At 38.7% G+C, this 237,634-nt stretch overlaps 6 protein-coding genes across 14 annotated transcripts; 2 read left to right on the top strand and 4 right to left on the bottom strand.

Annotated features, from left to right (window-relative positions):
* Positions 1-39,179: 39,179 nt before the first annotated feature.
* Positions 39,180-51,746, top strand: LOC136763419 (prolyl endopeptidase). The gene is made up of 15 exons (XM_066717425.1): positions 39,180-39,327; positions 40,230-40,304; positions 40,506-40,639; positions 40,761-40,891; positions 41,100-41,309; positions 42,197-42,318; positions 44,076-44,181; positions 44,521-44,712; positions 46,196-46,393; positions 46,534-46,637; positions 47,859-47,995; positions 48,550-48,644; positions 49,174-49,305; positions 49,692-49,848; positions 50,395-51,746. Exons 1-15 carry the CDS (start codon positions 39,286-39,288, stop codon positions 50,687-50,689), a joined length of 2,130 nt encoding a protein of 709 aa, XP_066573522.1. The 5' UTR covers positions 39,180-39,285; the 3' UTR covers positions 50,690-51,746.
* Positions 51,747-55,621: 3,875 nt separating this feature from the next.
* pum1 (pumilio RNA-binding family member 1) lies at positions 55,622-83,135 on the bottom strand. 7 transcript variants are annotated; one of them, XM_066717428.1, is made up of 23 exons: positions 83,028-83,135; positions 76,211-76,581; positions 75,310-75,378; positions 73,821-73,926; positions 72,928-73,115; positions 72,065-72,234; positions 71,002-71,272; positions 70,472-70,565; positions 66,528-66,629; positions 65,525-65,676; positions 65,133-65,162; positions 64,512-64,650; positions 63,965-64,099; positions 63,069-63,359; positions 60,727-60,963; positions 60,128-60,395; positions 59,779-59,908; positions 59,276-59,410; positions 58,852-58,989; positions 58,438-58,563; positions 58,148-58,269; positions 57,698-57,890; positions 55,622-57,447 (listed from the first exon to the last, which is right to left on the bottom strand). In XM_066717428.1, the coding sequence occupies exons 2-23, from the start codon at positions 76,568-76,570 to the stop codon at positions 57,316-57,318; spliced, it is 3,588 nt and encodes a 1,195-aa protein (XP_066573525.1). In that variant the 5' UTR covers positions 76,571-76,581; positions 83,028-83,135; the 3' UTR covers positions 55,622-57,315. The 7 variants fall into 7 exon arrangements, with proteins under 7 accessions (XP_066573525.1, XP_066573524.1, XP_066573527.1 ...); XM_066717427.1 differs by having other exon boundaries at positions 66,528-66,632; XM_066717430.1 differs by having other exon boundaries at positions 60,128-60,356; positions 66,528-66,644.
* Positions 83,136-85,599: 2,464 nt separating this feature from the next.
* Positions 85,600-182,206, bottom strand: nkain1 (sodium/potassium transporting ATPase interacting 1). Of its 3 annotated transcripts, XM_066717434.1 has the most exons (8): positions 182,016-182,206; positions 181,297-181,776; positions 103,545-103,682; positions 100,965-101,045; positions 95,904-96,101; positions 95,476-95,536; positions 94,269-94,350; positions 85,600-90,291 (listed from the first exon to the last, which is right to left on the bottom strand). In XM_066717434.1, exons 2-8 carry the CDS (start codon positions 181,348-181,350, stop codon positions 90,282-90,284), a joined length of 624 nt encoding a protein of 207 aa, XP_066573531.1. In that variant the 5' UTR covers positions 181,351-181,776; positions 182,016-182,206; the 3' UTR covers positions 85,600-90,281. The 3 variants fall into 3 exon arrangements, with proteins under 3 accessions (XP_066573531.1, XP_066573530.1, XP_066573532.1); XM_066717433.1 differs by lacking the exon at positions 182,016-182,206 and having other exon boundaries at positions 181,297-182,008; XM_066717435.1 differs by lacking the exon at positions 182,016-182,206 and having other exon boundaries at positions 94,231-94,350; positions 181,297-182,008.
* A 10,615-nt stretch (positions 182,207-192,821) lies between these two features.
* Positions 192,822-199,551, bottom strand: snrnp40 (small nuclear ribonucleoprotein 40 (U5)). Its single transcript, XM_066717436.1, has 10 exons — positions 199,302-199,551; positions 198,703-198,832; positions 198,255-198,348; positions 197,823-197,988; positions 197,324-197,446; positions 196,679-196,799; positions 195,424-195,506; positions 195,047-195,108; positions 194,316-194,419; positions 192,822-194,116 (listed from the first exon to the last, which is right to left on the bottom strand). The coding sequence occupies exons 1-10, from the start codon at positions 199,419-199,421 to the stop codon at positions 194,067-194,069; spliced, it is 1,053 nt and encodes a 350-aa protein (XP_066573533.1). The 5' UTR covers positions 199,422-199,551; the 3' UTR covers positions 192,822-194,066.
* Positions 199,552-199,698: 147 nt separating this feature from the next.
* zcchc17 (zinc finger, CCHC domain containing 17) lies at positions 199,699-210,195 on the top strand. The gene is made up of 8 exons (XM_066717437.1): positions 199,699-199,813; positions 200,666-200,785; positions 201,160-201,217; positions 201,506-201,606; positions 202,324-202,415; positions 202,701-202,801; positions 203,201-203,349; positions 209,405-210,195. The coding sequence occupies exons 2-8, from the start codon at positions 200,714-200,716 to the stop codon at positions 209,648-209,650; spliced, it is 819 nt and encodes a 272-aa protein (XP_066573534.1). The 5' UTR covers positions 199,699-199,813; positions 200,666-200,713; the 3' UTR covers positions 209,651-210,195.
* A 2,864-nt stretch (positions 210,196-213,059) lies between these two features.
* Positions 213,060-219,921, bottom strand: fabp3 (fatty acid binding protein 3, muscle and heart). Its single transcript, XM_066717439.1, has 4 exons — positions 219,739-219,921; positions 214,819-214,991; positions 214,222-214,323; positions 213,060-213,332 (listed from the first exon to the last, which is right to left on the bottom strand). Exons 1-4 carry the CDS (start codon positions 219,809-219,811, stop codon positions 213,279-213,281), a joined length of 402 nt encoding a protein of 133 aa, XP_066573536.1. The 5' UTR covers positions 219,812-219,921; the 3' UTR covers positions 213,060-213,278.
* Positions 219,922-237,634: the final 17,713 nt, after the last annotated feature.

Genomic DNA, 237,634 nt, shown 5'->3' on the forward strand with positions numbered 1-237,634 from the left:
AGCTGTAGACAGTGACGTTCAAAGGAGAGAAATTGAGAAATAAAAAGAAAGAAAAATAATTTGGCTAGATATTTGATTTTTTATTTGTAGTTTTCCCATGCTTTCATCTTGATACTCCCATGTAACTGCCACTGGGGACTGAAAATACTTCCCTCGGATCATCTATACCAGGGGTTACCAACTTTATTGAGCGAAGGTGCATTTACCTAATATACTCTTCCCTCGGAGGTCCAGGAACACAAATCAGCGACACAGCCAGCCATATTTATCAGTCCATAACAGGAAACCTTTATTTTGTTGTCACAATTTTCATTTTACTTTGTCTAGTGTTGGGTGTATAGGCTGTGGTAGCAATGCGATGAGACTGTGATGTTCACTGGTTATCCGAATGCAGTGTCTGTTTTTGATCATGTTCATTTTTGAAAAACCTGCCTCAAAGCAATCTGTTGATCCAGACATGGAACATATTGCCAAAACCAGTTTTCTAGTGATTCTCAGGATCGATGCTATTTATCCAAAACTTGTCAGGGCAATCACTGTGTTCACAAAGCTTCTCCTGGCAAGCAACACCAGCACACAGATCACACAACTCCATCTGAAGGCGTCCTCTATCAAGCCAAGGAAATGTATTACAGGCAGTCAAATTTCATGGTACTCTTGGTTGGATGTGAACATCGGTAATGCATGTAATATTGGAAGATGCATATGAGGCAGTGGCGGCCTGTCAGATTAGGCAATTGAGGCAAGGCTTTACTAAGAATTAATGGTTTAATTAGAGCTCCAAAATGCACAAATGAACTGCATATTCTTGGTATAAGTCCCCTATAAGTGCTGTAGTGACAATACTGAAAAGTTATTTCAGACTCATCGAAACTGGAAGTGCAAACCAGAGATTATTATTGATTACAATATTACTTGATTATTTTGTGAGGCCAAGAATATATTATTATTATTTTGCAGTTAAATAACGTTAATCTGTAGTCATTAAGAAGAAATGGCTTCGGGGTCCACATTTGAACCATGGTCTGCCAGTTGGGAACCCCTGATCTATACCAATAATCAGGCTAAGGGACAGATCCGCCCCCTATTCATATTGGAAAAATTCCCCAAAGAAATAAGGCAGACCATTAAGGAAGGTTTCCCATTATCATTTTTTGCAACAACTCAGCTCCACTAGCAGGGTGACAAACACGCACCACCAAAAGACCAGTCCCCTGGCGTGGGGCATTTGCACACACCACTTTGTTCAGAGAGGGTTTACATCACCATAACAAGCCATACTGTGAGCCCCACTAAACTTACACTGTACTCTGTGTTGAAATGTGAATATGTCAGTTGACATTATGGTAAGGTCATCTGTTTAAGAATTAATACTTACAGAAATAAACATCATAAAACCCCCAAGTTAGTGGTCCTCGAGATTTGGATACAGATAGTATACAGTACCATTCATTTTAAGTATTGAATATATTGGTTTGTTTGTTTTTGGCACATTATGTCTGCATAATAACACAAACATTCATGCATTATGCATTCAGCAGACCTTTAGACTTGAAATGACAGTATTATTGAAATATTGAACAACAACAGGAACATTTGTTTGAGATGCGTGTCATCTACCATCAAGCCGCGGTGTGGTCTTAAAACTCAATGTATTATTTCGGATCTGTGCATGACTGCTTTTAGATTTTTGTCTTTTATGCAAATCCTTTGTTCTTCAAAATAGTTTCTTTTCTAATTGTTCTTATGAAACTTTACTGCATTCAAAAAAGGTGTAACTTCTGCTCACAACAATACAAGAGTTCTTTAAATAACTGGTATGGGAAAGTTTCGTAGCATGTAAGTGTTGAGCCAATTTGAGGACTGAATCATGTACTGCAGAAAATGTTGTATGCCACAATAACATCTACCCAAAGTGACTCTGTGGTCACCATGACAGTAAGTCAGGATAGGATTTTAAAGTTTCCCTAACAATAAAAAAAAAAAAAAATATATATATATATATATATATATATATATATATATATATATATCATGTATATGAAGTATTACACATTTTAATTAGCAAATTAACCATACAGGGAACACTGACCACATGTTCAGGCCAAATTAATAGCTTGAAGTTACTGATGAGATCAAGATTTATTTGGTTTTAAAGTGATTTTAAAAATTATAAATACATAAATACAAATGTATACTTAACAGTATAAATATGTTATAAGGTTTACTTCTTTATTATTATTGCTTATTATTATTATTATTAATCAGCAATCAGTGTAATGCTTCATTTAAACATGGATATCTTTAGGTTTCAATTCCAAATGTGATACTCCTCTCCTGTCTCAAAGGGTCCCAGAGACAATGGTGACAACATTTTTATGGCAGCAGTCCAGCGCCTCACACTAATTTCAACCTCAACATCATATTTCTTTCTACCGAGTTTCTCAGAATGCGCTCGGTTTCCAGATAATAACTAGGATCGATAAGGGCTCTCATTGTGAAGTGAAGCAATGTCTACCCCTTGCTTTCCTGCAGCCCCCAATCCTCTGCCATCACTGAAACTGTGCTTTACACAACAATTTGTGCCTGCCAACAAAAATTGGTCACTTGTGGTGAGAAGAAAGGGAAAAAACAAAAAAACATAGATATTCTACTCCTTATCACCCTGATCTGGTCATCTAGCCAAGCGTACTTCCTTCCTCTCTGACTTAGTCAGGTTTGGATATCTGCATTGCATTTATTTAGCAGCTGTATGTATCTGTTTTACTAAAAGTGCCTACCTTAAATAAAAGGGCACAGAAGAAGACCGAAAGTGCCCATTTGTTATTCAAAAGGGCCATCAGTCTTATCGCAAACCATAAATGCACCCCCCCCCCGCCCTTTGCATTCGTTGTTGTCCCGCCGCTTTGGAAGTTTTTATCACAAACTGAGATCTCTAGGGTCTAATCTGCTCCAATCTAGCGCTTCAAACACACAGCCACACACACACGTACAGAATGGAAGAGTGAAGGATAGGTCTACATATATTTAAGATCTGCAGATTGTCCAGAAGAGATGGACTGATTTTAGCCACACAGCCTCGAATACATGTTTTTCTTAACATGACCTTGAATATGTAGAAGACGGAGGGGCTGCCCCCAGCATGAGGCTGTGGGGCCTGAAACGGCAGCAGTCTAACTGAGCAATTAGCTGGCTGACCTCCCAAGCTCCCCCCCCAACACATAGTCTGAACAATCCTTTCACAGCTTGACGGATTAGACAGATTAACCGTCTGAAACCAAAACCAGATTCCCCCCCTTGCCCCCATCTTGTATAGACAGAGGGGTATCAGTCTGACATCTCCTCCCAAAATTCCCAAATAGTCACTAGTGCAGCGCAGACAATTCCTAGAACAGGCACCACATCAATACAGTACAATATGAATATGTACAATACGCCAACAATACAGTAGAATACAGTAAGGTATAAACAGCGACCTCAGCACCTACACACTGCACATATTCAATCCAAAATATCAAAAGATAATTTCTCTTGATATTACCATTTCGTTATTCCTTGCGGTGTGGGATACTTGATCTTATTATTATTCATTTTGTTAATGCAAGGTGAGACTTATTTGATCTTCAAGTCTACCGAATGATAGAAACAACAACAGGTGAATTTCCAAGAACTGGAACACGTCCCCACTCATGACTGGGGAAGAATTTGTTCGCTCCAGTTCCCTACCAGCTAGGGAGTTAGGGGTCAGCTCAGACACAATGTCAGTTTGGCCTGATCTGCTGTGGTCTCTTACAGTAGGTTGGCGGTACATTTGAGAAGAATTCAGATGTATAAGCAGACTGGAAATCACCAAAAAGTCTCCAGTTAGAGGTAGACGAGTTTCTCAGTGTCAGTGTCCTGTGCACGTCGCTTGCAAAGGTGGATTAACTAATCTGAAGGAGTCGGGTGAGAAACTCTGCAGTTGTTCCCTCGGAAATGGAGGAACTAGTGCTAAACCAACATGGCACCAAAAATCTATGAAGACATTTATTCTGGTTGAGCCCTTTTTTACTCCCTTACCCATCTCAACCAGGGCTCCAACTATAAAAAGAAGAAAGGGGGAACTCCACCAAATCGGATGAGAAATGAAAGCACTTTACATTACCAGCGCTGTTATGCAGATGGCCTGCATTGTTGCAGTGTTTAAATTTGAGTTTCAGTTTGTTTCCAGCTAGTAAACTATTAGTGAGTGGGCATTTTGAAATGCTTCTCTTCAATTAAATACAATATTACGAAAAAACTATTCACAACATAATCTTTACCAATAGTACCTGCAAATCATGGCTGAAAAGGAACAGAAATGTAGCTCCTTTCAAAAAAGGAAATGAGACCAGCTTCTTCTTCTGTTTGTTTATCTTAATATACAGAATAAGATTGCAGACGCTGATTAATTTTCATCTTTGTAACGAAGTCATGCTAATGTAAATCCCTTTATACATCACAGCAATTTATACCAAGTAAAACTAGCAAGACATTTAATATAAATACAGATAAAAGTCTTTAGCAACAGACTCAAGCAGGAAACACCAACTGGCTGGGATTTGGCCAACATAATGACTACCAAAACAATTGTTTTACTGTACTAAACAAGTTTAACAAGTTTAATTACAATCAGTAATGTAGCCTGATAGATAAAACATTGTTTATATTCCCTTGCAACCTAATGTTTTCATGTAACAAGTGGAACACTATTTCCTTCAGTAATTTATCTATTTGAGGCCTAATTCAGTTGCTAGCTACTTATTTCCCTCATTAACATGCAAATCAATTTATAACTTTTTTGAAATGTGTTTTTCTGGATTTGTTTGTTGTTATTCTGTCTCTCACTGTTAAAATACACCTACCATTAAAATGATAGACTGATCATTTCTTTGTCAGTGGGCAAACGTACAAAATCAACAGGGGATCAAATACTTTTTTCCCTCACTGTATATTGCATATAATATGTTTAATATTACTTGTATACTATAAATTGTATATTAAAGAAATAACATACACATGGACATACATACATAAATATTGTATATTTAAAAATGGTAATTTATTTCCTCAATTTAAATGTGTGATGTTATTCCATTACATGTCTGAGAAATTTATGTGAAAGCAGTGAACTCTCAATTGTTTAAACATACTTCCATGTGTTTTCAATAATTCAAATAAAACTTCCAACTTGCTTGAAAGATGTCATCACACATGTGATGTCAATTTACTTTAAAATGATCATATTTATGACAGATACAAATTACTGCAGATCAGGGGCATCGCTAGACTTCAGGTCACCCGGGGCTGACAGTGATCTCTCCGGTACGAGTGGGGGGGATGTGCTGCCGGTGTTTTCAGATTATGTTTTTGCACGTGAGCATAATATAATCGCGCAGAAATGCAGGATCAAGAGACCCAGTCTAACGACGCCGATGCTACAGATACATAGATATACTTATAAGATCTTGTACGATGTAAGATCATCTGTATGTGGTGTATATAAATAAATAAGTGACTTTAAACTAGCCAGCCTCTCATCAAAAGCTAGATGATTCCAATCTTTAAAGAATGGTAGCTGACATTTTGGAGGTTCTCTGCTTGACTGAATTGGCAAGAGTTCTATGCAAATTTTACATCCACATCCATTCAGTAAAAACCACAAAGTGCACATGATCTGCTTTTTACTATTTTACTTTAATTCTGCTTCCACTGCGAATAGCAATGTGACTCATTGTCATGACATACAGATAGTATATTTTTAGTTTTTTGTTTTTTTTCCTTCTCAGAATTAAAGCTTTGAACCACATCTGTATTTTTTAAATATGCTTAGCTAGTCAGTGATGTTGAAAGTACATTCCACGCCAAAACTGACATTTAAAATTTCACTGATAATATGATAACAAAAATAGTATAAACCATCCATTTAAAATTTTGATTAATGTATATTTAAATTCAAGTTTTGCAGCAGCAAAACTAATTTAACAATGCAGTTTTCAGTAATGAATCCAGTTAATATTTTCTCAAACAATGGTGCGTGGAGATTTGAATCAAGTCTTCAAAATCATGAAGGGCATCGACCACATCAAACCAGAGGAGGTTTTCCAGATCAGCAGGGACACACACACCCGGGGACACAAATGGAAATTGGGCTTCAAGGCATTCAAGACAGAAAACAGGAGACATTTCTTAACACAGAGAGGCGTCACAATCTGAACAAACTCCCCAGCAATGTGCTTGAAGCTGAAAATTTGGGAACATTTAAAAATAGACTGGATAGGATCCTTGGATCACTTAGTTATTAATGGACACCAAACGAGCACGATGGGGCGAATGGCCTCCTCTCATTTGTAACCTTTCTTATGTTCTTAAGCAAACGTCCATGTTTGTATTTGTAAAATGCTTTATAGTTCATAAAACCTATATATACTTCACTCCCATATATAATATAAATATGCATCCTACCAGTGCTCACTTATGGCTGTGAAAACATGGTAACTAAATGCAAAAAATTACAAAGAAACATGGAAATATGTATGTTTGGAATATAAAAAATAATAATAATAAATTAATTAATAGATCCAAGAACAAACATAAATATACTCAGCAAAAAAATAAACATCCTCTCACTTTCAACTACTTTTATTTTCAGCAAACTTAACATGTAAATATCTAATATAATATAATGTAATATAACTAAGAGATAAACTGAACAAGTTTCACAGACATGTGACTAACAGAAATTGAATAATGTGTCCCTGAACAAAGGGGGGTCAAAATCAAAAGTCAAAATCAAAAGTGGCCACCAGCTGCATTAAGTACTGTAGTGCATCTCCTCCTCATGGACAGCACCAGATTTGCCAGTTCTTGCTGTGAGATGTTACCCCACTCTTCCACCAAGGCACTTGCAAGTTCCCGGACATTTCTGGGGGGAATGGCCCTAGCCCTCACCCTCCGATCCAACGGGTCCCAGACGTGCTCAATGGGATTGATATCCGGGCTCTTTGCTGGCCGTGGCAGACACTAACACTCCTGTCTTGCAGGAAATCATGTCTAGCGAAAGTGGGTTTGTGCCCGTAGGCGACGCTGTTACCAGTGATGTCTGGTAAGGACCTGCCTTACAACAGGCCTACAAGCCCTCAGTCCAGCCTCTCTCAGCCTATTGCGGACAGTCTGAGCACTGATGGAGGGATTGTGCGTACCTGGTGTAACTCAGGCAGTTGTTGTTGTCATCCTGTAACTGTCCCGCAGGTGTGATATTCGAATGTACTGATCCTGTGCAGGTGTTGTTACACATGGTCTGCCACTGTGAGGATGATCAGCTGTCCTTCCTGTCTCCCTGTAGTGCTGTCTTAGGCGTCTCACAGTACGGATATTGCAATTTATTGCCCTGGCCACATCTGCTGTCCTCATGCCTTCTTGCAGCATGCCTAAGGCACGTTCACACAGACGAGCAGGGACCCTGGGCATCTTTCTTTTGGTGTTTTTCAGAGTCAGTAGAAAGGTTTCTGTAGTGTCCTAAGTTTTTATAACTGTGAACTTACTTGCCTACTGTCTGTAAGCTGTTAGTGTCTTAACGACCGTTCCACAGGTGCATGTTCATTCATTGTTTATGGTTCATTGAACAAGCATGGAAAACATTGTTTAAACCCTTTACAATAAAAATCTGTAAAGTTATTTGGATTTTTACAAAATTATCTGAAAAAGGGACGTTTCTTTTATTGCTGAGTATATGTGATGCTCCAGGTCCCTTTTGATAGAGTGAAAATGTTAAAATGGCAATGGGCCGGAAACATTGCAAAAAGGAACAGATTAACGATGGACAAAGGAAGCTATTGAAGGGATCCAAAGAAAACATACCAATACAACCACATAAAAGATGGGAAGTCTAAATAAACTTTGCAGGCATAAAATGGAAATGGAAATCTATCGATATAAGAAAAGGGGAAAAACCTTGGGGAGGCCTTCATCCAGCACGGGTCAATATAGGCTGATGATGATATATCTTCATCATAATCATCATCATCATCATCCTTTAACAAATTCACTCTCATGTGCAGTGTTTTGTTGAAATAAGTTACTTTTAACTTGATTCCTTTTCTTCCCAGTACAAATTTGTATTAGTTGAACTTTTAGATACTTTGTGAAACATTTAGCAATTTTTTTCCATAACCTCTACAGCTTCTTTCAGGATTTCCACTGTGATTCTATCATCTCCAAGAGTTTTTCAATTTTTCATCATCTTTATGGCATTGCCTACTCCTTCTGGAATCACATCTGGTATTTCACTTGTGTTCATTAGACCTCATCATCTTCTTTACTGCTGTCATCACTACTATATAGATTTTTGTAGAATTCATCTACTCTTTTGATAATTGGATTTGTGCCATCATGTTTCAGGGCAAAGATTTGAATTTTTCCTGTTTGGAGACATTTTGCATTTCCCATGGTTTCTATAATTAGGTTACTGCTCAACTTTCTTACATCTTCAGTAATACATTTGCCTACCGTTTTGCCAGACTCAATGTCAACTTTCTTTCTATATATATCATTATACACATTGAAGAACTGTGTGCATTTCCTGTGTGTGTCTGTGTAATATTGCTATGTGTTACTGTGCTATAGTGCAACCCAGAAGAAATGGGTTTGCTAAGAACCAGGTTAAACCATCAGTTTTGGGCTAATATATCATATGAGCCCCCTTAATACGAGACATTATGCAGACCTGACGATTGCTCATGCTTGACCATATATGGGTACTTCTCCGGAGATGACAGGCAGAAAAAAGCAGACTTACATAGGACAGCCTGTGAATCTTGTTATCTCTTGTCCCGCAGCATAAAATGTTTTCTTCCTCTTAGTTTGGTAGATTTCTCACTGGGACTGTGTTATCATGAATGATCCTTGTAGCTGCTTGTAATAGATTACTTTTATTGACCCCACATCTCTTTCTAAAGATTATTTTACTCTTCACACACATACCCTATATACTTGTTTTTAAGAAAACAAGTGGCAGTAATATATGGTCTGTCTACTCCACTAATCCAGTTAATTTCTACCATGAAACTGCCCAGCCAAATGTTTAGTTTGGCATTACTCAGCTCAGCACTCAGCAATGGGAGCGGGGTGGGGGGGGGTCCAAAAAGTTACCTTGCAAAAAACTGACATATTTTGGGGATTCATTTTGATAAGAGATAGTTTAATGCTAACCATCTGAATTAAGGGCCTGGGGTTGAAAATCCAAACTGCGAGTGACACTCTCTCTGTTACCCAGAGGAAGGTGAACATCAAGTCTTCTGACATGAATTTTAGCTACTGTACTATGAGCAGTGTCATTTGGTTTGATTTACATTAATGGAAAAGCTGGGTTACTTCAAATGAACATTTATGAACACTTGCTGAAGTATCACACTATAAGTCTCTAATTGCTTGTTCATATCACTCTTATGCCTTTGGAGGAGTAAATACTCCTATTTATTTTGACAGGCACAATTACTGACTCAGGCTATAGTATGAGCTCCAACTCTTTTACTCAACAAAAGTGGTTTGAAAAACTGTTTAAAAGATATAGTAAATCTGTTCTCGTTCATTTCAAACAGAGAAAGTTTAATTCATTAGGAATATTTTATTTTTAAACTGTGCATGATTGCTAATGAATTAATAAAAAAGAATAGAGGAACCCTGAATTTGTACAATCAAAAACAAGTAATATAATTGTGAAAAACAGCTGTCACTGTCTGTGACATTCACAACAACAAGAAAATATTAAATAAAAAAATCAGACGTATGTAGTGTCTATTGTCCAAAACTCAGCTGACCAATTTATAGAAATTGAGTAATAGTCAAGTCTTTCCAATTTGTCACATTTTTTTCCTCTTCTCAGAAGGAATCTTTAAAAAAATAAGAAAGTGACAAGTGTCCATGAGAACTCCATAATTAGCTTGTTCTTATTTTGTCTGAAAACATGACATTCCAGGGACTTTTACATGTGTCAGCAGTCTTCCTTGCGTTGGAGTTATTATTTCCAGTCTGCGCTATTTATCATGCGCTGTTACGCAATGTAGCTCTCACACTTCAACCATGTAACAACAGTCGCAATCACTGGAATCACAAAAAGTGAGGGTTGTGTTGTCATTTTGTGGGGAAATAAAGAAATCTTCTGTGGGATAATGCATATGTTGTAGCGTTTCCTTGTTTACTAAATTGTCATGTGAGGTGTCTGATGGATGAAACAATTAAACACTGTTGATGTTACAAATCAATAACAAACCACTGTCTGCAGGGTTTAGCTTTTACAACAGTACGTACTTTCCTAAATAGGTGCCTATTCACACATGATTCTCCCTCCTCACTCTTTACCGTGTGACTGATGAGTCTGTATAGCCATGCACAATCAATCAGTCCCTCATCGCTTGCCTTTCAGAGGAAGAAACAACAGCTCATTTTATACTGTGGTAGAATTTCATGTGAGTGATGATCACCCAAGATTATTTAGTGTGTGTAATGCAAATCAGTGTAGAATCACACCTATCTCACGTGAAAAGGTTTATTGGGCAAAGGCGGACAGTACACAGGCCATATTTGTGTACCAACACATCTTTTCACTGGGCAGAAGTAAAAGCATATACACCGATCAGCCATAACATTATGACCACCTGCCTAATATTGTGTAGGTCCCCCTTTTGCCGCCAAAACAGCCCTGACCCGTCGAGGCATGGACTCCACTAGACCTCTGAAGGTGTGCTGTGGTATCTGGCACCAAGACGTTAGCAGCAGATCCTTTAAGTCCTGTAAGTTGCGAGGTGGGGCCTCCATGGATTGGACTTGTTTGTCCAGCACATCCCGCAGATGCTCGATTGGATTGAGATCTGGGGAATTTGGAGGCCAAGTCAACACCTTGATCTCCTGATTCATCAGACCAGGCCACCTTCTTCCATTGCTCCTTGGTCCAGTTCTGATGCTCATGTGCCCTTCATAGGCACTTTCGGCAGTGGACAGGGGTCAGCATGGGCACCCTGACTGGTCTGCAGCTACGCAGCCCCATACGCAACAAACTGCGATGCACTGTGTGTTCTGACACCTTTCTATCAGAACCAGCATTCACTTTTTCAGCAAATTGAGCTACAGTAGCTCGTCTGTTGGATCGGACCACATGGGCCAGCCTTCACTCCCCACGTGCATCAATGAGCCTTGGCCGCCCATGACCCTGTCGCCGGTTCACCGCTTTTCCTTCCTTGGACCACTTTTGATAGGTACTGACCACTGCAGACCGGGAACACCCCACAAGAGCTGCAGTTTTAGAGATGCTCTGACCCAGTCGTCTAGCCATCACAATTTGGCCCTTGTTAAAGTCGCTCAGATCCTTACGCTGCCCATTTTTCCTGCTTCTAACACATCAACTTTGAGGACAAAATGTTCACTTGCTGCCTAATATATCCCACCCACTGACAGGTGCAATGATAACGAGATTATCAGTGTTATTCACTTCACCTGTCAGAGGTCATAATGTTATGGCTGATCGGTGTACACTTATACTCTATTATTTTAGATTTGTTTTTGTTGTTTTGATTTGTGGGGTGCAAGTTTTTTTTATTATTATTATGCAACAAAAACCTATATTGACAATTGACTAAAATGTCTGATTAAAAGCACAAAGTTTGACTTTTCTAAAATGTGCTTAATTTAAAAATTCATAAGAAACATAAAAACAATTTACTGTCAGTTACAGTGCATCTGGAAAGTATTCACAGCACTTCACTTTTTCCACATTTTGTTATGTTACAACCTTATTCCAAAATGGATTAAATTTTCCTCAAAATTCTACAAACAATACCACATAATGACAACGTTAAATACATTTGTTTGAAATCTTTGCAAATGTATCAAAAATAAAAAAAACAAAAATGTACATAAGTATTCACAGCAACTTTGGCACCAATTACAGCCTCAAGTCTTTTTGAGCATGATTTTACAAGCTTGGCACACCTATTTTGGGCAGTTTCTCCCATTCTTCTTTGCAGGACCTCTCAAGCTCCATCAGGTTGGATGGGGAGCGTCAGTGCACAGCCATTTTCAGATCTCTCCAGAGATGTTCAATCGGGTTCAAGTCTGGGCTCTGGCTGGGCCACTCAAGGACATTCACAGAGTTGTCCTGTAGCCACTCCTTTGTTATCTTGCTGTGTGCTTAGGGTCGTTGTCCTGTTGGAAGATGAACCTTCGCCCCAGTCTGAGGTCCAGAGCGCTCTGGAGCAGGTTTTCTTCAAGGATGTCTCTGTACATTGCTGCATTCATCTTTCCCTCGATCCTGACTAGTCTCCCAGTTCCTGCCGCTGAAAAACATCCCCACAGCATGATGCTGCCACCATTATGCTTCACTGTAGGGATGGTATTGTCCAGGTGATGAGCGGTGCCTGTTTTCCTCCAGACATGAGTTCAATCTTTGTTTCATCAGACCAGAGGATTTTGTTCAGGTGCCTTTTGGCAAATTCCAGGCGGGCTGTCATGTGCGTTTTACTGAGGAGTGGCTTCCATCTGGCCACTCTACCATACAGGCCTGATCGGTGGAGTGCTGCAGAGATGGTTGTTCTTCTGGAAGGTTCTCCTCTTTCCACAGAGACACGCTGGAGCTCTGTCAGAGTGACCATCGGGTTCTTGGTCACCTCCCTGACTAAGGCCCTTCTCCCCCGAACGCTCAGTTTGGCCGGGCGGCCAGCTCTAGGAAGAGTCCTGGTGGTTCCAAACTTCTTCCATTTACGGATGATGGAGGCCACTGTGCTCATTGGGACCTTCAATGCTACAGACATTTTTCTGTACCCTTCCCCAGATCTGTGCCTTGATACAATCCTGTCTCGGAGGTCTACAGACAATTCCTTGGACTTCATGGCTTGGTTTGTGCTCTGATATGCACTGTTAACTGTGGGACCTTATATAGACAGGTGTGTGCCTTTCCAAATCATGTCCAATCAACTGAATTTACCACAGGTGGACTCCAATCAAGTTTTAGAAACATCTCAAGGATGATCAGTGGAAACAGGATGGACCTGAGCTCAATTTTGAGTGTCATGGCAAAGGCTGTGAATACTTATGTACATGTGCTTTTTTTGTTTTTTAATTTTAAATAAATTTGCAAAGATTTCAAACAAATTTCTTTCACGTTGTCATTATGGGGTTTTGTTTGTAGAATTTTGAGGAAAATAATCAATTTAATCAATTTTGGAATAAGGCTGTAACATAACAAAATGTGGAAAAAGTGAAGCGCTGTGAATACTTTCCGGATGCACTGTAAACCCACTCACTGGAATGGTAGAATAACTTTTGAGATCCCTCTCTCATTAACCTTACTATTCTTATAGCTTTGTAATGCCAGTAACTTAAAGTGGTCTGCATAGCTAACTGCATCAAAAATATTTTAGCAGTTGGAAACAAATTCTGACTTTTATTAACATAACCCACCATCTTGTGACTAATTGTTACACTCAAGATATAGGAGTAAGCTTGCACCTAGACACACCGGGCTAAGATCTGAAACTGCAGAAATGGTTTTCCGCTGAAGTGTTGACAGCCCGGAGTACAAGCAAGTGATTATAGAGTGCGCTTCCTTCACAGCCACTTGCTTTAAAATGTGGCGTGCTAGATTCTCACCCAGAACATTTTTTTGTAATCTTCAGATACACTTATATTGAAAGTGTGTGGTTTTCAAACAGTTTCTATTCTTCAGTGTCATATCTTTATGCTAAAGGTGTTCATCCTTTGAAGGACTTTGCCCTGTTGACCTGAAAGCCACATATGAAGAGATGTAGGTGGAGTAAGTGGTTGTTGGTTAATTTTCAGAACCCCCATAACAGGGCAAAAAAAGCCCCCTCCACAACACTGCATAGATCTCATTCTTTTTGTTTCACTTACTTTGCAAATGCTGAAGCATAAAGCAGTGGTGCTCTTTAATTGTAGCCCTGGCAGTTTGCATCTTCACTTTCATGGCAGGTGCTAACCGAAAGTTCTGTATCATCTCTCAAAACATAGTTCTCCTAATCCATTCTAACGCCAGGCTCTTTTGAAGGAGCTTGTTTTCACATTTTTGTGGCCTTCACAGTGTTAGATCTAATCTAGTTAGTAACCTAAAATATGCCAGGCTTAGTGGTCCTGCAGTAAATTGGGGTCCATTTCTCTAATTGATTTAACAGGACCTTCCAGGAATGCTTTCTTGCTCACATACCTATTAAGATACACATAGCATCACTACATTACTGTACATGCGTATATATCCTATATGGAGGTTACGTAAATAACTTATCCTAACATACACATACACTCACCTAAAGGATTATTAGGAACACCATACTAATACTGTGTTTGACCCCCTTTCGCCTTCAGAACTGCCTTAATTCTACGTGGCATTGATTCAACAAGGTGCTGAAAGCATTCTTTAGAAATGTTGGCCCATATTGATAGGATAGCATCTTGCAGTTGATGGAGATTTGTGGGATGCACATCCAGGGCACGAAGCTCCCGTTCCACCACATCCCAAAGATGCTCTATTGGGTTGAGATCTGGTGACTGTGGGGGCCAGTTTAGTACAGTGAACTCATTGTCATGTTCAAGAAACCAATTTGAAATGATTCGACCTTTGTGACATGGTGCATTATCCTGCTGGAAGTAGCCATCAGAGGATGGGTACATGGTGGTCATAAAGGGATGGACATGGTCAGAAACAATGCTCAGGTAGGCCGTGGCATTTAAACAATGCCCAATTGGCACTAAGGGGCCTAAAGTGTGCCAAGAAAACATCCCCCACACCATTACACCACCACCACCAGCCTGCACAGTGGTAACAAGGCATGATGGATCCATGTTCTCATTCTGTTTACGCCAAATTCTGACTCCACCATCTGAATGTCTCAACAGAAATCGAGACTCATCAGACCAGGCAACATTTTTCCAGTCTTCAACTGTCCAATTTTGGTGAGCTTGTGCAAATTGTAGCCTCTTTTTCCTATTTGTAGTGGAGATGAGTGGTACCCGGTGGGGTCTTCTGCTGTTGTAGCCCATCCGCCTCAAGGTCAAAGTTGCTCTTCTATCAGCTTGAATCAGTTGGCCCATTCTCCTCTGACTTCTAGCATCAACAAGGCATTTTCGCCCACAGGACTACCGCATACTGGATGTTTTTCCCTTTTCACACCATTCTTTGTAAACCCTAGAAATGGTTGTGCGTGAAAATCCCAGTAACTGAGCAGATTTTGAAATACTCAGACCGTCTGGCACCAACAACCATGCCACACTCAAATTTGCTTAAATCACCTTTCTTTCCCATTCAGACATTCAGTTTGGAGTTCAGGAGATTGTCTTGACCAGGACCACACCCCTAAATGCATTGAAGCAACTGCCATGTGATTGGTTGGTTAGATAATTGCATTAATGAGAAAGTGAACAGGTGTTCCTAATAATCCTTTAGGTGAGTGTATATTGAATCCCAAAATAAGGCCACTCCTTTTACAGCCTGATCGACTAATTTTTCTATGAAACCCAAGTGGAAAGGGAGGAATCTGATAGTGTCTGGAAAGCGTTGTACCACCGAGGTAAACAGTATAGGACTATGCTTGCTGATCTATCAGCATTCGACAACAACCAAATACCTCACACGGTGATACTGCTGTTTATTCCTGTGTGTGGCAGCTTGTCAGTGTCACTGTGCTGTTGTCGGTCTGTTTTTTTTTTCCGCCCTTGTTTGTTTTAGACCTTATGAGAGTAATGCCTGGAGTGTCCTTGGGGGGAAATTCATTTAGTGCCCAGTTTTCATCGGCAGTGAGGGCAGGAAGTGTGGAGAGGCAAAGCCGCTGACAGACTCTTGGCTGCCTGACACCTGATAAACACAGATGAGAGACCAGCTGGCGGTGGAGAGAGGAAATCTTATGCTTGCTGTATCTGCATTAACAGCACATGCAATCCAGACTAACATTGTGTTATAACACTTCTATGACAGTTGCATCAGTAGGGACAGTAACATCCTGTAGTTTAATTCAAACTAGAACTAGTCTGTGGGAAGCAATGTACAGTGATCAGCCATAACATTATGACCACTGACAGGTGAAGTGAATAACACTGATAATCTCGTTATCATGGCACCTGTCAGTGGGTAGGATATATTAGGCAGCAAGTGAACATTTTGTCCTCAAAGTTGATGTGTTAGAAGCAGGAAAAATGGGCAAGCGTAAGGATCTGAGCGACTCTGACAAGGGCCAAATTGTGATGGCTAGACGACTGGGTCAGAGCATCTCCAAAACTGCAGCTCTTGTGGGGTGTTCCCGGTCTGCAGTGGTCAGTACCTATCAAAAGTGGTCCAAGGAAGGAAAAGCGGTGAACCGGCGACAGGTTCATGGGCGGCCAAGGCTCATTGATGCACGTGGGGAGCGAAGGCTGGCCCGTGTGGTCCGATCCAACAGATGAGCTACTGTAGCTCAAATTGCTGAAAAAGTTTATGCTGGTTCTGATAGAAAGGTGTCAGAACACACAGTGCATCGCAGTTTGTTGCGTATGGGGCTGCGTAGCCGCAGACCAGTCAGGGTGCCCATGCTGACCCTTGTCCACTGCCGAAAGCGCCTACAATGGGCACGTGAGCATCAGAACTGGACCACGGAGCAATGGAAGAAGGTGGCCTGGTCTGATGAATCACAAATTCAAGGTGTTGACTTGGCCTTCAAATTCCCCAGATCTCAATCCAATCGAGCATCTGTGGGATGTGCTGGACAAACAAGTCCGAACCATGGAGGCCCCACCTCGCAATATACAGGACTTAAAGGATCTGCTGCTAACGTCTTGGAGCCATATACCACAGCACACCTTCAGAGGTCTAGTGAAGTTCATGCCTCGACGGGTCAGGGCTGTTTTGGTGGCAAAAGGGGGACCTACACAATATTAGGCAGGTGGTCATAATGTTATGGCTGATCGGTTTATGTTAACATAGGTTATCTGACAATGCTGAATTACATAAATAATACAAATTTAATAAAAATAAATTGTATGCCTTAATTTGTCAAGCATCCTACTGTGGGTGTTCTTGGTGAGTCACTTAGTTAACTAGTTATTTGTCAATCAAACATTGTGCCCGAAATCAATTGCCAATAGGCCCCAGGTAAGAAAACCACATGCATGAGGACAAAAACACTGTAATCAGAGTTAGGGAGTCACTTAGAAAATTCATTCCTTATTCAGATCAATGGCCAATTCAAACTGTGACCAACCCACATAAAGCAAAGTCACTATTCATTATTAGGCCTTTACTTTGTCTACGTTTGAGCATAGGGCCATAATCCTACTGAAAAACAAACCCTTCATGTTGTCATTGTGCAAGATACTGTAAAAGTATATACATTCCGACATCAGTAAAACCCAAATCATCACGTTTACACCTCAATCGTGTATACTGTAGGCAATATGCAATGTTCTGACAATGTATAACTTGAATGAAATTTCACATACTATTTCCTCTAAGAAAAAAAAAAAATGAGATGTCCCCATTTTATGGGTCCTCTTGTCCAATACTCTTTTGATCCATATTTATGGTTTAGTGCCCATTCGAAGTGGTTTGTTCCTGCTCCCCATCCCACTCAAGGCTTTGCTTTGCACTCTGCAACTGTCCATCATCTAGTCTTGTCTCTTCCACTGTTTACTAGGAGGTGTCGTGCTCAGTGACATTTACGAGTGAATTAAAATGACTAGAATAACTCGCATAACAGGAATGCTTGCAGGAAACAACAAATAAACCTTAAATCCAAACAATAATTAAGTGTTCAGCACATCTAAGATCGTAGCTGAGCTTTGTCTTTTAATGTTTGTAGGATGGCTGTGTCTATAATTACGAAGTAGTTGATGTGTTGTTGCTTATTCTTGTTCAGTTGAGTGATGTAATTGGGGCTTGAAATGCTGCCACACACACACGCACGTATGTGACACTGGCATTGCTGCTTACAGTCAGAGAGGAGGGATTTGTCTCAGTTTGCCCATGGTAGGTAAGAACAGCCACCCTGGATTCAGCGTTACAACTTCCTCTATTGAATCCACTTGGTGAAAATGAGGGAATTAACAGAATACTCCTCTGTCTTAAATGTGTCTCATTATTCAGAGGGTTGTTTACTGTAAGTGAATCAAAAGGGTTTATTGCCCATTCAAGCTGTGGGGAATAGAAAAAATATATATAATTAAAAACTCCACTTTCAGGACTAGAGTGTTGAAGAAAGAAGAAGGGGAAAAAAGTAAAAGTACAAAAGAGACAGGAGTGACAGGTTTTTAAAAGTAATAGAAATCATTGGCAGGCTGCCAAAGAAAATTATAGAAATGAGTAACCTTGAAAGCTGCCCGAAACCACAGAATAACAAAATATTGTTGTCACAAGAGCTTAATAATGGTAGTCTTCTCTTGGACTGCTGGTATATAATCTTGCCAGGATCACTTAACAGAGGAAATGGTGTCTTAAGAATTGGTTTATTCTACTCATCTTGACAGCACAATTGCTTCACTGAAAAATTGATTGGTACTTTGAACGCTTCCAGCATTTCCTGTAGTACAAGGTGTTCACCCATTACCTGCATTTTAAGGGACAGAAGGAAAACATCACCATAGAATGAGGCTCCTGTCAGTGTGATTCATAAAATTCTCCGACACTGTGTACGTAATATTGTATATATTTTATATTCTTGTCCCTATCCAGTTTCAGGAATACAGGCCAGGGGAGAGCCTGAGATACACAAGCAACCAGCCTGCATCAGGAGTTTATTCCACACATGCCTTCAAAAACTACAGGAATTTATTGTTGCCACATAAATCAGCAACTAAATTTCATTAGAAAATGTGTTATACTTGCCCTAGAATTTCATAATATTCTCAAAATATTAGAATGTTTCTAATTCTTCCAGAGTGTTGTTAAATATATAACATTATTAAAAGATTACTATTAGAAGTTATAATTTTATAGTGGAAAAACAAATCCCAAACAGCACATATTTCATTTATAGCGATGAAGAGCAAGTTTCTGAATTCGTATACATGTACTTTCAGTTAAGATTTAGCCAATGAGACTTATAAGTATTACTTCAAAATATAATGCATACTATAATGTTTACATATGGCCATTATAAACAAAGATGTATTTATCAATTATATATTTTCAGAGTGTGTTCAACACAGATCCAGACTAAAAAAAGGGCAAGATTTGAGTTGATTGATTGATTTGGGGTGTAAACATTTGACTTTCCATTCAATTCTAAGCCTATAGATTCTGAAGCAATTAGATAATTCTGCTTGTAGGTGACTTGCAGAATAAAGTCCATTCATCCCACCCGTTCTGTCTTTCCCTGCCTTTCCTGAACATTGAATACCCACTTACACTGTGTACATCCCCAGCACTCTTAGACAAGTTAATGTGATTCCTATAGTATTCTTAGAATACCACTAATAAATAATACAGGAACATCCATTTTAACAGTTTATTCCAAATGCTTCAACTTTGAGTCCTACATAGCCGAGAGATTGCTTGCTGGGTTTGCTTAATGCTCAATTTCTTGTTAAAACAGTAATTTGCTATTTGTGTGAAGTTTAATTTGCTTTGAGATTTTCTGCCACTTCATAGGCAGTAGAGCAATTGGAATAAATAGTGTGCCCCCTAAAGTTAGGGAGACTGCATTACACCACACCAGATAAACAAAATTATATATATTTTTTTAAATATAGATCAAGTAAAAAATAAATAAAAATACAGGTGCTGCATTGTCTTGCCCTACTGTGCATGCTCAAATTATTCTTGAAAAAAGAATATCATCAATAACAATATAAAATACTGCTTTATAGCATTGTTGCTTAATTTATCAAAATCATCCTTTCCCGAAATAAAATTGGCAAACACCAACTTACTTTGGACCATTTGTCGACATGGCAAGCCTGTTTACACATGATCTTTGGGCAAGAGTACATTTGATTTCTGTCACAGACTTACCACAAACCCTGTGTTTTTACCCAGGACTACAGGAAAAAAGTATTTTGTCATTTTTAAAGACCCAACAGGCACTGAAATGTGCAAATAGGTCAAATTGTTTACCAATGTTCAGTTATCTGCAGAAATGTTTGGATGACAATCACATTGCCACATTTCCTTACCTTTTTATGTTTTTTCAATAAGATTTTTACAAAAAATAGACATACAGATTTTGGTGTAAGACAGCTTTGATACACAAGGTCCTGAAGCATCCCAACAAAGAAAACTCCCAAGTCACCTACATGTGGTCATGATCATTGTGTTGCATTGTTCTTGATGGCTGTGAATGTGAATCAATATAGAATCAATACAGAAAATAATTGTTACAATAAATGCCAGCCTAACGCTTTTCCATGGAATTTATATTCTTGTACAAATTATCATTATATTTCTTAGCAGGGCAACTTACAATTGTTACAGTTTATTACATATTTTTTTACATAGAATTAGTCATTTATAAAAAAAATTTAATGGAGCTATCTAGCTTCAGTTCCTTGCTCAAGGGCTGAACAGCAGTGTCCCCCACCTGGGCCTGAACCCATGACCTGCTCCACACTGCTGCCTGGAATAAGCCAAATACCAGGAATAAGCCACTTAGACACCCACATTTCCACATAACATCATCACATTAATTAGCTAACACTTTGCAAAGCAATATACCATGTATGGACATGCATGGGTGAGAAAAGCAATCCTGGTCTACCGCCCATTCCTGGCATATAACCGCTACCCTGGAGTCTAGGAAAAGGGAACTTAAGACTCATTGGTAATTGCTAACAAAACAATGTCGTGGCAGCATTGCAACAAATGAGTCAATGCTTCATCGAGACAAAGTGATAAGATGTAGGTGACACAAAACAGTAGAAACTATGGAAATATGACACTCGTACAGTCATATGATGTGCCAGAGTCATGGCATGGATTCTGTAGTGAAGCTGCTGCCCTGCTATTTACGAATCAAACAACCACTTCATTGGTAATTAATGTTTTGATTTTTAATGCTTTGCCATGTTTTTTTTTTTTTTTTTTTATGTCCTTAGAAAAGATTCTTTGTATTCAGTCTGGTTACAACAGGCACACGTGCTGATTTCCTACATCATACTCTACCAGGTTAGTTTTGGGCAACTGGAATAGTTTTTCTTCATGCAAGCACAGTGAAACAGAGTAAGAAGTAAAATAAATAATTACAAATTACAAAGATTTAACTCAAGACAGCATCACAGGGGGATTTACTTATACCAAATTATTAAGACTATAACATCACATTAACACTTTATGAAGAATACAGAATTCCCATAGGACTTCCATATAGGTTACCCAGACTTTGGAAATCAGGTTAAAACAGTAACAATGCAGTAAGTTGTATGGATACAGAGTTATACTGGAGTAATAATGTAATAATCCAATTAGGATATCTTCCTTGTTTTAGGCATTTTGTTTGTAAATGTGTCTTGAAGTTTGTGGTTTCTCCTCAGTAGGTAAAATTTGGTGTGTTATTCTGGAAACAGTTGGAAATGGGCTTTGTCTTCACTTGCACTGTAATCAATTATGTTGAATACCAAATCAAATTATTTAGATTTCATAAATTTGGAAATACAAATTCTAGGTTGATTTGACACCCATCACTGCATTATTACAATTAAAATATTAAGTTAAATGTGTTTTTTGTCTTTTAAAAGTGTTTTGTTTACTGGACCCAAAATTGAGTCCTTTCAAAAAAAAAAAAAGTGAGGGTGATATCATAATGAATGCTTTGCAAAATGTAAATCTTAAAGTATAGTGCTTTTGAATATGTTGTTTGTTTGAATGAGCCAAAGAGCATGATAGGATGTTAATTGCTTAATTGCATCATACAGTACACCTGTTTGGAGTCATCTGCATTCATTAAGTTCCTCCACTCATTTATTCAGGTACTTCCTTTAACCCTGCTGTGATACCATTGGGTCTCTGTGACCCCACCCCAATGGTACTGTCAATGTAACTTTTTCCATGGTACCAGAGCAGGGTTAAATTTGTCACCCTTCTGTATATATATATATGCACAGATTCTGTCTGAAAAATGTGTTGACAAAAAATGTGCGATTGCAGATGAAAAACAAAAAAGGCTTCTAAGCCTTGTTTGATGATTCAGAAAAAAAATATTGTAGCGATCTGGGACTGTTATAGGGAGGGACTGCAGTGTGTTTTGTACCTGTCAGTTCTGTATGTTGGATGTGGGGCATTTAGTTTGGGGATGTTTGTGATTATGGGGAATTATTGTTGTGGTTTCCAGGGTCGAGGGATAACCCTGAGCGGGGGGGCGTCAGTCACGGAGTGCAAGGACATATTTAGAGATGCCCCCATTCACACCAGGGTAGAGGTATAGTCTAGAGAGACCATGTTCTGTGTGCTCTATAAAAGCTGTTCAGAAATAAAGTTGTTGCACACGAATCGTGTCTCCTAAAATTTGTTTTTGTCAGTGGTAAAATCTGTAGCAAAAAGGCTGAAATACTATATTGGTGTCAGAATGGGATAGAATCCACTCCACTATCTACCAATAAAAAGGAATGGATTTGCTATTCTCAACAAGAAGAGATGGGGGTGCTGTCACGTGGAGATTTCAAGGATGAGTTGGGGGGAAAAGGCTCGAATTCTGCAGGTTGTACCAAAAGCCTGGGTCTGAGTTTAGGGTTCAGATGGCCATTCCTACTATGAGTAGCAAACAGGCACAAAGAATCATCCACAGACAGATTTAGCAGGGCGCCACTGATTAAGCCCTGCCAGAAGCAGATACTGAACCAGTGGGAGAGCCCCAGTAGCTGTGGGATGGTAGTGATGAACGCCTGCTACAGGCAGATACCGAACTGGTGAGACAGGCCCAGAAACAGCAGGGTGGCAGTGATGAATCTCCACCAAAGATCACTAAAAGACAGAGAGCAATAGCAACTCAGAGCAGCAGCATGGCAACAGTGAGGAGGCCTTGCGATAGGGAGTCTACTTAGAGTCGGTGTGTGGGACCAAGCGACAACTCCTGGATGATGTGAGAGAGATTCAGCTGGAGAAGCATGGCCCACAACAGGCAGGTGACGATAGTGAGGCTATGCCGGAAGAGGCCTGCACTGTGCCAACTGGGCATGAGGAAAAGAGCGACAGCAACCCTAGACTGAGGGGAATGGCAGGAAAGCCTGTATCGCCTTCTAATACAGACAACGGTCAGCACAGAAGGGAAAAAGGACCTCAGGACGACAACACAGACCCCCTTTATAAAATCAACTATTTAAAAATGGCCACTCCCTTCCCCATTGTCCGTAAGTCCAGCAGGGTGGGGTGCTCCCACCATGGACCATTGCCCATTATGTAAATACCAGCAGCAGCCCCCCCGTGCAGCACCATTCCACACCCTGACAGCACTACTTATATATATATATATATATATAATTTTAAATAGGAATAATTACTATTGTGTTCCAGATAATCTTGTAAAGTCACAAGGACAAGGACTTGAAGATGTAGGAAGCAGCCTTTGTCTGAGCTTTGCCCACAAAGGATGCCATATGAAACTACTAGAATACATATATAATGATTAAAAGGATGTGAGGGGATGTAACAAAGCTAGGGATGTGGCAAAGAAGAATCAAATTCTTGTGACGTTGAGCAGAACAACAACAAAGTGGGAACAACAATTTAAAGAAAAAACTTTACCGCTCCACTGACCTAATAACGGGTAATGACTCATAATGTTGTACGGATCCCATATCTCTTATAGTTTTTTCCTCTCTGTATCTAACACAAATCAGATGCACATTTAAAAAGGCAAAATACATATTTATGGGGGAAATACTGCTGCAAATTTAACATGGCATCCATTTGTAGCAAAATCATTCTTTCATTTGACATACAAAAATATGGCAGTGTGAACCAAAGTGCAGCAGACATGCATATATGTGCATGAGCGAAATCTGAGGCGTTTCTTAATCAGAAAACAAGAATACGCTTCTGAGAAAATAAAGGCTCTTCTGTTAGTCCTTCATCTTTGCTTGTGAATTCCTGAAAACACTTGGACATTTGTTCATTTTGTTAAACTGCAGTTTAAATCTACCCTATATTCCACACATCCACCAATTTCTATAATTAACAACTGAAATTAAATGTTTTTAATCAATCAAAATTAAAATCATATTTCCCCAAATTTAAGTAAGAGGGAATTTAGCAATATTTACTTTAATTTGCTGAACACACACAGGGATATAGAGGAACTGAATTGACAGTTGTAAATGTGTTGATGGTTTTTTATATCTCTGCCATAAGGACACTGACTGAGTTGACCAAATGACTCCATACTCACATTGAGACAGCATACTTGACTCTAAAAAAAAATACATTAACATTTAAATTATCATCATGGCCCAGATCAATACTGGTGCACATCAAGCAGATGGTTGTCTGTTCACTATTCTTGACTCCAATCAGACCTTTTATGTACGGTTTATTATGATCTAGTGATATTGAATTTCTTTTTGCATATTAATAATTGCAAAAATACATAAATAATAACAATTCATTTTATGCATTGGCAATTTTAAAATCCTGTCCTGGCGTAATAGATTGCCCGTCAGCCACAGAGACATATAGTTAATGACGGTATGTATTTTTTGTGTTTTTTCAAAGTGGATTTAAACAAGGAAGACAAACATTCACCTCTTCCCAGAAAACAATACATTGACGTAATTTTAATCAGACAGTTATTAGTTCACAAACCATATTACAGAATATAAACAGAGGTATCGGAAAATACAGCCAAATCACCTGTCACAATTTACCAGCTGTTCTTGTTTCACCCAGACTAGCTTCCAGCCACAAACCCAAACAAGTGTAGGGTTTCAAAGGCTTTCTGAAGCTTTGAAAAATGATTTTCTAAAACAATAACATTTCTGTGAGCACAACACACTGTACTGAAACCATACCAGTGAGGTGGTAAGTGGGCGTCAGGGGAAATGACTGACAATCTATAGCTGTAAAACAACTTAAACCCACTTAGAAGAACTGTGTTCTTTTATAAGAAGAGTCTGTATCCTGTCCCCTTTTAAGCTTACATGGTGTATGTATTGATATACCTCTCACCTCACTGTGTGATAACGAGCTGTACTAAAGCAAACATATTTTCATAATAATAATAATAATAATAATATGAAAATGTTATTATTAATAATAATAAAAAAGAGGCACAGACATGACTCTTGAAGTTTCTGAATTGACAATTCTCCTTATTTATTTAATAAGGTACATAGTTACTTGTTTGTATGTGTCGCTATTTTGCAGTTTATATACATTTTTTCTTCTCCTCAAAATGAACTATTTAGTGTGATGTTCCTGAGATGTATATGTGACTACAAAGACAGTAAGAAAAAAAAAAAACTGGTCACAGAATAATGTCGGCATTTTGCCGATTAAAAAGCACAAAAGAACTGAGCATGACCTGTCATGTAAGAATACATTTTATGTAATTAGTCACCCAGAAAACCAGTAAGGAGCTCAAATTAAAATGATTATATATTTAGATTGTCCCAAGCATGTTATTACACTGTCATTAAACTCAATTCATAACGATTCAGAAGTATTTTTTAGGTGACTGATCTGAACACAATAGCACTCTAGGACAGAGTATTTGATTAATTATAGCTCTGTCATATATGATGATTTATGTGGTACTAACAAAGAATCTATTATTTTTTATGATCCTGGTGCATCAAATAAAGTGAAGCGTTTCAGCATTAAACTATCTGTACAATTTACAAATGAAAACTACAGGGATCCCCTTCTAGTATTCTGCTTTATATTAATATATAATATATAAGGCTTTATATTTATTATTATTATTATTATTATTATTATTATTATTACTGTTATTTCTTATACTGCCACTAATTATACTCCAGTACACAACCACATGGTGACAGCTAAATCTTGACAAGAAGATGAATTCACAATCAATAAACACTGAAAATTAAGAATACTCCCAAATAAGAATTTTAGAATTGTCCCATGGAACATATTGCAACTCACAGTTACAAGTATATACATTATATTTTATATTAAATTATATAATTATTTTCAAAAAGCAGGGCTTTTTTTAAGTGAGTGTTTTACACTCAAATCTTTTATAGACTAGCAATTTTTCTGACATGTTTACTGGTTGTATTTATTGACTTTTACATATTACATATTTACGCAATAGGTTTGGTTGTGGAAAATCTTGGTTTTAAACTAATTGCAGGAAATGAGAGACGATGGAGATATCTGAGCTTCCTGGTAGCCTTATAGTTAGTATGTGTGTATTCATGTATTCATGTGTATGTACAAGAAAGAATATTGGCAAAACAAAGGCTTTCAACTCTGGTAGATTACCTTAGACAATATAAGCACCTTGCAGGCTCCTGAAAGGAAAGTTAGAACTTGATTTAAGCAAATATATTTTTACTCTATTTTTCTAACCTAGGCATACAACATGATGGCAATAATGCCATTTAAAGCAAAGATAAGAGAAAAAGCTGCATGAATGCGCTTAAAATCTCAAAGAATTCCCCTTCTTGACTTTCATAGCCCTCTTGTTTCAGTAACTCTTGTTAAACATGGGGGAGAACGGAGACATTTCATAGCGACACCCTGGTGTACCGTGTGGGCTCGATGTAGTGGGCGAGGAAACATGAAACACCACTCAGACTAACTTGTGTTGAAATAGATTAGAATCGAAGTCTCTCCCACACCTTTCTGTCTTGGGTTTCCAGTAATAGGGACATGGTTTGAATGCTCTACATCCTGCATATTTCCCTTGAAAAAGTACACATTGCTTATCCATCCTTGGTATTTGTTTAGGATTTGTTCTGTCCAATTATATTAGATGCTAAATGCAATTCCAAGATTCTGGCTTGATTTTCAGTATCATGCATATATTTAGTAACATAACATGGTATGTTGTTCAATATAATGTGTATATTTGAAAAAACACATTTCCCCATTATTTTAAAGGTATCAATGGTGGTATCAAAGTGCAAAGTAACAACTAATATGAGAAACAATAAAATGACTACCAAAAAAAAGAATAAAGCAATACAAAATAAAACAATACATTCAGATTAAAACAAGCACTTCACTCTTTCTGAACAACCACAACCATCAATAATTAATTCTAAAGCTCTTTGAAATAGCAGTTTCAATATGCTTTCTGGACTGAATGAGGCTTTAAAACAATGTGGAAAACACATGTGCCTGCTATTTTAAAATAAGGAACATCACAGTGTTTCCAAATAACACTAATACATTATATTGAAAAAAAAAAAAAATAGCACTTCCTTTTAAATAAAAAGCAATATTTTTAGTAGAAAAAGTATGGGTAAAAATAAAATCCACTGTCTGCACTGAAAGCAGAGTCAACTGTAGTTGACTAGGGAAATTATATAATATTTCGTGAACATCATTTCAATTTGTATATGATTCTCTTCAGCTTAGATCCTTCTGGGATAAGCACTTTGTTGCTCCAGCATTAGGTGTTGTACAAAGGTCAGTAACTGTATTTGTCAGTGGTTACTGATGGATTAGTGTGATTTACTTTCTTGATGGTGTTAAGATCCAGTGACAGAAACTGTGTTTTGACAACTATAACGGAGGTTTATTTAAAGAGTTGGTTCCCTATTTCTCACAGTGAGACAAGACATGTTGCACACTGACCAACACGTGTGCCTTTTATGCGTGATAGCATCACTTTTGCATGTACAACAGACTCACAAGAACATGATTCTTGACTTAATGGGGAGAGCTAAAAGCAAAGCTGAAAAATGTTCTACAGTCACATGGTAACCACTTGTCTGATCGTGCTCAAACAGGTTAATTGAAGAGCGTATAATTAATAATTAGCGGTAAAGATACATGTTTCTTCACCGTTCAATCAACTTCCCTAATCATCCGGGTGTCTGGAGACATGTCATGTGAGTGACTTAGAAATGATTCACTATGTAATTTCCAATCCATAAAGGATTTAATTTTACCATTTTTTTAAATGGAGATTAATTTGACAAACTATTATACAGCTCAATTTGCCCAAACATTGGTTTCTTTGAAGATCCCCATCTTTTATGTTTCTACAGGACATATAATAATAGTGAAAAAGTTGTCTAGACAGTTGTTACCATAAAATGTGTTGAATTCTATCCTGTTAGCGTGAGACATCAGCATGATGGAAAAATTACGCATTCATTAATTGTGCTGCCCGTGTTAATAGTGCCCTATAGATATAAAGATTTTGAAGAACTCAAAAATTGGAAAGAACACATGGCGGCAACAGCCTATGCCGTCAATGACCGCACAAGTTTTTTATTTAATTTTTTTTACCTTGTTTAAAATAGTTACGGGAGGATGATTCACGAGTTCTTAAAATGTACGTCCAATCGGCTGTTTGTTCCCGAGTTTCTGTACTCATAAGAGAGACAAATAAACAACTTGAAGGGGAACGGGCAGCACATGAGGCAGATGAAGGTGTGAAGGGGGGAGATTAAAGTTTAGTTCAACGTAATGGACAGCATAACGAAGAGGCGAATTACTGAAAAGCAAACCCTGTCCTTTCCCGTAGATCTCGTAGGGTGGAAAGGGACCGAGAGCGTGAGGCTAAGCGCGGGGGTGTAGCTAACAGCGGAAAGGCAGTTGCAGTCATAGCCATAGTGAAGGTACAGTGGCTAACCCACAGAAATCGAGATGTGCAACTGAAACCACACCCCCGTTTGACTTCGCCCTCCTACTCCCACTCCCACATCTCCACAGCTAAAGTAAAATCAAGAGCTGAAAAAGCTCGCTCACTTTACCAAAAGCCATGAATCACACATATGCATCTGTATTTTCTTTTAAGTGTTACTATTTTCTGTAGTAACCTTATCATTCAAACTGCTGCAAATGCAAAAAGACTTCCTGTTTCCAAGATATGGATGGTCTATATATTTTGTAGAAATCAATCAAATCCTGTTGCAACAAAAGCAGAATCACAAGGTATTATACTGCAGCATTTTCACTGGATCAAATTAACTGGCCATATTTCTAGTAGTCTTAAGTCTGAAAACTAAAGTACATTTTAGTTTGTTTTACTCACATCTAAAACTATTTGACTTGCAGAGGAACAAAATGGCAAAATCAGTGTAGAATTACCAATTATTTTTAAATTATCCTAAACCATATCCTATGTGCATTCTGAGGGTTTCTCAAAAGGCATCTAGAATGGAGACAAATATTTGTATCGCGCAACATTACACTGCAGAGTAAATATAAACCTGTGATTGGCCAGAAAGCGCAAAAAAAACAAAAAAAAAAAACGTATCTACTAGCGTCTGTCGTCTCTCATAGTAGCTGTTAAAAAGGAAAGTGTTTCGCAATGAGGTGAATCCCCAAAGCCCGCACCAGTCTACTGTGAAAGACACAGTGAGTCAAAAATGGACTGAAAGTGAGTGACTGCTTCATTCGCCGAGCTGCAAAACACCTCGTACAACAGAGCCCCCAAACCGAGATGAGGGCCGAGCGCGGGGGCCCAGTGTCACCCACTGACCTGGCAATATGTACAGGAAGATGCCCTGATGCTCAATTTCCTGAAGTTTGTGCTTTTTGTTTCTGTCGTTGGTTTTAATCAATTTCTATGTTCTAGAGTTATTAAAATGGATTGATTGATGAACACGTATGCAAGCTACACAGTAATAAAATGTATGGAAGCTTTAACTGTTAGAGTTCCACATCATCCCTTTCTTCTCTGAAACCCCAAGAGAATAACCCTGTCTGCTGAGGGTATGTGTGCATTTCTGTGTTGGAGGGATTGTCTAGTACTCTCAAATCCTGAACAGCTGGGGTCAATAAAGCCCTCTCTGCATTTAGTGGGCTTCTATCATGCAGAAATGTCTCAGCTTGCTTCAGTTTTCTCTTTTTACATAACAATATTTTGAGACCAAACACTGTGAAGTTGTGGAACATGGATCAGTCATTAACATTTTGAAATAATCCACAGCACCATCTTTATTTTGTTGTAACTGTCTTTAGTAGCTCCTTGCGTAGTAAAGCACAGTTTAACTGGTACTAGCTAAAATGTTGTTCTGTGTTCATAACAGGTACTCTCCAGGCCATCGCTCAACACAGTTGGGTTATTGATTATATTAGTGTTTGGCAATGGTTGATTACTATTGATAATGGTATTTTATATAGATAAAAAAATGATCATGGGTAAGATATGTATCTATAGATAGATACTTTTTAGAGACTCTTGGGGCCAAACAATATTCTCAGCAAATTTAAAGACTGACTTAATGCAATTACTTTTAACTTTTGCTCCACTTTAAATGTATTTACAAATCAAAACAATAATGAGTCTGTACTGAAAGAACAAAAATTGAAATAAATTTAAATAGCACCCTGTCTTCAAACGCACAATCTTTTCTCACAAATTGTCTCTTTGCTATTTCCAACTGTTATCTGTGAACTTTGACAACATGGGCCATCTCCATAGAGTGTATCTGTATAATATGACACAAGCCCTGTGCAGTAAACACACCCTGTTTATGCAAAAAACATGAGCAAGTTCACTGTTTAACTTGATAAAATGAATGAAGAAACTAACATTATGTAACAGTGCTAATTAGAGCCTTAAAGCCAGATACTGGAGACTGATAATAATGTTGAAAACTGGCAGCCCTACTGATATTTTATCACAGATAATTGGTTTTGTTTTTTAATAAAACATGATTAAAAATGTGTTTTGTAATCTGAAATGGAAAGGGAGAAGCATAGAGGAAAGTAATGGGAAAGCAAGTAAAATAACCAGCTTTATTTGGCTCGTTTACTAAAATAGGGCTGTAGTTTTAGGTGATTTCCACCCTGTCTGGGATTATTTTTTTGAGCAATGTTTCATTTGGCTTCCTTTAGTGTTATCAAGTATTGTAGGTGAACTAGCATAGAGTCTGATAGGAACCACAAGCCTCAAATTTATTTCTACTGGTTTCAGAATTTCATGGTCCTGATAAGTGCGTTTCTGTTCATTATTGTTTTTAGAATGTGTGACTAAGTGACTAAAATGTATTACAACTACATTTATCAAAATAATAATAATAAAAAAATAAACCGTGGGCTTCAATTTGTGAACCGAGACACAACTTTGAAAGTTACAAGCCAGACTTTGCTCCAGAAAGTGTTATTCTGTAAAATGCACGCAGCAGCAGAAGCAGGGGATGGTATTACTTACTAATCATGAGTGTTGTGTGTTTATTTTTCCCTAGACAATCTATTATGAGAGATGGCTCCCTTTCTGTTAATAGATCTGAGGAACAGCACAACCAGAACAGATGTTTTAGGAACAGACGAGTGAGTAATCAAGGAAAATGTGAATAGAGAGTGGGAGAACTAGACGGGCATGTGATTATTTTGAGTGTTCATGGGAAAGACTAGAGTAAATGCTTAACTTATTTAAATACACTTCAGGCAACCTGAATCTTTACAGTTTTCTCCAGGCTGAATAAGTGTTCAACAAACAAATAAATATTTGTTAATTCTCATTTAACTAAACAAATCATCAATTGAAAGTAGAATGTAAAAATCTGGTTCTGGGCAACACTATCAGTGGCTGTTGGTCATTTACTCTTTCTGAATCGGGGAAGTACTATGATTTTTAAGAGCAATATGCTTTGAATCAGTTTCCTTCAACTGAATTAAATATAAACTCAATAGAAAATTAGTTTTGTCTCAATGTTTAGTTAAATGGACAATTTCAGGATGGGGGTTGGGCACTAATCTGGCCCACATCACACATAAATACAGGTCTCGAGCACTACTTTCCCATCCCTATATCCTCCCCAAGCACCACTTTTTACATTTCCATTTGTTTTAAATTACAGGTCGGAATGTCAAAAAAACAAAAAAAACACAAAAACTACCTAGTGTGTTAGGTGTAGCCACAAAATTACTTTATTTTTTAAAAAGGACATGTTTAAAACTGTGCTAGACCGAGTTCTTTCCTTCTGAGAGGAGGAGAAAGATATACTCGTGTACTCAAGAGCGGGAAGCACCTGAAGGCAAACCTCCTTTTGCACTGTTAATTATAGCTTTCCAAAGAGCATTTTATCAAAGGAAAAACAAAGAAAAAAAGGCATTGCATCAATCAGCAGTTATCTCTTCATCATAGGGGTAGATTCATAAGAGGATTCCTATTGAATTCTATGGAATTTCCTTTAGCTGTGTTTGTTTGCTCCGACTTGGGTGTGGATGAATTCTGATGCAGTGTTGTGCATTGTGACGTATCTCAGGTTGGTGTCATACAGGCTTATAATCTATCCCTACATTTTGTGAAGGAGGAAAAGAAAGGCCATTTTTAGTTCATTTTCCAGACTTTGTTGACACCTCTGCAGTCTCTATCTCTCAGGAGTATCAGCAGGACAGGATTAATCCCTCCTGTCCATGACCTAACATGAGATAAGGGCATAAGGAAAAAGGCAAGAGTGCTTATATTACCTCACAGCGGGAGCATATTTATTTATGTTTAATTAAAATACGCGATTCAATCACCTCAGCACACAAAAATCTTTTCAAAGGAAATACAATGCTTTTCAACCTTGGTAGGTTTTCATGAAATACAGTTCAGTCGACCTTGAACTCAGTTCAACCAACGGGGACGATCACTTTGCCTCCAGTGCTCCACAGCTACCGAGAAACTGTGTGGCAGCCAAATAAGGTTACAAACATTTGTAAATTTGTAAAAATCTGTAAAAACACACGAGAAAACCCAGCAGGGCCAAAAAAAAATTCCATACGTTGTTCAGAGAAAAGTGTGTCAGCTTCTTGTCAGCGGTTAGGGATGACTTATATAAGAACCAGTAAGAGTACAAAAGGGGTACACATGCATTAGGGAATAGGTGATTCTGAAGAAGTATTTATCTTAGAGTGAAATTAATCAATCTGAATGATCCATTATTGAGGTAAAAATTCCCACAGAACCGGGTGCCTGGCAGGAACAGTAAAGTCTGCCCAGGGAACTGTACTGCTGCAACGTCCCCTTTAATCATAACCTTCACATTCACCCAATGACCCAGCATGTACAAATACAAGTCGAATTAAAGAAATATTATACAAAATCTACCCCTATCCCCAATTTACTGTGGTTAATCTGAACAATAATTTTCCACAATTCCACTTTAGAGACCAATTTTTAATTATGCTGCTATTTGATACACTTGACTATGATAATGTTATGAATTATAATGCATATAAGGGCCAAGTGAATTTCACTGCAGGTGTTTGTGAACCCACATGTGTATTTTTCTGAATTTGGGACTGAACCCCCAAAGACTCAAAATTCTTACGAACCTCTGACGCAAACACTGAAAAGCTAACTTTCTTTTTCACAATCTGAAATATTCAGTGATTTTGCAATGCATGTTATGTCTCCCATACATACATTATATATATATATATATATATATACACACTCACCTAAAGGATTATTAGGAACACCTGTTCACTTTCTCATTAATGCAATTATCTAACCAACCAATCACATGGCAGTTGCTTCAATGCATTTAGGGGTGTGGTCCTGGTCAAGACAATCTCCTGAACTCCAAACTGAATGTCTGAATGGGAAAGAAAGGTGATTTAAGCAATTTTGAGCGTGGCATGGTTGTTGGTGCCAGACGGGCCGGTCTGAGTATTTCACAATCTGCTCAGTTACTGGGATTTTCACGCACAACCATTTCTAGGGTTTACAAAGAATGGTGTGAAAAGGGAAAAACATCCAGTATGCGGCAGTCCTGTGGGCGAAAATGCCTTGTTGATGCTAGCGGTCAGAGGAGAATGGGCCGACTGATTCAAGCTGATAGAAGAGCAACTTTGACTGAAATAACCACTCGTTACAACCGAGGTATGCAGCAAAGCATTTGTGAAGCCACAACACGTACAACCTTGAGGCGGATGGGCTACAACAGCAGAAGACCCCACCGGGTACCACTCATCTCCACTACAAATAGGAAAAAGAGGCTACAATTTGCACAAGCTCACCAAAATTGGACAGTTGAAGACTGGAAAAATGTTGCATGGTCTGATGAGTCTCGATTTCTGTTGAGACATTCAGATGGTAGAGTCAGAATTTGGCGTAAACAGAATGAGAACATGGATCCATCATGCCTTGTTACCACTGTGCAGGCTGGTGGTGGTGGTGTAATGGTGTGGGGGATGTTTTCTTGGCACACTTTAGGCCCCTTAGTGCCAATTGGGCATCGTTTAAATGCCACGGCCTACCTGAGCATTGTTTCTGACCATGTCCATCCCTTTATGACCACCATGTACCCATCCTCTGATGGCTACTTCCAGCAGGATAATGCACCATGTCACAAAGGTCGAATCATTTCAAATTGGTTTCTTGAACATGACAATGAGTTCACTGTACTAAACTGGCCCCCACAGTCACCAGATCTCAACCCAATAGAGCATCTTTGGGATGTGGTGGAACGGGAGCTTCGTGCCCTGGATGTGCATCCCACAAATCTCCATCAACTGCAAGATGCTATCCTATCAATATGGGCCAACATTTCTAAAGAATGCTTTCAGCACCGTGTTGAATCAATGCCACGTAGAATTAAGGCAGTTCTGAAGGCGAAAGGGGGTCAAACACTGTATTAGTATGGTGTTCCTAATAATCCTTTAGGTGAGTGTATATATATATATATATATACACACACACACACAATTTAAAAGTAGATCGAAGAAAATCTCAAAGTGGTGTAATTATCCAAGTAACAAGGCTGCTTTTTGAGGAAAAAAAAAAATCTATAAACCCTGAGTTTATAATTCGAGAAGTGCAGGTTAATAACATTTGTAGTTTTCATAGTAACATCCCCTGGAGTGGGGAATGACAAATTACAGAGCACATATTCATGTAAGGCAGGGCTGCAATTCCTGTAAAGAGCTGCTAATAACAGAACGAAAACATGTGTAATCAGTACGGAAATTACATGTTGCAAACAATTTTAGGCCAAGATCTTTATCTATTTAAGGCTTTCTTTTAGAGATATAACCACCCCTCGTGTAAGCCCATTTGGTCACATCGATCATTTGTGTTTGTAGACTGATATCATGGGATTATACCGGAAAAATTAGTAAAAACCTGCCTAACTTTCACTTTCAAACCTCCAACGGCGATTCCTGGAATAGCTTCCATCCTGTACTATTCCCATATCCTTATGGTACTGGATTTTAACCAAATCCACTGTTAATTAGCCACTATACATCTGCATGAGAATTGTTCAATGACAAGCCTTATTCTACTGGTGCATGTCTTGTATATATAGTGTATTGGCCGGTTTTCCTGACATAGTGTTTGTTTTATTTATTTGTACTTTACCACACCAATCAATGCTCATCTTGTTGCCATTTGTTTGTATCTGCATTTAAAGCCAAACTGTAACCTGTTTTTTAATTTCATACTTCTTTTAAATTGGTGATTGTTTGCATAATCAAAGTGTATTATTAAGTATTAGTAAGATACTAATGGGGGGGAATACCAACATAGAAGGCAAACAAGTGTGAGTTATAAAGTTTCCCGCTTTTAGTTTCCTCACCTGCTAATAATGTTACCTGCAGGGTCATTCACACTTTCCAAACTGTTCTGACTCAGGAGTCACGCGTGTCTCGACCGTGACATACGAAGGAAGAGTCAGGACGACAATCCGTTCATAATGTAACACGCCCCCAAGTGATCATAACACATACCAAAGGAAAAAATAATATGAAACAAATAATAAGTCTTAGGAACATTTATATACATGAACAATATATCATGATTTTATTTAGTTTTAGATTTTTAATCAGTTTCAGCTCAGTACATTCTGACATAGTGAGACTATCTAAAAATACATTCAAATTAAATCTATATTTTCTGCATTTATGTCAAATATGGTGTAATATATAAAGATGTAAAACACAAAAACAAAGGCTGTATTAATCTTCTGGGGTTCAACCAGATTGATTACTCCTCCAGCCTAACACAAAACCATCCTTTCTGGAGTGTGTGTTGTTGTTTTCTTGTCGTCTTTCAGATCAACAACACCAAGAGAGAACAAAGAAATACCATCCAGCTCGCACTACCTAGACCAGGCTTTCATCCTGCTTCTCTCTCCCCTAACAGGACTGAGGGAGAGGCCTCTATGCACTGCAGTCCCAAGAAGTGTAGACACCTCCAGGTGAAACAGCTCACCCGTCCAGTCAGCTGAATACCTGAGCTGCCACACCCAAACCAAGCCCTCTTCAGAAGACAAGATCCCCCCCGATAGCATATATAATTATATATATATATATATATATATATATATATATATATATATATGTCCTATGTGTTTGTTAGTGCGTTATTCATCTATGCCCCCTTCCCCTTAGCGCGTAACTATGACTGCATATCCTGTCTGCATTCATTGGCTATGACAATCTAGCAATGTATTTTGTATTATCTGTATATTTTCCTATGTGCTTGTGTAATTTTTAACTTGTTTTGATCTGTACTGTATTATTGCACTTTTGTAATGCTCCTTTATTTTGTAAGTCACCCTGGATAAGGGCGTCTGCTAAGAAATATATATATATTTTAATTATCTACACTACCCATCAAAAGTTTTAGAACACTCCCATTTTTCCAGTTTTTATTGAGTTTTTAAGTACAGTTTCCTACACCATCAAAAGGCACTTGGAAACTGGAGGAAACTCTGACAGGAAGAGGTCTGGCAGACCCAAAGTCACAACAGCATCAGAAGACAAGTTTCTGAGAGTCAACAGCTTGCGTGATAGGTGGCTCACGGGACAACAACTTCAAGCACAGCTTAATGCTGGTCGAAGTAAGCAAGTCTCAGTTTCAACTGTGAAGAGAAGACTTCAAGCTGCAGGTTTGACAGGTTGAGTGACAGTAAGAAAGCCATTGCTAAGATAGCAAAATAAGAAAAAAAAGAGGCTTGCCTGGGCCATGAAGCACCACCATGGACTGCTGAAGACTGGAAGAAGGTCTTATGGACTGATTCATTCAAATTTGAAAGTTTCGGTTCATCAGGCAGGGTTGTTGTACTCTGTCAAGTAGCGAAAGGATGGTTCCTCAGTGACACCAACTGTCAAACATGGAGGAGGAAGAGTGATGGTCTGGGGCTCTTTTGCCTGATCCAGAGTTGGGGACTTGCACAAAGTGAGAGTGGCACCCTGAACCAAAACGGCTACCACAGCATTTTGCAGCGCCATGCAATACCCTCTGGTAAACGCCTAGTTGGTCAGGTTCATCCTACAGCAAGATAATGACCCAAAACATGGGATGAACTGGACAGAAGGGTGAAAGAAAAATCAACACAAACAATATTTGATTTCCATTGTAGAAAGAATATATTGAGACATTAAACTGCATAAATTTCAATAAAAACTGGAAAAATTGAGGTGATCTAAAACTTTTGACCGGTAGTGTAAGTAATGCAGTACACTTGTACTTGTATGTAGATCTCTGCCAAATGTTTAGGTCTTGGTCTGGGTATCTACACCTCTGGTCTTGGTCTGGGTCTCGGGCATGGTCTTGGTAGCAATATCAGTACAAGAATCCATCTGCTCACCTATATAATTTAACCTAATTTTACACTCATGTGGGAAAACCCCCAAAACAAACCATTTGCACTAAAAAATGCACATCAACATCACATTACATCCACAACAACTTTAAGAATTTGGTCTTTAGTTCTGGTTTTCATTAAAAACATTTAGAGTTCAATACAGCCACAGTTTTTGGCTTCTGCTCCAATATCGTTACGTTTTAAGAAATCTGCCTTGCCAAGGCACCGACAACTAAAAACTTTTTTTTCATTGTTCATATTTTTTAATTTGTTTAAAAGTAAAGTGATCATGATTATCATTGCAGCTCAATTTTTTTTTCTTCAAAATATTATGTAGATCATAATGCTGATATAAAAGTATATTGGTCTTGACCCATTCAGACCCATTAAAAGCTAAAATGCACAGTGTGATTGTGTCTCAGATGTATATAAAATCTAATCAATACTGAAAGCCAGCAGCACAAAACAAATACAATTTGAACATGAGCTTCGAGACCTAGCAATTGCCATAAATCATCTATTCGAAGCATAACAAATAATATGAGATGATATGCAGTTCAATATCCTGTCTGCAGGTGTCAGCATAATCATGGTAAAATCACTTGCGCATTCTCATTTCATACAGTGGTAACAAACTATTTTACTAAGCACATATTATTTGCATTGATTATTTGCATGTATGAGCAGCGTATGTTAATACATAGTAAGATTAGAAGAAAATGTACCTTTCATTCAAAGACATGCATTTTAAATATATATATATTTTTTTATGATGAATGGTTCATAACATGTTGTAAACTAAAATACACATATTAAAAAATGCACCTTCATAAATAAAATCTCCTAGCACTGATAAGAAAATTATTTTTTTGTAGAAATGTGTAGTATAAGGAATAAATGTCTAAAAATGTAATGTGCAGTGTATAGTGCATGGAATGTATAAGGATATAAAACCATTTACCTACATTTATGACATTTAAACTAAATCTACTAACAGAGATAAATACATGTTTATTTGTGCTACAGTACAAACTAATTAAATGGCTTTTGTGTGTGTGTGTGTGTGTGTGGGAGGGGGGGTGTAACTAACTGGTCTATAATGCCATATTTTTGTGTATCAGTTACAGGAAAAGCTATATAAAACTCCCCATGATTATATGTTCTTTGTATATTGAATAAATGGTCATACTATCACATTTAATATGCACTTCAGATCACAGGATAAACCTCAAGAGTCTGAACAATCCATAATTAATTAAAAGGCTCAAGGATACAGTCAGAAAGTTAAACATGGGACATTTCATATGATCAATTCAAGTCATAAATGAAAACCACCAGTATAAAATATCTACTTATAACACAAAGCCACTGAATCATCCTGTGGTATGTAAAAATGTATCTTTTAAAAAAGCCTGTTTTTAAATTGAAAAAAAAAAAAATGCTCTCAAAAAAATCCCTCTGCTGCTTTGGGCTGCTCTTGCCATCGCTCGACTGAGTGCAGTAACTTCCTGTCTGTTCAACAGTTGTTTTTTTCCTCATGCTTTTTAATTTCACTTTCACTTTGCCACAGTTGCTGCCTCATCGCACCCTGAGAGTGAAAAACAGTCCCTCTTGAGTTTTCATTTACAAAGGGAAATGGAGTTCAAGTATCCAGTAGCCCGACGAGACGAGAGCAAGGTAAGTTTAGCGTGCTTTCCTTGGTTCTGAAGGGGGGCTTGGTGTTAAAGCGACACAGACGTATTGTGCTCAGAGTGTAACAGAGAAACCAGGCCTAGCTCCCTCCGGCAGAAGCAACTGAAATCAAACATTAACCTTGTGCTCCTAACCACAATCACAGATTCACAGCACTTCCGTGAAAGTCCCCCCCGTGAACCAGCAAGACTACAGTAAATTACCAGTCAGGGTTACCGAATGTGATCTCATTGAAGAACCTTTCCTTTCCTCTTCGTCTTACTTTCCTCCCAGTCCTAGATTCTTAGAATCCTTTATGATCTCTTGTTTGGATGATCTTTGTATTACCTGATCATTGTGAATCAACGTAAAAAAAATAAAAATAAAAAAAACACAAAAAGTGACAAAAAGTGATGGGTGTGGTGGGGTAAAGGTTCTTCCTGTAAGTGATTCATTTATTTATTTTTTTTGCTTTTGGTGAAGATTAATCATCGTTGCCAGTACAAATGAATGTAGTTAACTGTCCCTTCTTACACTGTAAAACTGTGCCTGTGTTTCAATACACTACTTTTTCCAACACATGCTTTAAAGACAATGGAAATGGAATGTGTGCTGGTTTCAGTTATGGAGATGTTTATTACTTCAGATTATTTTCTTTAAAATAAGTCTAGTCCTAACTAACCAAGAAGTGAGCTGATGGATAGCTTAAGGTCATAAAAAGTTCCCCTTGTTTATTTTTCTAAAAAATTTGTTTACAAGAAAATGATGCAGCAAAGTGAACAAGAACTTGTTGGGTTTAATATTTTTAAGAGGGAAACGCAGGGAGCATAGACATGATGCAAAGTTGTTTAAAAGCATGATTTACGGGAATTGCCAAGTGCCTATGTGACCATTTGTTATTGTTAAAGGTCGATGACTACCATGGGACCAAGATACCGGACCCCTATGCTTGGCTGGAAGACCCTAATTCTGAAGAAACCAAGGTGGGCAACACTATTGTAAAGAGAAATAATTCAAAATGATTTTTTCTTTAGATCTGAAGAAGGCAGAGGCAGTAGGCATTAAGGAGTAACAGGAATTGGGTTGGGGTGGGGAGCTTATTTAGCAGTATTAATTAATCAGTAATTGGGGAGGAAGATCAGAAATTAGGAGATGCGATTGCACATTTTTTTTGTGAGTCACAGGCTTTCGTAGAGGAGCAGAACAAGCTCAGCATGCCCTTCCTGGAGAAATGTGCCGTGAAGCAGAGGTTCCAGGAGAGACTCACAGAACTCTTTGACTATCCCAAGTACAGCTGCCCTTACAAGAGGGGGAATAGGTAGGGCCGTATTCATTGTGTTCACTTTACATGTCTGATTGATAGTGTATTGTGCTAATATTAATTTATTGTGGGGAACACAGTGTACGAATGCCACCTGGCTCTTCTGATGTTCCTGCAGGTTCTTCTATTACCACAACAAGGGGCTGCAGAACCAGGACGTGCTGTATGTTCAAGACTCTCTGGATGGGGAGCCGCGGGTGCTTTTTGACCCAAACAAGCTCTCGGAGGACGGCACCGTTGCTCTCAAGAGTAAGGGCTTTTCTGTATAAGCTGCTTCTTGCCAGATATGCTAAGAAACCACCTCTCAATAACTCTACTGCCAAACTTCTCAGCATTATTAACATGAAATAGATAGATTGATACTTAAATCAGTTAAAATACTTTAAGCTGTAAGAGCCGAGAGCAAATGCATAACATGGCATATACATCGCTCGCTCTCTCCCTCCCTGCCTCCCAGTGGCCCGGCTGTCGGAGGAGTGTGAGTACTTTGCCTATGGTTTGAGCTCCAGTGGCTCAGACTGGGTCACAGTGAAGTTCATGACGGTGACTGACCAGAAGGAGCTGCCTGACGTTCTGGAGAGGGTGAAGTTCAGCTGCCTGGCCTGGACTCACGACGGCAAAGGGGTCTTCTACAACTGTTACCCCAAACAGGAGGGCAAAGCTGATGGTAGGTCTACACAGCGGGACCAAGCCTTCCACAGGCATCAGATCACCTCAGACATAAGGAAACACTCCTTTATTAGTATTAATATACAGGTGGCTAGTAAACTTTCAAGGGTGACAAAGGGCTCTGGTCAGGTGTGACCCAGGTTTATCTTCCTCAAAGCCTCTTTTATCCACACATCAGCAAGCTAAAATCAATGTTCAGGTTACAATTCTGGTTATGTTTCAATTACTCCAAGACTTCAAGTGCACAGCTCCTATTACACACACTACTAAACCTTGCTGTCTAGTGTTACAAGCATGTCTGAGGATAGCACATAAACTTGGAAACTGGACAACCAAAACCTGTTTGCTTATATTGCAGCTTCTTCTGGGGAGGAGGAGCAGGAGGGGAGATCTTATTTTGACCTTTAAAATGTTTCTATGTTTGTGTCCATGCCTCACCATATGACACAGCTGTTTCATATGAACTAGTTTTCAATTTGCCCCTTTGTTATCACTGGGATTCTCTCTCTCGCACAAAGATAATGGCTCCCATGAAACATAAAAGTAGCGCTTGAATCTTGTAATGTTATAGTGAGGCAAATTTTCTAGCTCCTGCAAGTGACATGAGAAACTGCAGCCTGAAGGACTTTCACAGGGAACTGCACCTTTAACACAGCTGAACTTAGAAAAACTGCTTTGTGCGTTGAAACTTAGACATTTTCCATTCTTTTTCAGGATTTGAACATGAAAAGTTACACACACAAAGTCCTTGAACACTGCAGCAACACAGTGGTGTACAATGCTATTCTCCAGAAACCATGTTGAAACTTCATTTTTAAAAATTACAATACCATTACTAATATTTATCATAATGCATACTGAACTTTTGCTTCTGAATTCAAACAGGGACAGAGACGACTTGCAATCTCAATCAGAAGCTGTACTACCATGTGATTGGAACCAGCCAATCAAAGGACATCCTGGTGGCAGAATTTCCTGATCACCCCAAGTGGCACAGTGGCGTCACGGTACCAAGTTAATTTTCTATTAATTAATGTAGTTCGTTTGTAAGTTACTTACACAAATAAATACTACTTTATCCTTTTTCCAATAAACATATGTTATAAAAACCTACACAGAGGAACTCACTAGTCCGATATACACTCACCTAAAGGATTATTAGGAACACCTGTTCAATTTCTCATTAATGCAATTATCTAATCAACCAATCACATGGCAGATGCTTCAATGCATTTAGGGGTGTGGTCCTGGTCAAGACAATCTCCTGAACTCCAAACTGAATGTCTGAATGGGAAAGAAAGGTGATTTAAGCAATTTTGAGCGTGGCATGGTTGTTGGTGCCAGACGGGCCGGTCTGAGTATTTCACAATCTGCTCAGTTACTGGGATTTTCACGCACAACCATTTCTAGGGTTTACAAAGAATGGTGTGAAAAGGAAAAAACATCCAGTATGCGGCAGTCCTGTGGGCGAAAATGCCTTGTTGATGCTAGAGGTCAGAGGAGAATGGGCCGACTGATTCAAGCTGATAGAAGAGCAACTTTGACTGAAATAACCACTCGTTACAACCGAGGTATGCAGCAAAGCATTTGTGAAGCCACAACACGTACAACCTTGAGGCGGATGGGCTACAACAGCAGAAGACCCCACCGGGTACCACTCATCTCCACTACAAATAGGAAAAAGAGGCTACAATTTGCACAAGCTCACCAAAATTGGACAGTTGAAGACTGGAAAAATGTTGCCTGGTCTGATGAGTCTCGATTTCTGTTGAGACATTCAGATGGTAGAGTCAGAATTTGGCGTAAACAGAATGAGAACATGGATCCATCATGCCTTGTTACCACTGTGCAGGCTGGTGGTGGTGGTGTAATGGTGTGGGGGATGTTTTCTTGGCACACTTTAGGCCCCTTAGTGCCAATTGGGCATCGTTTAAATGCCACGGCCTACCTGAGCATTGTTTCTGACCATGTCCATCCCTTTATGACCTCTGATGGCTACTTCCAGCAGGATAATGCACCATGTCACAAAGGTCGAATCATTTCAAATTGGTTTCTTGAACATGACAATGAGTTCACTGTACTAAACTGGCCCCCACAGTCACCAGATCTCAACCCAATAGAGCATCTTTGGGATGTGGTGGAACGGGAGCTTCATGCCCTGGATGTGCATCCCACAAATCTCCATCAAATGCAAGATGCTATCCTATCAATATGGGCCAACATTTCTAAAGAATGCTTTCAGCACCTTGTTGAATCAATGCCACGTAGAATTAAGGCAGTTCTGAAGGCGAAAGGGGGTCAAACACTGTATTAGTATGGTGTTCCTAATAATCCTTTAGGTGAGTGTATACTGCTGTATCCTCCAGTTTTTCAAACGGATGTATTTCACAGTATTTCTTGTGGTGTCCAGTCCTATAAATACAGTTCTTAAGAACATCTATACCTTGTTTTGTCACGCTGCAACAGTAGGTTGATGTACACCAATTAGGTTTGGACCTAATTCATGTATTTTTTCAGATAAGGTTATAATAGGTTAAGGGTTGAATAAGTTGAGTATTAAACACAGCAGCTTTTCCTGTAACTAGCTTATCGACTTCAAAGTCTTTGGCTACATGTCTTCAGAGAAAAATCTTGCAACTGACCACAGATTGGCATTACAGATCACAGTGTTCTCACAGCTCTATACTGGATTAACCAACATTTCACCGAAGCACCACTCATGTGAAGCAGCTGTGTGCTTCATACTTGCTGTGTGTGCCTGCAGGTGTCAGACGATGGGAAGTACGCTGTGCTCTCCATCACAGAAGGCTGTGAGCCAGTCAACCAGCTGTGGTACTGCGACCTGCAAAAGCTGCCCAATGGAATCACTGGCAAGTACTTCTTCAGACAACGGCCTTGAATTTGGAACTTCGACCTATTTCAGTTTAAGTTTTTTGTAATCTAGACTCAGCCCAGTATGTAGTCTGCCTCTCGGTTTTATTATTTCCACAGAAGCACAAAAATAAACACATTCCATACACTATGTGCTCCTCTAATCCCTCAGGGGTATCCAAAGCCCTCTGACCTCTTATTCTTGCTTTGGATGGTGTGAAGAGTAGAGCACATTAGTAACTATACAAGTCGTTTGTTCTTCACATTGATTTTACTGTATTTGCCAGTGTCTCTGTGGAACCATTCCTCCATACCTCCCGTCTCTCTTCCCTGCCTAGGAATCCTCCCCTGGGTCAAGCTGGTGGAGAACTTCGAAGCGCAGTACTCCTACGTGACGAATGAGAACACTGTCTTCACTTTCCGCACAAACCTGAAGGCACCTCGCTACAAACTCATTAACATCAACCTGGAGCAGCCAGAGCCGTCAAAGTGGAGTACGCTGATCCCAGAGCACGAGAAGGACGTCCTGGGTAAGAGGGTGGCACGTGCTAGAAGAGTGCATATACTGAAATACCAAAATGGATCGTAACGATATTCTTTAAATACAGCCTATCACTTTTGGATGGGTATTCATGCTTGGAAATAAAATTAATGTTGTTTCTTTCCTCTGTCAGCTGAGGTCAGGGGTATTTGGTAATGTCCACCTCTGGAATTGAGGACAGTAAACTATGTACTCCAGTTTATCTTCGATGTAGTGATGAGGAATGGTGCATCTCTTGAGGTCCCTGTAATCCACACCCACCCAATTCCATACCTCTTACACATAACCACTATTGTAGAGGCGTAGCTAGCCCCCTCTTTCCTGAGGCTTACTAGTTCCAAGGAAGAAGCAGCCGTTTGAACAGCAGCAGCAGCAGCCGTTACTAGCACTTTCAAGAGCTACACACTCATCTCTCTGGCAGTAGCAGGATTCCCATTCTTAAAAAAACTGACATCAGCAGCTGAAGCTATCAGGGTTTCAACTATAGGTTGCTTCTAGGTAAAATTACAACAAATACCCTTTCAAATACTCTTTAGTAATAATCAGTAGGAAACATGTCCTTACATTTCATATATAAACACTCATATAAACACATAGAATTTAATTAACTTCCTTGGGGCCTAAATCTTACAAGAAAACTGATGCAATTGACCACAGCTTTTGTCCTACTTACACTTTTTCTTTGCCGATGCAGCTGCACAAGTAGCATCCATGAGTTTCTAGTGTGAGGACCTTGACTAAGTGTTTAGGCCAACTCCGGTGCTGTGCATAAAAACGTGATGTACATTACTCTACAGAGATCAATACTTTATGGACCCAAATCAGAAAAGCTTTATCAAAACAAAATTAAGCGTTTTCACTCTAAGGAAGTAATAAACTGTGGTTAATGTATATCTAAGTGTGTATTTTGGTATTTAGACATGTTATTATTGCCAGGGGGAAAATCTCAGATTCAGATTCCTAATGAAAACGTTTTAACTGATGAAAATTAGGGTGGCTCCGAGTTCGAATCTGAACATCCTCAATCGTGATTGGTGCAACCGCCTGTCATTTTTTAACAAATTACCTTCCTGATTGACACATCAATGTAGAGTTCACTGTAATCTAAGGTGCAAAATGATCCAATGGATGGCCATGACTATAAAGCATGAATTTAAAGGATTGTCACGTCATCCCTTTTATAAACTCACAGATACCAGTTGATGGAGGCAATGTGCTAAACTGAATTTATTTGTGCTTGGATTAATCAATAGGTTATGTTTTCAGTGAGTGTTTAACTGATACAGGTGAATGCTTTGGTCATGATTAGAAAAATGTATTGGATTTAAAATGTGTTATTAACTAATGTATTGATCCATATAACCTTGTGGATATATAGAGAATATATATGATGCATCCTTTTTTCAATTAACACATGAACAAGTTTTTCTCACCTTAAGAGATACCCGTCTTTCCTTTTCTTGTGGTGGCAGGCTTTGTGGCCTGCGTCAACTTCAGTTTCCTGCTGGTAAACTACGTCCATGATGTGAAGGATGTGCTCCACCTGTACGAGCTGAAGAGCGGGTGCTTCCTGAAGAACCTGCCCCTGGACGTGGGCACAGTGGTGGGGCTGAGCTGCAAGAAGAAGCACACAGACTTCTTCTACAAGTTCACCTCTTTCACCAGCCCAGGTACGGCCCTGGTACATGGGGGGCTTTGTTATAATTCGGATGAAACTGACTTTGAGAGTTTTTTGTTTGTCTTTCTAATATCTGCCTTATTCAGCTTCTGCTCCTGCATCTCTCATGGTCCTGTCCTGCTTTTCCTTCAGGCATCATCTACCACTGTGACCTGAAGTCTGAAGCACAGGAGCCCACTGTGTTCAGACAGGTGGAGGTGAAAGGCATCCAGCCCTCAGACTACCAGACTGTGCAGGTACTATATAGAAGAACATTTAAAACACCCTGTGCAACCTTTATGAGCAAACTAGAGATTCACATTGAAAAAAGAGTGCTTCTGTGTAAAACTACTTATGCATTTGTGATGTAAAATTAAGATATGCACTGCTTTTTCATACAGGACTAGTTGTTAAGTAAAATGCAGTTTTAAAGCAGCACATCAGTGCTCAAGCTGAAACTAAAACCCTTATCCTGCCTGAATCCTTGCCTGAGAGCAGATGCTGCTGGTCTGTTTTCTCAGAGCAGACTGCTGTTATGGGCACAGACCCATGAGAGAGGTACTGACACACTACGCATATTCATTGTGTTTGAATGAAGGATACCACGGGGTGGAAACGTTTTTTAAATAAAACGTATTTTTAGTGTGAAACCTCAGCTTGTCTTGATGCACAGACTCATTTGATTCTTGTAGACACGTATGCATTGATAAATGAGTCATGTTTATTTCTTATTTAATTTTCTCATGCGTGACTTTTTCTCACGTGTCCAAAACGTCCGTGGCACAGTGCGTGCCTGATGGCATATCAATGGTCTTGGCACACGGGCTGAGTAACAGTGCAATCGGTCATACAAAGAAAACCACGCAGCACTTACCTCTGTGTGTCAGAATACAAGTCTCCATCGTGTAACGCAGGTTTCCACAGTTCTGCGCAGATTTGCAGAATCCCACCGATCCCATTGGTGGAGCAGCGCAGATCTGCAGACATCTGCGCTACACGAACGCGCCCACTGTCATCCCCCGAAGTTACGAGACCGGCGACGTAAATCAAGACAGATGTTGAAGCAGAAATGTACCTATTCGAAAGCATCGTGAAAATTCACAAGTAAACAGTTAAATTAACCGTAAAAACTGTTATTACAGAGCAGAGGGATAATTTGCATACAAGCGCAGACTGCAGCATGAAGCTCTGGGGCTCCTCCCATTCGCCTGCTCAGTGCAATGTTGCCTACGTAAGTGCGTGACGACGCAAGACGAGATGACGTAATGCGTGGGATGACTAATTCTTAAGGAGTCGATATCCTGCGAATCTAATGTGTTGTTCTGATGCAGTTATTATTACCAGTATTGCACAGGGATCACTATAATAAAAACAAATTGAAATTATTTAGCCATGACTTCCAATCTAAACAAAAACAAGTTATTTCACATTCAGTAAAATAATGATAATCAATATTATGATTAAAACTTATGTTGTAGGTCTTCTATCCGAGTAAAGATGGCACAAAGATCCCCATGTTCCTGGTGCATGCCAAAGGGATCAAGCGTGATGGATCTCATCCTGTTTTTCTCTATGGTTATGGTGGATTTGACAACTCCATCCAACCCCACTACAAGTCAGTACAACTTGGCTCCATCACACACGAAGACACTTTGAACTGTGTGTTTAAAGAATAAGAAAGTGGGCAGGGAAGGTGGTAACAACTGAATCACACAGGTGTTCTCCATTTGTGCCACAATAACTCCTCACACTTAATCTAAAATTACAGTCTTGATTATCCACCTCAACAAACTACATTATGGCCCTTCCTAGTGAGGGTGCCATTTGAATTTTCCTATGGCTCTATAATCCATTCATCTTTTTTGATATAGTGCCTTTCTCAATATGTTGCTGCAAATTACTTTAAATGACTGAAAACATTATATTAACAGTAGTAAAATGAAATATTACTTTGCATTAACACAAGAAGGACATTCAAAAACCATGAAAAATAATAAAACCATAATCAAAGCCTAGGACATTCAAAGAACCTACTGGAGTTCAGAGACCTTGCAGCCGAAGGCTCTGCCAACTGTATGAACTGGAAGAGCGCTGATCCGCTGATAGCGTGTATTAAGGCTGAATTTCTGACTGCATCGCTATCACTCTGATACCTGTACTATTTTGCAGTGTCGCTTACCTGCTGTTTGTGAGGCACCTTGGAGGTATCCTTGCGGTTGCCAACATCCGTGGAGGGGGAGAGTACGGACAGACCTGGCACAAAGGTACCCACAGAGCCGGTGACCAAGAGCTTGACAGGCCTGGTGACGCCCCATGTTTAGATTATATCTGAATACATTTGTTCCCACATTGAATTTTGATAATTCAGTGATTGGTACAGAAGACTTGTAGATAACATTATATGGAAATTTGCTGGTGAGACTTTGATTTGACAATCAAAAACAAGTATCACATTTTGTTATTGTTTCTTTTCTCATCTGATTGGGTTTCAGGAACATTTCTGTTTTAGGATCGTATTATTTTTAATTGTTGGCAGAAATCCTGACTGCTGGAGTCAATTCATTTTCTGTGTGTTTTATGCTCATTACTTTTTCAGATGTTCCTTTAACCTTTTGTACCCTACCTGAGACTTATTAAAGAAAAAAAAGCTCTTCAGTCTTTATCTCTTTGCAGAATCTCTGCTTGGCTTCAGATTTCTGAACTATGTGAATTATGAAATACAGTGAAACTGGGTGCAAGCCAGTATCTCTGCTGTTCTCTGAATGCCTGAGTGCTGTTGTTTCCCTCATTCAGCTGGGTGCCTCGGGAACAAGCAGAATTGCTTTGATGATTTCCAGAGTGCGGTGGAGTATCTGATCAAAGAAGGCTACACCACAGCCAGCAAACTGGCCATCAACGGGGCTTCCAATGGGGGGCTGCTCGTTGGTAAGAGAGGACAGCTACTGTACCAGAACTGTAGAAATACAATAAACTGCCTCTATATTTCGTATAATTTTTATATGAGTCTGCACTGGAGAGTTAGACATTTTATAGTATTTTGGAGTCTTATGTTGTGTAACACTGCATGGATTATTATTTTTATTTTTTTCCATTTGACTTTTATCGTATTATCAATTGCATTATCTCTCTGTCAAAGATTTACAAAAATGCAGTGTAGGTGTGGAGAAGAGAGAGATCTTTACTTTTTCATGAAAGGCAATTTAGGGTTTAATAGGACAGTAAACTTCCCTTGTGTATATGCTGCTGGGTTAAGTTCTGTGTGTGTGTGTGTGTGTGTGTGTGTGTGTGTGTGTGTTCTCTACCTGTGTCAGCGGCCTGTGTCAACCAGCGGCCAGACCTGTTCGGCTGTGCTGTGGCGGAGGTGGGAGTGATGGACATGCTGAAGTTCCACAAATTCACCATCGGCCACGCCTGGACCACGGACTACGGCTGCTCGGACAAGGAGGAAGAGTTCCAGTGGCTCATCAAGTGAGTTGGGCCCAGCTTTTTCTTTTTATTGGTCTTTTCCAATGGCTCTTCCAGTGTTTCAGAACCATTTTACAGTCATATTTGTATTGATTTCTTCTTGTTTCTTCAGACAAACAAAACCACATGTAATAAAACACTGCAAAACATGGATACAACAGATCTGGAAATATTGACATCTTGATCAGAATACTATCAATTGCTGTAAGAACCACCGTGGCCTAGCTTGGCTGTAGAGCCCCTGAGGCATGGTGAATATTTCAAAACAAGTTGTAGATAAGACATTCAAATATAAAGCAGATTAAAAGGAAGGCCGAATTCAGGGCAGACCTGTGTTTATTCCCTTAATCCTTGCCCAATCTGTTCACATTTAGGAGATGGAGAAGAACAATGAATACAAATCGGGGGGGGGTGGGGGGTGTGGCTAGACAGATTACCCATGCTTCTAATGAAGATTCTGGGATATGCAATTCCCTCTTCTGTCAGAGCATTGCTGTTTAAATGTTGGTGCTCCCTGATGTCTGATGGGCTTCTGTGTGTTCCCTTCAGGTACTCCCCCCTGCACAACCTGCCCTCTGCTCCCGCCCAGCACCTCAAGTACCCGGCCATGCTGCTGCTGACGGCGGACCACGACGACCGTGTTGTTCCCCTGCACTCCCTCAAGTACATCGCGACCCTGCAGCACGGCGTGGGGGCCAGCCCTCAGCAGCGCCAGCCTCTCTTAATCCGCATCGACACCAAGAGCGGCCACGGGGCAGGCAAACCCACCGCTAAGGCCATCCTCGAGGACACGCACATCTTCTCTTTCATCGCAGAGACCCTGAAACTGAACTGGATTGACTGAGGCAGAGGGAGAGATGGAGGGAGGGAGAGAGAGAGAGGGGGCTGGTTGATTTCAGAGTCACAGGACAGACAGACTGGCAGGGATGGTAATATTTAGAATCCTATCGCAGAGCAATTAAGGCCATTTTGTGTTTTTCCCGACACTAGTTGGTAAATATTATCTTATTTTAGTTGGTGTGTATTAATTTACTAATGTTAGGGTTGTTGACCGAGAGGCACAGTTCTTAGTCTGGTACTAAAAATTATATTTGCTTGCTCACTCAGTATGGTTTGACAATGCCAAACTGCTTATAACATATTAAATTCATCATATCCCATATGGAACAAACATATATTTATAATATATGATAGATGACCAATGTTTAAAGTGAATACATTTAAAATATATTTTAGTCTGTAATTCATATATCCATTTTACATTAAATGAACCTAAAGAAACAAATACATATTTTAAATATAGCCCATATATTTTAAATATACTTTCAATGGTCCAGTTATATTCTCTAAAAAGTTTAAGGATTATAAATCTACAGTATATTAAAAATATGTTTGTTCCACAAGGGATTGTCAAGCAACAGGATTCTTTGGACATCTCTGATGCAGGAGGAATAAAATCCAGCAGTCTTTCTAGCTCTCCCTCGATCATCAGCACCTTAAGAATTGGGAAATGTGGGGAAATTGGTATAATTAAACCTATAATGAGTTTAATTAGGGAGCTTGTGTACAGTTGGGGAATTTATGAGTATTGAAAATCTAAACACACAGCAGACAGTTTGTGACCGGCCTCACAGCCATTCTGAACCCCACAAGCAGAGGATACAATCTTTCAAGCACACAAGCACACACACACACAGAAAACCCCTCCGGGAGAGAGGACTCTTTGAGAGTCACGCAGGCAGGACTGAACCCCACACACACACACACACACACACAACCAGTTTATCAGTCAGATAAACAGTAGACACATTTTCAACCAGCAGATGTCCATGTATTGAATTGTCTGGTGTTTTAGATCATGATTTACACCTACTGTAATAAATGAATGCAATCATTGATGAGATGGGTTTCCTTGAGGAGTTTTTTTTTTAAAACAGCAACTTGTTCCTATGCAGTGTGATAGTAATTGCAGTTGAAGTAAAGTAAATTAATTGTTTATTCACTGAAATGAGCATGGAGAGTTTGGGAGCTTTGAGGCACTTCACAAGAGCAATAAGGAAAATATCAAAGTAACACGTTGACAAGTAAAACCAAATGGTTCAAAATCTATAATAGATAGTGGCATACAGAACAATATTTTAATTTTTGTCACAATGATAATTGTCATCATCAAGTGATGCAGCCCATTGGCAGGTTGAGCTTCCCATTCATTTTTCTCATTTTCCACTGGCCACCTTCAGTTTGTTGTATCTATGGAAACCAAACAAACAGCTGTTTTGGGGGCTTCAAACAAAATCCCACACCTATGCAAATCAGATGGGAGGAATTAGAAACCAGGAAGTCCCAAAACACAACATATTATCAAAGGTGCAGTAGCTTAATAAGCCCTGATTCATATCACAGCATGAACATGAGGGGGGAACAATATCTTTGGTATCTCTTGGTTATGGGAAACCGTCAGAGTTGAAAAGAAAAGCTAATTACTCCATCAAACATTAGTCAGACTGCACTGGAAAGGAAAAGGTTGTGTAAGCATTGATGGAGAAGTATCTTCAAGAGGGAATGGGTTTATACTGCTGTTACCTTTCTCACTTCTGCTGCAATTACAAAGCAATAACTCAGACAGAGAGTGGTATTTTTAGCCCTTCTCTTGAAAGAAGCCAAGGGCCAGAGAAAGCTGAGTCCTACCCAGCACGTCAGAATCTCTAGGGTAACCCCTAAACATCAATTCAAACACAATACAATTATGGCCAAAGAAAGGAGTATAAATCAGTTGTATTTATTCAGTAACAATGTACAACTCAGTTGGGAGAAGATACATATACATACATACACCGACATTGTGTACTGTTCCCTTTATTCCACAGAAAGATTAGACGTAAATTTAACTAAATAAAATCACAGAAGAGGAAAATATGGTAATTGGGCAAGAAACAAACAAAATAAAGAATGGAAGCCTCAGATTAGAGAGATTTATTAGATGTGTCGGTGCCATCACAGTGTGTGGATGTTCTCCAGGCGCCGGCGTCTCAGCGTCCTCACAAACCTGCCAAGAGAGAGAAAGACAAAGAGCCAGTCCGGGTGCACATGGGAAGCTTCATTCCAGAGTGTCTAGGTCCTGGCCCCTAACATATCTGTAAATTTCTCCGCGACCCTCTCCACCAGGTATGGAACCCCTGGAGGGTGAGGTCTTGGGCCGGCCATTCCTCTGTCCTCCCTACCTCTACCGCTGGCTAAAGCCGTCGCGACATCTCCGAGGTGGCTAGAGGAGGCCCACTTCTGTTGTGCTGGCAGTTTATCCCCTTGTCGGACCCCTGTGCAGTGCCGATGTTTCTGGCCTTGGCTTTCTGTTCTATTCGAGCCAGCAGCTGATCTAGTTCACCCTCCAGCTGCAATGGTTCCAGGACTTTCTTCCTCACGACTATCCCATCGCAGCTGGAGGGGGGGGCGGCTCTCACCTGCGAAAGGGTCTCGTTTATGCTGTCCTTCAACCTGGCTCCTGAGGCTCTACTCTCCACTCTCACAGGGGCTGGCATGGCGGGTCTATTTTTCTTTTCAGGGGGGCGGTCCACCACAATGGGGCCTGATGTTCTGGACTCTGCAACCCCTGCTTTCACTGGAGGAGGGAGTGGGGGAGGGCTGGGGGGTGCTTGGCTCTTTTGGGCTTCCTCCAGAGATGAGACAATGCCTAGTTTTGTTGTAAGTTTTTCCTCTCTGTCCACCACTTCTCTCTTCTTACTCACTACCTTCACCCAACCCCCTCTTCCAAACATTCTCCCTTTTTCTTTGGGGGTTCTTTTGGGGTAGGGGGAGGTTCTGAAGCCAAGGCATATATCTGGTCTTCTTCTCCTTCTCCCTCCTCGTCTTGTGCCGGGTCTCCCTCCTGTTGCAGCTCAGGGTCCGGAGCTGAGTTGCTCGACTTTGAGAAGGGAGACCCAACTCTATTTGCGTACGACCGGGGGCAGTTCTTAAAGTGCCCTCCCTTACACTTGTGGCAGACCACTGCTGTGCACTGGGCAACAACATGGTCTCTGCGCTGACACCGCCTACAGAGTTTTGACATCCTGTCATAGTAGATCAGCCCCCTGGCTTCCCCTATCTGTATTGTACTGGAGAGGTGGCAGACCTTCTCCGGGTTTTCCATACTTTGCCTCAACCAGACCAACCTTTTTCTTTGTGTGGCAGCTTGAGCAGACAGTTTAGGTCTTTAGGAGCAAAGCCCATACCATATCTGTATTGGCAAAGAACCAAGTCATTCCGGAGGTTAACGGACCTCAGCCCAATTCTACTTCCAAGGGGAACATAACAGGTGACCATAAAAAAAATGCGATTTATACAAAAACAATAGGTCTTTACCCAGGTAGACTTTCTACAAACTGGTCCGAGGCCCCCCATCTGCCAGTAATTATTCTAAGAAATAATACATTAAATAATGCAAATAAACACTATGAATAAATATCTAGAGCTGCAATGCACCTTTCTTTTAAAAGGACGTTCATTCTTCTTGTTCATATTTACATAGAAAAGGCAAGAACTACTCTGTGTGTAAAAGCAAAGCCATAATCGCTCTATTAGCGCAACTCTTAACCCCGCCCTGGACTCTGAGCCCAGGGCACAAACCCTGGTGTCTCTAGTGGGTTGAACTGTGTGCTTACAAATGCAATGATTGGACACATAAGGGATGCAATCTAATTAATGCAATAAGTAGTTGTGAAATAAAAGGGACGGAAATTCCATTTATATGGGAACTTCATGATTTCACAATGGTGTGTCTGAATCTTTTGTTGTGAACTGTAACTTCACTGGCGAAGTTTCGGAAAGGTATTAAACATTACCACCTACTGGCTAATGGTTATAATTACATTTAGGATACCAGTCTCTGCATGGGGAAAGATGCTTTAGGTCCCCTCCAAGGGATTTTTCTTACAGGCAACAGATTGTACATTAATTACGGAAAGTTACTCCCATACTGTACTCTCAGAATGGAGTGGTTTTCAGTCCTTTCTTTGCACAACTGTATATCTCATGACCAATGCAGACATCACCAGATGTTTCCTTTTAATAAATGTACTTATCTGCAACTATCAAATCACTACCAAACAAAATTTGGAATTCTGTAAGTCCTAATGTAATTGAACCTGGTTGACCTCAGAATTAATGTGGCAACAGTACCACCTACTGTACAGTCCCATCATTAGGAAGAAAAATAGTTAATTCCTGTGCAGCCACAGTGCCATGATCCTCCACTGAGCGTGCATTGAGAAGCATATCAATAAAAACTCATCAACTGGCTGAAGCCCTGCACAAGATTTTTCAACTTATTTTGATCAACAGCATCTCTCTTCCAGGTCATGCCTACAAACCTTCACATCTCATTTCTTCTCCCAGGCCCACTTATGTGTTAATCCGCCTCCAGTTTTTTCCAAGCATGCTCGTGTGTGTTGTTTGGAGTTTGTGTAAGTGTGGAGATGAATGACTAGGCCAGAGCGCCATAGCTGGGGTCTGGGGATTTTGCTTTTCCAAGCAGTTGCATGGTATTCCTGACCGTGTACTTTAATTTAATTCACAGTAGTGCATGTCTTCTCAGACCCAGAATAATCTAATAAGCAGCAAATACTCTTAGAAGGTGTCTAAGTCAATGTACATGGCAAGACATTTCTAAACCATTCAAGTATGCAAATGACCAGAATTTGAACACCCTACTACTGAAGGTTTGATTTTCCTACAGAATGATGCTTATCGTTTCAATGAACACACACTGACTCCCACAAAAATGTGAAATTTTAGGTTTTTTTTTTTTGTTTCAAAATAAAGATCACACATTGTTTAGAGACAATCTACAACAAGAGTTACAAAAAATAGTTGCCCAGGCATAAGCATACACAGGATTTTGTTAACTATACACATATGGTTACAAGTGTGCTTGCAAAAAGTTCATTGGAAATATACACAAGGCTTTCATAAATGTACACCGCGTAGTGTTACAATTCTGTATTTCAACAAGAAAAAAAAATGGACTATGTTACAATCACTTACAAGTAGACAAAAAAAAAAAAAAGCAAAATACAGGTATTTTTTGTACAAAAAGGGGAAAGGGTGAAACCCACAGAATATGATGTAAGATGAGCAAATCCTAAAGGGTTTGGTAGGAAATCCACCTTTTTCTTTAAATGTGACAAAAAAGGAAAACCATTACATTGTTTTAAAAGATCATAAAAAAAAAGTCACTACTTTAACAGAAGAATGTTTTTCACATCTGGAAATCACCTTTTTAGTTTAAAGTAAGTAGTGACAATGTTAAAATCATGAAGCATTTTGTTTTCTTTTTACAAGTACTATGCTGTATATAAAGGGCCTTTCAAAACAAAATATTTGATAGATATTACAATTTACAATATACAACAACTATATGCCACAACCAAAAAAAAAAAAAGAAAAAAAAAGTGTGAATATACACTGAAATGCACAGGTTTCTAATTTTTTTTTTTGTATTTTTCTTTATACCAAAAAGGGTTGTATAGTTGATTCCAAGTTTTCCACATTTACATTACAGAAGGTTTACAAATGTACAATTATACAATCAAAAGTGTGTTCACTACTAGGGTACATTATAGTTACAGATTGAACATCAAAACCAGAAAAAACTACAAATTTTTTATATATATATGCAAAAGTCTACACCAAGTATACACTATATATTTATATAAGCAAGACCAAAAACTTAATTTCTTTTAACTTTTCTCCCATGCTAAATAATCAAAAGTCTGCTTTGTGTTAGCAAAAAAAGAGAAAAAGAGAGAGAGAGAGAGAGGGAGAGAGAGAGAGCCGGGATATTCAGACCATGCCCTCGCTCTACAATTTAAAGTGAGTAAATTTAAATGAAAATTAAACTGACTTTCCAAAGTTCCAAAAAAAAGTTAACAAAGTGCCTGTGCCATAGCAGTAGCAGTCAGCAAAAGATGAGAAATTCTTCTAAAGTAAATCAAGCTTTAATAAAAAAAAACATAATTCCTTATCCATTAACAATGGCAACTCATGAGTTTTGCCCTAAAGTTGGCTGCCAAAGCTAATGAAACATAACCCAGCTGCCCCGCAGGCTCCACAATGATTATAAATACAACAGTGAAGAAAAACACACTGCTCCAACATGTACATTTTCTTTTCTTTAAACCTATGTACAAGAATTCTATACACCAGTGATAAAGATTAAAAAAAAAAAAAATCAGGGCAGTTGGCTTTTAAATTAAAAAAAAAAACTACTAGTTAGCAGTATGGTTCAAAAACAAACCAAAAAAGGCATCTTGTAAAATAAATAAGCAACCTCTTGGGGGGAAAAAGAAAGCGGAGAAGGTGGGTGAGTTGGGCACATTGAGGGGATGTCGATGCCCACCGTTTCCAGCAGAAGGTTGCTCAGGGGCTGGCTGAGCCCAGCTCTCTGGTTGGAGGTCTAAGAGGAAGGGTAACAAGCGTTTACATGATACCGTTGGGCGGTCCGCAGATGGGGCTGAGGTCCACGCCGTTCTTCATGTAGTACTTCTCTAGCTTGGCCAGGATGTGCTTGCCATAGGTGTATTTACGCAAGGTGGCGATGTGGGGTCGGATCTGAAAGGGAAAGGCAGAAGGGGATTCATTGTCGGTCTTAATGTTTGCATAAATGTTGTGAGGAGCCACTCACGCGTCTCTCAGGGCACCGAGATACCACAGACTAGGCAAGCCCGAGTTCCAGGGCTGAGAGTCCACCCTGATCAGGCAGCCACGCAGCCAGGGGAATCGGGCTTCTGCACGTGGTTGAATGCATGCGCTTGAGTGAACTCTCCGGGATGCGCGTCTACACTATACGTCTCGCCCTCACCTTGTGCATGACAATCTTGCGCTGGGTTGGCTCCGCGACGTCGATCATTTTCTGCACCACATAGTTGGCGTACTGGTCCTTCATCATGGTGTATAAGGCACTGTGCGGGCCGTCATTCATACTGCACACCTCATCGATCAGCATGGCACGCTCTGCCCGCGAGGCGTGAGTCACACACTTCTCCACCACGTTGCTGCGCGGGGGGAATAGAAGAATTTAGACAAACAGAGTGTCTGATAATGGCTTGTAGTATGAAGGCTGGCACACACACCAGGAAATGTGTTACAAAAATGCTCTGGAAACTTTGCACTTGCTTCTCACATCAAAATTAATGACTCGAAAGACTCTCAATTCAAAGTAAATAAAATCTGTCAATCTAGTCCAGGTATAAACAGCCTGTGGCCTACCTGTCCCATAATTGACATGAAACAACAGCACACGATATAATACCTGGCAAACTTGTGCTGGCTCAGTCCCAGAACATTGCCCCGGATCTCAGCCACGATCTTGCTCTTGTCCTCGGCACGGCCGTGCTCCAGAACGTGCTGGATCACGTAGTTTCCATACTGGTCCTGGAAGAATGAAGAGGTGTTTTGCGTGTGTCAGACACTGCAACGGCTTCTGTGCAGCGCTGGAAATGGGATAGATGCACGGACAATGGAGAGAGAGGCCCCCACAGCTGGGATGTAAAGGCCAGGACAGGGCCGTGAGGATGAGGGACAGGCGGCGTGCGGTGGTACCTGCACAAGCTGCTCCGTGTGCTGGTGCAGCTCCTCCAGGATGGGCAGGGTCTGCTCAGGCAGGCAGTGCTCCAGGATGCGCTGGATCACACGGCAGCCATACGGATGAGTGGAAAGGGCGAACACCTGGCAGCATGCGGAGAGAGAGTGGCACAGTCAGGCAATAGCCACGGTTTTGCAAAAACAACACTGTTAAGATAATTTAAGATTCCTCAAACTAGAACGGCCTGTAAACTACATTTGTTTGAGACCAACTGGGGAAAAGAGGAGTATTTGAAACAGTGATAATGCATCGTCAGGCAGGGCCCGTCTGATATAAAAGGAGTTCAGGATTCTTCTCCTAGGCTGATATCGATCCTTTCAGTTCTTAATGGTGCATGCACAGCTATAGAAGTGCCAATTAATAGTACTTGCCTGGCCCTTAAAAGCATCGATGATGAACTGCAAGGAGTGGGGCTGTACACACTCGATACATTTCTGGACTACATGGTTCCCATTTTGGTCTTTCACACACTTCAAGACGTGGCCATCCAGCTCTCGTACCATCTCGCTCTGGAACAAACAAACACAGATGATGAATGAGAGGACTGTGTCTCTAATCCGTGGTAATGCTCTTGAAAAGCACCACAGAACAGGTATTGATCAGTTTTCAAGAGGGGCGTCCAATGTGTACAAATTTGAAATTATATAAGGTCACAGTGAGGCACTTAAGATTTACTCTACGACGCTCTACTTCACACAGTCACATGATTCACAGAAGAGTCAAACAGTCAAATTACAAGATCCTACCATCAGAGATTAGAAACAGTTCTAGAACAGAAATGCAGCTGATACTCACAATAACCTGCTGATCTGAGGGAATGAACTCCAGGGCTTTCTGAATCACTCGGCAGCCGTACATCTGCAGTGCCAGAGACAGGACATGTCCTCGAATGCGCTCGGCCAGGGCCAGCTTCTGATCCAGGCTCCCAAACTGAGGAGGAGAAACCCCTTTGGTCACAACTGACGGGGGGCTCAGTAACCACCCCTCCTCATTCCTAATCTTGTTTAATCTAGATCTAGGTAAGTTTCTCCATACAATGGAAGTCAATTTCTCACATTCAAATAAACAAATTAAAATTAAAACTAGTTTAAAAATCTATGCAGTAAAGACACTGAATTTATTTTATTGGCGATTGTTAAAGAAAAAAAAAGAAAAAAACTTCTAAACTTCAAAATCAGCTTTCCTAATGTTGTAGTCATGAGTTTTCATGGTGGCTGTAAATGAAACGGGGAAAACTCACACATATATGTCTGGTGTAAAAGTAAGAAACTTTCCCAAGGTGTCAGAACAAAACTCACTTCAAAAAATTTCTGGATGACGTAATTCCCGAATACGTCCACCATGAGCTGGTAGGCAGCCTGAAGGATCTCACTGAAGACCAGCTGCCTCTCTGCTGGGGTGGCTCGCTCCAGCTTCAGCTGAATGAATCTGGTGGAAAGAAGAAAAACCCACTGACACCAGCTCCAAGACAGACCCAGCTCTGGGACAATGTTGCTCTTGCCCAGATGAGGACTCTTGAATCTTAAAACAACAATCCTAGAGTTCAACTGATCTGACCATGTTAATGAACCTTAGGTGCTGCAAATATCCCCCCCACCCAATAGGCCTCACAAAAAGAACATCCCCAAAGCCGAGCAGACGGCCCACCTTGATCCGTGCTGGTCCTGAGAGAACTCCATGATGTGCCCGGCGATCTCGCGCAGCTGCAGGTTGGGGTAGCGGTTGTTGCGGAAGTCCTCGAGCAGCCGGCTGCGTCCGGAGGGCATGACGTCGGACATGCCGTAGCGCAGCCGCGAGGAGGGGAACAGCTGGCTGCTGGGGCTGAACAGGCTGGAGCCGCTGCTGGCGCTGCGGTACTTGGCCTCCGCACCAGGGGCTGCAGAGATGTAGCGCCCACTGCCATTAGTCAGGCCACCTGGCAGGAACAGCAGCCCGTTCAGCGCAAAAACATCGAGACCCCCGTTTAAACTCAGCCGTATGATTAACTTTACAAGACACACGGACCTCTGTGCACAGCAGGAGAGATGGCAATTCTCTTCACAAAGCATTATAAAGAAAGGAAAATAGTGTCCCGAGAACCAGTATTCAATTCGCCCCAAACCCCCATTCAATTGTAAGCAACCGACTGTTCCACAATATCACAAATGCACAGTATTGTTGTTGTTCTATGGCGATTCAGACTTAAGTACCTCAGCATAGACCACGTCTATCTCGGCACAAAGGCACACTCGTTCGGCATAACTCACCCAAGTTGAGGCTGGATGAGGAGCCGTGTGTGGACAGCGAGGGGGGCGGGGTGAGTGAGTGGCTGGGTCCCTGGTTAGGCAGAGGCATTCCCACCGGCCCCGGGGAGGAGGAGAAGCTAAGGCCATTGTAAAAGCCGTGTCCAATGGGAGTCAAGCTGCTGGGGGTTCTCTTGTACAGGTCCGAGCTGCCAGTCAGAGAGTCCCGGCGCGAGCCACTGCCGGTGTTCGAGTTCGCCACTGAAAAACAGAAGCAGAGCTGGATTTAGAAGCAGGCCATTATTTTTGTAAGGGCTCGACTTTCAGAATATGATGGTGCATTTTAGGAAAAAGCATTGATCGTAAAAATACTTAATGACTAGGAATTGAAAGTAAATGTGACAAATTGAGAAATCATTACCAAACACACAGTGAACAAATTCTCAGACGGGAAATCCTTCAATTCACTGTAGACAAGCATGGACCAGTCATCATTTTTGCCCATAAGTATGTGAAGTCACAATTCTTAAGTAGCCTGGAATCATGATTTTAAAACTGCTCTCACTATTTGTCCTTTAAGATGAAACCTAAAAAGACAAAAACCCTGTATGTTTACTACACAGTATTGCAAGGTGTTTCCCAGAGCTCTCTCTCTCTCGTCATATTGCCAAAAAATGCAAATAAGTGCTGCTTTTGTCTTCAACTTAAATATTACACTCTGTCTTTCCACCTTTAATAAGTTCGTAATGCTGTTGACACAGCAGAGATACCTGACAGAGAAATGCTTTGAAGACTATGTCAATTTCATTGCATAGCTTATCTACACCTGGCAGACACTACAATGCTCCCGTTAAGACTCTTTACACATGCTGGCTTAGGGTAGACCACTCAGATGAGCTGAAACAGGAAGCGTTTCACACAAAATAAAAACGCTCAGGCTTTTAAGTTTAAATGATAATGAATGTATTCTTACCCTTTTGAAAATTCCCATTTTCTATGCGGTAACCACTCCAAAAAGATGAGACCAGTTACCTGTTCTTTGTACAGTTCAAACACTATAGCCTAGAGCCTATAATAAACTGGGGATTAACATTACTTTCTAGTGACTGGATCGGACTGATAAAGTAATAGCGAATCTGTACATGAGAATAAACATACGAATTTCATTCATCAAACAGAAGTAAAATAAAATGGCCTCCTGGAACACACAACATATTAATTGTTGTATTTAAGGCTGTATTGACAACATGGTCCCATTGCGAATGGCCACTTTTCACTTTGGTAAATGGTAGTTCCATGCAGATTTCACGACTGACAGTGGTGGAGGCCCATTTCCTTTCCACCCTTTGATCCGCCACCAAAACCGGCTTTGCATCTGTTGCTGACTGGCATGGCGAGTGATATTGCCACTGTGATGGGAGACATTAGGCAAGCCTGCATCACAGCCCTTTCGGTGGCGAGTTCTCACAGGGCCGACTGTGCCCACAGGAGAGGGGCTCATATGCATATCTATTTAGTGTGACATGTTGGAATGACACTGCTCGCAACACCATCTCCTGCAAAGTTGGCAAAAACGCCCAAATACCAGTATCGGATAGGGCTGTGCGATATGACGATATATATCATGTGACGATAGAAAAAACATTTATCGTTTAATATTATGCTCTATCCTTTTTTTCGTTGTGTCGCAAATCCCACTCTTTACGGCAATATTTTTCGTCATTTGGACAAGGTTTTGCGTTCTTCCTGGTTCTTCCATACGTGCTGGATGCAGGCAAGAAATGTGCATCAGAAACACAAACACACATGGAAGAGAGAGAACTTGACACAGAATAACCAAAATAACCCAAAAATATATTTTAATTCACAAGCGCACACGTTCCACCCCGCTCTCGTTGCCAGTAAAAGCTGGGGGGGATGGGGGGGTTATTTTCTTCCTTAAATGATTAAGAAACTCATCAAAATTCCAGGGGGGATTATACTGTTACTGTTCGGCAGGGGCTGAAGCGTAGTCGGCGCCATGACAGCCTGCATGTGGTATTTGCTACTTTTGCATATTTAATGATTAACGAAATACTTGTAGTTTGAATGTCTTTGGTCTTATATTATAGCTTGATTGGATAAAAACAAGAAATAGAGATATAAATTGTGCATCGCCCAAACTTCTAAAAATAGAGATTATTTTTAAGTCAATTCGCTCAGCCCTAGTACCAGATGGGACTGACTGTATCTGGACAGATCTGGTTAAGTCCAAAGTCCGGAGTGCTGCTCAATAGCAAACAATGGAGCTGCGGTCCTGTCTTTACACAGAAGCAGTGAAATATTCTCCACTGCCACATGTTTAAATGCTATGCCCACCAACGTACCTGCAGTGCCAAAGCCCCCCAGTGTCGAGCCAAGGGTCGCCCCCAGGGAGCTGCTCCCTCCGAAGCCCAGTGAATTGCTGCCCGGCTGGCCGGAGCCCTGGGAGAAGAGGGAGCTGCTCTGGGAGCTAGTGTTGAGCGAGTTGTTCCCATAGAAGGAGCTGGACGCCAGGTTGTTCCCGGGCTGTTGCTGCGGCTGGGGCTGCTGGTTTCCCAGGGCACGGAAAGGACCGCTGGCCCCGCCCGCTAGCCCGCCATTCGCTCCGTTGGCAGAGGCTGCTGCTGCCGCTACAGCTGAGGAGGGGGGCGGGGAGAGCAGAGTTCAGTCACAAAGGGAATCAAGGCCTGTTCTTCTCATGAAGGCATTTGGAGAGCAGCAATCCCACCTTTCTACAGAAGTCATCTTGCATTTCAGCTGCACCCAGTGCCTTCAACCATTACCCTTAACTAACCCTTACAGTTAACTCCTGATAGCATGTCAGGGCAGATTACCAGCGGGACAGTGTTTTGTATGGCTTTTTTAGCTGCAGCAGTAATCAGTTGAATGATCGGTTGAAACAGTTAGGATTCATGTCTCATTAGTATGGCTGTATTAATCACCACAGCAAAAATATTAAGATCTTGAAATAAAGGTGAACATGCAAATGCAAAAAAAACACAGCAATTGTGAAGGTAGTATAAAGCTTTAAATACAACTGTGATGTTGAGGCGTCTATAAAATGACAGCCCATAGGTAATTCCCATGTTCTCCACACAAAAGCATAAGCATTAAACCTGCACTGATGCATTTCAGCACGGGAGATCAGGTATTGTTAAGCACATTCAAGGCTTTTGTGTGAAGTGACTATCCTTAGGACTGCACTCTACGGCACAAGGGAACTTAAAAGACCTTTCCTCACCTGCTTGTGCAGCTGTGGGGCTGATGATCACAGGAGCAGGGGCCACAAGCCGCACTGGCCCACTCCTGGCACCCGCATTCACTACCAGGGCTCCTGTTTGGTCATAATAAGCAGCTGGAGCCAGAACCGGATAGCCTGAAATCAAGATACAGTACTCACGTCTGACAAATTGTTTTTTACACTGACACCTAATAGTTCCGATAAATCTGTTGCCAAAAGTATAAAGGAAGTGAACGTAAAAACTGTTAAAATATGTCATTTACAGACTGTTCAGTCAGGATTTCTGCCTCTAAATTAATCAGATCATGAGCTGGGTGGGAGACATTGAGGGGAAAATCTCAGTAGGGTCTACATACATCGGCTTTCTAAATCACCGGTTTATCTGTGGAATGTCTCCACCTCAACAAAACGGAGTTTATAGAATTATTTCCTTTGGTATTGGTGGCCAACAGTTTTAAATGCATTGGCCCCGTTTAGATTTTTGTGTCAATATTTTCATAGAGCTCCTTTTGGCACAACTTGACTGGGCAACTTGGGCTTTTCTCACCTGGCACTCCAGCCGCCAGCCCCTGTCCGAAGGCTAAGGCAGAGTTGACAGCTGCTGCAGCCACTAGCTGGTCTGTTTGCTGCCCTTGCTGGCTCTGGTTAGGGGTCAAAGGGCGCTGGCTGCCACCTGCACGAAGAACCTGAGAAAACAAAAACAGTATTACTTAGGGTCAAAGTTCAAAGCTTGCCAACAGTGAATTATTTCCAATTTAAAAAAAATGTAGCTGCCCAGAACTCTCCCATGCAGACAGCCTTCCATTATAAAACATTTTAGAAAGCTATTACTCTTCGGGTGACTAGAAAGTATAGGGGCATGCTTTTAGCTTATTATTAGAATATGTTCCCGCATGCTCCCGATTACTTAGGTATTGTTGGCACTTATCATTTCACTGCAACTTCTCCGATGCATACCCCACCCCTGAACACATAAAAGGGACTTAACTGTATTACGTCTGCACTTGTTAGCTCATTTGTTCTAGGATGTGTGCTTATTGTATTTTGCACGGATTGCAATTACTGCACTTTGTAATGCATTGAAAATGTTTCTTGTGAAAACTAAGAAGCCCTGTGTAAGGGCATCTGCTAATAAACAAATACATGAATAAATAAATAAAATACCTACGTGTACTGGACCTATCAGTGTTCTGCCTGGCTATAAAACAAAAAACAATTCAGAAGGACCGAAAATCCAGATTTACAGAAAACCCAACAAAAACACAGATCATCATACTCTTATGCATTATTTCTGTAAGCTTGGCCTCAGAGGCATAGATTTGGCAGAGATCAAAACTGTGAGTGGCAATTAATGTAGAGTGAGCACTGAAGTGACAGCAGACTTTCTGCAAAAGACACAGGACACCTCGGAGGCAGAAGTTTTGCCTTTTTGTTCAGCGATTACAGCAGAGAATTTCGCACGTTATACATTAATATTCTGAATTGTTAATGTGCTCTCTGTTTAAAGGTGTAACACAGAAAACGAGTGTGTGTTGGGGCATGCTGGATTTTTGACAGTACCTGCTGCTGGCCTTGCTGGTTCTGGTTTGCTGCTTGCTGATTGGCCGAGTTGCTTGCTGCAGCAGCCGCTGCAGCCTGCTGTTGGAAGAGGTTGGCTGGATACACTCCCCAGGGGGTAACTCCATAGTATTGATGGGGAACCACTGCAGGGCCTGCTCAACAACAAAGAATCATGCGTGATTATTATTTATTTTTCCATAAGTAAAACAATATATTAGGTTTCCATGGTTCAGTTAGAAAGAAAAAAGTGGTGCGCAGTACACACCATTAGTTTTAGAATGTGGTGTGACAGAAGCCTCCATTAATCCCAATGAAATATGAGAAACTTGAGAGGCAAGTTCAAACAAAGTACAAACAGGATTTATATGTCCTGGTACGTGATGAGGACCGAATGGACAGGATTAGGTTATATATTTTAGAAAACAAACTCTAGTGAAATAATTAAATCCTGTATTGCATGTTCTTTTGAGAAGGTAAATATATTTTCAACGGAGTGATTTAATATTACCTTTTTTGTTGCATAACAAATAAGATTGTCCATGTATCCCCACAATGTTGATGCAAATAAGTGGGTGTGGTTTAATTTTTAACAAAAGCTGAATGAAAGCTTAAATACTTTCAATGTTATTCCCTGCAATAATCTTAATCTGAACAGTCATACACTAATGAAACTGCAAGAAACACAGTCAAGATGCAAATGTCTTATCTGTAAAGGTCGATGCTATGTTGGACTGGTGTAGGTAAATCAAAATGGCAATAAACATGTAGGTGCTCTACTGGGTGTGTCAAATGAAGAAAAAACAGAAAGGGCTCAATCAACAGTAAGCTTCGGAAACGCACAGCCTGCGGTTAAAAAAAACAACTAAACCAGTTACGTTTCAGTGATGATTTAAATGGGAGAAGGAAGCAAGTCCAGCCAACCTTCCCTGCAGGTTTTGTAGGTTATAAAGGCAAGCAGACAGGCCAGCAATACAGAAACAATACACAGGACGGATCCTCTCACCCAGAGTGGCTGCAGCGGCAAGTCCGGCTGCATAGGGGTCTGTTCCCGGAGGAGCCGCGCTGATGATGTATGGATTTGGGACAAAGGCAGCGGGAGCAAGACCTGCTGAAAACACACCTGTCAGTAAAAACAGAATTCAATAGGACGGCAGTCCCACACCCCTCCGCATTCTCACAGCTTCACTGGTGCAGGAGAAAGCCAAGATCCTCCCACTGAGGGTCTTCTAGGCAAAAAAAACTATTGCAAAATCATGCACAGCTGTGACGCCTCAAATTTAAGAGTAGGACGTTTACAGAAACAATTTGCGTACAAGAAAGTACTATTCATTTAATTCTGGAAACAAGTCAATCCTGGCAATGTGCATAAATTCCACCCTCAAAATGCACTCATTTCACAACCATTATCCAAAAATTCTCTTAGATATTTCATATAAAACCCAGAATAAACAGGGGTTAAAATCTGACATTTTTCACATTCAAATTGCTAATGTGTTTCTTCCTGGCTTATTACATTGAAAACAATGTTTTTACTCTGCTTTAAAAAAAAAAAAAAAAAAAAAAAAAAAAAAAAAAAAATGTAAAGTGAACTGACATATGCATACCAAAGAAATTGATTCCATCTCACTAAAGGAGGTTCCACACAAGCACGCAGTTCACAGAAGTTTAAACATTTAATATATTTGAAAGTTTCTGACCTGTTTGCTGACAGCAGATTCAATGCATGGGGCTGAACGTAAACTGAATATTTTGTTTCTAAAACACTATTAATCCAGTTCAAAACTGTGTGGTACGTGATATTTAAGGGAAAAGGTGTGGTTAACTTTGATACCATCTTATAATAAAAATAATGCAGAACTGGAAAAAGATAGTATAACTATTTTTACAGCCCTGAACATTCAGAGGTCAATATTAAAACCCCCCAAACAAGTCTGCAGCAATTCAGCAGAGCTATGCATTGTAAAGTCCCGTCACCTGCGGTTGGGGTGGTCCACGGACCCGGTCGATGATGTCCAGTCTCTTGAAAATACCTCCCAGAGACTACTTCAAAATGGCTTGTGTCGAAAGCCATCCCTTTCAAATTAGTAGAATATATTTATCTGCGCAAATAAAGTAGGGCTGCAACTTTCTAATATATAGGTTTTCAAATATTCTATAGAATTTAAACTCATTGGAATAAAAAGTACATTTAAAAAAAATTATTCATTTTACCGATTTGATGCCAATAAATCAGTGTACAGTATTACATAAAGTGCAAAGCAATACATAATTCAATAATTTATCATTTAAAAAAAAATGTATTTTGGTGTTGCAATGCATAAAAAACAAAATCTAAGGTGCAGACTTCACTACTACATCACAGCGTGAACACCTCATATAAGCATTAGATCTTAAATTGTGCTTTTTATTCACAATAAAAGGTAGCCAAGGATGATACAGTGATTTATTACAGTGACTGACAAAACAATCCTATAGTTGCTACTGTACGGCTACAGATAGTTTGTGATAGTTAAGCTGCGTACATACTATAGCAAGACCACACAAAAAAGCTACTCCAGTAATAGTAAGTTAAGTAAGGCAAGAAAAATCTATTTAGATCAGCATGGTGAGAATATAAATTTCACGGTCATAAAATTAGTCTGTTGCACTAATCAGCAGACAGAAGCACAATGTAACAACCATGGTTTGAAGAAAAAACAACAATAAAAAAACATTCATGCTGGAAGACGCAAATGGTAAGCACATGGGGTTGTTTGCTTTTGAAATGAGCCATCATACATGTTGTACTTCTGTGTCATGATCAGATTTGCAGAGTGCAGCACACTTTGTTAATTGTTTTTGTGGAAAAAAAAAAAAAAAATCCTAAAATTTTGTTCAGCACCCACCATCATAAAAGTCTTGATTCATCAACGACCAATTCTAATAGATTTTTCCCCCCTTCCCTTCAACAGTTAGAATAATCACTGTAGTCCTTAAATAAACTAAAATTAACTTTGTATGGTGTACATCTAGCAATTGAAAGATTTATGGGACTGCTAAAGTTCATAAAGACCTGATCTGTTTTGAGTGCAATTTGTGCTGAACAGGAAACAGCTTTATTAACCTCAAAATATGGACACAAAGAACAAGAGAAGTAGCTTGTTGCTAACTTGAATGGTAGTAGCTTGTTATAAGAAACTCAAGCAATCAACATTGTAGCCTCTTAGGATCCACGTTTCATGTTCAGTGTCATGTCTGCGATGTTTATTAGGTATGTTTGCAGAAAAATTGCTTGTAATTGACTCTTTAAGAGATACCTATAATTTAAGTGGCAACTCAAAATAAACATTCAGTTGGCACAGAGATCAAAAACCCATAAGACAAGGACTTTCGAGTGTCCTCCACAGAATCAGTGTATAAGAATGTTGGTATTTGCCAGAAAAAATGCATTAATGATACAAGATCTTTATGAAAATAATGTCAATGTGAGGGACAATGGCTCTAGCCATTCTAGGCACTGTAGAGAGATGAAGTAAGCTCAAGCATGTGGAGAGGGGTCTTCAGACACATATCTGTTAATAGAAAGGTCTGAAGATATAACCAACTAACAGTGTCTGTACACCAGTCTGTGTTCAGACCACAGAGAGGGCCAATATGTGTATTGAAGGGCATGTGACCTTGGAGTGGCTTCAATTAACAAATCCAAGTAATGTAGACGAATGAAGGAAGTGAACATTAAGTTGGAAACCGATTCCCCAAATAAGTGTGACTACAGCTAAAATGGACAACAAATCAAGATCCAAAATTCAACCGTTTGTTTCATTTTTGTTTTAAAACAGGTCAGGATAAGGGGGTCTGAATGGAGCTGCCAATTTGGAAAGGTACACCTAGATAAGAGCTCTCCAGCCCTAGTATAATAATCTTCATATCTAAGGATGAGATGACTGCAAAATGTAATTCAATTGTAGAAGGGATGTTCTTCAAATCAAATACATCTTGTGCAAATTCCAAATGGCTGGTAGAGGGCTACTGACTGGCTGTTGTCCATGTTCAATACAGTTGTTAACAAAAGATGCTTTCAAACTTGCCTAAATATCCTGGAACTAGCAGGAGGGCATTCTCCAGTATATTCTTCTAATATAAACAACCACAAGTGTTTTGGAATGCATATCCTATGAAACAAGTTATAAAATCAAGCATTTTGTTTTCAAGCATTGTGATCACAAATTTTCACTTCAGATAGGTTAACTATTTTAATGTATGTAAATGTACATAAAATGTCAGAGCAAACGGTGGTCGCCGTTTCTTTTTAAAAATCACAAACCGCTATAAGGTCCTTGGAGTTTCACATTTCACATATAACGAACAGTGATTGACTATTCGTCAGTAAATACCCTTTACTTTCATCTATTAAGAGAGATGCTGGTTGTAAATCGACTCTCCTGGAAAAGATCAAATTCTAATTTTATTAAAGCAGTGGAATGCAAGCACACCCATGGCAAGAGCAGCATCACTAAGGAATAAGGAAAAGACCAGGCCTGCACAAGACCAATGATCCCTGGAGTTCAACAGATGGAGTACAAAAACTGAAGAACAACCTATGAACGTGGATCAATTAGAAATATTTTTTCAAGGAGAGCTGATAGCAAACTGTTATTAAGTTTTACAAGTTAAAGCACACCTGAAACTAAACGGACCTCGTTTCCTTAGGTCTGCAATGCTAATTCACTGACTTGCATTGGTCCTTATTTCCAAAATTTCCAAGTGCCGGATATATGCATTTAATTACAGAACTTTTAGTCAAAGAAAAAAAGTATTTATAGTATAAATAAACCCCACAAAACTTACCAGTGTTCTATGTGAAATAACCCTTCTTTAAAAAAAAAAAAAGTATATGGCACCTGTGTCAAGCTGTTCATTCACAAACACATGAAAAGAAGGCTTTAGGAATTTCCTGGAAGCGCTTACCTATGTGGGGCTGCTGCGCAGCGGCTAAAGCATACTGCTGCTGCTGGGCGGCCGTCAGCTGCTGGACAGCCAGGGCGTTGGGCCTCTGAAACAGCTGTGTGGAAACAGGGCCAAGAACCACAGTCACCGCTTGACCTCTTGCTGCTGCTCCAGGGGTTCAATTTAGCTTCACACTCAACAGGTTAAGGGTTGATTTTTATTTTTTATTTTTTTACACCAGACCCATCTTAATCAAGACAAGCTGTGATGAATTGAACTTTATTTATGCTATGGTCTTGAAACAGATACTGCATCTGGAGTCATCTGGGGAGGAATCATCGGAAAGCTACAGTGATCTGTGCATTGACCAGGAGAAGGGTGGAGATGAGGTGTGTGGGTATATAGTAGCTACAGACTCCATTGTTAATGGGCAATGGACAATAAGGCCTGCCTTGCCTATTCTCCCCATCCATTTATATACTATAATAAGATTTGCAAAGGACAATTTTTGAAGTGGAGCAAAGCGAACGCAGGGAAATGACCAGTCCTACCTGCTGCTGGGAGTTGTAGTCAAAGAGTCCCACAGTGGCCGCAGTGGAGTCCATGGGCACCTGGTTGCCGGAGTAGTCAAACTGCAGAGGCTCCATGCCCACCGACTCCATGTGGTCCAGCGGCACGTTCTGAGACTCCACACTCGGGAAGTCCTCCACCGGCTTCGCCCCGTTGCTGTTCGAGAGCTGGGCCAGAGCTTCAGAGCCGTTCTGGCTCGGGCCCAGGAGGTCCACCTCGGCCCCAGGGGGGGGGCAGTTCCCGGGTGTGCGGCTATAGATTGCACACATACAGGAGCACACGAAGGATTAGTAACTACAGGGGTGCACTCAAACAGGCAAGGTCAACACTTCTGGTGTGGCTTAATATTGATCTGCTAAAAACAAGAGACTGTGTTGCTTCTGATTGACTTATTCTCTTCATAATCCAGAAAAAAAAGGACACGCTGATCTAGCCTTGAAAAGGCTTTAACTGCAGTACACAGCAACAGGCAGTCTAATTCAGTTTCCTTAATGCCATCACTGGGTTCAAAGGCAGTCAGATTTAAGTGGTTTTATGTGGAAATGTCAATTTTCATTTGCTTTGATCACAAATTATACATGTATGGGAGAAAATTACTCGTCAAGGTATAAATATAAATACAGAGTGTAGGGTAACGTAACCATTTGACTGGAAGGTAGTTGGGGACAGTACAACTGCAGTTTTGTTTGTTTTTGAATAAGTTACATTCACATTCAAAAACATGATCAAAACATTCAGAAACAGATCTAATGATTTCTTGTTGTAACAGTTTAGCCGCTTCAAAAGATATTTTCACTGCCACATTTTTTATTGGCCATTTGCCAATTAAAAACCATTTGGCCATTAAAAACACCTAATCAAAACATACACCTTAACATATCTAATGCTGCCATGTTAAAATACAGAAAAACTAAATCAATTTGACTTTTTCAGAATCATAACATTTTAAGCGTGCTCATGCTTTTTTTTTCTGATGATCTTATTAATATTAATAATATAATTACAACAATGTTACCACCATATGTACAGGTTGTGAACAGGTACCTAAAATCCTTGACGTCCACATCAATCCCATTCTGCACTGGCAGGCCGTTGGGCTTGTCCATCACATCACCTTCCACTTCCTTTAAGTCACCTAGCTTGTCAGTGTCAAAAGTAGCCTTGGGCTTTTTCTCTCTCTTTTCATTGTCATCCACTTCTGGGTCTCCAGGGCCCTGGGAAAGAGGACAACGGGGGGGGGGGTACAAATGGAGTTATTTTGTTACAAATTATCCAGTCAGGAATAAAGCTTAGCATGTTGAACAGAAACATTTAAATTATCTAGATGCACCTCTCCATACAGATGAATGCATGTAACAGAACACAAAATTCAAACATCAACATAAAAAGCATACATACAGATTGTCAATTCTCACTCTATAGATACTTAAAGATGACATTTTGAGTACAACTCTTTTCAGGGTTGTTTATTTTGTTCCCCTAAGGATGAACAATGTCTTATTTGTCCACACATAAACCTTTCATCAAAACCCTCAGCGAGAACATGGAGGGTAACAAGTCAAAGCAAGTCTTAACTGTTTGCAAACATTAAGCAGAATATTTTTTATATTAATACATTTAATATAAATAAGCAAATGCACACTGTGGAATAAAAAAGCCTTTTGAATTTCAGAGGCACTGTAAAATTCTCTTTAAAATGTCCAGAATCAAAAGATATGAAATCATGATGTTAAATAAAATAAAAAGTAGAGCTCTACTGCAGGAGTCAAATGCAACAAAACAAACAAAAATGCCAGCCCCAACGGGTTAAAATGTTGGTAAAAATATATTTATATATTTTAAGTTCGATCAGTCGTGTCCCACTTGTTCAAATGCTTTCAAGAAGCACTTCCTGTCCCTGTACTTACAAAAGCTGCCTTCCTGAGGCAGGAGTCCAGCTTCTCTCCTGGAGACGAGCTCAGGACGTACTCCACCATGCTGACCCCAAGACCCCCGCTCTCCGACCGCGGCGACAGCACTGAGCCCACCTCGCTGCTGCCGTGGAAACCCTGGCCAGGCCGCCGCTGCACCATGATTGGCTGGGAGACTGAATGATCTGGAGGAAATATATATTATTTTTTTAATGGAGAGAGAAAAACAAGCACAACTATCTTATTTTTAGATTTGGGACACAGTTACTAATGTGTTATCTGGCATTTGGCTGCAGAGATGAGGATTTAAGATATTGAAGATCTGACAACAGGGGTTGGGGAAGCATAGTTCTCTATAAACAATGTCAATGAATGGGCATCATACAAATAAAATGATATAATTTCCTAAGTGAGAGATTCAATGTTTGATCAAGACCTGACAACACAAACAACTGTAAAGACCTTTGAATGTGTGTAACGATCACTGAATACAGAAATAATTGGGAGAAATAAAAATATAAACACGACCAGAATGAATCTCTTGCTGGGACTGTTATGTAACAAGAGGTCTATTCTTAAGAATCAGCAGGTAACACTTTTACAACCGATTAAAGGAGTCAATTCTATCCTCCATTATCTCATTCTCCTCTGTTAGTAGAGATTCGGATTAAAGTTATCAGTTACCATCATCCTTTATTTACAAGAAAATTATCCTCCAAAGATACAGATCTTTCCCGCCACACAAGAGATTATTTTATCCTGCTGGACAGACATTTTTTGTGATGGGATTTTTTAATAGTTTGACAACCAACATTTAACAATATTATAAAATTAGGTCATACTGCAGCATTAAACATTTTTTGTCTATTTATAACAAATATTTCATTTACCTGAGGCCCCCCATGCACTGTCCCTCCACTGGTCAAGAAATATCCCTTTTGGTCCATCTTTACTTGAATCATCCGACTCCCAGAACTTCTTCCCAGGCAGGAGCTGCTGCAATGAACACAAAGATAGACACCATTAGCTTAATTTGACTCAGTAGTTATAAATTGTGCAGATACAGGAGCATTTAAAATGTGTATGATGGGATACTATTCTGAACCGTGTAGACACTGTTAACAGGTTTAATGAAAAACACCCCTTGCACAATAATTGTTCATATATTAAGTATTTTTCCAGTGGACAAGTGAACAGGTTTAGTTTTCCTATTCGTATTGGCAGAATGTTTGTGCATCCAGAGGAAACCAGATTTAAGCACAGAATGAATAAGTTTAAAAGAAACAATGTTTTTTTGTAGTACTTTGTCAAACACTACATCAGTAATACAAACCATTTCAGATTAGTTTAAACATTCGTCTTGGGTTTTATCTCGCATGGACATTTCTTAAATGCATGAAAAAAAAAAAAAAAACTAATGATATTTAAGCAGTTGCACATCGCAAATTTGTATGATATTATGAAAAATATATAGTTTCCTGCAATTAATGCAGTTTCAAATAATGCATAGCTTCACTGCTATATACAAAGTTTTCATTCTTTAATCACAGTACCTTTAAAGAACATATTTCATATTGACTTAAAAGTAAACAATGCACTACTTTAAACAATGAATTAAACATATAGATCTATTTCAACCAACTAAAGTAATTTATAATTGAAGAGTGAATTTTTATTTTGAGAAAAGCTGTAATTGATTACAAAACAAAAACTCCACTGTGTATTTTTGCACTGAAACAGGGAAGAAAATAAGGTTGGCCGAGCTACTAACAAGTCATTTAAAACTAAACCCTTTCTAGCCAAGCACTGCAATGCTCACCTGAGGCCCATGCTTTACAGGCCCCCGAAGTGCAGTGAAAGCTATTTGCAGCAGAACACTTAAATAATTGAACAAAGACCCACACGTGTGCATGCAAACCGTGAATCAGGCTGCACTGCAGCTAATCCAACCGAGACCAAGAAAACGTGTCAGATTCTTAGTCATTTTCATTAACATTTTTCATCTTCTAAATCAGAGAAGGAATTGGAAGATTCAAATCTGATTACTAGGAGTTTTATTCATAAGGTTTAGGCTAATACATGTCACATTTAAAAAATAAAAGATTAAATAAACTTTGCAGGCGTGACATGGAAAAGGGAAGCTGTCGATCCAAGCAAGTGGAAATATCTTGGGGAGGCCTTCATCCAGCAGTGGATTGATATGGGCTGATGGTGATGTTTAAAATATAAACTATTCAGCAACTTCCTTCCTCACACTGTGAAGGGTTGGGTGCGGAGAACACAGGAGACTGATAAACGATACTTGTGGGTCGTCACCAGGCAGGCTTTAAAGTGAATGATCAAAGTATAATAAACAGGAATCTGGGATTATGTATTTACCTCTCCCATAGCTCTTCCCTCCAATGCCAGGGCCTGGAAATCATGGTTCAGTTCATCCATTGACCGCACCTAAGGACAGAAGACATACAGATCGGTTACAAAGCCATGTCTACAATATTTAAGCTGTTTCTACGTTTCCAAAAAAGGTAATGCAGAATCTTTAGAAATCTTAAGGATTTCAAAACAAATAATATTCACAAGACATACAAGAAACCGTTACAAGAAAAGGATAAAGGTTTCGCCTAGTAACATCACAATAAGGTATAATTGAAATGCATTTAAATACAAATACCTGGACAGCAGTACTGACTAAATATAACTTGATCAAGGAGATTACAAAGCAGCACTTGTCAAGGTTAAGACTGGGGAAAAAATGGGGCTGAGATGAGTTTGTGACCTAGACTATTAAATAATTCCTGGTCTGCAGTACAGGCTGAATTCCAATGCACTACCTGAGGAAGTGGCAACAAACAAAATAGCTTTGCATTGAGATATTTACATTTTTTATATTTGCAGATAAGATGTCAGGGGATCACTAATCTTTGAGAGAAAAAGAAACATTACGAACAAGAGGTTATTTGCCCTGTCTTGCTTGTTTGGCTGATAGTGGATGATCATTTCCAGAATTCCTGCCAGCCATTTCTTGAAAGACCCCAGGGACTTGGCTTGGTAATTTATTTCACAGCCCACTAAGTGTTTGTGTACAGAAACACCATTTCCATTTTGAATCCTAAAAGTTTGAGCGTACTTTTAACGAAGTTTAAACTCATTTCCAGCCCCAAGGTGGCTTTTACAAGTTTTTCAAGTTTGAATCACATTGACGGGCCTACAGTAAACCGTAAGGTAACCAAACCCAAGGTCCCTGTCCTTCCGGCGCTCGCTGCCCCAGACTGTCACCCACCTGATTGTCGGAGTGAATATTATCGCCAGTGGGCCAGCGGTGTTTGCCGTTGTTGTACCCCCCTCCGCCGGGCTGCTCCCCATGCTGCCTCTGGAAGAAGTAGTCCACCATAGCGTCATCCTGGGAGCGCCCCGTCCCCCCTGCCGATCCAGGCACCTGCCCCGAGTGTGCTCCTGCAGGGAGGGGCTGGCTGGGAGGAGCAGGCTGGGGGGTTTGCCCTGCTGGGGGAGCTCCCGATCCCGTAGTCAACACCACAGGCATGCTGGGCTGGCTTGTCTCGAGTGGGTGCTGTTTAAGGTGGGGGCTGAAGGAGTCCTGCCAGAGCACTGCTTTTCTCTTCAACACACACGCAACGCTCATTCCACCAGCACCTGCAAGATGAGGGAAGGCTGACAATAAATTACCATAACCAGGAAGCCATGAGCAAACAACGCTGCAGCGAGGCAGGGATGGTGAAAGCAGGGATGGCTGTGTATTTTGTATGCGATTAGCTATCTGAAGGCAGGACAGTTGTTCAGTGGAATCAAGAGACCTAATTTAATCTAACGTTTCTCCGATAAAGTCGTACAAGACTCATAGTGCTGTGAAAATGCTCCCTGGATCTGGAGGGTTCTGTCCTGAGAGACAAATAGAAGAACTGTGAGGAATGTGACATACATGGAAAAGCTGCCATGCAAACTACAAGAGGAGGGGGGAATGGCTACTTCATAGTTTCCGGTCATGGACACTTGAGAGCCCAGCAATGCAACCACCTTTGATTTAAACATTCAGTTATATTCAGAAATGTTTTCAGACCATTTATTGTCAATGTTTGCAGATGGACCCGCTATAGGGAAGGTAGATTTAATTGCTGACATTGCAAATAATTCTGTGATAGGAACGCTTACATACATCCTTGTTGGGAATGTATATAGATTTAATCATTTGGCAGAAGATAGAAGTTTCCACAGCATATTTCAACAGTGCTGCAAAGATCAGGACACATTCATTTTTGCTTGCAGCTGTTTGGGGTTTGAGGCACTGTAACAGGCAGAGATCAAATTAAAGAGGGATGTCAAAATAATCAGTTTTAATATATTTTACAGTCCATTTCATTTTCAGGTTGTTGTTTTATATAGTATATAGGTAAGAAACTTAAAATAAGGCTCAAACAAGCCAAGATTACCTACACATGTTTTACTTAAAAAACAGGATAACCATTTTGACAATGGTCTCAGTTTTTAATTATTTAATTTATACGAGTAATGTAGAGAAAAAGTTTTTGTAATCCAACATTATGATCCTTTGGCTTATAAATATATTTGTTTAATTTAGAATCAAAGCATTTTAACATGCATAGCTATTGTATGGAAGAAACACTAGTTTTACACATCCAATGACACACTAGCCAAGTGGAAATACAGAATAAAGCTGCGGTTGCATTCTTTACATACACACATCAAAATATTTATGACTCAGTCTACTGTGCACTTGAACAACCCCATACTAAACCTCATGTTCAAATTTGGTCACCATGTTACAAAACAATGTACAACCAGGATTTTGAGATCTCAAATTAATGTTTGAATCTCTCTAATCCTGAAAGGACAAGATTGTGAAGCAGGTTAGTTTAATATTTTTGGTTTAATCATGGGGAGAAAAGAATCGTAACTGGGTCCATTCCATTTCAAAGAACAAAACAGCCAGGGGCAAAACCTTTCATACTCAATGAAAACAGTTTACCAAAAATCACCCTGACTCTGATGTTTCTGTTTTGTGAGATCTCGTTTCAGCATTGTTTGGTCAACAGAACAAAACACGAGGTAAAGGCATTCATCACTGAAGAAGCCTTGCCACACGACACTGGGAAATGGGGATGGATAGGATGTATTCAGTCACTGTTAAGGTCAATGCAGGGTTCTAGATTTCAATATTCAGTAGTGGCTAGGATTTATTTTTTCAGGATACGCAGATGAAGGTTATGCTGTCAAATGCAATTTCGTAGAATGTATGCAAGCCTTCACAAAGGTCTGCTTGGGCCATAAAGGGCACTAAACGCCTGCAAAGATTCATCTCTGTTTCTCAGACTCGGCTTAAAGTCCCTTCCGTCTCCATAAGTGCATCAGAGACCGTACGTTTCCACAGGGATGCTACTGATGGATCCAAGCTGAACAAGAATACGTTTCATAAAGAAGAAATTCTGCTTGTCATCTATGCAGATTTTATTGAATAGGTATCTCTGAAACATGGAGATTTGCATCCAATTAATTTACTCTGGTGGGAAAGCACAGCTGTAGCACTTGCAAGAGAAGGATGAAGATTCCATTGATCATGTGACAATGGCTGGGGATACCAAAAAATAAAATAAAAAACCCACCTGGAACAGAAATGCATCACTGCTTTGGTCATATCCTCTCATTCAATATAGAATTCAAATGCAGTGTGTGGATATGACCTGCAAGCACTGTGCAAAATAAGTTATCACAGTGCAATGTGGCATCTATTGAAAAACTTTAAATTTCACGTTTTTATAAAGAATTGAGAAATGTCCATTGCTCTAAGACCTAAACAGGGACTTCCACAGATGAGATGCCCTGTAAGCAGTGGTTCTGCTCTGGCCCCCACCACCTACATATTCTGCAAGTTTAATACCTCCATTGCTAGCACAGCATATTGGGAAGTTATTATTATTTAAATGAGTTCAGATTAACAGGCTTGCACTGTCCCCCACGAGAATTGTTTTAATCGATCATGAAAAAATAACCGCTTTTACGACAGGAGACTGATGAGTACTACTGATTTTGTATGAGGTTAAAGGTACAATACAACGGTAACAAGATGTGTATAAGAGGTGGTACAATACTAAAATAACTTTGCAATGTTGTGTATGTATTTATTGCCCATTAATAGTAGATAGTGGAGAATCACATTTTGCAAGCTACTATCCCAATACAAGCAAAAATACTGAGAAAAGAAAAAATAACTAGTATGTAACTAAAATAATGTCAGGTTAAACCATTCTTATGACTTTAACAGAAGCAATTTTTCCCAAACATTGTCAAACTACTTAATTTATATTGACTAGGAACAAGAACCAAGACCAATTTAAAAACAAACCAGAACATTTCACCATACTCTGCACACACATGGCCAAGGGTATTGATCCTTCCCAGTAGGGCTGTGCGATATGACAATATACATCATATGACGATAGAAAAACGTCTATCGTTTCATATTATGCTATATCGTTTATATCGTGGTGTTGCAAATGGCAGTATTTTTCATCATTAGGACGCTTTGCGTTCTTCCCGGTTCTACCACACATGCCGGGTGCAGCAAGAAATGAGCATCAGAAACACAGACAGACATGGAGGAGAGTGAACTGACACACAATAACCAGCACAACCAAGAGACACTTTAATGCGCAAGCGCACACGTTGCGCCCCGCTCTCCTCGCCGGGCTAAACTCGATCTGCAAGCACCCCCCACCCCTGCCAATTTAGACTGATATCATTTGTATAAAATGAATAAACGTTTGTTTGCATTTTAATGAATTGGAAAGCAATGCAAACACATGCAGAAAGTATAATTTTATTTTTATTAAGATGGTGAAGTGGTTCAACAGTTGTATTTTTATTATTATAACTATTTTGTATTAACAACGTGCTGTGCTTGTAAGTAGAATCGAGACGCGACAGTCAGAAAGAAATGTCTCTGTCCAGCAGATGTTAATGCGCCACTATAAACACGGCTGTGCTAAATCTTCTTGAATCTGTACCATTACAGCGCATGTGTTGCGTGATTACTATTACTTGTGTTATTGTTGTTATGTGACAATAAATCATAATGTATATATGTGCTCTGAGGAAGATAAGTCGAAACGCGTAAGCATTATAATGTTCACTTTTTCTCTAACAAATAATTTGAGACATCGGTGAATATGGACTGTTTTTAGACGGGAGGTGCTGTACCATCCTTCCTTGACCGGATAATTGTTCTATATAAAATCCCTGGGATAAGGCACCCCACATTTAAGATTTATTATAACTATTGTAATTATTTATTAAAACTATTTTTAAACTTATGTGCGTGTGTATATATATATATATATATATATATATATATATATATATATATATATAATCCCATAACAACATAACACACGTAATAGTAATCACACAACACTTGCACTGTAATGTGTTGCATTCTGCATATATTTACCATGACAGCCTGCATGTAGTATTTGTTAGTTTTGCTTATTGGAGGATTAAAGAAATACTTGTAGTTTGAATGTCTTTGGTCTTATTTAGTGGCTTGATTGGATAAAAACAAGAAAGAGATATATATTGTGTATCGCCCAAACTTCTAAAAATATTGAGATATTATTTTTAAGTCATATCGCCCAGCCCTACTTCCCAGGCATAATGTGTAGAACAAAATCCTCTGTAGTCTGCTTTCAAATAAGAAATTAAACTTAATGGCAATTCACAGAACACGGACTCATTCTGAGTCACAATGAAAGTGAAAGTTCATTAGACTTCATTAAAGTTACAGAAGTAACTTAAGCATTCATTATTTTGAAATAGTCAACCAAACCCTTAAACTCTGCACTGCCTTAAATGTTTAATGTAAATGTTATTTAGCAGCATACACAAATATACACAATATATACTCTTCCACCTGAAGACACTATTGGCTTCCTCATAGGTGAGAAAAGGATTTGAATTATGCAGACATTACAAACTGCACTATAAAGGGCACATTCTGTAAAACAATGGGTACCAATGCAATAATTTTTTTGACTAATCAGCACACAACTTCAATAATCATATTTAAATCCTTCAGAAATCAACAAGCATTTGATTGCGCTACAAACAAATGCTAAAGATGTAGGGCAAAATAAAGCTTTAAGCCAGAAACACAACATGGCAACAAGTTAATGTTATGGGTGTGTTTTACTGTGGACATCATTCCTAGAAATTATACCATTAACCAATGGAGGAGAGATCAAAACTTTCCAAGCCACATGAAGTACACGTAAATACTTTTTACAGGACATAATATTCCAGATTTTCAAAATCGCTGGTTAAAAAAAAAAAAAAACAAGTAACTGAATGAGACTTAAGACAGCTCCTATCACACAGATGCAGATTAGAATGGTGTAAAACAAGCCTGATTACACAGATTCAAGGTTCAAGGGTTAAACTGTCATTCACAATGCACATGTAAAACCAGTGGGGAAACACTGTAAGTGACTTTTGGGAACCATTTTACAACAATGGGATCTTGCACTTCTAGGGGATCTTGTGTTTAGCATTCCTTTATTATTTGCATCGCTCTCCAATTTCTCAAGGGAAACATTACACCACAAAGCTCTCTTGAAATGCCATCAGCAATTAAACAGGACTGAGCAACAAGGCAGTGTGGAATAATTAAAAAGCAACAGAACAGCTTTTGGAAAATAAAGATTTAATTGGTGACAATTTGCTTTAACTACAATCTAATTTTTCAGTGGCAGCATCTCATTTCAGCTTTCACAGAGGCAGCCTAGTAACAGAGACAGCGTCCGAATACGTCAGAAAGTGACATATTGAAGAAGGAAGGAAATGAGAATACCAAGAATGTGTTTAGGTCAAAGGTCACACCTTTTAAAAAGTGAGTTGATCTTGAACTTCAAAGACAAACTGGACAATAAACGATTAGGAATAAGCAACTTCTCTCCTTCCTGGATATCTGGGCTTGATATACAGGACCACTTCTGTAGTCTATACAAATAGTCTACCAACATAAGTGTAGTGACACCTGCAAACAAGAGTCAAGCGATTGACAGGAAGCAGAGGGAGACGTTTCTGTACTGCTCTGAAGTTAACCATACAGGAAGTTAAAGTGGAAAATGCGAGGTTTAATCACCATGATGCAATGAACACACACAGACAGTTGTGTAGTAACTGGACACATAAAGCAAGCCCATTATGAAACCCAAGCACGGATCCACTACAACCCCCGCCTGGGCTCTACAGAAACCCCTCTCTCCCTCCGGGCTGCACACAATGATCATTCATTACTGTTGGCATCCAGCAAGTGAACGGGAACACCCGGAAATCAAAACAGACGCCTGCTGCTGCAGAAACCCACGTTTTACCAGCGGGCTGAGCAGAAAGGCAACGCAAAACCGGACACACAACTAGTTTAGCTTTTGCTTTAAAATAACTCAAGCACTGCAATTGCAACTACTGTAGTTTTATGCAAACTCTCTTTATCGCAGCGCTTCACTGTGGATATAAACTGGGCAAGTTCAGGCTCCAAACCGAGACGATATGACACTGTTTACAAACACACTAAAGACTAGTTTGCACGATTTAAAGTTTCACAACCGGTTTCTTCCGGCTTGTTATGCGAACCACCGATTATACGGATCTGGTTCGTGTTTATGCAGCTAGTCTGTGCCCGTCCCCGGCAACAATACATGGCCTTGTCTTCCTTTCTCCAGCCAGGAACAGACCCACAATTACAACGGAAAACAGGCTAAAAAACCCCAAACTGAGCCCGCTGGTCACCAGACCCCACCGGCTGGAGACACATACATGTAGTACGGAGTGTTTTTACATGCCCAGGAGCCGTCAGCTCGACAGGTCTTTCAGGGCTGATAACAATAGAGGCCCAAACACTCTGGGCAGGAACAGAAAGATACATGAAGAGGAGGAGAAGAGAGGGGGGGCAACACAGGTTGAAACCCTCCCAAATAGACTCACAATCCTCAAACCCCTCAAATACCTCGCAGGGTTTACGAAGCGCGGATTAACGGGTGCCCCCGGTCCAGTTCAGACTGTGTACTTACAGGCGGAGCGGGTGGATGGAAATGGATTTCAGCCCCAAAACTCTCCGACTCCAAGCTTTCACTCCAACAACATGGCGGCTCAGTGGGGGCTGGCGAGCGCGCAGCATCATGGGATGGGAGAAGCCGTCTGAGAGGAGAGTTCAGCCGGAGAGAGGAGCGCTGGGGTTGTGTGAGCGCCTGGAGCAGGGAAAGCTTCCTCAAATCCTTTGTTAAATAAACAGATCGCTGTCTGTAAAGGCAGTTGTGAAAAAAAAAACCATTATATTCTCGTCAACAGTACCCTTTTCATTTTACATGTATGTACAAAGTTATTGAACAACAATAACAATATTGTTTCAATTGTTGTCATACAATACCAACCCCTTTAGTTTTTATTTACTTCTTGTATGTTTAGGATTTGGGATAAATTACTTTTCATTGATCATTTAAAAAAAAAAAAAAAACATCCTGGTACTATAATACTATAATACTATAAAGCACATCTAGCTACATCAGCATGCATGTTGAGGCTATGCAAAATTTGATATTGAAAAAATATATCAAATTCTCATTAGAATAGAACTGAGGTAAGCCTGTCTGAATATGTCCTTTACAATCCCAATGCCTTCTGGCTAGAAGTAGCTGGCCAACCTTATACTCTCACAAATGCATGGAAAATATGTGCGTGCCATCTCAAGTGCATGCACATGGCACTGGAAAAAATATTTTATATATTTCCAGAGAAATGGGACAGAATCAGCAGTTGCAACATTACTAATCTCCCCCAAATCCACCCATTTTATGTGGAAAATACCTGGAGGCTGATTTTGTTGGTATCATAGGTTGTGTTAATTATAATACTATAATATTTAATTACATTAGCGATAGTATTCAAACTACTGTTAGCACTAGTACTATTAATACTAGTAGATCTACTAACTACTACTTGATGTTATCATAAAAGGATTTTCATGCACACATCTCAATCTGCTTAACAAGATATCTGTAATGTCAGAAAATGTAGTTGCTTATATAATGTATGGTTTTCTGTATTTTGATAAAACTTGAATCCTTCGTCAAAATGTTTTCAGCAGCACTTAAGGCCACACCACCCTATAATGTTTTTTGTTTGCTGAGTTTCTGGGACAATTAATGAGTTTCAATGAATGTGTTGTGCTTGACTTACAGGACCCGAACAGAAGACAACACATACAAAATAAAAAAGGAACTGATTAAGGCCACACACAACCCTCTGCGGTTTTATTACTTTGTTAAGTATCTGTGTTCTATATTCAACTGTTAACTGTGTTTAGGAAAGTCATTTCCTACTAATTAAAGCATCCATGTGTTTAGCAGACTGTTCACTGTTTCACATGCACACGAAACATCAGCGGGTGTTAGACAACCTGGTTAAACTGACGCATGAACGTGCGGCATCAAAGCTTAACCCACTGATATTATCATAATTATTTATTTCAGCAAATGAAAAGGCTTGTAATGTATTACAGGCTCATACAAGCAGACCCCCCCTGCATTGTGTCATTGTCAACCTCTCTTCCACTCAAAGATGCTTCAGAAGCAAGGAACAATGAAAGACAAAAGGAGCTGTTTTGTGCTTTAGATGTCTGGTTTGCATATTCTAATCCAGCTATTTAGATTATTTCTGGTAAAGAGAGCTGTGCTGTTACATAGGTGCCTTTGCAAGCACTGGTGTGATGAACTCCCCAAAACTAAGCTTCCATCTTCTGACTTCAGGTCTTAACACAGAAATGCAGGCAGAACAACAGATGCATTGCTAGAAGTACTCTGCATTGCAGGAGGTCAGTCTACATTCTGCCACAGCCCATATTTAGAAATAGCAGTATTATAAAATATAGGACTGTGACCACTAAATTAATTTTAATTGGGAAAGCTAATAGATATACATAGATAAATCAATAACAATATCATGAGCATAATCATGTTATTATTATTATTATTATTATTATTATTATTATTATTATAAATCGGTACACCTGACAAAAGATCCCATTCCTATGATTGGCATATGTGCTGCAATTCCCGTTTCTTTGTTCTGTTCCAAAACACCCACCTCACCTCATGGTGAAGCATGACTTCCCCTAATGGTGGCACTAGGAACTGAGTCCCAACCTCCTTCCACTGGATTATATCATACGTGAATGCTGTTTATTAAAGCAAAACAGCAGTATCTATCTTGCTCATGTGTTATTACAATCAACACCAAACAAACAAAATTCAGTAAAAAAATAAAATTGGTCCAACTAATTAACAAAATGGAAAGTTTCTGAATTGTGTTTTTGATCATGTGGTTGGTTGTATAGTTCTGATGGTCGTCTCATTATGATATTAATGGAACATTGCAGCAAGATCTGGAATGTTAGCTTTTCTATTTTGAGATGCAATTTTGTGACCAGAGAGAGAAACTTTTAGTCACCACTTGATTTCCATGTATTCAATGTTGATGCAATAAAAGAAGGCTATGGACTGACTGTATTTCTGTCATGGTTTGGATCGTTGCTGCAGGAAAGGATGGTTAAACCGAAATATGCAAAAGAACTGGAGTCAATGACACTGGCTATAAAGTGTTGCTTTATTTCTCAAAAGGGTACGATGCCCCAAGCCCAAAGAATCCCAACCAACCCACTGACACCAGCCACTCCAGTATCTTAAGAACATGTCACCTGTCCGGTAAGGTCTTTTCACGCCAAATTCATTACATACAAATAATCAAAATGTTACAAATATGGACATGCAAGGCAAAAATAGTTTTCCTAGGATGTTACCGTATGGATAACTTCTGACTCATTTGTTAGGACGATTCCAAAACTTCTCTCGGAGTACATTTGGCTGTTTTACAGGGTCAGTTTATCCCCCCCACAAACACACAAAACCAACCAAAAAACCAAACAATCCAGAGCGCTCTCCATCACTTTGGAGTCGTCATTCTCATGGCGAACAAGAGTCTTCAGCACCAAAACTGTAAAAGCAAAGAGTCTCCTTATTGCTGAAGTAGCCACTCATTTATTCAGTTGATTCAGTTGAATATGATTTCTTAAACATGGGATCTGTCAACGAACAGCTTGTTTAAAAAATTGGATCAACAAGAGTTTGGGGAATTGGAGACCACTGCACTGGCCACTACTCATAGGTTTCCCAAAATCACGTTTGATCTGTTAAAGCATATTCAATTCCATGAAGCACTTAACTAGAATACATTCCAGAAGACCCAAATGTTCTAATGCAACACAAGTGGTATGAAAAGATCTTAAGGTGGCACATGAAGGTAACATGAACTACTGTGTAGTAGAGGTAGCGCTCTGGGACTGTTCCTGCAGAGTTTTTTTTTCTTTTCGTTTTTTCTACAAAACACAATTATTAAATTCAGTGTCTGAAATCAGCATAGACTGACTAGAAGAACAGCACCCCGATTACTCAGAAGTGCATCTAAAGTAAGATTAAATGAAAGAACAGCAACAATGTCCTGTTCGATACGTTTTGAATGATGTCTTTGATGCATTCTGTCAGCTTGGGAAGGAGGTAGTGATTGTAGTGGTAGTGATAGTGTATCTGACTTCTGTTTATTTAAATATATATGTATAATTTAATTACATAATTTTTACTTAGCCTGGGCTTGTGTTGCTTAATTGGTACACAAACATATTCCCACTATTTCACTTAAATAATGTTTGGTCATATTTTTGACTCCTTTGCAGAGGGTGTGCTGTCGTTCGTTTGTCATTTCCTTGTTACTTTTTGTCCGACTTTCTCTTTTTTAATTAATTTATATATTTTTGGAAAGAGGATTCTCCAGAACAATCTAAATGACTTTGCTTTAAGTGAAAGTTTTGGGAAACTTTTCAGCTCCCATACAAACTCTGCTCTACTTTTCCCAGACAGAATGTACACTGTGAAATAACAGACAAAAGATCCCATATTCCCTTTTACTCAATCGAATGGTAAATGGACAGTATCACAGTGAGAGATTTCTCCTATTAGCACATTTGCTTCTTGTCATACCAGGATGATTTCAGACAGAGAGAGCACAGCCACACAGGTAACAGATTCAAACAGGTGTGGCTATAATCAAGCAAGACAGGACTTGCTTACCCTAATATTCACATGCACAAAACCCCAATTTCATTGTCCTAATAAACACTATCACAGATCCATGGTTACATCTAGTGCTAGATTTTTAGTTTTTTTTTGTTTGTTTTTCATTTGTTTTTAAAATGTACATAAAAAACACATTGGACATTTCCATTACACACGCTCTGTGCTTGAGAAGGCCACAAACTTTAGCAGTCTTGCACTGCAAGGGCTTTAAAGTTTCTGGCCAGGTTTTGAGGGAACTGTCCTGGGAAATAGGAACTGCTGTTTCTGTGCCCATTTTTTTAAATACTAGTTGGAAGAGAAAGTTGATTGCAAGACAATGTTGCTGTGGTCAAAGAAATACAGATCAATTGTACAAGAGGAACTGAATATAAGTTTTTCAATGTATGTACAGACATTGTAATTCGGCCATAATGGGGTTAGGAGATCAGTTTAATAACACCCCCCTCTTTCTAAGAACCCATAACATTGATTTTAATATTGATCAGATTTTATTGTCTCCATTACTGAGGATCATCCTTGAAAGTATACAGTACCGTATGACTCCCATTGGCAGCCGTCTCACCAATCAAACAAATGCCTGAGAACAATAACACCCTGCAAATAATGAGGGTTGTGTGCAAAAGGATGATAATGCAGTCAATGTCCAGGTTTATCTCTCTGCTCAGCTGCGTGACAATGCTCGCTGAGGGCGTGCTAAGCATGTTATGTTCTGTCACTATGTCTGCCATTCAGGCATGTGTGTTATTCAGGTAGAAACAATGCAGAACTTGGTGAAAAATGGCTTCCCAAAGGTAAATTCAAATTGTTATAAGGGCCTGTATTTTAAAACATTCTTCAAATACATGATAATACTAGGACATGGTATAGGGATGGTCTCATAGGGCCAACCTGTTGTAACAATTGTATGGTGGCAACATTATCTTATTTCACACAACAATCAGGCACCTAGTATCAATGCTGAGTAGTATATTACAAAATAGAAATGCAATTCCTTAGCATTCATCTTCCCAAAACAAATAACTAGTCCAAAACAGTGTCACCAAAAGTGCTATGTTTGGAATGAGTATGGTTTAAATGTTGTACATTCAAACTGCTTCAAAAAGAATGTCACATTATTTTATAGTATAGTTACTTGCAAAGGTTGAATGTTTAAAAACAAATGTGTACAATTAAAGCGGTACCTTTCTATATTGTCAATGAAAAACTAGAACGGACAGTATAAACAGGGGCAGTAGGGTGGAGAAGAGTGTTTGTGTGTGTGTGTGGGGGGGGTGTTCAATGTCTGTTTAATGACACATGATATCCCTGAAATAAGCCCTGCTGTAGTATCACATATACTTACTGAAATGAGGCTCCAGTAAGCAGTTGTATACCGATGCAAGCACTGTATTTCTACTACATGCAATTCATTTACAATACACAAAATAACAAATGCCATTAGCCAGATACTATTTGGATTTTTCTTGAGGATCCCCCCCCCCCCCATTCTATTCTTCAGGCACTCCAAAAAGTACTTTTAAGGTTTTCCAATTCAAATTCTCCTGACAGACACCTGGAGGGGAGCCAAATGTCTGTCTTTCCCAGGACAGTTCTGAAAACTCACATTGGCGTACTTTCATTTTTACACATTCCATTTCAAAGTCTTTGAAAGGCAACAATCTTCTACAAAAAAACAAGAAAACCTACTGCTAGAGAAAATCATCAGAGTATGGGAGGCCTAGGGAATTCCACACTCTCCTATCCTGTGTTTAGGGTTTATCTTTTACACCTATCCAAGGCAACTTTGAAGACATTTAGGCCATTTATGACACAGACCCAAAATACCGGCCATCCGTGTGATGTACATGTAACTGGTTTGGCACTTATCATGCATTCACCTTCCAGCATGTATTGCTTTACCCTGCTGAGGATTTGAAGCAACTCCAAAAGCAACTGTCTGTAAAAACAACTGTTGAAACTTTAAAGAACTAAAATGAAAAACAATAGAAACTGCTTTCCTGGGAATGAAAAATGGTCAGCAGCCAAAGTTAGTATTATAATTGTAATATATTATGATGTTTTTTAATCATTTCATTCATAGACAATCTGGACCTCGAATCTTCTAGTGGTTTAGGTTCCTCACAAGTTCTTCAACACCAGTAATGACCCCAGAAGAAGCATTTATTGTCACCTTCACTCCCCTACCATGTGATATCTCCTCATCATTTGAGAACCATACCAGAGGGGTTAGGTTAGACACAGAAGTCCTGACTTTTCAAGGGTCTTAACTTGAATGGTAATAGACAGGTGAAAATGTGGTTGTGAGGCACACACAAATCCCCAAGGCTCAACTCACAACTGCACAGTGAGAGCTTGGTTAAAGTCATATTCAAAAGCTTAATTTTCTGAGTTGTAAAGGGGGGACTGAAATTGATTTCTTATACAGGGCATGTTGGGGAATCCAGATAAATTGCACATTATTTATAATGTCTTTAAACATAACTTTTTTTTTAAAGATACATTCCCTGGTCTGTCTGCACTTTTGCTCAAGTTCTGTTTAATTACTAGTTACAGAACCACTGTCAAGTGCCACACAGATGTGTATTGAACAACTCCAACTTATCTTTGCTTAAAAAAAGGATGCCCATCCCCAACCAACCCACCCCCACTATTAGATCTGTAATTATTGAAAAAGTTGACCACATGGAATACCCCCCCAACACACAACACACACACACAAACAAACTTCCGGTCACACTTAGGAAAAAATAAAAAATAAACAAAAATGCATTATTCCTCAGCTTGGTCCCCAACTCTGTAAAGAGAACAGTTCTGTTTGTAGGCTGAGGTGAAGCAGTAGTCTTTTATTTGGATGTGGTGCAGTTCACCCAGGTCTCCAGTAGATAGCACTCTTGCACTCCCAGGTTAAACTCCCCTCCAAGTGTTTTGTTTTTGTTTAGTTTTTTCGCTCAAGGATGAGTCACAAGTTAAAACCAAATAAAATAAAATAGAAATCATAGAAATCAAATACAAGTTGCTTCAATGATGTACGTCCCCCAGAACTCCATTCCCCTGGGCTGGACGTTGTAGAAAGGCCCCAGTCTATTCAGACTCAGGCTCAGTGTATTCCCAAAGGAGTAGAGTTCTCTCTGTCCAGCAGACTTATCCCGACCTGTGGGTTCAAACATACAGAGTTCAGTCTCAGCAATGGACACACAGTGGCTGGATCTACAGCAAGACAGCCACTGTAGAGTGCATTTCTCTTCAATTTTGTGTGTGTGTTACCTATGTTTATTCTCCCTGTTTAAGAATACCCATCTCTTGATTATTATTTACAGATTGCAACACAGATATGAGCAAAACGGAAGGAAGACTAATCCAGTACAGGTTTCATAGACCTGACTTTAAATGAAAAGACAGAGAGTGTAGTTCGCTCCCGCACATGACATTTCTTAGTTGATTAAGAAATTTGATCATACGGCTAAGTGACTCATGCTTTGCTCACTGTTAACTGTATGAGCAAGAGTGCAATGACTGGAAGTGTTTCATGGCTACTTCTTACAATTAGAGAGACTTGGTATATTGTGGTTACAGAGCAGTGTTTGCTTCTTGGGAGTGACCATTTATTTCTCTCTTTAGTCTCATCTCTAAATGTTCCAGTGAATGTTAATGTATGAACACGTCCTTTGCTTTGTTTGGCGTATTATTAACATCCTTGTGCCGGCATTTTGCATGCATTTCCCCATTTACAGACAATTATTATTATATTTTTGACAAAGCAAATTATCATTCAAAAAGCAAGGACATATTGTGTGGGGGAGGACGGACAGAGTTTTTACTTAATACTCAGCCCTCCAGATATTCATCAATGACGAGGATTGCAAGCATGTGATATATTCCCAAGCCAACGCCATTACACCGAACCCCAATCAGCCAGGTGGCAGCTGTTTCATGGGACTTTTGACCTGGTGATAATCTGCTTTTGAAACAACCATCTCAAGGACAGAAGTTAACAACCTCAGTCCTGAATTGCTTCAGCATCTTCTAGTATTCTTTCGTTCTGGTCTCTGAAGTACAAAACTGAATGAAGTCTGAGCTCAACTTTTGGGAGGTTGAGAAAATGGATTCTGGAAGATTTTTGGAAGTATTTTCACAACAAAACAATTAATCTATCATTTTGTCCTCTCATGCCACAATAGGTGTTAACGCATCTACTGGTTAAATTGGTCAATGTGTACATGATTTGTATCAACTGATGGAAGACGCTATAAAAAAGAAGGATTGGGATCTCTAGGAAGGGGACTGAAGACAGTTGCTCTTTTGTTTTTGTACTGGTCACCTAATGTGCAATTGTATGAGTTACTCTACAGGCCCTTGTCAGCTTTCCTGACTCTCAGCATCAACAGACCCCAGGGGCAGCTGTCACCGAGCTGCTGGGCTGTTCAGCTGCAGTGCAAGAGTGAGGTAGAGCAGGTTGGTGGGTTTGAAGAGCTCAGTGTGGGCTTAATTCTTTCAGAAAACACCCCCCCCCAAACCAAAATATCCATCTATTTGCACTGGTTTGCATTGTCTGTGGGCTCCTCGCTTATCATCTGCCTTTTCAAACCCACGGGGTGTTCATTTATTAGGTCAGGGAACCACATTAAATCTTGCAGATATCTGAAGACTCTGTGTCCTTGGGGAGGAGTTTCAAAGCTTTGTAAATGTTGCTTTCCCAATATCAAGCACAGGCTCCCGCCGGACTGCCCTCAGCCATTGGCTTCTTCTTAGAACACAAATTTCTCAGCTCCATGCCGGTCCAATTAGGGAATCTGTCCCCCTAAATCCTCTTTGAAGAGCATATCTAGTCTACCGTTGAGATGCTTGCCATCTGTCGAAATGTAAATGTGCGTGTTTGATTTGGGATGAGAAAAACCCCAAAGTAGGAATGTAAATATCACTGAAATAAATTCTGGTTTCTGTGGTAGATTAACCACTTCACTGATTAATTATATTGAAAAATGTCAACATTCGCCATACCAGATTAATCACTGCAAAATGGATGGAAACAAGACTTGCATAACTTCAAATACTATAATGAAGAAAATAATATCTGGAGCTTGAAAAACCATTAAAAAAAATCTAAATTCTAAATTACGCAAGACCAACCACAACAACAATAATATGATAACAATGTGATAAAATGTATATTATACCACACAAGCTTTAAAAAGTAATTGAAATAAAAATATATAAATACAAATCTAAGCAAATGTATTGTTGCCCGAGGACAGAGTCTGTCTGGTTTTCATGCCCCAGTACTGTGCAGCTGTTGGCTTCCCAGCAGACACTGGGCTGTGTCGGTGTACCCAGGGGCACAGATAAGGAGGGTTTAGGGGATCAGGGAACAGTCGCCCTAGAGGCACGGAGAGAACAAAACACCCAGACTTGTATTTCTCGTAGAAATCTTAATTTGATTATATGCAATGTAAAATAAACATCTGGCACTTTAACACAAAAAATATAACTGCTTCATATCTGTGCTCTCCGACCTTGAATTGTTACTTGACACATTTATTCAAGCAGTGACTGAAGCTAAGGTTTAATCACCAATCACCTGTACGGTGAACAAAAGGACCTAACTGACTGGAAGCTTCCACTAGTAACCTGGTACTACAATACCAGAAAGATAACCCAGAAAACACTGACCTCTCAGAGAAGCTTTTACAATCATTGTGTAATCAAACATCATATTTATTTACATCTTTACCAAATTTAGTGTTGTCAGATCTTGAATGATTCTTGTATTTGCCACTTGTATAACTCCCAGTTTTGGACTTGCCATGAGTCATATCAGCAATGATTTAATTTACTGGACAAGACTGAATGTTTTATCTGACAGGTGACAAGATTTTCCATCAACACTAATAAATGAACAGACCAGTTTAGTATTTCTGTCCAAAAAAGGTATTCTTTATATACAACACAAAGAGAACAATGACACATGTGGTGAGCGAAAACAGAATAAAAGTTTTGCAAATAAATTAGCAAGTAAAGGATCTGTATTTTTTTCTAAAATGCTCTGTGAGGACCAGACAGTATTTGGTATTTGGTAAAGTCGGACAGGATTACAGTCCTGAAGACTGGCTGTTCGATAGATAAATAAAAGTACAAACCAAAAGCTGATTTCAATGTAGATTATCTATACAGTACAGTACTTCTGTTTCTGTCATACTGTCAATCAATATGTAGGGTGAGTTAATGGTAACTGCAGCAGAGATTCCTTCTGCTCTCACATTTGTACTATTTGTTACCAGCAATAAATAGGGTCTGTCAGTCCAGATTAAGACTAACTGATTGCTACGCACACAGCACTGCAAATAGGAAGCAATCTTTTCTACGGCAATCCTTTCTGTGCATGCATTGGACATTGACGAAGGTCTCTTGCAGATTGAAAAAATGATCAATGGTAATAAAACAGTTTCTACTGGAGCATAATACAGGAACCATATGCTTTGCTTCGAATAATGTCATACATTTCTTTCAGTCATGACAACTCATGCGATAACGTGAAATGTATGAATAATGTGTTACAATTATTTCACAGTCTTGTGGCCGTGGCCTCGCCCCTTAAAGGGACGTCTGTCCACTGGTAATTTGGCAGAATTGACCAGTGGCAAGCTGTGGGCAGGGGGCAGCGCTGTGCTACAACCCCCCTGAAGGGAGAGCTGGGATGCAGGTGGAGGCTGGGGAGGGGGATTCAAACACACGGCAGGGGACCCTCTTAGGGGCCAGTTTAAATATGCTAGCCTTGCCATCCATTGAGTGTTCTCTGTCTATGGTGACCAATGGCTGATTCTTTCTGTGTGTGATTGTGTGTGTGTTTCTTTTGGATTATTCAGACTCCAAAGGCTTTACATAAATGTACTAGAAAACTAGAAAAAAGATGAGCAAAATGAACTGAAGGATCTGCTTTGTTCACATTTTCTTACAGCAGGACCACGAGCTTGTTAATGTATTCATCATTAAATGTAAATCCCCAGAATGCTACAGACCAAACAATCAGTCATGAAGTTAATACTTATAAGGAAATACAGTGCTGTTTTTTTAATACTCCCCGGTGGACCATTACGTTTTGTGGTTGTAACTTGAAGGCTGGGGAGGACCTACGTGTAGAGAGGCTGCAGCTGCAGGTGAGAGGTCTTCTGAGGGGGCTGGTATCCGTAGGAGTCAAAGCCACCAATGAAATCGACTGGAAGGGAGAGAAGAGACAGATGTGTCAGACGTTGTCCGGCTGATTAGTGTCCTGAATTAGAATCATCAGTTCAGCAGAGGTGAGGATTCGACCAGAGGACAGACACCTCCTACAGAAACTCTGTAAGAGGACATCATGTTGTCTAAGAGGGTGTATAATGGCTCACAAGTGGCTTAAAATAGTCGGTAGGACTTTCTTTGGATGAGTGTGTAGTCTTCTTTCTGTCATTTTATTTTATGTATGTATTTTACAACAATGTCTGTTTTCAGTGTTGATTTTGCTTGGATTTCCAATCTTCATTTAGATGGCCATTGTTTATAAAATGAATTGAGGTGTGGAGAGCATATTTTGGCATTGCTTCTCCAATGAGTTTCACGGTGTTGTTTTAAGACCACTGCTTCCCAGCCCATCCCTGTGATCTGCTGCCTCTTTGAAAGCTAATTTTGGTGGAATAATAAAGACAAATCAAATAAGCCCTGAAAGCAAACACTCTTGCAGGACACAGAAAGGAAATGCAATAAGGACTGTATAAATTAACAGGGACGTAAAAGGTTTATATTATATGTAAATGACTCTCTGTGTTAAACATGCATACTCGTTAATATTAGATTACAATTATATTCTGTTATTGCTTCCAGTGAAGTGTCCTTTGTTGTTCACTGCACTGAGTAAAGGCATTAATGTTATATATCAGGAACTATGGGATAAATGTGTGTTTTTATCATCAGTTAAAAGAGATTTTAGTTACATAATGGGGATATGTCTAGCCATTATAATTTTTTAAGGAATGTTAATTAATTCTTACCCTTGATCCCTGTTCAATGGTGAATCTTACCTTATGCTAATTTGTCTACAGAAGAAGAAGCTGAAATATCATCTACTTTTATTTATTGCTGTCCCTTCAGCATCCCTCCAAACTCCCATCAAACTAAATGAATACAAGCAACTCTGTAAACATGTTGTCTGTATCTCTAGTCATTCTTGGGGCCTTGGAATGACAAACCACCGTAGTTAAGTATGAAAAATAGGAAGAAATAACTTTTTTTAGCTCTAAATCTTAGGCCTCACTGCCACCCACTCCTAAGTGGCACCAAGTCCCATATCTGGAGCCAGGTAACTTACAGCTGTCCTCGTCATCCAGGAACACTTTGCTGACGTAACAGGCGTACACAAAACCGAAGAGCTGAGAAGAGGGAGGGAGAGAGAGAGAGAGAGAGAGAGAGAGAGAGAGAGAGAGAGAGAGAGAGAGAGGGTATGAAAATAACACAACAACAAGAAGTAATAAATGCAGACAGGCTGTACTAGTATAGCACAAAAATAAATATATACATGAAGTAGAAAAACATAAACAAGTGTGGTTTGAAAAATCTCCAGGGGCAGAAAAGTGAAACAACAACAACAAAACCAACGATCAATGGATTTTATCAATAATGAAGACACAGGGTTCATGTGAATCTAAAACACGTGCCGTCGTCTTCACTGAGCACGGGAGAAATACAGACGGCTGCAGAGCAGAAGGGTGTGGGCTTGGGGATGAGCTCAGGACCTACCGCCAGGAAGACCTGCAAAGCGCTGCTGACCACCTCGATGTACTGATAGTCCAGCAGGCAGCCGGACACCGTGATGACGTGGTGGTCGTCTGGAGCCAGGTTGGAGTTGAGCACTGGGGTTACCAGGCATCCGGGCCCGTTCTCCATCCACCAGGACCGGTGCAGCGAGGTGTTGAACGTCATCAGGAAGTCCCGGTCCTGAGAAGACATGGCAAACACAATGGGCCCAAGCTGAAGGAATACACTGGTATTAAATTACCAAAGCTAGGTAAAATTGAAGGACACTGCTAACCTTTTCAAAAAGTCTCATTCATCTTGAATTGTTAATAATAGTATTCACTTTTATCTACAAAGTTAAGTAAATATCAACTTCCCAGGACATTATCAGCACCGCCAGATGTTGCTTCTCAAACTATATGCCACTTAAATATTCTAGCACTCAAAAGCAGCTTCAATGCATGAACAGTCCAGCTGTGACAACGTGATTCTGAGTTCGGGAAAACCATGACATGGACATGTAATCTGTGTTGGCTAATAATACTTGACTTCATATCTCTTATGTATCATCGGTTATTCAGAGTGAAATGGTATTTCAGGGGGTGAGACAGTAGTGCTCCATGTGTAGGGTTCTCTGAAGCTGGTTGTTCTCATCCACTGCCTGAGGAAAAAGGGGAATTTTTCTCTTTGCTTTTCTCGATACTTGGTGTTCTAGCACATCTCTTTGGATTGATTGGCAATAAAACTCACTGCACTGTGTTTCACCCCTATGTCATCTATTAAAACCGAGATAAAGTGGAGTGACCAGCTTATAGTAAAAGATTATTATTTTCATAATTCATAAAATTAACAGCCCCAGATAATCTCAGTGATTGCAGCAGAAAACATTATGATCCAAGATGAACAAAGGAAGGGCAGAGAGAATGATTTTCAAAAAATCAAATAACTAACACATGTGTATGTAACTCTAGCTGTTCTACCGATAGAAAACATCACTTTTTCTTACTTTGTAGGAAACAAGATTAAAATAGTGTACACAAGGATGTTTTTTTAGAAATGTTTTGACAGATGCCATTTCTCAGATTTGAATATATTTGCAATATGATTTAAAAAAAAAAAATGCATTTTAGCTTTTATATATCTATTTTTGTTTTTTGTATTTGAATCTCTCATCTTTTTGCTATTTGTCATTTAAGGGAGCTGCTTTAACTTCTTAAAGCCTGATGTGATCAAATCTCAACCTGGGACTAGTTAGTTAAAACAGCACACTTGTTTAAACTACTAAAATGGTTTAAATGTGATCACATAGACTAGGTGAATGTAAGGTGCATAAAAAATGTTTTTAGTCTCCAAAGCCCACTTCCTCACCTCCATGCTAGCTTACAATTTAGGTCTATATTTCCTAAGTGTGGGAAAAGGATGAACCAATGATTCGAGAGATTTACTCTGCTTAATGTTTACTCATAGTATCCTCAATGACAATGTCTACACATTCTATTTTCTAAACAAAGAACATTCATTTTGGTTGTATAAAAAACTAATACTTATTATATAGCATATATAGCTACACTAAGCCTAACATAAGGAGTTGTGCTTTTCTCAGTAGACTTTAATTCCAAACCCACAGTAAGAAGGGACTGTGATTTCAGATGAGATGTTCAGTTGAGCTCCCGACTACTTAGATTAACTCACTATAAGGTATTATTTGAGAAGGTTGGGTTGGTGTTCCCATTTCTCCAGCCAAATGTAATTTAGAAATGAGGCACTTCTGACGTGTAAAGCGCTTTCTCATTCAAATTCAAATTTGAGACAGCATAGTGTTTTGGAAAATGACAAGAGAAGGAGAACATAAGCATGGTACTTCCAAATAAAAATGCTAATCACAATGACTGTGTACCAGAATGAGCTTTATTTCATCTGCTGTTTCCCCCTGTTTAATTTCTTCCTTTTGTTTAGCAGCAGTGTTTGTTTTCACAGCGATTAAAACCCGGTGTTTGGGTTTCGATTGTTTCTCTGCCATTCCAAGTGCAATGCGTTTCACCACATTGTCGCATTGTCTTTAGTGACACTAAAGTGTTTCTCCGGTGAACAAAATAAAAGGAAAATCCAATTTCCATAGATCAGTTCCATAAACAAAATCAAAATAAATCGACTAGACCATGATATTTATGGAACACTAACATGATACGTTTTGTTTGGGTAATCACGCTTCTCATGACAGCGTCGTACTTAAATTGAGCTGTCGACCAGTTTAAGTCCCTCAGATGAACTGTAACAATTAAATTCAAGCACCAGGGGCTTTGATCAGTCACATTTGCACATATAGAAGAGTGTGGATTCCTGCCATCTTGACATTTGCTCAGCTGTCTGTGCTCTGTGAAAGTTTTGGTGCCACACCAAAGATTTGCACTTTCAAATAGCAACCAAAGTGGACAAATATACTCAAAATCACCCGTCACCATATATGACTTCATTTACTTTAGAAGTGCTGCAACAATACATTTTTCTGTTTCCCTTTGCATGTCAGGTTTCTCCCTGTTGTTACCCAGACTGTTAACGAGAGGAGTAGGTGGGTAGCAATTCATTTCCAGGCTAACCACGGTCTCCAGACTGAAGGCTGAACAACCTTAAACGAGTAAAGACAGGCATCTTCCTGCTCAGCCCTCTTGTGATCAGTGGTCTAGGAGGCCTATTTCAGTTCCCTAATCTGCCTGCATAGCTGTGATAAAAGAGCCAGCTGCTAGACAGTAAGCCAGCCATCCCTCTAAAGAGCAGAGAAAGGCTGGGCTCCCCGCCAACCAAAATAAATAAATAAATAAAATAAGACGACTCCTTAGTGATAGTGAGACTGCATTACTTTGGATTTATAAACTGAAGATTGCTGCTGGAAATGAAATTTTGGAGCATACCGAGAAAGTGTTTTGCTCTGCTGCTAAAATACCCTTTGTTTTGTAATGCACTGTAGCTAAACCAAACTGAAACATCCCCAGGACTTGGTATTGTGTTGTTTTTTTGTTCTTAGTTTTGTTTTATGAAATTGAGACAGCCAGTGCAAATTCTTTGGGATTTTATTACAAACCTGCACAATCTTATTCATTGTATTTATGCTTATTTAAAAGAGAAAAAGGAAAAAGGGAAAAAAGGAAAGTCTGTTTTCTTTAACAAGTAACCTCTCCTAATCTAATTTGGGACCATTTAAATGGTAAGAAGAATGTGATGATTGTAAACATATGTTTGCGTGTTAGCTGCTGCAATGCCCCGTTAAAATATTTCAAACGAATCTTGTGTATCCCCAATTATGATGGGTTATAACAAATTAAACAATAAATTGATATGTTTTTGGCCTTTATGTCTTCAAAATTAAATATACTCAGTTTAGTTTCGGTCTGTCCTTTTTCTTTCCAGTAAAAAGAAATATCAAACACTCAATCATTATAAGAAAAACAAAGTACATTACTTAAACACTGGTAGCAACACAAGGGAATATATAATGCCACATTTGTTGGTAACTAGTCATTTGCTCCTGACAGGTCTAGAAAAACATAAAAAGACAACAAACAAGCAAACAAAAAAAGCATCTGAAAACAAATCTGAAAACAAATCAAAACCTTGACCTACCCGCAAAATATAAATGACAAACTTGTAACCTGTTGCGCTTTTATTTATGAGTAGTAGAAAGTGTCTCCTGCTAATAAACTCAAATGGATAGGATACAGGTTTGGACTTTGCGATTCTCAGGGAGGTCAAACTTTTGATTTGATCTAGCCCTATGTCTCCAAATACACAACTTTGAGAATAACACCTGAAATGCAGCAAAACAGTACAAAACAAGATTCTTACAGAACACTGCCAACTGCACACCTAAAGATTTATGAAGGAAAGACAGGAGAACTATTTCACAATTAAAATGTTCAATAAATACGTCAGTTACAGGTCAATGGATCTGCAACAGGCTCTTAGGGAACAGCCTCTCACAGTGTCTGTTGTCAGAAAGACAAAGTACCTGCATATAAAATTGTGGAGAAATTGCCAGTGCAGCCACTGAGTTGGCACAGGGTCCCGTCTTCCATCAGAAACATGAATTAAGATATTTTAATATTTGTTTAATATGCAGTCTCCACATGGACTGAGAGCAGGACAGTGCACCCATATGAAGACCGACCCAGGTTGTATGGTTGGTGATGTTATTTAGTTATTAATGGACACCAAACGAGCATGATGGGTCGAATGGCCTCCTACCGTTTGTAAACTTTCTTATGTTCTTATGTTCTAAGAGTAGTGGGGACAGGCTGCAATGCGTCTCTCTGAGCATACTTTCATCAGTGAAGCTGTGAACATTTCTCAATGAAAAGAAACTTATCTCAAACTCCAGACACCTTTAGGCCAACATGCAGGCCTTTCCACTTACAGGAAAAGAAAAATAAATAAAGAAAGAAAAATAAAATAAATTATTACTAGTAAGCTGTCAGTTAAACATCTGAGATGTCCAATGGTCAGACCCAGTTTTAAAACAACAGTGACAGACGTGAATGGATTTTCTGTGAAGAATAGGCTGCAGCTGCCAGACCTGTCTCTTCTAGCGTTACAGGGCTCCGCGTCACAGTAAAAGATGGGCCAGAATACCAGCTGAATTCACAGGCAGAATTATGAGAAGAAGAGTAACGGTCCATGGCTGCCAATGAGTGATGCGGAGAAATTCTAATGTGCTCAGCTGATTAATAGCGTAATTAAGGTCTTTCATTAACCTCACAGCCCGTCCACCCATTTTTCACAACTCCTGCTCTGCCACAGCTCCGAGTGTCGAGGTTATGGATCCCAATGGGCCAGAGGTATTGGCATACAGCAATCTGTCAAATCCTTTACCTGCGACGCCTTGTGTTCAATCACAGAAGACCACAATGCTAAATTCCTTTAAAGGTGCAGTAAAATGTGCACCAGCATGAAACCAGCGCTACCTGAACATATCAGTGCCTTTTGATTACTTTCTTAAAGCTTTGTCTGTCATTTAGGTGAAAAAATTAAAAGGGAGGAATGTGACAAAACATACAGGCACTTCAGACGTACCTGAGAGAGATGGCCGACCTCCAGGTAGAAACAGATGATAAAAGAGTTCCACCCAACCCATAGGACCAGCCACAAAGCGTACTAGAAGACAAAGAAATCACAAATGTTGTGGGGGGGTTCATAGCAAAGGAAGACCATGGAAATTATACTTTAACAACTTCTAGGCAGAAAGTACATGTTCCCACTCGTACCGACTTATCAGATATCAAATTAAAAAACTAGTATATTGTATGCAACTAGCATTAAAATATTTGTAATAGATTTTGAAAAAACAATAAATAAAGGACTGGGACAGACAATAAGATTCAACTTGAAAAGGTGAAGTATGCATGCATATAAATAACTAGATAATTCAGAAGAAAAATTAACATAACAACAAAAAAGGAAACACCATGTCTTGCTCCAGGCTGGGTATCCTTGAGCAAGCAATTCTAATAACACCTACAAGAGAACATTCATTTTGAAACTTTATTTTTTTTCTCTCCATAGCATCGGCCGCTATAGTTGAAGAAACAATTCACTGAAAGTGCCTGTAGCCGTGACCCCATGCTGCTAAGAAGGCTGTATTTTATTATTTTATTAATAATCCTTTCATTATAGGTTGACCACACCCACTTTTCTCTAGGCTTGGAAGGATGGCTGAGGGATAAAATACAAACACAGCAATTGGGTTTAATGAGGTAAAATATTAATGGAAGCAGTTACTGTGTGTAACACAAAAGGTCCTTTTTCTTCCACACATTTCTTTTCCTACAATTACTGAAGGAACAGCAAAGCAGAGGATATATGTGAAGAGACAGTAGACAGGGCCCGTTTTAGAGGCATGTAGAGCTGAACTGAACCGATTAACAATGTGTGATTTCTTGCAGATTTACTTTTGTAATATTGACTGGAAGCTATTCTGAGTATCAGCTACCATAATAAAATGGTCAATGATTAGAAGGGGGTGTCTTCAAAGTTAAAGTTTAGAATTATTGAGTTAAATATGAGTCTGCAAACAACAACAACTATTATAATGTTATCCATTTAATATGTTCAATAAGAAGAAACTGTATCATACATTCCATCATGGTGTTAGAAGTATCATTTTTAACTTTCCAGTTCAATGGCATTAAGGAGCAACTGATTCAAGGTCTATTTCAATGATGCATGCTGACATGAAAGAGTTTCTGGTTTTGAAATGTGTATGCGAAACATTATACACTGACTTCTACAGAATAAAAGAGAAGTTGTTGTTTTTCTTAACTGAAATTGGATATTGTTTTCCTGCAGGCAACCATAAGGGAAAATCTGTCCCAATATCTGTGGCTGGTGGCTATTACAAGTTTTATTTATTTTATTTATTTATTATAGCATTATACCATATTACAACGAATAACCGAAGGAAATAATAAGTGGTTAAAAAAGAGTTCCATCAAAGGACGCATTACACTGCCTGATAATTGCAATGCTTATCTAACTCTAAAATGTGTTTAGTCAGCAGGATTCTCCGTTTACCGATTGCTGGTAATGCGCTAACTGTGAAATACAGTGACATGGTGCTGGCATACTTATAGTTCTTTTCATTTTGATCAGATATGGTGCAAAATAATACAGAAAAGGCATTTTCTTAGGTGTTTATAATTTTAAAGCAGAAAAAACAAATGCATATGGTAAACAAAATCTTCCAACATGACCTTAAAATGCTCCTGGGTTTGAGTTTGAGGCATTTCCCCAGTGTTTCCCCAGCAATTCTCACGGTTTATTTTATATATATATTAGCAACTTAATTTGCTTTAAAGCACTTTGGCCAACCTACACAGCTAATATTGATAAACCTAAATGCTGATAACGGTGAAAGATTAAACACAAGCTCTAGGGCTGACTTGCTATATTTAAAATAATGAATTTATGGGTAGGCCAAGATTGCGAGAGACCTGGCACAGTGCTAGTATATAATTTACAAAGTCAAGACATGGTAAACCAAGGCAATCCTGGAGAAGTACCGCTCTGTGGGACTAGGTCTTTTGGGTGACCTTTGTGCCGCAAAAGATCCCATCTCTGAAAGAGGAAGGGTGAGCTTCAGGCCCATTCAGGCATTTTCCACAGTTTACATAAATGTATGCCTTTGCTATCTCTGGCTCAGTAATTCCTGCCTTCACCCCCTTATCAGCTGAATAGCTGCCAGTGCACAATATCTGCCAGCTCCGGCAGTGCAGGAAGTGAATTCCCTCCCACCTGTAAAGCTCTTTAGCCTGCATTTAGATACAAAGTGCTACATAAATGCAAGGTATTGCTGTTGTTGTTATTTTTATGACTATTGGCGGTAAAAAGCTTGAAAGAAACAACACAGAAATAGGGTTCTGTTGGCAGGGGAAATCACTGTGGCTTATTGTGGATTTTTAAGAGTTTCTCCGGATCACGTTCCTTCTGACATTTTGCGAGCCACAGACCCAAATGACTGTACATATACAGGAGTAGGAAGACAACTGGAAGATAATGGAAGTCAGATAGGAATGATGCCATTTCTTTATGAGGGATAAATTAAATACCTGTGTTTTTGTTATGGCTTATTTGTGTTTCATGACCTTAAATACGCACCATAATGAGATAACGGGATCTGTACTGCATGGTGCCAAAAATCCCTAGAATGACTGCCATGATGTGAAGGAAGTTGGCTAAGATTGGCGCCCACTGGTACCCCAGGAAATCGAATATCTGTCTCTCCAGGGCTGCTACCTGAAAGAAGAGAGAGGTGAAAGAGAGAGTTCTGCAGTTAGAGGATAGGTAAATCCTGGGTGAATGGACACAGTAATAAATGTAGAATTGCATGGATAATTAACAGAAAGTTAGGTATCGGAATGATGCATGAGGTTGTAGGCAAGGAATATATCAAGTTAGTGAATGTGCCACTTGGTTTTTACTAACTGCTTTGTCTCTGCCTTCAAAGCTCAGTTTATTGTCTGGGTTCACAGGGATGCTACTGCACAGCAGGGGGTACGTTTATAGCAGCAGACAAAAGCATTCGAAGAGATCAACTGATAGATACCCGAAAGATATAGTTATTACACCTTATGGAAAGCAGAATATTAAAATATAAATTTTCATCTCCTGTGCAGGCACCAGGTTTGTTTGTTCAGACAGGAAGGCAAACTGTTGGTAAAATGGGGGCGGGTGGCATATCTCTTGCTAGCTATTAAATCATCAATGAGTAACTTATCTTTCACTCATTCATAAAATGATATACAGACACTCATTGGTGAAAATCCTCTGAAATATATATTATTTTCATACACTGTTCTGGCCACAAGGTATGTGTGTATGTATACAATGGCATCGAGTCTGCAAACAGTAAATCAGCTGAGTTAAAATGCGGGTGGGATTCTATACACTGGAACAAAACTGATTACATAGCAATACGCAATGGTGGTGTTTTTTGCTATTTTTTACACATAATTTATATAACATTATACTGGTGATTTTTCTATTACAAATCCAGCATGGGCTCTTGCACTGGACCTGCATTACCCTGCATATTCTGTCTATGCAGGAGGGTGAATACTTTTGTCACTGACCTATTTAAAAAAACACATCTCTTCTCGTTCAATTTTTGCTCCGCTCTAAAGCAGCCTGCATAGCTCATGCCTTTATTTAATATACCTGCCAGAGGTTGCCGACGTAATGCGATTACCTTGTCAGATTTCCTCACCATCTCCTTAACTATTCTTCAGTTTATACAAGTGGGACGTGTCAGCGGTGCTTGTGGATCCGGCATGGGCTGGAGTGAAAGCTAATCCCAGCGCAGCTCTGCTGATTTGTACTGCCTCGCCACCGCAGATAGCAACAGCCCCAGGCCTTGGTCCCACAAGCAACAGCTACTGCTCAGAGCCCTAATGCTTCTGTGTATTATTGCAGCAATATTAGGCTGTAATTGAAGTGCATCTTAATAGCTCTCAGACCATTTGCTTCTTGTTGGCACTGCCGTGAAACAGCGTGCAGAGGCCTGCTTGATGGCTGGCTTTTTCTAAACCAAATCTATTTAACTCTGCCCCCACGAAATACATTTATGTTTTAATTTTGAAAGATGACAACAGACTTTCAGATAAGCTCTTTGCTAGCTTTTATTGTGTCTCGAATCTTGTGGCTACAGTTACATTGTTGCAGGGAATTCATTTATCATTGTATGTGGATTGTAAGTAGGGTAATGTTCCCCCACTTAGGGATTATTTAAAAATGTACATTCCATTGATACAATGAAAGGCAAAGTATGAATAATTTGATATAAAACATATTTGTCTCGCACAGCATGGTTTTGGTGTAGAATTTTAAAACTGCAGGGTACACATGGGATCACGTATGATTTCTGTCAATCAAATAAGAGTATTGCAGAGCTAATTAGGGTACTGGACAGAATCCAAACCAGGCTTGCACTGCAGATATAAACAACACAACAAATTAACTATACATCCGTTTAATTTGAGTTTTACCAGCCGACCAAAGGAAAATTAGATGTTTGTGTTGAAACAGTTTGAAGTAAATCTGCATGAGGGAACTCTTAAACAGTATAGATCTTATTCACAGAATTAAATGAACTGCAATTCCATCCCACAATTCTTTTGTCCCTCGTGAAAGAACAGTTTGGGCTCTTGACAGAGAGCTTACAAAGCAAAATGATGTTCTTATTACAACTTCTAAAAAATAGCCAGACATGCAGTGGTTTGTGGTATAAAGACATTTTTAAAATCATTTACAGTGAATGTTCTGTTATCCTGCCAAAGTGGAGTTTTCGCTCCTCAGTGATTGATAGGCATCTAGGTAGTTTCACCTTTTTCACACACATGCCTCATTGAGTGTGAATAAATGACACATTCATATCTAATGTGTGCTGGCTGTCATACAGTTTTGTCTAGTATTTCCTTGCATAAAGTAGTAAATAGGACACCTCTTAAAGTACAATTAAAGTCTTCCATTTCCCCCTCATTTTTAAAGAAGGATATCTGTGATTCCTATATCACATTACTGTGCATGTGACAGTTATTCGTGTGTATCATCCACATTTTCTTTCCATTGTAATACATTGTGTAATTTGACCATACTCAATAAAACAATTCTAATGTTGCCTAAAGGATCAATTATAATACCTTAAAATCATGTTATAGCAGAATAAACTTAACACTTCACTTTCAAAGGAAGAACCAGATTTCTTACAAAAGTGTTGATACATTTCAGAACAATTATATGAAAAAAACAAACAGAAGAAGAAGGGACAGTGCTGTATAAAAGTTTAAAGTAAGCAGTCTATATATAATAGATTATTTAATAGGCTCCAGTGGGGGAAGACATTTTTCCAAAAATGATATACTGTAATTTCAAACATCTGAGCTTTCACACTTTTAAGGAAGGAAAGGATTTTATATAGCATTTAACTTTAGTAATGCAGGTGTTGTTTAGTTTTCGCTTCACAATAGTGCACCATTGTCAGTCTTTTGTTGTTATAATCTCGCTATAATATTCTGAAGTTCTGAAACTGTCTGTTTTGATAAAATCATGGCATTAACTTCAATGTCTGAAACTTGACCAACTTAACAACAGCAACACTCACAGGTCATGTTATTTAATAGTTTAAGATGGATATTAACAGGAAAAATAATAGATAATCATTGCATAATTTTCTTGTCTTCCCACATAGTGCTGTAAAGAGTTTCACACATGAGAATGGTCAACAGAGTACCGAGCCTCATATGCTATGGAACACAATAGACGTTTGCTATAATAACTATTTACAGCTTATATTTTCTGAGCTAAAACAGTCACAACAATCTGGATTGATTGCTTCCTTAGTTGCCATTTTTCTGGTAAGTAACAAGGGATGTGAAAATAAAATAGAAGACAAGCATTAGAGACACCAGAGAACAGTGACTTAAAGGTCAATTTATAACCATCTTATGTAACAGCTAAAAGGCGGGCTGCTGGTTTTCATTAGGGCAGAAAGAGTGTGGAAGACGACCCTGGGTCAATGCAGCCGGCAACAGCAGTAAATGAGGGAGAATACATCAAGGCTGTGAGGGATATGGTGTTGGAAGATCACCGGGTTACTGTTACAAACAAAACTGAGACCCTGTGAATTGATGTGGAATTAAGTGGAAGTAATATTTCAGGATCATTTGTGAGGTGTGCACTCCGGGTCTCCGAAATGCTGCCATGCAACATGAACCATCTGATATTAAGTATTTTGTCAATACAGGTACTGAAATGCAAAACTATCAAATAATATATGTACCAATAGCATACCAAAAAGAAAGGTTGCATTTATTTCTAAATGCTCAGAAGTTAAAATGTATTCATACACTGGGTGATTTTGTGATTCGTCTTTTGGCTCAATTTGATTTTAATATGTTTGGAGGCTACTGCACACACACACACGCATCTATACATTCATAATGTTTTAGTTTTTAATTAATTGTGTATAAATCATGAAAATAGATCTTCAATGGCTATGCTTAAAAAAAAAACGATTCAGTCCTTATGTTAAGATGAACTAAGAAAGGTATTGAAAACCTCTTGAAAAGATCTGTTTCGTTCAATTAAAATTTAGATTCTTCTGCAGCATTCACACCATACTTTCAAACTAAATGAATCACATTCAATTGTGAAAAAAAACCTAAACAAAACAGCCCTAACAAATAAAATGTGAATAGACCTTTAATAACCATTTAAAACCAGCAGAAATATCTTGATTTCCCATTACAGCCCTGAATGCAGACCAGAATCCATACATTAAAGTAGAAACATCCAACTTTCTAAGAAATTCAACAAACAGAACCGCCTACCCTTTCCCTGTGTATGGCCAAATGTCACGAGTTTCCAGTTGTCGACAGAAACATTTTGCTATAAAGTGAAAAGACCACTTTATCTAGTCTTGGGAAACAACTAAATCCAATATAATATATAGCTGGAACATTTCTGTCCTACGTGCTTAACTGCAGAAAGGCATGTTTTCTGTGAATGTGGATGGGCACATCAGCAACAGGACTAGGAATGTATTTGTAGCCCATTATAAGAGAAAATACACATTTAAAATGAAATAAATAACAACTGGCCCTTTAAGGCTAGACTCTAAATGTTAGAAAAATAAGACAAAAATAAGACACACAACCTAATTACACAGCACTACAGCACAGTCAGGCTGATAAAAGTTTTCACTGAACTTATCCCAGTCCTAAGGCAGCCTTTGCTTTCTAAGCAGTGAGGGATCTTTTCCTGGATGGCTAATTGACTGATTGACCATGCATCGAGATTAAGGCATGCAGTCACATTCACATGCAGGTCAGTCAGTCAATTACCCAGGCCCCGGCAGACACAACTTCAGTAATTAAGGTCACGGGGTGGGGCATCAGTCGCCTCTGTCACAGAGCTGCTGCAAGTCTACACGAGGAACTACATCTCACTGCAAAGCAAGTTTGTATTGACAATGCTGGCCCTGTTTGAAGCACTTTAAATAATAATTACACAATAGAACTCAATTACATTTCATTCCGAGTCCTCAGACGGATGCTGCTTTACATTCTATTCATCATTATATACAAATAACAGACAAATATAACTTTATTAACAGCATTACCACTCAAGGCAGCTTATTTTCATTCAATTTCACACATATTTGATAGGAGCCTTATTGAAAAATGAACAATTCTTTTTTGTTCCTATTATGCAGTGCATTTACTGTCCACTGAGGCCTGTTTTGCAATAAGCAGCAGTGATTTATTTAAAGCTCCACAGCTTCATCTAAGCATTAGAATATTTGTGAAGAGAAGAACATTTCTGAGAGGACAATTCCAAAAACACAATAGGATATGACTGGATTGATGTCTTGGGGTTTTAATTCAACCAAAGTCTCCCTTACATCACTGAACAAATTATTGATGTAATTAGTCACAATTTCCTTGACCTTAAGCATTGACATTTACTAAACCTGAAAGAACTGAGCTCTGTGTAGGAGACCACCACTGCACTGTACTGTAATGAGTACAGGATAAGGAGGGCAATGTCAAATAACAGCCCTTCTAGTCCATTCCAGGGCTGGATTTTGGCACCAGCAGATTCTTGATTGTAGGATTCAGACATCATGAGCTCAGTTATAAATAGCTAGTATTGGACTGTCCCTGATGGCCAGTCAGAAAGAATGTGTTGAAACTGATGTACTGGCCTTCCTATTCACCAGACCTTAAACCCTTCAAAATATTATAGAATAAGCTTGAAAACTGGGATGCGAAACCAAAAAGAGACTATTATGAATATGCTCTCAGAGTTTATTAGGACTGATCAAGGCAGCAAAGAACCAGTTATGAGACACAACGTTGTGAGAATCCACTACACTGGGGTATTGAGATGAGACAAGTTCTTTTGACAATGTTTAAAACATTTAAACACAAATCAATAGGTTATGCTGATCCCTCTTTTTGTAAGTGTAGTTGAGTTTCTCTTAACACTTTTCTTTCATGTGAATCAGTTTATCAAAATACATCTATTTATACATCTATTTACATATCTTTACATAGCCACCCCCCACCAAAAGTAGGCCATTTTTATAAATGCAGTAATAGTCTGCTGGATATCATGTTCATTTAAAAAGTGCTGCCTCGAAGGGGGAATTTTCTATCGAGTCGTGTAACTGGGCCAGAGTTATTAATGTTGTAGCCTATTCTTTTAAAATTCCTTTGTGTCCACAAATAATGACAAAATACAAATTCCTAACAGCTTCTCTCCTGTGTTATCCTCTAAATTTGTTTTATAAAAAAACACCCTACCACAATTTACTATACAAATAGCCTGTAGGATCACTTGGGCACATTCTTTTTTTCCAGCAGTTCAAAGCTCAACAATCAAGCTGAAATGTTTTATAATTTTATTAGACGTTTTTTTTTTTAGAAAATGGGGCTCTCAGGTGGGATGAATGGCCTGCGTGACTTGATACTGTGTGATACTAATGAGTCTGACATCTTTAACAAGCAACTCATCTATTATGGGTCTGCTATTTACTCACGAGCACAACTTAAATATGAACAGTGAGTCCTCCCTCCTACTTTTTTAGCTCTGATTATAATTCCCTGATTCATAGGAAACGTGTGACTTCAGCACTTCACAGTGCAGCTTGAGACTCTTAGTCGCAAATAAGAGTTGATATCCTAGGTAGCTTGTTCAGCTCTTTTCCATACCCCAGACTGAAAGGAAGCTCTGGAAATGGTGCCAGTGTAACACCTGAACACTGCCATGCACCTCTGGCACCAAGGCAATATAGCCCGTAATCTCTCTATCAATGGCTAAGACTCCCCCAGGCAGCACTGGGATGCCAGAGGAATCTGTGGGCTCCCGTCAGATTTACAATTTCAAGGCTTGTTTTTTTCACGACAAACAATTTTCTTGCCAGTGTTAAACACACTGCCTACAAAGTTCCCCTGAATCGATGGAACTCATAAAATCATGGCCACAATAGACTTCACACAGTTTACTATTTATTTGCATCCTTGGATGAGATTTGCCATGCATTCTGATCCATTTCTGATTGCTACCCTCCAGGGGGTTAAACAGCAGAAATTTAGTTCTGACAGACAGTGTTTCAGAATTGCAGCAGAAATCTTCTGCTTGATCTCTGGGGTGACTAAATGCGAACCTCCCATTGTTATTCAATAGTTGACATCTGCTTTCCCTTTTCATTATTTGCCAATTTTTACATGTTTGCAGTCAAATTCAAGTGTTCAGATCATAACCCGTGAAAAATAAAGTGATTAGCAAGGCTTCTGAAAATGTCAACTATAATCTCTTGATTTTTATGGAAAGTGTTGAGATGTTTGGGACACTAATCCTGAAGACACCCACTGATGCAGCTGAATCATTAAGTGTGCAATTGGACCTTTCTTGATTGAGACTCTTCTAATTCAATGCCATCCATTTGTGATTTATGTTTCTGAATGTAATTATTTTAATCTATTGTCCTTAACTATTACTAATTACTAATAGTAATTACTAATGTGTCTACATAGAGTCCTAAGCAATCCACTTTGTTGGGATTGAGCCGTTGGCTCCAACACTTAATTTGACAGGTTCGCTAATTATCCAGGAGTCTACGTAAGTCCCGGAGTTACTGATTTTTCAAAAGTACAGCAGTCCTAATACTGATCCCAGCAAGACTCCACTAATGAACTCAGCCCAAGCTTACAAGTGTTTTCTGTGCACTCGGTTCTTAATCATAATCCATGTATTTCTAGGGCATTCCCACTGCTTGGACTTTAAGAATTAAGTATCACAGCAGTGCTTTCTCTAAATCTTTTTGGAAATCTTCAAAGGTAGGTTAACACAAACTGCCCAGACAAGGCTATTCCTCTCATTTGTAATCACTGTTATGTTCTTAACTAGACCAGAATGTTTTGTAATTGTAAGTTCATAAAGATGTAATTCACTATGCTGTTAATCAACTTTGCCTGCAGGTAGTTGAATCTAAAGTCCTGATATTATTAAATACTTTCTGTCATCTTCAAGTCCACTCGGGACAAACAGAAACAACTTAACAGAGAGATTTAGACTAATATACATATATATGTATATGTGTACATGTATATACATGCAAAGAACTCAGGATACATTAAAAAAAAAACTTTAGAAAGATTATTTCAAAGGAGAATTTACATAAACTGCTGAAGGTGAATTTACTCATTTGCATATTTTCTTTTTTAAAAGATTATTTTCAGATGTTTTTATTTTCACTGTTAACACAAGAAGGCATTTTTTTTTTACTATCTTGTGTACTGCTTCTCACAGCTCAATGATTTTGTGAAAAAAAAAAATTGTACTAGCACCAAAACTATTTGCTCATCGATTGTTGGTTTAGTTTGTAAACGCAAAAACAAAACAAAACAAAACAAACACAAAAAGATGTTTTATATAGCCTCTTGCTTCATCAACTGCTAAATCATTCAAGGAGCAGCTTTTTAAAATCCTTCTTTCATTTAGTACTTGTTCAACTTATTATTATTATGATTTATTTCTTAGCAGACACCCTTATCCAGGACAGTAGGTTCCTACATGGTCTTTCTAGAATAAGCCTGCAAAGATATCAAGTGACAGAGTACTCACTTAATTTATTGTACGTTTAGCCAAGCATCTATTTATCAAACTCAACCAGCATTTTGTGAGTTTCCATGTGTTTAATCGAGGTGTGACAAGAGGGAAAATTAAGTGTGCAAAAAGGACTTTTTCATTTTTTTTTAACAGATTGCTTTTCCCAGCCATCTTGTTTGGTTAGTGAAAAACCCAAACACATTCGCAATGCACTTAACACAATCGTTTACAATCAAATGTTAAGAACGTATGATTTTTAGAATTTAGCTTAACAGCAGTGGGGTCATTTGATATTTGCAAATCTATTTCATATACAGATGTTGCCCTGACTTGCTGATTGATTGATTGATTGATTGATTGATTGATTGCTTCATTAATTAGCCCTAACCAAGGGCAACTTACAGTTTTCACAAGAAACATTTTCAAAACATGACAAAGTGCAGTAAAGACAGATAGTAAAATATTCAAAGCTTACATCCGAGTACAAATTATGCCTATCCTAGATGCCTCATACAGGTAATGAACTCATATACAAGTCATTAATACCTGTTTCAAGCCTTGAATTTCTACATGATTGTAACTGTCATAACAGAGCCAGACAAGAATCAGGATCTCATTGATCTAGGAAATTAGATAATGCTTTTATTTGAACACTTTTAACATTTAAAAGTGATGGAAATCAAGATTAGAGACAAGCTAAAGGTATATGTTCACAACCATGGTGTTATAGAAAACAGTTAGCTTAGGTTCTGCAGAAGGAGAACTTTCTCAACAAACCTTCTGATACACATAGGGCTTATGATATTGTATATTTTGATGTTCAGAAAGCCTTTGACAATCTACCTCATGAAGAAGTAATCCTCAAACTCAGAAGGTGCCAAAAAGCAGCCTGCTCCGAAGAGATGGATACAGAAGTGGTTTCTGTACTACTGCTACTATTTTGTAGTGCCAAACAGGCTGATATTTAAAGGAACAAAGGGAAGTCCTATGCTGTACATTTGCTGAAGACACAAAAGCCTGATTGAGAAGCCAACACCCACCTGTGAATGTGATTCATAATAGGACACATAGGTGGAAAATACAATTTTAAAGGAATATGCAAAAAGCAGGTAAAATCATGTAAGTGATACAATTCTTCACATGCAATCGGAAAGCACATGGTGAACTTGGGGTGGACATATCGCTGTGACTCCACAGAAACAACTCAAAGGGGCAAGCGGAATGCGTAGAGTTTATTCCTTCACATGGTTTTAGGAGCAGAGGCTGATTAACACTATTTTAGGGTTCACATCCCTCAAGAGCCCAAAGCCCTGCTGGAGAGCAAGTGCAACTCTTAGATGAAGAATTCAGACATGTGTTGGGGGCAAGATGCAAACAACCTGCTCCATGGCTTGGTCAGAGTAACCACAGCTGCAACCAGGCGAAGTTTTTAAGTGCCAATCATACATCAGGTGGCCACATTGGCCGTGTCAAGTCTGAATTGTCCACGTGCTCAGGGGGGAGATCAAGGCCTGGCTGTTGAGATGTTGGGTCTAAGACAATCTGTTTATTTGGAAGGTTGTTTAGGTTGAAACCCTACATTGCATTTATAATAAAATACAATGCACAATTCTACTCTCCCCACGTCATAAAACCTTAGATTACTGATCTTCAGTTCTGCTGCTGGGTAGCCACAGTGTCTGTCTTAGAAATAATTCATAAAGACTACTTCAGTTGCTTTATTTTCAGACTAAGTTAATCATTGTTGAGCTGAATCTTTTTAAGAATAAAGTCTGCATTGATTTTTAAAAATGGTAATTGAACAATGTTAAATATATATATATATATAGGAATATCAAAATGAAGTAAGGTACGTGTTGGCTTTATACATTTTATAATGTGTTTTTAAAGAGGTTGCTTGGCTTTTCTGTAATGAGGGATGGCAATACAGTGCACTGCTGGATGAGCCATTGCATCTTGTTACAATAAACACTGATGCAATATGTTAAAGGAAGAGATAAAAATACAATTTCATACTGAAAAAGTTTGCTTTCATAAGGAAAAGGATTCACTTTTAAATGTATAATATTTGTATGTTTTCTGCTTGCATTCTACTGTATCATGTTATTTTTTTTCATACATTTTGTATAGCATTATCTATAGTTACATTGCCTTGCAAAGCAATTAAATAATTATTCCTCTGAATGCTTTGCTATTTATTATTTAGATTCATGTTATGAAAGCAATTAAAACTCAACCAACCCATTCAAAGAAACCATTGCTACTAATATGATGATGCTCCCAGCACACATCAGTTTAAATGTGACACGTATTTGCTTTTGTATTTAATCTACAAATATGCAATGCCATTGCATTTGACGTAATGAACACAAATCCTTGCGTCTGACAGAATGTAAGGGTTCAATTGTGATAACCAGATATATAAGTACTTTATTCATTCATTTAGGTGAAGCCAATACGCAAAGCAACTCACATTCAACACAACTAAATTACACATCATTTAGCAGAATACAGAATATGCCATACACAGTGAATTAACAGTAATAGACACAGTAAATGAATCCAATTTGATTTTTTTGATCTGGTTCGAGGTACCTCCTACTCTGAAGCAGATTGTGATTGCTGAATTACTGGAGGAACCCAGTGAAGACCCAGACACCTTCAGCAATTAAGGCCACAAATCAATCTGCCTTTTCTGGCTTGGTTTGTGGAACATGCAGGGGTCTCTACGCTGCAATATCATTTGCTCGATAATGATTTCTCAGACACTTGTCCAAATCTCTGTTCTCCTCCTTAACACATCACAGAGTTCTTCAATCTCACCTAAAAATGAATAAAATGAACTAAAAACTAGGAGTTATTGTTCATATGTATTTGTGTATAGATGGTAATGCGTTTAGTTTTCATGTTTTGCCGTGTTGTTTTGTGCAACGGTGCCCTGCACTGCTAGTCATGAAAGGGCCTTCCTAAATTAAAGGGCTTGTTGATTTACCTAGCAAATGTTAAAAAGGAGCATGATTAAAGGAGACTGGATTGATACGGAGTGCTTTGAACTGAGAGAGGCTATCATGTTTGGAATAAATGTTCCTTCTGCAATTCACGGTGATGTATTTCAGCACATTTTTAGGATACACGGCTGCTTCCCGAAAATAAAATAACTAAACAGGCAGACTTCACCCTGTTCATCAAGCCCGACCAACCACTTCAATTAGCCAATATTTGCATTCAATCCATGTATGCACCCCTGAAGCCACATCCATGCACATTACCTCCCCCCCAAAAAAACAATAGACAAACATAATGTGGTCAAAGTTGCATTGAGTTGCAGTGCCCTGTCTAATTACATCCTCAGATCTACAGTGAGGGAAAAAAGTATTTGATCCCCTGCTGATTTTGTACGTTTGCCCACTGACAAAGAAATGATCAGTCTATAATTTTAATGGTAGGTGCATTTTAACAGTGAGAGACAGAATAACAACAAAAAAATCCAGAAAAACGCATTTCAAAAAAGTTATAAATTGATTTGCATGTTAATGAGGGAAATAAGTATTTGATCCCCTATCAATCAGCAAGATTTCTGGCTCCCTTTTATACAGGTAACGAGCTGAGATTAGGAGCTCTCTCTTAAAGGGACTGCTCCTAATCTCAGCTCGTTACCTGTATAAAAGACACCTGTCCACAGAAGCAATCAATCAATCAGATTCCAAACTCTCCACCATGGCCAAGACCAAAGAGCTGTCCAAGGATGTCAAGGACAAGACTGTAGACCTACACAAGGCTGGAATGGGCTACAAGACCATCGCCAAGCAGCTTGGTGAGAAGGTGACAACAGTTGGTGCGATTATTCGCAAATGGAAGAAACACAAAATAACTGTCAGTCTCCCTCGGTCTGGGGCTCTATGCAAGATCTCACCTCGTGGAGTTTCAATGATCATGAGAACGGTGAGGAATCAGCCCAGAACTAAGCGGGAGGATCTTGTTAATGATCTCAAGGCAGCTGGGACCATAGTCACCAAGAAAACAATTGGTAACACACTACGCCGTGAAGGACTGAAATCCTGCAGCGCCCGCAAGGTCCCCCTGCTCAAGAAAGCACATGTACAGGCCCATCTGAAGTTTGCCAATGAACATCTGAATGATTCAGAGGAGAACTGGGTGAAAGTGTTATTGTCAGATGAGACCAAAATCGAGCTCTTTGGCATCAACTCAACTCGCTGTGTTTGGAGGAGGAGGAATGACCCCAAGAACACCATCCCCACCGTCAAACATGGAGGTGGAAACATTATGCTTTGGGGGTGTTTTTCTGCTAAGGGGACAGGACAACTGCACTGCATCAAAGGGATGATGGACGGGGCCATGTACCATCAAATCTTGGGTGAAAACCTCCTTCCCTCAGCCAGGGCATTGAAAATGGGTTGTGGATGAGTATTCCAGCATGACAATGACCCAAAACACACAGCCAAGGCAACAAAGGAGTGGCTCAAGAAGAAGCACATTAAGGTCCTGGAGTGGCCTAGCCAGTCTCCAGACCTTAATCCCATAGAAAATCTGTGGAGGGAGCTGAAGGTTCGAGTTTCCAAACGTCGAAACCTCGAAAGCTTAATGACTTGGAGAGGATCTGCAAAGAGGAGTGGGACAAAATCCCTCCTGAGATGTGTGCAAACCTGGTGGCCAACTAAAAGAAACGTCTGACCTCTGTGATTGCCAATAAGGGTTTTGCCACCAAGTACTAAGTCGAAGGGGTCAAATACTTATTTCCCTCATTAACATGCAAATCAATTTATAACTTTTTTGAAATGCGTTTTTCTGGATTTTGTTGTTGTTATTCTGTCTCTCACTGTTAATATACACCTACCATTAAAATTATAGACTGATCATTTCTTTGTCAGTGGGCAAACGTACAAAATCAGCAGGGGAGCAAATACTTTTTTCCCTCACTGTATGCACATAGCAGGTTGGTCAGTCCAATAGTTCATTTAAGATTTGTCTCTGACATTGGCATAATGGTACACTTTTTTAATTGTTTAATTGCAATATGCAGTTGCATCTGTTAGTGAGTCTATCCCCATGTATCCCCTCATACAATGCTTTGGCTATAGGTATCTATTCACTGTACTTAATGGGAACTTCAAATCCTTTCTATCTGAGCTTTTCATCACCCAATGACTGAAGAGGAATGGAGGAAGGTTTTCTGCAGCAGCCTGGGAAAAGAAAAAAATCTGCCTGCTTCAATTAAGGAAGCCAATTTGCGCCAACGATATTGCTCATCCTTTTGCCAACCCACGGCCATCTTAAAGAACCATCTGCCTGCCAGTGGCTGTAATCCTATCTACTGCCTTCTGAATGTCGAGAGAAGGGTCAGCTGCATCTTGTAAACATTGTCCCAATTCTCACCGTTTGAAATCACAGCTCTGTTTATGATTTAAATAACGCAAAACAAAAAACAAAACAACTACATAACTTCTAAAGAACAAAACTGGTCAAAGATTGAACATCCTCACCATTTCAAATTAGCTTGGAACAAACTTCCTCAGGACCTACCGGGACTACAGTTTATTTTGTCAGAAGGTATACAAAAGCTTTGTTGAATCCTTTTGACTGAGCCGTTTACAAATTGAGCCTGCATAGGTAATTTGTGCACATTCAAGTTTTGCCAAGGAAATAGCTTAACCAAAAATACAATTAAATCCATCATAGCTGTTGCAAGAATCAAATCTTAAACTGTTGTGCAGAATCGGTAGATAAAGTGTCTGAAGCAATTCCAGGCAAGGCAGGTAAGGCAATAGTTTAAAAATCTCATCCTGTCTCTCGTGTCTACTGCTTTTCTAATTTGCTTTGTTGAACTCCTTTATTTGTGAATCAGCTACGTTTCTGTCAAAGAACACTATTGTATATTATGTCTTAAAGTTTATCTCTGTAATGTGCTGCTGAAACACGTGAGCCCCCTTGCATAAAGGTGTCTGTAAAATAATAATAATAACAACAACAACAAGCCATCCATTTTCATTAACCACTTCATCCAGTACACAGCTGACACAAGGCATAAAGAGGATACAACCGAGATGGGATAACAGTCCATCGCAGGGAATAATAATCTCAGTATTTTATTATATCCTCGGTAATTGCAAACCCAAATATGTCACCCTACCTGTATTCAAAAATGATACAAGGGCCTGTACAAGGACCAAGAATTAGTGAACATTCCGTTTCGGAGCATCTAGGACTGAAATGAAGAACACAGAGAATCTCAGGGTTCTGGAACAAACTCCTCAAGCACATCGTAGAAACTGACTTCTTGGGACACTCTTAGAAAGGTTTTTGATGAGATTCTTGGACCATTAAGCTGCTGACAAGATGTGCCAAACGGCCCCCTGTCATTTGTAACCGGGTTTTTTTTGGTTCTTACTCGACAGACCCAGTAATCGAGTTCTGTGTCACCAGCTGGGCAATTGTGTCCCCGAAAAAGCCCAAGCACTGAAAGAGCTGTCATCTAGTAGTCCGGATGTGCTTGAGTTGAGTCACAACAGGACGATTAGAGTGTGCTTGCCTCAGGCACGCTTTCTCAAACACCTTAAGCCTGATTGCAGCACCGAGAGTGTGGATGCGGAGAGGCAGAGGGAGCGGGAGGGGGAGGGTAGTTCTTTTTTTCTTATAGTAATCAAGGTCCGGGATGCGCTTTTGGTATATTAGAATTTATTGTCGAAGGTCATTGCACTTGGCTAGCAAATGCAGAAGCTGTGTGCTTCATGCATAATGGTGCCTAGTAATTGGGCAATTAGGGGGAAACATTTTCACTTTCCACTCAGAAACAGGCGTCTCAAACCATTCTAATTTTTGTGTAACAAGCCACCAGCAAAGGCCCCCTTCATTAGCTGAAGTAATGGATGCTTATTCTCCCTTGATCTCAGGCAAAATTAAAAAACCCATAAAAGTATGCAAGCTGAAAAGTTAGTCACGAAGAAACTTGGTGTAAAAAGCACAGCAGGATTAAACTGATCATTAAAGCAGATAAAAAGCAATTTTGCCAGGAGGCTGGAGTGGATGTGAATGGGCAAAATTATTGTAAACTGTAAACTATTGTAAACCTTTACCTCTTGGGGGGGGGGGGGGGGTAGCAGCAAAGTGATCATTAAAGGATGATTCATCACTTCATTTATACTTTAAAGGTGCAGAAAGTGGGAGCATGATGCATTTTGAAAGCAGTTTATTAAGTGAAATGAATGAGGCATTAGAAATTAATTTGCAACCAGTTTATTATGTTGCCTCATTTGAAAATTACATTGTTCTAAGTAGTTCCAAGGCTGGGATTAATTCAAAACTTTGACCCACCTGCTAATAGAAAACTACAGAACTGTACTCAGTTTTGGTTTCATTTTTAGTTACATGCCACTTTATGTAACCGCTATGATGTACAGGTTTGTAGTTTGCTATTAGTGGGTGGGTCAAAGTTTTGATTTAATTTGGCCCCAGTTCCCTTTATTTCTTGTAAAACCTTGATTTCAAATAGATGTCCTTTATTTGATATGTGTAAGGGGACAATATGTATGTATCAAATATGTTGTGAACTACCCCATGAATTTAAAATTGCTTAGAATATTTTAGTAAACAGTTCATTTAAAAAAAGGAATGCCAGTTATATTAATTTCAATTTAAAGTTTCCAAACAAATGTAAAACTTCTAATGGACTGCTGAATGAAATACCTAATTCTCCCACATCTGTCATGGGAAGTGATAAAGAATAATATTCCAGTTCATCATCTAAATGGACCACATCCATGGATTATCTCAAATAAAATGCAACAGGCATGCGAATCAGGTGGCAGCAATAGGATGGTTTGTAATGAGGGAGAGTAGGTGACTGTGACAGCTTGTGAAGGGGCTGATAAGCCAGCGATATTCGAGGCATTCACCTGTTTTCTGCAACACTCCTTGAGAAAGTAGCAAACTACTGTGCTGCAAAATTAGGTTTTTCAAATGGAGATAGGTGGTCAGCTGGTGGTGCAGGCAAGACTCTGAGGGGAGTCGCTGCATTGGGAAGCTGAACACGTCCTAGTATGTCAGACTCACATACTTATGAGAAATACTCCCATCATGTTTACCCTGCTGCCAAAACTGCAAATTAATCAATACAAAATGGTTGGCCATTTTTATAATTGACTAAAGCTTGGCTCAATGGAGTGGCAGACCAGAGTTTATTGCCCCCTGCCTTAGTTAATTTCAACTACACTCTTTAAAGTTTCAATGGACTCGATGTTTTGATGTTTATATTTCAATGGAGAATACTTACATTTCTAAAAAGTAAATCATAGAATAAAATGGTTTCAAATGAAGGGTTTGAATACCTTCCACTACAGCTGTATGATGGTTATGAATTACATTTGAAAGACATATATATGGTGATTATAGTATATATTCAGAAGATATATAGTCAATTTTGACAGACAGCTTTATAGAGACAGGTTATCTCTCTGGAATGGGATTATTTGTAGTCAAGGACCTTTAATTCCAGGAGCCAATCTTCCATTTCATTTTCACCCAAAAAAGCGATCAGGAGTCACCAAGACTCGATGGCGAACCACAGTACCTAATTCCTGAAAGACTAAAACCGTTGTGAATGAGGGGTATTATGGGAATGAGCAGCATCACTCTAAGGGTATTGAGATAAATCAAACTGATGTCTGACAAGCCCCTAAAGTCACTCGAGTCACGATACAGGCTTTGGCAATACGCAGCACTGAACGCAGTGTTTTAATGTCAGTCGTGGCTGTTGCTTAAACCACACCCGCACACAGAGAAAAGCTCAAACACATGAGCAGAAATGGTTAAGGACGACGAATCCCCTTCTGTGCACTAAGTGAGCCGAGCCCTTGAAGTGTGCTTTGATCTGCTAAGATTGCCACTTCAGTCGGCGCTTTGTGGGGGGAGCGCAGACGGTCTTAATGACACCCGCCGGTCCCATTACTGCCTCAGAGCCTCACATCTCTGCCCTGGCTAGAAACCCAACAACACATATGGGAATTAAAAATTTGAGACTCCTGCAGAATAGTCCTCAATTCTAAAGATAGATATAGATATAGATATAAATACACACACACACACACACACACAGACACACACCTAGAGTCACAGGTCAAAGTACTGTGAATTGAAATATATATATATATATATATCTATTACACATATATACATTAATTAATTTAGTTGAATTAATATGGTTTATTCAACGCTATTTATTAATAATCAAAGACATGTTTGCAAAGTATATTGAACAATGATTCATCCTACCGAATACTAGCACAAATGCAAGGTACTTTATTACAGTTCAGGCCGTCGATATTTATGTGTGCAACTCTGTAGGCATCCTATCAGTTTAATAAATGGGAATCTTTACTGGTTTACTAGTAAGTGTTTGAGCCTGGGTATCTAAGGAAAACTTGACCAGTAGTAGTGTGTTCTGGTATGTTTAATCTTTCATGGATATATACTGTCAACAAAAATGGGGCTGCATTTTGTTTTCTTCCTTCAAAATTGAACTGTTTAATTATCCATGGAAATAAAATTCCTTAGATAGGTTATTTGGCTTTTCATTAAAACACAGGCCGACATCAAAAACAATACTTGTTTATTCATTCATAGGATGGAGAGATTGCTTTGTTAACCATCTCCATCACAAAATAGAGATAATCGCAAATTCATTTAGTTAATTAGAATCCCAAGATGGAAGAATTCTAAGGATTAGTTATTGGTATAACAAAGTGATTCAAGTATAAGTACACAATCCAGTCCATTATACTTGAACAGGATATGATTATATTATTAGTGGAATTCGCAATTGTTCAATCAAATCCCGTACTAACATGGGATGGATGTAAACAGCTAACACACATGTGCATCCCTCCAAAATGTGCATTGTAAAGCCACATACTTCTGTTCAGACTGGGAGTCCCACAGCACAAACAGCCGAGCTATAGTAACAGTAGAAGGACTAATGTTGCTGTCTCTGATAACTCTGTCAGCTCACAGGCACTTGGTTAGGAACCAAAGTCTCTGATGTGCAACAAGACATGGAAACCCTGGCCAGCTTCAGGCCACCCAGCCCTGGCAGCACTCAGCCACTGAAGCATTGTCCAGCAGGGAATCCTGGGAGAATCTTAAATGTTTCCTTTTATGTCCTTGTGTTTTGCTTTGAACCAAAGCTAGACCAGATCCGAAGGTTTCATGACATCAGTGTTCCTAATACACTATCACACTGTCACCCAGAAAAAAGGGCCAAACATACAAGTTGAGCCGCAATTAAACAAATGCCTATATCTTTTTCAGACAATTCAGACAGCAACCTTGTTTTTTCACTATAGAAGATCAATTATAATGCACAGTGCCTTACAGAAAAGGAAAAATAGTATGTATATGTATAACATTAGTCCTCCAAACTTCCATATACCCACATCCACACAAAGTGAATTTTTGACAACCAGATGTTGAATTACATCTCAGTGGAAGCAGTCAAAATATACTGGAGAAGTTGGTATGATGACTAAGAGGCAACCCTTTTTAGCCTATGAAGCCACTGTCACCTGCTCTTTTTGAGTCTCGGATATAAAGATTTGCCTGTTTTTATCAAAGTTCATGTGTCTAATATTTCATAAAAAATTGGATAAATACAGAACATATCTCGCACTTCAGCTCATTTAAGGACAAACTAGTTGTTCATCTAATTTTCTCTTTGGGTTGAATAAGCAAATGATGTTCTTTAATTTTTCTTTATTGATGAGGGACTAGGAAAAATGAAACTATTGCAGTCCATTTTCGTGGATTATGATTAATATCAATATGCCTGTGATTACCAGGCAGCAGATGTATAAATGAATAAATGAAGCTTCTCGATGACAAACACACAACACTCCAACACATTTCATTCACTTGTTACGTGATCAAAATAAATACTACACTTTTTTTGTCTTTTTGTCGTACATAGCCAGACATTTTTGAAACAAATTACATTATATGTTTAAAAATCATGCAAAGGAGTCTGCTGGGAATATTAAACAAGTCTTGACAAATTCTGAATTGTGACTGGCGCGTATATTGCATAGCATCAGCTTGAGTTGTTAAACTACAATTGATGTCTTCCTCGGTAATTGGATGTATATAACTTTAATCTAGTGTTATGAACATGGAATCGTCCGGAAAACGTAATAAATGAACTTTATTCCACAGCTTGTTTCTTAAAGCCATAACATGAATCAGAATGTGAGTACAAAGTCATTAATCTGACTGCATTTACTCTAACTACAGTCACATCTCTCTTCCTGTGGCAAACTGGTATTCTCAGGGCCATTTGTAAAAAAAACATTAAATCTACGCTAAGAGGCTAAAATACGACAAATCAGGCAACTCAAAGACACTGTTGGAAAATCATTGCTGTTAAAACCCTAAAATGTCTAAACTGAGCACTGTAACTTCAGTCAGTATGCATCATAGAGGATATAATTTCATCAGACGTAACTCTGTGTTGTAAAACATAGTGCTGAAACCATATTTCTTCATTTCTACGCTGATGATACCCAGATCTTCCTGTCTTTTCCCTCTTCTGACCCTCTCATCCCCTCACGCATCTCCTCCTGCTTGTCTGCCATTTCCGCCTGGATGCACTCAAGCTCAACCTCTCCAAATCAGATCTCCTCCTTTTCCCTCACTCTTCCTCACCTTCTGCTGACCTCCCCATCTCAATCCCCTTGGAATCCACCACACTCTCTCCTTCTTCTTCCGCTAAAAATCTCGGAGTCACCCTGGATCCTGCGCTCTCCTACTCCCAGCACATCACCACGCTGACGCGCACCTGCAGATTCTTCCTGAGCAACATACGCCGGATCCGTCCCTTCCTCAACGACTACTCAACTCAGCTACTCATCCAGTCACTGGTCCTCTCCCGCCTGGACTACTGCAACTCCCTCCTGGCCGGCCTGCCTGCATCCACTACCCACCCAATCCAGCTCATCCAGAACTCTGCGGCTCGTCTGGTGTCTCTCTGCCCAGATCTGCACACGCTACTCCACCGCTCCGCTCCCTCCACTGGCTCCCGATAGCAGCACGCATTCAGTTCAAGACTTTGACCCTCACCTACCGCTGTCTTGACCACACTGCACCAAGATACCTTCAGACACTCGTCTCTCCATACATCCCCTCCAGACCACTGCGCTCCTCCAGTGCCAGAAGGCTAACTCTGCCTCCTCTCCACTCTCCTTCCTCCAGAGCCGCTCCTTCTCATCCCTGGCCCCTAAGTGGTGGAACGACCTGCCCACCGAAGTCAAAACCGCAGAGTCCTTGACCTCCTTCCGGCGCTTACTCAAGACGCATCTCTTCCGACAGCACTTGTAATATTAGTCCTCTATCCCTGCTAGATAGCACTTCAGCTTATTATGCTCCTCGCGCTCTTGATTGTTTTCCTCCTTGCTCCCTTTCCCGTAGCCCTCATCTGTAACCCTACATCTTGACAGCACTTAGCTTTCACCGTCCAGGATGTAGGAAGTCTCTTACTGTACTTGTGTAAATTGTAAATTGTAATTTGTAAAATGTATTATTTTGAATTGCTATGTTTTAGCTAAGTTAAATTTGTAATGATTGATGCCTTGTACTTCTCTGTATTTTTGCACTTTGTTTGCACTTATGTTGTAAGTTGCCCTGAATAAGGGTGTCTGCCAAGAAATAAAAATAATAATAATATTTGCTCATCAATCTGCTCCTTTGCTAAGAACACCCAATCAACCCAATATTGACTTGTTAAAGGAAAATAAACTGACAGTGTGCAAGCCTACGAACACTCTTACAATTCAATGAGACTGATTTATGAAATGTTTGTGCCAGAGGTAAGGCTGTGCCAGATTAGTCCATCAACTGCTGCTTTTCGAGACATGCCTGTCCTAAGTTATTAGAAACAGCTGGTAGAGGTATTTAGACATATCCTCACTCTAATATTGATAGGGGTACATTGCCTATGGGATTTCATTATGCAAAGAAAAACATCATAGACAATAAACAGCAAACCGTATTTCGGAAATTTCCCGTAGGAAAGAAACGGAAATGAAAATTGCAATGAAAATAATGCTGCTGTGTACACAAACACCGTCAATTAACCTCCGTTTAGATGGACCAATCAAGTGGATCAACTCATACGTTTTGTCTCATATCTTCACCAGAACATTGGATGAACATTTGCATTGGATGTCATCAATAAAATTTTAATGACACAAAACAAACACCACTGATCAAGAAAACACAGATCAAAGGGAGAAATTATTCTGAAAAAGAGAAACATTTCATGTCATATCAATTAAAAAGAAAGAAAATGAAAATCATTATGCACAAGGCTCTTATAATTGAAGTATTTCTGTAATTAAATTGAAATTAATTATATATTTTTAAGGGCAACGGGTGAATAGAATTTGTATGGAATGAACGCTTATTACAAGCACAAATGAAAAATATCCAAACTGAAAATGTTTAACCAGTGAGACCCTCAAACGTCCCTTTCATTCCTGTATAGTAACACACTGTTCGCTCCCAATACTTCACTAATTAACAGAAGAACTCAATTTTCAATGGCAACAACCACTTTAATATTTTAATATCAGCTTCCATCTCAGGCCAGTAGCACCATAATATACCTAGTCTCCCAATTCACATTATTATTATTTTTTATTTTATTTTATTTGTTAGCATTAGCCTACTATGCATTTTTGTAAAGCACTAAATAAAAATGTGATGACAATACATAGCTAGTGCTGATGTAGACACATCTGCACAATAGCGTAGCGTTTGAGTAAATACAATTTACTCATCTAAAGGAAAGAAATGGTGCATGAATTGTAATGATCCAGCTACAGTGAGGAGAGTCTTATGAGGATATAAGTATTGATCTGCTTCTTTACATCCCATTATTTTTGTAACCTTCTTTAATCTCCCGTAGTTAATGTATTGATGCCGAAGCTATGACAATTCCCGGAGAGCGGCCGTTTGTGGATTATGATAAGCGGTCTTAAACGAAACCAATTAGTTGAGAATATTTGGGTAAATGAAGACAGGAAAGGGGATCTTATGTTTGCATCCTCCAGATATAACAAGGCCGCAATGTCAACCTGAATCCCAGTGCTGGTGTCTCTGAAATGGGATGTAACTAAAAGGCAGATGTTTGAAGATAAATCCAATATTTAATATACACTTTCGTTTGTGCTGACTTTCATGTGTATTACAATCAATCATCGCAGTCATCCAATCATCCAATCATCCTCCTAGAATGGCCCCTGGAGTGTAGCATAGCAGGAATGGCAGCAGTTTCTGTAGCCCAAGATAACCTCTACAGCGTGGAGGTAGCAGGGTGTAATGGAGGTTTTGCCAAATTTAGCTTTGGCCAGATCCACTGGTGTAAGTGAACTGGCCTGTGTCCATGGCCATGTTTGGATTGTGCACATCCTATATGAGAATGTAATAACAAAGCAATACCATGTTTGTATCTGCACAAATCCTCTGTCCACCAGCATGATTTTCAAAAACATACTTCTTCCAACTATTTCAAGTTGAGGAGAAGAGGTTTTGCCCATGTGGATCAAGTGTTTGCTACTTTGCATTTACTCGTACACAAATGTGACAATTGAAATTTTTGCTTATCCTAATTAATAGGTTGATTTGATTTTAGCGTCTTTTTATTAAGAAAATACGGTTACAGCAGTGGATACGATTCTGTGGATCAACTTATCAAGATGTCCCCATCACAATAAGTAGTAACTCAGTACAAAGCTGCTGATGACTATAAGATCGTATTGTATGACAGTAGAATTGCCTTTTCAATGCTTATGTTTGTTGCAGTCAACCCAACGTAAAGAAAGTGCTATCAAATTTAATTCCTAAATATTCTTTTCCATTTCTTGCGTCCTACTTTCATTCCAAGTTGAAAGTAAAAGTTAGGGCTGAAAATCCTTTCAAGATTTAAAATAACAATTAAATCCCCTAAATGTCTCATTTGTTTCAAGCTAAAGAGAGTTATTTGAACTTTTTCGTGTATGAAATAACTGCCAGCCTAGGAATTATTTCTTTGAACTCTTTCCAGAGCAACTGATATCTTTTGAGTAGTGCCCAAAACCAAATAATTAATTTTAAATTGCAGTTGTGTAACTGGATGAATCCTGCATTACCTATCTTTAATTTCATTTAAATTCAATAATATATATATATATATATATATATATATATATATATATATATATATATACACTCACCTAAAGGATTATTAGGAACACCATACTAATACTGTGTTTGACCCCCTTTCGCCTTCAGAACTGCCTTAATTCTACGTGGCATTGATTCAACAAGGTGCTGAAAGCATTCTTTAGAAATGTTGGCCCATATTGATAGGATAGCATCTTGCAGTTGATGGAGATTTGTGGGATGCACATCCAGGGCACGAAGCTCCCGTTCCACCACATCCCAAAGATGCTCTATTGGGTTGAGATCTGGTGACTGTGGGGGCCAGTTTAGTACAGTGAACTCATTGTCATGTTCAAGAAACCAATTTGAAATGATTCCACCTTTGTGACATGGTGCATTATCCTGCTGGAAGTAGCCATCAGAGGATGGGTACATGGTGGTCATAAAGGGATGGACATGGTCAGAAACAATGCTCAGGTAGGCCGTGGCATTTAAACGATGCCCAATTGGCACTAAGGGGCCTAAAGTGTGCCAAGAAAACATCCCCCACACCATTACACCACCACCACCAGCCTGCACAGTGGTAACAAGGCATGATGGATCCATGTTCTCATTCTGTTTACACCAAATTCTGACTCTACCATCTGAATGTCTCAACAGAAATCGAGACTCATCAGACCAGGCAACAGTTTTCCAGTCTTCAACTGTCCAATTTTGGTGAGCTTGTGCAAATTGTAGCCTCTTTTTCCTATTTGTAGTGGAGATGAGTGGTACCCGGTGGGGTCTTCTGCTGTTGTAGCCCATCCGCCTCAAGGTTGTACGTGTTGTGGCTTCACAAATGCTTTGCTGCATACCTCGGTTGTAACGAGTGGTTATTTCAGTCAAAGTTGCTCTTCTATCAGCTTGAATCAGTCGGCCCATTCTCCTCTGACCTCTAGCATCAACAAGGCATTTTCGCCCACAGGACTGCTGCATACTCGATGTTTTTCCCTTTTCACACCATTCTTTGTAAACCCTAGAAATGGTTGTGCGTGAAAATCCCAGTAACTGAGCAGATTGTGAAATACTCAGACCGGCCCGTCTGGCACCAACAACCATGCCACGCTCAAAATTGCTTAAATCACCTTCCTTTCCCATTCAGGCATTCAGTTTGGAGTTCAGGAGATTGTCTTGACCAGGACCACACCCCTAAATGCATTGAAGCAACTGCCATGTGATTGGTTGGTTAGATAATTGCATTAATGAGAAATTGAACAGGTGTTCCTAATAATCCTTTAGGTGAGTGTATATCTCCAAGCATTTGTGATAGAGAAACAGACTGAAATTGGTACTGGGATCAGGTTACAGTGTGGAATTTAATTAATATAAAGGGAAAGCTGTGGAGACACCAATGGAGACAAAATAAAACCTTTATTGGCATTCTTTATGATTCATAATATTATCTAGAACAAACTGAGAAAGTAAACACCTAAATCCTGTATATAAAATGTATTAAAATTAAATGAACCTGCTAAACCAAGACTTTTATCTAGTTTTACTCAGAATTTACATGTACGACTAAAAACAGTTAGGTTTCTTTTGTGTTAGATTGTGTGATTGTTTAAATTTTGAAATCCATTTCTTCAGCTACATGAAACATTAATAATTTTATTTCTGTAACATTTGTTAATTTATTTTTACTTTTACATGTTTCTGACAATTTGTGTAACAATCTTGAGTGATCTTACACATTACTTAATATGAATTATGAAATACAACAAAGTTTCTGCTTGTATAATATTTAGCAATGAAAACTCTTCTTAAATTAATGTATAGAGTCTGAAAGAGGTGTATATTATGGAATATCATATTCTATGATCTGTATTTCGTATTGCTGCCGTGTCCCTAAATATTAACTTAGTATCTTTTGGATGTTGTGTGTTGTACATTCTGGAAAAAAACTGGTTGGTCTTCTCAACATCGATTGAAGTGAAACATAGATTTGTTGCCTGGGATTTTAATAAAAGGGTGCTCTACATCATACAAAGGAAATATCGATACTAACCACGTCATTTAACTCTTCTCTGCTGTCTGAGGCTTAGTACGTCATCACAAGTAGGAGAAACACGGGGAGGGGGTGAATCATAAGTGATTCATAAACCTGCTTTTGGTGCTTTGAAGACATTGTAAGTTTCTGACAGAAGATGGGTGGAAATACGAAACAAACTACTTAAGAGCCCTGTGCCGCACTTCTCCGAAGACCAGACGTAGGGAGACCTCAAGAAAGACAGACAAATTCTTTATTTATGTGCATTAATATCTAGTATCAGTTTGATCAATACAGGTTTCCTGATGAGTATGAAGATCCTGTGCATTGTTGTTACTTGTTTCTGACTGGTTCTTAAACTGTTATATCTGATCAACTAAGGAAGCCTGAACATAGAAATGTGAACTTACCTGTGTGTATTGATTCCCAAAGAAATTGAGGTAGCCAAACATGAAACAAAAAGAAAGAGATAGAAGAATTAGCAATTGATGATATCTGAAATACATATGTGGTGTATATTTATACATATATTTGTGAAACTGTTAAATATTAGTCAAACTAAACTAGATAATAGTTTAAACATGATATCTTTAAATCAAATCAAAACACATGTCTTAATATATACAAGTGCAACTAAGTGAAAGTTTTTCCTTGGTTGAAACCAATAGTTTTTACTTATTTTATATTAAGTACTTTGTAGGATGGTGATTTTAATTCAGGGGCAGTACTTTCTGTCAAGCACTTCTTAGTACCCTTTGAACCACAACACTGCTGCCATTTTCAGCAGTATGTTATGCAATCTCATCAAAAAAATAGGTGCCAGAAGCAAAATCGTTTCCTCTTGAAATATTCAAGACCGAAGTGACTTCCTTGCTTGTTGCTATTGCTGTTCACTTTGTTGGAGCACTTTGTTTGGAAAGACATCAAAAAGCTTTCATAGAAGGAATAAATAATAATAATAATCATAATAATCATAATAATCTCATTCTTGTACCATCAAGCAGTGGGAATAATACTCCTGTGGCATAGGAGAGTACAGGAGTGAGGTCTGTGGGCTTTAAACCAGCAGAGACTATGTGATGCTTAAGAGATGCTTTCAGAGCGGAGCATTTAAACCATATAAAAAACACTGCAACACGATAACACAACATGCTGTAGTCGGATAACCTCTAACATAATTGTTTCCTAGAAGCAGAGGGAGTACACTATTTTCACAATGAGATACATTAAAATATGCAATCACTTTATATGGCAAAACATATTGACGAATATGACACTGTGACATGCTGCAATCCTTGCGCAGATTGTTTGATGCCAGGTATTCAAGTAATAAAGCAGCGGAGAACATTCCTGTCATTTCTAGTGTACAGGACATTGCATTGATGTTACTTATGACTGATTCTAACATTTCTGCCCATTTTATCTCGTTAAAAAACTATTTCAGAACCATTCTGGTTTTATTCACAATCATAACAATATTTCTAAACGTTTCCATGTATTCTGCTGTCATTGAACACACTGTTTTTACTGCTTATCTTTGCCTTTTCACCTAACAAGGACAGTAATCAGTTTTCTATATTCATGTACATTATTTATACATACTTAACCTCATTTACATATAGAAATGGAATTCCCAATTTGAAAAACTGTGCATGCTCAAAATGGAGATTCTGTCAGGTTCGAATAAGTCAAACTGAATTGCAGCTTGTTAGACTGTGCTGAGAATAACTCACTTCTAAATCGTAGAAATAAAGTATATTTTATGAGACAAAAAATTAAACTCAATTGAACTGAGGGAAGGGAGGGTGGAGGGGACATGACAAAAAAAGAGATACTACAAGCAGCAGCTCCTCTCCCTCTGCCTCTTTCGCATGCATCTGTGTTTTGGAGAGAGGGGAACACCAGTCGTGAAAGAGAAAGTTGGTTTCCAGACTTTCAAGGGAATTTAACTGTCGGAACCAATTTGAAGAGGGCAGCCATATCACAAGCAAAAGGCTGTTCGTACACATCTTTAGGATATAGAGGCACCCAGGGCAGAAATGGAAAGATATGAAAAACCAGCGAGGCGTGAAAATCGATGGCTTGGTGCTGCGCCAGAAAGCACAGCCAGTGGTAACTTTAGGAAATCGACGGAGACTTTTTACTCAAATAATTATTCAAGCTGCACGATGGTGGTGAATTAAACATTGAAAAGGCCTCAAACCACAATAGCAAGCTGACCCAAATGCACCACTCCGATCTGGTTTTTAATTTTCACCGCTTGGAGCCGAGACCAAAATTAAATACCAAGGGAAACTAATGTTGGGGTCAACAGCAGATAGCGCTACCGCAGAGTCCTAGCTCAAATGAAAAGAGCATAGTACACATCTGTACTGAACTAATATCACTAAATGTCAAGGTACCAGACACTATCGCATGGGATGCTGTGTGTGCATTAAAAAAGCATCAATATTTAAACACTGATATTTTCCAAGATTTAACTCAAATCTTGTATTTTTAAAAATGTTGGAAATTACATGAGAAAATAATAAAATATAGAGTAATAAAATATTAAATACACAAATCCTTCCAGAATTACACAACTGTGTAGAACAGAAAATGCTCAGGTTTCTCACTGTGAATATTTATTTTAGATCATAATCTGGTGGAAGGGGTTGATGTGCCTTACAAAATCTTATGTTAAATAGGTTTAAAAAGGTTGGGAAACACTGCTATAAGATAGGTGCTTACATTTTTTTTTCAAACAGAATATTATACTATTATACACTTATTTCTCCTAGTTCCTGGTTCATGCCCCTCTGGTCTTAAACTGGGACTTGAGGTGAAAACTGACATCCTGTCACCGATGCCTACATAGCTCTTTATTAAATAACCCTTCATTCAAAATTGGAATTATCTTGGAAAACGAACAAGATGTGGAAAAAGTATTTCACAGAGGTTTTACAAAGGAAAAAATGGTTAACAACCAGTCCAGTCAAACCCTAAGAGAGATCAGGATAAATGAGGAGGAGGTACTAAAGGGACTAGCAGAATTAAAAACAAACAAATCACCTGGGCCAGATGGGATATTTCCAACAGTACTTAAAGAAATGAGGGAAATGATTTATAGGCTGCTAACTCAAATATTCCAAATGACACTTAGAACAGGGGATGTGCCAACTGACTAGAAGATGGAGGAATGTCATACCAATCCACAAGAAAGGGGACAAAACTGAGCCAGGAAATTACAGACCAATCAGTCTCACCTGCATCACCTGTATAATGCTGGAGAAAATGATTAGACAGAAAATAGAGGAGCATCTTAATGAAAACCATATTATTGGAGATAGTCGACATGGGTTTAGACGAGGCAGATCATGTCTTACTAATTTATTAGATTTTTTTTTTAACATTCACCTGCAGCTGTAGATCATGTGAAAGCATATGATATGATATACTTAGATATTCAGAAAGCTTTTTATAAGGTTCCACAACAAAGACTGATCCTCAAATTGGAAGCTGTAGGCATTCAGGGTAATGTAAGTAGATGGATTATGAACTGGTTGATGTATAGGAAACAGAGGGTGTCGATTAGAGGAGTTGCTTCTAACTGGAGTGAGGTTGTTAGTGGAGTTCCACAGGGATCAGTACTAGGGCCTTTGCTTTTTCGAATCTATATTAATGATCTGGACTCTGGGATAGTTAGCAAACTTGTCAAATTTGCAGATGATACTAAAATAGGTGGCTCAGCAGCACAGGTAATTCAAAGGGACTTGGATATTATTCAGATGTGGGCCGACACCTGTCAGATGAAATTCAATGTGGACAAGTGCAAGGTATTACATGCAGGTAATAGAAATATCCATAATTACACTATGGGAGGAATAGAAATAAATTAAGTAACACATTAGAAAGACATAGGAGTCTACGTGGACTCCTCACTTTCTCCATCCAAACAATGTGGGGAAGCAATAAAAAAGCAAACAAAATGCTAGGGTATATTATCAAAAGTGTAGAATTGAGAACAAGGGCAGTAATGTTCAGACTGTACAATGCACTAGTTAGAGCTCATCTGGATACTGTGGACAGTTCTGGGCTCCACACTTCAAGAAAGATATCGCTGCTCTAGAGGCAGTTCAGAGGAGAGCAACCAGACTTATTCCAGGTCTGAAGGGAATGTCCTACTGAGAGACTGAGGAACCTGAACCTTTTCACGCTGGAACAGAGGAGACTATGTGGGGACTTGATCCAAGTCTTCAAAGTCATGAAAAGCATCGACCACATCAAACCAGAGGAGCTTTTCCAGATCAGCAGGGACACACGCATCCGGGGACACAAATGGAAATTGGGCTTCAAGGCATTCAAGACACTTCTTCACACAGAGAGGCGTCACAATCTGGAACAAACTCCCCAGCGATGTGGTATAAGCTACATTTGGGAACAGACTGGATAGGATCCTTGGATCACTTAGTTATTAATGGACACCAAACGAGCACGATGGGTTGAATGGCCTCCTGTCATTTGTCCACTTTCTTATGTTCTTATGTTTATACACTATATTAATTAGGAGTTACAGCAATATCTGTAACTATAAAAATTATACTTCTCCTGCTTTAGTATGGCAATGCATATAGCTGGCTTCAAGGGACATGGCATTGCATGAGCAAGGAACAGAGAAAGAAAAGCCCTTAAAATGACATCAAAATGAATACACTGGAGCAAAAAGGCCAACAAAATGAATATCCTGAATAATTAGCCTGACAAAGTACATACACCAGAGACCTGAATTTTCAGATTTTCCTGAAAATATAAATAATTATGAATACGGTGGCGGGGGCTACTCAGCTATTAGCTTTTCACCTCAAATACCATCAAGCGCCCTCACTAGCCAACTGTAAAAGCTTCAAGCTGACAGGGAGAGTAGCTTGTTTTTCTCTTAACCACATCCGATCTCTGATGCTTTTGCAATTTATTCAGAGAAGCTTTGTAAAAACACAGAGACACCTCAAAATGACCTGTGAAAATGATGTAATTTTGCTGCAAATCTTTCTCATCAAAATGGCCAACTGTTAGATCCACAGATGTGCACTGTGGGCATCGTATAAAAAAGTTTAGCGGTGCATCAACATGCGTACCTTCCTGTTCGGTCCTAATTACCTCCTAGCACACATTTATACAGCTTGCCTTCTTCTTTTTCACTCTCCTGTCCAGCTTGCAACATGAAAACAAGGTTAAGATCAGAGACTTGGTAAAACCAGACCTGCCATTTCAGATTCTTTCACTCTTGTTCCTGATTTAAATAATCCAGGTTTACCTTTGCTGTACGTTAATGGCCTGTTAAAATCCTCATGTCCTTCCTGAGCTAATGGCATGGCACTGAAAACTGGGATGCTGTTTGCCATTGAAAACAACCCTCACCCTTCACATCACTACCGTCCTGTTTTATAGGAGGCACTTTACTGGAGAACATAATGTATTACTGTAAGCGTTTACATGAACACATAAATCTATATATGTACAAATCTTAATTCTCTTTGAACATGCTGTCCCAATTTTAAAAGGGCATCTGTACCAATGTGCATGGACATAGTTGTGTGTAACATTTCTTTAACAAGTCTGGGAAATGCGTGCATTTGAAAGACCTATTAGAAACTGTGTTCTGCCAGACAGGTGTGTTATATTGGAGGTATTTAAGTGTGACATTCCCATGGACTGAAATGTGGTGCTGCTCTTTATACTCCAGAATACTGATTAATGTGGCTAATCTCTCCCACATTTATTAGCAGGAGCAACAATCTCTGTTTCATAAGATACCGTGTAATAGTGCAGAGATTGATTTGAGACACTTTGACTCAAAGACTAAACATAAATTACTTCAAAACAAAAATTGGAATTGAGGCACAGGGCTCGTCAGCTCCCTCAACGAATGACATGTTATGGGATGATATTGAGGGAGAGTGAAATAAGAGAGTGAAGTGTAGATGCAGGGGAACTGTGTAAACATTTTCCTTTAAATTTTTAAAATGATAACCAAAAACAAAAGACTTACCAGTAATTTAAAAAAAAATGTAACGACCAGAAAACTTGGAGCCCAAAAGAGTCCTGCTGTTGAAACATTTTTGAAGCTGCTGGCATTCAGAAAGTGTTATTAGAGCACTTATAAAATAGGCAACATGTGAAAAAGGTGCCATAATACTCTTTAGGCTAAACAGGCACTGAAGAGAACAGCTCTGTTTAATTTTTGTTTATAATCAGGAACCCTGCGCTCTGTGCTAATTATGAATTTGTGTTTGCATGGCGCCTGTACGACCACGGAATTAGCTCTATAAATCCTGCGCCCCATTTGGATGCTGGCCAGTGACTAACTGCCGCGTCCTGCTGCCCCACCAACTGGGGCTGTAAATAAGCAGGAGCTGAGTTATGTGCAAACAAGCCTGAGTGTAAATCTCCCTCAGGAAATATTATCATGGCTCGCCAGTGGTGCCAGGGATGGCATTGAGAACTGCAGGGAGTCAGGCTTCAGTTCTCCTGGAAGACCGAACACAGCGCAGCCATGGACTGCCCCCCCCCAACGATTCATTATTCCAGATAGTTTTGAGTCAGCAGGTTTTTAATAACGAAGACGTGCAGGGCTAAAGAAGGCCTAGTCATTCCTTTTTCTAAGAATTACCACACCCCCTTGGATTTAATTATTCAGGGTGCCCCAATTTGTGTTTTTTTGTTTGTTTGTTTTGTAAACTGGAAATAGTATATATTTTTAGTGATGAACAACAACAACAAACAATTTACTAAGAATATACCCCTTAGTCTGTTTACATTCTGAAAGAGAGGCTCAATTAGTATGTTTTTCCTCTCCTCACTACTTCCTCACTCAGTAAGAGCAATGGCACTGCTGGGTCAGCTAGAGGAATACATAAAATGGACACTGAAATATCCAGTCAAACCACAGGCAGGCAAGCTAACCTATCCCCTGAAGACTATTGGTATTTGGTAAAGAACAGTAACAAAGGAAAAATAATAATAATTAAAAAACAGACATTATAGTATGGCTTCTGTGTTCTGACTTAATTTTGTACTTTATTACTAAAGGGCTGTAGTGTTCTTACAACAGTCTGGTAACAGCTAACAACAGCATAGTTTGTGTTCATACTGACATCTTAATACCACAGGGCGCAATCTCTGTGGAGAAGACCACCGGTGCCAATAACACACTGCACTGTTAGCGTTTATTTTCTAGAAGAGAATAAGGAACAATTACGAACAGAAATGTAAAAACGAGAAATTTAAGACGCCTCTGTTAACCCAGTGTCTGGATTAAATCTGGAGAAATTGTCTCTTTAACTTAAAGTCATGCAGGTTACGCCATCAGCACTGTCTCTTTGTGCGCCAGATTGGGCTCCTCCCTATGTTTAAAGATTTATACTGATGCCCATGTAGGCCAGGACACACAAGTGCTTGATGTGGTTTTGATAGATGTGGAAAGGGTTAACATCTGGGACGCAGGACAGCTGATGCAAAGTGGGATAGCAAAAAGGCAAGCTAATTTAGTGCTTTCATTTATTCATAAACCTCAGGACTTTTCTAGACTCTGCATTATTTCAATTAATTAGCTATCACAAGCATAACACTTTGCTTTTTTTTGTGGGTGGAGGGGGGTGGGGGCAACGACCCACACAAGGAAAAGGCATTTCTGATTGGAAGAGCACTGCTGTTGTGTCTCTACCCCACCCACACGCCATTCCTTTCACTGTTAATGAGCCATCTTCATTCAGCGATATTTCACACAAGCAATTAATTTATCCCCAGGGAAGTCTGCTTCTATCTTTTGGTTCCTGAAAACGAAAACACACAGACACACAGACACACACACATGCACACACACACACAGGAAGCTTTGTTTGAAAACAGATTTGGGGAGAAAAAAACATTGTGATGATTAATTTCAGCCGCTCATGGGAAACAAATGGGAGGAACTGACAAGAGCTTGAAAACGAGCCAATCTGTCTAGCCAAAGGCACCTGAAATCAGGTTCACAGCATCTAGTATTCATGGGATAATTTCAATGGAGGGAAACTGTGCATTATGCATGCATGTGTAAAACTGACAGTAACCCAACACATTCGTTGGATCTCCTCAAATATGCTCATGCAATATTATTCAGTTGTGCATAATCTAAACATATGATGTATACATTTTTTATGTACTGAGGCCATTACATTTGGTACGGTATATCAAGAAATATCGTGAGATCTCTGGCAAGTGCAACAAAGCCAGAAAGATAAATATTGGTTTGTGTAAAACACTATTTAGGGATTACTGTAAAAATGTGTGGCTGGTTACACAGACCTCGATTTGCACTAGTCCAGGACTACTCCACCTAAATTTACATTGGGTAATCCAAGACTAGTGGTAATTTGGGTATGTGAAACCAGCCCTTAGTTTCACATTAGGGCGAATGAAACACATGGACATTTCTTCAGGGAGAAACATCCTTGTATTTGATTGTTATATCTAGTCATACATCTTATGCATACAAAATTGTTAGACTTAAGTAGTTTTAATTAATTTTCTCAAAATAAATGTGTGAATTTCAATATGAAAATAATACACAATCTTGAAGTGAGGACTAAAATCAATCAAACATGGGGAACAAACTACTCCAAATGAAAGGATTTTCAACCTTTCTGACCAATTATGTTTTATTGATTTAGGTATTTTCTAAGAAATATGAAATATGTAAACTGATATAAAGTTGCCATTTTTAAACCTTTGTTTGTCTTCCACCTGATATAATTTCCCATCATACAAGAACAAAATTTGTGAAATATGCTAGCCATTATTCAAATATTATACTCAGAGTCCATTAGCAGGTATTGAAAAAGCTACAATTAATGGTGCCAGATGGAAAAATGTCCAACCTTAGCCACAACCATGATCATTTTCCAATCGATTAATTTTTAAGCATCTCTGAAATCCTAAAACAAATGTTCAATACAAGGCCTTGCGCAGTTAGTGTTTACTGGCACTTTAAGAGTCTAGACATATATTATATATATATTACAAGTCCAGTTTCCCTAAAGCACTCTGCTGCAACTGTTTCCATGGAAACCGTGAAGCACCAACTCTGTGTTTTCATTGAGCCGGTCCTGCCAGTGGGGGATGTTGACACGGAGCATTTCCTCACAGACTACACAAAGGCCTTTCCCCAACAATTAGGCCTGCACCCTCATTATACCATGAAAAATAGCAACTCCATGGTGACTGAACAACAAGGACACCCATTAAACATATCGAATGCCATAAAACCTGAAGATAATTGGGACTTAAGACCACTGAGTTACAGCCAATATAAACCTTCCCCAATAAAAGTGCAGGAAAGTCATTAAACAGTGAATGTATCAAACCATGGAAAGGAAGCAAGAACTGAAACTCAGGAAAATGAATGTAATCATGGTCTAGAGATGTAAAATAAATAAATAAAGAATGAATATAGTCTACATTTTACTTATTGAGGGGTTATGATTCTTTGACAGTCCTCCTCATGCATTATTCAATTGACTGAGTAAACTAAACTTCTATTTTACAGAAATGGAAATGAGACCGTGACAAAATCGTAATCTGTTAGAAACTGATTAACCAAAGTCATCCCCAATACACTTCCCTTGATCGCACAGCGGCTCGAACCTCAGATTGACAGTTTCTTTGAATCAGTGAAATACAAGCACTGTAGAAAATGAAAAAAACAATCTCTGATTTTTACCGTAAATTAATATTAAATGCATGTGAAGAAATAAATAAAAAAGGAAAAAGGAAAGCTTTAAAGAACTATTTCAAACATAATCCACCTCAGCAACTAATTTAACAGCCTCCTGCACTCCAGTCACACACACATACACCCACACCTACACGCACACACACGTGTCCCTGACAAACAGACGAGATTCTGAGCTAAGAGTCTTAACACCCCAGAGGTCAATTCTGCCAAGTTCAAGACAACAAGAGAGACAAACACAGCCAGATATCATTACAGCAGCTAAAGTTCAGCTTGCCTTTCTGTCTCGGTAAACAAACCCCCAGGTGTGTAGGCCTGTGGTTCATTTGAAGCAAAGCCTGTCAACTGTCAGGCGAAAGTGGTGTAACATCCCAATAAAGCACAAATGGCTGTAAAAGACTCCATTGGGGGAAATTTATGGAGCTCATACAAATTTATTATAAATCTACGAAAAAGGTCAAAGTGCTTTATGTTTGGAGTTTAAAAAAAATCAATCGAGAGCTCATTGACCTAAATTGCCTGGTTGTGACCTGCATTCCCCAAGCAGTGGCACACATGTGGCTGGGGAATCAAGTTCACAGTCAGATCTTTTCCAATGATCCCCATGTTTGGCTTTGTACCCATGGGGCTGGGAGGGATAAAAGTTGTCAGGAGTTTCACTGACTGGCCACACAATTACCTCTGCAACTGGCCAGAGCTGTGGCAATGATACATCTGAGCTCAAGGTCTTATCAGGGAGAGATAGTGGCTTAGCTCCGCTGTGTGCCCTTTGAGGAAAAAAGACACTGGACTGACAGATTACATTTTTGACGATGTGCCAGTATAGGCTAAGAGTTGGAGTGCGTCAATGGTTTGTGTTAACTGGAGCCGACTTAAAACTGCAGGTGTAAAGAAAGCAAACTGAAATCGGAAAAACAAAATGTTGCTATAGAGCCTGGATAAACAAAAGTACAGGTATTATTATATTTTATTTCAGGACATGAAGTCTCCACATTTAATCAAGTTCTTAATCGGAAGCATCAGCTTACAAAACATTCACCGAACCCTTTGATTCTCCTTGAACATGTCACGGAGACTGCTCAGGTTTAATGATCATTACCTTGAAACGCTGATTTCTGACCCAATTATATTTTCACATTCTGTTTGGCACTGGGTTTTGAACCCTTTGTAAACATGATAGAAAGGCTATATGGCAGACAATACACAAGCCACCTAATGCATCTGAAGTGATATAGATGTCAATGCACCAGACTCGCTGGAGGTCTGCTCACTTTTATCAACAAGGCTATCTACAGACAAACCACATCTGATGAAAGATTATCAACTTTGTTTAATAAAAAAAAAACTAGGGGTTCCACAAATCACCAAAAGTTGGAGTATTTATATTTTTGAATCATTTGGATCATTTTAATTGATTACCAATACAACATATTTTAAATTCTTATATTTTGAATCAATCCATAGTTTATTTTCTATCTGTTCTTTTCCAAAATGTGATTATAATTTTGTATAATCTGATTTACGATCAATCCCATTGTGTATATTCTGATTTATGGGCAATTCCAGCCTGCTTTTTAAACACAACTTGGCTAATTCATTTCCCATATACAGTACAAGTCACCACATAGATCATAAAAAAGAAAGCCTTATTTTTGTGCCTGTGATTTACAATGGCCAAAAAATGTGTTAGCAGTAACACAGGAAAGTGTAAAACAATGAACAAGAGTAATTCACAAAGCATAATGCATTGTGTTAGTGGCACCTTGGCAGTCAGTGTAAAATAATTACCTATTTATACAGACCGTTAGCACTAAATCAATCCATTGGTGATAGAAAAATGTAAGAAAGTTAGATTCACATAAGATGCAGTCTCTGGACATTACAAGGGATTTTGACTTTCAGATTTGTTTAAACTTATATCATGTGTATCCATCTCTTACATTACTGAGACAGATGTACTTATTAACTTGCTTATTACTGTGATTGTTTGCATTTTTCTTTTAGTTATCTGGTTAGAATACATTGCATGTAAGATATTTCCCAGTAGGGTGGCTGTTGAAAAGTAAATGCATAAATTACATACATATTTACATACATACATAGCAATGTTTGAACAAGTTCAATTTCTGCTAAAGGAAAGATTAATGCCATTGGATTGAATCCCAATAAGAAATTGACTGCTGAAGTAAAGGGCAAGACTCTCTGGTGCAATTTGCCATCAGAGTTACGCACTGACCAACATATCATGAGATCATACCCTGAACTGGGATGTGTTGGTTAGTAACGACTGGAAACATCAACTAACTGCCAAACATCCCAGATCTTTCAGTTGCTTTATACATTAAATATTCAAGTGGTGTGTGCCCTGTATCACTGCCAGTAGTCCTGTGATCAAGCTAATTCTGAACAAAGCAGGCAATGCTATGTAGAGGGTATCTGACACAAACTGATTTTCTTGTACCACACACAACCTTTTGAGGCATTATCGGTACTCTGTATACTTAAATATTCTTCAGAAATGGGGTGTGAATATTTTGGATAAGTGCAGTAAATTACCTCTTATTTTAAGCCATTGAGCTGAACCTGTGACTGCTATGTTGAGTTTGTCTTTAAACTTTTTTTTAAATATTAAAATAGTATATTTCCATAGCCCAAATACATATAGTAAATTCATACATAAAATGAAATGTTGAAGTCTGAAGTCTACTGCGTTTATTTTAGTGGCAGTAACTTATACAGTGGACAAACAATGTGATTAAATTAGCAAATTATACATGCCAAATCAAAAGAAGGCGTACTGTACCAAACTGATGTGTTCAGCATCTTTTTTTTTCTTTAAGTGGAAAAAATAATTATCTAGCCGCAACCACTTGTGAATGTATTGCAATAAAAAGAAGCGGCCTGTAATTCAATTGTGAGATTAATTAACTATGCTTTTGAATGTAATTGTTTTATTATCGAAAGTGTTATTATTTCAGATTTTGTGTATGAGAAGTAGCAGCTGTCTGTTTTAATGTTAAACCTTTTAAAAACTGTGTATAGCTGTTTATATGCTAGTTAGCAATAATGATACTTTCACCCCCAAATGATGAAATGGTATTATGGCCAAAAGTTACACAGTGAAACTAACTTTACAGCATATGTTTGTTTCAATCTGAAGGTCGCATTTCTAAATTGTTTCCAACAGTACGCAGCGTAGCCCCAGGCTGCTAGCTGGAGATGTCAACAATAATTTGACATGCAGAATGATTGACAGCTCTCCTAGAGTTACTTTAAAGCTGATATGTATGGGAGTGTTACAATATTAATTATTGTAAAATGGGTAAGGTGAACTTATGCAAGAATTAGAATTAAAGCTAAATAAATTGGAATCTGTGTAACCGACCCCTTCTTGGCTTCGTTGGCCCTTTTTCTCTCTACTCTCTTCCTTTTGGCAGGGAGAGGTGATTTGTATCCAGTATGAGATCTTGACCTTTTAAGAAAGCAACTTGTGTTTCATATTATTCATTTGGTTGTTGTTTTGTAGCACAGTTTGCATTTTTCGATATCTAAAAGAAAAATGAAAATTCTGAATTTCTATGCCGACACTTGGCTACACACAGAATTTGCTTTAATGCATTTACTTAAACATTACAAAAATGCATAAAAGATTAATAATGAGATTCAATTTTTCATTTCCAAAATTCCAACTCTTGCTTTCTTTAGATTGTAGCCTTTCAATTTGCAATAGCCAGCTGTTCATCAGCTCAGTTTACTGCTCAATGCCAATACTGCAGATATGATGATTAAAACAATTGCTGGTCAAATAAAACTAAGTGCAATTAATACATAGCACTGTAACTAATGAATATGCATGTCTGCTGTTTTCAATATTACAACCTCAGTTAAACATTGCTGTCCAAGTGCAAATTGGAGAAGAGGTATAAGATCAATATCTGGATTTGTTTAGCTTGTCGTGATATATCTAGAAACTCACTTTGATTCTGAAAAATCATTGAAGTGTATTGACTTCATTTTGTGCACAACAAGACCAACACACATACAATTTGGACTGCAACCTAAGGGTACCTATTAATGTCACCACTTTATCTCCCAAATCAGAGTGTAAAGCAGAAAAGACACAGGATTTTAACTGCAGATTTGAATGTACGGCTCTTCTAAAATAACTCTACGGACAAGACTTTTAAGAACACTGAGCCATCTGACAGATGAAAGGGTTTCTTGTGATTTATCACTGGGGGTTCGTCATTCAATTTATTGCTTCTTTTTAATGCATAGCTTGAAGTAGTTTGTGTGAAGATGCAGCTATTTGCTACTATCTAGCTAAAGGAGAGTGATTTATTTCTCCTTACCCAGTAAGTGTTGCTCGAAGTTAATCTTATTAGTAATATAAATTATCCTGTCCGAAGATATTTGCTTAAGTGTCTTTTTTGTGCATTTGGATGTATATAACAGCTACACTGCTTTGCAATATTAACTGAAATGTAGCTCTACTGCTAGTGAACACACTTTATAACAAGAAAAATACGGTCTCCTTTGATGAAGTAAAGGGAAGACAGAATATCTAAATGTTGTCTGATTGACTGAGCAGGCAGTCTTATTATTTCTTTATTTATTTTTGCTGCAGAACTCAATAGTTTTTTTTTGGCATTGCCATTACTAAGCCTATACACTTTGGGATTTATTTGTTACATAGGACGCTGAGATTAAACATAACCTTAATATACTTGAAATTGCATGGCTTATTACATTCTGCCTTCATTCCGACACATACACTCGATGACAAAACCCAACACAGTTTTATTTGCGACGGTAAATTAACTGAATTATGCGGTAGTGCCTGAATGTATAAAGTGCCTGGCACTCTGACGCAGACACTAAGAGATGAGGTACAATGCCGAACACTCATATAAAGACCAGGAGCCCTCGAATGGATTCACTCCTAGATTGCAAATATTTATGAAACTGAAATTGCTGTTCAGTAAGTTAAGGTCAGATGGTAACACTAAACCTCCAAATAAACATCAGGGTTTCAGAATACCAATGCGCACACACACACGATTCCATGCAAAGAACTGTATTTCTGGACTAAAGACCTGAACCTGCACTTCAGGGACTCTTATCAGTTGAGCCACTTGGGAACTCTAGATGTACTTCAGAGTTTTCAAATGTATTTTCAATTGAAATGCAGAGACCCAAAAAAGTCAAACCCATAGTGTAACATTTCTGTTGTCTTCCAAACACCCTTCTAAAAACCTGTGCAGTTGAACATTATCTTTCATTTGAGCAACAACAGGAAATGGCTCCAAACTATTTCAGAGAACTGAATTCTGAGATGCTTCCGAGTAGCTTTGAAGTAGCAGAGGGCTATGTCTCTGTCTCCTCAGATTTAGCAGGTGTTTGCTCTTCTTTGCTGTATGGGAAAATCAGCAGGCATTTAATGCTATGCCCTGCAGCTCTCAGAGCAATGCTAGCAGCGCAATCTGAGAGAATGCAATCCTCCAGGCAGGAACAATCCCCAATATCCTGTCTGGGGTATTACTCAAGTGTTTAACAGCTACCTGTCCCACAACCATCACCACTTCCAAGCTCCTCTGAACCACTGTGGGCACGCTTGAACAAAGGTTGGAAATCAAAGTTGTATTACAGTGTTTTCATATAGGAATTTAGACAATACAGTTTACCATTTTATTAGACTGTTTTTCTTTATCATGAGTTCAGTTCAGTTTAAATTCACAGGCCTCACTATATGAGCTGCTGAACACTATGAATTAGGTAAGACAGATAAGAAAAGCTAATGACAACAATGGTATATTACAATGTAGCAGGTTGTTCAGACCTGCAAAAGATTACTATTTGAGAAGATGGAAGACTTTTTTGTGCCCCAGAGAGGGAACAGAATGCCACTGACTGAGGTGATTGATACTGAACACAGAAGAACAGCTGCAAGAGAGTGCATTGATTAATCAGTAGTGAGAAACTCTTTCACCTAACCACTTTTTCAGAGTTTCTCTTTAATGTCTTCCTACACTGCCGAATTCAGATCGCTACAAATTCCAGCATCTTTCCTTCAAAGTTTAGTGTCAATCTTTGAAATCAGTGTCATTTATATACATCTGTGGAAAAAGCACCAACTTAATACACAATCATCATGTTCTGAATTAGTCCTAATCATCAGAATTCTTCTGTAAACACATCGGGATTGCAGATTGGAGGGGGAGTAATACTGGCCCCTGAGGTACTCCTCTAGCTTTGTTGTCCTACTATGATGTATAATCCATTCACACATTTCAGTGGGGGCTTTCCTTGTTCTCAGGCATGATACCAGGAAGCACCGGCAGAAGATCTCACACAGCTCTGTGGAATAGTGCTTGTAGTTAAGGCAGGAGCTACTCTCAAATCAACACGGAAAGCTCCAGCTCCAAGGGACATAGTCAAATTGATATTCTTAATTGTCTGTTGGATTGTATGAGCTTCGTGGCGGCCCTTGCCGATATTCTATGTTCCCCTGACAAGGCTGGAACTATTGAGGGGGGGTTGGATTACTGAAAAGCCATTTTCATTTACTGGATATTGAGGAATGTACACATTTTGAAAATTATATTAGATTGTTAATTACTGTTTCTTCCCCTGTCTTCCACCAGTCTTGTTTTTTGTCTCCTGTAATCTGGAAATCAGCCAAACATGCCCAACAGCCAGAAGGTAGAGTTTATTAACACTGTCGAAAAAGTCTGAGTCTTTTTAAGATCAGAAGCAATCCCGTCTGGCATCAATGGAAATCCTGGCTAGAAAACTGTCCAACATTTTTCTTTTACTAAAGTAAATGTATTGTCAGAACAAAACAATGGAGTTTCAAAACAGCAAAGCTGATCTTAATGCCATTCAACTCACCAATGTATCAGGCTGCTCTAGGTAATGTCTGCCTGGCTAGACTATGATGCATTTATCTCTCCAAGTGGGTCTAAGCCATTCAACCAATACAGCATTTTCACTAAAATCATTGTTGTCTTTTCTCGCTGCATTTTATGGGGAAGTAAAACCTCCATAGGTGATTTGGATGCCAATATTGAAATACATAGCCTTTATTGATGGTTAAGAAGACCTATAGAAGTAGTACAATGCACATAAACCAAATACTTGGATAGGTAGCAGGTATTGTTAAAACTGTATAATAGAATAATTAATAATAATTGGAAATAATTGCTATTCAACCCAAATGGCTACAGATCCCCCCCACTATATATACAGTGAGGGAAAAAAGTATTTGATCCCCTGCTGATTTTGTACATTTGCCCACTGACAAAGAAATGATATAATTTTAATGGTAGGTGTATTTTAACAGTGAGAGACAGAATAACAACAAAAAAATCCAGAAAAACGCATTTCAAAAAAGTTATAAATTGATTTCCATGTTAATGAGGGAAATAAGTATTTGATCCCCTATCAATCAGCAAGATTTCTGGCTCCCACGTGTCTTTTATACAGGTAACAACCTGAGATTATGAGCACTCTCTTAAAGGGAGTGCTCCTAATCTCAGCTCGTTACCTGTATAAAAGACACATGTCCACAGAAGCAATCAATCAATCAGATTCCAAACTCTCCACCATGGCCAAGACCAAAGAGCTGTCCAAGGATGTTAGGGACAAGATTGTAGACCTACACAAGGCTGCAATGGGCTACAAGACCATCGCCAAGCAGCTTGGTGAGAAGGTGACAACAGTTGGTGCGATTATTCGCAAATGGAAGAAACACAAAATAACTGTCAGTCTCCCTCGGACTGGGGCTCCATGCAAGATCTCACCTCGTGGAGTTTCAATGATCATGAGAACGGTGAGGAATCAGCCCAGAGCTGCACAACTCGCCATGTTTGGAGGAGGAGGAATGCTGCCTATGACCCCAAGAACACCATCCCCACCGTCAAACATGGAGGTGGAAACATTATGCTTTGGGGGTGTTTTTCTGCTAAGGGGACAGGACAACTGCACCGCATCAAAGGGACGATGGACGGGGCCATGTACCATCAAATCTTGGGTGAAAACCTCCTTCCCTCAGCCAGGGCATTGAAAATGGGTCGTGGTTGGGTATTCCAGCATGACAATGACCCAAAACACAAAGCCAAGGCAACAAAGGAGTGGCTCAAGAAGAAGCACATTAAGGTCCTGGAGTGGCCTAGCCAGTCGCCAGACCTTAATCCCATAGAAAATCTGTGGAGGGAGCTGAAGGTTCGAGTTGCCAAACGTCAGCCTCGAAACCTTAATGACTTGGAGAGGATCTGCAAAGAGGAGTGGGACAAAATCCCTCCTGAGATGTGTGCAAACCTGGTGGCCAACTACAAGAAACGTCTGACCTCTGTGATTGCCAATAAGGGTTTTGCCACCAAGTACTAAGTCGAAGGGGTCAAATGCTTATTTCCCTCATTAACATGCAAATCAATGTATAACTTTTTTGAAATGCGTTTTTCTGGATATTTTTGTTGTTATTCTGTCTCTCACTGTTAAAATACACCTACCATTAAAATTACAGACTGATCATTTCTTTGTCAGTGGGCAAACGTACAAAATCAGCAGGGGATCAAATACATTTTTCCCCTCACTGTAAGGCCACTATATGCTAGATTCTGGAGACTTACGTAAAAATATAATGTTTCTTTTTTGTTTGTTTTAAACAGTACAGTCCAATTTATACTCTTTGGTAAATATTACTTTTAATGCATGACTCTGCTATTCATATTTTGTAGTACTTGCTCTTTCTGATCTCCAAAGTCGGTGGAAACATTACATATAAAATCATTTCTTCTGGCGGTCTCAAAATTGAAAATAATACCATTTGCATGAGAGTTATTTCCATAATGACCAACATGATTCATGCAGAGTGCTGGTAGAACAAAGTACTTGACAAGTCCCATATAGTTAATAACTGTAAGGAATTAATGTTTTTTCAAATTAAAACTATGTTATGTTATGCTTTCGTACACTGCTGCATTGACTCACTGTTCATCATAGTTAATTCTAAAATAAACAAACAAACAAATAAAACAAAGTCTACATGAATCTCAAAATGTTGTTGTTTTAAGAACAGACTTCACAATAAGACTTAGTCAAACACAAAGTATTAGGCTATCCCTGTCCAGTAGGTTTGTTTATATCTTTTTCAATATGTCCTCTTAATAACACTGCAATCAATAAGTGCACAGTGTTGAGTTATTATGACTGCAATGGAGATGACAGTGTACATAACATTCTGCACCCAGGGGTGAATCTGATGACCCTGTATTGGACTCTGAGCATGCATACCATTTTGTTTTAAATGCTTTAGAAAGTCTACTGAACAGGATTTCAAACATAAATAATTTGTACCAAAATACAATTTCCTTATTACTCTCAAGACTATGTACCATTGGTTTTCTTTATCTCATTCTGGTGCTCAATTATTATTATTTTTTTAATAATACATTGAAGCTGCATATCTGAAATAATGTGGCTGTTGCCATAGTCATACAATTCTATTATAAAGTGTCCACACCTTTGATATGAAAAATGTATTTTGTGAATCATATAATTTATTAAATTATACTCACTAAACTATACTTATTAAACAATTACATATTTTCAACAGCTGTGGACCAATTCAGTCTAGAGAATAATGTGCAGATTATGGCTGATTGGACCAAGATAAGAAGGGGATTGTATAATGTCAAAATAGAAACCAACTGCAGTCGACCAATTTCAGCTACAATAGTGCATGTATTTATTAAAGATTGGTTTGTAAGGCAATGATTTATGATATAAATATGTGAAATTGTGACACTTATAGCATGTGTATCTTCCATCAGCTTCATGGTTTTTCATACTGCAACCCTGGCATATCCTTTGTCAGCATTTATAGGGGGTTGATCTTTTTTATTCCAGTGCCATCATTCCCACACAAACAAATGACCTTATGCATAATCCAGATTGTGTGCGCGTCTCTACACATTCGATCAACCGTCTGTGTTAATACATTTCACACTGTCTGTTCAAATATGTACACTTTCAGCTTTTACGGCTACTTACAGCTAATAGCACATGCACTATTGATACATATAGACCCTGGCCCTGGTATATAGAGCTTGTTGTGGAGTCGCTTCGAAGCGGCTGTCCACGTCCAATTACAGTGAGCGTGTGGCTGGAGCACCACGGGTCCTGCACTTTGATCCACTTTCATCCCGAGTCACGGCAGAAAATGACTATTACCGTTCTATGATAAGGAGATGAAAACCCTAAATAAATCATTTATTGTTCCCAACCTGCTAGGATATGGATTTAGTATAAAGTCACTGACATGTTATACAACCAGAATAAATGGCTTCAATTTGTTTGTTGGATACTCATTGTCCTGCCTCCCCCAAGTACTCTATTCCTATATCCCATTATTTGAGAACTTGACATCGGATGCCATGTGTTGATTTGTTATATAGGAAATGAGGCTCTGGGTTTTTTGTGCCTTGTTACTGAAATCAGGCTACTGTATTCAACAGACGGACATGGTCCAAAAACACTGGCTGTAATGGCTAATGCAAATAAAAATACAAAATACAAAATAAAGCATACTATTTGCACGTAAAGACTAATAGATGTAAATCCTATAAAGACAGCGGAAATAAATTACCATCTCTCCGATATCCTGTCGATTCCCTTCCCCACTGTTTTGGTACAAAGCTGTTGCACCAGCAAAAAAAACTGCCATTTAAGAGAGCGTGATTCACAGCCAGATTGATTTTCTTGGCTTTGTTTTTATGTGGTTTGACCCAGAGGTCACACAGTCATTTGGAGCAAGTAGGGTTGGAGGAGGAATATAAAGCAGATAATCGGTGTCCATATCCTGAGGCAAACAAACACACGACTGATGTCTACCTCAAATGGCCTGAGAGAAAAGAGATATACCACACCACAAATATAACAAAAATTATTAGTTCAAGTGAAAAGAGTAACCTTAACACATTCTTACACAAAACCTTCTCCCCGATTGAAAACATTTAACCATTAAAAAAAAAAAATCCAACCTAATCATTATGATATAAAAATCTGTATTCAAAATACAGCAAAGCAGTTAAGGTTTTCACATTTTAGATAATTATAAACGGCAAAGACTGGAGGACATGCAAGTGTTTCTAAAAACAGTTCAATCCCGCATACAGCTAATGAATGACACATTGGATTAATATATGTTTTAAATGTTTTGGAATTGAATTAATAAGGAGTCAAGCTTGCTTGACCCGCTGGCCTACAAAGGGCTTTAGCTGCATTAAGCTTTGGATACACTAACTGGTTTTAATTATGCACAGTTCAGTATGTCTTAATAGTTATTTTCTGTTCCACAAGGGTGTTTCCCAGTGTCGGCAAACACAGCGTAGGAATATACAATAATAGCAGGACTGCCACTGTTCGCTGCGAGCGATACTCATTAAAGCATTGCCGAACACCTCCTCACCTCATTTCCCATTCTAGCAAGTGGAAAATCTACCTCTTTCTTTCTCAATGCTCAGGGACCCAGCAATAGTTATTTCTTATTCATAGTGTTTCTAGCCTCAACTTGCTTTTATATTGTTTTGAGATAAGAAACTTTCAATTACCAAACAACTTCGACAAAAAATGCCAGAAAGAGCCTTGATGTTGTTTTTTCGTGGGATTCTGTTTTAAATATTTCAGCTGCAATACATATGTTGGTCTTCTAATACAGTTTATTATCTTGAAATATCAATTAAATAATTAGGTTTCGATTGTCTTTCTCCCGACCAATGTGTGTGTTTTTGTTCGTCCTCATTTACTTTCACTTCACTTTCTATGTGAACTTCTTCCATCAGTCCATCATTGTGTTCCACTTCTCTATTCATACTTTTCCATTCCATTACTTTCTTTGCCACTCTTTCCACTTCCTTACCCCCATCACTTTTCTTCTCAAACAAAAAGCTCTTCTTGTTTCTACCTTTTTCCAGCTGTTGACACTTTCCTACTTGCAAGCAGCCTCTTTCTACTCTTTTGCCACAAAACACTCTGCCTCTTTGTCGATTTTTGCCACCCCCAAATCTTTCTCTGGCCCCTCTCCTGCACCCTCTTCCCATTTGCCTTTCATGCAAGTTACCTCAATGCAAGAACTGACATAATCCCCTAGTGACGCCTTTAAAAATAAATATATTACTTCTTATACATATACATAGCAATACATTTCAAATAATACATTCTAGACCTTATGCTTTCATGCAATCGATACCTAGTAAAGTATTTCATAGTGCATTACAATCATCAAGATACTTTAGATAAATGTTCTGTGCTCTTGGTATATATTAAATGAGCTGTAACAAAGGGAATATGTTCACAGTAAAAGCGTGCAATCCCTTTGGGTATATTGAGAAGCAGTGCATTATTTGCCACTGAGTGTCTCATATATACATGCAAAACAACACATTCTTGTATAAATAAATATGTATGCTTGAGTCAAAATACATATCCAAAAAAAAAGTCTTATTTCACATTTCACTACATTTCGGAGTGAATATCTAAGAAAAGAAAGAAAACAATGCTTACTTTTTAGAGCTAATTATATCAACTTCACCATCCCTTCAGGAATTTTGTTTTGGGCTCTGAAGAGTAAAGTACATTAAGTAATAACTTAGTCCGTGGTTTACTAATTTGGATAGCAGATTCAAGTAAATTGCCGCTAATTGGTCACAAGGGATATGCAGCTGTAAAATATTAGAAATACACCAAAATAGTCCCGTAAAATATGTAAAACATTTCTTTCATTAGGAGTTACATCAACAACATTTTTCAGCTTGTTCCAGTCTACATTTCAATATTCAAACACAGTTGTGTAATGAGTCGGAATTATGCATTTCAAAATAATGGAAGACCCGAGCTTGGCATTTTGAAGATAATTGTTCATTAGAAGAAATGTTATCAATGGCAGATTTGTAACTGGCTAGAGTGATACATACATGTACACACTTGCACACACATGCAAACATACATGCACACACCAGGTTATTGCTTTACCCCCAAAATATTGAATGTCCTACTTGACACCAATTGTGAGAAAAGAGGTTAACTTCAGATTTAACCTGAAACAGCAGTGCACTCACTGATTTATTGTATGCAGACAAGTATTCGTCTAGTTGTCATCTGCCAATAATATTTTACTTCAAACTCCTCTGTGGAAAAAAATCCCTGCATAATTTTAGTCTGTTGAATTCATCAGTAGGTACATTTGCTAAATTAAATACCATTGATAAGCTAGAACAGCTGCCTTTCAAAGGGTTCCTGTGAAAGAAGCTGAGCACTCTTACTGCCCCCCCCACCACCACCACCACGGTGGATACAGGATTTCACATTTCAACAGTCGGATGCCCTTGCCTCTTATGCAATACAGCTCTGTAATGGATGAGATGTAGCACATTCCTTCCCATCTTAACCGCATGGCCACTGCTCTGAGGGAGCTGAAAGCTGACTAATTTACATCCCAATGAAATGGACTTGACCATGTGCGACTCCTAAACGGCATGCCATTGATTGTTTTCCAGGCAATTTCAGCAAACCGTATTTCATATATCCCCAAATGTCAGAATTATAGCTGTTAAATAACATTTTCAAACGCACAAATTCTACTAAAATCTGGTAAGAGGATTAGTCTACTGGTTATGAATTTATTTCTTAAAAGAAGAGTGTATAAACTGTATAAATATGTCAAGATACTGATTTGAGGAAAGCGGCAAATCGTACAATGGGAATATCTAAATGCATGTACATGTAAAGTGTAGAGGATTGCTATAACTATGTTATACCATGCATACAATGGCAGAGTCTGTTTGACAAAAGGTTAAAACAACAGGTCAGGACTTGACATTTCCATTATATAGATCACTTTATAACATGTTACAGGCCCATTGACATAATTGCAACTAATGACAGTGAACCAGTGCTCGATTCGCTCTCACCCCCTATTTTAATGGTCAACTATTCAGTATTTGTTAAAAAATAAAGTAACAAAAATACCTATATTTCTTTATTAATGCTAAGACTAAGGTATTCTGAAGTGCTATTTTTAATTATTCATAAATAAAAAAATGGCAACCCTGCAGTCCCAGTGAAGACAAGCCTCTCTCCCCTCCTGAAATCTGCTGATGTTATATCACAGACAGGGCTCAGAGAACCATATTTTAACAACGCCCACCTGAAACAACTCCTTCTCTCCCCCTATGCACTGTGTACAAGTGTATAAGTGCCTATCTTTGTTTTTTTTAATAGATTTCAACACATCCAGAATTGTAATTATTGTTTTCTGCTGCAAAACTAGTATTTGCTGATAACAAAAAAACACACACACAGCCACACATACACAAGACAACAGAAGACAATGATATCAAGGAATGGCCACGTTGTGACAAATGTTTTGCCAGCTTCCTGCTGAGGTGATAAGAAAATTGTTTGGAAATATTTATCATGAGGGAGAAAGTGTTTGCATTTTTACATTTTACAAGCTGGCTCAAGTGAGAAACAGTTAGCTCTTTCTTTGTCACATTCACTTTCAATGTAAAAGATTCCTAGCAGAAGACTGGACCCATTCAGACAAAGAGCCAAACAAGCAAGTCTGAATCTGGTAACTACCTAGCAAAACAAATGTTGTTTCAAATGGGGTTAATGACTCGTACGGGAACAGAAACACTTTATGCAGTTTAAGTGTTCAGCAGAATTAAAAACAATTGTAAGGTTAGAAACCCCTAGTATATAAGCTTCATAAAATCGTTTTTTATTTCTTTTTTTCTTGAAAGCCCTATTCATTACAACAAACTTGTTGTAACAAATGAGGGCAGGTGCTAAGTTGAGCCCTGGGTTACTCTATGGCGAAGGTCACTTTGTCAGTTCAGGTTGATCCTTGAGAGGTCACTGCTCAAGGGGATTGTTTTTTGGTTTGTTTTAGGATTGAAGGGTCTTAAAAACACTGAAGGATGTTTTCTAATAAAAACTAAGGAGATCAAGCAACAAAATCATCTTTTCTGTTTAAGTTGCATGGAAAACGCTAATGTAATTGTGGACACACACATTACTGACTCCTCTGTAAAAATAGACTGTAAAAAATCTGGATCTAATAAAAGAACTGTGTATACTTAAATGTCAATATCTACCCAAGATTGGTTGAAGAGTACAATTACATTGGCCTTGGTTAAATTTGTCAATACAAACTACCAGTGTAATAATCCAAACTATCAGTGTAATAATCCAAACTATCAGTGTAAACCCAAAATTGATTGGATTGAAAATGGTGTCTACAATCCCTGCTGTTTCTCCACTAATATGGTTAAAAATGGAATTGACAGTACACATTTTATCTTAAATACATTAACACTGCTGGAAGATGGTCTATCACATAAGAATCGAGCGCAAGCAGTAGTTACAGTCATACACTTGGCTTAATCAAAGTCCATTTTTATATACATCATGATTGTGTAGATCAAGTATTAAAGACACTGTACCAGATAATGAGTTTGCAAATCATATCTGTTGTATCCGTTTTTGAGTAGTTACACACAGCTGGTTTATTACCGACCTTTGCTAGAGTCTGTTACCTTGATGCCTTGACACCAAATGCACTGTAATCAAAGCAATCACTGAAAATGGTTGCACTGTGTCAAAAGCTGGATGCCTCACAAATGTCTTCAATTTGCCAGCATTAACAGGATGAAAAATCAAGGTGCAAAATTTCTATCAGGTCTTGTCTGTTTGCTTGTATATTTGTTTTTGAGGATCCTGGGTTTGTCCCGTCTCTGTATTCAAGGAGTACCTTCCACAGACAAGTCCTAGGACAGTGAGAGCAAGAAGGTGGAAACTACATGTTTCAATATTTCCTCTCAAAATGAACTACAAGTTAATTTATCACTGAGAACAGGAGACTCTTCTTTTCACAAAGCATTTCGGTGTTACTGCAGATTCCCTGTGGTCCATTGGAAAAGGCCTTGATGACATTTTTGGATCAGTACGCTGCTAGCAATCTGAAAACCAAAAGACTGCGTCAATCCCATCCAATGTCCAGGTACACGTGTAATACCATTTTTTTCACTACATAAGTCATTCTTTAGTTTCCACTCCCCAGAGGCAGGCGTACACTTGGTGTATATCGAGACATCTCTCTTTGTGTGTTTTGGAAACAAAATGCAGTTAGACTTCTACTTGTCCATTATGAGATCTACTTCCACAAAGCTCTGTATAATTAATTGTGAGAGATACCTGTCCACCCACAGGTAATACAATTTGTACAATCCTAGAAGGAAAAGGTTGTTTATTCTTCAGTGAGGTGGATGCTAGCCAAAGCCACCAGGGAGTTGTGCATTACCAAGTCTGCCCTTCTGTTGTCCTGTGGGCTGTACCTGACAAAGGATGGGGGTAGGGTCTTAAGTGTCACATCTAAAATCCAATATAAAGATTTCTCCACTGATTTCTTAGCAATAGAATTTCCCCTCACATGCCAGTGATTGAAGCTGATGCGGTTGCTATGGAAACTGTTGCTCACTTACCTCTGGCTTTGTACTTAGCAACAAGATTTTCCCTATTAACTAAACTAGCACCTAGTCACATCAGGATTTATCTGCACTTGAACTATTGAGATGCATGTTGTTATTTGCCAAAACACAGCAAACACTCCTGCCGTGATAAAAAATTCTCATTGCATTTTGTAGACCCTGATGGGTTTTAGAGGTTATGTGTCTGTAAGGTTAAGCTGATTCCAACATCATACCTTTCAAAAACATATTTTTTATAAAACCTAAATCTGTATAAACTGGAAATATGTTGAAAATTACTTCTCAAAAAAAGCACAAAACATATTAATACAAATTTACAATTTTAGCATAATCTCCGGGATATGAAAAAGCCCTATCAAACAAATGCTAATGGTAATTAAACCACAAATGATAGAATCTCAGCATTTATAATTCATATCCAACTCTATATAGATATTGAGTTCTGAATTACCTAATCCGGAAACTTAATTTCCTTTATTTTAGTATGTTTATGTGTTCAGCAGACTACACCACAGACTGCTTGAGGTTGGTTTTAAAGGTTGCAAGACAGAATCTTACCAGATGCAGTAAGAGATCCCTGCCTTACGAAGTAAAACAGCAAATTACCAAGAGATTCTCCTTGCTTTAGAACATAAGAACTGGCCAAAGTTGAGCAGTTCTACTGATACACAGGTCTGTCTACTCAAGACCTGATACCTCTTTCAGCTAACTGGATGCAGTGAACATTGTTGGTTTTATTTACTGCAGCATCCTAGCATGTTTGTTTCAATTGTCATTAATGATGGTTATTCAATATACAAGATGTGTAAGATTTTCTGAGGGTAGCAAAAACCAGGCATCACCACAGACACAAATAATGGAAACTAACATATATGAAACTAGAATAGTGTTATATTTAAAAACCAGAACAGAAGTGACACTAGTCAGGGCAAAATCCACCACTATGAGTGTGTATAACCAGGTTAAAGCCTGTGACATTTGACAATATGACACATCAAGAAATTAAATAAGAAAAGCATGCACATGATAATGCTTTCTGCACTAGTCAGATGCACTGCAATCATAATTCCCTATGATAAAACAAGGACATCTGTACAAGACAGTGTAAATGACTACTGACTTCATTAGGTTTACAGATTAGACAGCATGGGTTTATCTCTTTGTTATCTGCATTAATGCGTTAACTATATGCAAACAGCAGAACACACATACTGACAAGATAAGAACAGCGAAAGTAGATAACAAGTAACTAAAGATGAGATTATACAGTGAAGATAAAAAGCTGTGGAACTTGCATGTTTTCTAGCCAGGGAGGAATGGCTGAATGCAGCAAACAGATGCAGAAAAGAAGCACAGAAGTATATTTGAAGAAGTCATGGGACAAGCCTCCCTTCACTGGGAATGGGTTCTAGCAGAGGTCATATAGGTGCAAAGCAGAGAGTGATATTATAAAGGCCACTGGAGATTGTGGGAAGGTTTTGGTTTCACGGAACCAAAACATATATGGTACGACACACATAGTTGTGTAGTTTATTTATAATGCCAATGAGTTAAACTCAACATTGGCTACCAATTGGATTTCACATCACATTTTAACCCCCCTCTAGGCAAAGCCTCCTCATAATTAACCCTAATTAGCTTTCATATCTGTTAATTAGTCTGTTCAGAGCTCCCGTGACTGTCTCACAGAGAGCCACTGCTGGGGGATATGCTTTTACTCCCGGCTCTGGAAAACTCTCTCAATTCGAACATGAGGCACATCTGTTCTCTCTCGCTCTTCCCTGACCTGTTACCTGTCTCATGACCACCACGATATTTCTTCTTGTATAAACGCTTCTTCTTCTTTCCTTCCTGTGACTTCGCTGTAACAATATTTTGCCTGTGGAGTCTCTCAAGTGAAACTGAAACGCTTAAGGCTTTCAGCTCCTGCCCAGAGGTTACATTTCATATTGCTACTTGGCTTTTATGTGCGGCGAGAGGAGCTTTCATGGGATTCAGAGAGAGCGGTTAAATTGAGAGTGCCTGGTGTGAGTTGGGAAGTGGATTTGTGAACAGAAGGGGTTATTTTTAGGGCCAAGCAACACAAGCATTAAAAAACTAAAAAACTATCTTAGAATCCAATTCAATAGATATACTTTAGCACTGAACAAAGGTTTGTGTACAAGGAGACAAATGAACTACAATTAACTTTATATATCCACCTAATCAAGTAATCATCAATATATAGGTATTAAACTAGAGATTTTACCCAGTTATCCACTTTTTTCAATACACAGGTCACTCTTCAGACAACATGTCCATATCAGTATTTCCCCACATCATCATGGCAAAAATAATTAAATTCACTTTAGTGCAATGAATAGTAGAACTTCAAGCCCCCTCCCTCATGACAGTAAATTACACACATTACACAATCATGAATGTGAATCTGCCTAACTTATTGTGTCCCTTGCTAGTTTTGTATTTTCAAAAACCTTGAACGCATAAGCGTATACATACAATACACAGTTATTGTATGAATACTAACTACTGCTGAGATGTGAGGTGTGAGACTGCATGGGAATAGGGAAGCATGTATGGACTGGAAATATTACCCAAGATGTGATTGCCATGGAGATCATATCAAAACGGCTGTTCGTGACCTAGGCCTTGACTAGATCAAAACATTTATCCACCGGACAACTGTAAATCACAATTCTAATACTCGACGGCATTTCTTCCGACAGGCAGTTTCTTGTTTCCTCCGCTCGGTTTTTAATCCAGGTCCTCATCCTGTCAAGACTGGAGGCCACTGCCTTGCGGCCGGCCTTCCTGCTTTCTGCCAGGTTATTACAAATTCTGCTGCTTGTCTGGGATTCTCTTGGCCTCACTTCGGTCTTCATTTCACACTTTACAGGAGGTTCTCATCGTTGCCCTTATTAAATTCACAGCCCTTGCCCTTAGCATCTGCCCTCTCCCAGAAGCTGCTCCCTTTTACCCGCTCCCTTGTCTCTCTCTATTCCCCCTCTCACCCTCTCATTTCCTCCTCCGCAGGTTGATTAGTCATGCATTCCCTCAAATATCTGCCTGATCCGTCTCGCTGTTCCTCTCTTGCACACCGGTGGTGTTGCCCATGAGTGTCAGCACTGCAGAGTGTCTAAACCCCTATCAGGATCTCCTTAAACACATCTGTTCAGATTACACCTGTGGACCACCTGATCTTAAATCTAAATGGTATTTATAGTCATGAAGGATGTGTTATTTTAGTCACCTTGGATAACGGCATCTGCTTATTGACTTGGGTAGACAGCGTGAGAGATTTGGTCCCAGGACTAGTTTAAGTAGTATTTAATGAGATTAGTTATGATTGTTGATTATTTGACAATAAATAATACATCAATTGGAGTGTGACTGTTTACAATTGCACCTTGAAAATACTGTGATTTGTGTTGGTAATCATCTAGTATCGGCGTACTTAAATGTGAGCAGCTGTTGTTGTTACATTTTTGTATTTTTGCAGTTGAGAGATTGGGATGATCTCGTGTAATCCTATATTTTTTCAAGTGCCATTTTACTGTATGGGAATTCCAGGGAAAAGCCCTTTATAAACAGTTTCTTAATGGAAATCAGATATGACTGGAATTGAGTAAACACAGACAATTAAGATGTATACTGTACTAAAGGTAAAATGATAATGGGTTAGATGAAATTAGAGTCCAGATGGTAATAGAACCTAACTCTGTTTAATGACTCCTCTGGGAGCGGGAAAATTTATTGTTATTATTTTACCCTTTCTGATTTCCTCATATTCCCATCTCTCGGTCAATAACTCCTGACTGTCCAGCACATTTATGATTAATGTTTCCAGAAATATCACTGCCGCAAATTATATTTACTCTACGAGAGGGAGTACCTGATCAGTAATACCCTTCTCTGAAACCATTACTGTGCCATGCCTGATAATAAGAAAGGGTATTTCTTACTCATGTTGGAGTCAAACCTTCAATGATGCAGAATCACAAATGTACAAATCCCTGCATGCCATATTGAGTATCTCATTATTGTATTACTGATGTGATATTCTGATACTTCCTTACCCTTGAACATAAATTAAACCGGTACAGAAGGAGGGAGATTTGTGGAGGAGTTAATCATCATCGTCATGTGACGTCAGTAGGTGGGACTGATTCCCAAACAGATATGTGGGTGTAACAATGGTTGGGTTTCTGTGTGTACCTATAGTCACATTAAGTCAGTCCTAGGGTCTCCCTGTCCAGCTCTCAATTACTTTAATTGAAATAAAATAAAAAATATCTCAAAATTTTTCAAAAAGCAACTAATTTAAACAATTCAAATTAAGCAAATTATTATTAGTTCAATTAAGGTTTCAATTAAGTAATCATACTGGTTGGGACAAAAGCCAGCAGGACAGTGGGGCCCTACGAAGACTGTAGGAAAACAATGAAGAATAAATTGGCTGCAGATTGACAGGGGACATCTAATTTCTATGTGCCAATGAACTTAGGTTACACAAGAGGACTTAGTCATTATTCAAGTTATGGGCAAATTTAGGCTGGGACCGAATCAGAACATTGACCTACCCATGAATCACAATTTAGAAACTTGAACCCTGTCGCATTTTCATTTACAAGTAGTAAAAAATGGCTTCTGACAACACATCAAACCAAGCAAGCAGTACTTTGTACAGTTTGTACTTTGCGATTCACACGCAGTTCAAAGTTTTGGTTTTGGTCTAGTCTTTAAGTACAAGGTTTTAATTGTTAATGAACATGTCCACCCCATGAACAGCCCATGCAATGGTACCACATTTCCCTTCCCATTCCTATTCCAGAGCCTGAACTAATGCAGACAACAGAGCAAATCATAAGACAACCCAGCAGTAAGCTGGTAGCAATATCAATATGGTTTTAAACTTGGAGAATGATAGAGGGGCTTAGAGATTGTTTGGTAAATAATATCGTGTCTATATTCACCTCACAGGAATGCGTATACTATGTGGGGAAACTGAAAATGCCATGTTTTACATAATGGAGTGCAGACAACAATCCATCTGCTGATGAAGAACTGAGGGAGAAAGAACTGCAGATAAATTCCAGGAACATTTATCCAATGTAAGAATCAATATCAGTTTATCTTTTTATGCAGATGATTGTAGGGAAGAAAGTTATCTTATAGGTGCAAATACTGCAGAAATAACATGTTTTAAAGAGCCCTTCCACAGAGTCAGAAATACATAGATCATAGATTTGCTGCTGAATTAACATTAAGCATCTTATACCTGTAGACTGAAGAGCGCTTGGGGGCTTTATAATAAATTAATTGTTAAATATTTTAGTACAATACCATTCAATCAAGTTACTACAAAGGTCCAATGCAGCTGTGTTGAGTAAATCTGCATGACAAGCTGCTACTCTCACTGAAAGGGGGTGTAGTTACATGCACTGCCTATTTCTAAGACAGACTTTCTGCAAATACATCCCAGTTTAACATATTAACTCAAATATAATTCAGAACAAACAGAAATTATTGAGAGGATTAATTGTGTCTTTACTTTAAAGGGGTACTATCTAAAATGCGATCCAATGATAGACAGCAAGGAACGTATTAAAGAGGTGTCTTTGTGTGCTTCACTCCCTGGTGTGACAAGGAAGCCTCACAAGTCAAACCCTTCTTAGGCTTGGAAATATGCTCGAGCTGAACAAGGAGAGAACAGACACTGCTTAAATTAAATTTACAGAGCACACACATGGGTTTGGTCCCATTAGGAATCTTTGACCCCCCATGCCAAATGATAAAACAGTAGGTTTACAGAAGAAGGAAGAAAGGATAATACATCAAACAAAAATCTGCCAAATAAATATTGCAACTGTAGTTTGTGATTAGTCGGGGGGGGGGGGGGGGTTGGGTACAGCTTTGATTTGGTCCAGGCTACAAACTTTTTAAACATACAGCGCATATAGAGAGTCTACACCCCCTTTAAAAATGTTCACCTTTTACCTAAAACATATTTGAATGAATTGAAAAAAAAGTGAAAAAAGAATGCCAAAAAAATATTGTCAAATCTAGGTGTGCAAAGTTGGTAGAGACCGACCCCACCAATTGTCCATCTTTGATCTGTTCTTCTTGCAGTGTGTCTGACCCATTGCCATTTTAACATTTTCACTGTTCCAATGATATCACATACATTGGTTTGTTCTCAGATCCATTCATTTATTTTTCAATCTCTTCATCTTATACCAAACATACGTCTTTCCATGCTTCTTTGTCATCCTCAGTTTCTGTATCATTTTTGCATTAAGTGACCAGGTTTCAAAGCCATAAGTGAGCACTGTCTGAATGCATTGATCAAATACTTTTCTCTTCAGGCAAGTGGGTAGATTTCCTTACAACGGCATGCTGTTTCATCCAAATGTATCCCTTTTTTACTCTTCTTTTGATTTCTTCCATAAAATCTCAGTCTGCGCTGATTTGTTGTCCAAGGTAGACATAACTTTTGTATCTGTTGATCTACCTAAATTTTCTTAGATTTAACAAAGCTGTTAAGCATGACTTTTGTTTTACTCAGGTTCATTTTAAGTTCAGTTGTCTTGCTTGTATCTGAGAGTTCTTCAAATTGAAGCTGCAGGTCTTCAGGTTTTTTGCAATATATAACATTTTTTCAGTTCTTACAAATGTGCTGATTTATACAAATCTGTCAGCCCACGTTGACATTTATAATTAGAAAAATATAAATAAAGCTATGGATTGATCCCATTAAACCCAAACTGCACCCAACCTCGATCTTTCTCTCACTGCCTGTGTTTAATTTGAAGTTTGCTCTCCATATCTCTTTCAAGGTCAGCCTGTAGCAGTTGGCAGTCAAGTGGGGCATATTTTTTTCATTTGGGCAAAAACCACGGAATGTCAGACAGATCCAGAAACACAAACAAGTTCTAAATCCTCGACCTGCATTCCATGCCACGATCTCTACTTAATATATGTTCTGACTGTCTGATCTCTTTTGTGCCTTTTCCAGATTCATTGTGTGTCAACAAAACCCTTTCCTTTTGTGATCCATCACAAAGGTTAGATTTGGTTTTCACTGGTAAAACACACCTGGCACATGCCCAACATCCCAGGAGGTTGATCAAATACGCTTGCCAAATCACATTTGCCTTTGTTCACATTGGCACCTGATTTGGGGAACTTCAAATGCATCAGCATTAAACTGAATCTGGTGGCAGTGAGCAGACGGCGGATACAGATCAGGGTAAAAGGGAGGACGGCGAGATCTGCCAATAACTGAATCCTGACTGGCTCCCCCATTTATCACCGCATATAAACACATCCATCCTGTGGGGAAATGAGATCTGTGGCAGAGGCACGCAGTTCGCCGTGTTTAACAGCCACCTCTTCACCTATAACTGCATTATCGTGGTTCACAACACAAAATGCTAGATCAGATAACTAAGGGAGGAAAGCCATATTTCACCCTTGGACGCTCAGGTTAAAAAACTAAAAAACAAATAACGAGCCAAATAACAATTGTGTGATCTATTCACTCAGGGATTTTGTTTTGTTTCTTTGTTTGTTTCCTTTTCAATCTATATACTTATTAAAATTGTATTTGGTTAGGGTTTCAGGTTTAATTGATGACATTTCTACCTAGATTTTACCTGTAATTTAAACAATTCTCATGGATAATGATGATGACATTAGCATTATTTTAGGGAAGCAGGTTTATTAACTGTAATCTTGCTGTAATAAAATATTCTGCTGTTTCACTGATATAATAAAATATAACATTGTCTGTGTGGAGATGCTCCTAATCTGATCAAAGTAAATACAATCAGCTATTTATTAAGAACAAATTAAATTGGGCCACTGCGGAACAAGAGTGCTACTTAAAATGTAATCAGAGCAAAGAGGAAAAAAATAAGTTGTTAGTGAGCGAGCTGCCTTTATTTTCTGTGGGTCATTTGCCTGGCAAGAAAAGGGCTCATTAAAGCCAATGTCACTGCTAATGGGTTCGTTTTACTTTAAAAACAGATGAATAATCACAAAAGACATTTAAAAGTAGGCACCCTCATCAGAAATATGACTCGAAAATCCCATTCTCCAGTGACGTTTCACGTTAGTAAAGGCAATTACACACACACACACATATACATACTACTGAAATTGGACTCCACTAAGCATGTTTACATTTTGTTTATAATAAATCAATGATGATGAGAAATGAAAACAAATACACCTAGAAGACAGAGAGCTATAATGGTGAGTCACTGTGAGTGGCTGAATTGTAAGGAATAAAATGCTTCCACTGAAATGCTATGTTGGTCCAGTATTGGATAATCTAATAATAATAATAATAATAATAATAATAATAATAATAATAATAATAATAATAATTAAAAAAAAATAATAATAATAAAAATAAAAATAATAATACAGATGATGAAAAAAATTCAGTGAGACCAACCATGATGCACAGAAATAGCTTCTCACAACCAGAGGGAGATTTGTTTGTTGTAATAAAGTCATTATATACATAAGATCCATAGACTGTTTTCAATTTCAAGTTCAAGTAAACCTTCAAGTTTTGTTCATCTTCTACAACTGGCCCTGAGACTAAGTCAGCCTTACAGGAATATGGCAAACACGTCCGGGGAGATTTTTAGAATGTTCCGGGAACAATCTTGAAGTCAGTTGTCAGGAAGCTTTCCATTTCTTCTCTGAAGCTCAGGGCAACCTCTTGTATTTACTGCCATTCATTCTGGAGATAGACTCCATTAACTTTCATGTTCAGTGTCTTTGGGAACACACTCATTTTATAACTCAAGATTACAGGCGCTTTTGTGAACAAAGCCAACTGGAGAAAAGGGAGGAAATTATAAATGCAGATTAAAGCCCCTTTTCAACTGTTGAGTCACCAGACAGAACCTCACTGGAATGAAAACTATTCAGTCGGCCCTTTGCTTATTGCCAAGTCTATGGCTGAGATCTGGAGAGTTCTAACAAACCTTATCACAGGCTAATAGACTGTGAAGGGCAAGTGCATATGACTTAATAGTAATATAAATAAATAAATGCCAGAGGATTTAGTTGTGCTTTCTTCTGCAGACACACTCAGGGGATGGAATAAACTACGCCCTCCATCTGTCTATCTAATTAACTTGAATATCATCTTCACCTCTCTCAGAAACCAATGCTAAATAAAGCTCACACTGAATCACCCCAACAGTACAGCAGGACAGTAGGTACATTAAACCACATAATTTTCATGGCTGTGGGGCAGGTTTTGGCAGTTGACTTTTAGCCGAAAAACACACACCGCCGTGATGCTGTGATCCAATTTCGTTCAGTGCCCAGAACTGCAGACCAGAAAGAGAAACCAGGCGGACAATCGAGTAAATATGATCATGGAAATACTATTGAGGCATCATATTCTCAGTGCAATTAAATTATGGATCATGCAGATTTCTTACTGGAGTGACTAGATTGAAGATGGAGATGACATGCTTGATTAAAGAGGCTGAGGAGACTGATCTGAAGCTCCTTATTCAGATTGATTTTTATTTTATTTGATCGTAGAGAAACTTCGTTAAACAAAATAAAGTTTCAAAGTAAAAACTAAGCAAACATTTTATTTGCACTCTACCAACACTGATAAATATACACTCACCTAAAGGATTATTAGGAACACCATACTAATACTGTGTTTGACCCCCTTTCGCCTTCAGAACTGCCTTAATTCTACGTGGCATTGATTCAACAAGGTGCTGAAAGCATTCTTTAGAAATGTTGGCCCATATTGATAGGATAGCATCTTGCAGTTGATGGAGATTTGTGGGATGCACATCCAGGGCACGAAGCTCCCGTTCCACCACATCCCAAAGATGCTCTATTGGGTTGAGATCTGGTGACTGTGGGGGCCAGTTTAGTACAGTGAACTCATTGTCATGTTCAAGAAACCAATTTGAAATGATTCCACCTTTGTGACATGGTGCATTATCCTGCTGGAAGTAGCCATCAGAGGATGGGTACATGGTGGTCATAAAGGGATGGACATGGTCAGAAACAATGCTCAGGTAGGCCGTGGCATTTAAACGATGCCCAATTGGCACTAAGGGGCCTAAATTGTGCCAAGAAAACATCCCCCACACCATTACACCACCACCACCAGCCTGCACAGTGGTAACAAGGCATGATGGATCCATGTTCTCATTCTGTTTACGCCAAATTCTGACTCTACCATCTGAATGTCTCAACAGAAATCGAGACTCATCAGACCAGGCAACATTTTTCCAGTCTTCAACTGTCCAATTTTGGTGAGCTTGTGCAAATTGTAGCCTCTTTTTCCTATTTGTAGTGGAGATGAGTGGTACCCGGTGGGGTCTTCTGCTGTTGTAGCCCATCCGCCTCAAGGTTGTACGTGTTGTGGCTTCACAAATGCTTTGCTGCATACTTCGGTTGTAACGAGTGGTTATTTCAGTCAAAGTTGCTCTTCTATCAGCTTGAATCAGTCGGCCCATTCTCCTCTGACCTCTAGCATCAACAAGGCATTTTCGCCCACAGGACTGCCGCATACTGGATGTTTTTCCCTTTTCACACCATTCTTTGAAAACCCTAGAAATGGTTGTGCGTGAAAATCCCAGTAACTGAGCAGATTGTGAAATACTCAGACCGGCCCGTCTGGCACCAACAACCATGCCACGCTCAAAATTGCTTAAATCACCTTTCTTTCCCATTCAGACATTCAGTTTGGAGTTCAGGAGATTGTCTTGACCAGGACCACACCCCTAAATGCATTGAAGCAACTGCCATGTGATTGGTTGGTTAGATAATTGTATTAATGAGAAATTGAACAGGTATTCCTAATAATCCTTTAGGTGAGTGTATATATATATATATATATATATATATATATATATATATATATATATAATTAGTGTAAGACTTTTTTTTACTGTTGCCCCTTTTTATTTTAGATCTGTGATGTATGTTAAACAATTACAACGCTAACAGTGCAGTGACATACATTGCAGAACTTGGTATTAACACAAATCCAATACTGCTGCACAATTAGATGATGCTTAAGACCCACCATCTACCCCCCAAACAGAAAAGGGGAGACCATGTGAAGGATGGCTGCAGTATATAACACCATGATAAGATACTTATTCATATCTTTATAGGTTATGTTAATGGATAGATAATAGATGTGCTGTGGGATTCCAAGATGTTTAGAAGCATCCCCATAATTGTACTGTATAATGTGGACCTATTAGTCTTAATTTTCTGGCACGATTATACCACAGAAGTTCAATGGACCAAATCATGTTTTGCAGTAATAGGCCAAACACAATAAACACGGACGAGCAATGCAGTATAGGATTAGTAACTTTTTGTCTTTAATTACATCTGCCATTACAATGTAAAAACGTGAATATGTCCTATGTAATCACCTTTTAAAATGGTAAAAACATTGTTAGATTGTTTACTTTTACTCTCTTAGTAGGAAGATTTCCAGGCTGCCACAAAACATGCATATAAATGCATATATTTTATAGAATAAAAATAAAAGAGTTTTATATTTCAAAAACAAGTAAAATCAGAAAAATAGAATAAAATAAAGAATGGAACATTTCTATGTATGTTTTCCAGGCATTTTGGTGTTCAAGAGGATCGTTAACAGTAATACTACAAATGAAACAAAGTTAGTATTCAGAAAGATTTATATAAGGGATCAGTTCGGAAGAATTTAGTATAAATTCATTAATGCTTGACGTCAACCTATGGCAACAACAATTATGCTTTCAAAAACTCCTGTGTTTTTCTTTTAATTCTTTTAATTTTATTTTATTGAAGTCACAAGTCACCGCCTCACTCAGGAGAGAATGAAACAATGTAAGTCTCATTGAAAATTGTCATGGAGACAAATTTGAATTAAAGTTATAAAAGATATATTCATTTATTAAACCCCAAGGAATCCTTTAAACACATTTACAATGCTAGTCAGTGTTGCCCCTGCTGCTAATTGTGCCTTGACAACATTTCTCTCCTGAAACCAATAAAAAAACATGGCATCTGTAATAGATCCAAATGTGCATTAGTTTATTACATCAAGCAATTTGATTAACACTAAAAAAAATATAATTACAGAATTAAAAAAACAAATAAAAGAAAGGTCTTTTTCTCCACATAATAATTTGGATGGTATTTCCTGGGAGTAGGCTAGAATGATTTATCAATACAAATTTATTTTGTATTCGGTTAGTTTGTGAAGCATTAAAATCCACTCAAGTGATCATGAATGGTTTATCATGTATTTGACTGCACTTTGGAAGACTAAATACAACTATAAGAGTGATTTCCTAAATACATATTTTCTGGCAACATCGTTTCATGTAAATGTGGTGAAATCTACAAAAAAATGTATTTCCATATTGTGTCATGACAAAAAAATGTAAGATTAGTAAAACTTTTGCTCACAAAAAAGCATAAGAGCACACATAAAAAACTAAAATGTTATCTAAATACTGCAGTGCAATACTTTACAGTCCAGCTGACAAACGTAGAAAAGGATTTAATTCTTAAGATGAATAATTCTCTTCTACACAAAATAAGATTTCAAGCTATGAAAATCATGATCTGTTATGAAGCACATTAAACAATTGCCTCCCTACAATACACCCTATTAATTCTACTATTGAACAGCTTTTAATGAGTCTCCTTTAAACAGACACATACTTTATTGTCCTAGTTTGGTATATTGTTTCTATAGTACAGGAGATCATTTGAATTATGTATTGAGCATTTAATAACATGAAACAAAAATAATACCCATAAGGTCTAGTTCAATTGGCAATCTGCACCAGTACAAATTACTGTGTGCTTGTGTTACCAAGAACTATGGTTTTAATTCATTTTAATATTCATTACTATGGTTAAAGGTTAAATTGCCAATGCATTGCTTTTTTAAAATGGGCACTTCTTTAAAACAATGACAAGGTATAAATACATCAGAAAATGTCAAAATGACTTCCATGTTTCCATATTCCTTATACATTGCCTACAGAAAGTCTACACCCCCTTTCAAAATGTTCACCTTTGTTTGCTGTATAGCCTGGAATTACAATTAATTCAAATAGTTTTTTTTTTTTTTTCGTTTATCTACACATAGTACCCCATAACTTCGAAGTGAAAAAAATATTCTACACTTTAAACCAATCAGAAATATGTGTCATGACTTGAAGATTGCTGTCTATCAACACTCCCCAAGGAACCTGGTAGGGCTTTAACAGTTTTGTAAAGAAGAATGCCAAATCTAGGCGTGCAAATTATCCCAACCGACTCACATCTGTAATTGCTGCCAAAGGTGCTTCCACCAATTATGACCTGGTGAAGACTTTTCCAATTATGATATTTCAATTTCGTATTTTAAATATATAATTATTTAATATATAATTAGTGCACTGTACTGTACTGATTTGGGATACATTGCCAATTGCAGATAACCACTCAAAATTATAGCATCATTAGATTATGACAAGTAATTGCCCATATCTGAGAATTTGTTCATTCCGTATTTTTAATTTCCTCCACTTTTAATAACCAGGTTTCAAACACACTTGAAGAGAAATCAGATACCCTTCATCATTTATGTTGCATTGCCTAATTAGAAAGATAGCTTAAGTAATGCATAACATAATGCAGTAATTATAAGAGATAATTCAGATTCCAAAATATAATATCTTGTTATTATTAACATACTGTCAGCACACATTAATCACACTAACATAATAAAGCACAAACCACACCTTTGTGCTACAGCAGAGACTGTAGATTTGTTCTGCATTTCATTCCTTATTTCTTTCAATAAAAATCACTCAAACTACAGTAATGTGTAATTGTGTTGACTGATTGACTAGTTTTGTTTTTCAAATGTGTGCTGTTTCATCCAAAACATTGAAATGTGTGCAAACAAAAGACCTACTATTAACAAAACTACAGTAATACCCGTAATCTCAGCTCTATCTCATTCAATAATCCTTCCCTAATTTTAACCTGGTAGAATCCATGCTTGATGCAAATTATTCCGTTATTTTCGATGTTGATATTGTTATGGGATTTCATTACAATTTTGCCCCTATAATTTGAACTGTCAGTGTGGATATTGTTTGTGCCTATTTTTCAGTTTCCTCAGACCAACATTTATAATGAGAGGCAATACATAAAAAAATACAAAACAAACTAATGCAAATACTAGAAGTATTCAAATAATTGAATAATAAAAGTAGTTGAGTGAAAAAATATAGGTCGTGCAGTCGCTAGATTTCAAAATGGCGGAAGGTGAATAAGCAATAAGTTACTCAAAAACAAACCTAAAAACAAAATATTGATATTTCTATCTCCCTCACAGATACTGTGCCTCCCCAACAACAAGAAAAAGCTGAAATCCTAGCTATTGCTATCGCTCTATATTTTGTTGGTGGTTGTGTCACCTAATTGTTTTAACTGGTCGGGTGTTCTCTCATTGTGCTTAACAAAACTGGGACATTTGAACGATTTTAATCAATAGAAAATTAGACTATTTTAATAGTTGAAAGTTGCAGCACTAAAACAAACACAAAGTCCTTCTTCACTGAAACGTCTGGCCACTACTGAAACTATGCATCATTGTGTTAGATGTCAGCAGCCACTGTGCTTTTTCTCTGCCAGATTCAATCGAAGACAAGCTAAACCTCACTCGTAATTCTGCCAAATGTCACACCTCCAGTGCCCTCTCCCAATGTGTTATCCTAATCCTAAAATGGTTCTGTGAGACAGCTGCCACTTTACACCTCTCAAAGCCCTGCCAATCACATTTTCACTGCCTGTCAGTCAAGGAATGAAGATGGCAACTTCAGAGCAGATTTAATCTTGTCGGCCTTCTATTTATTTATTAAAAAAATGTATTGAGTTGTAGCACTCTGGCTAGTTCTAATAAGAACTGGAAATGGAACACTGTTAGTCCCTACAAAAAGTACACATCATTGTTTGTTTAACTTGATTTTCTGTTCAATGCAGTTAATCCCAAATTTAATTTACAACTCCAATTCAACTGGACTTTACAGTGTCCAGATCAGAATATTTCCAGATCTTGATGAGCCAGAAAACTCCTGCCACAAGTTTGGGATGAAGACAACCCTCAATCACGCTTCACTCTGCTCCAAGCTCAACCAATGAGATACAACTTCATGTAAGTACACACACCACAACCACACCCTATTGTTCAAACTCGGATCAATATCCCTCCGCATCCCCAGTCTCCACCTTTGCAGCAGCTCCTTGGCTCCACCCATGGGGGCGGGTGGGTTCCAGTGGCCTCATCCTCATGGCCAGACTGTCGTTCCCTCGGCCAAACAGCTTTAAGCCAAAATAACTCCAATCACAACATTTTCAACCTACTTCTGTAGGGGGTTGTCTGAACTACTGAATTTTAAATGGTAAAAATATGTACTGTGAATAAATTCTTCTGTGAGCCACTGAATTGCATGTCAAATTGCATCATTCAGGGACTTCGGCATGTCTTCATCTTGGTAATTAATATTATCCCACTGGAGACCAGATCTGCTTAGAAGGAATGGGCGAAGTGAATGTTAACAGCCAGTTTATTTAGAGTAAACTCTATGCATCCTTCCTGTGCCAGGGCAGTGAATGCTGTGTTAAGCATTATGAGACTTAAGCTTAGCATGCAAAATAAAACAAACTCTCTCATTCAATTAAATGTAAATATTATTAGTATTTATTTATTTGCAGATGCCCTCATCCAGTGTGACTTACAGTTTACACATAAAGCCTTTTAAAACATTACAAAGCGCAGTAGTACACTAATAACAAATCATTAAAAAGTATAAAACAGTTCAATATTCTAAAGATTGAACTCGGCCGATATAGGCTTCTTAACAGGACTCTCAGCTTGTTTTTGAGTCAAGTAGACTCAAATCAGGACTAATCAGATAATTGAAGATGACCTACACAAAATGTCTTAATAGTTTCATGTGTTTTGATCGTTGTAGTCATTCTCTCTGATTCAGTCAATTTCACATGGCACATCAAAGTCATCCATAAAATTAGACCATCAATACTTAGTCCAGTTTGACAGTTTATCACGATTTAGTTAAACTGGTTTTGTCTCATACACAAGAAACTTCAAAAGCAATGTCCTATTCTAATGAACTGGCATGACTGTATTTATTGCACAATCTTTTCTTTTGATTTGTGTGGGAAACGGGGAGCAGAGAAGGAGATTCTGTGACGGCAAAAGAATGTGGAGCTTTTAGAAAAGTGCCTAATTAACAGCAAGATTTGATTTTCAATAATAGTGCTATTGCAGTCATTATAAGTAAGGGTGAAAACACTCTGCAAGCTGCTGGGTCTCTGAAATGAATACAGAATCCTCATTGAAAAATAACTTTTTGTATTATTATTTCAACTACATTTATTATCCCAGCATATGCAGCAGAGTCCTCATTATTTGGTACTGAAAATCCAGTTGGCAATTCCCAGTTGCTGGTAGGTACTCTCTTCCATGCGGCGTGTTGTTAGAGTATGTACTTTATAATAAAAGCGCAGTAAAATAAATATCACAGTCCCACTGCTTTCATTATGAAGCATTAATGCAGTGTTTCATACTTACTGTGAGACTATTGTCATGTCAGACCCAACATGGTGGTGTGAACAAGGTAGAAATTCAGTTTTAGAAGGAAAGAAAATGCAAGATGGGATAAATAATGCCCATAACAACAGGATTTCTAGTCCCAGCTCTTGTTCAGTCTAGACTGACCTATCACCAGTTTCCCAGCAGACCCACCCTCTATCGGTCTGTCCTGGCTTCCTCTCTGCCTCGCATTTTAATTTGGACGCATCTGCTTCGCACTCTTCGGTGGTTTCATATCCCTGTTCATACGCAGTTAAAGGTCCTTGTCACGGCTTTTGGCTCCTTTATCACTCTGATCCCTGCTTTCCTCACTCCATTGTCTGCCTACCACCCCCCACACCCTCTCTGCTCCTCCTCTCTGCCAACCAGCTGGCCCTACCTCCACCTCACTCAGGACGGCACCATCTCTTAACACTTTCTGGTGCACATTACAGACATCAAGACAATTTATTCCACAGTTTGCCTCTGAATCTATTAATGCTTCCATTTACGGAGATCTTCCAGTTCTAATTATAAATATTCCAATTCTTCCCACTTAACTCTCTGCTCCTAGGGGCGTCCTGAAAATCGTGAAATGTCCTCATTGCCGTACACTCCCACATGCACAATCACAAAATAAATCCATCACTGTTTTAGGAACAAAATCCTTATAGACTCCTACAAAGTATTACATAGAGGTCCTTTTACTGGAAATGTGACATTACACTTTGAGTTTCTCTCCCACTGTTCACATCTCTCTTCACGCAACGCTGCACATTGTGTAACCTTAAATTACACCTTACAAAAGACACATTTGTGAAATCGTCCCTTAAATAGAAAGATAAACATGCGAAGATATATTAAAATGACTTGTAAATGTGCATTCACTCCAACTCACAATGGTCTCTATACAGGATCCCCCATGCTGCAAATGAGAGATTTCAACATTCAACAAAAAAATGCACTTTTGCTTGTTCCACCCCCCCAATCATTATTCACACTGCCCCTCCCACCTCCCAATCATTATACAAACTCCTGCAGCTTCAGATAAGTAATCTGTGCGGCATACAATAGAGCAAGCATGAATGTAAATACATCTCTCTACAAAAAAACTCAGCATGTAATTGCCATTAAAGCAAATGCTCCATTAACAACACCCCAAATTGTGAATCCAGAACTACATCTCAATGCACAGCAGATCCTTAGCCATAATTGTGAACAGGTCATTCTCAACTATAGTCTAGGCAATGGAGCGACATTAAGAAAACAGGAAAGGTTTTACGAGACAATAATTGGACAGCACTGAGTGCAATTCTTGTTCACACATTATCGGATGATACGATTGTGACTGTGGCATGTCGTGCCAATGAAAGCATACACAAACAAACAGAAATGGTCTTAGATCTTGTTCACACGTATCATTTTTAGAGGGCAGGTGCTAAACTCCCCCAGGGGTCACCCTCAGGGGTCACCCTTATTGGCCTCCTGTGCACACCACACTTGGCTGAAGGAAGAGCTACTTGACTCAAAAACAAGCAAACAAAAACGTTATCAGGAGTTATCAGTGGTTCTCCAAGGTAACATTTGCCCTTGTAGGCTGTTTTACAGCCCGAGCAAGGTAATTTACCCAAGGGACGATATACCCCTGGATAAAATGTATATGTGGTCATGTGTACACAGTCTAACACAGTTGCCACCACAGTAAATACAGATGGTGAAGTCAATTGCTTTGTATCAATAAAGAACCACCATGAAAAGGTGTGAGCAAGTTATTGTTAGAAACTAATCAACATTAAGAAAACCTACTCCATTTCCTTATTAGTGTTCAGATTAAATGCACAATATCTATACCCAGTCGAAGAGAGCGTTCAGAATGTAAACTAAGCTAAATTCTGAAGAGCACAAAGGGATAAATGCTGTATGTTCCACAGCATTTTAGGTGGTTCTTTCTATCTCTAGATTGTGTTAAGAATTAAAATACATTCTTAGATCACCAAGATTATAAGTTAAAAGAGAATGCAGCATCAAACTGGAAGATAATGCAAGTTGTCCCAGTCTTAGTGCAATACAGCCATGTGTCTTAGACCTGGTTAGGAGTCAGGTAGCTACATTCTGTACCACCTGGTCTCAGATCAAAGATAACTACATGTTTTCCCAGCTTTCTTTTAATTAAAAGCATTTTAACAACAAAAGAGTAGAGGATCAAAGATAAAACCACACTCCCAGACTCTACACAGTAGCTGAAGGGATGAGGTATCCCATAACCGGAAGCAAATTAACTTTAGAAAAGATTTTTTTGAGCCAATGAGCAAAACATTTAATTTATTACCCAATATCTTATTATCTAATTGTAATATATGCAAAGTTTATTATCATGCATATGCCATGTGCCAGCTCAGGATTGGACAACCCTTGTCACACCTTGGGCAACCCAGGCTTGGGTTGGGACCTACAAAGTGGACACTAAAGTCCAAACAGACCACAAATGCTGAATCTTCCTGGAAACAGAATCGTAGAACAGAAAATGTGAAAATTATAGCAATACAGATTTAGTGCCTGAATCTAACTTTCCCATGGATGGGGGGGTGTTGGCTCTGCACAATCACGTACTCACAATGAAAAGTAGATAACCCAAGAGTAAACCATTATTGAGACTAATAGCCATTCTGTTTTATACCACCCACATTGTTGGTTTTCTAATTAAATGTTAACGTACTTACGTCTCTTACTGGTTGCTAGGTAATAAAGAGAAGGAATCTGAGTTTTTTTTAGAGAATTTGTATTTATTTTTTTAACTTTCATTTAGCGGTTAGGTATCAACATCACACTGCTCTGTGATACATCGTCATACTACAACAGATATTATATTTATATTTACAACTTTCAAAAGGTAAAGCTAAATTAGTGTTTTTTCTTAATGAAAAGGTATACTTTCCTAAACTGAATCTACTGTGGTTGTTCAAGATATGAGCTCAGTATAAAGAATCATTGTCAACTGGTACCATAACCCAAACCTCAGGCAGGTACATTGAAAACAAGTGTGGTTGTGTCTTTTTTTATTCTTTAATTTGTTTCTCTTGGTGTGGACACCATTTTTATTATGATTAATATTATTTTTTAGTATTAAGTATTAAATGACAAGAGCTACAGGTTTCTCATTGCTGCCATCTGCTGCGCCTTTCATTTAAACGCTTGTATCGAGGAACAATTATACTGATCTGCTGTACAAAGTTAATTTCTCATATCAACTAGTTTCAGGTATGTGATCCTAGTTCAGAAAAAAATTAAAATAAATGAATGCTTTGTATATATTCTTAAAATCTGCAGAGTAATTTAACCACAATGTGAAGATAAGCATCTGGCTATGGAATTTGAATTACTTTGATTCAGTGTAATGTACCCCTTTAGTTGATGTAATTAGTAAATATTTTTTAGCTTGGTAATGTATTCAATTAGACTCCTAAGTACACATACTATGCTTCCAATAAAAAATAAAAAAACACAATAAAAACTAACAGAAATGTTTGTGTAGAACCCAGCGTTTAACTGTTACTTTCCTGTGTTCTTGGTATTGAGATTTACCTTTAAAATATTGTTAGATTCTTACCCAGCATACTGCGATCTCAGAACATTAATACGAATTTCCATTTGCATTAATTACAAAATACCATCAGACAAAAAAGCAATTAAGAATCCCCAAAATACCCTAATCAAACAGCCAGCTTCAATGTCTCTTGAGTAAGTTTTCACTCAGCCCTTCCCACTCACTCACTTACTGTTGGCCAATGATATATCAGGTAAAATTGCCTCTGGGCTGCAATATTAAAGTTATTAATACTTTCTTCAAATCATTAATCAAAAATCCATACACAGCTCTAATTCTCCTTTAAGAAAGCACTGATACCCATCTACGTCATAAATGCATCTCAATTAGAACACGGAAATGTGTTAAATCATTTTAAAAGAGTCTGACCCTTAATGTTTCACTTCAGGAGCACAATGCAGAAACTGCGTCATGCTCTCCAGAGAGATTTCAATATTGTAGTAGGAGCCTGGCAGAAGAGTCTACTCAAGCTATTATCAACGTACGCTGGGTGATGGGGGTTTAAATGTAGAAAAACAGCTGTCCAAACTATGCTTAACGTATGTGTGTGAGGAAATGCTTGGACTACATGCTGCTGTTAGTTCTCTTGAAATTCTCAGTGCTGTTTTATAATCAGTTGCTGTACCAGATGCACTACCCCAGCTCCCTGTATGCTCAAGCAAGTTTCTCTGGACAAGTGTAGAGGGATCTTTTTCCTTGCTGTTGAGCTAAGTGTTCATTGCACATACCCAGTGTTACAACGTGCGTGTTTGCCCATAAAAATCAATAGAACCAACTCCACTGCCTTCCTCTCGAGTCACTGTAAGATTAGTACAATGGAAAAGGAAGCCAACAACCAATGGCATTTTTTTCTCATGTATACAAATAATGGTTATTACCTGATTACCACATGGATTTCTTCCATACAATTAAAACAAAAAAAAGAATGTCAATAAAGCAGTTTTATAGGGAAATGATAACCATCATTCTAATCATTAAAGATGATCCATGGACTTTCGATAATCCACTCTGAATATTAATAAAGCAACTGCCTTTACAAGTATATCCATTGTACACTGTGCACAGAATGCACAGTACTGCACAGACTGATGGTATATCAAAAGCAACCGCATATGAATCACATTCAATGTGGATTCAGTGTGTAGTTGTGAATCTGCAGAACTCTTGTGTGAAATCTACATGCATCCACAAAAACTCAACATCCCAGGATTCCAGAACACTAATAATTGTATATAAAAAAGGGGATCGACTAACTTTAAGATATGTTTCAAGGCTTAAAATAAAAGTCCTTTGAACAGTACTAATAAAAAATGTACACTCCTGAACTTCAGTCAGAGTAAATATTAGCTTATGCTTGGTACTTTATATTTTCCATACCAGATAGAGGAATTATGTGTTTGCCTAGTGCATTCCTAGAGTCACTAGCCAAAAGCCTCCCAGCTGGTTGAGTAATAGGTCAAGCCTGTTCTGGTTAAACATACTGCTTTCTGAGAATTAAAGACTTCTGCCTAAAATTGAATACAAAATTAATTGGGGAAAAAAATGATGTATAACATTCGGCTGGATGTGAAACAAAATGTGATTTTTCAAGTCTAGTCAAAAAGGAATCTAGTGTTGCCAGACTACTAGAGGAAGTCCTGCTTTGAGGTGTTCCCAGAGTGATTATCACTGCTTCTGAACTGCCATCCAGAAATAACTCCCAAGAAGGGCAAACAATGGATTTCTATTCCACCAATATGGCTGTTCCCAGTTGGGCTATTACAGACGAGTAATCATAAAACCCAAGGGAAGACCAAGGACATGCACTGACAACGACAAAGGGGCAGGTCTATCAAGCCTTTGCACTGACAATAAGGCCAGAGTCAGCTTTACCCCTGAACTAACGATGCTCCTGTGGATAAAGAGGAATGCACCATGGGAGTCTTCATTGCAAATAAAATATTAATTTCCTTGTCAGCCATGCATTTGAAGGCATGTCCACCCTGATGGATGCATGCACAGTTTCTGGGCAGTTTGCACATACCTCACCAGGTATTTGGATAAGATTTATCAACTGTTGGAACACCTGCATCGACGCTAAACAGGGAAAAAATTACTGCTGACTGGAAGAGGGTTTAATTATAAGGAAGACAAAAGGACTGAAAATAACCATTTACAAACAGCAATCATGGCAGCTGTTATAGATCACCTGGATGGAGAAAAGGTGGAAGCACTTCACATGACATGAGAAAACAATGTTTTTCAGCACGACAAAATCTTAACAGCTTTTTTGCTGAATAATGTTAAAATAAAAAAAGATATATAAAAAGATAAAGCCATACTGTCATATGGTTATGCTAATTACAAGTACAAAGTAATTCCCATGTAGACCAAGCTCAATTAAGCTCAGCTGGCATCATAAATAGTCCGATTTATGTCAATTACTTGTGTGGCATTTGCATAGAATGTGTTGGTGTAATCAGAAACACAAGTGCGAGAGAGAGGACACAATCATTAAAATAACACTTATGTGGGCTGTTATTTTCTATAAATGCATATTTTGAAAGGGAAAAAAAAAGAAGTTTGACAGAAAGGTAGGAGTTAATCTGTCGTTGTCCAGCAGCTAATAAACAGGTTAAGGCTACTGTTTAAAACAAGGTGAGGCTGGGGGGTGTACTTCTCATTTTTTATGTATTTGTAAAATAAAAAATGAAATATTGGGCATGTGGTCAAAACTATAGATATTTCCCCGTACATAATACATATTAAATTTAATAACTCAAAAATGCCTCCTGAAACCAAATAATACCATCTGGAACATAGCAGGGTGAGGGGGAAGGACCTTCAGCTGCAAAAATGCCATTCTAGTGTTTTATGCAGCAATTCATTCACTTTCTTTCACATACTGAAATGAAATGGTGCTCTGAGCCCTTCAGTTGAAAATTATATCTTGGTTACAGGCATGTGATCTAACTGTAATAAAATATGTACAGCTGTAGTCAAAAGTATTCATTAATTTATTTGAAAAAATTTAGTTAACTAAATATTGTTAATTTAACTATACTCATTTATAATTGACAACTTTTTTATAACTCTAATAACTCAAATTGTGCCTAAACAAAGCTGTGTGTGTGTGTTTTTGACTGCCACTTCATGAATGACCTTTCAACACAATAGTCACATTCAAGTGGGTAAAGTTACTGCTGATCAATATTTGTTCTTCATTTCCATTTTGACAAGTTAATGACTGTTACGCAAGAGACATTAGTCGAGCTCAGTGCAACCTTCAGTGTTAACATTGTATTATAACAGTTGGTAAATATAAGTACGTATCTACACAAAAGAAGGGGGATTAGACTAAAAAATTAAATTACAGGACAATCAGCCTGAGATCTGTTATATATGAAGCTATAGAATTTAGAACAAAAAGATCGCTTGAAAGATCAGCTAGACGTGTATGAAGACACTGCTGAAAGAACAGGTAACACTACAACACATTAAATTACAGTTAGACTCAAATGTGTTGGAATCCAACATCTACTGGGAACATTAGTGACTGTGCATATAATTGGATTAATAATGAGTACATGTGAACAAATAGAGCGTGTGTTTGTGTCTGTGTGTGTGCATGGAATTGGCAACTAAAGATGTGAAACCATTAATATCTCAACTAAGCAAAGTCTAACCTACACACACAAACACACACAAAACAAAAACGTTAAGGCTCTATAGGGAAGGGGAAAAAACGAACAGTGACATGAAACCAAATTCACTTAGGTGATGCAAGAAGCATCCACAGAGTGTTGAAGTAAATGAAGTTATTCAAAAAAATCAGAATGATTTAAGACAAATTATCATCTCTCATTGCTTAAATAAAAGGAGATTTTACCTCATTTAGAATACAACCCCATTCTGGTTATCAGCCACCCAACCTATAGAACATGGCTGTACTAGGTAGGGCGACGAAGAGGAATCCATCTCAATGATATGTTACATGTTATAATTACATATCCAGCAGCACCCGCTTGCAGATAACCTTTTTGAACTGTATATGGTATCAATTTGCACCTCTGTCCAACTCACCCCTTCTAGTCGCGTCTTTGAGATAGGAAAACTCTGGAAAAGTGACACTTATAGCCTACGCTCAAATGGGTATTGAGAAAAGTCTGCACATGTAATTATTACCGATATTAGCAGATATCAGCACACACACATTTACACACAGAAATCATTTCAGCCAAACACACAGAATAAGTCTGCTCAGCCAGCCATCACTGCTGCATCACTCCTACTTCAAAGTAGTGTCCATTCAGTTACCACACCAAGCAGACTTTAATCTTGACCAGGGCAAGTACACAAAATGCACCTTTGTTCTGAGCAACACACAGAATTTATTTATTTATTACTGTATTTATTTATTTTTTCATGGGTGAGTAGTTTGTCAATACAGTTTTGTTATTTAATATAATTTGGTGTGATTCCTCACAAATTAATATATGAATACCACAGGGTTAAACCATGCACTTCATCTGATGTTAATCACTTGTATAGCAGGGTTAGTGTTAGGGTTCATGAGCTCAACATCAGAACTCAGATGATGTGGATGAGGAATTTATATATTCATTAATGAGGAATCACATCACCTTATTTGAAAGTGTTAATAATAATTCTGACAAACAAACAAAACAAAAAAAAATCAAAGGGCCACCCATTCTCAGATGCATACAGTTTTGCAAACACTCGTTTTAGGTTAGTTTTAAGTATAGTGGCATGCAATGGCAAGCTCCTCACAAATACAGAAAATAAAAACGACTTAAGTTTGGGGTAGATGTCTTTTGTTTCTTCTTCTTCTTCTTCTTCTTCTTCTTAAAACAATGCACAAGATGCCCTGGACAGATTCAATTGTGTAGGAGGAGTTTTAAAGAACAGAGACATTGCTAGAGAATAATAAAACAAACAAATACACAAAACAACAACACACTACTAATTTACCAGCCAGCCTTACTGTAGTTTCAGCCCCCATCCACACACACACACACACACACACACACACACACACACACACACACAGCTCAATAAGCTGCTGCTGCTGCTGCAGGTGGTCGTAATAAGGACTGGTTGTGTGTCTCTTACCTTTGCTCTCCTGTGTAGTTGGTCTTCAAGCACAGTTAAGCTTGACAAAATACACAAGCAAACATAACAAAAACGTGTCTCGCATTTGGGGGACTGTGTGCTGCCCAGAGTTTAGTCCAGAGTTCAGTCTCTCCCCATCACTGTTGAGCTTGTGCAGTTACATTAACAGTACAATGTGCACCCCCAGTTTGTATACATACACCACAGACGTGCATTCATCTAATGTGCTGTGCATGTTCATGATCGGTACGTGGTGCATTAGAGAGGACATATGTGTGCATTTCAGATACTTTCATTATAAGTGGAGGATACAATGAAATGTAACGCTTACCAATTGCAGCCCGCATATCACGACCAGGGTACATCTCCCGTTGCACTTCCCCATTATTGTTGCTCACAAAATACACCAATGTATCCAGAAAAGCTGGGATGACAAAAGAGACTCTGCCCGTCCCAGATAGACAGCCGGCTCCTGGGTTGTGTTGCGTTGTCCGCCCCGTTACTCAGACACCCGTGTCAATACCATCACTTTTCTTTATGAATCATAGCGATCATGTCTTGTTGGAGACTAATTCAAAAGCATGGTTATCCAAAGGTTTTTTCGCATCCTGCTGGCGTCCTGCTGCCTTCAGCCCTTGTTTGGATGCTTTATTGGTCTATGTATTTTGTTTGCCCTCTTCTTCTCCCGTAGAAAAGCGGTAATCCTGGTATATATATATATATAAATATAAATATATCAGTTCAGTCTATCCTCGACGGGTCATCATTGTCATCAATCTTCTTCTGCGCTCCTTTATCTATTTCGCCACACCTTCGTCAGGCACATTCAAAAGAGAGAGCAATAACAAGAAAGAGAGCAAAGAGGACAGAAAGGGGGGAGAAAATAGGGATAGATGAGCATCAGAGGATGTTGGATCAGCCAAGACAAAAAAAAAAAAAAAAAAATAGGGGGTCGGGCTTGCAATGCCCCCCCAAAAAACAACCCAATCGTGTTGTCTTCAATGTGATCTACAACTGGCAGCGGACACAAAGCACGGATTATTGTATTACCCTGGCGATTGCGCCGCTCCTTGTGTCGGGCAGTTGTCTTTACGGAGACCTGGTGGGGATCAGCATTGCTGGATGCTGACGTGAAATGTGCACTAAGAAGTATTACTAGCCGGCGCCGGGTCTTTGTCAATTTCACAGCAAAAGAAAAAAAAAGCAACCCAGCCCCTCTGATTTGTAATATAATGAATCCTGCAGCCCGTGTGTCCGACCACTGGGATCACTGGCTCTCCCCGGCAGGGCGTGTAAACCTCATCATCGCTGGCAGAAACAAAAAGGACTCTTCTGGGTGACCTATTAATACAAGACAATCACTATTAAAAGAGAAATGATGAATACCAATTGCTTTCGTTTGTACTGTTTGGTGGTGTCCTGTGAAAGCACACATGTACCCGTTGCCGGTGTCTTGCTTGGCAATCTCTTCAATAGGATGCATATTATTGTTGACGTGGGATGGAGTGATTATCAGTTCAGCTACATAACCAAGCTAGACAAATGCGTTTCCCTATCAGATAGCTCATTTACATATGATTATCCACCGCATATCGCCCTTTGCTAACCACTGCTTTTAACATTGTTATGGTGTTGGTCTGTTTGTAACAGGAGAAATGCCCAATGCAAAAAACTGTACCTGTAAATGTACATATCTTGAGACACTGTATGTATGTAGTAACAGGAGCACTAATGAACACATTTTGACTTGAATTGTATTTACTGCCAACCATGTCTTTGAAATTACTGTTTAAATGTGTTTTGGTTTGGTTGAGGAATGTGGCCCAGGGCAAGGGCAAATTTAAGGGCAGTCACTTTTTTTTTCTTTCTTTTTTTAAATAGACATGTACATACAATTCACACACACCCACCATGATAAACCATGTGTGCAGAATGCTAATTCAAACATTTGCGTAGGCTACATGTATGCATGTCCCTTTCACTCACATATACTGGCAGACACCATTGATGCGCCGACCTGCATTAACTATGCAAAGGGATGCAGTGTACAAACAGCCTGCTGTATCGAAACGACACAACATTTTCTATCTTCTAGAGTTTTTCACCTTTACTAATTGTTACTTAAACAGGAACACAATTGCACTAGGAATGTCAAATTATACATTTTTGCTAGTTGGTTTTGAATCAACTGTTGTAAAACAATTATGCTTGACTTAAGACTACAAGCAAATAGGACATTTGTGTATCTGTTTTGTGCAGTTATTTTGTGTCTTCTAGTAGGGGCATTAGGTACAGAATAACACTGACTGGGTTGATTGACCCTACCAGTTGAAGAACAGCTGAAAGTGTTTGTATCGATGACTCAGCACTGTGGGAAGAATTGAGTTCTTCAATTGTGAGAGCAGAGTGTTTCTACAAATACCCACATTCACTTGGTTCGTGTGTGAGATCAAATACAACAGAATGATTTACAAAGTTTCTCTTGTTTGTTTAAATTCAAGCACCAGTTTCCAGTTGACTGTTGAACTGCGTGAATCTATTACGCAATGGGAAACAAGTCCTTCAGAGTCACCATGTTTTAATTGTCACATAATTCAATTCATTACATTGGGGCGGGAAAATAAAAAACGGTATTTTAATTAAAAATCTATTTGATATTCAGTTACAGTAGGATCAGCTATTCGGCACAGATGTACAGACAATATCTAGATTTGGGAGAGCAAGAAACATTTAATAAGGAGAAACTGTCAAAACTTTACACAGTCTTAACCATGTTCAAATTAAGTGTAATTGATACTGTTTTCTCTAGGGTGAATCCATGTTCCACAAACTAGGAAAATATATGTGATAAATATTCAAAGTTAAATGGAAACATATTTTTTAAACTAAATACAACATATTTTGAATTAGGTCTTATTATTGCCTTACTGCCTAATCTTACATCCCTTGATGGAATTCAATATTTTTCACTACATTTCCAAGCATTACTTTATTTGATTTCACTATGACACATTTCATATTTCATATGACAACGTTGGAAACAATAAGTTACACCAGCAAGAACACTAGGCCTAATACTGAACCTTGTGGTACCTCATCCATAACCACACTCTTTCAGGTTTCTTGCCTTATCCCTGCTCTCTGTCTTCTATACAATAACCTAATTCATTTCCATGTGCTTATATAGCCTTGGATTCCTAAAGCTTCCAGTTTGAAAGTAAATCTTTTAGGGAGAAATATATCAAAAGCCTAGCGATGTCAAAATCCATCACGTCTTCTGCTCTGCCATTATTGACCGGTGTTTCTTCAAAGACAGCTAACAAGTTAGTTACACATGGTTTTCCTTTTCTTAGGATTCCCCTTGCCTCCCAGAGCACTTTACCATTGAGATATTCTAGTGCAACTCTTATAACACAACTTTGTATGTCATAGAGGTGAGCCTGATCGGTTTGCAATTTACTTGGCTCGCTCTGTCCCCTTTCCATGGATGGGTATTGAATTTGCATTTTTCCAATTTGTGGGCACTGCCCCTGTCTTCACTGTCTGTTGAAGGATTTCGGTGCATTTGGTTTCTCTGAACGCATTTGGGAATACGCTATCAAGCTCCAACAATTTGTTTTAAGCTCTCCTAATATCTTTAACACTTCAGCCTGATGGCGAGGTGATTCACTACTGAAGGGTTCTTACAAAAACCTGTGCAATTTTATAAGCTTCTTCCCCTGTGTGAAATAAACATCCAGGCTGCTTGCAGTTTCCTTTCTGTCTTCCACAATTAATCAATTTCAGATTCTTTATAGTTTACTTTATACTTTAATCCTTCTGCTGCTGTAATATTGAATATATATGCGTGTGCGTTTGTGTATACCCCCCCGAGCAGTACTATTTCCTCTCTTACCCTTTCTAATATGTCTTTCTGACTCATGCTTGCAACTCAATAAATTCATTTTGTTTCTTTTAGTGTTGGCCCCTTTAAGATGCACTATAAAGTGTTTTCTTTCACCCAATATGTTTCTTAATAAATCCATTCAAGCATGTGGGCTGGTATTTGAAGACTCTGATTTACTTACTTTTGTGCCCTCTGCCTCTAGCACTGCCGTTTTGATATGTAGCCATCCATTCCACATCCATTTTACACCAGTGTTTTTCCTCCACTTCCACTCTGCCTCCTTCATTCATAGTATGATCTTAACATTTTTTTAAAGCATAACAGCTGTGAGAATTTTAAAATTCCTCAAAGACAGATTGCCGTTGTTATAGTTCCCTATAGGGTCTCTCATCTTTGTCTCTCTCACTGTGTCTGGGCTATTTGCAAGTACTTCATCAATACAAGGCCTCTTCTTTTGGCTGACTTATGAACCGACTCAAAAGACATTAAATACAAATTCCTAAAACTTCAAGCTTTGTTTGTTTTCCCCAATGGACCAGGTGAACTACAGAACGCAGGGAATGGATTTTTCCATAGTCTCCTATTTTGTACATAATTAGAGGCTAGTGGCGCGACAAAAGGAGAGAGAAAGAGAAGCAAGTAAATAGTGTAGTAGAATAGGTTCTTTACGTCATCACTAAATTATTTGATATATATTGCCTTTTATGTATGGTAGAAATGTGCTTTCAAAGTGTTCAGGCAGTTTGGGATGTTTATTTTTAAAGGAAGCAGGATTTGTGTTGACATGCCCAAACTTGTACTGTTTATCATGTGTCAGGACACGTTCCAAACTAGAAACTCAATTAAGGCAAATCTGCATTGTGTTTATATTTAAGAGTTCATATACACATAGACAACAGCTGTAGATACACGGCAATTAAAATTGACCATCAGCTTTATTACTTTCTAATATTGCAGTGTTTAAATACACAATTTCCTGGAATTGATTGGTCAACTGAACAAAAAGTTGTAAATATTTAATTTCAATGCCCATCAATTCCACAAGCTTAAATTGTATTGTTGAAAAGGAAAATGTTTCAGGTCTGCTGCTGTAAATCTAGTGAACAGTAAAGCTACCGTGGCAAGAGAATTACTGTATAAGCTGCCAATAATGAAGGCAATGGGTTCCTGTGATTGCACTGATCTTGAAGCTCACAATGTGTTGTTCACCAACAGTTTTTATTTATTTATTTTGTTATTAGTGGTTTCATGAGTTTAGTATGGTTTAATAAATATTAATAATACAGGGAAAGAAACTGTTACAGGCAAGACAAATAATGGGGTGTGGTGAGGGTGGGCAAAAGCAGCGAAAATATGAAAAACCTGAATGTCCAGTAAAAGTGAAAGTACAAAAGTACTCTAGACCAGCAACTCTGAATTCGAGGGCAGCTTCACAAAGGGTGACTGATTGAGTCTCATTCGCAACAATTATGCCAGCTTAGGCCTGAGTGGCTTGTGCTTTGGGGAATGAGGAGCACTTTGATGCACCAGTCATTTGACATCATCTGTGCAAATCCTAAAACTGTCACTTGACATTGAAGATATGTTCACACAGCAGCACCAGTCAAATATATAATTTATACTTTTTTCCATATTTTATGACCGGAATGGTAAATAATTCCTGTGCACATCAATACATAGCTGGCATTTATTTTTATTGTATTGCCTGGTTTTAATGCACTAATTAGCGAATGCATCATTTGAGGTCTCTTATAAAAATAAACAGCTGCTCCGTATTGCAGTGTTGCTGTTTTGTACACACAGCTCAAGAGCTAGCAGAGTCCTACTGGCACATTAAAATGGTTTTCTAGCCCTCTAACCATCCATATTTTAATTTAACACACATTAACACGTATCTCGTTGCTTAAACATGATGTATTACACCTTACAGATTATACCTGATAGGGAGACGCAAAATATTCTTTAATTTGAAATTTAAAATTAGGTTTAGACAAAAACAAGAAATCTTGGCATACAATTGAAAAGAACACTATGTACAATACTTCTAAGGTAGCAAATGTCTCCCCAGCAGTACATTTTTTCATAGTTCAGATACACATTCCTCACTCCATTAACACCAACAATCGCACCCATAAGACAACCAAACCCACAACACAACACACAATATGGTGACAAAGGTTCATTTAGGTGTGGTAACCTGCAATTTGAGTTGTAAATGTCCTGTAATACAAGTTACGACCACTAGCAGTCACTGGAGCTACAGTTTGTAAAACGGGAAAAATGCCAATTATTATTATGGCGTAATTAAACACCTGCTTCAAATCATAGGAATGTGGTGATCCAGTTAAGGGAGATATTTATACACTGGGTGTGGAGAAGACTGTGCTTGTTTGTCAGAATCCATTTTTTGTATACAATTCAGTGTTCCTGTGCTTTATTTGTAGGTCTGTTTGTGTATTCCTTCAAAAACAAGTCTCACCCCATTCGCTTCCCAGAGAATGAATGTGGCTTTCGGCAGGTCAAAAGAGCAGCTTACATAGTAATACAGTGTAAAGTGTTACCATTGTAAGCACAGTTTAATGAGCTTATGACCTATCTATGCTAAGGTCTAGCTATGTTATTAACGTCTCTCCTCACCCGTCCTGAGGGCATTGCCTGCTGCTTAGGAGAGGTATAACAATGTTGTCTACTGCATTTCCTGTTTATGTGTAGGCAAAACAACCTTACAACTTAATGCAATCATCTCCATGTTTACCTGCTGGCACTACACAACATTCAGACACCGTCTCCCCCATTTGTCTTCTCTTCCTCCTCCTCCTGCACTGAAACAAGCAAGAAGACAAATATACATACAAGTGTAATTGGGAGGCCAATCCTCAGCACTGTTGCCTACAGCAGAATAGAGATGCATCAGAGCCCTCTGGTGGTAAATGCAAACACATATCCTCTTTCTTACTTTTTAGTTATATCATATACGACACTATATATCGCCTGAACTCTAAGGTATGCGCTACACAAAGCTGTTATGAGATAACTAAATCTCGTTCGTATGGAACATACAACAATAGTGAGGAGCCTTCATATAATTATAGCAAAATCTTGACAGGTGGAGCCAGAGGACTACTTCTGCATTTACAAAGAAACCAGAGGAAATAAAGAGGGAGTCCATTCAAGTTGCACTTTATATACACAAAGGTTGTGGGTAGTCAGGAGAAAGCCACTCGGTCAGTTAATTCTCTGAGATCCTTGAAGAAACAGCGGGATGAAAGCCTCTAAAGAAAAGCTGCTAGCAACGACAAACAAGCATAATGGTGTCCTCTTTAATAGTGATCTTTTGAAATATACTTATATAACACGCACAACACAGTTTCCCAATGTAACAGTATCTCTCTGATTTAGTGTCTAATTTGTTGTCTGGCCAATGAAGTCGAGGGCACGAACACAAGAGCCACTTCACTTCACACAGGAAAACAAGCATTTTCATTGTTCAGAATGTTTAGTCAGCAAATATTGTTTTTCACTCGCTGTCCTTAACACAGGGTAAAAAAAAACAATATTAGCAACAATATTAGCAACAAAAAGTGAATGTCAAGATCATTTTGTAAGAGCCATGCATTTCGTACAATGTTTATTTAAGACTTGAGGGGTAGGGAGTGCATTTTGAGGCATGTCAAATTGATTGAGAATGAATGCAGTGATCATTAATATGATATTATTGCTACACTGCTAATTGATAGTGTACATTTACTGTTGCTTTTCCATGTATGATTATTACTTATTAACTTCCAAAAGCACTTGTATCTGCATCTACTTAATTTTTATCTTGTAGATTTTCTAAGGTTATGTTTTTTTAATATATATTTTGGAGTAAGTGTTAAGCGTAATATTTAAGGCATAATGGTTTTTAATAAATATATAGTATTGCTGTACACAACGTTCACTTCAAAGGCTGGGGGGGTGGCCATTTATTGCGAGTCCGGCAGTTAACACTATCAATATTGGGGGCGTAAAATTCCCCCCAGTCCCCCTAAACCTACGTCTATGGCTGCACAATATCAAAATTGAGTATTCTGATAAAAGCTCATTTTCATTATTCAAAACTTAAAGTCTAAATTGCGTACCTTAGCAGTACTACATGTGTTGGGTGTATTTATTATTTTATTTTTATTTTTTTAAATACCATGCTAGCTTGACACAATCTTGTTCGTAGGCAGTTTTGGGGCAGGTTTCATTCTCTGGGAGCTCTACCTTCAGGTGACATCTTACTGTTATTATACTCACAGGCTGCTTGTTATTCTGACTGACGGCTACATTACACATTGGATGACTAATTATTTATCTATACTTGCTTCAGGCTGAAGCAGTGTGAGGTCTAAGAAGTTCAGGGTCAGTTTTAACCCATTGGGAGTAATGTACTGGGACACAGAATCAACATTGCTGGATTTTTCCTTATTCTATATTTCATTAACAGTTTAAAGATTAATGTATCATTTTTACTTAAGGCTTAATTTCTTCCTTTGGGAAAGCTATCCATCAAATTAATCTGCTATGCAGTGATCTACATCTATCTATGCCCACAGACAAATGTATGGACCTTACTGTTCCTAAATCAATCAGGAGAAAAACACATCAAAAGTGATTATAATATGATTAAAGCCCACATCATAAAGAAGTAATTATTTTTGTTTAGAATGGGAAATGATTACAAAAGAATTCACCTCCATTATTCAGGCTGGGACAAAACTAGGTACTGCACTGTTCTTGTGCTTACAAGCTACCGCTTATTCCTTAAATATCTCAAATATATCAAATAATGTTTAAAATACACTCACCTAAAGGATTATTAGGAACACCTGTTCAATTTATCATTAATGCAATTATCTAACCAACCAATCACATGGCAGTTGCTTCAATGCATTTAGGGGTGTGGTCCTGGTCAAGACAATCTCCTGAACTCCAAACTGAATGTCTGAATGGGAAAGAAAGGTGATTTAAGCAATTTTGAGCGTGGCATGGTTGTTGGTGCCAGACGGGCCGGTCTGAGTATTTCACAATCTGCTCAGTTACTGGGATTTTCACGCACAACCATTTCTAGGGTTTCCAAAGAATGGTGTGAAAAGGGAAAAACATCCAGTATGCGGCAGTCCTGTGGGCAAAAATGCCTTGTTGATGCTAGAGGTCAGAGGAGAATGGGCCGACTGATTCAAGCTGATAGAAGAGCAACTTTGACTGAAATAACCACTCGTTACAACCGAGGTATGCAGCAAAGCATTTGTGAAGCCACAACACGTACAACCTTGAGGCGGATGGGCTACAACAGCAGAAGACCCCACCGGGTACCACTCATCTCCACTACAAATAGGAAAAAGAGGCTACAATTTGCACAAGCTCACCAAAATTGGACAGTTGAAGACTGGAAAAATGTTGCCTGGTCTGATGAGTCTCGATTTCTGTTGAGACATTCAGATGGTGGAGTCAGAATTTGGCGTAAACAGAATGAGAACATGGATCCATCATGCCTTGTTACCACTGTGCAGGCTGGTGGTGGTGGTGTAATGGTGTGGGGGATGTTTTCTTGGCACACTTCAGGCCCCTTAGTGCCAATTGGGCATCGTTGAAATGCCACGGCCTACCCGAGCATTGTTTCTGACCATGTCCATCCCTTTATGACCACCATGTACCCATCCTCTGATGGCTACTTCCAGCAGGATAATGCACCATGTCACAAAGGTCAAATCATTTCAAATTGGTTTCTTGAACATGACAATGAGTTCACTGTACTAAACTGGCCCCCACAGTCACCAGATCTCAACCCAATAGAGCATCTTTGGGATGTGGTGGAACGGGAGCTTCGTGCCCTGGATGTGCATCCCACAAATCTCCATCAACTGCAAGATGCTATCCTATCAATATGGGCCAACATTTCTAAAGAATGCTTTCAGCACCTTGTTGAATCAATGCCACGTAGAATTAAGGCAGTTCTGAAGGTGAAAGGGGGTCAAACACAGTATTAGTATGGTGTTCCTAATAATCCTTTAGGTGAGTGTATGTCTGAAAGGAACACAAAGTGTATCAAAAATGTATTCTACATTCACTTTACACAAATTAACCTTCATGCTTAATCAACAAGAACTGTGCAGAAAAGAAACATTAAACTCTCCTTCCTTCCTTCATTTCATGTTCCTTGTGGGTCTTGGCCTAGGCTTTCATTTGCAGACCTTAAACCTTCATTTATAATGAAGGTTAGACGTGGAATTGTCCCCATATTGATTTAACATGTAGATGCACAGATAAATGTGAATCAGAGCAGACAGAGGTTTATGATCAGAGAGGCTATGCTTGTGAAGGTTGAAATGTAACAGTAACATTTTATTCTGTGAGAATATAACTAAAGACGGCATTTGTCTTGCTCCTCAAATCTAGCCTGTGATAAAGACACAATTGCAGCTCTGTTTGACTAGAAACAAAAAGGGCTAGATAAATAATGACATACCCACAGATCACAAATTGCATTATATATGTATCCAATCGCAGTTTATTTTATTGTCAGAATGTATAAAAACTACACTAGGGTACAATTTGGTATTTGTTCTGGGGGTAGGTTAAAAGAGTTTAGAAATGGGCGTGATGTTCCTGAGAGACAAGTGTTCATATAGCCAGTGATGAAGTCATCCTTTGTAACATCAAAATAAAAATACAAAAAAAAAAAAACTCAGGGATTTCTTCACAAATCACAGAAATGTATTTTCTAAAAACTAAAATCTACACAAAAGGAGAAGGCAAGGTTGAATCAGTCTAACAGTGTCACAGACGTGTTGGCTTGAGTACAGGGACTAGCATGTAGAAGAATGAAAATTCTATTTGTCCGGTCTTTAGATTACATCCCACAATAATACCACAATGTGAATCCTTTCTTCTGTCACCTAATAATGCAAAATAAATGACAAATGAAAATTAAATTTACTAAAAATCATTCTTACTTTAGCATTCCAACCAGTAACTGGCAACTGTAAATAAAGAGGAAAATCTTACCATAATATCATGCACGTGATAAGTTACATAAAAATACTGACAAAAGGATGCTTTGTGAATCAAGACTGAAGGTCACATACTCTTACTCTTAAAGTGAAAGGCAAGAATGTTTCCATTTGATTCAGATCAGAATCTAACCATAACCATTTTCTGCAAAACTGGGGAAAATACTCCAGTGCTATACAAGAATATGATCTCTATCTGAGCAAAGGAGTGAACACTAAATACAACCATTATCTTGCCACTTAAACTGAACTTCCACTTTCCATACAAAATTGAGATATGACCTTGGTTTCTGAATGGTTTCTTTTCAAAGCCAAAGTCTTGTCAGATTAAAAACCCTGCAAGCACAACTTCCATACTGAACACAAACATGCTGTGTATAGTATAAAATCGCTATATGTACAAATAAGAGCCAAGGGAACAATTGTCATATCTACATCCCCTCACCCTGATCAGCGGTTACCTTGTCTTCATGCTGCTGGTATTGGTAGCAGGTCTTTTTTTTTTTTTTTTTTTACCCCTTCCACAAACAGGGGTTACCTGGCACCTTTGAACTCGAGGAGCTGGCGGTTAACTTGGGACTAATGCTCTCCATCACCTCCTCCTTCTCGACCACGCTGGTCTCCAGTGGGTCCTCTTCTTTGGCATGCTCCGGCACCTGGTACAGCGACTCCTCACTCGGAGAAGTCAGTCTGTGCAACCTGAAGAGAACAGGAAGCTCCTTCTACCCACGTGGCACCAGGCATCTTGGCAGCTCTGCACCCTGACAGTTATAAGGGAGCTGGGAAGGACATCAGAAAGTATACCACCTGAAGACCCACTGAGAATTGGAGGATGGCCTGGTAACTAGATAACCATCCCATCAAGGAAATTGGTGAAAAGGTGTCCACAGAACAGAGATGATTCTCAGGGGAATAAACACCAAAAGATCCAAATACTTTACTGAAAACATGTTTATTTCTTCATATAAAAAAGAATGACAAATATTTCATGTTAAAAGATTCAATGGCTTCTGCCATTTCAGTAGACAATATTTATTTAAAATCTACCAGACATCGGGTATAAACTCCCCCCCTTGCTGGTCAGGTATTTTAAATAACAAAACCTGTTGTAGCATTACAAAGCTTGTACATCTTAAAGTGTGTGGAAGAAGCTTCATAAAAACTATGTAATTATAATTCCTTAAAATTGTCCATTTAAAACAGGTATTTTCATTTTAAATGTGGACTGGTTCCCATGAAAGACCTCACACAATTCAATTACATTTTGAACTTTTCCCTGCAGTACACACTCAACATAAGGTTAAAGAAAATTGTTTTAAAGAGTTCTGCACTTCCTGCCAAGATTAAAAACCAAAACAACTGCTCTCTTAATAGCCACTGGTGAGGAGAAATCTTGATTGATTTCTGCAGCATGGCAGTCAAAGGTTCAGCAAATCTGCTCAATCAACTGGAACCCATAGTTTGTCGAGGCTGAATCAGTCCTCAAACTGCTGATACGTACTGCACTAACTGACTTACTGAACACATTGATTTAAAATGAAGGGTGTGGATATTTGTCGATTGTATATTACATGTTCTGTAAACCAGCTGGTCGTGTGTGAATGAGAGACAAAAAATATATATATTCCCTCCAAAACCATGTTCCAAATAAACAAATACAGTCCTCTGCTGTTCACAGTGTTGATTTATTGACAGCAAACCTACACGGCAGTGGGTCAACTGGAGAAGCACCATTTACAACACACCGACCAAAGTGTGAAATGCTCTTCCACTAAGTTTATATACATAAAAGTCTCCGATCAAGCATCTGGCCAAAAAGAATGCTCGTCAGTCACAGCAACACGCTTTCCTCTTGAATAAAACCTAATCAAATCTGACTACGGTTGGCTTTTGAACAGGTGGAATACCTCTTAAAAACATCATGACGACCATCCAATAAATTCTCTCAATGCTGCGTTTTCGTAAAGGGAATGTTTCTAAAAAGTGGCCAAGTTGACGATTCCCCACTGTGATCCATTGTACTGCTGTCCCAAAGGCATTACCTTGAGCGCTGCGTGGCACAATATTGACCTACAGAACCCAGGGCAGCACTCTGGACAGTCTTCAGAGCAGCTGTTCGGGGAGGCAGATGTTTCTTCGTCGTGACAGAGGTGACACGTTCTCCCCCCCCCCATGGCTCTACTGGATCTCTCCCATGTAGAGTCTTTTGTCACTTGAGCCTGAAAGAACTGAAAGAGGAGAGAAAATGATAGCGTCAGTTTCTGTTCAGCCTTCAAATACATGGATTGTTTTCCTTCATAAGCAGGACTAGTTAGCAGATCGTAATGATTATCCACTTTCCTCCCCAGACCTACAGCTATGGTAGGTGATAAAGTATTCGAATACTCATTCGCCATTAATTCCGTACTCCAGTGTGGATGCTCTTACCTATGGGCTCCTCTGGGTGGAAGGCTACTTCGTTCACCGAGCCAGCATGGCCGGGCAGCTTGTACAGGATTCTCCGGGACGTGGTGTCCCACACATACACAAACCTGCAAGACAGAAGAAGTGCTTTGGTCAGTTCTTTTGTACAGGATTAGCGTTGAAGCATTGGATAAGAAATCTATCAAAATCAAAAACTCAGTCCAGGGAATTCTGACAATCAAAAATTCCAAGATCATAAAAATTGGGACAGACATCATCATATATACACACAAAACTAAAATGCAACAGATGCACAGTAAATCGATCCATGTGCAAACTTTCATTTCAGCTTTATTGCTACCTTGAATAAATTTCACAATATTCAGGCACTACCCCAAAAATAATACACTTACAGAAAAAACATTTATTGTATCTGTGGATTTCATTGTGGGGGCTGCATGAAGGAATGCAAGTGATTTTCCATTAATACAAATTGTGCTGCAACAGCTCCATTTTTAATTGGTCAAAGAAGATGGGTGGATATTTTTCTTCTCTTTGGGTTGTTATCCACTATCCGTGTGCAACTTATCCTTTTTTATAGAGTTAAAATAAAAATAAAATTAGATCTTGTCAGTCTCAGTAAGTCCGTTAGAGCATTGCATCAGTGAAAGGAGAGAGAAAATTAAAGATACAGAAGTCAAACATTTCCCCCCCCCCATAAATCTCTGCAAGCACAGATGTACCAGCCACCTCACCTGTCTGCAGATCCTGCAGCGATCTTGCTTCCATCAGGAGACCAAGAGCACCTCAACAGGTTCTAAAGGGGTAAAAAGGAACCACCTTTAACACCAGTACTTTCTTGTCACTTCAGCTTTTGTAATACACTATAATGATGTAAGCCCTACAGACACTGTTAGACAAATCAAGCACAATGCTCAGTGTCAAAGTAATTTAGCCAAATGCTAAAAATGCTTCATACAATTTAATTTAAACTTCAACTGTGCTTAAAAACTTCAGAAAAGCATGAAAATGTTCTATGCATTTTAGTCTTCTGGTTTTCTGCATATTTTTATCAGCCATTAACATACTCTCACAATAGTGTGAATCCCACCCATGTGTCAGCCAATCTTACCTTTTCAAAGTTATGAACGGCTCCCTGGAATATCTTCACACACCTTTCCTTTGGTGCGAACGGACGCACATCCCACACTCGAACTGCACAACAAAGACAAATTGAATAAGGATATGATAAGGAAGATAAACATTGCACAATACTTTTCTATTTCTAAGAGCTGTAACATCATTCTTACACTGGCCACTTTTAGGAGCCAAACTAGAGCAGTGTAGGCCAACCTACAATTCGACCTAAAGACAGCTTGCTGAAGGAGGCCTCGAAACAGCTTAGGTCTGTCCCAACTGCACTGCAAACACAGCTGGGCTTGGGACAGATCACACACAATGTGAGCATCTCTAGACAACTCCGTTATGAATTGAGCGTCACTTCAGACAACTCCGTCAATTGGAAGACACAAAATGTTTCTTATTAAATGCTTACTCATTTAAAAAAAATATTAACTGCTCTATTTGATGAGAACTATTTAATTCGATGGGTGAAAATTAGAAACTGAGTCCAAAACAAACAAACTGGTATATGATGCATCTTAGGTGATTTTAATTTTTTTTTTTTTAAATGCAGTCTAACCAATTTTTCTGATGCCTTGATGTTAATTTGATAATTAAAAAATATTGCATCAGAACAGTGATTACCAAACCTGCCCAGAAACATCCCCTGCCTGCTGTTCTTTTTTGTCCTAACTCAGCAGATTGCTAAATTGAATCTATAACTGAATTAACAAAGCCATATACAGTTCAATTAAGCTACAAGTATTAAGCTAAGTATTTGGCAAACAGTTTAAGCAGGTATAAATCAAGCAATTTCTAAACGAGGGAGGTTCGTTTCTGCATTTGTCCACAGGTTTCATTCTCGCCGTGTATCGATATACACAGGAAATTTACTTGGGTCATAAACGTTACATTTTAATCATTAGTAATTTTCTCTCAGTTTTTATTTTAAATAAAAGGATAATACAAAGTTTGCATTTAGCATTCAAAACTAATTTAAGATGGGAGTAACGATCTAACTTGACTGAAAATTCTGAAAACCATAGGCACACTGAAGTCAGTGTACAAACTAGGGTACTAGGAGACCACAAAAGGACTAGTAAGCTGCATTTTGTAAATTCACTTAAAAATAATAAGAGCAGGTCTACTGGGAGCAGCGCAAGTTAATTAATTCCTCATGAACCAAGTAAACAGAAAAAAACCCTCCAGTCTGCTTCAGAGCCAGTTTTGAGCAGAGGAGGCATGGGGGGGGGGGGGGTGATCACCTGTGTTGTCCATGGAGTTGGAGAGCAGGTAGGAGCCCTCAGAGCTGAGGCTCAGTCCAGTCAGAGAGTCTCCATGGCCATTCATGGTGTAGATCAGCTTGTTCTGTCTCAGGTCCCACACCTAGACAAAGAAAATCACTACAAATATCAGACATGCTTGTTTGCACAACCTTGTGAACTTGGGTTTCAGAAAGTGTTGCCACCCCCCCAAACATTTACAAAATCAACATTATGTTAAAATATATCTTTACACTGCTGCACCAATTGCTGAATATATTCCTGCTCGTTTTCGTACCCATCCCAAAACCCCCCTGCCCTTCTGGTCTGTGTGAATGACACTATTTCAAGGTCAACAAGGAAACAAAGTGCTGATATGTTGAGAACCGACATCCGAAGGCAGTTGTTATATTGACTGGATGTTTGAAAGCAGGCTAACCATTATGCTGAAGCCCATTACCCAGGATCCTTCACAGAGGGATTAGGTTTGTGCAGGAAACAAACAGGCACAGTCTGCTCAATAATTCTTTCGTAAAATGCTTTTGTTGCAACCAATGTTACTCTCCCGCAAGGCAGACTGAGCCTCCACTCCTTCCATGCAAGCTGTGCACACACCACCATTCATCTTTCCATAATGAGGACGCCTACCTTAATATCGTTGTCAATACCTCCGGAGATAATCTGGTCACTTGTGTCATTGAATGTTACAGCCAGGACCTGATAGGTGTTCTGAAAGGTGTGTACAGAGGCCTTCTTCCTGATGTCCCAAAGCTTCAAAGAGACAAAACACTGACTTTAACGCTTATTCTGCCAACATTAACTCCTGCTTGAACCGGTATAAAGGAAAATATGTATTAGAGAGTACACACTTAACTGAATCTTCATCTTTAGGCTGAATGAGTTCTAGTAAATTCTAGTAATGTCTCATTGTTGATTAAATTAAATTAATTGCCAAATAACAGTTTCAAATCAGGGGCGTGAATACCTTCAAATTATACATCACACACACCTTTCCTAGACCCTATCGAACAACTCCCATTCTTCACTGTACTTATCTTGATTATCCCCCACAATGTTTGATTAAAAGTTAAATGGTTTCCATTACTAATCAGTAGATGAATACTGATGACTAAAATAAGCATCTTACTTTAACAGTGCCATCATCACTGCCTGTACAGACCACCTGCGGTCCTCTTCTGGCTGGATAACAAGAGTTAACGAATGACGTGTGTCCTTTCAATCTCTTGATGCGCTCGCCAGTCTCACTGTCCCACACCGCCACTGTTTTGTCTGTGGATGCCGAGAACAGCAAGCTGCACAGCAAACGAAGAGAGTGTCAGCACATACATTTTTTCCTTTTACTCCAACTGTTCATTGTCAAACTTTCTACAGTCTCTTTTGAACAGTTTTCTGATCAATAATATAATCATAAAAGCCATGAAGGATTAAGCAAGACACACTTCAGCAACTTTCACCATATAACCTAAGTAGCAGTTTTTAGAAGGGGGTTAGAATTGCAAGCTACATGTAGCATATGTGGTGAATCCAGGGTACAGAATTTTAAGAATTCGTAAGTTACCTGCCATCTGTGTTATAGTGTATCTCCATGACGGCTCCACTGTGGCCTTTGAGGGTGGCATAATTGTCACAGTCTCCATAAACACTCCATAGCACTGTGAACAAAACAGTAAGGATAACTGAATTAGCGGCTTTTTTTTTTTTTTTTCCCACAATAATCACATGAAATATCACAGCCTTTCCCAAAAAAAATAAAAATTAGAAACTTTCAGAATGAACCAAATCCAAAGATGTCATGGGTGACAGAGAGAACAAAGCATATGCTACAACACACACAGGGCCATAAGCAGAATAATGAGGGATTTCCCAAAAATAACAAATAAAGAAAAAACACTGTGGGGAGGGATGACAGTACTAGACACAAAACATGTAAACAAAGACATTCAAATGTGGACAATCTTTTAAATTGTTACAAATAAAACAATTTTTAAATATGTCCTTCAGCTCACAGATCAATCTGTCATAGCCAGCTGATGCCAACGTGGATCCATTGGGGTGAAACTTGGAGCAGTACACTTCTCCCTCATGTCCACTGAGAAGCATAATAGGCGCCTGCAAACTGGAGCTTCGAGGGGGTCCCTGCAACAGAGTCAAGTACATAACACCATTTAAACTGTGGGGGAAATGTAAGGTTGTAAAAAGCACAGTATGTTGCAAGTTAAATCGTAACACAAAAGGTTGTATATTGTATGTGCGTGTGGAAAATGTATGTACACTTATTGTACAGTAGGAATGTGAACGTAAACCTTTTGAGCTTATAACGTTGCACTGTGGATACATTTTGGTTTTAGTGTTCACATTACTGAAGAAATGCATTTCCAAAATACTTTACAAATTCAGCATTAACATTTGTAGCAGAGCCAATTACACAGCGAGACTTTCAATGTGCAAGATGCTGAACCTGCTTATAATTGTATTTAAAAACCCTTGTGCATATAATTGTAGTTCGGGGGAATGTGCGTTTCATATCAATAACCGGTATGTGAATTTAAGCAAAATATTAAAATAAAACGGCAATGAACTTAAAAGCATTTTGTTCAATTCTCACCATTTGCATGACTTGTTGAGATTGAGCCGCCGCCACTAACTCATTCCGTGGTCTCTTATTTATCGGCACCAGGGCCATCTCGTTGGGCCCCGCCACCTTCCTCTTCTTTTGCTCGATCATGTTTATTTCGATATAGAATAAAGTCTAATCTAATCAATATATATATTTAATTGAAATACAGCTTTACTTCAACTACCTTCACTAACAACTACACGAGCATAACCTCCATCCGCAGTAGGGACTTCCGTTCAAGAATCGACCTGATTGGCTCCCATGTCCACTTTTATTTCAATGTTGACTATGATTGGTCAATAACAATCGTTTATTTTCACCGGCACGTATGACAGAGGATTAAAGCGCTTCTCTGATTGGTTCGCTCCATAACCCGGAACTGGAAGCTCGGGTCATGTCGATTGTGCGCTGTTCTTATGGAGGGGCTGCGTGTGCCATAGAAATGCCCGTCGAGGGTCGAGTATACAGATCTGTCAACGCAGCGGAAGACGGAAGTGCAGGTTGGTGTCTATTTTTGTCTCTCTTGTGCTACTAGTGCGAAATATTCATATTAAACGTTCAGCTAAGTAAAACACATGTTATTGTGTATAAATTCCACATTACTTAACCTATGTTAGAAAACTAAAGCATCTACAGCATTAGTTTTGGCTGATTTCGTTCCATGTTGACTCGTAATACTATGGCTTTCTGTCACCCATGATAAGAAAAAAGTTTCAATTACAACACCTTAACAGTTCAAACCTGTATTAAAAAGTGTTGTGTATGACAAAATTATAACAAAGTGAGTTTGAAATACAGTTTACCAACACACACTGAAGTAACAGAATCTACCCCAGGGTTTTTTAAATGGGAACTACACTGGAGTGTAAACATGATAATGCATATACATTAAATCTAATTTCTTTTTAGGATTTTTCTTCTATGCAAATATTAATAATTGATTTGCATATAAAAACAGATTGGTAAAGAACCCTGCTTTAGTATCTTAAGACACCAGTGTTCTAAATTTAGGAGTAATCTGGGAATAGGCTCTTATGAACAAGTTCAAATATAATTCCAGAATAAGTATAGTTACCCTTCAAATAGTAGTCCGAATCAAATCTGCAAAGCAAATGCTGTACTTGATGTATTAGAAACCCTCAGATATTGTGAGAAGTTATCAATACAGTTTTTCCTTGTAAAGCTGATATTATCATTGGATTCAGTCTATGAATGTTATAGTTTGATCTGTGCTTGCTTATGATTAATTTGCAGTTTCCCACCCCCCTCAATTTGTTATCCTTATCTGTTTATTTATACTGTATCATTTATAAGTATTGTGAGATATTCTATCATTTGTGTTTGTGTTTTAGGAATTTCCTCAAGGTGGTGCACTTAAGACACGCACAACAAACCGCATAATGGATGACTATAATAGGAAGCGTCAAGCCATGGAAGAATTGCCAGAGCTGTACAGCGTCCTCAGAGGAGAGGTAAGGCAGAGTCAAGGTTCTCCCAAAGCTTCGCTCCATAACATAACCCCATTTTTGCTCTTTGCAATCACAAGCAATACATAATTGTGATTATATACAGTTTCATTGGAAAAAGAACTCCAGAATTTCAAAGCTATTCAAGTTGTAAGCCCCAGAGTTGTTTTTTTGATAACCCTGTATATTAGTCTTAATTAAAGTATCCCAATTTTCATAACCATAAATTGCAATTTGGCATGCCTTCTTGGATCAATGTGTTTATTTGATTTTGTTGTCAATGTAATCCCAATATATTGTTTGTGCACGATTTGGATTAGAAAACGGCATAATCTGTAAATGAATACATTAATTGACTTTCTTATTCCTGTCTTTTTGAGGTTGCATCTATTATGGAATATGGAGCTTTTGTTAAGATCCCCGGCTTCCGGAAACAAGGTAAAGTTTGTTCCTACCTGCAAGTATTCACAGTACGAACATATTAAAATATAAAAAATTACCTATACATCTATTTATATGGGAAAATCCTAAATTTGCAATTTGTAAAAGTAAAACAAATATATTAAGTGCATTCTCTTAAGCAAATTGGACTCCCGGTATAAATTCCAATGGTAACATAATGGTGTATTAATCTGTAGAAACTGTGTAGATGCACGTTTTTATGCCAAAGTCGACTTTGTCCAGATTAATACCCTGCTTCTGCACCTGGATTTCTCTTTCTCTCAGGGCTTGTCCACAGGACTCACATGTCCTCCTGTCGTGTCGAAAACCCTTCCGAAGTAGTGGAGGTTGGAGAGAGGGTGTGGGTGAAGGTGATTGGCAGAGAGGTAACTGTGATAAGATTATTAATTATGTTAATCTGTTTCAAGAGGCAAGACCAAAAAGCTGTTGGAAGCATGCAGCACATTTTACACATTCGATCATGCATACAATACCTAAACTCCTCTATAACACTAGATTGGAGGGCAAAGAAGAAGACTTTTCCATCTGACCGGAGAATGAATAACATAGTATAAGCATGGGGATAGAAGGTTTTGCATTTCAGTTTGTTATTCAAAATGGTAACTGACAACTTTTTGGCTCTGCTAGTGATTCGTGAATGTGTTGCAGCACTGCTCAGTTTCAATCCTAGAGACAGATCTTCTTGTATAATTTGAAATTTTCCCCAGAACACAATTTCTACAAATTTAAACCGTATTTGAAAACGTATTTGGAAACTGAACCTGATTGTCAGGAAGGTTTTATATATTTTAATATTACTGTAGCATAGACTGGTTGTAATGTTAAATAATTATAGTCCACAGGCAAAACAAAATAGGGTATGTATACATTTAGGATTGTTGGCATCAACATTTCAAATGAGAAGGAAGTAATTGTATCGGCAGAAATAATAGTTTTTGTTTTCCCAATACATTGCAGATATAATCATTAATGCTGGCAAATGTGTTTAATCCTGCTATCAGACCTCTTTAGATTCAAAACCCTTTCTGTACATCAACAGTGTTGCTGAGTTGTTACCTCTTTTTGTTGTTTGTTTTGTTTAGGTACAAGATGAGAAAGTGAAGCTGTCTTTTTCAATGAAAGCTGTCAACCAAGGGACAGGAAAGGATCTAGATCCCAACAATGTGGCATTAGAGTGGGTGATGGTTTAATTATCAAATTTTCTGTCAAATAATAGATGTCTGTATATTGGCAGTATATTTTAAACCAAGAACATGTAATGTCTTAGCCAGGCACTTTGGAGTCCTGAGAGATGGTGGAGTCAGCGACAGATAGTATATGTTGATATTTATGTTACAGTGATGACAATTTTAACGCTGTACCTCTGAATATGTAAAATGGCCCTCATTTCAAACCTGTGATTCATCTTTCAGTCACGTAGTGATTTTTAATGGTCCCCTGTCGTCTATGTTCCTGGCAGACAAGACGAGAGGAGGAAGCGAGAATTCAGGGATTTCTCCCGGCAGAGGATTACCCTGGAGGCTGTTCTCAATACCACCTGTAAGAAGTGCGGCTGCAAAGGTGGGTTTTGGATTATTAATCTATAACTGAATTCATGCCATTCATATTGGAAGAAAACGACCTACAGCTTTATGTATCCTTGTAAAATCTGGCAGATTAACTAACACCTGATACCAGCTGTAATGGCATTGCAAACTAGTCGGGAGGTACTTGTGAAGTGCTTGAGTACAAGAGAACATGCTTAGGAGTTGGGCTACCTTACGGTGCCATATTACATATGGAGGCAATGGATACAATTTAAATGTAAAAAATCAAATCAATCTATACAAAAAGCATTAAGAGAAATTCACAAATTTCTCTAAGTACAAACCATTCATTGTTTGCCTCTGACTAATACCCACCCCCCAGGATGTTCTATAAAATATTAAAAGTAATTTTTTTAATTATACAACATTATAGGTCATTTTGCTAAAGATTGCTTTTCACAACCGGGTGGAGTCCAATATGGTCTACTACCCGATGAGGAGGAGGAGGAGGAAAAAGGACGAGAGGGACTAATGGAGCAGCCCAGCCAGTCAGAGAAAACTGAACCTGCCAAAAGGAAGAAGGTATCTGACTATTAGTTTTTAGTAATGTGTCCCTAAACCGCTACCAGAATCTGTAGAGCCATTAGGCTTGTGCCGATAAGACGATATTAGACTATGATAGTCATCGACGGTAATCTGTTTCATTTGCACTTTGCGTCTCGGGATGCAGAAGCGCTTCCTACCACATCCATCAATAGCGATATGTCATTTTTAATATTGCCCAACCCTAGAGGCCGTCGATTTGGATTATTGGCATGAAGCTCCACTTAATTACACGTTACAATTCTTGAAATGTGGAGATCAACTCCCTGATGATATAAAGGACACAAGCCCACGCCTCGGGCTACTGCAGTCATTTAACCTTTGTTGGTTTAATGTCTCAGTACATTTTCTGTGATACAGAAAGTAAATGTACACATATCACTTCTATGTTGTGTGGATAAGGTAAGCGGCCATGATCGGTAGAGAGCAAAAGCTTTTGTTTAGTTGTGGTATTTAGGAAGACCAAAACCAAATGACCACTTGTTAGAATCCTCTTGCCATAGAGCAACACAGTGACTCTCCATCTTTATTAGAAAATCAGTTATTTATGCGCTTATCAGTCTAGAAAGGTTTAAAAGAGCACATAGATGATGCACAAGACTTGTGGAATAGTGTTCTCTGGACAGACCTGAGTGAGAAACGTTATGTTTGGCGAAAACCAAACGCTGCATTCAAACGGAAGAACCTCATCCCAACCGTTACCCACGGTAGTGGGAGTGTGATGGTTTGGGGCCAATTTGCTGCCTCAGGACACGGATGTTTTGCCATCATTAACACAACCATGAATCTTGCATTGTATCAGAAGATTCGAGAGGAGAATGTCATCCGTCCATGAGCTGAAGCTGAAACGAAAGTGAGTCATGCAAATCCAAAACATACAAGCAGATCTAAAAAAATAATGGTGTGCAGAAGAACTTTCACGTTCTGGAAATGGAAATGTTGTGCAGGACCTGAGGTGAGCGGCCCAAGTGAGCTCTTGAATGTCACTGAGCTGAAGCAGTTCTGTAGGGAGAAATGGGCCACAATGCCTCAAAACTGATGTGAGAGACTGATCAACAGCTACAGGAAACGCTTAGTTGAAGTGATTGCTTTTCAAGGGGGTACCACCAGTTACAGCATCTAAAGGTTCACATACTTTGCACACATGGATATTGAATGTTGAATAATTTGTGGAAAATAGCTGTTTAAACAGTATTGTGTTTTTGTTTTTTTGTCATTAGTTTAATCAGGTTATTTTGATATATTACTAGGACTCTGATTAAGATCGAAATAACATTTTCACACAATACACCTGTCTAAGTTTCTTCAGTAAATCCTTTCCTAATTCTTATCATTGCAAAATTAGTGTATAAAACCTGAGCAACTTTGGCATTTCCAAACCAGTACTGATTTTAAGAGGTTTTTTAAAAAAGTAGTTTCTCATGTCTGGCTCTGTTTGAGACACTTGTTTATACCCAGATACACATACCAATACCAACTTTTGAGATTTGGACATCAAACATGTCTAACTTCATTAGATTAGACACAAGTCCTCGCCTTGGGCTACTGCACTTGTGTAACATTTATGGTTTTAACGTATAGGTACAGTTTCTGTGCTATGGAAAATAAATTTAACACATATGTTTCACTTCTGTGTGTCATGGATAAGGTAAGTGGCCATGATCAGCAAAGAGCAAAGGGAAGTTTTGCTATTTAGGAAGACTGAAGCCAACTGACCACTTGTGAGAATCCTGTCGTCCTTGAGAAACACTGTGACTCTCCATTTTTAACTCTTGATCAGCCAAAGAGACAGACTGAATACTTGATACTAGTCTTGTCTTAATATCTGTTGACATCCGCCGTCTTGCTACATGTAGCAACTAAAAATGTTATCATCGAACAAGCAAACGCAAACACAATGGACCACTCTGTGTTCCTTCAGTAAATCCTTTTGTAATTATTTCTTGTCATTGCTGAATTTGGGTTTAAAATTAGGTATCGGGCATTTCCAAACTAGTACTGATTTAAGTAGGTTCTCTTTTAAAGTTGTTTTTAGTGGCTGTCTCTGTTTGAGAGACTTGTTTATCCACCCGGACTTTGCAGTTGGGAGATCAAACATGTCTAACTAGCTTCATTAGGTTTTTCGCAGACATACATGACACAAGCCCTCACCTTGGGCTACTGCTTTGTGTATGTTTTGTGGGTTTAATGTCTTATTACAGTTTATCTGTGCTCTACAAAGTAAATTAACCCATACACATCACTTCTATGTTGTGTGGATAAGGTAAGTGGCTGTGATCAAGAAAAAAGTGAAAGGAAGTGTTTGTTGTTTAGCCTCCCAGACTATTGGGGATTGAAGACTCCAGAAGACAACAGAAAACGGTAGTGTCGCTGTTGAGTTTCCCATCTCAACCAAAAAGACTGCATAGCATCACTTAATAGATAAGGTACGCATCTCTCATTAACTGCGTGAGAGCCTTGGGCCCTCTGAGAATCCTGTTTAGAACGTTCCAGTAGAGTTTCACTGGAGTCTGTGGGATCACCTTCTACAAATTACCATCTCAATATGCTGATTTAAATGTGCTGTGACCATAAATACATACATAAATGCATGATGAACCCTGAATCGATATTTCGTGTGATTAATAATATCAGCCTATTGCTACAGCTGTTCCTCCGGAATGCTAGAAAAATATATTTAAGTATTTTTATCTGTTTGCCAGTAGATTAATGTTCAAAGAATCTGAAGGAGTATGCTTCATTCCAGATTGTTCAACTCTTAAGTGAAATAAATGCCTCTTGTAAGGCCTGGACGTACTTTCACTTAAGTTCTTGTCTTTTTGACATCCCCAGAGCTGAGCCATTTAAACATTTCTGTTCAGGACATTTACATATATAATTCCTTGCTCTGTTAATCATTGATTTGATATTTTACAGAAAGTAGCCAGGAGCATCTCACAGTAACTGAGACCCCCACCTCCCCCAAACACTATGCAGCTGTATGTTCATTAGTATATAAAATAACAGACCAAATGCAAAGTTAACATTATGAACTAAGAGAAGCATCCACGTGTGTACATTTGATGATGTTTGGAATTGAGGTGAAGTTTTTAATGGGATGGGGGGAAAAAAGGTAAAACATGTTGTAGACTTGTTTATATTGTAGTGAATAGTCCATATGGTATGTCTGTATCCTGGAACACCTCTAGTTGAACGCAGGTTTTCCCGTATCATTAATTTTGCTTGTTGTGGTGCATTTAAAAGTAACTTTGACAGTGCTCATGCAAAACTAAAAGTCCACCTACTGGAAAAGTCTAAATGAGTTCAGTTCTTTTAGCAAATAACATTCTTGCTGGGTTCTTAAGAAAATTCTCATCATTCTGTGAGTTCCACTGTATTGCACTGGGATGACTGGAGAACCCCCGCGTTACAGATCAGCGCACCATGCACGGGTTTGGCTGAATTCCACACGAGCTTGGAGTGTAAATAGTTTGACATCAGTTTTAATTGTTTTTAAAGAAGACTTGCTTCTGGATAAGCTAGATAAATTACATGGAGACTAAACGTTTCCATGCAGGCAAGTATGTGTTCTCTGTGTTGATTGGTCCTGATAAAGATGTATTTCTGTGTAAAGGCACGGACGACGCATGGAAGGTACGGAATTCATGCCAGCACGAAATATTACTCGGAGAGGGACTTGTATAACAAATAATAGTCATGTATGGGAATCGGAGTCATCCGTGTTGGAGGCATAATCCAGTTTGTACTACTACGAGTGGAGGCACTTGGGGTCATATGTGCATATCCATGATTTATTAATCTAAAACTGACCTTCAGCATGTGAAGAATACAAGAATATAGCCTCTTAAACCGCTATTACATATGTTTTTAAGGATTATTATGAAAGGAATGCAGTGACTTACTCCTTTTCACTGACAAGCAGACCATTTAATTTCCACAATATCTGCAGTTTGTGGCTTCAGAAACTTTGCCTTTTACATAAACTTTTCTCAACTGGTAATGTGTACAAGGTATAATTGGGTGTAATTTGAATTTTCCAATTTGGATTATTTGTTAATATAATTCAGTTTTGATTGTTGCCAAACCCCACATATTGGGGACAAATCACTCAAATGAGACCTAGAGATGGAGCCACAAAGGTGGATGATGGCACAACAGAGTCTTATATCGGTGGATGTGCACTTGTGTAAGTGAATGTTCTACACACTTCATGGATCTATGCAGCAGATGTAAGCAGTTTCATGTTGTTGGAACTAGAGCTCTGTACAGGACTTTTTTTCATCCCGTTCCCACCCACTGCTATATTGTTGCTTACATTTTTTTTTTATCACGCTCCCCCCTGCAAAAATCTTAGATCCCTCAGATCCCGTAATGGAGATGCATTGTACCCTGCTATATAAACAGAATTCACACACCATTTTAGTAGTAAAACCTTTATTTAAAAGAAATCGCTTTACATTGTTTAAATCATTTTTCTGATAAACTGCTGTTTATATACATGTACAAACCTCAAATAAAAATATAATGATTTTTTTTTCTGAAAACAAATTTTAAAAAGAGGCTCGAAATCGAAGTGATCCATAAAGTTAGCTTAAACAGCAGGTGTATTTTTAACTACGGTAATTAGAGAACCTATTGAAGAACTGTGAAACAGGATTAGCCTTTTATTTCTTTTTGAAAAACTGAGCTAACAACATTTCTCAAAATAACTGGAGGTTGCTTTTATAAGTGTTCTACGCTCAGTATATTGCTTTTTAACATAGGCTAAATATAGCTAATTACAAACACATTTTGAAACAGAAACAACATATTTGAAATAATTAAAATTTGCCCCATTAACGAATTTCTCTGAGCAAATTGTGCTTTTGCATTCAGTGCAATGGAGTTAAGATACAATAAAACTTATGAATAAACTGAAATTGTTCCAGCTTTCACTCTGATGGAAAATTAAGTTATTTGCAGCTGTTTGTACAGTTCCCATCTTCAGCAGCTGTTTCCTAAATTCCTCATACCCTGTACAATTATTCAGCTGCTCACAACACTCACCATGGGATAAAAGGAGACTCACAAAGAAGCAAGAATTCTGAGTTTGTGATTAGTGAACTATTGGAGATCGAAGCACCTGTTAGTCCCGTCCGTCCCATCCCCCATCTCGGCAAAATATTGCAGTGGCATACAGGGGGAAAATGGGAGCAAACTGTGTTGTATTATATTAGTAATTACTTTGTATTTATTGTGGGTAAATCACAACTTGTTGCCTAATTAAGTGTGCTAAAAATAAACAATAAATTTGAACATCTACCAGTAACTGCTAGACTCAGGCTGCTGGTTAGATGTCATTGCTGATTGGTTAACACAGTACAAACTGTAGTTATTGAAGGGGATTTTGTGAAATCTTGACTAAACCCACAATGAGTTACAAGCATATGTGCATTTAACAGTAATCATCTTGAAACCTGTATGAATGTGAAAGAAAAAGTTTTCCTACTTGGTTTGTGTGGGGAGAATCTATTTATTTTGTATAATATGAGGCTGCTGGTTCTACAATGAAAACCATAGTCAAACATGCAAAATTAAATTATGAATAATAATTAATGAAAATGCAAAAGCAGGGGAACCTGAACTGTCAAGTTTATTTAATTTGTTTGTGCCAAGTCCTTAAATTGAACTGAACTTATACTGACTCTAGAAGCAGGCCCCAACTCGGCCTTTAATATGGCTGGAGGCATTGTCCCAGGTTCCTGATTGGCTGACTGTGCACTCGGAGGGTTTTCTCACACCAAGTAAACCACATAAACATGTAAAGCTCTCTGCAGTTCTGTGGGATGGGCAGAAGAGTAGAACCGACTATGTATGTATGTATGTATTTAACTTTGCAAGTACTATTAATATCTGGCACCCTTTATGGATTGTTGTCTAACGCACTCAAGTTTTGAATTTATGTGGACAGCAAAAATAGTGTGAAGGGGATTTGTATTAATCACATATTGCCTATTCTTTCACTGAGTCCCTTTGCTATTTTTCGTCTCCCCAGGAGAAGAAGCCCAAGAAGAAGAAGAAGAAGAAGCAGAAGAAGAAGCAGAAACGGCAGGATCCCCAGGAGAGCTCCTCTGACTCCGACAGCATGGACAGTTCAGACTCCAGCGATGATGATGATGACGACCCCAGAGCTGCCAAGAGGCGGCGTTCTTCCAGCAAAAGGCACTCGTCCACCGAGGAGAAGAAGAAGAGCAAGAAGCACAAGAGACACAAGAGCAAAGCCCATAGGAAGCATGATTGACCGGCAGAGACTTCTTTAGGTGATGGACTTCATGGTGGAGATCACTTCCCAAGCCAAAGTGCTCAGCTGCATGCTTCATTGAGTCAGGGACCCAGCGTTGTATGATCTTTCAACGTACGTGTGCCTCCGTTTTCTCAGCTCCCAGTCATACTGTGTGTTTCAATGTAGCTTCCATTAATACTATATTTTTCTTCAGGAATCCAGCGCATGGTGTCACGTTCGGTCGGTTATAACAACTTCAGTTTTCCCTGCAAGTTTAGCAGCCTAGATTCCCAACAGTTGAGGAATTGAAAACAAATTACTAGAAGTAAAATTATGTTGGGTCTCTTCACTGTGGATTTAATATAATCATTTTTTTATATATATATATATATATATTTTTTATTTTTAGTTTTATTATTGCTCTCATTGTTTTGTGTTTCTTGTAGATAACCATAATTTTGAATCGGATGTTATGTGACAAATGGTTGATCATCTAAAATATGGAATGCTGACCTTGCCATCTGATGGCTCCCGTAACGAAATAAAACCATCCCCCCTCCTTATACATCTATCAATTTTGAATTGATTGTCTGTCTTCTGGAGCTCATCGTGCACTTGGACCGGAGCCGTATACCTGACGATCTATTCAGTTGATTTCCATATATTTGGCTCTTGATTTGCTTCTGGGTTTGTTAAGTTATGCCACTATGCCACTTGCAGATGATCCCAGTTTTAGCCATTCTGTGTCCTCTGACTTTTTGAATCTACCAATATGTTTCCTTCCTTGAATGTGCACTTTCCTAAATGTCTAGAACTTACTTGAAGGTAAGAGACTGTTAAACAGTGACCGTTGTTTGAACAGATTCCTTAACTTTATCTAGGACAGGAATATAAATCCAATCTGATTGATTGCAAAGCACAACTCGGAACATGTATTAGAAATGCTATTTTTAGGCCACAGTGTGCATGCATAGTGTAAAATAACTGAACTTTGGCTTAGAATAGAGATGACCTTGGGAATTAATTGACTGAGCAGACCCGAAAGACATCTCGAGGCACTGTTTCATACAAAAACGTAAAAAGCAGGACCACAAGAATTGGCTTTTACGTATTCTACGCTTCTATATACTTTTTATTGTCAGCAACATGTTGCTAGCTGATTGTGTGTAAACCAATTCACTGAGATGTTGTATGAAAAATACATTAGGGTGAGCCAAATGGACTTTTCTGAACTATTATTTTTATGATCACTTGATTGCCAATAGACTCCAATGCAATATTTTGTGTCTGGTCAAGATACATAAATAATACAGTTCTGATAGATGCGTATCCCTAAACCCCTTTCCCCCATGGCAGGTGCACATTCTGTGAAAGAATGCTCTTAAACATGTTGAAATGATGGTAGAGTCAATTAAACATTTAACCAAGAATTAAAGATATTGCTTCATGACCTGGTATTATCAATTGACATACGCTTTGGTTGGGTTCTTGCCTGGACACCATCTTAGTGAGGGTGAGAGGAATAGTCCATTGTGTTTACAAGATGGGAGGGAATCCAGCAGAAAAAAAATGTTAGTTTAGTATACTTTTTAGGTACAATTACAGGTGTGTAGATTTAGATAAGTTAAGTTAAGTTGTGACATTTGTTTCTGTGCTGTTCTTTATTCTGTTTAGTTTACTACTTGTAGCAAGATGAGCCTAATATTTCCCATTCTTTGAGGGTGCTGTGGACTGTGGAGGATCTTGCTGGGTGGTAAGGTAAACACTGATATAGAAGGATGTCTGGGTTTTTGGGCATGGAGAGTCTGAGGTGCTGGTAGACTGCTATAGCCCGAGGAGTACCCGTTATATGTTTGTTTTTCCTCGGTCCAGTCTTTTGGCTGGAATGCTCTTGGATTTATGTAAAAAAAAATGTCCTGCTCGGAATACATTCATGGTGTTCAACCTGATTTCCTGCCTGTGACCTTTTCCTGAGCTGTCGTGTTAAGAGGATGGTTTTCTAAGGCCTTGGTTGTACCGGTCACTTGACGTATGCTGACCTGCTTGGCAAAGTCTCACACCAAACTCAATATGTCACCCACATGACGAGAGATGCAGATTGTTCTGGCATGTCTGTTAATGTTTCTAAATTTAAATCTGGGCAAAATTTCTAAGCACAGAACCCTGATAACATTGCCTGTGAACATAGCTAGGGTGATACCCTGTTTGGTAATTAGTCCTTATTGTATTTTTTCACCCTTGTTGCATATCAGATTAAAATGTCCTCTTCCATGTTTTTTCTTACAAGACCTGGGAAGGTAGGTTTTCAAATTAATTATGGGAATACATTTTCTCTGCCTACTTTATACTAACCTCTTAATTCACTCCTGATTTTTAAATGTTATTTTCAGTTTATTAGGTACTACTCCATGTCTGTGTATCAGCATGTGTAAAAACAGGGAATCTGAGAGCTGCTGCTCTTTCAGAGAAGACCTGTCACTCCGTCTGTCTGCTTCAGTGCTGAGAATTAGCTAGAAATCTTTTGCATTTGCCGGTTTCTTGAAGTGCCTGGGGGTAAGTAACGAAAAGAGGGCTTTCTCATTCCATACGGGCAGCTTTGGTGGGAAATTGATTGTTTTAGGAATATATGCATTTAAGATATTTAAGTGTGATTTTCTAAAGTTCCCCTCTTTCCATTGATCTTGATTTGTCATAGTGTTTGTGAGGGCAAGTAGATACATGAGCAAGTCAGGAAACAGTAAGTAGCAAACTCCCATTTCCTTTATTTAAGCTTTCATAACCCCTTTCCAATGAAATGTGTGGATATCCCCCATTAAAAGGGATTTACTCAGGGCATTTCTGTAACTGGGCATCAGCCAAAAAAAAAAAAAAAAAAAACAGCCTACCACTGTGAGTTTATCTATAAAATCTATAAAATGAATTAAATCATTTCCATCCTAAAATGACCACATATGCAATTGGTAGTGTGATTCTTTGTACTAGTCTTTCTGTTATGTGCTGTGAAAGTGTTTCAAAGTTTAAAGAGCAGCTTTTGATCAGCAAAATCATTCATACTTGGAAAAGCAAGATCAGGCTGGGTTTTTCACAGTCAATTTGCCTTTTCTCATTGTCATAGGATCTACTCCATCCATTCATCTTTATAGAACTGCATTTCTTTCCCTGTGTGTCTGTATAAACAAGTTCACGGTCTCACTGTGCTATAGTTCAACCCTGATACCTAGAAGAACAGGGTCTAATAAGAACCAGTGACGGTGTATCTTTCACAGAATCGGGGGTGGGGGGAGGCGGGGGCTGTCGATGTTGCGTTCACACAAACCTTTTGATTGAAGGTACATCTCTCTCTGGATTTCTGTGACTCTACAATCTTAAAATTTCTTCACCAAAGAGGAATAATTAAATCTGAAAAGAAGTCTACTGACTCATTGGATGGGGTTTTGTTTAGAATTTTATTATTTTAAACATTTACTTCCAGCTGAAAACCCAGTGTGACATGTAGTGCTCAATGGCCAGAATACTGACAGACACCTAGAATAGACCAGCAGTGAGGTGTGATGGACCCATAATATATGTACTCTGCGGTATAGGGGCTGTAGGGGTGTTGAGGGGCTGAACATCTTGATAGTTGATCTTGAAGTTCTGGGATCCTTCATTCTGCCTTCACATACGACCGTGTGCTCACTATGGTTCCCATTGTTAAAGTCTGAAAAACGAAAAGCACAGCCCAGACATGTCAAGACGCATCTTTAGGTTAAGGCATGCAATGCATGCTTTGTTTTACCCATTTCCACTCCATCAGGTCTCCTCCACTCTCTGTTGGAGACAAAGCTTTTCATTGGCTCATTTAATCTGAACATTTGCTGAAGAAACCCAATTGACTACATAGTTTGCACCTTCAGGAATATTACATGCACAGTTAATTATGTAAAACGACTTTCACAAATAGACCTGTGAGAGCACAAATTAAAGCCAGCTCTTCCACCAATCAAATTACTATGCAGGTATTTACACTTTACTTCTATTAACATGTTACTTTCCAAGCATTTACCATGCATGCCTATTGAAAGAGCCGTGTTAATGGTATTTGAAAAACATCCCTCATTTTTATTAATACAACTGAAAAAATACCGGGAAACCCAGGGCATCTCTTTATTTTAACATTCCCTTTTTTAACCTCAGGTATGTTATCGGTTTCTTTCTTGCTGAATGTCTTTGTAAAATAGGCATTTGATATAATTGCTTTTATACCTTCTATAATCCAGTATCTCTTAAAGGGGGAAAAATACCTTGACATATTAGTGTTATTTTTTCACCCATTTTCTTTTCTATCTATATCCATCTTTATCCTTTTTTAGCTTGTAGCCGAGTGTTCATTTTATGTTTCATTAAGTCTTGATCACAACAGTAGAAGTAAATGCTACATGCAGCAAAGACTTAAGCTGGCAAGGCCAGTTGAAGTTCCCTATTATTACCATCTGCCCCTGTTGTATGGTTTGCCTTTTGTAATACATTTTTTACAATGCTGAAAAAGATAACTTCACGTATCGTGCAGACGCATGACTTATATGTTTGTTTATTTATTTTATACTGACCAGTACGAGTTGGTTTCCATTGACTTCCCTCACCAGTGAGGTCTCTTTATCGTTCCATTTTTGAATATGAATTAGTTTTCCTCCCTCCAACGTTACTAAAGACTGTGGGGAGGGGGGACAACATTCAAATAAAAAGAATAATAATCAGAATCCAAGTATAATCCAGAATAAGTTAAAATTTATATTCAATTATAAAAAATGTGTATATATTTTTTTTCTTGGGACAGTGAAGACCATGTGAGGCCTATATAATAATCCATCATGCTGCTCTCAATATACATTTAGATAAAGAATAGCATTATTTTTGTATCATTATAATGTATTATTAATATTATACACTAGTTCTGTAAACAAGGAAACTGGAGCAAAACTGAATAATGTTAAACTGAATTCTGCAAATGTCCCATACAATCAAAAGAAGCATCTTTATAAAATTACAATTAATGTCAAAATATTTAATGTCATGTTAGATGGGTATTAATTTATACAATATCACATTTTTAGTGGAACTTCAAAAATTAAAAATAAATAAACATTTCTGAAATATTCGTAGACCAGTTAGTTTCCCCGTAAATTAGTAGGATAAACATAATTTACCTTGACTTTCCGGTCATCAGCTGTGGTTTCATCAAATTCCTCGCCCAATTTGAATTTGATCTCTGTGTTTTTGAAAGTGCTCTGTGTCTTCAGTATGATCGTGTCTCCTTCCTGTGAGATGATGGTGGTGGGTTTGGTCATGCTGCCGACCTGTCTGGTTGCAAATCCCACACCTGCAACACATAAGTGAGAAGATCAGAGAGTGTCAATTACCATGAAGTGCTTGGCCTCTTTGTGGTGGTTAACACAGGTCTCACTCACATGAAATCTATTATATTTAGTTTATTCCATGGATTTAAATAGGTTTACATAATTGCCTGATAATCTTTCATAAAGCACTTATTTTAATGGTAAACTTCTTGACTTTAACCCTGCCATAAGTAAACTGCTTTAGTCTAACTCATTACTTTATTGTGTTTAAAGTTTGTGTTTAATTCAATAATCCCATAACTCCTATACCCATTAGAAAAACTAGTTGAACAACTTCTAGTGTAAACTGCGTTAGTCATTTTACAAACATAGCATAATTCTTTTCGGTTAGCGTGTTTCTTCAGGTTACAGCCTATTTCTTGGTTTTACAGATAAGGGTAGGTGAAACTGTTTGAAAGCTAGAACTGCACATGCTTGAGTGGCAAACCTGTCTAATCATTACCTCTTTCTAGCTGACTACATGTAAGCCTAACTAATTACTTTGAAATAAGGTCTGGGTTTTCTCTTATTTACTAACCAAAACTTGGTTATTACTCAAACGTGAAGTGATAGAAAAGCATATATTTATTTGGCGTTTTCTATTTACAGCACTATGAAAATGAAACCCCTATCTGTTCTATATTTATTGACATCTTGGTGCTGAGACAGTGATACTTATTCTTGGAATTAAGATACAAAATAACTTCTACAATAACTTAAGGTTCTGATTATCCTATGCAAACTGAAACCTCAGACATCAAGCAATCAACTATTCCTGCTGGATTTTATATGGAGATGGAAAATGTGGAGCAGATGTTGCACGGGACCGAGAAGCTCTTAAAAAACACCTTATTCGCTTGTTTAATAATGCATTGCTCTGCAAAACAGTCCGAGGACAAGGATGTCATTTTGACGTCTCAATTCAAACAGTGCAAAGTCAGCCTTTTGGTAGAAATCGATATTTACAGCTTGATCATTTGCACAATCTGGATAGTGACTGGTGCAATGGGAGCAAACATGGCATCAGCCACAGCAGTGGCCTTGTGCTCTTTCCTGAGAGGTCGTGACGCAATGTGCAAAGCTGGTCGTGTACATCTACTGTGTGCCATGTGCGATCTGCTAGTATGAAAGGGCAGGGTGGCCCAGTGCTACAGGAGGGGATGCACGTTGAGGGTTACACTGTCCAAGTCTCTAGTGCTTTCACTGTCTGGAGCAGCTGTTAGTCCAAATTTAGTTTAAATGGCCACCAAACCTCACCCTCACTGTGCTGGAAATTGTTATGCAGCTGAATTGAGTAAATGGCGAAATCTGAATATCTTTAATATATTATATTGCAAATTGAATGCCAGCACATGAATTGAACTTCTCCAGAATTCAATTTGGCTCTTATTATTATTATCCCAAGCTTTTCATTTTTTCAAATTCTCATCAGACTCATTCGTATTTGAATTTTAGATAATTTCTTGTTGTCGAGCCAGGTGTCAAAATTCCACGTCCCACACACACATACATACACTGAGAATGAAAGTTGTTTCTATATACGGCGTACTTTGTCGGTACATAAAATGCAACTAATGCACAAAAATTGCAAACTATTCCGAGCAAAAGTACTTTATCTTCAGTAGCATAAGAAAACATGTAATTTATGTAATCTATCCATCTATTTATCTATCCACACCCTCTCTCTGCCCATGTGTAATTTATAAAATGTTCTCATTGTAAAACCTTAATAATGAGATACAAGAGAGAATATACACTTTGGTCAGAAAAGGCAGTTAAACATGTGTTTTGTTTGAAATATTTACATTTTTATTCTGTGTTGTGGTTTTAAACACAGTGCTCCAATGATCTCTCAAGGTCAAACTGCTACACTCTAATCTTTTTGTATTGATCAAATGACTGTTGGCCAGAACATTTTGTGTAAACAGTGAACAAACCGACAGACCTTTTACCCAGTTGTGGCCTTATTTGATAATATTGTTTCATTGATAAACTTGGTAAACTTTAGAAGCATGATAAAAGATGTCACCTCACCTTAGTGCAAGCTACTGTTATTGAGTTTGTTTTTTCCCCCCGCTTTGAACAGTTAACTTGCATTTGGTCTCCTAGAGTGGCAGTGTAGTATTTTATACTATGTATATTTAAGTTAATCAGTGAAAGGTATTCAGTTCTAAAAGGAGTAATCGCAATACCAAAGTGTCGACCTTCTAATAAAATCACAGGGAACCCCACAAGAAGCCAGACCTTCTGCACAAAACCTGACTAATTGTATAGAGTAACTGCAATTGTAAACAAAGCAGGGAACTAAGATATGTAGATGTTACTACATACTTGCGAGTTTAATATATATTCTATAATTAAAACCCATTGAAATATAAATTATTTAACAGAACTTTTTTACATTAAATCCATGGACACGAGCCAGAAAGTAACAAGCCTTCTCAGTTCCACAGCTGAAATGTGAAACGGCAGCTACAAATGGGCTGTGCAGTCCAAGAGTACAAGCATGATCTCGGCTGCAGACAGACCTCCCATTGGTAGATCTGTGCAGAACAGTGGAAATATGTGCCACAAGAACGAGACCCATGTACTGGCTAATAGCTGTTGTCCTGCACTCAGATATTGCCAGTGCAAGAGACAGGAATGGAGACACGTTGGAGCATTTGTAAAAACACTCCAGTAGGCACATGACTCTGGCCCCATGTATTCCAGGATATACAGCTCTGGAAAAAAATTGAGACCACTTAACATTGATTTCTGAACTCGAAGTGGTCTCTTAATTTTTTCCAGAGCTGTATATTGCTGTGATCTGGCACAAGGAGGTCTTGTCTTACAGACTCAATTTGCATCAATGGTTAGAGATTAGAAAAGAGGAGCTATGTTCCAATTAAACAATACATAAAGAAGTCTCTACTCTGAGTGTTGATTTTGGCCATCAACCAGAATAATGTGTGGTGGCAAAGCTATGTCAAAACACATCCACACACCCCTATCATCTCTTTCATCTTCAGCTATAACTACTGATGGTGAAGGGAGTTGCCTGCAGTATTTGATATCCAGAGTCATTCTAAAGACGACTTCAAGTTTAAGAAAAGAATGAGAGCTGGTAGACCGGGAGGGAGATTTAAAGCCTGTACCTTGGTTGGGATATTGTTGGGTTGATAAAGTCTCATGAGCCCAGGGCCTCCTCTCCTTTATGACTTTTCATAGGTTATACATATTTAATATAGAGTGGCTTGCTTGACAGCTAGAGGTTTTAAAGACTGAAATGCAAGTTAGGCAGATAATGTGAATTCACGCATGCATTTTTCAGGACCCTAATTATGTAAAACTCTCTAATAGTAGACAGATGTGATACACAACTGTGCATAATTGTGAGAAGCTATATTATTTTAATTAGGAGTGAAGGATAAGGTATCTTTAAAGTTGTGGCCTGGACCCAGCTACCCAGCCATGTATTTAAAGCAGAGTCTCTGGGTTCCTTCAAGAAATTTCTACATTGAATTCTGGAGTCAATTATCTATTAGTTTGTAAACTTTGTTAAAACACAATTTTGCTAATAAAAGTAGGAGGAAGACGAGACATTATGAGGTCTGCACAAATATACATGATCAATACATACATAATTTGATTAATGCGTATTCCCATACTTGCAGACATTCTAATGCACAACTTGCAAACCTCCACCTTAACCAGAATACCTCGTGATGGATTTCAAAGAGTTAAACATTAACCATAATCATATTCAAGCACTCTGGGGAAAAAGCGGACTTCAAATGGTCCAATTCAACACTGTGGTATAACATGGGAAACAGCCCCCGAAGCCAATTATAAATGTGCAAACCACATGATCGGATAATAAACGATTTAGATTTTACTCTGAATCCAAACGTGTCAGAGCACATTCCGCTTCGACATAAAATGAAACATGTTCAGACGTCAGTTGAAAAAAGGTGGGGTAGTTATTAATATTATTTTTTTAAGAAGCATTATACCATTTGATTTCTTTTTATTTATAAAGTAAAACTGTAATTTATGTGTATGATGTAAGACTGTATTTTGCATAGTCTGCAACCTCTGGCTAGGCCTTTGCATTGGAAAACAGTACATGTGGCGATGTACGTATTGTCTTTTGTGCATTACATTTAAAATCTACCAATGAAGTAATCTGCAAAAAAAAAAAAAAAATTCAGTAATACTTATAATTAGAGTAATTATACATCAGTTCTTCTTCATGCAAAATGCATCTCTCTCTTATATGTATACGTGTATATATACATATACATACACACAGGTATATAAATAAATAAAAAATAGATTTATTATATGCCTGTAAGTAATGCAATGGAAGAAAAAATAGAAATGCTGCTTTTTTGTCATATTTTGTTAACGATGCACATTTTGTTGGTGCTTATTCTGCTGTTTGAAGGGATTTCTCATCTCTGGCCGAGCACATGCCTCTGGATACGAATGTCTTCCCCAGCTCCATGCCTCTGTGTGGTTTATCCATCTCTCGTTCACATTGCACTGGGACCTTCCAAAGTCTCATAAAGAAAAGCTTAGCAGAATAGCATCATGCACACATATCTGGTGTGTTTTCCCTTCTGGTGCAGAAGGTTAGACTGCAGGAGCCCAAAACTGACCATCATTTTGACAATTATTTGACTTATGCACTGAATGGGATTTACACCACATAGAAAAATGACAAAAAGCACTGAATGTTTGACTTACCTAAAGCCTTCATGTAATCATCAAAGTTCTTGCTCTCCTGCAAATTCCAGGTTCCTACGAAAGCCTCAACCATGATGTCTGCAGGGTTGTGGTTGCAGTCGGCAGAGAGGAGATCGCTATGTGTAATACTGATAGCAAGAGAGAGAGTCAGCAGCAGCCCACAGAGCTCGTCTTGCTACTGGAGGGTTTTATAGACAGACTGTGATGTCATAGAATAGAGGGGGAGGGGAAAGCGAGGGAGAAAATTTATGAGAATGTGGAGAAACAGGCTCTGAGGTATGGAGAGACAAAGGACTTGGGGCGAAACAGGGTGAACAGTGAAGAATTTAGGGGGAGAAAGGTACAGGGTCGAGGCGTCTGCATGGAGTGAATGAAGTGCAGACAGAGGGAGCAGGGGGGAGGGGATGGCAGAGAGAGTGAGAGAGAGATTCCAGATTCCAGATGCACAGGCAGCCTCCACTGTGGACTGATTCAGGAAAGGTCAGCAGGACTGTGGACTGCCTGTCAATAAGACCCTTCCCCCCACCTCTGAATGCAAAAAGGACTCATGCGAACTAGAGTGCATCTCATGTATGATTAAACAGTGTTGCAATCCCACACAATTTCATCAGTAATAATTTTTGCTTTGATCTTGCAGTGGTCTCCCACCTTGGTCTTATTCAGCAGGTTTTAGAGAACACCCTTGTATCAATAATTTATATGACCGATTAAGCAGGTGTTTGGTTAGTTGGTAGTCATTTAGAAACCATTGGAGCAATCGCCTGAATACCTGCAGCCTCCTGAGGGAAGAATCCCCTTGGTTGACTTGCTTAATTGATTAATCACTCACATGTGTTCCCAGTATTTGGAAATTGGTGATTTAGGGTGACCTGTAAGATTAAGTGGATTAGGACTCTTCAGGACCAGGGTTGGAGACCACATCCCTACCTGTAAAAGGGAGTTTTGTAAAACAAGAATGCAGCATGCACTCATTTTTAAAGACAACCACAGAAATTACTAATTTAATAATCATCAATATTCATTTTTAGGAGATAACCACCTCAAAGTGCATTTCTGGCATTTCAAAACCCTCAATCATTATTATCTGTTTTGGAGAAAGTATTCCAATAATCAGAACCACCTCAAAATACTTTCTAATTTACATTTCATGGAGTATTGTAATTGGGTAATAGAAGCACAAAATACTGTTACGCTGATTGTCACTGTGTGAGGTCAGTCAGATCTTAATTGAGAAATAGAAGGAACATTATAGGCAATCCAGTAATCTTCTTTGTGTGTCTTCACATCAAAAAGGAATGCAAAACAAAACAAATGTAACAGAATGGTTACCAAGGTCTTTAATAATGAACCCAAATTCATCACTGGTCAAATAAATATTTGGACAGGAGGAACCCAGAGGCTTTATAAAGGCTTAGGCTAGTGCAGACATGAAAAGAATGCAGTAAAATCGTGAAGTGACTGTTCATATAGAACACATTGTGAGGACTATTTTTCCAAAGCAAATTATAGAATTATAGTACAGCAAAGATTGGAGGAAACAGTGTAGAGATAAATAAATTGGAAAATTCAATAGCACCAGGTGAGCAATTTGCTAAAAGATTTAATGGCTTAATGTAACAAATACATCTAAAAAGCTCAATTCTCCCCCAGGCCTGTTGTTAAAGCCTTCATCAACTGAATCAAGTGGGATCCCACTGTGGCAGAACATGACTGCTAAATAAATTAATACATGAGCCAAATGCTGCAGGATCAACAGAAATCTCAGCCACATGGTGATAAACTGAAGCAATACATAGCTGATTTTACCTGGGCTGGGACTGAAAAATGAAAAGGAGATTGTGTCAGTGGAAGCTGCTTGCCTTAAGGCACTGCAGTCCAATAGGGTCTAAAAAGTGGAGGCCACACAAAACACAGGCAATTGATTAACATTGGTTGTTGTTTTTATTATTTTTTATTATATATTTTAGTAGACAAAAGTGAGGGAAAATAGTATTTGATCCCCTGCTGATTTTGTATGTTTGCCCACTGACAAAGAAATGATCAGTCTATAATTTTAATGGTAGGTGTATTTTAACAGCGAGAGACAGAATAACAACCAAAAAATCCAGAAAAACGCATTTCAAAAAAGTTATAAATTGATTTGCATGTTAATGAGGGAAATAAGTATTTGATCCCCTATCAACAAGCAAGATTTCTGGCTCCCAGGTGTCTTTTATACAGGTAACGAGCTGAGATTAGGAGCACTCTCTTAAAGGGACTCTCCTAATCTCAGCTCGTTACCTGTATAAAAGACACCTGTCCACAGAAGCAATCAATCAATCAGATTCCAAACTCTCCACCATGGCTAAGACCAAAGAGCTGTCCAAGGATGTCAGGGACAAGATTGTAGACCTACACAAGGCTGGAATGGGCTACAAGAGCATCGCCAAGCAGCTTGGTGAGAAGGTGACAACAATTGGTGCGATTATTCGCAAATGGAAGAAACACAAAATAACTGTCAGTCTCCCTCGGTCTGGGGCTCCATGCAAGATCTCACCTCGTGGAGTTTCAATGATCATGAGAATGGTGAGGAATCAGCCCAGAACTACACGGGAGGATCTTGTTAATGATCTCAAGGCAGCTGGGACCACAGTCACCAAGAAAACACACTACGCCATGAAAGACTGAAATCCTGCAGCGCCCGCAAGGTCCCCCTGCTCAAGAAAGCACATGTTCATTGGCAAACTTCAGACGGGCCTGTACATCTGAATGATTCAGAGGAGAACTGGGTGAAAGTGTTGTGGTCAGATGAGACCAAAATCGAGCTCTTTGGCATCAACTCAACTTGCCGTGTTTGGAGGAGGAGGAATGACCCCAAGAACACCATCCCCACCGTCAAACATGGAGGTGGAAACATTATGCTTTGGGGGTGTTTTTCTGCTAAGGTGAAAGGACAACTGCACCGCATCAAAGGGACGATGGACGGGGCCATGTACCTTCAAATCTTGGGTGAGAACCTCCTTCCCTCAGCCAGGGCATTGAAAATGGGTCGTGGATGGGTATTCCAGCATGACAATGACCCAAAACACACAGCCAAGGCAACAACGGAGTGGCTCAAGAAGAAGCACATTAAGGTCCTGGAGTGGCCTAGCCAGTCTCCAGACCATAATCCCAAAAAAAATCTGTGGAGGGAGCTGATGGTTCGAGTTGCCAAATGTCAGCTTCGAAACCTTAATGACTTGGAGAGGATCTGCAAAGAGGAGTGGGACAAAATCCCTCCTGAGATGTGTGCAAACCAGGTGGCCAACTACAAGAAATGTCTGACCTCTGTGATTGCCAACAAGGGTTTTGCCACCAAGTACTAAGTCGAAGGGGTCAAATACTTATTTCCCTCATTAACATGCAAATCAATTTATAACTTTTTTGAAATGCGTTTTTCTGGATTTTTTTGTTATTCTGTCTCTCACTGTTAAAATACACCTACCATTAAAATTATAGACTGATCATTTCTTTGTCAGTGGGCAAACGTACAAAATCAGCAGGGGATCAAATACTTTTTTCCCCTCACTGTATTTGGCCATAAGACAACCTATGTTGTTGTTGTTATTGCATCTGAAAGTACATTTCATCTTCTCCATTATGTTAACTGAAGGCTCCCAGGACCAGTAATTTATATCTTGAGTCATTGGCTCAATCATAAATATTTACTTCAATTCAAAAGTTATTTTCCACGCTAGCTCACTGGTCCAGTAAAATTCAAAGTTCTAAATTAAGGGCATAGTCGGAATGGAAATGGGTGCCCTTTGTGTTATATGAACAGCTTCTGAGATTTGTGGACAGTTCGGCTTCCCAGCGGTTACACATTCCACATTGTCACAGAATGCATCAGTCATTGTGGAGAAGGTACTTTACTGTTTTGTATCGTAAAGTTTGCAATTACAAATATGCCTAACCCCAACAGATGACCACTGAGAACACACACTGTTAACTGTTAACGCACACAATTAAACACGAGAAGAGCACGGGTTATGTAACCTAACAAATCCACTCACCAATACCTAATTCCTATGATATGTGCGGCCTGGAAGCCACTAAATGGAGCATTCTCTTAGATTATTACTAAAACAGAGGCATGACTGAAAGATGAGATTTGAGAATCCATGCACCAGCTGCCAACTGAATTGGGAAAACAGATATCTAAGATGGTCGAAAACTAAAAACAGCTGCCAAACGGACTAGTCTCTGCAGCTATCTCACAGGGTCTACTGAAAAAAGGTGCAATGCACTCATAACACTTGCAATTCATATATGTAACTTAAATAGACATTTCTCATTGCTATTTACATGCCTGATGAAGGCCAAATGTTCCTCTATCTGATAGTCATTAGACTCTGGGGAATTTCCTATAAGATGTGATAGCTGTGACACTTCAGTGGGGTTAATGTGTCTGGGGAGGCCAACACATTCCTACTGTGCAATTGTCCAATGAATCCATTATCTTTTACATATTTTGGGGTTTTGATTTTGTTCTTTGAGTACTGCAGGGGAGTTGTATCTGTGTTTTAACTCCCTTGGATCTAGAATTACCTGCCTAATGAGTTTATTAACACCCAGATCAGGGTTTCAGTTAAATGATTTTGTTGTGACATTGCAAAAGTTGGATAAAAAAACTAAGAAAAGCATTATTTGAATGCAAAATCAAACCAAACCAACAAAAAACATATGATAATTATGGATAACAAAAACATGTTGTAAACAGACAATGGTGCCCAGCAAGAAATGTTTCAAGGACATAATGAACAACTTTTAAAGACAACAATAAGATGCTTTTATTTATTTGAATTTAAGTAGCATGTTGAATCAATTTTTAAACCTGTACTTACACACTGCATTTAATTCACGTTATATTTTACCCCACCTGTACAAATCTGGATGCATGGGGAATCATGGAATATATTGAATGAAAAAATAGCACTAAATAATTGTATCCAAATTAATACAGCTTCTGAAGTTTATTTGCAATTTCGTTTTAAGTTGAAAAGCTAGTATATATATATATATATATATATATATATATATATGAACTGCACTCTTCATGCTGCAATAATATTTTTTAAAGGAAGGTTAAACAGAAGGGCCTCACTTTAAAAGTGTTCACAATCGGCAATGTCATCTTGTCCTCACTCTTTTGCCTGTAAACTCACTAACCTCTGCAGTCAGACAGTTGCTCCTGATCACCTGACCCCCAATCTAGGCTAAAGGTCTAGTTCTCCCAGCATGGAGACAGCTGACATTTCAATCACACTTCAATGTGAACTTTCATGATGTATGTCCAGTTTAACACTCAGGAATGAACTTTTGTACTGCAGGACAAAGAACAATACACAATATACAGAAGAGCAGAAGTTCAGGTTTTCCACTGCTTTGGGGGTTTGGTTTTGAATGTATTCCTCCATTACCGATTGGCAAAACATGTTCTAGTTTTTAGTTGCACTTCAGTTGGGAGCAAAAATTAGTACAAAATGGCAAGTTCACAGTAGTGTCCAAACCAAACCAAAAAGCTTGAAAGACAGAAATGAAGCAGCACCAGAAGCTGTGGACTTAAACAGAGAATTAAATACCAATAACGAGAATAATGAATAATGAATAATCATCATAATTAATTATGATTATGAAAAATTTAGTCTGGGATTCCATTGTAAATAAATCTACCTGAAGCCATTTGTTTTGTAAGAGCTATGATCGTCCCTCTTTATCAGAGGGATAATAATAATAATAATAATAATAATAATAATAATAATAATAATAATAATAATAATGAATTATTTGACAGGTACTGACATTGCCTGTATAAGATATTCTTCTTGTCAGTTTCACTGGACTGACCACACTGACAGTTTTAGGTTTCCAAATTAATACCAAATGAACTTATCATTTGAAACTATCTGTGGTATTTCACATTGAACATATATGAAGTCTAGAGTCTAGAGATGCCAGTATATATGAATATGTTTTGAATGTATTAATTTGTTAATTTATTAATTTACATATAAGAACATAAGAAAGTGTACAAACAAGAGGAGGCCATTCAAGCCATTGTGCTCGTTTTGGTGTCCATTAATAACTGAGTGATCCAAGGATCCTATCCAGTCTATTTTTGAATGTTCCCGTGGGGAGCGAAGGCTGGCCCTTGTGGTCGGATCCAACAGACGAGCTACTGTAGCTCAAATTGCTGAAAAAGTGAATGCTGGTTCTGATAGAAAGGTGTCAGAACACACAGTGCATCGCAGTTTGTTGCGTATGGGGCTGCGTAGCCGCAGACCAGTCAGGGTGCCCATGCTGACCCCTGTCCACTGCCGAAAGCGCCTACAATGGGCACGTTAGCATCAGAACTGGACCACAGAGCAATGGAAGAAGGTGGCCTGGTCTGATGAATCATGAGTTCAAGGTGTTGACTTGGCCTCCAAATTCCCATCTGTGGGATGTGCTGGACAAACAAGTCCGATCCATGGAGGCCCCACCTCGCAACTTACAGGACTTAAAGGATCTGCTGCTAACGTCTTAGTGCCAGATATCATATTTAATATCTCCCTATTACTATTGGAGTGGCGTAGTGGCTACATTTCATATTAACATAGGTCAATTACAATGAACATTAAGTTCTCACCAAGTGCATTGACAAGCCTAAGTACTTCATTAGAAGCATCTTTCTCGATCAAACGGGTATGAAGTGCCCTCTTGTGGCGAATATGTATTCCTTTAAATTATAAGTCACCAGCAGCACAGAGTAAGGCAAGAGGGAATGGTCTTTGCATGGACAATGTGTAGATTCTCCGAAAACCCCTCAGTCTGAACCTATAGAAATATTTTAACTAAAGGTAAGAATTTGCCATAGGTGCCAAGAAATTTAGTTCCAAGCCTGACTGAATGTGTCTTCAGTAACACTGAAGTGTTTGTGATTTGTTTCAGTAAACCTGCCCTTCCCCTTTTCTTGCAGCATCTTACATTTACACACAAAACCTGGTTTAATTAAGCACTGGGTGTTTGTGCGTTTCAAGTTCTGCCACATCAAAAAACAAAACCTTCAAACATGGTTGAGGGAAGTTGCATACGGCGAATCACTCCCCTTATTTTTATCTTTATTGTGTAAGTCATTAAAGAAGCATGGTACAAAAATACCTGTGTACGTTTTCACCATGACTTGTTAAAATGCACACTGCACACTTGCTGGGAGTAGTTAAGACTATTGTCACGACTGCCTACGCAAACAGTCAGGGAAGTGTAAGACTCAGGTGTGGGAAGAAGCAGGTATATCAGTCCAGGTCAAAGAGCCAGCAAACAATCGATCGAGCGAACAAACAGTCAGAGGGCAATCCAAGAGTCAAAACACGGGGCATAAACAAAGCTCAGGAACATGTGAGATCAGTACACAAGAGGAACACTTAGAAATGCAGGTAAACTGACAAGACTTGGCATTTAATGAAACTAACAGGGTTTAAATACAGAGCAGAGGGAAGCAGGGGACAGGGATGTGTAGTGCTGGTCCAATGGAAGTAGAGTGTTGATGGTCTTATGTTGTAAGTCGCCCTGGATAAGGGCGCCTGCCAAGAAATAAAATAAATAAATAAATAAATAATAATGGTGCATGTGCAAATGGTGCTGAGGAATGTTAATTGGGTGATTGGACTCATTGTGCTGGGGAATTCAGGTGATGATGACCTCTGTAGGAGAACTGGGAAAGTGTGGAGAGCTGATGTAACAACTGTCAAGACACATATTCCTTTGTTTTATGTGGATTCATGAACAGAAACCCATGTTTCTGATGGCCATCTATTCTATATTTCTTAATTTGATCCACCTTTTTTGAAATTCAGTAAGTACCCCAGAATATCCTGTATTTTAGTGACATCACATACACTTGCAAATAAATATATACAAATTTGAAATGCCTGCCAACATTTCAGTTACTCAACCTGAGCTGTTTGATGCACAGAAAGCATAACTTTTGCTCTTTTCCTCACTTTGCAAAAAGCAGATTCAGAGAAGCTGTTTCATTTACATGTAAACCAAACTGTTACTGATGTTTGAACCTATATACACCTTTTCTGTATCAGTGACTTCCATGAGGAGGAGATATCCAGTCTGATCGCATGTCTTTCCGTGCGGAGACATCTGTTTCTACACACCTCCCAATACAGTGTGGATCATGCTAGTGATAGTGGCTCAGATATCCGATCTGAGACACCTGGACAAATAGAGGACAATATCCCCACTGCCTGGCAGATGTTATGGAGGAGGCTATGAAGGAAGGAGAAGAGGAAGCTGGATGAGAAACACAAACAGATGGAAAGCAAGGTCAGATTATTAATGTCTCAACAAGTTATATATACACCGATGTGAGGATAGGAAGAGTTATCGCAGTCCAGAAAAGAGGAGCCATTTCTATGATATGATGTATTTATTAATTTATACAGACATTATTTTTTAGCTGAAGCATCATGGATATTACTGTGCCTTAGTGTCTCATTTATCCAGGGCTGCAGGAATGGCAGCGCCACTAAGACTGGGTTTCCACTGATGAGGTATATTCTGGGACAGCAGTGTGACTTTGCAGTTCAGGCTTCTTCACGGTTGATAAAGTGTTGCTCACAGTGTTTGTCTGGTTCACAGGTGTCCATTCATAAGCGCTGTGCCTGAGGAGAGAGAAATGGTGATGTTGTGGAGGCGCTGGAGTCCTCTACTGCAACAGCACAGGAACCCTTTTTCACGCTTTTACTTATTGTTCAGGCTATTGACTGGACTGTCCACTATATGGCAGTGTGGGCGGATTTATTTTTAAATGCATTCCATTGTCGTTACTTTGTCCTGCTGAATGTACAGAGTGTGTATATAATCATCACCCTCCCAATCAGCCTGTATCAAACTACTGCTGGGTGGAGCAAGAACCACCATCTCATGGTGTTACTGCTTATTTCAAAAGACTGGAAGCAATATTTCCATCAATATTAGTTTCTGAAGGGGAGAGCAGTTTAACTGAACTGTGTTCTGAGGTGTAAAACTAAGAGCGGAAGTTTTGCAAGATTGTTAGCAAAATATAGCTATTTTCCTCTCTGCTGTGTCTCTCCAAAGCAGTGAGTGTTTATTGAAATGTTACTTCTTTGGGCAACTACACTGGGATTTGCTGATTAAGTGCCTACATTTTACTCTTACCCAAAAGGTTATATGATAGATTCTGACAATTTATTATCTGACAACACAATTTTGTGTGTGTGTGGGGGGGAGAATGTATTCACATTTACATGTGTTGTTTATCTTCAGTTCAGCAAGCCATCGCTGAAAATTTTGAATTCCTTAGCAAATTTGTGCACTTTGCTTCCATCACAATAATGGCATGAAATGATCTGTGAACATTTCTGAAACACTCACCTCCCAAACCTACTACAGTGATAAAGTAAGAGCGCTCCCTCTGATTGATCTGAGGAGGCGAGTGGGAGAGACTTTGGCATGACGATTTATTGAGAATAAGAACTTGATGAATCTCATCTCCACAAGATGGCAGTGCTGCCTTGTCTGAAAGTTGCTGGCATGTTCGTGACCTACAGTGAAAACTATAGAGGACACATTGCTTTAGATTAACACGATTCTCAGCCATCTCTGCACACATTATCATTATTATTATATTTCTTAGCAGACACTCTTATCCAGAGCAACTTACAATACCCCATTCATACAGCTGGGTTTTAACCCTCAACCCTCCACTCAGGAGTCCAGAGCCCCAACCACTACTCCACAGAGAGAAACACTATGAACACATTGAAATAATGCAATGATAAATAAAGCAGGGCTTGACAATCCTGCCACGAAAAGAGGAATCTTCTACAGATGAGCCGAACCACTGCACTGTGACAAAGACGGCGAGATGCAGATCCTCGGCTGGATAAACACAGCATCCTGAAGCGTGTGGCATGTGAACTCAGGAATCAAACACATCCCCTGCCTGTCTGAAACACAAGGGCTCGATGGCTTCTGCACACACTGCTGTCTACCTCCTGCACAGCAGCAGAAACACCCGAGTCGGCCTGTTGAACAACACACAACAACACGCCATGTCATAATTAGACTTGTTAGGCCATAGGAGAACCAGAGGAATTGGAAAGGTAAAGGTCAATTCCGTATTCATTTCAGTCAGGTTTCTATTTTCTTTTCATTTCATAGAGCTGACATGTTTCACAGTCAGTTGTTGTATGTGAGCTGGAACACCAGTCTCGGTACAGAGCAGCAGGATGTAATGTCACCAAACGTACAACATTGAGTATCAGGGAAGATGAGACCAGGGACTGGCCATTGAGGTAGACTGGTGGAGATGAAGGTTTTTACAGAAGGTATCATTTCTGGACACTTGTATAAGTCTTAGCTTCTCTTTGCTCTAACACACTTTCCCCCAGAGTCGATGGGTTGTTTAGATATGTAGCTCTTGCCCTGACAAACCAGGACCACCTGTGTCTCTCTGTCTCTCCTCTCTTATCACTGTACAGTCTTCATTATTGGAGGCAGTCGCACACCAGAGTTCTTGCTTCTTTGGGAATGCAGAGCGCATATCCGACTCTCTCTCTCCGCTTTTCCTTTGTGTACCATATCAATACAGTGACGTGGTGATGCACAAGTGTGTGCAATGATTGATGTTGGAGAGAGACCGAACTCGCCTCGTGTGGAAATGTAGGTGAGAATGTCTCACATCTCGAGAACAGAGAAATTAGCTCTTTTGTGTTGTGTGGATTAATAATATAGTTTTTTTCTCTCTTATTGTTAGGTTTTTGATATTCTGAGAGTTGCTTTACCTCAGTGCTCAGTCCCTTTCATGTACAATCCTTGTCAAGCCCAAAAGCAGTGTTACAACATATATTTATATATAACCAGCTCTGCTCGATTTGACTCCTGTGCTGATCTCAGCAGCTAACACACAGGTCCTCCAAAAACATGTCCTGACAAACCTCCTGCTCCTTTTCTCCTTCTCAATGCTGCTCTCTCTGATGAACTCCAGAGCTGCCCCTGAACAGTGTAATCTACAGGGGGCGCTGTTGTGTGAGAAGGTGACTTGGGTGACTCCAGCGTACCCAACCCTGACCCCATGGGGAATTAAGGGTCAGAGTTAGCTCCTCAGTCCTGTGTGGAACTAATGCTGTTGTTCCACTCGGGTGAATATCTTTCTCCATACCCAATAATGGTACTGATACTGTGTTTTCATTTTCACAATGATGGCCTCTCACTCAATCTTTTTTATTATTATTAAGAAACACAATTCAGTTGATCTAACTCCATCCCAGGACTTTTATTAAGTGCACTCGCTAGCAGAGATCCAGATCCTTGATTAGGAAAAGGGAAGAGAGGACTTGTGTTGGCATCATAGTTCCTTGATAGAGATCAGCAAAGGCAAAATGTATTCCTATTCTGAAATTTTCGTGCAGGTTGTGTACCCTGTTGTGAGTATCCAGCATGATTCGTTGTACTTACCTTCATCTTTCCTTTTGTTGTTTCTGCCTCAATGTTACAGAAGCCTGTCAAGACTTCTCCTGCCTCTCAGGAACAGCGGTGGGGGTTTTGTGTGTCCTGGCAGAATTCGAAAGTCAGCTGGTAGTGCTTTTTGAACTACAGTTTCTGTAACATCAATTAGATGACATTTCTTGTAGCCTGTCAAGAGAGAATGAAAAAAAGAGAATGAAGAGGAATCATATTTGCAGTAAATGCAAGAATAAAACTGCACCTGTAGATGCTGCAGCTGATTGTTTTGCTTTACAGCCTATTAACTATTTGACACTGTCATAATAATGTTAATGTTGTTCTATACACCTACAGGAAGACCATCCAAATATTTGAGTAATTGTTTTGTGTGGCACTGCAACATCATCTTCAGAGCAAGGCATTACCCATGAACGGTCATCACCTCATACGGCACAGTGGGAATGCAGGAACAGGCATTGGTAATGAGACAATAGGTTCAGGTGACCACCTGGGATGTGGGTATAGGGGACCACCAGGCTCTGAGTGTTTAAATTGCCATCACGCAAGCAGGATGAATCGCACCTGAGCCACAGCCATCCTGCTATCAGACGTGTCACCAGTCAGCCATTGCAGCAAGATCTTAAGGCAAGAAAAAGTAAAGAGGTCCCAGCTGCAATATTGTGGACTACTGAACAGTGAAAGTGTACATGCATTTTAGGATTTGAAGAAGTAGCAGAGCTGTGTGGAGAGAAACTACATATTTACCCAATCTATACAGGTCAGAACTATATTAATTGCAACTCTGAAGCTAACCAATCTATTTCTATTTTAATGTTTTCTTTCCCATGAAACAGTCATTTCTAACTCACCACAAAAAAATCTGAAAAGACATAGATGTTTTCTTCAACTATTTAACACAAAATGAACTATTACCTCTTCACTCTTCACAAACATTGAGATAAGCCAGATTTTAAACACTGTAGTCCCTTACACTTTATATTTATTGGCCATAACCTCCCCCAAAGCCATCTTAAACCCATGCAACCCTGGGTACATCTCTTAGTTCCCAATAAATATTTAAAGCTTGCATGTGTCATTAATGGTGCAACTTTCAATTGATACATTATAAATGAATGTGCAGCAGATCTCTATACTGTATTATTTCCAAGGATAAAAACATGAAAATAAATCTTCCAAAACAGCCTTCAGGAGCCGATATAGGAAGCAAAGAGACATTGCTCAACATTTTAACGATTGATAATACATTGAGCACTGCTCTTTAGTTTCCTAGGGACAAAGAATACAGATACATTTCTATGCCCGTCACCTATTGTCACACCTGTTCTATTGATACAAAGTTCAATTTCTTTGTTATAACATTTCGGGGACTGGTAAAGTTAAAAGCTCGGAGGAAACAATTTTGAATATGTGGCAAATTCAGAGATTCTAGAGTGCAAATGTATCCACTTTTGTGACAATCCAAGCAAATCATGCATCACAAAAGGCATTCAAAAGGTAAACAAACCCCAGGCGAGAGAGGGGTGCTGCTTCTCACCTGGGGGGTCATTTGGTCTAGGACCGGCCCTGATTAGGGTTCCCAGCTAGATGGCCTTTACTAGGCATCAAACCAATTACAGGAGCTTGGTTTCTGGTGCTGCTTTTCATCAGCAGGTGACAACTGAGCACCACTTCCTGGAGCAAAGGATCCCATTAGCATCCAATTAAAGCAATTCCGCATACCCTTTCCCCCTACATAAGTTGTTGAGAACTTAGTTGCCTGCTGTGTGGGCCTTCACATCTGTCACAAGGAAGTAGCCACTGACCTTTGTACCTAAATTAGAAAAATCAAATACTCTGCATTTCCCCGGTTATCTTGAGAGAAGTTATGAAGTTCTGCTCAAACGGCTTCCACTAAAACTGAAGCCCAAAAGAAGTCCCTTCAAGGATGACATGACAAATCCAAAATAGAGATTTTTGGTAGATAATTGATAATTGATATTGGTGGACATGGCACTGGTTTCCAATTTTATCTGGCTACATTTTATCCGGGAACATCCCAAAACACCCCTTTTACCCTAGAACAGGTTCGGTCAAACTCCACAATGCACACAGGCAAGTAGAGCTTAATTTGAATTCTTCCTTCACAAGTACACAAACGTAGGCCTGATGTAGAGGCAAAGCACAATTACTACTGACATTGCTTTGAAAAAAACAAAGTAAAGCTACTAATCTCTACAAGATGATTCCCTAAAGCTAAAAGGGTGTAGTGTAGGGTAAAGGTCTAACCACAGCACATCTGTCCCTTCAGAGGATTCTGTCCCAGTTGCAGCTCTGTTGATGCACGAGTGAAGGACAACCTCAAGGGAGAGCACAGCAGGTCTCTCTGGAAAAGATCATTAGCACTCGTTCAGCCACAGCCTGACAACTCTCTCATCACCGTTCGCCTTGCTTCTCCCCTACACAGGTTTCTCTGCTGAAATAAAGAGAGCCAGGAACTCAGGCACAGGAGGGAGCCACACCACAGATCTCTAGGCAAGCGATACAATTGCACTACTTCACAGCCACACTAGTTTATGTACCACAGCTCTTTTTCAGGTTGGTGCCAAGGACTTCTGACAGGAACTCAACCGAGGAACCAGGCACTAAGAAAGAAATCAGCAACTCATTGTCTTGTCAATATAAATAATCACTCTCATGAGTCTCATTTCTAAAACCTACAGTGTCCAACCACAACCACAGCAGAGGGCAAAGAACAGGGGGAATAATCAAAGTACATAGCTATCATCAACTCCATCCTTGCCACTTAAGCAGCTCCACAAAACCAACATCTCAAGTCCCATTTGTTTCAATGTGGCCACTTCCTTACAGGCCTCAATCCAGCCCTCTGCCACTCACATTTAGACAAACACAGCCGGCGCAGCAATATCGCCTTTCATATCCGCCAGCTCTCCTGCTCTGCGAATGAGAGCAGGTGTGGGTTGCCTTATTGATGGGTGACACCCATCCCAGCAGCAGGTGGACACAGTTAGTGGCACTGCGGCTCAGCTGAATCAAAGTGCATGACATTCAATACTGAATAAAAGCAAATAATGATACATAAAGAACACAGCACAGTGGAAAAAGCAAAAATAAATGTTGTAAAATAATTATGTGACTAAAGAGAAGAAATCTTTAGATCTTAGGTTTTTTGTGTGCTTGACATACAAGTAAATTGATAAAATATTCCTCAGTGGATTCACACCTCAGGAAAATGTATCACTTGCAAATGGTAGCAATGTCTGTATTCCTGAAGTCTGTCCATATATCAGCCGGGGTTATTAATAATATTCACTGCACAGCGTAAGAAAGCTGTCTACCATTTCTGTCAACTGTATGTCTACCACTAATAAATGACGTTGGCTGTGTATAGCAGTAGACAGAAAATTGTACAATTTATATGAGGGGACCTGTTTTTCCTCATTATAAATAATGTAGCCCATAACTTGTTCTTTCAATGTAATGGAAAACAGGCCTTGCAATAACTGACATCTGGCTGTCTGGACAAAACGTTTGCACAAGGATTCATCAGCACACAAGAAAGGTTACAGATGAGAAGAGACCATTCGGTCCATCTCACTTTTTTGGTTGCTGATGCCTTATTGATCTCAGGATCTTGTCCAGCCATTTCAGATTTCTTCGGGAATCCACTTCAGCGGTGGTGTTGGCTAGCTTTTTGCAGTCAAGTATGACAGATGACAGACTGATATCAATGACCTAATTTTATTGTACAATTTAACATTCTTTTACTAAAAGCAAGCAAGCAAAAAAAAGTTATTCAACTGATCAATAAATCCCTTGACATTTATACCATTTGTATAACATGAAACCCAAAAGGAAGTTGATAAAAACAATAAAATAAAATAAAATCTTTCACTGCCAAAACAAAAAATGTAATGGTGCATGAAAGTATAAGCTAATGGATATCAAGAGTCAATATAATATGCAATAAGTACTTTCTTTTTAAAAGCAAATCCCTGTTGGTTATAAATAAAAATAACCAATAAAATCATAATAAATACATCAATGTAGATGCTAATGACAGGTTCTCCACAAGAATCTATATTGACTTTACAAGCATTTATTTTAGCCAAGACTTCTTGGCCTAAGCCTGTCTGATTCATATTTAAAAATGCTCCTATATATTATTAAAATTTATGAGGATTCTACAGGCTTAAAATTAATACAGACAAAAAGAGGTTTCGTCCAAGAATAGACCATTATTTCACATGATTTAATTTACATTTGAAGTAAATCTTTCATTTCATGTATAATTAGCCAGAAATGTAAAAATGTTAAATTGTTTTTTAAATGATTAATGTTTGACTGGTTGTTAGCCTAATTTAACTTTGTTGAAGTTAGTTATGGGATTATTCTTCCTTTCTGTTCTGACAGATATTTGTCCTGTAGTAAAATGACCTTGTGTAGTTCTTTGAAATGTTGCTCAATGGGAGAAGGTGCCCCATAAGAGTGATTGATTTATAATTACTACACCAAGATGGGGGTTTTTGACTTTTCATTTGTTTTGAAATAAGCATTAGGCCTATCCCAACTGCTGGATTCCCGAGCTTTAAAGTATTATGTTTTAGTGCCCAAGTTTCTGAAATATAAGCCATTGAACTATGCATGTTTGATGTTGTGCTGTTTCAGACCCATGTATGAAAGTAATTCATTTGTAACCTGCTTTGGGGTTTATTCAGTTTTAAGGGAGCAACCATTTACTGTAGATGTTTAGCACAGACCAGTTGGCTACAGTTGAGCAAAAGCAAGGTAGTTCTGAAATGAAAAGTCAAATGTGAACACAGTTACAAATGTATCTAATTAAAATAAAATACTTAAATTGCCTGTTCAGTATGCCCTAGTTATTAAGAGTGCAGCAGGACCAAAAAACAACATCCAGGGGGTCCCTAGGATTATAAATGGTTTGTTAGCTATGATTGGACTCTTATGATTCATACTGTATGATTATTATGTGAATGCTGACATTAAATTACACTTAAATTGCTTAGACTTCCATGGATGGTTTGGAGAATATCCATGGTCCATACATGGTAGTATACCAGCTTTAGTTAATGGTCACGGATTAACTGCTCATAAACTAGTCACTGTTTACCTTAACTGTCTGCTATTATCTGCAATATATCTTTGCTACTAATCTAATAAGACCTTCATCTGAAATGCATTAGACTCACAACTTTAACTATATATATATATATATATATATATATATATATATTATTATTATTTATTCACAGAAGAAATGAAGTGGTCTAACAAACTGGAACACAACATCATATTTTCATTATTTTCTTGAAATCAGTTGGCAAAACTTCTACCTATTACAGAAGACACTGAACACTTATGTTAAAACTGCTTTGTTTTTTGTTTGATTACAATGCAATATCTAACAGAATTGTTAGTGTAGAGTAATTGAAAACGTACTGACATGCAACCGAGAAATAAAGTATCTGAGAATTTTTTTTATTTTGATTGAAAATAAACAAATCATTTTCTTTAAAGAAAGTGCAACACTTACCTTTTTAATGTTGGCATCTTATCTAATAACTACATCCTACATGTTATATTTCAATATATTTATTTATGTCTTCTAATTCATTTTTTTATTAAAGGTTATTACCATGTTGAAAAAATAGCTCTTCATCTGTCAGCTGCCTTCATGATTATATTTTTTGATGCTGAAGAACACATTTACATTGTGTAATATTCATGCCTTTACTGCATCTCATATTAGTACACCAGCAAAATTGAACAAACCTTAATTTGAATTTAATTGTATTGCTGTGGGCTGTTGTATTAACCCAAATTTAAGGAAGACTTTAATGTAAGGTGATCTTTTTCCATAAAAATCATATACGTTGGACAAAAGGGACTGGATGGAGAAAAATAAATGCGTCTTTATTGTGTGGGGGTGTCGATGATGCCATTTTTTGATATATATTTTCCAGAAAGTCACTGTAGTAAGGTTATCCATTTTCAGAGGTAAAGCTAGTCAACAATTAATTTAACTGAAAAGGCACAAACAAGTATAACCTGCCTCAACTGAAAAAGTCAACTAGACTAATCTGTGATTACAGGTGGAGTTTTGTTTTCCACTTTATACATCTTATTTTTTTTCTCATTCACTCTCATTCACATTGTTTGAAAATGTCTAACATAATTCAGTAGCTTTGTCCAGTTGTATCTAAAAGTTTCTGTTTGAACTTTTGGGTTTGTTCTGGGGTTGTCTGCAGCATCTCTCTCAGCTCTATTATACCTTTAAATCAGGTCCTTAACATGTAATATATAATTAGTAAATTACAATCTGATGAATGCTGCTAAATTAAGGCCTGGATCAAACCTTCTTCCTTTTATCAAATGCAAA

This window comes from Amia ocellicauda, chromosome 11 (assembly GCF_036373705.1).
Source record: "Amia ocellicauda isolate fAmiCal2 chromosome 11, fAmiCal2.hap1, whole genome shotgun sequence".
Lineage (NCBI taxonomy): Eukaryota > Metazoa > Chordata > Actinopteri > Amiiformes > Amiidae > Amia > Amia ocellicauda.

What these genes read in the sequence shown, in the direction of transcription:
- LOC136763419 (XM_066717425.1), top strand. Translation starts at nt 39,286, where the DNA reads ATGGAGTTCAAGTATCCAGTAGCCCGACGAGACGAGAGCAAG. An exon ending in ACAGGAGGGCAAAGCTGATG is followed by an intron (nt 41,310 to 42,196) that starts GTAGGTCTACAC and finishes GAATTCAAACAG; the next exon opens with GGACAGAGACGACTTGCAAT. An exon ending in CAGACTACCAGACTGTGCAG is followed by an intron (nt 46,638 to 47,858) that starts GTACTATATAGA and finishes CTTATGTTGTAG; the next exon opens with GTCTTCTATCCGAGTAAAGA.
- pum1 (XM_066717426.1), bottom strand. Translation starts at nt 76,570, where the DNA reads ATGAGCGTTGCGTGTGTGTTGAAGAGAAAAGCAGTGCTCTGGCAGGAC. An exon ending in ACTACAACTCCCAGCAGCAG is followed by an intron (nt 70,566 to 71,001) that starts GTAGGACTGGTC and finishes GTTTCCACACAG; the next exon opens with CTGTTTCAGAGGCCCAACGC. An exon ending in GCTGGCGGCTGGAGTGCCAG is followed by an intron (nt 64,100 to 64,511) that starts GTGAGAAAAGCC and finishes TCTTGATTTCAG; the next exon opens with GCTATCCGGTTCTGGCTCCA.
- nkain1 (XM_066717434.1), bottom strand. Translation starts at nt 181,350, where the DNA reads ATGGGGAAGTGCAACGGGAGATGTACCCTGGTCGTGATATGCGGGCTG. An exon ending in GATCCCGTTATCTCATTATG is followed by an intron (nt 101,046 to 103,544) that starts GTGCGTATTTAA and finishes TTTGTCTTCTAG; the next exon opens with TACGCTTTGTGGCTGGTCCT. An exon ending in CCTGGATGACGAGGACAGCT is followed by an intron (nt 94,351 to 95,475) that starts GTAAGTTACCTG and finishes TCTCCCTTCCAG; the next exon opens with TCGATTTCATTGGTGGCTTT.
- snrnp40 (XM_066717436.1), bottom strand. Translation starts at nt 199,421, where the DNA reads ATGATCGAGCAAAAGAAGAGGAAGGTGGCGGGGCCCAACGAGATGGCC. An exon ending in GTATTGACAACGATATTAAG is followed by an intron (nt 196,800 to 197,323) that starts GTAGGCGTCCTC and finishes TTCTTTGTCTAG; the next exon opens with GTGTGGGACCTGAGACAGAA. An exon ending in GCTGCAGGATCTGCAGACAG is followed by an intron (nt 194,420 to 195,046) that starts GTGAGGTGGCTG and finishes TCTGTCTTGCAG; the next exon opens with GTTTGTGTATGTGTGGGACA.
- zcchc17 (XM_066717437.1), top strand. Translation starts at nt 200,714, where the DNA reads ATGGATGACTATAATAGGAAGCGTCAAGCCATGGAAGAATTGCCAGAG. An exon ending in TGAAGGTGATTGGCAGAGAG is followed by an intron (nt 201,607 to 202,323) that starts GTAACTGTGATA and finishes TGTTTTGTTTAG; the next exon opens with GTACAAGATGAGAAAGTGAA. An exon ending in CCCAACAATGTGGCATTAGA is followed by an intron (nt 202,416 to 202,700) that starts GTGGGTGATGGT and finishes TGTTCCTGGCAG; the next exon opens with ACAAGACGAGAGGAGGAAGC.
- fabp3 (XM_066717439.1), bottom strand. Translation starts at nt 219,811, where the DNA reads ATGGTTGAGGCTTTCGTAGGAACCTGGAATTTGCAGGAGAGCAAGAAC. An exon ending in TGATTACATGAAGGCTTTAG is followed by an intron (nt 214,992 to 219,738) that starts GTAAGTCAAACA and finishes TATGTGTTGCAG; the next exon opens with GTGTGGGATTTGCAACCAGA. An exon ending in CTGATGACCGGAAAGTCAAG is followed by an intron (nt 214,324 to 214,818) that starts GTAAATTATGTT and finishes CCCTCCCCACAG; the next exon opens with TCTTTAGTAACGTTGGAGGG.